General features: G+C 37.9%; 3 protein-coding genes across 7 annotated transcripts; 1 reads left to right on the top strand and 2 right to left on the bottom strand.

Annotated features, from left to right (window-relative positions):
• Positions 1 to 4,459: 4,459 nt before the first annotated feature.
• PIGP (phosphatidylinositol glycan anchor biosynthesis class P) lies at positions 4,460 to 11,066 on the bottom strand. 2 transcript variants are annotated; one of them, XM_063089128.1, is made up of 5 exons: positions 10,798 to 10,895; positions 10,403 to 10,506; positions 7,961 to 8,033; positions 5,864 to 5,982; positions 4,460 to 4,754 (listed from the first exon to the last, which is right to left on the bottom strand). In XM_063089128.1, exons 2-5 carry the CDS (start codon positions 10,482 to 10,484, stop codon positions 4,624 to 4,626), a joined length of 405 nt encoding a protein of 134 aa, XP_062945198.1. In that variant the 5' UTR covers positions 10,485 to 10,506; positions 10,798 to 10,895; the 3' UTR covers positions 4,460 to 4,623. The 2 variants fall into 2 exon arrangements, with proteins under 2 accessions (XP_062945198.1, XP_062945209.1); XM_063089139.1 differs by lacking the exon at positions 10,798 to 10,895 and adding an exon at positions 10,906 to 11,066 and having other exon boundaries at positions 4,462 to 4,754.
• A 77-nt stretch (positions 11,067 to 11,143) lies between these two features.
• Positions 11,144 to 127,103, top strand: TTC3 (tetratricopeptide repeat domain 3). 2 transcript variants are annotated; one of them, XM_063089077.1, is made up of 46 exons: positions 11,144 to 11,361; positions 23,715 to 23,869; positions 24,398 to 24,440; positions 29,987 to 30,137; positions 30,606 to 30,693; positions 31,711 to 31,764; positions 32,740 to 32,860; positions 34,607 to 34,692; positions 35,775 to 35,869; positions 37,038 to 37,100; positions 47,755 to 47,809; positions 54,045 to 54,207; positions 55,210 to 55,255; positions 55,972 to 56,095; positions 57,293 to 57,356; positions 60,194 to 60,254; positions 63,200 to 63,284; positions 65,306 to 65,440; positions 66,092 to 66,172; positions 68,229 to 68,341; positions 70,345 to 70,465; positions 72,626 to 72,748; positions 73,538 to 73,639; positions 74,998 to 75,090; positions 75,696 to 75,760; positions 76,759 to 76,895; positions 77,954 to 78,280; positions 80,809 to 81,060; positions 83,816 to 83,862; positions 84,899 to 84,955; positions 86,180 to 86,253; positions 88,043 to 88,207; positions 93,284 to 94,349; positions 95,315 to 95,380; positions 98,147 to 98,296; positions 106,941 to 107,080; positions 109,458 to 109,526; positions 110,663 to 110,759; positions 112,310 to 112,410; positions 114,764 to 114,854; positions 115,285 to 115,386; positions 118,619 to 118,962; positions 120,578 to 120,704; positions 120,897 to 121,031; positions 124,139 to 124,231; positions 125,424 to 127,103. In XM_063089077.1, exons 2-46 carry the CDS (start codon positions 23,726 to 23,728, stop codon positions 125,496 to 125,498), a joined length of 5,991 nt encoding a protein of 1,996 aa, XP_062945147.1. In that variant the 5' UTR covers positions 11,144 to 11,361; positions 23,715 to 23,725; the 3' UTR covers positions 125,499 to 127,103. The 2 variants fall into 2 exon arrangements, with proteins under 2 accessions (XP_062945147.1, XP_062945155.1); XM_063089085.1 differs by lacking the exons at positions 115,285 to 115,386; positions 118,619 to 118,962; positions 120,578 to 120,704; ... (1 more) ...; positions 124,139 to 124,231; positions 125,424 to 127,103 and having other exon boundaries at positions 114,724 to 114,804.
• Positions 127,104 to 133,764: 6,661 nt separating this feature from the next.
• On the bottom strand, positions 133,765 to 215,210 carry VPS26C (VPS26 endosomal protein sorting factor C). Of its 3 annotated transcripts, XM_063089097.1 has the most exons (9): positions 215,095 to 215,210; positions 194,511 to 194,654; positions 193,126 to 193,275; positions 187,352 to 187,432; positions 184,556 to 184,630; positions 181,128 to 181,259; positions 180,695 to 180,847; positions 135,161 to 135,244; positions 133,765 to 133,925 (listed from the first exon to the last, which is right to left on the bottom strand). In XM_063089097.1, the coding sequence occupies exons 1-9, from the start codon at positions 215,149 to 215,151 to the stop codon at positions 133,851 to 133,853; spliced, it is 951 nt and encodes a 316-aa protein (XP_062945167.1). In that variant the 5' UTR covers positions 215,152 to 215,210; the 3' UTR covers positions 133,765 to 133,850. The 3 variants fall into 3 exon arrangements, with proteins under 3 accessions (XP_062945167.1, XP_062945185.1, XP_062945177.1); XM_063089115.1 differs by lacking the exons at positions 133,765 to 133,925; positions 135,161 to 135,244 and adding an exon at positions 177,167 to 177,394; XM_063089107.1 differs by lacking the exons at positions 133,765 to 133,925; positions 135,161 to 135,244 and adding an exon at positions 177,167 to 177,394 and having other exon boundaries at positions 181,109 to 181,259.
• Positions 215,211 to 287,687: the final 72,477 nt, after the last annotated feature.

Consider the following 287,687-nt stretch of genomic DNA (forward strand, 5'->3'; position numbering starts at 1 on the left):
TTGCTTAAAGAATGATATCCATTCTAATGACAGCCTAGGCAGCACCTTCTTGAAAAAACCCAGGCTTCTGACTGAGATCCTTTTGACTAAAATAGGGCAGGTCAAGAAATTAGGGAGGGCAGAATTTTGGCTTTAAATTCTGTTGGCTTTTCATTTAGATGACTTCATATTTGGACTTTTAATTCTCCCTTGAAATTTAGTCATTGTAGGGTGTTTTATTAACACTTGGAACATTTTTGTATTGCTGATATTTTCTATTTGGAATATTCTATGCCATTATTTGGGCTCATTGCAAAATACAATGTCTTTCAAACTTTTATCTTAAATTATGACACAAAGCAGGGAAATCCATTATATATCATGGCCCTATAACTGAAGCACAATTTTTACAAGATGAACACGTCCCAGCTGCAATCCCCCAAAAGCAGAGCCTGTGACCAAGGCTTGTTGAGTAGGCAGTTTACTGGGAAAGTGACAGTAGGGAGCAGGAGTGAGTAGCAGAGGAAGCAAAACAGAGAAGACAGACAAGCCAACATAGGCATGTGTGACTGAGTTCACCACTGCCATGGCAACCGCAGCTCAATTCCACAGACCTTCTGAGAAGCTCATGGAATGGAGCTCAGAACTGTCTTTGGGGGATACAAGGGGGACGTGTTTATTCACTGACATCTGTCCCATGCTGGGCTCTGGGGTGGTTCTATGGGTGTTAACCCCCCTCCTTCCAGAGTGCACTACAAATGGCACCTGCATGAATCTGGTCAAAGCTTTCATGGAACTGTTCGGGGCATCAGTAGCTGGAGTAAGAGGTCAAACAGAAATGGTATAAAGTAGTCACAAGAGGAGTTCAATCAAAGTATTTACCCTTACCACATGCAATGCATTCTGATATATTCTATTCTACTCTAGTTCACCTCACACACACACATACAATAGCTAATTGACATCCACTAACTAGCGGTTCTCAAAGTCTGGGGTCCAGACACCCTATCTCAGGGGGTCTATGAAGTCAAAACAATTTTCATAATAATACTAAGATATTATTTGTCTTTTTCATTCTCATTCTCTCAGGAGTATGCAGTGGAGTTTTCCAGAGGCTTTGTGATGTGTGATAATATAACAGATTGAATGAAGAAGCAGATATGAAACTCAGCTGTCTTCCATTCAGCCAGACATTAAAGAGATTTGCAGAAATGTAAAACAATTCTAATAGTCTCACTAAATTTGTTTTGGAAAATATAGTTATTTTTCATAAAATATATATTTATGTTAAATTTCACTGTCTTTTTTGATTCAGCTAACTGTTACAGCAATGATTTGGGTTAAATGTTTATGTAACAAAATTTGTTTATTATTATGTGATAAGAATGTGATCAGTAAAATTAATTTAAAAAATGTAAAGCGTTTATTATTTATAAACAAATATTTAAAAATTTTCTATTTTAATTTCTAAATATAACCCACATACACAAAATTCTTTGGGGCTCTCATTCTTTATAAGTATAAACGGGTCCAGAGATTAAAAAAAAAATGTTGGAGAATCACTGCATAAAACTTATCATGGTTCACAAAAGAATTGCAGCCTATAGTTTGAAAAACACTGGCATAATCTTTTATGAGTCTTAAGGACAACGTGTCTGGAAAACAAAATGAAAAGTTAATTTGAGGTTTAAAGTGCAGGGCAGTACTACAGCTAATTAAGGTTCAATTCTGACCCATTTCAGAACCTTCTTAGGCCCATCACTGGTCCTAGGGGAAGACAAGAGAATATGCTGATATGAGTATGAGTCTCACAAAGGTGGAAAGAAGACTGCTCTGATAATTGCTGGCTTTCTCTTCCAAAGTGGACAGCCACTGCCCTGCCTGACCATATGCTCAGTGAAGTCCAACCAGGTAAGGTAGTCGTTCTCAACCCTTGCTGCATATTAGAAGTGTCTGGGAGACACTAAAAAATTACCTCTGCCTGAGCCCCACTCCAGACCAATGAATCAAAGTTCGGAGGGAGCCACCATTTTTTTTCCTTTTTATTCCTTTCCTTTTTTTCCTTTTATTTTTCGGAGGGAGCACAAATCTTAATGATATGTCTGTAATTTTTTTTAAAACATGTATTACACCCAAGTAATCACCACCCAGATCAAGATGTAGGGTACTTCCAACTCACCATCATGCTCCTTCATGCTTCCTCCTAGTTAATACCCTCCTCCAAAGGTAACCACTGTTCTAACATTTACTATCATGGATTGATTTTTCCTGGTTTTGACCTTCATATAAGTGGAATTATACATTATGTATTCTTTTATGTCTGTTTCTTTTTTGCCCAACATCATGTCTATGATATTCATTCCTGTTGTTAGGCATAGCAGTAATTCATTCTTGTTTGCATGGCTGTGTAGAATTTCATTGTATACACAGAGCACAATTTATTTACTTACCATTCTGTACTTGATGGAGTTGGCTTGTTCCCTTAAACTGCTCCTTAAGTGTGGTGACATGCTCTCACCATAAAATAATACAGGAACTGGGACAAACTAGGTAACAGGAACAGCAGATTCGTATCACCCATCTCATGCTTACTGGACAAGGACACGGTTAATGAAATGGAAATCCTAGTTTTCCCAACTATTTAAAATTATTAGTTTTCTTCTTTTTTCTTTTTTTGCAGAAGGTGTTTTAAATTTGCATAAAGCATGTGACTCTATTCCTGTGTGTAAATTATGCACATGTATGTACCCCAAAGTAAAAGACCAGCCAGACCAGATTTAGGGTATGAAAAGTTAGAGGGCCTTGAATACTAAATAAATTTAGATTTGGTTCCACTGGCTAACTGTGAGCATACTCTTGCTAAGTTATATATGGTTTAAAGAAAAATACACCTTATTTCTGTCTAAGCTGCTGCTGCTTTTTGTTTGTTTGTTTTGCAGCTGGCTGGTACAAGGATCAAACCCTGGACCTTGGTGTTATCAGCACCATGCTCTAACCAACTGAGTTAATGGGCCAGCCCCTATTCAAGCTTCTTAATCTTGCATGAGACCCATCCAGATATTAATACAGGAGTTGCATTCAAACTAATTCATATACCAAATCCTCTTACCCCCTCAACTACATTTCTCCAAATACTGTCCAATTCAATGAAAGGCATGACTATCTTCCCAGTTCCTTAATCCAAAAAAACCTAGGAATGGCCCTTGATCACAATTTGTCAGTCCTGAATATCCTGCACAATCAGATCCACATACCCAGCCACTTAGCTGTGTCTCCAACAAATGCTGCAAGATTATCCACTCCTCCCAGACTCCACTACCATTCTGGTCTAAGCAGCAATCATTTACTGCCTTCACTAATGTTCTCCTTTCTCCCGTACTCTTGCCCCATTCCCAACTCCCACTCCAAATCCATTCTCCATCCACCTGTTAGTGACTTTTTGAAAACATAAATCAGGCCATGTCACTCCTTTCTCTAAAGGATCCCAATAGCTTGGTACATAAAGTGCCTCCAAGTCATCACACTTACACTTAAATCCACACTTCCTACAGTGGCCTAGAAAGCCCTTCATTATTCAGGTTGGTCTATTCAGGCACGCCTCAGACCACACTCCCCATGCTCAGTACACTCGAGGCCCACAGCTGGTCTTCTCTCTGTTCTCAAAACACATCAAGCTCCTTCTGACCTTACAGTTTTTGCAATCCCTGATTCATACTCAGAAGTTCACCCTGCCCCACCAATCTTTATATAATTGGTTCCATTTCTTTTTCTTTTTTTTTTTTTTGTCCTTTTTGTGACTGGTAAGGGGATCGCAACCCTTGGTTTGGTGTCGTCCGCACCGCGCTCAGCCAGTGAGTGCCCCGGCCATCCCTATGTAGGATCCGAACCTGCGCGGCAGGAGCGCTGCTGCGCTCCCAGCGCTGCACTCTCCCGAGTGCGCCACGTGGTCAGCCCTAATTGGTTCCATTTCTGCTATTCAAATCTCAACTTCAACTGCCCCTTTCTGAGAGGCCATCCTTGACCAACCAATAAGTAGTCATCCCTTTACCTTCTAGAACATATACTATCTTAATTAATTATAATTCTCTGCATAATACTCATCATAAATAATATTTTATCTATTTGCTTTTCTCTCTCAACCTGCCTCTAAAACACAAGCTCCTTAAGGGAGAATCTTATCAACACTACTACACCCCCAGTGCCTAGAAAAACAGTAAGTACTCACTAAATCTTTGTGTCTTAGACTTGAATTTGATGGCACAAATTTTAAACGCACCCCTTCCCCAAATCTAAAAGTTTAAATTCTGGGCCCCTCAGGACAAACAAGAGGAAGGACACAATTGCCCTTTGCAAATTACAATATAAATGCCTCTCTGGAGGAACTTCTGGATTATACTGACACATGTTTTTTTTTTTTTTTTTTAAAAAGTCTATTATATGGTAATGCAATATTTTATTTATTCTGTCCATTAATAACTAATATTTGAAAACACTGACAATATTAATTGAACTTAATATAAGAGAAAATCTATTTACATATTTTTAATGTCTCAATAAGAGAGACAGTCAAAAATTATGGTCAGAATTATGATGTCAAAAACTTATAATAAATAAATGCTTAGTATTAATATGTCTACATGCAATTCAGTTATTGGTACAAAGTTCTTTGGTTGCAAGAAAGAACATTTGGTTTACTTCACTAATAGGAATATCTCTTAATGCTGGGATGGCCTCCTCTTGGCGTTTCTTTTGCTGTTGATTTTTAGCATAGTTATCTGTAAGAAAAGAACAAAAAGCTCTGTTTACCCAAGCAATTTTTCTACAGTTTCTGTGGCTGATGGAGACCCACCACATATTTTACTACTTATGTTTGGATAATCACAATTACCATGTGATTGAATGATTACTTAAATCCTTTCTATAGAAGAAATATCCTAATTAAAATAAAAATGTAAGCAGCAAAGTACTTTTCTCATCTCTAACTTGGAAAGAAATTAATATTTCACTCAACTGTACAATGATGATTAAAGTCCATTTGCACACTTCCCACAGGGAGAGAATTATATCCAGGCCCTGAAAATGTATTTAAATCAACACTGAAAAACTATTAAATCATTTAGTGCATATGTTCATACAAACTTAACAACTACCCCTCTTTGCTCAAATTGTCTATTTGCTATCATTCCAGTCAAGAATGCAGGGAATGCAGTAGGTTATCAGTAAGAAAATTTAAAAGTACTATAATTGATTTTCAAAATACATTGTATAGGCTCATGAACAAAGGTTTTGAAAAGCTGAAAAATCATACCAGAGAACTTATAAAATACTTCGCTTCCTAGAATCTAAGCAAACTTATGAATCTAATTTATTTTAATCTTTAGACTTGAAAGAAATTTAAAAAATAAAACCATAAAACCATAAAAACATGCTGTAGCCCTTCTATCCACTTAATTGGGATAAGGTATACACAGTGACTCTGAGGAGGATACACTCCCAAGTCCTTCCTCCTGAACAGGTCTGCATGGACCTATTTACCACCCCTTGATCAGCAGTGCCTGTTTCGGATAAAAGAAGTTTCTCTTAGTCAAAGCTGCTAAGGAACATATTATATATACTTGTGGTTTTTATGGGAAAATACACCTATTAACTAGTGCTGTAATTCATCAGAATTTATTTCCTCTGTGAATATAACTAGTGCATACTTACCAGAACTTATTTTCTTCATATAAAAATTTCCTTTTGTATAATTTTGTATTTATTTCTCCTAGGTTCTTTTTACTGTCCCAGTGTGTGTCCTCCAGCCTATTTTTGGTTGCTTTTCTAGACAAAAGTGCTAATACCCCACTCCTCATTCCCCCAGCACTTTCCTTTTATATAAATTTACCTGTGATTGTATGAATGGAGTTGAGTGGAGAGGTACTCATCATGTTAATTCCGAATAAGAGTACATAACCAATTACTATAGCAATAAGGAGATACACAGGTAATGCAACTGCCCAGTATCTGCAGAAAATAATATTAAAGTACATAATAGACACTTTAATAAGTTGAAATTCTCAAGAGTCAGTTACAAAACATACTTTTTAAATTTAATTTTTATTAAAGTAATATATGTACATAATAGACAGCCACATAATTCTACAAGTCTTATAATGAAAAGCCACAATCCTCCTCCCACCTGTCCCTACCCTGGAGTCTCACTCCCCAAAAAGGAACACGTTCAACACCTAAGCTGTTTCTTCTGGTACTTACCTTCTCATTTCTATATAACATGCTCATATTATTATTTCTTGATTTTTTTTCATTATCAGATATTTTCTCTAGACTTTCTAATATGGACATGTGGAATTTATCTCCTCCTATTCTCTTCTATTACCTTACATCACAATTTCTGGTTATATCAACATTTAAAAAAAATTATTGTGGCTATATAAACAATGTCTGCAACAGAGAACCTTAGCATATTATTATGATCTGTTTTCTTGTGCAACTTGTTTTTTTCTGGAATTATTACATCTTTTTGTCTATTTGCTTGGTTTCCCAAGTATCTGTCAATACTCGAGCCTCAAATTCTCTGATAGAACGCTAACATGCCTCTCAATACAGTTAAGCACATTGAGTGCTCTATCTTGCCATGTTTTATGGGTGCATTGTTTCTTTAATAATTTCTTCCCCATTATTTTCTCTTTCTGGGAAAATCTAATAGTTAGATTTTTGGCCCTGTTATACTTTCCTCTATTTTCTATTTCTCTGTCTTCTACTCTACTTTCTAGAGATTACCTTTGGTTTATCTTCTAACCTTTCCATTAAAATCCTAATTTTGCCTGTTTATAATTTCCAAATATGGTAATTCCCTGAATGTTCCCTTTGTATAGCATTTTGTTCTTGTTTCATGGTTATAATTTTTTCTCATCTCTTTGAGTATTTTATGTTATTTTAAAATTTTCTTATGTTCTCTGCATTATCTCCATTTTCTCCAAGTTCTCTTTTTTCTTTTGCTTTTGTATTTTATGTTAGAGGCTTTCTTTCAATGTCTGGTAGGTTATTGGTAGTCCATTCATATTTAAACAAAGTTCTAATAAGCTGATTGGAAGCACTGTGTGTATGTGGGCAGAAATGGTGAACTGGTGAAACTTACTATAACAGACCTGGCCACTTCACTGAGTCTTCCAAATGTCAAAATTATAATCCTTTCTCTTGGGCTGGTCAGCTTCCTCAGGAAGGAACCTCCTATCTTTTTCTGGAAGGAGTAGGGTGGTAAAAGCCTGGGAGCCTAGTGAGGGAATGTGGAGTGGAGGGGTTGGACTTTATCATTCAGCCATGTAGACTTTCACTTATTCCCGTTTTTAGTAAGCTGCCTCCTTTCCACTCAGTTAGTTAGACTTAGTAGCCCCTGGGCTCAAGACTCTCACTCAACCTTTGCAGAGGTTTCCTGTTTCCTGCAGGAGAGGGCAATGTTGGTCTCCCAAGAGGACTGAGGGAGGGAGATTTGAGGGTATAACACTCTTTAAACATGTTTTCAGTCCAACACAGAATTACCATGTTAAAGAGATACCTGGTGCCTCCGATGTCTGAGTCATTCTGGAATTCTAGGGCACTCCTCTACTTCAGCAATGTGGAAAAAGCAGAAACTAAGTCAGTTACCTCTCACCTATTTCAATCCATGCCCCCAAGTTTTATCGATACCTCTTATCTGCTATCCTATTCTTTGTTTTTGCGGGTTTATATCTTAAAGACTTTTTTGTTTCCTATGAGGTCATTTAGCAAGATTTTGGGAGGAAGTGGAGAGAAACGTGTTTAACAAACCACCTTTAATTAGAGGTATATCAGTAATGATCCTTAAAAGGCTTTGAATTTCTATGTGGCTATTCACAGATTTTAAAAGAATAAATATTTAGATTTTGGGTAATCTTGAGGAAGAATATGATCCTTCAAAACAGCATAAACTTATAATCTTATGTAAGAAATATACTAAACTTACTTTTGAGGCCAATAGGTTAAGCCTAAGGAGTTTAGCCAAGATTCAGGAACAAAAGCCCACACGAGATAAAGTACTATAGAAAAGGAAAAAAGGACAGAGAAAAGTCAGTAAGGCATGCATCCAACCTAATAAGGTTCATATAAGACAAAAAAGCTCCTCTGAAGCATACCTGATTCCCTCAGAAATGAGTTTTCCCTCCTTTCAGTTCTTCTAGCTCCTTATTAGTAGTATTTTTATAAAACTTACCACAATTAACTCATTTTTAGTAATTTTTTAAAGTCTTAACTCATACTATATTTTAAACAATTCAAGGGCACAAATCATGTCTTAGCAATTGTTGTAATCCTTACAGCATCTAGCAATCTGCTTTATGTATACTAGATGTTCAATACTTCATTATAGATACTTTATAATACTTTATTATAGTAGGTGTTCAATACTTCATTTAGTTGCCTAAGAGGGAATTTATCTACCCTAGTTCTGCTCCACTACAAGTTGAGCTTCTGCTTTATCTTCCAGAGTACAACTTATTTCTCAATCCCAAGTCTTTGTGGCACCTTTTACTGTTGTCCCTATGTAATAATAATTGCTAAATTCTGAGCACTCACTGTGGGTTAAGCATAGTTCTAAGCAATCTACATGCAATATTTCATTTAATCCTCAACACAATCCTTTGAGGTATGTATGAAATTTTTACCGGTGAGGAAACAGAATCTTAGAAAGGTTACATCATCTGCCCAAGGTAAGTGGAAGAGACAAATTTCAAACTACCTACATCGATGATGGATTAATTTTTTCTCGATAAATATGTACTACAGAATTCTGTTTGTTAGGAGGGTGAGATGCAATGGTGAACCTGAAAGAGACGGCTACTGCCCCCCAAGCTTAAAATCTAGTGGTAAACAGAGACATGAGTAAAGTGATATTTTCACTACACTATCATAAGTGCTAATGAATAAGTAATAAAAGATGACACAGGAGCACATTAGAAGGACCTCATTCCACTCCTTATCATCCTTTCCCTTGCTTAATTTCTCCCCATAGTACATGTTACCATCTGACACTGTATATGTTTTACTTATTTAATTTGTACATTGTCTATATCCCCCCTCTAGAATGAAAACTCTATGAAAGCAGGAGATTTTTGGCTATTTTGCTCCTGCCTGGCACATGGTAAGCAGTCAATAAATACTTGAATTAACTTTTGGTTGCGGATACGATGGGATTTAAGTCTTAAAGTCATTACTTTAATTTATTCATATAGTTTCTAATCCTTGAAATACTCTTTGAACAGCGATTTGCAAACATAATAACAGTAACAACAGCAGTTAACATTAAGTACTTATTGTTACTATGCATTGTTTTAAGTATGTTACAGAAATTACCCCAGTTAATCCTCACAACAGTCATAAGAGGCAGCAGAGTGAAGTCAGCCAGTGTGTCTGGGTTCAATTCTAGCTCTGTCATTTACTAGCGTTGTGACCTTGGACAAGTTACTTAAATTCCAGTATTCTCATCTTTAAAACGACAATAACAGTACCTACCTCATAGGATTGTTTTATGTATAACAAGCATTCAATAACCATCATTATCAGCACTCTTTTACAGATGAGGAACCTGAAAGCTTAAATAAATGGTCCCAGGTCACACAGGTAATCTGTGGATGAGTCAGAATTTGAACATAGTTTTACCTTCTTCACTCCACAGACTCTGCTAGGCACCAGCTTGGCTGTACATCTGCAAGCTGTACTAATGGCGGAAGTAGATATTTTGCAGTTAGGGTACAAAAATACTACCCCCTCACCCCCTATTCCTAGTTTCCACAAAGTTCCAGAAAGTAGGATTGGGGCACCCGACTTTCTCATGGGGATTAAATGAGATCCAAGATGCAAGGGCACATCTTCCAACCGGATTCTCTTTACCCCCCAGCTTATGCATGCCACTCCACTGGAGCCATAGCGAACTCCTCACTTCCAACCCCCCTCATGCCTTTATTCCAGGCCTATCCACTGCTTCCTTCCTCCTGCTTATTCTTCTCTAGTCAGTGTAAGTAACAGGAAGAAAGCACCCTGGAACAGCTAACTCTGACTTTCCAGTATGATTTCAATGTCTCTCCACTGCGTTCCCATGGCCCTCACCACACTGAGCGTTAATGGTAGATTTACAAGACAATGACCTCCTTAAGGGCAGAGACCAGGCTTTATTCACTTTGCCATTATGTCTGGTGCTGTGCAGATATTTGCTGAGATTAAATCTCTTATGCTAGTGCTGGCATACAGAACACCCTGAACAAACATGACTTCCCTTCAGGTTTTCTTAAAAAAAACACATACGTAGAAAGAATCAACAGCTCATGTGTGCATATTCTAGGAACAAATGTGTTATATCCTTGTCATTGAACACCAGAAAAAGGCCCTGGCCATCCATCAGGAAAGTACTTACTGAAGCCAAATTGAGAACTTAAGAAAAGAACAAAGCCATAAATCGCTCTTTCTGGCAATGGCGACGGTGAATTTTCCACCATTTTCCCTGCGGCTTTGGACAATCTGTGGAAAAGGAACACAATCATCCATCAATGATGTACTCCCCTTCACTATTGTCTGTCATAAACTCATCACTTCGCTATGGGAACGACCTCTGCAGAGCAGAACTGCCATCCTGCGCGCGCACCCCAAACACACGCGCGCTCACGGCGCACCCGCCTCGCGTGCACGCGCACGCCTTCGGCCCAGGGGCTGCGGGCGGCAGCACGGCGTGGGAAGGGGGTACAAAGCGAGTTCCTTCCTGCGGGAAAGGCAGGGGTGGGAGTGAGGTCCGCGCGGCACTTAAATCCGTACCCTGCTCTCCCGCGGGCACACTGTTTCTCCCTCGCGGCCGGGCAGGGGAGTGGGGCTCAACCCTGGCCTTCGTGCGCCCACCCAGGCCCCTCCCCGTAACTCAACCACCTCAGAGCTGAGTTCTCTGCGCAAGCGCCGACCAGGGAGCCGCAGCGGGAAAAAGGAGGAAAATTGAGGGAAAGGATAAGGAACGACGACAGCCGCCCGTCCGGGCGCAGGCGCACGACGACTCTCGCCGGGAGGGCGCACAAGAGCGCGGGGGCCGGTGGGATCGCTCGGCTCGCGGCCACGGAGGCGGAGGCAGCGTGGCGCGACTGCGCATGTGCTTTGCCTGCCCACGTGACGCGTCTGCCGCCTGCACCGCCGCCTGCTCCCTCCCGCCGTCTGGCTGACGTGGAGGGCCGGAGGCGGTGGCGGCGGTGGCCCGCGTCCGAGGCTCGCGGGCTGCGGGCCCCGGTGAGTGCACACCCGGCGCGCGGCAGGGCTCCCGATGTGTCACCTTGTCCCATTGCAGCCGAGATGCCCGGGGCGCGGGCCCCTCCACACCCCCTCCGTGGGTGTGTGGTGAGTGTGGATGTGTGCGCGTCGCCCCGCGTCCGTTGCTGTGGTGCCGCTGTGTGTCTGCGGTGGGTTGGGGTCCCCGCGCGCTGAGGGGGTGTGGCCGCCTTTGTCTGCCCCAGTGGGTGTGTCCCCTTTGTCTGTTGCCCCCTTCGCGAGTCTGGGCCCTGGGGTGCTTCTGTGAAGGTGGGAGTAGCTCTTTTGTGTGCTCGCTCCCCTTGCTGCCTGCGCACCTACGTCTCGGCCCGTGCGTGGGTGGTATCCCCACTAGGGGACAGCCCCCGCGGCCAGAGCGCGCGGGCACGCGCCCGTGTGTTCCCTCCTGCCCCTTTTTGTGTTGGCGCATGTTCTTCCCGGCGGCGGCGTGGGCGCACTCGGCCTCCGTGGGCAACCCCCCCTTTGTGTCACTGCCTTTCTCCGTGGGGTGCGCGTCCTCCAGCGCGCGTTGCCGCGCTTTCTGCTGTCGCGACTCCCACCTGGAGCATCGCCGCGCGAGGGTGCGTTCTCGTGAGTCGCCGAGTGTGCTGCGCATGAGTCCTGTCGAGTGCGTGATCTCATGTATACGAGTTTTCGTTCGCGAGTGTTCCCTGCATTGTCGCCGCCTGTTTTCGTGAGAACTGGCAGCCCAGTTCAGGTCCGCCCCGCCCACGCCCGTAATGCACCAGGGGAGGAGAAAATAATCCCAGCGCTCCTCTCCTCTGCTCCTCTTCTGAGCATCCTTGCTCCCCGAAACGCGGACGGGAAGGGGGAGAACAGCAGCTGGTTTGTCCAGGTGCTCCGCAGTGTTGACGATTCCACTGTGGCCTTTCGAGGTGGCCTGTTCTGGGGACAGTACAGAGGGCTCAAGGACCAAAAACGAGCCGAGGCGTAGGTGAATTTCGGCTGGTACCAGTGTGGCGTGCCTTTTCCAGAGGCGTCCGAGACGCCAAAAGCGCTTCAATTGCAAACACCTTCTAAAATACATATATGAGGCGGCTCCTTGACTTAATTGCTTAAAGCACCTGTGTGTATATGTATATGAACATGCTAAGTGGGCAAATACATTCTAGACGTCCCTGGGCGTTCTTGATAATACTTAATGGTTCAGAGAGAGTTTCGTGGCATTCACGTGAGTCTCTTGTTTCTGCCCAAAGTCTTGTCGAGGGAAACAAGGTAGAAATTTCCAGGTTTTACTCCTCTTTGTTGGGAGCAGTTTCTTTATAATTACAGATGTAGTTAGGACATTATTTTATTGCAGGAAATTTGCATTTTATCCTAAGGAAAATGGGATTTATTAGAAGGTTACATAGGGAGAGAAACTTAAAACCCATTAAGGACCCAACTATTACTCCCTTTGCTCAAGGGTTCGTGCTATGTTCTCAAGGACTGCGTTTTGGTGTCTATTTCTCTGTTCTGCTTAATTTTCTTACTCTTGCCTACTTTTCTTTTTCGTTTTTGGAATATTTCAAATATAAAATACAGGGGGGATCTAACCATTATTCAGATTTTACAGATGTAATTCTTTTGCCAAATTTACTTCAGATCCTTTTTTTTTTTAAAGAAATAAAATTGCAGATATTGAAGGTGCTTTGTTCCTTCCCCTCCTTTCCTAGAGATAGCCACTGTGTTCAGATTCGTGTATACCATTCCTTTGCGTGTTTTCTACTTTGATCCTGGTGAATCCGTAAACAATATATAGTACTGTTTTTAAACTTTAATGGTATTAAACTATTTGTGTCTTTTTGTAACTTGCTATTTTTGCTCAGCATCACATTTTAAAATTTATATATGAATAAGTTGAATAATTGTGTTATCTTTGGTTTATTCATTTTAATTGCTGGTATAGAATTGTATTGTACGAATATACATAATTTATTTATACATTTCCTTATTGATGGACTTTAAAGTTGTTTTCAGTTTTTGACTCTTAAAACAGTCCTGCAATAAATATCTTTGTCCCTGTCTGGTTGTGCATACATTTGGAAGTTTCTCTAGGAAATACACCTATTAGTAGATTTGCTGAATGGTAGGATATGTACATCTTCAATTTAACCAGATATCACAGAAGCTCTCTAAGTGGTTGTACCAATTTTCACTCTGGTATTGAGTGAGAACATCCGTTTTTCTCACATTCTTTCTTACACTTTATGTTGTCAGATTTTACATTTTGCCTTCTCTTTATTGACCAGCTTTCTTCTGACATTGGCTTGCTGCTAATATTGCTCGCACCAACCTTGGCCTCTGCCCTAGCCTTGTGTAAGTGTATGGGTTCATTTCTCACAGCTGATTGGCTCAGTCTTTATCTCATTTGGTCCTCATAAGATTAATTGCAATGAACATTTATTATGTACCTAATGTATGTCAGTTTCTATGGTTGATGTAAAGATAGAATTTCCATGATATGTTATATGTACTTCTCTAGTGCCAGGTGAGGTGGTAATTAAAGGTATGTATTTTATATGATAAATATTTCTTAAAAAAATCTTTTCCTCTTCATTTTAATGTAATATTTGCTACATTTGAAATATATGTAACACGTATGAAAGCTATGAAGCAAAACAATAAAATGAACACCGATGAATCCACTCAGTCCAAGAATCAAAATGACCAATATTGAATGTGCTCACTTCCAGAGGTGACTACTGTCCTGAATTGTATGTGTTATTCCTTGCTTTTTAAAAATATTTTTATCAGATATGTATATGTCCCACAACAGTGTATTGTATGGTTTCTGTTGTTTTTGAGATTCAAAAAAAATATATATATGTATATAAATATATATGTATATATATATACGTATATATATATATATATATAGGGTGTATAATCTTCTGGGACTTGCTTGTTTCACTCAGTGTTATGTTTCTAAGAGTCACTAGTATTGTGTGTAAGTCATTAATTTTCCCTGCTGTGTGATATTCCATGGGTGAATATAACACAGTGTATGCATTCTCCCATTGATGGACATTTTGGTTATTTCTAGGTTTTGCTATTATGAAGATTCTTGTACATATCTTTTGGTACACAGTTGCAAGAATTTCTCTAATTTTCGCACTGGGGCACATGACCCTCAGAGAAGTAATGAAGATTTTCTAAAGATGTGGGTACAAGTGATGTTAATCAGTTTGTAGATCATTAAATTCCATATGTACTCTTTCCTAAAATTGCTATGCCTGAGGCCTGTGATGGAGTCCTGCTAGTTCTACTTTTCCACAGTCCCTTTCACAATAGTCTTTTACATAAATAAGGCAACCCCCTATGCCCATGTGGAATCTTACTAGGACATTGCCCCAAGTAGAAAAACTCCCCATGGAAAACAAAGGGATAATTTAAAATACAGTGTATAGTGTTAGGAAAAGCCTCTATTAATCTAAGTACTTCCCCTATCCATTTCATCAAGAGATGCATTTCCGGTAAAAATTTCACTTTTAATGTTTAATTATCAGTGTATATAGTTATTTTTTGATCAACTGTATGCTAATAATAATCATACATTTCAAAGAATGATGTATCAGTTTTACTTTAAAATGTCAACATGATATTCTAGAAATTCATTCTTTACAATTATTTAGATTTATGCTGAAATTTTTTAGATGTCATCGTAATATGTGAAGGGTATGTAATTTTTAAAAACGTTTTCGGTGGTTTGTGAACAAAAACAGGTTGGAATGCTACTGTGGTAAACTATTCGCTACAAGTGGAATTGCTGGGTCAAGAGGTATGAATGTTCAGCTTTGCAAAATGATGCCAAATTGTTTTCTGAAGTAGTTTTACCAGCTAGTACTTTGACCAGCAGTGAGTAAGAGTTACAGTTGCTCTGCAGCTCTACAACCTTTCCAACACTTGTTTTTGTCAGACTTATTATTTGCCAATGGCATGGGTATGAAATGATGCGTCATTGTAGTTTTAATTTGTATTTTTTTGATTACTAATGAGATTGAGCATTTTTTCATATGTTTATGAACCATCTGTATTTTCCTTTTTTGAAATATCTGGTCATATACCCATTTTTCTGTTGGGTTGTATTTTAAAACTGATAAGCTGGTAACACTGATCGTTTATTGATTGTATGCATTGTAAATATCTTCTTCCACTTTGTGGCCTGTCCTTTTTAATCTTTATGGTGTATTTTGGTGAACGGAAGTTCTTAATTTTAATGTAATCTAATTGGAAACCTTTCTTGACCTGGGCTTATAAAGACATTCTCCTGTGTTTCTTCTTAGAAGTTTTTGAACGATGACTTTCACATTTATTTATTTTTATTTATATATTTTTTTCATCTTAGAATATTTATTTCTCCTTCCTTTTGTGCTGTTGTCCTATATTTCAAGTCTACATCTTTTTAATTTTATTTATTTATATTTTTTTAAAAATTCATAATCCATCTGGAATTGATTCTGTGTATGGGGTGAGGTAGTAATCCACATTCATTCTTTTCCCCTATGTGGCTTCAGTTATCTCTATACCATGTATTAACTTGGCTGTTTATTCACTCACTAGTGATCTGTACCATCTCTTTCACATGTCTGGTTTCTTTATGCGTGGGTCTGTTTCTGGATTGCCCCTCTGTACCATTTGTCTCCTTGTCTGTCTTTGTTGATACCACACTGTCTTAATGATCATTGCTGTGGTTTTACCAGAAGTCTTGGTATCTGGGGAAAACTCGAGTCTCAGCTGTTCTTAGACCTTTGTTCTTAGGAATCAGCTTGTTACCTGACATGAAAAACTCTTTGGAAATTAGTTGGAATTGATTGACTCCATTTTGGGGAGAGTTGAACCTTTTAAGTTTTTGAGCCTTCCTGACTGAGAATACGGTATGAATTTCCATTTATTTAAATTTTTAATGTCTTTTAATATAGTTTTATAATTTTCTCCATAGAGTTCTTCAACTTTTTAAATGTTGATTTTGATGTTTTTAATCATTTTTGTTCCTATTATAAATGGTGGTGTTTTTAAAGATTCTATTTTCTATTTATTGTTAGTAAATAGAAATTTAATGAATTTTTTTATATTGATCTTTAGTGATCCACTTAATAAACTCTTTTTTTGTTGTTGTTTTTTGGCGGCTGACTAGTATGGGGGTAATAAACTTATTATTTCTAATATATTTTCTGTAATTTCTTTGGATTTTTCTCTCTGGATAGTTGTGTTATTCGCAAATAGTGACAGTTTTGGTTCTTTCCAATTATTTTCCCTTTTATTTTTCTTGTCTTAATGTGCTGGCATACTTTTAGATCTATGTTCAATGGCAGTGATTATGGTTGTTCATTACAAGTGATCATAGTGGGCATACAGGTTTCATTTCTGATTTTAAAGAGAATGTTTCTCCATTAAGAACAATGTTTGCTATAAGTTTTTGTGGAAACCTTTGAATAAGGTAGGGAAATTTTTGTTTGCAATTTTGTCACATGCTTTTCAGTATCTGTTGAGACTATCTTGTGGTTTTTCTCCTTTAATCTGTTAAATGTAATGAATTCCAATTTTTAGATTTTAAATTTTTCGTTCTCTCATATTTCTTCCTGAGATAAACCCAAATTGGTTTTAATGGATTGTCTTCTTACGAACTACTGGGCTGAGTTTGTTAATCTGTTTTTCTTTGATGATTGTCTAATTTGATTTTGGTATTAAGGTTACACTGACCTCATACAATGAGTTAGAGAGTAGTTTCTCTTTTTCTGTTTCCTGGGAGTTTGGATTGGAGCGATTTGATTCTCAAAAGTTTGGAATTTATTTGTAAGATCATTTGGACCTAATGTTTTCTTTATGGAAGTTTAGTAATAATTAGCAGAATAGTAATAGGACTGTTCAGGTTTTCTGTTTCTTTTAGTCAGTTTTGGTAAGTTTTAGAAATTTGTCCTTTTATCAAACATTTTTAATTTTTTTGGCTTCAAGTTCATGGTATTTTAAGCCCCTCTTTAATTTCTGCTTTATATGTAGCTATCTCATTTTGAGTATTACTTATGCCTGACTTCTCTTTTTTCTTGATCAGTCTTGCCAGAAGTTTGTCTATTTTATTAATCTTGGCAAAGGCTTAACTTTTGGCTTAATTAGTCCCTCTATTATATCTTTGTTTTTTATTTCATTGATTTTTTTCCCTCTTTTATTTATTATTTATGTTCTTCTACTTTCTTTGAGTTTATTCTTTTATTTGTCTAACTTAAAATGTATGCTTAACATTAATTTTCAGCTATTCTTATTTTCTAGTTTAAGCCTGTAAGGCTATAAACTTCCTCAAAGTTCATTTTGTCTTTATCTAACAGTTTAATTTATTGTTTTTTCATTAACTTTCAAATCTAAGCATTAAAGTTTCCTTTTGTTTTCTTCTTTGACTTTTGAGTTATTTAGAAATATGTTTTTAAATTTTCAAATGTATCTACATTAATTTTTTTCTTTTTGTTATTGATTTCTTGTGTTGTCAGAGAATGTGGTCTGTATTTCATCTTTTTAAAAACATTTTTTTGCCCTTGCTATATGGCCTTATACATAGTGAATTATTATAACTGTTCATTATGTACTGGTGAAGATTATGTATTCTCTAATTGTTATTATCTGTTAGATAAAGCTTAATTGTGTTGTTCAGACAGTCTTTATCAATTTTTGTTTGTTTGGCCTGTCATTAATTGAGAGAGGTATATTGCAATCTTCTACTGTTATCTTCTAATAGACTTTGTGTAATTCTAACAATTTTTGGTTTTATGTATTTTGAGACTCTTTTGTTAGATTCATGCAAGCTTAACACTATCATCCTAGTAGAGTGAACTTTTACTATGTTATGACCCTCTCCAATCCTAATTTTCCTTTTTTGTCTTAGAGTCTGTTTTGTCTGATTCTGTCTTTCTTTTGGTGGTAACTTACCTGGAATATCCCTTTCCTTATTTTATTCACTTTTTTTTTTAATGTCCTTACATTTTGGCTGTCTCTTATAAAGGGCATGTTATTGGGTTTTTCTTTTAATCCCATCACATAATCGGTGTCTTTTAATTGGTGTATGTAGAAATTCTTTTAGTTTAGGTCTCTTGGTTGGTGGTCGGTTCAGTATTTTTCTGATACTATTTTTATTTTACCCTTCTTCTTGAGATATCATTTTGATAGTTGTACAGTTCTAGGTTGGTAGTCTCTTTTCTGTCAGTGTGGTGAAGATGTTTTTTTCTGCTCATGCAAAGTCTGTTGCTAGTTTTATTTATGCTTTTTGGAAGAAAATATTCTTTTTCCTTTAGCTGCATTGGATTTTTCTATCTTTGGTGTTATGTCATTTCACTTCTAAGTCTAGATGGATATTACTATTATTTATCCTATTTTGGATTTATGTGTTTCCTGATTCTGAATTTTGTCTTTCATGAGGTCTAGAACATTCTGAGTCCTGAATTCTTTAAATGTTATCTCTCTTTGACTTTCTCTATACTCTCCTTCTGGAACTTTAACTGGATATATTATTGTTTCCAGATCACTTACTCTTCATCTTTGATAGTTTTCATCTTTTTGTCTCTCTTTACCAGAATTTACAGTGCTGGGTAATTTCATTAGTTATATCTTCTAGTTTATCAGTTTTTTCTTCAGCTGTGCTTGATCTTCTTGTTATTCCATCCATTTTTTAAACGCTTTAACAATTTTACTTTTGATTTCTGAAAGTTTCACTTTGTTCTTTTTCAGATATATCCAGTCATTCATCATAGTCTTATGTTGCTTGCTCATCTTTTTGAATCTATAGCCGTTCTGTGGACTGTATCTGACAGTCCCAATGTCTGATATCCTTAGGGGGGTCTACGTTTATTGCTTGTTTTTTTCTGTTGTCTCTCATGTTGGCTTGTTACCTTCTGTGCTTAGTATCATTGACCGTGAACCCCTATTTGATTGATCTTTGTGGAAATCTTGAGAGTCTATTTCAGGGATGCTTTTCTTCTGAAAGCACTTGCATCAGTTTTTGCTGGGAGTCAGAGAGTTTAACTGGGGCTATGTTTTAGTTCCCACAGTTTGCTTCTGGCCCAGGGCTCAGTGCCCTGATCCTACTACTGCTCTTGGCACCACTACTTGAAATTCTTGACTGTGAGGTTTAGTTTCTAGCTCAAGGTTTGTTGCTTTTGGGGGGAGAGGGTAGCTTTAAATATTCCCCTATTTCTGTGAGCTCAGCAAAAGCATTAAAAAAGTTTTTTTCTAGAAATCTAGGATTTTTTTTTTTTTTACAGTAGTAGAGTCCACCACAGTATCTAGTTCACCATAAATGATGGGATTAGAAGTCCTTTAATATTTAATTTTAGTAGTTATATTTATTTTAGTGAATTAGGAAAAATTCTGCCATACCAAACATAGGATTTCTTGTTGATAAAAAATTTTCTATTAAAACAAGTTTATATATAAGTTAAAAGTTGAGTTGTTTTAAAGCGAAATATTAAGTAAATAATAGTACAGGTGACAAGTGGATTATACAGTGTGTCCTCTGGACCTATAGTGCCCCTACAGAGATAAACCTGTGATGATCAGTGTGAAAACTGCCGTCAGAGATATGGGTAGGGTGCTTTGGGCTTATAGAGAAAAGATGCAAGGGTAAACTTGGTGGTAGTGGGAAGATCAGGAAATGCTTCCTGGGATTGATTATTAAGGACTGGTAGGCATTAGATGGTTGCAGAATAAGGTTTGTTTAGAAATGACAAGCAGTTGGGTCTGACTGGCTTCTAGGTTGTGTGTCATGGGGTGACGGGAGTTAAAGGCAGCAATAGGATCACAAAAGGCCTTTTATGCCTACAGTGAGGAGGTAGGACTTTATTCTGAAAATGAAGTAAAGCTATTGAATGATTTTAAGCACTAAAATGATAAGATCAGAGTTTCAAGATGCCAGAATTGAAGGCAAGCCACCGGTTAGGAGACTGCTTGTTAAATTAGTTCAGAGGAGAAAAGATGATACAACTAAGGCAGTGGCACTGGGCATGAAGAGTTGTATGTGTGCTAATATTAGATTTCTTAGGGAAGCAGAAATGACAGGACTTAGTGGTCAATTGGATAGAAATGTTGAAGGAGACTGGACGGTCTAGATTGGCACCCCAGATTTTTGGTTTGGGTAATCATGTAGAGCAATTAACTGATAAACAGCATACAGAAAGAGGAAAGAACTTGGTTTCATTAGTTTGTTTTTGAGGAAAAAGATAAGTTTGTTTTTGAACTTACTGAACCTGAGGGGCTTGTGGGACATCTTGGTTAAGATCCAGTAGCAGTTGATAGGAAGGGTCTGGAAGTCAAGAGATACAGTCCAGCCTGGAAAGATTTGGGAGTCTTCAGCAATTGGAAGTTTGGAGGCTATTGTTCACTACAGTGTAATACAAGATATTTTAAAATGGTACATAGATAAACACAAATTTTTTAATAGTTAATGTGTATGAAAAACTTAACTTGCACATCAAATCTGTGATATCATGAACATTATCACTTAGGCCAAGTGAGCTCAATAAAAGGGGAATATTAAGTAAAAATATATATGATATGTGGAAATGCAAAAATCATGGTGAAGCTACCAAAATGATAAAAGTTCAGAAAGTGCTGTTTTAAGCCATGGGTGTGGTGGGTAAGGTCACCCAAGGAGGGAGTAAGAGTGAGAAGAAAAGAGAGTTGACGTTTGGGTGGCGGGGAATGGAGAAGAAGAGCCCATGAAGGAGACTGAGGAAGAGCAGCCAGACGAATAGGAGGAGAACCAGGAGAAGATGGTCTTTGGAATCCAAATGAAGAGTTCTGAGAAGGAGGAAGTGGTCCACAGTGTCAAGTAAGTTGTAAGCTGAAAAGTGCTCTTTGGATTTAGCAATTAAGGTAGACCATTTTAGCTGGAAACATCCAAACAGTGGATTTAAAAAATACTCATGTAATATTAATGTTAGTGATAGCTGGTATTTATAGTTATAGCATCTCTCATATGCCCAGTATTCTTCTAAGCATGTGTTAACTGATTGATCAGGTAGGTAGTATTGTTATCCCCATTTGATATGTGAAAACTGAAGCACAAGGAAGTTAAGTAACTTGGCCCAGATCACACACCCAGGAAATGGGAGAGCCAGGATTCAAGGCCAGGCAGTCTGGCTCCAGAGCCATGCTCTTAACCACTTTGCCACACTGCCTCTCTAGTTAAAACAAAATAGAAAATAAAAATTACACCAATGTCATAATTACAGTACCATTGGTGCCATGTGGGGTATCAGTGAGATCTGCCAGGTTTGAATGACCAGCATCATGCCACGATGGCTCAGTCTGCCGGATATGAGCACATTAATTGTATTGTAATCAATGCCACGATGGTGATGCGTGGGCTGTGACAGTTCTTGTCTCTTTCTGTATTTATATACAAAAATCCTTTGTAAGACAAATGAGTTTATAAGTGTATGTATGTCCCTGGATAGCATATATCCCATATTATGTGCCATATTTTGGATGCTGTGATGTCTTATTTTTTCTGGTCATTGTTCACTTTTGGAGTTAAATTCTTTAAACTCTGGAAATGCTGTTCATGCAGAATAGGTCAGATTCCAGACATCATAGATAACCAGAATGTTGTAAAAGGTAATTAATGACATTATTGAAAGCAGTTTCCCTCGAATGGTAGAAATGGAAACCAAATTACAGTGAATGAGAATGGAGGATTTGAATGGGAAAAAAGGAAGAAGAGTTCTTGATGAGGTTGAAGAATGGCTGTGATTCAGGGAAGACGTAAGCGTTAATGACTCTTGGCTGTGGCCATAGAGGAACTGATCAGAGTGAAAAATTTAAAGACTGGTTTAGACCTGGGCAGTGATGTGACAGGTGTGGCCCTCAGAAGGAAGACCATAGTCAGATGGACAGTGAAGTTCATGTTAGTTGAGGTAGTTAAATTGGGAGGCTAGGGTGTTGTCTGCATGGGCATTGATGTAGCCGGGATGATGAATTTGGAGGGGAGAGACTAACTGTGAACTCTAGTTGCCTGTGTTTTTGAAACATGACAATAATCAAGAGGTAAATAGGTGGCAAAAACAAAGTAAAGTAGATATAGTGAAATAGAATGTTTGAGAGAAGAGACTATGGAATGAGAGGACCGGGTTTGAATCCTTCCTTACTTGGTGACCTTGAACAAATTACTTAATTTTACTGGAACTGTTTTCCTATCTGTACAGTGGAGATGATGATAATTGAGCCTACCAACAAGAATTGCTGTGAGGATTAATGAGATGACGTATGTAAAACCTTTGGTACAATATGTGACACATAGTGCAAATAGTTTGCTAGGAAGATTGTTATTCTTTATTTCTGATACTATGAAGTTTTCATTCAGCAACTTGGACATAATAAGTATTGGTAAAAGATATAGATTTGTATTTCAAGGACTGATGGCAGTTTTGCTTAGGAAAAAAGAAACCTGGTTTGTCCTGACAGTAGTGGGATTTGATAATAGTGAAGTGAAATGGTATAAGAAATGGTGTTAATGATGGTAGCAAAAGAAAGTCATTACTTGGGCAAGAGCTAGGGGTAATGAAATGCTGCATTTTTCAGTGTAATTTAGGTTGTGTAGCTGTTCTCTGATAGCTATAAAAACTTTATTATTGAACTTTTTTCAGAAAAACAAAAAGCTTAGTCTGAAACTCTAGCCCTAACTTTCCTTTTTCCTCATTGAAATAAGTATTTTTAAAACAGGGCTTTTGATAATGTGAGGGTTTTTTCACCTTTGCAGTCTAGTAGTGCTGACTGTATATTGCAGTAGTTGTGAGAGCATTAGGAGCAGAGATTGTTAGGAGATGGAAGGTCTGGATGCCGCCATCGGGAGTTAGGAGTTTGACAGACTCACCCTGTACCACTCTAGCCCTGCCCCTTTGCCAAAGGAAACACACCGAGAGACAGATTGGAGAAAGTTAGCAGCTGATAGGAAATGATCTTCTCAGTGGAGTCAGGATATAGTTCAGGCCAGGAGATTGAGAATGTAGTAGAGTTTGTGTACGATGAAATGGCATATTTCAGAGAATGTGGTAAAAGCAGGTGGAGTAAAAGTACAGAAGTAGGGAGATGTCTTTTCTTCATTCAGCAAAAATTTATTTGAGGGTTTATGAAGTGCTAGGCACATACAAAGATAAGTAAGATGCTCTTAATTATCTCCCATCTAAAGGAGACATGTAAGCAGATAAATTCAGAGTAGAAATAGTGAATATGTGAACCTAAGGAAAGGAAGGCATAGATTAAACTATTTGGAGAGAGTCAGGGGAAAAAGAACCACAGAATGGGGATGAGAATCTTCCAGAGCTCAGTGTTCTGACTGGAGTTATTTCCTTGGGGCATAGATTCCAAGTATTTTTCTGATATACCATAGAAGCCAGGAAAACTGCTTCTCATATCCCCTCAAATGATTTAATTACTGATTTGAGTTTGTGTTGTTTCCTTAGGATTGTGCACCATGGATGATTTTGCCAAGGGAGAATTCACTGTAGGAGATTATGACTTGTTAGAAGATTGCCCTTATGAGGACTACTGTGTCTTTGCTCCTGAATTTATTACTGATGATTATGTTCGTGTGACTCAGCTTTACTGTGATGGGGTGGTAAGTAGGTTTGTTAATTTTTTTTGTTTTATTTTTAATATTGTGTCTTACAGGTTTCCTATTTTAGGGATGTATAAGTAAAGATTGTTTTTGTGGTACATGGGTTTTGACTGGGAGGTGCACATGCTTTTGAAGAGTTGATTTCAAAAGGGAAAGTACGCAGTGCTTCAACATTAGGAATGTGGAATGCCAGAGAACAAGTGATGGTAAAGGTGGTTTTCTGACTGGGTATCACATGACCTGTTGGGAGAGCTATAGAAACAAACTCAGAAGAAATGCTATGAAAAAGGCCTTAAATTAATACTCACAGGCTGAAATTGTGTTCAGAGTGCATGAGATTACATCAAAAAGTTCCTGGAAAAATTGAATTAAAAGTTCATATGAGTTCTTCCATGACTTTTTGAAGACCCCTCATATAAGTGAATGTGCACTGAAAATTTTTAGTTTCGATAATCCTTAGGTTAAAAGTCAAGAACTGTACTTTTGCATTTTACCAGATACGGATCAAAAATTTTGTCTTCTTTTTAGGGTAGGCAGTATAAAGATTATGCCCAAAGTGAGAGAAATTTAGGTGAGTATATGGGTATTTTATTGTTAATTTATTTAAAAGTTATAAAGGGAGGTCCTACTCAGTCATATCAACATAAAATATTTATATTTCTTTTACTTTTTTATCAAAGCATAGTCGATTGTACATATCTATGGGGTACAGAGTTGAATACCAATACCTGTGCAGAATATGTGATGCTCAAATCAGGATAATTAGTATATTCAGCATTACACAATGTAATCATTTTTTGCGGTCCTTTAGCAATTTTTTTTTCTTGTAAGTTAATTCTTTAAATTTAATCAGTCCTTTATAAAACTTCCCAATTAGTAAAAGTTGGCTTATTCGAAACCTCCCTCCCTCCCCCCTCTCCCCCCTCCCTCCCAACAGTGTCCTTTCTGAATGCTTGTCGAATCAATTTCAAGGAATTTTTGCGGCCCTTTAGCAATTGGTCCTATACCTCACCTTCCCCTCCCCTTTTCACAACTCCGGTAACCTCAGTTCTGTTCTTCTTCTGAAAGTCAACATATCATTGTGATTGTTGTATCTTCTTTCTTTCTTTTTTATTTATTTGGTTTTTTAGCTCCCACTTATGAGTGAGGGCATACAGTATTTCTCTTTCTGTGCCTGGCTTATTTCATTTAATGTAATTTTCTCTAAGTTCATTCATGTTGGTGCAAATGGCAGTATCTCATTCTTTTTTATGGCAGAGTAGTATTCCATTGTGTATATATACCACATTTTCTTTATCCAGTCATTCAAGATGGACATTTACATTGGTTCCAACTCTTGGCTATTGTAATTAGAGCTGTGATAAACATAGGAGTGCAGGTATCCCTTTCACATGGTGATTTCCATTCCTTTGGGTATATACCCAACAGTGGAACTGCTGGATCATATGGCAGTTCTATCTGTAGTTGTTTGAAGAACTGTTTTCCATAATGGCTGCACCAATTTACAGTCCCATCAACAGTGTAGGAGGGTTCATCTTTCTCTGCACCCTTTCTGGCATTTGTTATTCTCTTTTTGATAATAGCCAGTCTAACTGAGGTGAGATGACATCTCAGTGTGGTTTTAATTTGTATTTCCCTGATGCTAAATGATGTTGAGCATTTTTTCATGTGTCTGTTGACCATTTGTGTATCTTCCTTTGAGAAATGCCTATTCAGCGCCTTTGCCCATTTTTTAATCAGGTTATTTGTTTTTTACTGTTAAATTGTTTAAGTTCCTTGTATATTCTGGATATTAATCCTTTGTCAAAAGCATGATTTGTGAATATTTTCTCCCACTCTGTAGGTTGTCTTTTCACTTTGTTAATTGTTTCTTTTGCTGTGCAGAAGCTTTTTAGTTTGATGTAATCCCATGTGTTTATTTGTCCTTTTGTTGCCTGTGCTTTAGGGGTCATATTCATAATGTCTTTGCCTAGTCCTACTTCCTGAAGTGTTTCCCGTATGTTTTCTTTTAGGAGATTTGTAGTTTCTGGTACTATATTTAAGTCTTTAATCCATTTTGAGTTGATTTTGGTTTATGGGGAGAGGTGCAGGTCTAGTTTCATTCTTCTACACATGGATGTCCAGTTTCCCCAGCACCATTTATTGAAGAGGCAGTCTTTTCCCTAATGTATGTTCTTGTTGCCTTTGCTGAAGATCAGTTGGCTATAAGTATGTGGGTTGCTTTCTGGGTTCTCTATTCTTCCATTGGTCTGTGTGTCTCTTTTTATGCCAGTACCATGCTGTTTGGGTTACTATAGCTTTGCAGTATAATTTGAAGTTAGGTAGTGTTATGCTTACAGCTTTATTTATTTATTTATTTATTTTACTCAGGATTGCTTTGGCTATTCAGGGTCTTCTGTTGTTTCATATGATTAGGATTGTTTTTTCTATTTCTGTGAAGAATGTTATTGGTATTTTGGTAGGTATTGTGTTGAATCTGTAGATAGCCGTGGGTACTATGGATGTTTTAATAATGTTAATTCTTCCAATCCAAGAGCATGGAATGTCTTTCCATTTTTTTGTGTGTCCTATTTAATTTCTTTCAGCAGTTATTTGTAATTCTCATGGTAGAGGTCTTTCACCTCCTTGGTTAAATTGATTCCTAGGTATTTTATTTTTTTGGTGACTACTGTAAATGGGCTTGATTTCTTTTTCTGCTAGTTTGTTGTTGGAGTATAAAAATGCTACTGATTTTTGTGTGTTGATTTTGTATCCTACAACTTTACTGAAATCATTTATCAACTCCCGGAGTTTTTTTGTAGTGCTTAGATTTTTCTCTATTTAGGATCATGTCATCTGCAAACAGGGACAGTTTGACTTCATCTTTTCGAATCTGGATGCCTTTATTTCTTTCTGTTGCCTGATTCCTCTGGCTAGTACTTCCAATACTATTTTAAATAGGAGTGGTGAGAGTGGGCATCCTTGTCTTGTTTCCATTCTTAAGGGAAAAACTGAAGGGTTTCCCCATTCAGGATATTGGTAGTGGGTTTGTCATATATGGCTTTTACTGTGTTGAGCTACTTTCCTTCTATATCTGATTTGTTGAGTCTTTATCCTGAAGAGATGTTGAATTTTGTCAAATGCTTTTTCTGTGTCTGTTAAGATAATCATATGGTTTTTGTCCTTGATTTTGTTGATGTGGTCTATCACATTTATTGACTTGAGTATATTGAACCATCCTTGCTTCCTTGGAATGAATTCCACTTGATTGTGGTATATAATTTTTTTGATGTGTGGCTGTATTCTATTTGCTAATATTTTATTGAGGATTTTTGTGTCTGTGTTCATCAAGGATATTGGCCTTTTCTGTTGTTTTTTTGTCTGGTTTTGGTATCCGGGTGATGCTGGCCTCATAGACTGAGTATGGGGAGAATGGCCTCTGTTTCAGTTTTTTGGATAGTTTGAAGCGAATTGGTATTAATTCTTGTTTAAAGTTTGGTAGAATTCAGCATAAAGCCATCTGGTCTTGGGCTTTTCTTTGTTGGGAGACTGCTGATTACAGCTCCAATCTTGTTGCTTGTTATTGGTCTGTTCAGGTTTTTATTTCTTCTTGGTTCAGGGTTGGTAGTATGTATGTGTCTAGAAATGTATCCATTTCCTCCAGGTTTTCACATTTGCTGGTGTGTAGTTGTTTACAATAGTCTCTAATGACTCTTTGTATTCCTGTGCTATTGGTTGTAATGTCTCCTTTTTCATTTCTAATTTTTTTTGTTTTGGTCTTCTGTCTTCTTTTTTTAGTTAGCCTAGCTAATGGTTTGTCTATTTTGTTTATCTTCTTGAAAAAACAACTTTTTTGTTTTTGTTGATCTTTTGTATTTTTTGGGGGGTCTTTATTTCATTTAGTTCTGCTCTGATCTTAATTATTTTTTTTCATCTAATGTTGGGATTGGTTTTTTCTTCTGTTTTTAGTTCTTTGAGGTGTAGCATGAGGTTGTTTATTTGAAGTCTTTCTATTCTTTTGATGTAAGCATTTATTGCAATAAACTTCCCTCTTGTATCCCACAGGTTTTGGTATGGTGTGTCTTTATTTTAATTGGTTTTGAGAAATTTTTTAATTTCCTGTTTAATTTCTTCTTAGACCCATATGTTGTTAAGGAGCATATTGTTTAATTTCCATGTGTTTGTATAGTTTCCAGAGTTTCACTTGTTATTGATTTCTAATTTTAATCTGTTGTGGTCTGAAAAGATACTTGAAATGATTTCAATTTTTAAAAATTTGTTGAGACTTGATTTGTTACCTAATGTGGTGTACATCCTGGAGAATGTTCCATGTGCTGATGAGAAGAATATGTATTCTTTGTTTGTTGGATGGAATGTTCTGTAGATATCTGCCAAGTCCATTTGGTCTAAAGTGTGGTTTAAATCCTGAGTTTTTCTGTCAATTTGTTGCCTAGATAATCTGTCCAATGTTGAGAGACGGGGGGTCAGGTCCCCAATTATTATCATATTTGGGTCTATCTCTTTCCTTAGGTCTAATAGTATTTGCTTTATATATCTGGGTTCTCTGATGTTGGGTGCATATATATTTAGGATTGTTGTGTCTTCTTGCTGGAAAGATCCCTTTATCATTATACAGTGGCCTTTTTTGTCTCTTTTTATGGTTTTTTATTTAAAGTCAGTTTTATCTGATATAAGTATAGCTACTCCTGCTCATTTTTGGTTTCCATTTGTGTGGTGTATCTTTTTGCATCCCTTCATTCTTAGTTTGTGACTGTCTTCACAGGTAAGATGAGTCTCTTGTAGATAGTATATAGTTGGGTTTAGCTTTTTAATCTTATCAGTCAGTCTTTGTCTTTTGAGTGGGAAATTTAATCCATTTATATGTAGGGTTGTTACTGAAAGGTATTGTTTTAGTCCTGGCATTTTACTGATTTTCATTTGGATGTTTTATACATCTTTTGTTGCTTTTCCTTTTATTGTTTGCCTTTGATATTTGTTGGCTTTTGGAGGTGGTAAGATAACCATTTCTTTTTCTATCTTGTTTGCATTTTTGTTCTAGCAGTGGGTTTTGTTCTTTCTTGTGCATTCACTGTAGTGATTATCATTTTTTGGATTCCAGATGCAGGTCTCCCTTGGGGATTTCTTATAGGGCTGGTTGTTTGGTGGTGAACTCCTGTAGCTTTTGTTTTCTGGAAAATACACTATTCCTCCTTCATTTCTGAAAGATAGCCTTGCTGGGTATAGTATTCTTGGGTGGCAGTTTTGTAGTATTTTGAATATATCATCCCATTTTTTTCTGGCCTGTAGAGTTTCTGTTGAGAAGTCTGCTGTTAGTCTGATGGAGACTCCCTTATAAGTGACTTGACACTTTTCTCTTTGCTGTTTTTAGTACTCTCTCTTTGTCTTTTGCCAGTTTGACTGTAATGTGTTTCAGAGAGGATCTTTTTGGATTGAGTCAGTTTGGGGATCTTTGAGCCTCCTGATTCTGAAGGTCTGTGTCTCTCCCTATACCTGGGAAGTTTTCCACTGTTATTTTGTTGAATATATTCTTAGTGCCTTTTCCTTTCTCTTCCCCTTCAGGAACACCCATGATTCTGATGTTTGTGTGCTTAAGGTTGTCTGCTGTCTCTGTTAGATTTTCTTCATTTTTTTAAGCTCTTTTTTCTTTTGTCCATCTGAGTTATTTCAAAGAGATTGTCTTCAAGATCAGAAATTCTTTCTTCTGCTTGCTCTTGCCTGCTGCTTAAGGTCTTGGTTATATTTTTTATTTTGTTGAATGACTCCTTCAGTTCCATTAGTTCTGCTACATTCTTTTTTAAAGTTTAATCTCTTTGTAAATTTCCTCCTTCATATCCTGGATAGTTTTGTTCAGTTCATTGTGTCATTTAATTGCATGTTCTTTATGTTTCTTTAAAAAATGTATTCCTACTATTTTTTTTCACTAGAAACCAAAACTTTAGTTTGTTAAAATAGACTGTAAGCAAATACTTAAATATTCTTAACATCTAACAGGTTAAAATATTTCATCTGTTCGTTTCCTGTCTTTCTATATCCATTTTTATCTTTTCTCTATTAGCAATGTTGATTCATTCCAAAATGAGCTGCAAATTTTAATTTTAAATTTTTTTTTAAATTAAGAATTTGACATCTGTGATATATGGTGTAGTAAACCAATTTCTGTCCTGCAAGATTACTGTGATGCCATTAAAATAAGCATCTTCTGGCCACTTCTGTTTCAACATCAGAACAGTTCTGTAATATCAAGATTGCATCCCTGTGTGGAGGCCATGTAAGTTATTGTGTGTTATTCATTATGTATGAATAGTGATAAGCATGTAGCCCCATACTGAAGAATGCCAAGTACAGTGGAAGCCTTATGTCTCCTTCTGTATACTGTTCAACTTTATTTTTGTTTAATAGGGTGGAAAAAGTAAGTACTTGGGATTTGGATGTGAATGAATACTCGTAACATTATAATGAATTATATTCTGAGTAGTGTTAGATAGTAGACTTGAAGCTGAGTCAAGAAAAATTAATATACTTATTTATAAATATCAGTATTGTAGTACATAAGAGAGAAAAAGATATAGTATTTGTATTTTGTTCATTTAATAAACAGCTTACTTATTGTAACCTAGAGTGAAGAAAAAAAGAACTTAATTTTTTTCAATAGTTTGAGATATATAGTTAAGCAGTAAGTTCAATGAATTTGTATATATGAGAACCCAATATTAAAAAAAACAAATTTGTCTTTAAGCAATTCTCGTGCTTCTGAGATAAGTTTGAAGAAATTACAGTATCTAGAGTTGATGGAAGATATTGTGGATTTGGCAAAGAAAGTTGTGGTAAGTTGTAGAATGTAGGTTTCCACTTCTATTTAAAGAACATAAGTTTTTATATGGTATCAGGCCTATATTACTTATTTATAGCTGTTAACAGGTAATGGTTTTAGTTTTGATTACACTGAGAAGATTCTGCCCTTCATTACTGTGTACTCAGTAGGTGGGAGGTCAGGGAGATGGCTGCTATTGTGGTTCTGACCTGCCACGATGGGGAACCACAACTGCTTCTTGTCAATAAAGGATCAAAATTGGAGTTTGTCATAGATGAAAGTGGGCCTTGCTTCATAGAAACTTTTGTTACAGTATCTGAAAGTGATAGCCTCTATCTTTGTACATGAAAATACCATCAATAAATATTTTGTCTTTGGGGTAAACTTTATCAGGGCAGATTTGAGGAGGTGTCTTTGTACTATGTTAAGGGTTTTTTGTGGTTTTTTTTTGAAAGCTGTTTGATAATTTTTCTTACTTCAGTTGATTATGGGGCCAGTGTTGTTCTTGGTACTATTCTGATTGCAAATTCAAATTTATTTAATTGTTTAAAACACATTCAGAATTTATTTTCTAACTCAAATTCTTTACCTCCTCAATTTTTTTTTTTTTTTTTTTTCCCTGCTGGCTGTTATAGGGATTCAGACCCTTGACTTTGGTGTTATAACACCGTGCTTTAACCAACTGAGCTAACCAGCCAGCCCTCAAAGTCAAATTTAGTGAGGGTATTCTGGTATTTGTTTCCTGCTGATAATCCTTTGCAGTAATATACCAACCAATGTACCTTTATAAAAAAAAAATCTATAAATCTAATTACATTTAATCATTCTATCACTAGAACTCTGTGGAGGACAATTTCTGAATTCTTGTTTTAGGGTCCTTAAGAGGTAAATTGGTCATGTAAGTGCTTGTGGGAAGTGTACTACTATATACATATAGTAGCATTTCTAAAATGTAGGATTTTTTCCCGTTAGAAAATACAAATATAGTTGGCTGAATAAGGAACAAAAAAAAATTTTTTTTTTCTTCCAGAATGATTCATTCCTTATTGGAGGCTTATTGAGAATTGGTTATAAAATAGAAAATGTAAGTGTTAAACATGGGAACCCACCACATCCACTGTGAATAAATAGTAGTCATTTCACTGCTCATTTCCTCATTGAGTCCACATACTCAATGCTTTACATGTTTCTGTGTTTTTCTTAAGCTGTCTCCTCATTTTAGGGGTTTGTGTCAATTTCATTTTTTTACCCATATAATGGAGTGTAATTTTGAGTCTCTTTTACAAGTTGATTCTTTTTTCTCTTTTAGAGTGTTTACCTGGCATATGTTCCCTCAAATGAAATTATTAGGCCTCTGGTATGAATATTTTTTGATACACAATTACTAGGTAATCTCCAGATTCAATGATAAACCAATTTTTCATGTTACTGGTGACATAAACATGTACATGTTCTCCTTTAGCCTGATACCAACATTGATAACTATTTAATTTCTGAAGTTATTTCAGACACTAGAAGTTCAAGTAACATTTTTGTGAGCTCTTGATCCTTCATGAAGATCATTACACTAAGTGCCCATTCACTCAGCCACACCCACCTTTTGTTTATCTCTTTATAAATATGGTTGCTACAGACCATGTAAAATAATGTAGTCCCTTTGGTGAACCTTAATTTATACCTTTAATCTTGGAGTAAGGATGGAAGTCCTAGCTTAAATGAGATCTGAGGACACTTGTCCAACTTGTATTATTGCACTCTTTAGAGCAGCCTCTGGCCAGGTTGTAGACCTCAGCTTCCATGGCTATAAGTATTACAGAAGCACCCTGAGCGCTGAGGGTGTCCTGAGGTCACCTGAAGATGTAACATATGTGAGTCCACGGTATCTGTTAACTTGTATGTCAGAGTCCAGCTATTCTAGGTTGCATGCTGAAGTAATGAAAATGTAGGGTTGTACAAGTTTGTAGTAAGGATCTGAAATACTGTATAAGATCAATTTATAATGTCATATGCAAACTTAGAATTAGTACCCAAATCCCATTCTTTTCTCTTTTTTAAACAGAAAATCTTGGCAATGGAAGAAGCTTTAAATTGGGTAAAATACACAGGCGATGTAACGATTCTACCTAAATTAGGATCAGTTGACAATTGTTGGCCTATGTTAAGTATTTTCTTTACTGAATGTAAGTATAAGTGTTTTATATTGTTACTTGACTCAGTTTGTAAAGGTGTTATTTGGGAAAATGGAATGTATAGCTATGTGATTTGTGATTAATCTTAGGATTTTTAAAAAAATTTTTTCTTTTGTTATATACTCCCAAAATAAGAGAACTTTAACCTTGTAGTTAATTTTATTCTGTATTTCCTGTCATGATTTTTATAACATTATACTTTTTAAAATCCTACCTAACAGATGTCATGTTATTGTATGTAATACTCAAAGAAAGAGACTACAACTGGGACTCATGCATTTTCATTCATAATAGAAAGTAACAGAAGCTAAGATAATGATCTTCATTTTCCTGATGAATCTGCTATTCTTTTTTGTATGAGGAAACTGCCTTACATATTTCTTTTACTTTGCAAAATGTTTAAAGCATTTGAATGTTAGCAGTGTTTTTATAGTATAGTTATAGGAATCTTGAAACAGGAAATGTTTGGCTCTTTAGTAGATAATGACCAATAATTTGTCATCTCCACTGAGAAGAGGGCAGGCTTTTTTACTGTTCACTTAAATACTAGAGAGGAATTAAGCTTAAATGAAGACAAATCTTTCTGATAGGTTTATTAGACACTGGGATTTATTACACTGATAGAGGTTATTCTCTTCATTGTTTTGGAGGCCTTCAATTAGAGGCTAGATTCTGTGGTCGAAATAGAGAAGCAAGATCATATATTGGTCACCCATGTGGGCTCATTTCTGATTCTCTTTATATTCTTTCTTCTTTATAATAACCCTACAAGGTGTCTGTTATTATCTCTATTTTAGAAGTAAGCAGACTAAAACTGCAAATTTAAGTGATATTTCTGTAGTATAGTAAGTAGTAGAACCTAGATTAGAAATCAAGTCTCTGTGTTCTCAAAGCCCAGAGAACATTTTTCCCCTTACAATCTTCTCTGTCCCTTAGTAGATTACTTTATTTGGTGACATTCCCAGATTCTTTCTTGAATTTTAAATTTTAGGTGCTCCTTTCACCTTGGAAATAGATGTGTTTGGCTAGAGACGTAACTATAGTTTTGTTGCAATAATTTTTTTTTTTTAACCAGATTTTAAAAAATCCTTTTTATGTAACAGCTGAAAATGCAGAATAAGGCCTGAGAAACTTTTGACATAAAGTTTGATTGTCTACTGCATTTTAATTAGTTTGTTAAATTTTTATAAGAACAATTTTTGAAATAACTTCTCATTGTAACATTTCATTCATGAGAGTCAAAATATTAACTAGCAACCTTTTAAATTCTTATTTGTTATATTAGATACATTTTAGAAAGTAGTTTTGCAGGTTTTTGTTTTCATACATTTTTATTGAACATTGAGCCTGGTACACCACAGGTGCTTGATAATGTTTGTTGAATGAACTTGAGTAATTATGAGGCCTATTTGGAATATGTTATGCCAGAGCATTTGTAACTACAATTACAACTAATGTAATAAATAAACAAGTGTTTTTTATTTCTAGAAATAAAAACAGATTAGATTCACAGCAAGCTATAAATCTAATGTTTTCTGTAGCATTTTATCAGTTACTTTAAAAAATATATTACTTAATACACCTAACAGATGACAAGAAACATGCAATTTAGAAAGTAAAATAATATAATGAACTTTTTGGACTCATCTGCCTAACGTAAGAATTAGGACATTACCAAACCAATCTTTTTTTTTTTTAACAAATGTTCTCTCTCACTCTCTCCTAAAAAAAATTTAGACAAATATCACATAACTAAAGTTGTTACAGAAAACTGCAATTTGCTTGAAGAATTAAAAACCCCAAATTGTGCGGAGTGTGTAGAGGTGAGGATAAATATTTATTTCTAAATATGTTTTAAGATCTGCACGTTAGAATTTTTAACACTCAGACGAAATTAATAGAATTGCTGTCATACAACATATAACTATTATAAACTTGAAAACCGTGGTTGAAGGAAAATTTTAATCACTTTTGATTTTAATCTTTTTTGAAGAAGAAATAGTATTTTGATCAGAATTTTCTAATTATTTTAAAACAGCTAACTAAAAATTCTAATTTGATTTATTTTTTCAACTAAGGACTTTTAATTAGTTGAGGAAAAATGATTTTCTTTAGTTAACAGCTTTATTGAGTTGTAACACATGGCATACAGTTCACTCATAGAAAATATGATTTTAACTCAATTTTTAAAAAAGAATTTAGGAAAATATTTAATGTTCTATAAAATTCTCTAAAGCCATTGATATGATCCAGTTTATTTTAGTTAATTTGTTTATTGTAAAAAATTTGAATGAAGTGAAAAGTGTCAGTTATATCTGTAGCATCTTTCATATATATTCTTGCTAACCTGTTGCCTTACTTTTTTGCAATTAGTCTTATCAGTATTGCCTATCTGTTATTGACTTATATAGTGTTTAATTAAGCACTAAAGTTTATTGAATAATATTAAGTTTGCTAAACTAAAGTTAAAATTTTTCTTCGCATCTATTTTTAGCCTGTCATACTTTATTCATAAGGCATATTTAAAAGTGGGCCTGCCAAATACGAAGATACTTCGAAAACTTTGTGGAAAAATAGGATGGAAAGATAATATGAATCTTTCTGTGAACTTTTTGAAGTACCAGCATATTGCACAAAAGGGAAAAAATTTTTAGTAATTATTCATAATGGTGTTGTTTACTTTTTAATATTCCTTTAACAAAGTTAGTGTCGAGTCATTAGAGACAGATTTCTTTAAATACATACACCAAAATATCAGGTATTGCGTTCTCGTTTTCTATATAAATAATCCCCTAGGTTATTTCTGGTATCAAAAATAGAAATCTAGATTCCTTTTTCCTGAGTATTAGGTTACTGATTGTCTTTCGAGGTAATTGATGGGTCTTCTTTCACCTTGGTTTCTCAGCAAGGAGAACTAATGAAAATGAAAGGAAATGAAGAATTTTCCAAAGAAAGATTTGATATAGCTATTATCTATTACACCAGAGCCATTGAATATAGGTAAGAGCAAAATAGAACAATGAGATCCTTTTTATGTGGCAGATCAAGTTAGAATGCTAACTTGAGAAATAAAAAGAAATAATCGAAGAACATCTTCCAATTTTCTGTGCAGAATAGATTTTCTCATCTTTAAGCATTAGAAACATTAGAGGTGGCCACAGTATGTGAACCTAACTAATCAAGTAGTATAACTCAAGCAAGTCAGACAAGATTATGAATTTGGTTCTACACTGTTCCATTTTCTTTCAGGCTCTCTAGTACAGTCATATGTTCTGTCTTGTTCTCATTTTGCTGTCAACCAATTTCTTCTAAATTATTAACTGATCAAAAAGGGTCCGTTTTTAATTCTTAAGATGCCACCCATTCAGGGGTTTTTGCTTTCTAAGAGTAAAATTTTAAGGGATAATTGTTGGAATTGTTGAGAGAATGCATGTGTTCTCTCTGCCTTGTCTTCTGTTTGCTCATCTGCCAGATTTTTTGTAGCTTTCCTCCAAGTATGCTTCACACTCTGCTCCTACTCACAGTCTCAGCTGGGCCACCTAATATGGTAGTAGCTTTTGGAGGGTGTTCTGTAGACACTACTCTCCTTCCTACCATGCCTGTCTCCACAGGGAATGAGTGAATCCAGGTAGCATGCCACATCTAGAAGGCTGCTGCTCTATTCTTCTGAGGAAGAGATGGAGGGAAGGGAGAATAAGTTCCAACACATAGTCACATAAAGCTAAAAAGAACAAAATTTGAGGTGAAGCAATTTTAGTTACTGTTGTAATTTTCAGGCTTTCTTTGTCTGAGATCTTTGTCGAGGTGGCATCATCCTGACTTATATAAGTAATACTGTCCTGTACAGTTACAGCATACTTTGTAGTTTGCTTATTTTTTATTATGTCTCATTTGATCCTAACAACAGCCCTATGCGCTAGACAGAGCAAGTGTGATTATCTGCATTTTGAATACAGGAAAGTTTAGGTTGGTTTGAACAAAGTTACTTAGGAAGTGAAGGAACTGGGACTTAGCCAGTTAAGACTCCAAATCCTATATTCTTTCTGCTGTGCCACAGAGATGTAAAGTTTTTAAAATTTTTTTCATGCCTTATGGTTTTCTGCATGATTTTTCTGTATGATTTTGAAATGTAATGTGCTTTACTGACTAATCATTATTTCTTTTGAAGACCTGAAAACCACCTTCTTTATGGTAATCGAGCTCTTTGTTTTCTTCGTACTGGACAATTCAGGTAAGTTGGTTAAAGTACCCAAATCATTAAATTCCTAAGCTAAATACCCATTTTTGGGAAACATCTCTGTTTTGTAGGTATGCAAGAAAATCCTTGACTAACTCTTTGGTAGAAATACTTAAATGGTTAAAAGTCTTTATATATAATAACACTGTAGGCTTTATATATCTAGTAACAACAGTGACAGCAGCAACTATTCTGATTGAGTGCGAACATGCGTTATTTTAAGTGCTTTATATTTTTTATTAATTCTCACAGCATCCTTATTAGGTAGGTAATGTTATTCTCCACATTTTACAGTGGACCAACTCATACCACTAATTAGTAATGATGCCATAATTTGAACACAGATCTTATCTGATGATGTTAAAGTCTGTGTTTATAATACCTATAATATATTGTCTCCGTTTGCTCTATTAACTAATCTGTATTGTCTAACAGAAGCATATTTGGTGTATTTTTTCCTCTGTTTTCTTAATTCAAAAAAAATTAAGTAAATGTTCTTTATACGTGAAAGAAGCAAAGAAATTTAATGATATAACTATGAGTGGAATTATAATTAATTCTTAGTTCCTTATGTTGAATTTGAATTGATCTTTTAATTATTAGTTGAGAAAGATTGGGAAAGACACTGCAGCATGACTTCATTGTTTATCAGTTTTAAAAATTTAGGACAAATTGTCAGCATCAATACCAAGCAGTGTAGACTATTGTATCTAATTTTGTCCTGCCTTAATGTGAAAATGGTTTAGGCTGGATTCAGGAATAGATCCATATAGTAGAAGAAAATTCAAAACCAAACAAACTAGAACACCAAGTTAGAGCCTGGGATCTTCAGAACAAAGCTGTGTAGGTATAAGATCCTGTATAGGTATTAGTTATAATTTATATTTGCGTCTGACCTTCTGTGACCCAAAATGAAAAGGGAAAACTTGATAAGTTACATAATTCTCAATGTCCATAGAGAAATAGGACACTAATTGCTCGGGTGAAACTTTTTGTAGTGTTTAGTTCCAAAAGAAATTTCTTATATGGCTTACAAGTAATACTAGTTGAGTGATAGAGTAAAGAATAATCTCAGCAACATTGTTGATCATAGCAAAAAACTCCCAGAAAGTGCAGTTTTGGGTTTCACATACAAGTTTTTTTTTTATGAAGTTTTCTCACGAAAGCTGAGAATCTGGTATCAGTTGTTTTTCAAGGAAAGCACTCATGTTGGGATGTGGGAAGGCGGGAGTGGGGAAGGTAGTATATTCCGAGTATGTAGCTTTTAAAAATAACATTTATTGTGTTTTTCTTTTATTATAAACAGAACACATTCTCATGGTAGAAAATTTGGAAAATACAAGAGTTTAAAAAGAAGAAAATAAAAATCACCAGTAATCCAACCACCTTGGAGAATACCGCTGTATTAACGTTATGCAGCTTTTAGATGGCTTAAGCCGTGGATAAACCGAGGCTATCTAGACTAGAGGAATGGATGGGCTTGACACAGTCTTCCATCAATACCACTATCCTCAACTGGTTCTGACAAGAAATGAGCTGCAAATGTCTTTAGGTTATTGCCTCTGGCTAGTTCCAGAATTGCAGATATTCTATGCTGTTTGAAAGGTGAATTTGTATGCTTTCAAAATCAGATGAATAGATTGGCAGCTTGGCAAGCCTCTTGTGAAAATTGAGGCACCTATCTGAAACCTTGCCCAGCAAAAGGTCATCCACTCTCCAGCTCTGAGAGCTGAGAGGCAAATAGGGAGTTTCTCTTTTCTTTCATGAGTGTTGAATGCTAGGTACACAAGGAGGATTCTCCTAAAACCCTGCCGCAACAGGAAGTGAATCAAAGTAGAAATATAGAAGCCAGGTAGCTTGGTGAGTTAAAGGCCAAGAGCAGAGTGTAGATCCATCCTGCTACCTCTTTCCTGCCTGTCTAGCTCGTGGTTCAACACTGTCTGTGTTTTCACTATAGGCAGGTCAGCAGCATTGGGGGCTCTTTGTTCCTTATTAGGCAATCATCAATATGTATTGATGCCTATTTAATGTACAAAGCATTATGACACACTGGTTTTGCTGGTGTTTCCTACCTTCTCACACATTGTTTATATGATTTGCTCACTAATGTAGGGATAATGTTTTCAGATCCATAGTATATATAACTCCTGATCAAGTGACTAGATGATGTGATATAAGAAAAGAACATATTGCCAGTCATTCACATCAACCTTTGACACAGGAGGACCCATGTCCTGACGTGGGCTTTTAGCTGAGTTACCAAGGTTGAGATGTTTTGAAGCTCTCACATCAGAGTGATGCTACTAGATCTGCTATGGGAATCTGGGTGAGCAGCTGTGGGGACAGCTAGGGGTAAAGCATCCAACCGCCTCCATTTCGGGCAAGGATGTACTCCTCAGCTGTTACACAAGGCCAGGCTTCCTGTCTGCTGTTGTAAAAGCAAGGATTGAGATGTTTAAGAAGAACAGATTAATACTAGAAAAGACAAAGGAATGAAAGAATTAAAGTTATGAATGTTAAAAACATCTGAAATAATTTAATCCTAAAAGATTAGAAAATATAAATTGAAACATTAAAAGAAACAGATTGAATTAAAAAGCTAACCATGACAAGATTAATGCCTAAAAGGATAAAAATAATAATACTGCATCTTACAACATGGCTGGCACTGTTCTGAGCACTTCATGTGTATTAACTTGTAAAAACCCTCACAACTGTGTGAGGTAGGTGCTGCTGCCTCTTTACAGATGATTGAACTGAGGCAGAGGGAGGCCAAGGAAGGTGTCCAAGGACACTGTGTGTATATGATGGAGCCAGAATTTGAATCCAGGCAGCCTGAATTTAGAGTCTCTATTAATCACTATGGAAAGGTGATAGAATAAAAGGGAAATGTGAAAGTTGGAAGGAAAAAAAAAAGGTTCAAATAGTCAATAAACATTAATGAGGAAATGATTTTCCTTACAGGACATACAAATTAAAAACTACAAGGTGTCTCTTTCATACCCACCAGATTGGCAAAAATTTAAAAACCTTGTAAGGTATTTGAGAGGCTGTGAAACAAAGGAAACTTTCACACTTGGCTGGAGAAAGTGTAAACTGGTACAATCACTTTGGAAAGCAATTTGACAAGGTGAAGATGTTCATACTCTGCAGCCCACTTCTAGGCTCATCCCCTCCAAACTCTCAAATGTGTAGCCAAGAAGATATGTACAAGCCTTCATTATAGTATTGTTTGTAAGAGTAAAATGGAAACAACCTAAATGTCCATCAGTAGGGGAATGGATAAATAAATTGTGGTATATTCATACAATGGAATTCTCTATGGCAGTGAAAATGAATGCAATGTTGGTTAAAAAGCAAGTTGCAAAATGATTTGTACAATATGATGCTATTTATATAATGTTTAAAAACATGCAAAACAATATGCATATTCATATTTAATACAGAATATGTGTTTAAAATGTTTTTTAAATGCACGGGCATGTTAAAAACCAGGGGAGTGGATGTCTGTGGGGAGAGAAGGAGGGAAAAGAGATTGGAGGTGGGAGGGGTGGTACACAGTGGATGTGAACTGTAATAAACTTCTGCAAAAAGACTGAAGTAAATATGCCAAAATGTTAATTTCTTGCAAAGTTGGTATGTAGTTGGTACATCGGTGTTCATTTTGTTAATGCTGTTCTCTGTACTTTTATGTATACTTGAACTATTTGATAAAAAGTAAAACAAGGTGTAAATAAGTGAAAAATGATCTTGAAAGGAGAGAAATATAAATATTTTAAGGCCAGTGACAAAGGGGGGAATCTTGAGGAAAGGTATTTGTGGGGAAAGAAATTCTTCATTCAGAAATGTTCAAGGTGGTGGTGGTGATGATTTTAATGCCAAAATAATTGTACAGTTTGTAATCAGACCACCTTTTGTTGTATATAGATGAGTCCAAGAGCCGATCAAAACTCCTCCAAAGGTCTGCGGATGTTGTACTTGGGAAACATGGGAGATGGGGTTGGAGTGAGGGGAGAGATGGGGGTGGGGGACTACACTGCCTCCTGCCCTCTCAGGCCCACTTTTCTCTCCTTTGATTCCTTCAGACTGAGGAATGTGAGCAGTGTATCCCAAGGCACCTTGGATGAGATGTCCCTTTTATTCTGGTCTTCTAGAAGTGTATATTTCAAGTACAATTTGGTAACTATAGGGCATTTTAGAGTGATAGTTGAAGTAATCAGAAATTTTCAGTTTAGAAGAGAATTAGAAAAAGGAACAACAGCTTGTGCAATGTATGAGTATATGATTAGGCTTTACCCACTTACCGTTTAATTCATTCTTGTAAGACTCGTGGAAAATTCAGATTCCTTCGTGGGATATGATGAACTGTAAGTGGAAATTTAACTGGAAAAAGGGAAAGCTTATTTTTGAATATTTAAAAATTTATTTAGGAAAATCATTGAATTTTAAAACTTGGTGTAACTTGTCCTTTTGGTATTTATTTATCCCTCATGTGATATTCCCTTCCGTCAGGTCCCAGCTTAGTAGGAAACAGATAGACTTTAAATGACTCCTCTGTTTGTTTTTGTTTTTTTGTTTTTCTGAATTTCTCTGAGACCAGAGGTTGGTTTAAAGCAACTCAGCTGTGTTTCTGTGAGAATTTCAAAAACCCTTTGTGTGTTTGTATGTGTGTGGAGTTTTAGTGTGAATGTGTTGGTTTGATGAATTATTCTTTACCCTGCCCTCTTAGTTGTTTGTTCTCTTTATTTTTACTTAGAAGCCACTGAATTTGCTTTTCAAGAAAACAATTTTTTTCAGTCTTTTTGGGGCGCACCCCCTTTTTAAAAGAGTAACAAAGGGACATGATAAAATATTGAGTAGAAGAGGATCTACTGAAAACTCTTGCCTAGCTCACATCCATTCTCTAATCCCTTTCTTCAGATCCTTGTGTGTTTCCATAATATTTTATGCCTATATAAGCATTTATTATGTGGAGCTAAATAAAATTGCCATTTTAATAAGTCAGAATATAGGCATTTTCATTTGGTTCAATGTAATAAATGTCTTTTTAAAAAAAAAAAAACATGGGTAGGAACATACTACACACACTGTGTGCTTCTTGCTTTTTTTATATTTAAATCTTGGACCTTGTTGTGTACCATTATATATATTCATGGCCACATAGTATTTTACTGAGTGGATTATTCATGTAGTACATTAGTTTAGATTAATATATGGTTTCTATATATACCTAGTTTGTATTAGTATATAGATTATTTTATTTGTAATTATTATTATGGATTTATTTATTTTATTAGTATATAATTTCCAGTTTTAAGTAATCATATACATTTCTGTAATGATTATCCTTTTACTTACATTCTACACTCAGGTGCAGGTATATCTGTAGGATAAATCCCTCATAAATTTCTTTTACTCAGAAAAAAAAAATTTTCTTTTACTCAGTTGGATGAAAGAAAATATATTTTCATTCTAGACACTAACTTTTGATTAAAAATGTATATGTTTATTTAGCTGATGGTTATTAGTCACTGTGTATTTGACAGTGACTGGCCATTGCACCTGAATTCTGCTTTTGTTGCTTAGTTATAAGATATAGAAACTTGGGGAGTGTTGTTTCCCTGTAGATCTTGTCAGACCCTGAAATTAATCATTTAGAATAGGGGAAAAAAGCAATAACCCTTTTATGACTTCAAAAGCTCTTACACATGTTGTGGTTTAATGGAGTCAATAAATAATATCTCCTTCCCCTTCCAAGTCCAGAATCAGTTAAGAGATGGATATAGAAGATGGGAAAATGGTGATCAACTATCTACTTCATTACTGATAGTTTTTGAAGAACGGGGCCTTAAGTCTGATAACTAAGTGGCTCGTTACTAATTCACCTGCAGTTATAGAACTGGGAAACAGGGGTCCTGTGAACTTTAAGCCTGGAAGAAGAGGGAATCTGGTGTTCCATTGATGTCTAAGATCCCGAAGAGTGGAAAAAAGAAAAGGCTATGCCACATATGATTAGTGTCCTTCCCCCACCATTAAACTTGTTATTCATCCTCTGGGGCAAAGTTAGTGAGGGGAGGGGAAAGGAGGGAGTTCAAGAATAATTAATTAGTCTAGCAAATCCATATGGAAACTGGAGGTGGGGAGAATAAGTGTTCTTTCCTAACATCAGGTTTATGGCAAAGTGTTGCATACTGTATATGAGGTAAGAGGTGGGGTAGGAACCTGGAGAAATAAAAACACTTTCCCATGTAACAGTAATAAGTTGGAGCACCTGTGCTAGAACTCTGTATTTCTTACCCTCTGTTCAGTACTCTCACTGTGTCACATAGTTTTTAAGAGTAAGTACTGTTTGCATCTCGAGTCTTTTCCTGTTTTCATAGATCTGTTGTTTAGGATTTTGCTGCTGCCAAAAGTGAGACCCACTTACCACAGGATTTAGACCCTAGTCTGCAGTGGTTGGGATGAACAATACCACTATGCAATTTACTGTGTCCACTTGGCTTTTTATGAAAGTGCTACCGTAGGATGTAGTGAATGCTAGCAGATGTGAAAATGTGCTAGTATTAATATAGAATATTCATATATTAATAAGCATGATATTTATAATATATGCTCTTTATTATAATCGTAACACATTAATACTATTACAGTGTTATATGTTATAATAAATAACATTTAGCATTGATTCAACAAATATTATTGGGATTCTACTTATGAACGATGTCAGAAATTAGCAAAAACATAGTCCCTATGTTCTAGACAGTGGGCCAGCAGTGTCACTAGTTCCATAATGTGACACCATCCTTCCCACCACAGGCTGGGTGTGCCAGATGGCCTGAATACACAGGAGAGGGAGAGGTGGTCAGGGGCTAGATGAAGGCCCCATAGGCTGCATTGAGGCTGTTGGCCTTTAAGAACAGTGAGAAGATAGTAAAGGATTTTGAACTGAGGGGAGATAGCATGATTAGGTCTTCAAGAAGATCACTCTGGTTTCAGTGAGAATGGATTAGAAGGGGATGCAGCATGGATATGAGTTAGGAGGCTATTGCAGTACTCTAGGCCAGAGAAGATGATGGCTTGTAGTGGAGTAATTGCAGTGGAAATGGAAAAGTGGAAGGATTCAAAATATTTTAGAAGTTAGGTAGATAGAAGTTGCTTATGGTCTGGTGTTGGAATGTGAGGGAGAAGGTGGTAACTGGAATTGTTCTGAGGTTTCTGCCTTAAGCATCTTTTGTGGATTATGGGCCCACCTGCTGATACTGGGATCACTGGAAGAGGAATAAGTTTGTAGGAGGTAGGATTTGACATCACTTGTGGACATACTGAATTGAAGTGCCTTTGAAGCATCCAAGTTGGAATGTTGTGTAGGCAGTGAGTTTTGTGGGTCTGGAACTCAAAAGGAGAGGCTTGGCAAGAGACCCGTTCGGAATATTTAGCCTTGATGATTTGAAATTGAAGTTGTAGATGTTGCTTGAGATTGCTTAGGGAAGTGGTTTTCAACTTGGACTGCATGTTGGAATCATTTAAGCTTTGATGAAATATCACCCACCCAAGAGATTCTGATTTAATCTATCTAGGTTCAAGCTTGGGCATTGGGGTTTTAGAAGCTCCCCAGATCTACTGTTCAGTCAATATTGAGACCCACTGGCCTAGAGCAAGTATAGATAGACTAGAAGAGAAATCAGGATAGAGCCGTGAGGAACCAAAGAGTTTGTGGCCAATTAGAAAAGGAATGAACCTGCACAGGAGACTACATATGAAGAGATGGCCAGAGAGGTAGGAGGAAAGCTGTAAATGTGGAATCATGGAAGTAAAAGAGTGGCAGCAGTGTGTGCAGCTGCTGAGAAGTCAGTGATAATGGAATTTGGATTTAGCAATATGGACATTATTTAGTTACTAGCGGGAGAATTGTCAGTAGAAAGCTTGAGACAGAAACTGGTTGGAGTGGGTTGAGAAATTTGGGGACACAGAGACAGCCAGCATAGGCAACTTTTAAAGGTGTTTGGGGAGAGACAGCTTGGAGCCTAAGAGTTATGACATTGGATTAGGATGTTTTTGGCTGCAGGTAACAGAAACTGATTCAACTGGTTTAAATTATGAAGAAAACATGTCATTTAAGAGTTCCAGTAAAAGGTGACTCTAGGGTTGTGTATTCAGTGGCTCAAAATTGTCATCAGAGGCCTAGGTTTTTCCAGCCTCAGTGTTTGACTTGGTCCTCAGGATGGTGGGATGGCAACTATAATTCTGACATCAAACCTGATATTACAATCTCCAGCAGGAGGAGGACAACTTTTTCTTGTAATCTTAAAAAAAAAAATCTTAATATACAGACTGACAAGTATACAAACATAAGTATATAGGTTGAATTTTCAGAAATAAAACAACTATAACCAGCACCCAGATCACAAGCCCAGTACTCCAGAAGTCCCCTTTGTTCTTCCAGTCACGACCCACCTCCTCCCCCAGGATAAATACTATCTCTACTTCCATAGGTTGGTTTTGCCTATCTCCATGTGATACAAATGGAATCATATACTATGTGCTCTTTTATGTTTGGCTTTCAGCATTGTTTTTGAGATCCATATTGTTGCATGTAATTATAAAGTGCTCATCTATTGCATGAATATACCACATTTTATCCATTCTGTTGTTGATGGGCATTTGGTTAGTTTCTAGTATTTGGCTTTTATAGGTAGTGTTGTTGTGAATGTGTGTATTCATTATTATTAAGTGTATAATTTAAGGAGTGGAATTGTTGAGATAGAAGGTATGCTTATGTTCAGCTTAATGCATAGTTATGCTGTGTGGTTGTTATCATCTTGCGTTCTTACCACTAGTGTATGAGAATTTCAGTTCCCTGCCCTCACCAACACTTATTTAACATTTTTCATTCTAAACATTCTGGTGGGTGTGTAGAGGTATGGCACTGATTTTAATTTGCATTTCTGTAAGTTGGTTAAGGACATTTAAGTTGAGCATCTTTTCATATTCTTATTGACCATTTTGATGTCTTTTGCGAAGTGCCTGTTTAAGTTTCTTGCTGTTTTTTTTTCCTCTTGAGTTGAATGTCTTATTCATTTGTTGGAGTTTTTTTGTTTGTTTTGTATTGTGGACATGAGTCATTGGTCAGACATATATCTTCTCACACTCAGTGGCTTGCCTTTTCACTCTTGATGTTGCCTTTTTACTCTCGATGTTTTCTTTCCACAAAAAAGTTACTAATTTTAATGTTGTACAGTTTATCAATTTTTTACTGTATGGTGAGCACTTTTTGTGTTCTGTTCATAATCTTTGCCTACCTAAGGTCACCACGATGTTCTCTGTTTTTTCTAAAAGTTTGATTGTTTACTTTTAATATTTAGATCTGCAGTCCATCCAGAATTGTTTTTTGTTTTTTTTTTTATTTAGTATGTGGTAGGGTTCCAGATTTTCATGTGAATGTCCACTTGACCCAGCACCATTTATTAAAAGGGTATATTTTCTCCATGCACTGCAGGGTCACCTTCATTGTAAATCAGGTGATTATATGTAAGGCTCCAATTACGTGTAACAATCTGTTTCTGGTTTCTCTGTCCTCTTCTGTTGGTCAGATTGTCTATTCTTATATACCTTTTTTTTTTTTTTTTTACATAGCCTTTTGATGTAGGTATTGATACCTGGTACTATAACTTACCTAGTTTTGTTCTTCCTTGTAATCTTTTTAAATAATTAGTATGCATGTGGTTATGAAATTATGAACCAGTGAATCTTAAGCTAAATAAGTAGGGAAGTAACAAAAAGAGAAAGTGGGTAGATCAGTGAGTTGGGCACCAGAGGAGATAGGAATAGTCGAACAAGCAAGATGGAATAAGCGAGGTTATAGGGGAAGAGTTGGATGCTCTAGTTAGTGATTTTGGAGTTTGAACGTTTTGAGCGGTGCTAAGTTGCCCAGAGGTACAGTTGTGGGTGCCTAAGATGGGGCAGAGAAGGAGATCATTAGAGATAAGGAAGCTAGAAACCTAAGAGACTAGGGTATTGGATCTGTTAGTACTTGACAGTTTACAAAGTATGTTTTTTAACACAGTATCTAAGTTAGTACCTAAACAGGTACTAAACAAAACAGGTAGAACAGACTTATCGTCATTTTAGGTAGAAGGCAGGCCTGGAAAGGTTAATAACTTCCTAAAGGCCCCAAGAGAATTAGTGATTAAGTTGGAGTTAATCTAGGTCTTATGTCCTAGCTTCCATGCTCTGTTCAAAATAGCTTCACTGATGTGTTGTGTGAAAGACCTGGGAGTTATATTTTTGGTTAACAGAATTCTTGCTGATGTGCAAAAATAGTGCGGAAAAACATACAGATAATAAGTTATGCATAGATAAGATGTCAATAGATATGTGCAGGAAGTACTTAAATATTAAAAGTAGTTATTCCTGGGTAGTTGTGATTGTGACTATGGGTGACTTTTCCCCTTTGTTTTACTTTTCTGTATTTTCCAAATTTCCTATAATGGACGTACATTATATGGATTTTTAAAAATATTTTTTGACTAGATAATATACATGAAAAATTCAAAAAGTACAAATAGATATGCAGTATATAATACTTTCATGATAAAAAAATGAAAAGTTTAAATATTTTATTTTATTTTATTTTATTTTATTTTTTTAGAAATGCACTTGGTGATGGAAAGAGAGCCACTATTTTGAAGAACACTTGGCCAAAGGTAGGTTTCTTCTATATTTTATATTGAGCAAATAATGCCATACAACTTTGAGAAAAATCTATTTAGGGTGTGTATTTGTATGTGAAAATGTTGGATGAAATTATTCAGAGCTCAAGAATATGAAAGGGTAATTTTCAGTTCTGTAATTGTAATGGGGACTCAGCTGCAGCAATGAGAGGGTGTTTGTGTGTGTGTGTGTGTGTGTAATTGTAATGGGGACTCAGCTGCAGCAATGAGAGTTTGTGTGTGTGTGTGTGTGTGTGTGTGTGTGTGTGTGTGTGTGTGTGTGTGTGTGTGTGTGTGTGTGTGTGTGTGTGTGTAATGAGAGGGAGGGTGTGTGTGTGTGTGTGTCCCATAGGGGACATTGATCTGTCTGATCTGTTCCCCATCCTAAACATCCATTATTCCTCCAATTTCACTCCTGCTATTCTCTCCCTGGTTCACTTTGTGTTGGCCTCTTGGCCTCCTCACTGTTTCTCAAACATGCCAGGCCCATTTCTGCTTTGCACTTGCTCTCTCTCCCCTCTGCCTAGAATGTTTTTCCCCAGAGTATTAGGCAGCTTCCTTATTTTCTTTTATTCTTTACTGAAAGTCCCCTTCTCAGTGAAACTTTCTCTGGCCACATTCCTAAAATGCCAAACCTGCCCCTTCCTAGACATTTCCTATTCTCTTTACCTACTTTCCTTTTTTTTCCTTTTAGCACTTATTATTGAACATACTATATATACTTTTAAGTTATGTTGTTTATTGTGTGTCTTCAGTACAATGTGAGCTCCATGAGGGAAGGTTTTTTGGTTTGTTTAGTTTACCCTTGAATCTGGACTGACAAATTGCCTGGCACATAGCAAGTACTCTTTAGTAGATATTTGTTGACTTAGTGAATGACTGAATTAAATATTACATTGCAGTTGAAATGAGTTAACTGGCTTATCAACATTTATAGATTTTAAAAAGTGTTAAGTGAGGGCTGGCTGTTTAGCTCAGTTGGTTAGAGTGCAGTGTTATTACACCAAGGTCACATGGGTTTGGATCCTGCACTGGCCAGCGGCCAAAAAAAATTTAAAAAGTGTTAAATGAAAAAATCAGTTAAAAGCATAATATGAGCTGGAAGGATAACTATTAAACTCATGAGAGTGTTTGCTTCTGGACAGTGAGAAAGAAAGGGTGCAAAGATTTCAACCATATCCATATCGTTTTATTTTTTTCATTAAAAAAGAGTCTGAAGCAAATATAACCAAATGTTAACAGTTAATTTTGGGTATTTGTTACACTAGTCTCTGTATTTTCCTAAATCATGAAAATATCCAAAATTTTTTAAAAAGTGAGGCTTTAAAAAAGACACAGACGTGTGTTTTAGTTTATTCCTGATTTTACATAATTTGTAAAACCAGAGTGAGTAGAGTCATAGAATTTTAGGGCCGTAGTGAATTTAATCTCATTCACTACTTCTGTTATTGCTCTGTAGATAGGCTTCATTAGATTAATTGGAGGAGTTAATTCTATTATTTATTCTTTTTTTTTTTTTGTCTTTTTTTTGTGTGTGTGAATGGTAAGGGGATCGCAACCCTTGGCTTGGTGTTGCCCGCACCGCGCTCAGCTAGTGAGCGCACCGGCCATCCCTATATAGGATCCGAACCCGCAGCTGGAGCGCCGCTGCACTCCCAGCATTGCACTCTCCTGAGTGTGCCACGGGGCCGGCCCTGTTTGTTCTTTTTAAATGAACTTTTCCTTTATGTTATAAGTAACACATGATAAAAAAGAAAACAATACAGAAAGGTAAAAAGTAAAAGGAAAATGTCAGCCTGGGGACCTTTTTAAATAGACAGGTTTCTTTGTCTTTTCCCCAAAAATTGTGACTCAGGTGGTCTAAGAGTGTATCGAAGAGTCTAGAGATCATAAAATTCCCCAGGTGAACTTCTACATCTAAATTTTGGAATCATTTTTTAAATGTCTTATTTTACACATGAAGAAATTATGTCCCATAGAGGTAAAGTGACTTCTGCAAGGTGTCATTACAAGTAAAAGACAAAACTGGACTGAGAATTCAGCACTGGATGGTGCTTTTACTATTTTTTTTTATGAGTCATTCTTTTGCTTGAAACAGAATCTTTGCTCATCACTGATACTGGTATTTGGTAGGTATCTATAAATATTTGTACAGTGAATGAATGATAGAATTTTGAATACTGAAACCCAGACTGTGATACTGGTTTTCCGGAGACATCTCTTGCTATTTTAATGTGTTATCAATTTAGAAAAAGAGTACTAAAACTTCCTGAATTATTTTGAGGACTTTATGGAGAATGTGTGTCCCTGGCTTAGTTTCTCAAACAAAATATTCACTCACTTTTTAATTAGGATGTTTTGTGATGTGTTTATATGATTGCAAAAATATTTGTGTAAATAAGAAAGCACTCGAAAAGTTTGGTGCCTACATAACTAGGTTATTTTTCCTTTTATTTTACCAGAAAGGAATGCTCGTTGAAGGATAGTTTAAATTTCAGAAGCTAAAGTAGACCGTGCAAGGTGCATTCTTTACTTTTATAAGAATTGTTTTATTTTAGAATTAACTATGAGCATGAGTCTGTAGAATCGTGTCTTTAAGATATAAGCCTCTATAGGAACGTACTCTGTAGATTGCTGTGTGAGGGTGGACCATTTTTCTTTATGTCTTCCCAGACAGAGAAGATTGGTACAACATTACTTGTCTCTAGACTTACTTTCAGGCTTTAGAGAGGGTGAGTCATTGTGTCCTAAAGAGTGAGAGTTTTTGTGGTATAGTCAGCAGATATTTGTTGACATTTCTGTGTGCATTGCCTTTTGATGTATGTTAAACAGGATACAAATTAATAGCCTTACTGATGTCCTCAAGAACCTTTTAATTTTGGAGGGTATATTAGGACTCTTGTTTGCAAATGACTGAAGCCTAACTCAAATTTGGCTTAACTAAAAAAGGGAATTTAACACCTCTTTTAACTAAAAAGTCTGGGGGTTTGCTTTGAGATCTGAAACATTTTTCTGTTTCTCAGCTTTGCTTCCCTGTTTGTCAGCGTGTTTAGTCTTTTTTCTTACTTTTTCCTCTGTGTTTCATTTTACATAGGTTCTTTTGCTATGTCAAGTTCACTGATCTTTTCTTCTGCAGTGTCTAATCTGCTTTTATTTCCATCCAATGTATTTTTCATCTTATATCCTATAGTTTTCATCTCTAGAAGTTAAATTGGGTCATTCTTACATATTTTATGTCTCAATATTTTTAATCTTTTCTTTAGTTTCTTGAACATACGGAATATAGTTATTGTAACTTTTAATGTCCTTGTTTACTAATTCTGTCATCTGTGTCATTTGTGGGTTGTTTTCTATTGTTTGATTTTTCTCTTCATTATAGGTTGTATTTTTCTTCTTTGCATACCTCGGGTTTTTTTGTTTTGTTTTGTTTTTCTCTTTGTTTTGAGAGAGGAGATCCAAACCTGTGACCTTGGTGTCATAAGGCTGCATAGCTGGTAATTTGGGGTCAGATGCCAAACATTGTAAATTTTACCTTGTTTGGTGCTGGATATTTTTGTTTTTATGTAAATATTCTTGAGCTTTGTTTTGGGATGCGGTAAAGTTACTTGGAAACAGTTTACTTCTTTAGGGTCTTGATTTACGCTTTGTTAGATGGTACCATACATCATTTAGTCTAGTGCTAATTTTTTCCTCATTACTGAGCCGAAACTTTTCTGAGTACTCTACTTGATACCCTATGAATTATGACGTTTTAATTCTGGTTGGTGGGAACAGGATTACTCCTGGTGCTGTGTGAATTCCAGCTTTTGTTCCCTGTTAGTCTTTCAAGGGGTTCTTTCCCTGGCCTTGGGTAGTTACCCCACATGCATGTACTGATCAGTATCAGCTGAAGACTTAAGGGGGACCTTCTGCAGTTCTCTGGAGTTCTTTTTCTGTGTACCTCTTTCCTCACTGGTCCTCTGCCCTGTAAACTCAAGTTGCTTTGGTCCCCTGGCTCCCAGCTTTATCTCCTTAGCTGAGAGAGACTGCCAGTCTTTGCCTGAGTTTCTTCCTGTCTGGCTTAGAAACTCTCTCCTCAGTGAGCGGGAGCAATATGGCTTACTTTGCTTTCCATCTCAGGGATCACTCTCTTTTATTGCCTAATATGAGTGTCTTGCAAGCCATGGTTTCATATTTCTTGTCTTTTTTTGTTTGTTTGCTTGTTTTAGGTAGGAGGGTAAATCCAGTCCCTATTACTCCATCTTCACCAGAAGTGGAAGTTAGAATATAGGCTATCTTTGCTTCATTTTTAAAAAGACATGTAGTAGGAGCCCCAAACCGATATCCTTAATAGCTGTTAATCCCGGTGAAAAGAGCACCTCTTTTAGTGTCCATATAGTAAACCTGAGGGATGTCTCATACTTGATTCTGATTGAGTCACATGTAAACCTGTAGATGGATTGCTGTGACCTGGGACATGGTGCATTTCAATTGGCCAGTCTCCTGGGTCACAACCACGCTTCTGCCCTACCCTTCATTGTTGGGGTGGCCCACTATAATTGGCAGTCCTGCCATTACTGTGAGAAGTAGGGAAATGGTTATTCCCCAAATAATGGGATGGGAGGCAGAGGAATAATAGGGAATTTCCACATATGTGATAGAGAAAGATAATGTCAAAGATGAGGAGAACTTTCTATTGTAATTGGGTTCAAGAAACTCTCTTAGATATCTTTAATTTAAGCTCCATACAAACAACTTCAGCAAAGAGGTCTGAATAAGCTTGTTTCTCAACCAACAGAAGTTATACTGGGTTTTACAGATTTAGAGAAAAAGGATCCAGAAAAGGTGAGAACAGTGGGAGGGAAAAGAAAGAAATAAAGGGTTCTCTACAAATTTAGCAGGTGTGGTTTATGATCTATCATTATTTCCTATGCCAGCAGTGTTTATTTTTTTATGCAGTTGACAAATGCCCAGTGGATAGGATTTTGGCCTTGAAGCATATCTGAGAGATCTCTTTATCTTCTTATACCTCAGTTGTCAGGAAACAGGGCCTCTACCCTTTAAGGAAAAGCAGAGTTTAATGAAATGCAGTCTGAATTGGGATCTTTGATCTATGCCTACGTAGTCTGGATCAAAAGGCTCTAGGACTCACAGTTTAACATAGCGTACCAGAGAGTATTATTTGTGTACCGACCCTGTATAAAACATAAGCGCGCGTGATTTAGTGAAAAGCTGATCTTTCCTAAAAAGGGTCATTTGTTTTTGATTTTATATATTCTCTTAGATTCTCATTGAATCAGAATGTTATTTTTAAAACATAAAGAGGAAAGAGCTCTAAACCAGTTTCATAAGATCAGGGTTCTTTGGTTTGCCTCTAAGTTAGTGTGACATCAGGTCAGTTTCTGGCCTCTTTCACTTGTAAAGCATCCCCACTGGAGATACTGTGCCTAAAACTGGAGTTCTGTTTGTGAGTAGCTAGATAGGGGTTGGTTAAGTTAGCCCTAAGTTTGGTACTGTTAGCTTTCCAGATTAAAAAGTTAATGCTTGATATAGAAGATTTCCCAAATGTAGAAGTGTAGCCAGCAAGAATTTGATTCTGTGGCAAAACCAAACCAAACCAAAAACCCTTATCATGAGAATTAAGAATAAATCAGTGGTTTTCTGACCACTTAGAAAATAATTAAAAGTTGATTGAAGGAGAGAGAGATGGATGGACAATCTAGCTGAATGCACCCCTTATCTCTGCCCGTGCTCTTTGGAGGTGTTTGGAAACCCCTGCACAAGGTGATTTCCTTCCAACTCTAAAAACCTTTTGATTTCTGAAGTGTAGGGAATGTCGTGACTTAGAGACTATTATTGCCTTAAAGTATTTTGAAAAAACTAAATTATTTACTTATAATGAATGACTTTTATATTTTATTTGGCACAATATTTATTTTATTTTATATTAGCAAGATATAATGAAGGATGAATTCTTTGCTAGGGGTTCAGAAATCTTTTAAGCAAAAATTGATCTGTAGTTGTTAAACATTATTTACTTGTTTATAACTTTTCACTTAGCTCATTAGGTAGTTTTATTTCCTGAGGTATTAACATTTTTATTTATTTTATTAACATGTTTATTTCATGGATTAGGGGCCTAATCTAACATTTTAACAAATTAGTTTTCAAGCAAAATATTTTTGCTTATCTATTTTCTTTAACTTAAGCATATTTTTGAGAAAAAATTAAATTTATCTTTTTGGAACAGGGTCATTATCGTTATTGTGATGCTCTTTCTATGCTGGGGGAATATGACTGGGCCCTGCAAGCAAACATAAAAGCTCAAAAACTCTGTAAAAATGACCCTGAGGGAATCAAGGATCTAATTCAGCAGCATGTAAAGTTACAAAAACAAATAGAAGACCTACAAGGTATTTCACCTAAGATTCTTTTGGTTACAGTTGAATTCCCTTTAAAACTTTTGAAGGTGAGTTTCTTGGATTATTGGAGGACCATAAATCAATTCTCAGATGATTTGTAGTTATTTTGTTACATAATCTTGGTCATTCTCTTAAGTTTTCCATTTCTATTTGTGTAGAATTATATTAGTGTTATATTCCATGAGGTAATTATAAAAGACTTGTATTTTTTTATTTGAAACTGAGAGCAACCAAATCGTTATTATTCATTCTACAGAAAATACCCCTTCTAGAAATATTAAATAAAAGCTTTTGAAACAAAATGGTTTTAAAATTCTTTTTAAAATTTCTCCATTGTTAGAGTTATTTTCTAAAATAAAAGGCCCTTCAGTAGAGTTGCTTGATGTTCTTCCACCAAGTTTGTGGCTAATTCTATAGCGGGCTGAATGTATGTATGTATTTTATATATTTATATGCATGTGTACACACGTGTGTGTATATATACACACACACATCAGAAATTGGCTGTGCAGGCTAGGAGTTGTGTGGATTTTCATTCTGCCCTTGTTTTCTCCCCTAAGTAATTTTGCTTTCTCCAGTACCTGAAATTTCCTTACTCTACACTTTGAGCATATGGGTCTTTACTTTTTTTAATTCTTTGGGTATTTAGCGTCTTATGGAGCTGAGCTGAGGAGTTCTGTTTCACTAGCAGATGTTGTCATCCAACATAACTTAAGATTGTGAGCTCCTTGAAGACAGGTACCACCTCTGATTCAAATTTATACATTGCTGTCATCTTGTTAATAATCACGTGTAATGGAATGTCAGACAAAGTTTGTGTAACATTTTATTGACACCATCCTAAAACTATAAAGATGTAGAAATGTAAAATTGCTTAGGCTTATTTTTCAGTTTTCTAAATTTTATGTTCGTACTATCAGCTTAAAAGAAATATGAAAATATTTGAAGTCTATGTTGCCAATCCATTGATTACTGTGTGATTAACTTTTAAAGGGCGAACACCAAATAAGAATCCAATTAAAGCCTTTTACGAAAGCAGGTGAGTTAATAGCAGGTCAGTAGCTGCTACTTGGAATGGCTTTGTCCCATGAATTTAAGAATCACTTGTGTTTGATGCTTTAGGAGCTAACAGCAACCACAGTAAAGTTTGGGATGGAAGGAAGATAGGTGTTTTTTTTTTAAGTGTTCGTGTTCAAGATTAGGTGATCTGTTAGTTGTCAGATTTATTTTGCTGACTGTGTCACTGAACCATTTGGATATGTATATATTGGAGATCAATAGCCTAAGTCTGTGGGAAAAGAGGAGTAAAATGTTAATTGAACATTTTTGTGTTTGAATGGGACCAGTTTGGCCATGAGGGTTCTGGCAGCAGAGAGCCAGCCTGTGCCTGTGTCCTTCACCTCTGTCCTGGAAATATCTGCCTCCATCCTTCCAATCCTTAAAGCATCCTTAAAGGCTAAGACATTTCCTGTCAGAAATAGGCAACAGACAGACTTGAGTATGCCTGCAAGAAAACAAATAGCAGCCAGGTTCTAAGAACCTTTGCTTATTCGGCAAATAAAATAGATTAAATATTTTTCCACATTCTCGTTTAGATGCTTAGGATATCGAAGCTGTTAAATTTAGAACAGGGAGACTTATTTATTTTAATATTAGAATCCAGAATACTTTTCTTGATCTGTTTGTTTGAAGGATAACTTTTTAAAAATGTGTATTTATAGGAATAAAATGATCATTCTTTTTATCCCCTCTCAGGGCCTACATACCTAGGAGTTTATCAGCACCTACGTTTAGCACTTCACTTAACTTTGTGGAGACAGAAAGAGATTTTAGAAAAACTAACCACGAAATGGCAAACGGTGGTAATCAGAATATAAAGGTAAGCTCAGTTAATAACTAAAATTAATTCAACTATATGAGGTCTCATTTTTACAGGAATATTTTGGTGACAATGGAAACCAAAGACTTTAGCAATTATGAACACCTTTTTTGCCTATTGATATCAAGAGAATGATTCTCTTTTTAATAAATAACCTGGCTACGTCATACAACTACATAAAAATAACATTTCAAAGTCACAGAATTTCTTTTGAAATCATACTTATGTGTTTTCAAAATATTTTTTCTAAAAACTCTGTCACCACTTAGCCCTCTTTGTATGCCATTCCTTATATGTCTCCCAACCAAACAGTTGCTTGGGAATGAGTGACAGTGGGGTCTGGTGGCGAAGTCACTTCCACCCCTCACACGTTTTGGATTTTTCTTTTCCTCCCTTTTCTCTTTTGCAATCTACTTAGCTTCCTGGCCCTGCATCGGCCTACCCACCCAGCTTGTGCTGTGTCAAGCCTGGGAGGCCCTCCTTCCCCATCTTCTGCAGCCTCTCTTGCCCGTAACAGCAGTGGTCCGAGCTCTTGATTCATTTCTGTGCTCAGCAGAAGTATTGGTCTGATGTTTTCTTCAGAGCACCAGTAGGCCTCTAGCCTGGCTCTGTGATCAGGTATCCCAGATGGCCTGTATCTGAGTTTTTCTCTGAACTGTAGTATATGCAAAGCTCAGCAGCTGTCATCCAATCCACACTTATATTTCTCTTCAGTGTTTGAGTAGAGAAAAAAAAAACAGTGTTTTGGCACTGGGTGGGTGATGGGCATTGAAAGGAACTTTTCCAACCTACTGTATCGTCCTTTCGATAATATTGAAAATCTCCAAGAGGCTTCATTCAGTTAGGGAGAGGAGCATAGGGAAAGATGTGATCGTATTAATTCAGTACAGATGTTATTGAACAACTGCTATGTCAGGCATCAGAAATAGAATTGTTGTTCAAGAATTTACCATATCATATCATGATCTCTTATCGTTAGTTATAATTTTTTTGCTTATATATTTATTATAGTATATACAAATATATTATAATAAATATATATTTTTTGTTTATATATTTAGATTTAATAACCAGCTGTGTATTTTAGGCACTTAGGTGAATTCTATCCTGTTATAAATTCTATTTTATTATAGAACTATTGAATTTTCATGGCTGTATTTTTTTTTAAAGTCTCACTGATTTTATTTTCATGGGCAGGTGGTAGATGAGGCTTTGAAGGTAGATGATTGTGACTGTCATCCTGAATTTGTACCACCATCAAGTGAGTATTTTTTTCCTTATATAAATTGTTGCCAAGTTAATCTAGGCAACAATTAATCTTGCCTAAACTTTTATGCCCTAAACAAGTTAATCTTGCCTAAACTTTTATGCCCTAAAATTTGCACAAGCCTCTATATTTGCTTTTGTTATTTTACTTTATAATGCTTTTATGTTAAGAAAACATTAAATATTTATTTGAAATCAGTGATCAGTCTTTTTATATTATTTAATAAATTTAATTTTGGAAATCCAAATAAAAGGAGTGGTGGAAAGGAAAGATGAAGTACATAGCTCTTCTTGGTCTGCTCCTTAATTTCCTTTAGACCATTATTTCTCATTATTGAAAGTTTTCACTATTGCCTCTCCTTCCCAGACCTCCAAAGGAGCCTTTATAGACTTTTTTTCTCCTAATTGGCCTCCCCCATGGAATTTTAATACCACAGGTACTGTTTATCTTTTTATGTACTGAATGTGCATCTGTGCCTTGTATACAGGTTGAGCATCCCTTATCTGAGATGCTTGGGACCAGAAGTGTTTCAGATTTCTGAGTTTTTCAGATTTTGGAATATTTGCATTATATACTTACTGGTTGAGGATTCCAAATCTGAAATCCAGCATTTTCTTTGAGATTCATGTTGGTGCTCAGAAAGTTTCAGATTTGGAGTATGTTGGATTTTGGATTTTTGGATTTAGGATACTCAACCTATATGAAAAGAGTTAGTTTCTTTCATCTCCCAATAACAAATTTTTACCATATTTGGGGTGACATCTACCCCTTTCTCCCCCCTGCCTCATTGAGAATGGATGCTTGTCTTAGTCCATTTGGGCTGCTATAACAAAAATAAAACTGGGTAACTTATAAACAGCAAACATTTATTTCTCACATTTCTGGAGGCTGGGAAATCCAACATCATGCTGCCAGCAGATTTGGTGTCTGGTGAGGGCCCTCTTCCTTGGTTCATAGAAGTCTGTCTTTTTGCTGTGTCCTCACAAGCAAAAAGAACAGGTGAGAACACTCTCTGAATCTTTTCTTATAAGGCCATTAATCCCATTTATGAGGGCTCTGCCTCAAGACCTCCCAAAGGTCCCACCGCTAATACCATCTCCTTGGGGATTAGATTTTGAACATATGAATCTTGGGGGGACACAGACATTCAGACCATAACAGTGCTTTAGGCTAATTCTTGTTTATTTTAAGTTGTGTGTGCTCAGTGCATATGTTGTTTAAACATGCAGACACATGGCAGGACCTCATTACTTGTCATCACTGGGAGATGAAGGGTTCTGGAGAAGTGAATATTCATGCTTCATTTATTTCTGAATCTCTTTTTATACTACCAGAATTTGATGAAAATTTTTCTAAAGTGGATTACATGCTGCCTTTTAAAAGAGAATCTAAGGAAATACAGATTTTCTTGATAGCTCAAGGTGGTTGTTATATACAACAGTTATTTATCTGAAGCTTTCATATAACGTTCCTTCTGGGGTTATTGAGGTGAGGTCGTTGACCTAGCTAGTAATCAATTGCTCTATTCCTTTCTCTTGTTTCTTGGTTTGTTTTCTTTTCAGTGGTTTTGCTTCTAGCAGCCATTTTTGTCTATTGCTCCCTGTAGTTGCATCTTCTCTCAGGCTTCAATTCTTCATATTCAACTACTTAATACTAGGCATTTCCATTTGATTAGCTTATTATAATTATAGAGAGGAGGAAAGTCAGGCAAATGTCTAATGTAATTCTACCAGCATGTGAAACATCTATGAGGATGAAACTTTTTTTGGAAGACAGCTTTTTATTTATCAATATTTCATTTGCCATTATTATTAGACATCACTTTCAAATAAATAAATACTGTCCACCTTTCAGCATCAACATTTAGATGAAGAAATTGAGGTCCCAGGGTTATAATTAAATAGTTTGCCCAAGGTCACACAGCAGAAACCAAAGTAGAACTTTTCTACCTTTCCAGAAACCTTTTTTATTTTCTGAGGCCACCAAAACCGCCTCTCTGCTTCCTTATTAGAGGCTCTGACTTGTCTCTGTGCTCTCCCCCAAGATCTTTCATCAGATACACACAGGAGGTCCCTATTGCCATCTACACAGTTTTGAAAATGTCATTGCCCTGCCCAAAAGTATGCAGTGGCTTCCTACTCCTGCCAGTGAATAAAGGTTGAGCTTACAGAGCTGGAGGATCTAAAGCAAAGGGTTTGTAAACACTCGCCCCATCCTGTCTTTGCAGTCCTTTTCCAGCCTTCTACCTTTGTTGAGTTCTTCACATCACACAAATTTGCTGAGTGTTTCTAAAATGAACTCCACTCTTTGGTTCTGGCCATTCTATCCAAATCCTACTTGCTCCTCAATACCAAACACAAATGCTTCCCTTCATCCTCACTGTTTTCCCAACCACTCCAGCTTAAGTGGTTTCTCCCTTCTGTGATTTATGAGAGAAATCATTAACTATGGAATTAATATGTCAATAATGACATAGTATCTTTTCTTCATAATGGTGATTGTTGTTTAATTACTGAAGTGATGTGTTTTTTCTTCGCATTTGATTGTAAACTACCTAAGAACAGAAGGTACCACCTGTATCTCTCCGTATCTACTGTAGACCTAAAAAATAGTAATTATCATTATTATCATTTATCTTTATAATAATTTTATGCCATACATAGAAAACCATCATCAGTAGCTTTTTTGGCTTACCTAATTTGTAGTTATACTCACACACAGCATTTCTTTTTTTCCTTCCTTATTCCAATTTGCATTTTTAAATTGTTTTTCTCTCAAGTGTGTAGATTTTTATGTACAGATTTCAGGAACAAATACTTTTGTATTCACAGGTCAGCCTCCAAAACATAAAGGAAAACAAAAATCTCGAAACAATGAATCAGAGAAGTTCAGGTATGTTTTTTTCCTAAGATACATATTTTTTCTCCTAATGTACTCTTCCCCCCAAAAAGGAAAAAAAAAATCTCTTTTTCAAGTATTAGCTGCTTTTATGCATATGTTTTATAATGAGTACTAAATCACTTTCAAATATCAAAGGACAGGATTGTTTTTGGCTAAAGAATTATTAATCCTGGATATTAACACTGATTTCTGACAGTCATATAACATGAAATATATCAGTGTTAATTTTTTTCAATTCCAAAATATGTGCTCCTAAGGAAGAAATATTCAGAGACCTATAAGGTGAAAATTAAGTCTACTTCCATGCTTACCTCATTTTACCTCTCCTGCAGTCCCTTCTCTAGAGCTTCTTCTAGGGATACACTCTTAAGTTTCTTGGATATTGGGAAAATTACTCTGCATACACAGCCATGGGTATTTGTATATTCAGATGCTCTTTTGAGTAATTATCATTAAAGGAAAATATTTACTAATGAACTCTAACTGCTTATAAAATTAGTTCTACCAAACATCCCTGCCAAAATTAACAGTAGGAACTCTTGCCACCTATCTTTATACTTAATCCCCCATTGCCTACAAAGATATGTTGATTGCAAAGTGAAGTTGTAAATTTTTTCAAAAAATGACTGTATTTTTGATGCTGTTACAAAAATTAAATACAGAGCAAGGACATAGTATATTATGTTATTCTATTATTTGGAGGAAAAATCCTGAATCTTCCTTCCTGCCCCTTCCACGCTTCAAAAGAAACCAAAACCTAATACATGATCTCTCTCTTTTTTTTTTTTCTTAATGCAAAGTGGCAATTTTTTTGTTTGTTTTTATCTTGTTTTTTGGGGGGCAGCTGGCTGGTAAGGGGAAGCAAACCCTTGACCTTGGTGTTACAAGGCTGTGCTCTAACCAGTTGAGCTAATGGACAGCCTACATAGTTGTCATTTTAACCTGTTTTATTAAAGATAAATTTATTTTCCTGATATTTCGTTTTTGTTTTTTTTTTTCAAACTGAATTCTCTTCATTTGATAATATCTACCTCATGGGGTTATTTCATGATTAAATGGGATGTCCACATAAAACACTTTGAGTCCTGGAACATAGTAAATGCTCAGTATATTACAACTAGTATTATTATTATTATCACCAACATCATTTTCATTTTATTAGAACCATTCTGGCTTACAGCTTGCTTTTCTGTTACAAAATATCTTTTATATCATCCCATATCAGACCATAAAGATCCACTTTTTTCATTTTCATAGCTGTAGAATTTTTCACAGTATGGATGTATCCCCCATTGTTGTATATTTAGACTCTTTATTTCTCTTTTCCTTCTTCCTGTTTTTCCCTTCTCTCCATCCCTCTTGTTCTTTCTTCTTTCTTTCCTTTGAAGGGGACAAGTAAGACAATACTTTAGTAAACGTCCTTGCATGTGCACCTTTGTGCACTTGTTAATGTGTATTTGAAGAAGAAGTTTCTAGGGTGGAATTAGTGTGTCAAAGGGGATTGTGTAATTTTAACTTTCATAGATATTGCCAAGTTATCCTCCCAGAATATGGGCACTATTCACACTCCTGCTACATTATGAGAGGGTGTGGTATAGTAAAAATATGTATATTTGGTCTTTGTGCCAGTTTCTGGCACAGAGTTCCTAAAACCCTTGGAATTTCCTGAATGATAAGAGTGTCTTTCATTGTTCATAATGAACCACTTTCCACCACACCTGAGTTTATAATAATGAGGTGACTGAAGGCAGTGCTCCTAGATAGCTTCACGATGGGGTTTGGTCACCAGAAAGACCAGACACCTGATTAAAGGGTTGGGACTTTCAGCCCTACACCTGACCTCCAACGGGAGCGCGGGTGGTAAAAATTGAGTTTAATCACCAATGGCCAGTGATTTCATCAATCACACCTACATGTCTACGTAATGAAACCTCGATAAACCCCTGAAAAGGGGGACTCGGGGAGCTTCTGGGTTGGTGAACACATGGATGTGCTGGGAGGGTGGCATGCCTGAAGAGAGCGGGAATGCTCCTTGTGCCCCCCAACCATCCTGTGCATCTCATACATTTGACTGTTCCTGAGTTGTATCCTTTATAATAAACTGATAATAAGTAAAGTGCTTTCCTGAGCTCTGTGTGTTGTTCTAGTGAATTATTGAACCTAAAGAGAGGATCATAGGAACCCCCTTCGAGTTTGTAGTTGGTGGGGCAGAAGTGTGGGTAACTTGGGCACCCCACTTGTGGCTGGCAGTCTTATTGGACCAATCCTTTAAACTGTGGGGTCTGCGCTAACTCTGGGAGTTAGTGTTAAAACTGAGTTGAAGTGTTGGTTACTCAGTTGATGTTGGAGAGTTGAATTGTTGTGAGAAAATGACAAGAATTTGATGTCGGAAAAAACCCATACATTTGATGTCAGAAGTGCTGTCAGAAAACACCAAATAGAGTGCCTTAATCTTCCTTTCCCTCACTGGCATTGGGAGTTAGGCTTTCTGAAATTATTATATCTTATTAGATTTTCCCATGAGATTGAGCATCTTTGCAGTGTTTATCAGGAACATTTTTTGTTTTGGGACCATGTTGTTACTAATGACTGCAAATTTGTAATAACTTTTGATGACCAGTACAAATCCCCCCTAATATTTCTTTCTTTTCTTTTCTTCTTTTTTTTTTTTTTTTCAAAAACCGTTCTTTCATTGTTATAATCAACTTATCTGGTCCCCGTCTACCTCTAATTTTACAGGGACTTTTATTGAGATTGCGTTTGGATTTAGAGATTAATTTGGGGGGAATCAGCATCTTGATAATATCTCTGTTCAGGAATTCGTATGGCTCCATTTATTTAGTGTTTTAAATGACCATCAGAAATATATTTTTTCTTTATATAAGTAGGACTGATATATTTTTAAATGATTCAAAACAAGTGTTTTTCTCTTTTAGTTCTAGTTCTCAATTGACTTTACCAGTAGATTTGAAAAACATCTTGGAGAAACAGTTTTCTAAATCTTCCAGAGCTGCACACCAGGTAATGGAGAAGACCTTTCCAATGGAAAACACACTCTTTGAACAAAATATTTTTCACATGAACAAAGTTCTAGTCATGAATGCCCCTAAGATTTGTTTTTTTATAATTTTAGTTGTAGGTATATAATTTAACATATGATTGCTAACAAACCAAATTATCAGTGATTTAAATGTTAACTTGATAATTATGTTAGCAAGAGGTTTAACTAATGGTTAACACTACAGAATTGTTTGCTTCCCAAAGATATAACAGTAATATTAACTTTAAATATTTTGAAAAGATTTAAATAACTTAAAGATTTAAATACTTGCAGTTTTATACCTACTCAAAAATCATTAAAGAGCAAACTTTTTTATTCTTTGAGTGATGTAACATTAATCAGATAACTTTGTATATGAAGTTCTTATGTTATTTAGTGGTGAAAAATGTATATTACATGGAACAAGAAGAATACTTGTTTCACAATATGTGGGTCATTTTAAAATTCAGTTAATTATTTTAGGTATACATAATAGATACCTTACAAAGGACTGAAATACATTTTTAATCATTTGCCTAAAAGCATTTTTAGAATTTCTGACAGTTAGGGATTTTTAAATTGTCTTCCTACACTGATTTTACTTAATGTAAAAATCGTGAGGGACCTAAATAAAAAAGACAGCCTACGGAGATAAAAAGATTATTTAAATAAATATGATAGTTATTTTTGAGCCTTCATTTGTTCATTCAGTACTTTTTTATTGAAACCTTTACATATGCTGAAGACAGACTGAGTATACAGTGATGTGGTTCAGCCTGCTCTGGTGGAGCTTTCACTACAAATCATTAATATACTATATTGAGGGAAATAATTTCCGATGAAAACCTGAGGCTGTACAGACCTGTGTTCTAGAATGAGAAAGAGATTAAATTCTAATTAGTTCATGCAAGGCTAATAACTAGTATTTGTGGAGATAGCACATCATCTTCTCTAACTTCAAATTCACATCTTAAAATAAACATGGCTGTCATTGAGTTTTTTAAGTACCATAACAAATGCCAAGTTTATGTGAGAGCTGTGTTTTTCCCTGTGTAATCTGGGGAAAAGTTCTCTTAAACTTTGATTCATTGGATGGAAACCAGCTTGAAGCTTTTGCTAATGTGTGAGCAAAGTGCTTATCCCTTTGTGCTTTATACAGTGGGATCTCCTTTTGGATTTTTATTGTTAAGAACAGTGAGGAATATAACACATATCTGCATTTTCTGCTCCATTGAATGGTGTGCATATGTGTGGCAAGGAGTGAGAAGATTTTAGGCTTAACATCTAGTCTTGCCTCTCCAGTTATTATGGAACTTTTGTGACTTATACCTTTTACCATGTAACTAAAATCTGAATTCAAATTATAATGTATGTGCACAATTTATTCAAATTACAAAGTTTTTCTCTATTTAAGGGTACATTACAGCAATTTTGTTTTTTATTTTCTTCCTTTAACCTATTTATATCTCTCCTAGTAATTTTATCTAGTTATGTTTAAGTACATGTTAGGCAGGAGTAGAATTAAAGATTGAAATATTCATTTCTTGCATAGAATTAAAGTTTGTTTCAGGGAAGGATGACAGTTGTCAAAATCTGGTAGTGATCAGTACATTGATTGCATATTCTTATGGGTCTAATTGTTCTAGTCCCAGCCAAACTATTTAAATAATGGCTGGTGTCCTCCATATATGTTGTTAAAATTTCAAAATACTGTCTGTTTAGTCTGGAAAAGTAAGCAAGGCTTACCACCATGTAACGTAAAATGAACCACTCTTGTCATGGGCAGTGGCATGGGTGTTAGAATTAAGATGGTGAAGCATTACCTTTTAATTTTCACTTTAAAGGTACAGTTCTGGGAAAGGAATATAATAATGGGTAGTTTGGGCATTATTTTAAATATTTTATTATTAGTTATAAAATATTACTGATGAACTTGCCATCTTAAGTTTTAAACTAAAAATGTTTAGATTTGGATTACCAAAGTAGAAATTCTTTTTCATAGGATTTTGCTAATATAATGAAAATGCTGAGAAGCTTAATTCAAGATGGTTACACAGCCTTGTTGGAGCAGCGTTGCCGCAGTGCAGCACAGGCCTTTACAGAGTTGCTGAATGGTTTAGATCCTCAAAAAATAAAGGTAAAATTGCTGTATTATAATGTGCTTATCAGTGCTAATGTACCTCAGATATATGTAGAAGAGAATCAAGGCTTTAACTCATATTCATATACTTTGCTCCTTGCTGAGATTGGCTGAAGCTACTCTAGGTTGTGGGACGCAGGTGATGCTCCAGTTCAGACTTCATGGTTACACTTGTATGTGATCTATGTTTATACCATCCTTGACTGTAGTTAGGGTCCATTAGAACTCCTGGCCTTTTCTCTTATTAAAGTACTAAATCAAGGATTTGGATTAACTGTCATCCAGAATGAAAGTATTAGCTAGGTAAATAAATAGGCAAGGTTATGAGAGAGCAGATGTCTTACTCTGTCACTAGTACTCACTTATATGCCAAAGAAATGACTTGAGTTAAAAATTAATCTATTATGAACCATGCCTCAAGGAATTCTGAGACAATAATTCTGTATTTTAAATACTTGATAGCAGTATAATTGCCTATGTTTGCAACATGTATTTTCTAATTCTGTCTGACCTTTAACCCAATCGTATTTATTAGTGAGATTTTATTACTCTTTTTCTGTTATGGCTAGAAGTATGGCTTTTCTGTTGTATAATGCAAATTGGGCAGAATTATGTTCAGATTTTTAACTAAAACATTTTTATTGACAGCAATTGAACTTGGCCATGATTAACTATGTCTTAGTAGTCTACGGACTTGCCATTTCTCTTCTTGGAATAGGACAGCCTGAGGTAAGACTTATAACAGAGGTAATAATTAAAATATGACATACATATATCTTATTTTCCCATTTTGGCTCATTTCCTTCTGTGTACTCTGTTGATAATTTTGTCTGAAATGTCTCAGTTTAATTTAGCTTGTGTTTTTTTTAAAGAAATTTTTAGTTTGTGTTCCTGTTAGACAAAGGCTATGCCAGGCAACCAGTGGGAATCTAACTTTTATTTATATAAAAAGTAAAGAATCTAATATATCGTGATAGATTTCAGAAACATAATGTTGAGGAAAAAAGACAAGTTAGAGAGCAAACGTGTTCCCACTTACGTACAATTTGGAAAATATACAGAGCAATACTTTTTATTGTTTATGAATATCTATGCATCTTGCAAAAGTGAAAAAAAAACTATGGATTAATCCTATGTCAAATTTAAGATAATGGTTGCGTTTAGTAAGACGGAAGGAGGGAATGGGCCAGGGGAGGTTAAGAAAAAAGACTTCAACTTTGTGTTACTCTGTTTTATTAGAAAAATTGCAAGTAACAATGATAATGTTAATATCTCTTAGTTCTGGGCGGTGAGTACTTGGGTATTTATTATTTCTAGAGCATAGACATCCCATAACTGCATATGATCAATGTATAATTGTGAGCTCCTATGATTTCCATTTTCATACTCCTTCCTTGCTCTCCTGGAATGCTTACATATCTGTGCTGCTTAGCATTATAACTTTGCTTTCTGTGGTTTTGGGTTTTCTATAAATGTTAAAATGTTCTATGAAGACTTCAAGTATATACTTTCTACCAATGTGGACTCTAAGCTTCCCTGGCTAAATAAAGACTTAACCCTAAATTGCTGCTTAATTAGGATCTAAGTAGTTTTTTATGTTCCATTCCCTACTGGTAGTCCACAGTGCCTGAGGCTTATATTCCTTGTTCTTGATGTGACAGATGAACGTCTTTTATTAACTCCTGTCTGATTGTATTTTCCAATAGATTGTTGGAGACAAGACTTCATGTTTTAATTCTATTCTTGACAAAATAATAATAAATATGTTTTGCCTTATTGGTATTGAAGAAATGTTTTATTGCATTTGTGCTTTACTGTAAAATAGTGAAACTGATTTAAAAAAAAAAAAAAAAACAGGCACGGTAGAAATTACACATTTAAAAGAATTTTGTCAGAGTAGCCCCTTAAGGAAGCCATGTGTTTACCCCAGTACAGCCTTTGCCTCAAACATTTTTGGAATGCCTCCTTTGGAACTGGTCTCAGAGCTACTTAAAGTTCCATTTTGTAGTAACATTTCCTTTTTCACCCACAATGGGGTTACCAGTTTTCTTAGAACTAAGTATCCTTTGGATTTTTTCAAAAAACAAAATTTATTCATAGCACAGAGGTTTCCCGCTGTTGAGAATACTCAAAAGAATGTACTCGAAGCTCTGTTAAAATTTTTTTTTTTGTGACTGGTAAGGGGATCGCAACCCTTGGCGCGGTGTCTCCCGCACCGCGCTCAGCCAGTGAGTGCACCGGCCATCCCTATGTAGGATCTGAACCTGCGCTACGGGAGTGCCACTGCGTTCCCAGCGCCGCACTCTCCTGGGTGCGCCATGCAGTCGGCCCGCTCTGTTAAATTTTTACTAAAGGTCTGTTTTTAAGACAGAGATTTTGTCTGCCTTATGCCACAGAACGTGGCAACATCATTGGAATGACAATCCTTTCAAGCAGCACATACTAGGATACATATTATGGTATGTTTGCACCAAAATCAGTCTTTTGTACCATGAATTTACACCTTTTAGCATTAGCCAGCACATGCCAGCCCCTTTGTGTGTGCTAGTAAATGCTTCTGTGGTTGGTTGTCTGATGTGTTCAGCAGAATTATTTTGGTTGTGTGTCTGAATATCCATATGATCATTTAAGTATCTGCATGATCAGAAACATATAATTTCTAAGAAAATGAAATGCAGAGGTGTACTTTTGCCATGGGAACTTTTTGATGTAAAGTTGTTTTTAATATTATACAAAAAGCGTTCTCTTTCTGTGTAAGTGATCATTGTTTTCACTGCTGTTGAAGGAATTATCTGAAGCTGAAAACCAGTTTAAGAGGATTATTGAACACTACCCCAATGAGGGACTTGATTGCTTGGCCTACTGTGGAATTGGAAAAGTATATTTGAAAAAAAACAGGTTAGTAGAAACAACACTACTTTAAGCTCCAGGCTGGTGACTCATTCGAAGTCTAATGTGTTGATGATCCATTTTCTGAAATTATTTTGATATCTTCTCTGTGGCACAGTATTATAATTACAATTTACTTTGAGGACCTGATATTTCAGTATCAATACTAATTATTAAAAGCCAATCAGGTAGTTCCTGGTGCTTTCTAATTTTGAATCTAATAAGAAAGTCAATGATAGAGTTAATTTGACATGAAGAATTTAATATCCTTTTAGTATGTGTCATCTCAAAATGGTGACTGAATTGATAAAAATTATTACTTTAAAAATCTGATTGTATAATTTTTTAGTTAAATATTTATTTTCCCACAAAAAAATCTGAATAAAGATGGTTTTAATAGGCAATATATGTTCAAAGACATCGTGAATTAGGAATAAAAATCTCTTCTCTGAACTTCTGTTATAGTTGGAATCCTTATCCAAATTTTAATATGTAGCTGTTCTCTTAAGTATTTCATGTCTCTTAGTCTTGTCTCCCCAAATTGGCTGTATGACCCTTAGGGGACAGTATTATGTCTTGAGCTGTAAAAAAAAATCTTTGTTCCTGCTGCTTGCACCCAGTATAATGGTAGTTATGTTAGGGTACTTTATAAAGAAATAATTGTTGGCTGATTGAATATCATTTATAGCCTTTAATTATCCTTATATTTTCATCTAAATTTTTAGGGGAAATTTTATGAAACTCTTTGGAATCCAATCTTAGTATTCCTGGAATTTCTTTTATAAATTTTTAAAGATTAAAGAAAATTTTTGTACTTCATGAAGTTACTGGCTGGCTAGGCTGGACCGTATTAAGGATCAGGTAGATGTAGGGGAAGTAAGGATTTAGCAATCACCTTTACAATAATAGCAGATGAAATTAATTTCAGAGTTTAGTGTAAATTGTTAAGGGCATACCTATTTAATGCGGTGGTCACATGCAGATATTCACAAGGCCTAGGAAGATAACATAAATGTGTAAAATTATGAGGACTATGGTAAACTGAAGAATCTTTGCTATATTGAAAAGTGTTTACATTTTAATTTCTAAATAATATGGTGTGATATTAAATGTCTAATGTACTGTTGTTTGGCATTGTAATGTGCAGCTTCTGGTTTAAAGTCCTGATATTAATAACTGTTTTATGGTGGAGATGGTCTAGCTTTTCTGCAGATGAATCTTTCAATACCTATAGGCAAAAATAAGTTTTTAAAATGAGAAGTCATTTTAAGATTGGAGAAAGCAGCAAACCCTCTTTCTTCAGTAGCCTGAAGAGAATAAAGATTTGGTTAACTTTGTAATCCAGTACTTTAGTATTCTTTTGTTGACTAGGCTATGGGAATCTGTTGACATTTTTTCAAACCATAAACCAAATTAGAACGAAAACATTTCATATTTATAGTTAAAGCAACTTAAATACACATTTGTTCTCTCTTAAAATAATTTACTGTTTTATGGTTGAAGAAATATATACAGAATACATGATTCTTTAAAATTTTTTTCAGCAGAGAGATTTTTGCTGTAGATGTCCTAATAGAGTCAAAATTTTTAAAAAATTCATCAATTTATGATTGATTAGTTGAAGTGGAGGGTTGCTGTTTCTCTACAAGAATTTACTTTTATTAGCTTAGTTAATAAAAACAAAAATGTAACAACCAAATCATTGCTCAGATTTCTGTTTTAATTGTTGGAAACTTTAAAACTTAAGTTGCAACTTTAGAAGGACTAGTGTGTACCTACCATAATAAAGCCATTGTCTAGGATAGAGTTATGTTTACTTTATATTACCTTTATAGCAAACGAAAATAATGCCTTAGTTTTTTAAAAGAAAATTTAGGTTGCACTGAATATTTCTGTCTGGTGATTTATCAAATGTACTCTTCCCAATAAGTTTGAGATCTTGGTGACTTATAGTGAGCGAAAATATCATGTCACAACTTTAATACCTTCTTTCCTCACAATTTTGACTTCAGATTCCTAGAAGCTCTCAATCACTTTGAGAAAGCAAAAACCTTGATTTATCGTCTTCCTGGAGTGTTAACTTGGCCCACAAGTAATGTGATTATTGAAGAGTCTCAGCCAGAGAAAATAAAGGTAATAGGTTATTTCTGCGGAGTGTTTGCGATTAACTATAAAAGCCCATCTGCACTGACTGAAGTAAAACAAGACAAAGAGGTAGGAGTACTATATCCCCACCTTTCCCACAGCGTTCCTCCTTTAAAGTCTATTGAGAATCACTGACATTTATTGAATGTTTCCTACGTGCCAGTCACACACCTTCCGTTTATCATTACATTTAATCCTTTCAGCAGCCCAATGAGATGGATACTATGAGCATTTCCATTTTACAGCTGAGGAAGATTAGGTTTACAGAGGTTAAGAGATGAGCTCAAGGTTAAGCATCAAGAAATGGTGGAGCCAGTACTTGAGTCTAGGCATTCTGACTTCATTGCACGTGTTATTAAGCAGTGTGCTATGCTGGTTGTACTTAGAGGAAGGTATAGCATCGTTGTTTCGTCATAGTTACTGTAGTTACTGAGATAATACCTGAAAATTCAGAAGATATAAATTTAGTTTCATAGCCAGAAGCATAAGGATGCTTTGCTAGTTCTGGAAAGACTAAATTATATGTGAATTGACTGAGATAGGCCTTTACTTGTGGTGAACCCTTGTGCATACTCAGAACTTACTTTTGGCTCAAGCTTTGGGGAGGAGAAGTGGTGGAATAATGGGTACAAAACTATGCCATCCACCCTAAGTTAATCATTGTGCAGTATATGCATGTATTGAAACAACACACTGTACCCCACAAAGATAAATGTAAATAAAAATAAATATATAAAACCACAGGGTTCAACTTTTACAACTCAATAATAAAATGACAAATAATCTAATTAAAAACTAGGCAGAGAATCTGAATAGACATTTCTGCAAATAAGATATACAGATAGCCATTTAGCACATGAAAAGATGTTCAGCATCTTTAACCATCAGAGAAATGCAAATCAGAATCACAGTGAGGTATCACTTCACACCCACTTGGATGTGGATAGACTATAAGTATTAGCAAGGATGTGGGAAAATTGGAACATTCGTAGATTGCTGGTAGTAATGTAAAATGGTGCAGCTGTTTTGGAAAACAGCCTGGCAGTTCCCCCCTGAAGTTAAATATAGAGTTACCATATGACCCAGTAATTCCACTCCTAAGTATGTAGAGAAAAAGGAAAACACGTTCTCACAAAAACTTGTACATGAATGTTTATAGCAGCATTATTCATAATAGCTGAAAATGGGAAAGAGCCCAAGTATCCATCAAATGATGGATAAATAAATTAACAAAAAGTACTGGTGCATTCTACAACCTGGATAAACCTTGAAAAACATTATGATTCCATTTATATGAAATCTCCAGGCAAGTCTATATAGGGAGACAAAGTAGATTAGTGATAATCTGGGGCTGGGAGGTTGGAGGAAAATAGGGAGAGACTGCTAATGGGTATAGCGTTTCTTGTTTGGTGATGAAAATGTTCTAAAATTAGATTGTGGTGACAGTTATACAATCCTTTGAATATATTAAAAACCACTGATCTGTATGCTTTGTGTGAATTGTATGATATGTCAATTATACCTCAACAAAGCTGTTACAAAAAAATAAAACACAAAACACAGGAATTGTTGGATTTTCCTTTCTTCATACAAGATTGGGATGGAGACATAGGAGCTATTGATAGCAAAAAGCCAGCAATGGAAGCATGGCATGAGTCTCTTGAGAGCTTCGGTAGCAATGGAATAACTCCCTGGGGAATTGACACACACCAGTGGCAGAGATGCAAGAGATAGATGAATGGGATCCTAGGTGAAGTTTTGTTGGGAAAGAGGAGAGAAAAGTCCTCAGGGTTATCCTAAGGGTTATTCTATCTTATTTGACTCTTTCTTAGTGCTTAAAAGAGATTTGTAAGAGCTGTAAATTATAAAATGAAGTTTGATGATTATAACAGAGGACAAGATTTTGATTCCGACTCTGAAATTCTGATAAAAATTTTTTGTTCATTCCTCTTTTTTGCATCTCTATGTGCCTCTGTATCAACTTCCTTTTAAAAGTAAAAACTAAAAGGTGTGTGCAGTTCTTGGCTAAAAAAATTCAGTCATTCCTATGCTGAAAATATTTTGATGGCAAGAAGTTATTGAAATCACAAACATTTTTATTGACAAATTAGTGTTGTAATGATATTGTTTTTGTTTATTTTGTTTTAGATGCTATTAGAGAAATTTGTTGAAGAATGCAGGTTCCCTCCAGTGCCAGATGCCATTTGTTGCTATCAGAAGTGCCGTGGATATTCCAAAATCCAGATATATATAACCGATCCAGACTTCAAGGTAAACAGTGAATGTACAGTAGGACATTAACTTACAAAACCGTGCCTTAATGTGGATTCATAACAAATTCTGTAATTGGAGGCAGTCAAATTCTCTGGCTTTCTAGCAGTTTTACGTTCTCTTGTCCTCCCCTTCCCCTTGACTTCTATAGGTCTACATCATCTCCCATAGGAACCCAAGGCCACTGAAATAAATACTGTGGGCTGGGGTGGTGACTGAGAAGGCAGGCTAGCTAATTCCATTTCCTCCTCCTAGCCACTGTTTCATGTAACTGCCTAGTCTTTAGGAGCATAGGAAACAAAATAAGATTGCTGCCTCTAATTTATTGCAATTCTAATCTCTTGCAAAATTTGAGTCCAAGAATCTCAAGTCTATTGTGATCACTGAATTAGCCTTTAGAGACCTAAATTTTAAACTAAGTCTGTCATTTAATTGAGTGAATAAGTTACTGGTATATTCAAGAAGATAATAGCTACCCACTATTCCACTATCCCTGGTTAGTAGATCAGATGAACTAATGTTTATAAGATATTTGATACATTATAAAGGATATTACAGTTGTATGCTGTGAAAATGAATATGTCAGTCAAGTTCTGTATCTCCTATCTGCCTATCTGCACTAGGCATTTGGGGGTACATAAGTATTGTACTTCCCAACAAGGAGATAGAATGTTTGGTTATGTCTGCCAGGTGAACGCAACAACTGTCTATCTTAATATGTGTGTTATGGGTATGTGTGTGTGCATAAACACTTTAAAATATCAATTAAAATTTTTTTTGAAATCCCAGGGTTTTATACGAATCAGCTGTTGCCAATACTGTAAAGTAGAATTTCACATGAACTGCTGGAAGAAGTTAAAAACAACAACCTTTAATGATAAAATTGACAAGGTAAGGCATAATATGATTGTTTGGGTTTTTTTAGTATGCTTATTGTACATTGATTTTTCCCCCCACAAATATTCAGAAGAAGTCTTAAGTGAATATAAATTCCTTCTTGAGCATTCTAAAGTAGAAAATCAGTTTTTGTTTATAGTTTATACAACTATAAAGGTAGTAAGCATAGAGGCCTTAACCAACTTTTGTATTGGGAATGCTATGAACAAAAATAAAAATTTAAATGTCTGATTTAAAAATACAGTTCTTAAATTATGCACTGATAATAATTTTAGTCCTTCAGGGATCTTTCATTTAATCACTTGAAAGTTTTGATACAGAATTGAGGTCTCAAAATTTTTGTTTTCTGCCAAAATTTGGTAGGTAATTTGTACTAAGAAACCAACTTAAATTTTATACTGTCATTTCTCACTAGGGTTTTTTTTATTATCAAGATAATGATGTAATTACCATTAGCTAGGTAAGCTTTGAGAGAAGGCACAATTTTGCAATCTTATTTGCATTCGTAGAATTTGTTTCTGATCTTTTTAAACTACATACTTCAAAAAGAAAACCTTTTTCTACATGCAGGGCTCATGCAGACAACCATTCTTATTGGGGGAAAAAAATAAGGTGTTTGGGCTAGGTGTCATTAGAAGTAGGAATTATTCAAATTTTGTAGAAATAAATTCTCACACTTTGTACATTTTCATAGTTAACTAAAGATATAATGACATGACCAAATAACTGTTGGAATTGAGTCACTTCTACTATGTCTTTGTCCTACCTAAACTGAGTTTCTCTAGCAATACACTCACCCTTAATGGTCTTAACCATTCCCATGGTTTTAAATACCCTCTCTAAATTAGTCAGCTTTCATTGGAATATGCTGCAGTAATATACAACCCAAATATCTTGTGGCTTACAATAAGAAGGTTCATTTCTTGCTTTCATTAATTGTGCTACAGTTCTATATTTGTTGGCCAGGGTTGGGCTGTAGCAGCTCTCGTCTATGTGGCTGTGTTCTTTGTTTCTGAATCCAAGATGAAGAGTGGCCCTTTTCTAGAACAAGTTCCTGTGTCAGAGGGAAAAGAGTAGTGCAGTGTTCCTAAACCTTTATTTTAGATGTGGTGTACGTCATGTCAGCTCACCTTGCATTGACCAAAGGAAGTCACATGGTCAACCCGACGCCTGGAAATATATTCTTCCTACAGGGATGCTCTGAAAATCACATGGCAATGAGCAGGGACTTTCAGTGTTTCCCCAAAAAAGGTTTTAGACCATATTTTGACTCTTCCTGATGGTAAAATGGTATACATATATAGGTTTGCCACTCTCCCCCCAGACATAACCTTCTTTTTTTACTTAAATAGGATTTTCTACAAGGAATTTGTCTAACCCCTGATTGTGAAGGTATCATTTCTAAGATTATCATCTTTAGCAGTGGTGGTCAAGTAAAATGTGAAGTAAGTATCTAATAAAGGGGAAACTATTAAATTGATAACCAAAATGCTTACACCTTTCACAACATGTTTACCTTTGTGGAACTTGTATGATTTGGGTCTTGTCTTTTCCAGTTACTTCATTTAAGAAAATATGGGAAATATTCATTAAAATGAAGATTCTCTTATTCTCTTGTTTCCTAATAGGAAAAGGAAGCCTTTTACATTTTAGTTTTACTGTTTTTACTTTTTGATAACTTTGTTTTCTTAATCCCCAGTAAACTTTGGGCATTAGACGGGGAGGAGTGCCTTAAGGGATTACCTTTAACTTTACTGCATGGGAGTAGCAGGTTGGGTAGTTCTAATAATATTTGTAGCTTATTGGGTCTTCTGCTTACTCTTAATTTTTTTAGCTTCTTCCTAAAGTATGTCTACTCTTTTATTCCACTTTTCTGTAAATTATTTTGCTAAAGCTTTCTGGGCTTTTGTCTGGGTCAGAACATCATCACTGTTCTCTATCAAATTGAACATTGATTCTGTGTGCTTCTGAAATACTTGTTACTTACGGTTTTGTGCTTTTTTTCATGGGAATATGAGACAAATTTTGGATGTCTTTGTTTGATTTAAAGTTTGAACACAAGGTTATAAAAGAAAAGGCTCCTCCAAGACCTATTCTGAAACAGAAGTGTTCTAGGTAAGATTTTTAACAGTCAATAAGTACTTTAATGATGTCTCTTAGAATATAATTCTGTTAAAGACAGATTTCTAAATTATGCTTTTTTAAATTGCCTGTGCACACATATATCCAAATGAGTGTTTTTAAAATGATTTTTATGGATATTTAAAACTTAAAGAGAATTAGCTTAGAATGGTATTTAAGAACTTGAATCAGAATCCTTATTTAGTGGTTTAATTTATAAGTAAAATTATGACATTTGATGCTGTGAAATTATGTGTTTCATCAACATTTGGCATTTAAATAAAAATTATATATTTTGCTCTTAGTTGTTTAAACTTTAATTCCAAAAGCATTTTTTTAAATCTCTCTTCAATAGACGTTTTGAACCATTGACTATTTCTTATCCTGAAATCCTCAATGTACTGTCTCAATTATTTACTTCTCTGTATTTTTTTGTTCAGAGCAAATTTCAATTCTTTTTTCTTTTCTTTTTGGTTCTGCTTCTTGCTTTTCATTCTAAGGAAGGATTCTTATTATTTGTAACCAAGAAAAGGCAAAAGAAAAGATAAACTGAATTATTTGTTGGAGAGAATTCATTTTAAACAGATTAACCACATTCCTGTGTTGAAAATATTTTACCATGGGCTCTCTCTTTGAAATGAGAGGTTACATGTATTATCTTGGCAGAGTAATTTGTACTATTCCTGTTTACCGTATGCAGTAGTCTACAAGGAAACAACATCTATACAAGCTTTACATTGCATCCTTAATTAGAAATTACTTAATCATTGAGGTTCTTGTTTTCATGAAGCAAAAAAAAACCTTATTTTGGCTGAATTGACCATATATCTCGACAATTTTTTATATTGAACAGAAAATGTAGGCCAGATTCTAACTAAAAAGGAAAACTTCTAACCTGTATCTTGGAAAATGGTTTTTACAATAAGCAAAGGAAAATAGTTCATTGAGCTTATAAAAAAGGTGAATTATCATTAATCGTAAATATTTATCAGCCTAGAGAAGCTAAGACTAAAAGAAGACAAAAAATTGAAGAGAAAGATCCAAAAAAAAGAAGCAAAAAAATTAGCACAAGAAAGAATGGAAGAAGACTTAAGAGAAAATAATCCACCCAAAAATGAAGAGCAGAAAGGTAGGCAGAAGTCCTAGGCATAATAATAATATACTCTTGCTTCAAAGCATAAATTATAAGTATTCATATCATTGGGCCTATTTTAATCATTACTGAATTGAAATATAGATTTCAGTTAATTTTTTAATACTATCACTGTCTTCTATTACTCCAAGATGGGGAGTGGGCACTGATTTTAGAAGCAGTGCATGGGGATTCCAATGCTGGCCTGCCACCAACTGGGCAAACTCCGTGTCAGTTTCCTCATCTCTGAAGGGGAGGTGGACATATTATCTGATCTGTGTGTTGTATGTTTCACAGTGCACTGTAGATTCTTCTGTGTGGACTTAAGTTCTAAAATGTTGAACTGTAAATTGGGTACTAAATACCTGAAATAATGCTGAGTTCAAATGGAGACAGTTTATAAAAAGTGCCATAGAGATTACCTTCTATTTTGCACCCATTTTGTCTTCATTCCCTAACTAAATGGGAATGTCTCATTGGTAATTCTACTGCTCCTGTGTCATATTGGCCAGTATGTTTATTTTTAGTTTGAGTTGAAGTACGTTTTCCTGATTTTCTACTATTATGGATGGCTGTGTTTCCAAAATGAAATATTTTCTACCTGCTCTCTTTATTTTTCATCTAGTATATTTCATCAGTGTTTCACAAATCATTCAAAATTGTCTTTCCCACTGAAAAATTTTCAGTGAATGTATTAACTTTGCATGCTTAAGGTCTACACATATATATTGAACATAAAATTAAGGTAGTTTATGAGGCTGGGTTAGGATTGTTAAGAGAAGTTACCTTATTTCAGAAGGACTAAGTTTTTAGATGTTGTAATACTAATAATGCAGAATGAATGTTTGGTTTAATGTGAACTTTCATATCTTTTCAAAGATATTGTTAAATATTTATATTTCTCATATAAGTTTTCTTGAGTTGTTTATGTAAAATGCCATATAAAATCAGAGTTATATTTTATATTATCATTAATATTACATTATTTCTTTCTAAGTTTATATCATTGGAAATTATTCCTATGTATCACTTTTACCATTGCTATTTATCCTTAGAAACTGTAGACAATGTTCAGAGTTGCCAGTTCCTTGATGACAGAATTCTACAGTGCATAAAGCAGTATGCTGACAAGATTAAATCTGGTATACTGAATACTTCCAAGCTTCTCAAAGAATTGCTTTCTTGGAAAGTTTTGAGCACAGAAGACTATACAACCTGTTTTTCTAGCAGAAATTTTCTAAATGAAGCAGTGGACTATGTCATTCGTCACTTGATTCAAGAAAAAAGTAGAGTAAAGACAAGGATATTTCTGCATGTTTTGAGTGAGCTTAAAGAAGTGGAGCCCAAATTAGCCACCTGGATCCAGAAACTTAACAGCTTTGGTATGTCCTTTTATACTCTAAAGTGATGTAGTTCAGTAGGGAGGGTAAATGTAGGCCCCTGAATTCTTTTTTTTTTTTTTTTCCCTGTCATATCATTATGACTTTTTAAAGGCAGGACTATGGATTTATATGGTTTAAAATACTGTCCTCCCCCCTGCCCCGCTTCAGTTTTAGGTTATTTTATAGTTTTATAGATAGGTTATAATATACTTTTTCAAAAGGTGTAGATAAAAGAAAGGTCAGTTAGTAAGGAAATCCAGACCTATGTTATGCTAAACTATTTGTAAATGTGTAAAGTATGTGAATACTAGGTACAACCATGTGTAAATAGCACATGGAGTTGGCTGTGTGTGGAGTGCCCTCTGGGATTGTGCAGCTCAATAGCTGTGTGGAGAAAGAAAAAGGATCTAAAATTCAGATTCTTTGAAGAAAAATTTAGAAGGAAGAGTAGATGAGACTAATTGCTTAGGGTCACCTAAAGCAAACCTAAATCTAAGGATTAAGAGAAATGTATCCTGGATTTGAACTAGGCTGATTGTGAATCTCAGGATTATACAACTCTGTTACTCTGTTGTGACTTGCCTAAATTGGCTGGGAGAAGGGAAGGTTGAAGAAGACTCCACAAGCAGGCTCTTTGCCCAAGGCCATGGAGTGACTGCAGACGGCAGCCGCAGATACAGTTGTTGTCTAACACTAGGTAGGGATGCACTGGGCACTTACCAGAGCACTGTTTATCTTGGTGACCAGGATAGCAACTGACCTAGCACAACAGTTGATTCCATTGGCAGCTGTTAGTTAAAAGGCTAAAGGGAGCTGCAGAAAAGAGAGCAGGGCCTTCCAGGAGCAGTTCAGAGTCTGCCAGCTACCCCCACCTGCCCAAGTTTTTAGAGACATGGGGTTATTATAATTCTAGGGTTTCAGACAAGATAGTCATCAGTTTCTGTCAGTAGAAACAAAGTAAGATGGCAGCAAGCTTGGCATAGTTAGCTGAATGCTGCTGCTTTGAGCATAGGTCTCTGTGGGTTTCTGTTCCCAGAAAATCACTCTTAAGTGATAACATTGTCACTAGTGTCTGTCAGATAAATATAAAGTCATTGCCTACTCTGCTTTAGAAGATAGACTCAAAACTGGAGAAGTAGGCTTGTCTGGGTTATGCTGCATGTGCAGGAGTGCCAGCTACTGTTCATTCAGGTGAGCGCAGCTGTTGAGCCTTTTGGCTCACGCCAGGAAAATGTGAATATGTCTTTTGATGTACTCCATGTTTATTCGGAAGATTAAATTTATCATTTTAAGAAGTATGTATGCATACTACTTAGAGTTGCTATTTCTATTTAAAGTTGTAAAATGAGTTCAAGCATGCTCATTAATAAGGCTGTTTCTATAGCCCTGATGTAAAACTCACATTTATTTATTAAAAGCAAGGAATTTCCAATTCCTGGAATTTTACTTCCTTCTCACAGAAGTCTATATAGTGGAGTCACATTATGTGCATTTTTTAACATGAGAGGCCAACTTACATGTTTAGCAAAAGATGGAGGGGAAGAGAGAGAAATAATAGAGCACAAGTGAGAGAAAATTAACATTTCAATAGTTAATATGATCTGCCTGCATTCCCCTCACTGAACACATGCACACCGTGATGTGAGCCTTGGATGGGGAATGTGAATGTGGTATTGGGATTCTCTTCAACCTTTTATTGTATGAGTATTTTATGTGGTGGCTGATTCTGGTGTTTAAAGATGCTAATTTCTCACGCAACATGATCTCTGCAAACTATTTTATTTGGAGTAAATAAACAGCCCAGAGTAATTTTCACTCTGAGCAATCTTTGCTTCATTTGCTGACTTGGGAACCTAAGGCCCATGCATGGGGACTGTGCTGTACTAGAGGCATGATGGGGAAATGGAGGAGGGCTCTGTTTTGCTTTTTGGTGACTGTGTTAGTAAGGAGTGGGACTTCAGCATTCTTTCAGTAGGAACATATGAAATTGCAGCTACCCTGTTTTCTGGTTTGGAAAATGGAGAATAAAAGTGAGACTAGTTACCACCTTGATTTTTGTAGAGGGGGCTAAGGATGCTAACTGCTATTTTGGGGGGTAAGGAACATTTCTTAGAGGTGTTGGGGGAGGAATTTACCCATTTCCTTTTTTAAAGGCACTTGGGAAGATTTTGCGTGTTATTGATGTTTTGTTACTGTGGAATACATGTAGAAAACATTGTAAAATCTCACTAGTTTGTACTAATTATAATGAGCGTCATTATGAATTAGTGAAAAAATTATTGTTATATTTTTAAAGGAAGCCTTTGGCCACTTTACTCAACTAATAGATAAGAATTATTATGATTAGCACATTGGTGTTAAATGTTGTTTCTAAAATGCATAGTAGCTTTGTTCTCCAGTATTTAAATAGTCTCACTGAAAATATAAGCAAACTATAATGGAACCACTTTCAAAGATGTGAAACTGAATGTGATTTTACAATAAATAATTTTTCCCCTCTTCTGATTTGTGTTTTGTTGTTATTATAGGCTTAGATGCCACAGGATCTTTTCTTTCTCGTTATGGAGCATCTCTTAAGGAACTTGATTTCAGCATCATGACTTTTCTTTGGAATGAGAAATATGGTCATAAACTAGAGTCTATAGAAGGAAAGCCACTTGATTATTTCTATGAACCAACATCCTTGAAGGAAGCACGTTGTTTAATATGGCTGCTAGAAGAACACAGAGACAAGTTCCCAGCATTGCATAATGCTTTAGATGAATTCTTTGATATAATGGGTATGTGGACTAAGTTTAGATTTATATTATACCTTAGGAAAATGTAATAAAATAAAATCTTAGGAAAAAATCTGTGAAGGATCTAATTTATTTAAATTCTTAAGAAAATAGTGAAAATTATTATAGTACAACTGGTTTATTTGGGGAAATTAGTGATTAACAGTAATGGTTTTTTGATGTTGTGAAACTTTTTTACTTTATCAAGCTAAGTATTATTCAGGTGGGTATGTTCTGCTAACTACACGCCATGTAATTTCCATCTTAGATATATTGTATATTAAATGGAAGGAATTTATTAGCAAGTGGTTTGATTTGTAGCATTAAAGAAATCATCAGCCTGCAGAAGTAGGTGATGTTTGCAGAGTCTAGAACAGATACCACATTTGTTTTAATGGTAAGAGCCTAAAATGGAGTCAGGAAAAGTAGGCTCAGCTTCTTCCCTAATTCAGTTCATTAAAAACTTTGTGTGTTGTCCTATTGTTTCAAGGGCTTAGTGCTGAGGTGTTAAAAAGGAATTGAGAAATGTTTACATTAGTCCCTGCCCACAAGGACCTTATGATCTAGAAAAGGGAATAAGAAGAATGCACTAATAACTGTAATATGATAGTAACCTCAGTAAGGGAAGACCAAAGAAAGTGCCAGGGGCTTCAGAGGAAAGACTCACACTTTTCCCTGTGAGAGAGGAAAGCTGAGGTGCGGAGGCAGAGTTCCAGATGGGCTGTGAACATGGAGGTGGAATTGGACAGGTGGGTGTTGGGGCTTAGAGACATAGGATGGAGGGGAACTAGAGGACCTGTTTGGGTAATGGCATGGAGTCCAGTTTGGCACAGTCAGCTAACTAGAAGTTCCTTAGTTTCCCTTGGATCTTGGTTTCCTTATCTTTAAAATGAGAGGAATTGCAGCCAGTGATTTGTGTGGTCCTATTTTGCTTCAAAATTCTAATATTCTTAGATTCTAAATCAATTTTGGATTTTTACATTTTGTGGTACACATACATCTTATGATAATCCACTCTCCCTATTTTCCTCAGCATCAGATGTCTATATATTGTCAGGAGTTAGACTTTTAAATTTCATGCTGGCTGTTTTAAAGGGTACATTAAAGGATCTGGCCTTGTATAACAGTGTCACACATTATAAAGTTCAAATGCAGCACAAGAAACTGAAAAACTTAATTTTGTTGTGGCTCAAATATCTATAGATGGCTTTATCTTTCTAGGATATCACTTCCTGACATGCTACTTGATAGACTGAATTTATTGCCATCAGTTCGCTGCTGCTGGTGATAAAATGCTATCCTGGTACTGAGCTTAGAAAACCCAATACATGCTGGGATCACACAACAAGACAACTAAAAAGGGCACACAGTTCCCTCTTAGTGTGCACTCTTCCTGATTCCTGTGTCCTATTCCTGAAACACACAATGTATGCACTGTGACTCTTCCTCTGCTTTCTATCTTGGAATCAGAAGCCATCAACCCAATTACTGGCCATCCCACCTATTTTCAAGTCCAGTAGCTCTGCCTCTCAACCTCACCCCAGACATTTTCAGTTTTATCTCTTTTCATTTAAAGAAAGGATTATACTTCTTAAAACTTTTGAAGCCCACTGATCTTGTAAATCAGAGTATTCAATAACATCACCAATGCTATTGATGGGAGTCCCAGCCTCTCTCCTGTACTTTGGAGACATATTTCCCTAGGGAATTTCTGTGTAGACAGCCATGGGGTCCCTTAAAAGCAGAATGAGTGAACTCACTTACCGCATTCCCAGAGACCTGTTTTTCCTAAATTTATCTCCGTTAATAACGTTGTTTGTCTAGTTTTTAAGCAGGAAACCCAGGAATTAGTCTTGACTTTTTCTTTTCCCTATTACTGTTTTAACTAGTTTGTCATCAGTTCAAATAAACTTTATCTTTTATCTGTCCTTTCCTGTCTATCCTACTTCTCTAGGCCAGGACCTTAGTTATCTTTCCATGATTAGACTATTATAGTAGCCTCCAAACTGGTCTCCATGCCTCTAGACCTTCCCTGCTAATCTTCCTTTCATATTGCCACTAGAGACTTTTCTAGAATATCTGTCTGATTCTGTAACTATTCTGTTTGGGAAACATTTGTTTTGCCTCCATATTACATTCACATCATCTGTTTGGATTTGTCATCACTCTTCCTGTGTCCCTCTCTGCACCCACCCCTCTTCTTACTGTGCCCAAACTTGCCTTGTACTTTCCTGCCTCCTACCTTTGCTCATGCAGTTCCTCCAGCCATGTTCCTTTGCTTATTTTATTTCAAGTCTAACTTAAATGTCCCTTACTCCCCAGAGCTCTTCCTGACCCCTCCTTAGGCCTCTCAAAGAATTTATTGCTCCATCAGCTTTGTTACCATTGTATTTCATTGTGGCACTTAGCACACTGGGTTACAGGTGTTTGCCTGTTTGTCTTCTTGGCAGTAGAACATGAGCTCATTGATGGCACGCACTGTCTTATGCATCTCTGTTCCTCAGCGCCTAGCATAGATGGCACCTAGAAGGCATTCACGTTATACTGAATTGGATTGAAATTTTGTGGTTCCTTGTAGTTGGTTTCCCGTTTAGTCAGTCACTTTGCTCTTGGTTTTTAAACTAAACTTGTGTCAAAGCCGAATAAAGAATAGAATGTAGTTTTTGCTAGTAGTATAGGGGGTAATTTTAAGGCTTTAGTGTATTGTATGGAAATGTGAATGTTTAGTTTTCTAGAACCATCTCTTATCTTCCTACAGACAGCCGCTGTACTGTATTAAGGAAACAAGACAGTGGTGAAGCACCGGTAAGTTACCTGATGACTTTAAATCTTATGTTCTAATTCATGTTAGCCAAAGGTCAAGAGGAGGACCCAGGCCAGTGTCTATTTACATCACGGGTGGCATTCCAGAACCAAATTGGGAGGACTTCTGGGTAATGCTAATATTCCTCTTGGAATTGGAGCAATAATCAGCAAACTCTGAGGCTTAAATTAGATAATTCTTATAAAGTTTGATAGCTAATAAATGTTAATATTAGAAATAGGAAAGGAAGAGTTCTTGAGCCATCTCCTGACATAAAGATGAAAAGTTATCTTTAGTGATTAAAATTTTAATGTTTTGCTTTTCTGGAAGGAAAACAAAGGGACTTTGTTTTGAGTGGCTGTAAATTGATTTTAAGTTAAAACAGTTCCAGAGTTGTCTTCCTTAGTAGGTTGTAGTTGCCTTGTATTCTTTCTGGCAGTTCAGAAATTCTTCAGTTTAGGAAGGTGATTAAATAGAAGAACAGCATTATGGCAGTTTTTAAAGAGAAAGGTGTTTGTTTAATGATTTTCAGGATCAGATCATCTATCTATACATGAAATTTTATCTTAATCTGCTCTATCAAATATTGCCCAGCATAGTATGGAAACACAGCTAACATACCCCATAGGGAGTTGAATGCTTCTTCATTTAGTGTTTGTGCCCCAGCATGTGGTCAGATGCAAAATGTCTAGTTCAGCTTAGTAAAAGGAGTGTAATAAAATTGCTATTATAGCATATAACCAGAATTACTTGAAAGTATGATTAATTAATTGAAATAATATAAATCCTGTTGAAAATGATTTTAAAATGTTGGAACAACTTAATTTTAGTTATAACATCAGGCATTATTAAACTTTTTCTTATTTTCTATCATAAATCATAGCACTTGGGCTGATAAACTGTAGTGTTAATTTTGTTAAACATTTTATATATATTTAACTTATGACTAGTCTATGAAATTAGTATGGTTTCTTTATGCTGAGCTTCATAGTGCTGCTATTTGAGTGTTCATTGACTTTTCTTTCTTCCATTTTTTAGTTTAGTTCTACCAAGGTGAAAAACAAAGGCAAGAAAAAGAAGCCAAAAGATTCAAAAGTATGGAGTATTTTCTATATTAATTCTTGTCTAAGTTCTCTAATATAATAATTGGATATGCAAATTAGAATTTAAGCAGTTTTGGGGATATTTTGAAACATGTTGTAGAGAAAGACTTTCTCGGCTTTAAAGATATTTTGGCAGTCTTCTACATTTTGAGGAAATTCAATATTCACATTATATGAAGGTACTTCAAAAAGTTCATGAAAAAGTAGAATTGTAAGATGATAAGAATATTTCCATGAACTTTTTGAAGTACACTGGTATATGAGTAACTCTTGAAAGAGACTATCGTCCTTTTTATTTTCTAGATATTTCCAAGTGAAATCATTGTTATGATGTAGGACTCTGTATGGGTGATTATAACGCAGAGTGGCCAAGAATGCTTTGGGATCAGTCAGGCCTGGGTTCCTATCTTTATTCTACCTGTTATTATCTGGGTGACCGTAAGCAAGTTATTTGACTTCCCTGTACCCTAGTGTCATCATCTATATAACAAAAATAATAATGATACCTATTATTAATAGTTAATGGAGTTCTTGTGCTTATTAGATAGAATATCATCTGCTATTATTGCTACTAAACTGAATTTTATGAGGAGATGAGCAGAATAGTAGTTTCTAGTATTTAAAAACTTTTGTTGGAATTATTTCTGTTGTTTAAGTATTTATTATATAAAATACTCAAAATAAAAATGATGAATACTAATAACACTCTCAGCATTGATAGGATCCTTTCCTTTTTCTCACCTAAGGCTCTCCTCGAGGCCTATGAAATAAGTAGGGTATTATTTTTAAGTCTCATGGTGGGTTCTTCATGGCTGTCGTGTACGTGGGGGGCATAAGGGGATGCAGAGGTGCGAGAAAATGAGCAAGTATTAGTAGAGGATGAGAGCAGCTTCAAAGCTCCAAGAAAACTTTTCTTTTTATCTTTTGACTATATGTCTTTAATTTAGCTAAACTGGGAGTTTAAACTGAGTGAAATTTGCATTTCTTTTTTTTTGAGTATTGGAAACTATCCTAAATGTAAATTTAAGCTTATTTATGGCTGTTGAAACTTAATGACTATGTGTTCTTGTTCACAAGAATATTTGGGTAGGTCTTTTATATTGGCAATTAGCATGCATGTTTATGTAAGCGTTCCTCAATTTTAATGGTAAATTTTTTTCTTTCATGAAATTTCAAGGTAGAAAAATGATTGTCATTTTTCTGTCTTTTAAACCAGCCTATGTTAGTTGGGTCTGGAACAACCTCAGTAACACCAAATAATGAGACTATTACTTCAGGTGAAGACCATAAGTAAGTGTAATTTTACAAATTTTGCTTTATTTTAACTCAAACGTATTCCCTTAAGTGGTGTTAATTTAATGTAGTATAAATTGTGTTTTATTTCCATAACTTCCTTTTCTAAAGATGTGTATCTGTTATAAAAACCCGACGTAATCCATCTTGATTGAATTTATAGCATGTTTCGTATACTCTGAGAATTCATTCAAACTGTGTCAAAGTTGCAGCACTGATGACATTCATTTAATAAGTATATATTGAGAACCTACCATCTGCAAAGTACTGTGGGAAAATTCTAGGAAAATATCTAGAAAATATTCAATGAAGAGAATATCCTATTGATAATTATTAGCATTTTTGCTGTAATAGGAAGAGGAAGTTGTCTTGAAAGCTGTATATGGTGTTTTGTTTTAACTTTATATGTTAACTGATTTTCAATGCCATCTGGTTGTTGAAACTGAGTTTTCAAGAAACAAATGGACATAAGAAATTAGTGAGTAGCAGTTACCTTTTTATATTATATTTGATCTTTTATGGATCAAAATTCACACAGTTTTTTCCCCACATTTCTTAAAGGACTTAAGAACAGTTAAATTTTGCACAGTCGTTTTTATGGAAGAATTGTTATAAGTTAAAATAATCTGGCTTAATCCACTTGGGCTGCTATAACAATATGCCATAAACTGGGTAGCTTACAAACAATGGAAATTTATTACTCACAGTTCTCGAGGCTGGGAAGTCCAAGAGCAAGGCACCAGAAGATTTGGTGTCTGGTGAGGGCCCACTTTCTGGTTCATAAATGGCATCTTCTCTCTGTATCTTCACATGGTGGAAGAAGTGAGGCCACTCTTTGGGGCCTCTTTTTTTTTTTTTTTTTTTTTGTGACCGGTAAGGGGATCACAACCCTTGGCTTGGTGTCGCCCGCACTGCACTCAGCCAGGGAGCACATCGGCCATCCCTATATGGGATCCAAACCGGTGGTAGCGCCGATGCACTCCCAGCGCCGCACTCTCCTGAGTGAGCCACGGGGTCGGCCCTGGGGCCTCTTTTATAAGGGCACTAAATCCCATTCATGAGGGCTCCTCATGACCTAATCACCTCCCAAAGGCCCCACATCCTAACATCATTGCATTGATGATTAGGTCTCAACGTAAGAATTTTGGGGGACACAAACGTTCAGACCATAACATAGCTTTTACTGAGATTAACACTTATGTATCAGGTGCTATTCTAAGGGCTTTACATATATATAAACTCATTTAATCCACTCATCTACGCTAGGAGATAAGTGCTGTATGTCCATTGTACAGATAAGGAAACTGAGGCACAGTGTAATTGAGTTACTTGCCCGAGAACACCACACTCAAACCACAACATCTTTTTGGAATGCTAACATCTTATACTTGTCTTTAAAAAATCTTCTTATTAGTACTTTTACCAGTCTCAACCTCACTTTAACTTAATAATAATTATAATAAAATCTTCATTTGTCTCTTAACTCTTTAACAGTTTATAACTAATGCAAATTGATTTTTTTTAAAAACCCAGAGTTTTAAAAAATTTGCTCTTGGTAGCAAGACTAAATGGTTAATTAGAAGTGCTTACTCAGAATGTCAAATAGAATATTTCTTGAATATAATTGTAGAAGGGTAACTTTTGTGCATTAAGTTCTCTGGTAGTACTGTTTTTGCAACATAAAGCTGAGTTATATTGTTACCATTATTATGTTTATTTTGGTTTAATATTCTTCTGGTTCACCTAAAAGTTTATTGTTCACAAAACTTTTTTTTTTTTTAACCAGCCGACGCAATTCAGATTCTGCAGGCCCGTTTGCAGTGCCTGATCATCTTCGTCAAGATGTAGAAGAATTTGAAGCTCTCTATGACCAACACAGTAATGAATATGTTGTCCGCAATAAGAAACTGTGGGACATTAACCCAAAACAAAAATGTTCAACTTTATATGAGTAAGTAGGTTAACATTCCTACAACTAATATTTTATACTGAGGTTGCCACTTAAAGATCAGAAGTTATTTAATTTGTGTCTCATATGAGTAAGTAGGTTAACATTCCTACAACTACTATTTTATAATGAGGCTGCCAGTTAAAGATCAGAAGTTATTTAATTTGTGTCTCATATTTATTAAAGGATTCATTTATTGGTTCACAATAAATTCCTCCCAGAGGGGAGGAATATTTTGGGGGGGTGGGGTGGAGCGGGGATATTGTTAGAGCTTTTGCCATGTATTGCACAAAGTTAATTAAGGATTTTTAATTATTAAATTTAGAGTCCTAGTGATTATTGGTTTTGTCAGTTTGACCTGCTAATAGAGATACTTTCTACCTCTAAAACTGTCCTAGTATGTCCTAATAGGACTGATAAAGTTTCCAGCCATACTCTTTTTATCATGAATTCCAAGGTATTCACTTGGCAAAGAATAATAAGATTATTTGATCTTGTTGTCCTTATGTTAATGGATGCAGTTGTTTGGCATATCATAATTCCAATGATAAATTATGTAGCTTGGTGAAGTATTACCCTTTTATTAGAGAAAGGATACCAGGATGCTGTTATTACTTCAGCTTGGATGGTAATTGTTCAACTGGAGTAATAGTACAGGTATAGAACCTTGTACCCCTGTGTTGTGTTAGAGTCTTGACTTCCTGACATTGATCTAATGAAACAGAAACATACTTTCCTTTTTTGGTAACTTTGGGTAGAAGTTACTTTTGGATTGAAAATGTGAATGTGAAATTTAACAATTAAGTCAAATTTGAGTAGGGTGAATAAAACAATTGACTAAAGAGTTTAGGAAACTTAAAGAAACACCTTACCATTTTGGCCTTGGTATTAATAATAGAGCATGAGGCCTTCCTTAAGAAAAGAAATTGAGGGCTAAGACCTGTAAAAGAAAATTAATTTAAAAGCTAACTATTCTCCTGAAAATCCTGTCACTCATCAGCAATATGGTCATTCCATTTTCTTCACTTGCATCTAGTTATATGTTCTTAGGTTCCCTGTTTATGGTTTTTCTTTAGAGTGTAAATGCTGAGCAAATCATATTTCCAGAGAACTCCTGGATGACAGTGTAGAAACAGCTATAAAATTACACTAATATCTTAAAATAGGCTAGAATTTGCTTCTAGCATCCAAAACTGAAGCTAAAGTGTGTAGTGTGTAGTTTTCAGTAGCTTGTCCCTTAAAGAATTTATTGCCATTGTGAGAAAAATTAAACCACTTAGTGAGAAAAAAATAGATTGATTTCTTTCTATTCTGAGGTAGAATTTGTATCTTATGATAATAGAAAACCAAGAAGGTACATCTCAAAACACAATTCTTTGAATTTTTAAAAGTAAACAGATGATAGCTTAAGAATGATGGTAGTTTAATGAAAGAAAGAAAAATAAAACTAAACTTTTATATATAAAAAGAGCAAAGTAAAAACATTTTGGACAAGGAGTCAAGAGCACTGGGATAATTGCTACGAATTAACCTTTTCTTGGCTTTAGTATTTCAACTTAAAATAGAGAATTGGACCAATTTGTTCTTAACGGCCCTTTCTAGTTCTAACAGTATTTAGATAGTTAAAGCAAATTATTCCACGTTTAGTTTTTCCTAACACCACTTTAGTGCTGTTAATTAGGTAGCCAATATTTATTAACTACATAAGGTTAGGCACTATTGCAGATTCTAGAGAAAGTAGAAGGTATAGTCCTATCATGCAGCCTGCAGCATAGCAGGAGAGTTAAGATGATCATTGATAGGATTACAGTGTATTGCAAATAAAAATGACATTCTGAAATAAGAATCATTAGCAGGTGCAAAACAGTGATTTTTTTTTTTTAAGAGAGATTTTTTTAAAGGTGATGCATAAATCCAAAGTTTCATTTCTTTTTTTATTATTTTTATTAGTATATTTGTTATTACAAATCAGACTTATTCTTTATGCCCTTTATCCAATCTCTCTTCCTGCCTCTCCCCTCTCTAACAACCATAGATTTGTTCTGTCCTTCTGATAGATTAACTATTTCTCTGTTGATTTGTTGCCTAGATGATCTGTCCAGTACTTAGAGATGTGTGTTCAGGTCCCCCACTATTATCATATAGCAGATGTTTCTTCAGTTACTCTGGAGTGTGTTTTGTGGAGAGAGAAGCCCTGTTTTTTTTCCTTTTTTGGTCTCCGCTGGTGACTCTCCTTGTGTCAGTGCAGTGGGGTGTCTGGCATGCCATTTGCACAGTGGCTGTGACTACTGCTATAGTGACTAGCCATTTTTATGGCAGCCGTGGCAATTGCCGTGGCTATGGTGGTCTACCCACGTGGAAATGGTGTTTTTGGCGTGCTCTTAACCTGGTTGCAGCTGGGTTTGGCTTCCCCTGTCTCCATCAAAAACAGTGATTTTCAAAGGAGCACTCCCAGAATAATAGGACGGGAATGCTTTTTGAAATATATTTCCCATTTCTCTCCTTTCCCAGGTGCTGACAGTGACATTCAAGGGCATTTCAAAATCCATTTATGACCATTTAAGACACTATTGGTCATCATCAAATTACTAAAATGTTATATATATAGAAACATGTATATATGCACACACATAACAGCTATTAATATCTCTGGTGCACTTAGCTTTATTTACTTTTTACTCCTGTCATGTACAGTGTGCCAGTTCTTTGCATCTGGTTCTTGCATACAGAAAATACTAGCCGTATTAGAGTCTGAGACTTTAATGGGGACCAGATAGTGAGGGAGAAGATCAATTTCATAACTTGGCAGGAAGAGAAATGGTTGTGTAAGCCTCATCATCTTAGTTGTATCTAGTATCTTTTGTTACAGCTTTTGCTTCCTTTCATATCCACTAAACATCCACACCAGCAGCAGTGTTCAGTGTGCTGATGGACTTGTTCTAACCCTTGTAAGACACTAGATTATGAATAAATCATATTTATGCAATTTTGAATCCAATGTTTATCTTACTGAAACTGCTTTTCAAGGCCTAGAAAAGTCCAAGTATAAAGTTCATTTTGTATTGCATTTCAAATAACAGTAACTATAAAAATTTTATTCACAATGTGGTTATAGCACCATTTCTCTTTGGGCTAGGGGCCCTCGTTGGGTTAAGTTTTGTTTTGCTTGAATGTATGAAAAATTCATTGCTACTTAGTAGAAAAAATGTGGAGGCTCTGTTTCTTTGAAAAAGAATTTTTCTGATTACAAAAGTAATAATACAAATTATTATGAAAATTTAAAAAAATAAAAATTTTAAAGGAAAAATTAAAAACTACGAATAATTCTACCACCCAGATTAATCACAGTTAAGTTTTGGTGTGTATTCTTTCAGACTTAAAACGTATATATGTAAAACATATTTTCAAAAATTTATAAACTATGATTTTACTACACACTTGATTTTGTCATTTTCACCTAAAAATGTATGATGAGTATTATTTTATATCCTTAAAATATTCTTCAGGAACATGACTTCTATTCATACTTGGCAGTCATCACCTGGATCTGCATCATCATCTATGTTGCTAATCCCCTTCTGTGATTGACATCTCGTTGCTGAATTACTGAAAGTAGTTTTCTTTCATGTGGTTTCTGTTCTTTAATTATCACAGTTCAGATTTATGTATTTTAATCTAGGTAGAAAAGATTTAGTTTTCAATGATACTCTTTAGTATTCATTGTAGCGAGCAAAACTATACAGTCCAACGAATGCTTTAATTTTTTAAAAAAAGTAAATACACATACACCATTCATTGGTTATTCTGCTGTTGCTTGATGGCAGCTTGACAATGACTGGAAAGGCCTCTCTTAGGACAGATGGTGGGGGCTGATGTTATTTATACCAATCAACCAAAATCCTCAACAAAGATTATTGTTCCTGAGACTACAATGATTTATTTCTTTTCACCTTACCCTCACTCAGCCCCTTCTGCTTTTAGAAATTTCTCTATAAAAAATGAAGTTTGATGGGATCTTAAAGCAAAGCCATGTTTAAGCTTACTTTGTAAAACAACATGTTTGTGGGGGAGTTTCAATAGTAGAGATTATTCTAAAACAAAAATATTCATTATAAAACACATTAAAAGAGATTCTTGGATGACTTTTAAGTATTTAGAGCAGTAGTGCTGACAAGAAGTGGCATTTGGTTTTTATCAGAGTTATCAGTTGCTTTGAATAGAGGTTAATCATTTTTAGTTGTCCTATGCATTTAATCCACAGCAGCATGTACACAAAAAGTGATTTTCTTTTGTTTAAAGAAGTGTTGTTTTTACCTTCCTTCTAAAAAGTTGTCCTCGTTAGCATTAATTTACTAAGAAAGCCCCTCTGGAGATTTTTGTTCTTTAAAAAGCCATCGTAGTGGTGCCCGGTGTGACTTTCATGCTAGTGATGTCACTGTTACAGAGTGAATACAAAATTCAGTTGGTAGAAGCAGCCTCTTTGAGCCTGATGCAAGAATGGGAAAAGAAAATAGACCCAGAACTGGAGTGAACAAACTCAGTTTGTAACTGAAGTCAGACTAAGGGATTGGGTTTATTACTGTGGATCTGGATCTTGAACTATATTGGTTTATTGATTAGACATGATTAATTCAGTCCCTCTGAATCATTGCACCATTCCTAAACAGAAAAACTTTAATAGATTTACTCTACGCAGATTCAAATTGGATTTTTTTGAGATTTGATTTCCTCTTCTCATTTAACATTGTTATTGGCATTCTTGTTATTTTTCCAGAATATATTTTCTTGCTTATTCATTGCTTTTTAAATAGGTTATCTGATTATATAATTGAAATTTATACAATAACTTTTTTATCTTTTTGCTTTTTTCCAAAAAAAAAGCTTTTTAAAGGCTTATTTTCTAAGGGGTAGACAAAATTTTGTTTATAGTATCATTGATTGCAGTAAACCTTATGTTTGTTGGGGAGGTATTGAGATCAGTGAGAAGTGAAATTGGCAGAATAAACATTTTTTTCAAATAAACATGTTTTTTCAAATACTTCCTTATAGTAACTCATATAAATGTAAATTTTTTCCAAGTTATTTTTCTCAGTTGTTGGAGGAACATGGTCCCTTGGACATGAGTAACAAGATGTTCTCTGAAGAATATGAGTTTTTTCCTGAAGAAACTCGACAGATACTAGAAAAAGCAGGAGGTCTAAAATCTTTTCTCCTGGGATGTCCTCGTTTTGTTGTGATTGACAACTGTATTGCATTGAAGAAAGTTGCATTACGGCTCAAAAAAAAGAGAAAGAAGAAAAACATTAAAACAAAAGTAGAAGAAGTTTCAAAAACGGGAGAGTATTTACGAGTTAAACTACCACTGAATCCAGCTGCTAGGGAATTTAAACCAGATGGAAAGTCCAAACGAGTTTCTGATTTGTCTTCAGCACCAGCTTCTGAGGATGTGAAGCCCAAACCTGTGCCTGCTAATTCTCCCAAACCAGCTTGTGAAGATGTGAAGCCCAAACCGGTATCTGATAATTCTTTAAGACCAGTTTCTGAGGATGGAAAACCCAAAGGAGTCTCTTCTAATTCTTCCAAACCAGTCTCTGAGGATGCAAATAAAAAGCGAGTCTCCTCTAATTCTCCCAAACCAGTTCTTGAAGATGTGAAACCAACCTATTGGACTCAATCCCACTTGGTCACAGGATATTGTACATATCTTCCTTTTCAAGGATTTGACATCAACCAGACGCCGCCAGCATATATAAATGTGTTACCAAGTTTGCCCCAGTACACCAGCATATACACATCTTTGACCAGCATTTCTTCCGAGTATCAGTTGCAAAGATCAATACCAGTGGTGCCATCTTTTGTAGCCAATGACAGAGCAGATAAAAATGCCACTGCTTATTTTGAGGGTCATCATTTGAATGCTGAGAATGCTGCTGATAACCAGATTGTCTCTGAAACACAGATCCTTGAGGACTCTTTGGGAGTATCTGTAAAGTCACAGTGTAGCACAGGTGATGCTAATACACCCCCAAGTGAGTCTAACAGAAATGATGGACACTGTGGGAATTCTAACAATAAATGTGAAGTAAATCCTGAAAGTACCAATGCAATAACAAATATTCCACATACACAGATGGTTGCTGCACAGGTAAGACTTAAATAGAAAAAAATCTTACTGAATACTGAAGTTAAATTTTCCTTTTCATTTTTCATTGCCATTATATGTACTGAAATTCTTAAAAATTATTGGCTTTATAATGGTTAATAAAGCTTTTGCCTGAAAATATTTTACAAACATGAACCCCTTTGTGGGGCACGGCAGATAATCTTGTGAGAAAGAAGTTTGGTTCCAGTAAATAATACTCTTCTTCCTTACCCAAATTTTATAGCAATTGAGAAACAAGATAAAGGAGTCAGCAGGTGGAGCCAAAGCATCTCCTTAATAATAATAATAAAGGCACAGTAAGAGGGTGTGGCTGTTTCTGTAGAAAAGTGCATGTGCTAACAGTGAATCCCCCAGCATACTAGCTTACCTACCACCTATAGCAAGGCTGGGCCAGGAGGCCTCTTGCTTGGGTGCCTGCCCCCTAGGACTTAGCAAGAGGAAGAAGGGGAAATGTTTTGGCGCTCCCCAGAGAAAAAAGGAAGAGTATGGGCTACACATGCCCAGCTTTTTCTGCCAAACCAAGGGGAATGAGGGTGTTAAAAAGAGACAGCCAGAGGAGGAGAAACAGGAGGGATGCATATGAGTTTCTTCCTACCAAGTATGAGAATAAATTGAGGTTTCTCTGTGGCTACCTTTATAGGGTGTGAATTCATTAAATCCTTATTGAATTTCCCCACTCCTCATTAAGTTTTCTGTTTTCTAGGAAGCTTTGAAAAAAATATATTAAGAGTAATGAACCAAAATTATTTTCAGTTACATTAATTCTGAATAATAACACTTTCCTAATATAAATATTCTTGGAAAGCATGGAACATAATCTAAATTGGGGCGGGGGTGGGAACCCTTGAAAAAATTGTGGGCATGTTTTAAAATGTTATTACATGACAGATTTATTTTACTGGAGCATTTGAGATAGATTGAATTTAAATGTTTGTTTTGCCCTGTAGGTATCTTGGAATATAATACACCAAGAAGTCAATACTGAACCTTATGATCCTTTTGAGGTAGAACAAGTGAGTCAAAATTGTATTCAACTATTGAAAGGTTTAATTTTCATCAGTTTATCTTGATGGGAATGATGAACTAGAACTATTTGGTAGCAAGCTAATTCCATACCAATTTATCATGGAATAAGCTTTGGAACATAACAAAAAAATTATTTTGTTTTTATTGTTGAAACTTGAGAAACAGAGGCATATGAAAAAGTAAGTTTTTTCCTATCATATTTTTATTTCTAAGTATAGTGGCTTCATTGTTTTAATTGGTATAATGAGCATCTATTAATTTATAAGTAAGCTTATTCACATGAATAGTACAGAAAGGAATTATATAAAGACATTCACTACTTTAAGAATAATTCAATTAGAAAATCTATTAGTATAATTTAACATATTACAAGAGAAAAGTTATTTGACCAACTCTGTAGTTGCAGAAAAGGTATTGGATAAAATTCAGATCCCTTTCTTGACCAAAGCTGATAATAAAGTGGGAATTGATGAATACTTCTCAACATGCTAGTATCTTTCTCTCTTAAGCCAAAAGCCATCTTGCTTAAATGTGAAATGTCACCATTAATATTTGTTATTAGGAGTTATTAACTCACAAAATTAGATATGAGAAAGAAAGATGGAAAAGGGGAAGTAAAAATATCATTTTTTACAGAGGCTGAGATTATGTACCTGTAAAATCCACAATAGTCAACTGAAAATCTATTTCAAAATGTAAGAGAATTCAGAAAGGTGATTGGATACAAAATAAATAATTTTCTGTATGCAAATAACAGCCTGTTGGAGTATTTTCTTCTAATATACCTTCTATTTTCAATATCAACAAAAAGATAAAATACTTAAATCAATGTAAAGAGAACTTTTAAAATGCTACTGAGAGACACACTAAAAAAAGACTTAAATGAAAAGGTGTTCTGTGTACTTGGATGGGAAGACCTGTTGTAATAGAATGTTGGTTCTTCCTAAAGCTTTTAAAAATGTAATCACAGTACACACATGAACAGAGTGTATATCTATTGCTGTATAACAAATTACTTCAAAACCTAGTGCCTTAAAACAACAGTAAACATTTATCATCTCACAGTTTCTCTAGGTCAGGAATTCAGGAGCAGATTAACTGGATGGTACTGGAGATCCTCATGAGGTTACTGTCAAGATGTTGACTAGGGTTCAGTCATCTGCAGGAGTAACTGGGGCTGTTGGTTCTACTTCCAAGACAGCTAACTTACATGGCTTGCAAGTTCTTTGCTGGCAGTTCAGTTCCTTGCCTTGCAGACCTCTACGTAGTACTGCTTGAGTGTTTGTGTAGGGCCTGGCATTCCCCAGCATGAGTGATCCAAGGCAGAAGTAGCAATGGCTTTTATGACTTATTTCAAGAAGTCATACTTCATCACTTCTGCTGTATTCCCTTAGACACGTAGACCAACCCACCAATGTGGCTACATGGTAGGAGAGTTCTGTACAAGGACATGAATGCCATGAGTCTAGGATCTTGGGGGCTACCTTGGAGACTGGCTATTGTACATGATTTAATTGAGACTAGACAAAGGCTGCTGCTTTCTTCTGGGACTTTGAGAAGTTGCTTCACAGACCTAAAGCTTGGTTTTATGGCCTATTGAAGGCAAAAAAATAGAAACAAAATAAAAACAGAAGTGTAGTGAAGTTTAAATGTAATAATGTAGAAATGGCATTTAACTTCCTGCCTGTCTCTGTTGGTGATTTGGGGCATATAAATTAATTCATAATACCGAGTTGCTGATCCTTTTGCTGAATTGAGAATGAAAATAGAGGTAACTAGGATCTTAAACCAGAGTTTTGCTAATGGTTTATAGTAAGGTTGACCATTTAATTTTTATTTAAACATGGGCTGTATTCATGGCGTGAAACTTTCAATCTGGACAGACATATACTGGGACTTTCCGAGGCAAACTGGTCCCCTGGCCATAGTTCACAGTTCTCTAACTGATAATTTAACAGAATTTCAAATGCTCGATTCCCTGCCTTTTTACACTTGCAAGATGCTAAGGTGTTGCAGAGGTCCAGGAGATGTCAAAGATGGACAGGTTTATGCCACTGGGATATATTTCCAAAGCCTGGCTGCTGCAGGAGTCACCTTAAGCTGGGAGAAGTTCATGGCATCAAACAGATACTCTTTTCCAACATAAGTGTGAGATTGCTGACAGTCTCAGCAGTGTCATAAGTGATGTTTGTTGTTTACCAACATTTCATATTATAGTATGGTTTCTGTTTTTGTTTTGTTTAGTTTTTTAAAGCTGGTCTAAGGGACAGATAACTGAAAACATTCATTGATAATATTTTAACTTATCTTTGAAATAACCAGGAGCTATCCATTTGAAATACTTAAAAGTAGGGCCAAAGTTAATATGTTCTGTTCATATCTAAAATATGAATAATATATGCAGTTTTTAAAACCTAATAAGTAGTTCTTGATGTTAATTTTGGAGAGTTACATATCAATCTACTGGTCTAATATTGAACCCCTCTAAAATAAATAAATATTCAGAACTAATTATAATACAGAGTGAAAAGTTTCATTATGAATTCCAATAATATGAATAATTGTATTTAAGAAATAGCTGGCTTTACTAAACAGTGTTCAGGGTTTTTTTAATTCCTGAGGTATTGTGACATTTCCTTTGTAAATTTTCATCTTCCTTTTACTCTCCTTTGTTTATTTTAAGAGACAGTTCAGAACAAGATCATAAATAGGCATATTAAGCTATTTTTAATAGATTTGTAATTTACTTTTAGGGGGATATTTCACAGATTGAAAAAGAGTACCAGGAATTACAAGAGCAGCTCAAGAAAGCACGTGAAAATTATGAGCAGATAAAACTCAAGGGCTCAGAAGAGACCAGGGACCTGGAAGAAAAATTAAAAAGGAACTTAGAAGAAAACAAGGTAATCCTATCTGAAACCTCTGTTTAATTGCATGTATAATTAGGAGAATATAACTGTGCTTTTGCAGCCTCAATTAGCTGAACTTCCTTCTGCATTTTTGGCTAAACATAGGATTCTTTCTCAAAATTGCCTGTTTCAGATTTCTCTATGACATGATAAAGTAAGTGTTTCTTGCAGTGTTTTAGAACCTCCACAAATTGCCTTATGAGAAAAGGGCTATAAATCTGGATTTTCGTTTCTCTATAATTCAGTTCACTTGGCTAACTAAAACTATTTTATGGTGGCAAGGTTCCGAGTTAAATTCTTGTTTATATTGAGAGGCAGTATAGCATTAGTGGTTCAGATTGGGAGCCCTGGAGTCAGACTGGCTGGGTTCAGATCCAGGCTTGGTTCTATACTAGTTCTGATCTTGGGCAAGTTACTTAACTTCTCTGTGCTTTAGTTCTTTACCTGGAAAATTTGGGTAATAATAGCTCCCATTTCATGGGGTTAGATTAATACTTGTAAACTACTTAAAACTGACAGGTACACTGTAAGGACTCAAGTATTGGCTGCCACTGTTATTACTACTACAGTTACCATCATCTTCATCTTAACACATGGGGCCTCAGGAATATTGGACTGGAGAGTCACCCAGAGTATCTTGTTTGAATCTACTGATGTTGAATTCTGATCATCAGTTACATGTAGTTGGCTACATGTCATACTAATTAGTGGCAAGTCCAGATTGAATTCATGAGAATGTGGAATTATAGATATGAAGAAGTCATGGTGTGTTTCTTTTTAAAAACTACTGTCTTCTGTTTAGAAAGGTAGCAAAGGGTTATCAATCCATTTAAGAAAGGAAGAATTTGTTTCAAAAGTATGGATTGGTAGCTGGGGTAACATATTAAATAGAAGAAAAATGATTTACTGGGACCTAAATCAAGGAACTCATTTACTGAGTTGTAAGTATACACAGAAGAAAAGGGTCAATTTCTAAAGGTAAGTGTTGTGACATTCTGCAGGACCTGTTTATACTCAGGATTGGGATGGAGAGAGTCAAAGGATAAGAAGAATGGAACCAGAGACTTTCTTCTCAGTTGCCTGGTTGGGAGAGGAGAAAAAGGAACAAAAATAAAATCTGCCTAGCACAGTGATACATGGAACACAAACTTGAATAAGCTACTTGGGAGGTTTAACAAAATAAAACACTTTTATAAACTTTGCATTGCCTCAGGAAAATTCATTTTTAATAAATCCACATGGGAATGCCTGTGGCCGCCTGTTTGAATGACAAGGGTAGGTTTGGGGACATAGTTGCTTAGGGTGGGCATTCGGTGAGTGAAGTTATTTCTTTCTGCAGAAGTTTTTCCAGCTTTATAAATTGCTGGTCTCAATGGGTGCTTTATTTGTACAGGTTATTAAGCCTCCTTTGTTTGTACAATTGATCAAGAAGCTTGTAGGAAATGAAGTACCCAGGGAGGAGGCTGTGAGAGGGCAGCGGCTCTGGCTGGGGGCTCTGGCTTGTGTGCTCTTGGATTTGTGAGGGCTTTGGGTCTGCTGTCCTGTGGCTGCACTCCCGAGTACTACTCAGTCTGGTTTTTAAAAGGCCAGTTATTTAGTCCCCCACATTACCAGCCTTTTAGGTTATTAATCTTCCCTTGTAAAATGTGTACCTGTTTCCTATTAGGATAAATGGCTAATCTGAGTTCCTTAGGCTGGTGTCTACACAAGAGCAGGTGAGATTTAGCCGTGGTCATTTCTTTATTAATCATGATTATGTTCATAGCTGTGGAGAAGTCTTTTATAAACGTAAAAAGAAATATGTGGCTTTTATTGATCTTTCTGTTGGCCTTTGACTTTGTAGATCACTGAGGTTATAAGCTAACCCATGTTTACCTTAAAGTTACTTGATACCACATTTGGATGTGTTAGATACACATTCCCATCCCCTTACAGAGAATAGAAAAATAGGCAAACGATAGAAATCATGTTTCAGAAATCAGACATTAGAATCGGACTACTCTGATTAGCTCACTTCGGAGAGCATAGTGCTAGTAACACCAAGGTCGTGGATTCTGATTGCCATACTGACAAGCTGCCAAAAACAAGACCTTAGGCAATTTGTTCAACCTCTTTGATCCCCAGTTTCCTCATTAATAATGTAATCTCAACTTCATAGATTTGGGAGGGCTCAACAGGGGTGGTTGAAAAAGGGCAGGGAGGCTGGGGGGATGGTCAGAGACAGTAAGTATAGCACTCAAGGCAGCACTGTCCCCCCAAAATACCACTCATGCCCCTGCTGAGGAAATTGATTTTTTACAAAGTACCTTAAGAGTGGTTACCATATATTAAGCATCACTAAAAATCTGAGCTAGCTATTGTATATAGCTGATGGGGTTTTGTTATCGTGAGCTGGGAGTGGCCTCAAATAGATAATTAGGCCAGTTATCTATTCTCTGCCAAAGAAAAATAGCTATCCCAAAGCCAGAGTCTCCTGTTGTTTTTAATGTACCCCTAACCTGTGACTGGTGGGTTATAACTGGTTTGCAAGATTGCTCGAGGACATATGTTCTTTTTTGTTTTATTGAGATAAAATTCATTTAACATAAAATTCACCAGATTAACCATTATAAAGTATACATTTCAGTGGTTTTTCATGTATTCGCATTATTGTGTAACCATTACCACTAATTCAAGAACACTTTCATCATCCCAAAAAGAAACCTGGTACCTATTAATCGGTCATTCCGCATCTACCTAGGACATATGTTCCTAAAGTGCTTTAATGACGTTTTCTAATAGCTGAGGCAGGCATTTAGTTGATGCTGGCTCTTAAAACAGTCAAAATTATTTTGGCCCTAGAATAATTTACAGTGTAGAATTTTAGAACTTCTATTCTGTTTCTATATTAGAGCAGAATCTTGGCCCCTGCCTGCCAAAACTTCCTCAGCCCACGTCTGTGCAGAGATGGGGATTCTCCTATTCAGTCATGGGTCCTTGCCAAGTTCAGACATTCTTTAATCTAACATTTATGAAGCTCATATTATGTGCCATACTTGTTAATTTTTATATTAATTTAATATATTAATTTAATCTCAAAATAATCCTAGTATACTACAATTATAGCATGGTATACTAGTATTATCTCCATTTTACTGGTGAGGAAATGGAGGTAGAAGTAGTTAATGCAACTTGCTCAAAGTCACACCTGTTCTGTGTGGCAGAACATGTAGTGAGTTTCAGGCTCCAGATCTCTTGAGTTTGTTCTCTCTTGAGAAAATGTCAGTTCCACAACCAGTTCAGTTACCTGTTAAAGACATTTCTCAGCACTTTACTAGCAGTGTGAGTGTATCAGTTAACTACCGTCAAATAATGCTGAGACGTAAACAACCACAGCACCTCAGCAACATGAAACAATAAACATTAAGCTGATGAATCTGAGTTAGCTGATCCTGCTTGGGCTTGGCTGGGTCATTTCACCTTGGGGTCAGTGAGGGCTCTGCTGTTCTTTGCTGTGCTTGCTCACACATCTGGGGTCAGCTGGCTGTGTATTGTTCTAGAATGGCCTCAGCTGGGATGTCTGGGGCAACTGGCACTGTCTCACGTGTGTTTTATCTTCCACCCTGAAAATCATACTCTCAAGCAGTAGGAAGGTGCAAGGGCAATCATGGACAGTCACACAAGCACTTTTCAAGCCTCTGCCGGCATCAGGTCTGCTCATATCCCAGTAGGCAAAGCAGTCACATAGCCAGATAATGTTCATCATGTGATTCCTCACTCCTGAACCTTTTCCCAGTACTGTCCCTTCTATCTGGAGTGGCCTGATTCCTCAAGCCTGGCTCCCTCCTACTCTTCTTTTGGGCCCAGCTCAGGCATCTCTTTCTTGGGGAAGCAGTTCTTGACATCAACCTCAGGCTTGATTAAAGGCCCTTGTTAATGCAGTGGTGGGAGTAAGCACCTCACTGTATTATATAGTAGTTATCATTTTGTAACATCTTTATTGAGATATAACTCACCATAAAATTCATCCATTTAAAGTATACAGTTCAGTGGCTTTAGTGTATATACATGGCTGTGCAGCCATCACCACAATCTAAGGTAGAGCATTTTCATCATGTGAAGATGATGAAAATACCCTCTACCAGTCACACTCTATTCTCCCTCTCTCAGCTCTAGGCAACCACTAATTTACTCTATAGATTTGCCTGTCTGAGCATTTTATATATGTGGAATCATTATATGTGATCTTTGTGTCTTCTTTCACTTAGCATAATGTCTTCAAGGTTTATCCATGTACATCCAACCGTGTTAATATATGTCAACACTTTGTTCCTTTTTACTGCTGAATAATGTTCCATTATATGACTGTATGACATTTTATTCATTCATCAGTTAATTGACATTTGGGTTCTTTCTACTTTTTGACTATTTTGAAGATGCTGCTATGAACTTTCATGTACAAGTTTATCTGTGGACATAGGTTTTCATTTCTTTTGGATCTATACCTAGGAATTGCTGATCATATGGTAATTCCATAACTAACTATTCAAGGATCTGCCAGACAGTTCCAAAACCATCTTTTTTTCCTAAAATTTATTTATTTTAATTGACACATTGTAATTGTACATATTTATGGGGTACAATCTGATGTTTTGATACATATGTATGTTGTATAATGATCAGGTCAGGGTAGTTAATGTTTCCATCACCTCATGCATTTACCATTTCTTTGTGGCAAAAACATTAAAAAGCCTCTCCTCTAGCTATTATGTAATATACAAAACTTAACTGTTAACCATAGTCACACTACTGTGCAATAGAACACAGAACTTATTCCTCCTATCTAATTGTAATTTTGTACTTGTTGGCCCCCTCTCCATGGTTTCCCTTCCTACCTCCCCTCCCAGTCTCTGGTAACCTACTCTCTGTCTCTGTAATATCAACGTTTCCCCCCCTACAAAAAACCATCTTATATTCCCACCAGCAGTGTAAGAGGATTTTAATTTCAGTACATTCTCACTAATACTTCTCTGTCTTTTTGATTATAGCCATCCTAATTGGTGTGAAATGGTATCTCATTTCAATTTTGATTTTCATTTCGCTAAAAGCTAATGATATTGGGCATCTTTTCATGTGCTTTTTGGCCATTTGTTATCTTCTTTGGAGAAATGTCTATTCAGGTACTATTCATTTATTAATTGAGTTTATCTTTCTGTTATTGAATTATAAGAGATTTTTAAATATATTCTGGATTCAAGTCACTTATCAAATATGTGATTTGCAAATATTTTCTCCCATCTCCATTTTGTGGGTTGTCTTTTCACTTTCTTAATGGTATCATTTGGAGCACAAAAGTTTTTAATTTTGATGTAGTCCAGTTTCTGTTCTTTTCTTTCATTACTTGTGCTTTTGGTGTCATATTTAAAAGACGACTGTCTAATCCATGGGCACTGAAATTTACTGCTATATTTTAAGCGTTTTATAGTTTTAGCTTCTCCAATTAGGTCTCTGATTCATTTTGAATTAATTTTTGTATATTGCGTAGTAATTATCTTTTATGCATATTTTCCTCACCAAACTGGTCTTCCTGAGAGTAAAGACTGTTTTCTTAGTCATCTTGGATCTCTGCATCTAGCCCAGTGTACAGACTAGGAGTTCTACAAATGTTTATCGAACGATACTTCCTTGGCCCCCTGAAGAACTGCGTTTAGTGAATTGTATTTTCATATTTTGTATCAGCCTACATAAGAGGATATCAGGCTTACACATTGAAGGTTGTAGCTTTGATTACTGCTAGTTTGTAGTTAAGAATATTACCCACTCTTTCATTAGATTCATTTAAAAAATATTTATTGAATGTTCTCTTAAATGCCAGGCTCAGTGCTGGTCTTCTGGGACTTTGCTGCAGCATCCTCTTTATGAGGCCCTGAGAAGTTGCTTCTCTCTGCTTTTACTACCTGGGCTTCTCTTGTGTAGCTTGTTTGTTTTTATTTTGTGAATACTGAATTATATAGCTCATTGTATTTCCTCTTTGACCTTTTCTTCCAGGAAGTTTTAATGCTATTTCTAAAGAATGATTAGGATCTCATGCCATTCATTGTTATATTACTCTCACTTGTGGTTTTATATTGTTGTTTCTATCTTTTTATTCTATTTTCTTTACCTAATATTCTTTTTATTTTTTCTTTTTAAATTATATGTATTGTTGAAGGCACCTCAAATATTTATTTTAGAACAAAGTTGAGGTTTAAAAAAGGTATGAAAATATATTTTTTTGTAATTGAGAAAAAGAACATCAGAAAGTGTTTATAGTTATGTCAGTAAACTGTGCATATAAAGGCTGAAGTTGTGTATATAGCCTGTTCTTTCTTTTATCCTAATGTTTGAAAGAAAAGCATTCAGGAGATTATTCTCTTTCATGCAATCAGAGACAGCTCATGATAGCTGACCTGGTTAGCATGTGAAGCAGCTATGTCATTAAAGGGTGGTTAGTACAAACAGCAGATAAACTCATGTAGTATTTTCACTGATGGCGCTGTATGTGTGTGTTTGTAATACTTTGTGCCTTTGATACCTGAACTCCCTTAGGTACTTCTTGCCAAATAGGTTCTGATGCCCCAGCATAACCTTGTGGTTGCACATAATCTCCCAGCCGAAGGGCTGGATCCAAGGTGAGATCCTTGGCTTAGAATAGAAGCACAGGATAGGCAAGAAACAGAGTTGGCTTGGCTGCCAGTAGCAGAGCATGCAAATCGACATTGGTCATGGTGGTAGAACTGAGCAAGGTGGAATACAGGATTTTCTAAGTAGAGTAGGCTCGGTGATCACCTCAGTCACAATAATGACTCAACAAATTCAGGATCAGCAAAGTTCCAACACGGAAAATGTGAACAGAAGTGGTCCCCATGCTAAAGAGAATGTCACTGAACTGTTGTTGAACCTCTGCCACCTGAAAACAATTAGCCCGCACATTTCATGGCCACCAAAATCAACCCTATCCATGCAGTAGGACTTGGAAGTCTTAAAGGACCTGACTGGTTAGTGAATCTGCTTCCCAGGAAAATTGAAAACCTTGGTATCTAAGGCTGGAGAGATAGAAATGTCTTCCAAGTTGATACAGCTTCTGACTCAAGAGTCATTATTTCCCATGGAGTCTGTGTGGGTTGACTTTAGAGCACACCTTCCTTTCTGAGGGAGAAGGCCCTGCATTTCCATAGCTGAACCCTTGTCCTCAGTGACCTAGGTACGTTGTAAGTGTAAGTAGGAAGTTCAGGCTACAGGGAACCTGATAGGAAGTGAAAACTTAAAGGTTCCCCTGAAGCAAATATGGGGTCAGAACTTCATTGATAATAGTCATTGATAATAGTGGAATTTCAAATGAAAATATTTAACATGTTTCTTTTAGTTTCTTTTTTTTTCCCATTTTTTTTTTATCTTGGTAAAACATATAATATAAGTATTGCCATTTTAAGCATTTTTAAACATACAACTGTGTGGAATTAATTACATTCATAATAGTGTGTGACTACTAACCTCTACCTGTTTCCAAAACTTTTTTGTCATGCTAACCATAAACTCTGTACCCAGAAAAGCAGTAAATTCTCATTTCCACTCCTCCTTCCCCTTCGTTTCTGGTAACCTCTGATCTACTTCTGCCTCTGAAATTGATTTTTCCTTTTTAATTTATTTTTTCTTAATTGACCCACAACAGTTATATATATTTATTATATATATTTATGGAGTAAAATATGATATTTGGGTTTGCTGTTTCTTTTAAATATTGCTATGATTCACATTTAAATTAATTATTAGAAATGTTAACATAGAGAATGTTTACTTGTAAATAATTGGTATTTACAAGCATGTGCCCTACCCAGATCTTTTGCTACTATTGAATGGATGATACTTTAAAAGGACACAAAATTTTTAGAGAATTTGTAGGTTTAAAAGGGACCCAAAAATCAACTACAGTGTATATTGAGAAGCTACATTTTTTTAAAAAGTTTAAAAAAATGAAAAAAAGAAGGAATGAATAAGAAGGAATAATAAATAATTCTTGAATAGCTTTCCCTTTAAAAAAAATTCAAAAAGCAGCATCTGCATAAGGAAGCTGACAAAGTCTGGGTATCAAGTGGTGTTGTACCTAACTCTCCAGGGGACAGGTAACTAGTATTGCTTAAAAGAGTTTTTCATTTCTCTTTGTCACTGCCTGAAATTCTGGCAGGTATCTCAACCCAAATACCTTTGATGACCAGCCAGAGGGATCACATTTATATTTTTAAAAGCAAACAAAAGCTATTGGACTTGCCAAATAAAACATGTATGTAGACTACCTCCAGGTTAGAGAATCATTTAGGCTGAAGAGTGAAGTGTGAAGAGTGAAGTAATTCTGGGCACATCCAAGTGGTTCTTCAGAGGACCTTACTGCAGTCAGGTGCACTCAGTGGCTAGGCTGTGGCTGTGTTGTATAACTTTGTGCCCTAAGTTGGCTGTGATGGCATAACCTGCCACAGAGTGCCAGCTTGTGAGTGTTTGTTCCAGTTAATTCGAGTCATTGTGTTTAAGCTCTGACACTGTCACAATTTATAATCTTTCAGCCTCTTTTTTTAAAAAAAGTAAACCATGCCATTTCTTTAAGTACTTTCTAAAATGTTTTTAGATCTCAAAGACGGAATTAGATTGGTTCCTCCAAGATTTGGAAAAAGAAATTAAAAAATGGCAACAAGAGAAAAAAGAAATCCAAGAAAGACTAAAAGCACTGAAGAAGAAAATTAAAAAGGTTTTAAGTGCCAGTGAAATGTAAGTAACAATTGAAAGGCAATAATTTTTATTGATTTTTTTTAATGGTTTTTTTTTGTTATTTTCACATTTTCAATATTTAATTTCAAACTATGTCAAGTAAAAATTTATAGATACAGTGTCACAGTGTTTTAATCTTATTTTAAAAAGCATCCATTGAGTAATTTTTCTAAACCTAGCATGTTTTCAGATAAATTATATAAAGGTGGGGGTAGCATGGGACTGAGAATCAAGAAAAAACTGATTTCCTTCTAGTATGAACACCACGCCTTACTGTAAACATTACCTTAGACCCTCTTTTTCCTTACTGGTAAAATGAGAGAGTGTAATCTAAGGTTCTGTCCAGCACTAAGATTCTGTGGCGATTATTTTACTTATTATTACTCCATACTTTAAATTATTAAAATTTGATATTATAGTGTGAAAGATTTCGTAGTACACTCAGATCCTGGGCATAGTTGTCAGGTGGACCAAGTGTGTGTTAAAACCTTGTATGATCCATTCCTAACCTCCCTTTGTTCCAAATAGTGATATGTTGTGTGATTCCTCAGCTTGTTATCTACTACTGTGTAACAAAACACCCAAAACTCAGTAACTTAATAGCCATTTTATTTACTCATGATTTTGCAGTCAGGGCTGAGTTCAGCTGGACTGCTCTTCTGCAGGTCTTGCCAGTAGCCCCTCGTGTGGCTGCGTTTAGCTGGGACTGGGCTCAGGCGGGATGCTGGGATGGCTCTGCCTCTCTCTTCATGTAGTTTCAGAGTTTCTCCTTTGCCATGTAGCCTCTCTGTGTCACTTTTATCTTCATTGTCTTTCCATGTGATCTCTAGCATGGCTGCCATACCCAAAGGCACCAAAGTGGAAGCTGCCAGGCCTTCTGAAGGTTCAGGCCCAAAACTGTCACAGCATCACTTCTGCTACATTCTCTTGCTTAAAGCGAGTCATAGGCCTAGCCCAGATTTTCAAGGGCATGAATAAGGGGAGGGATGTTCATTGCGGGCCATGCTACAAGCTCACCTTTCAAGGGTGTTTATGTTTTTTCCATGTTCCATGCCATATGATCAGATGACTTTCATTACAAGTCTTGCTGGCATCACATTTAAGCAGTCCTCAGAAGAAGGAAATAGACCACACTGCCTTAGTATTTTCACTCCCTGTGTCATGTCATTTTGATTATGTTCAAGGTAGTTTCATTGGTAGAGCACATTTAAGAAAATGATAATGTCTGTAAAGCTCTTTGCCACATAATGATGTGAGCATGTCCGTTTTTAATCATTAGTTATTTAAAATGTTGAAATATTTATATTTGATATATATTTTTTATATATTCAGTTTAGACATACTATCAAACTAGACAAGATAAATGAGGCTGTTAATGATAAGAAAAACTTTTTTCTGTGCTAGCATTTCTGCTGAGAAATAAAGTTTTTTAATTATTTTTTTACCCTATTAAATATATTTCTTTGCCTTTTCTGTCACGATTTAAAGATAAACCATAGGCTTCTATAGGCTTTTTGCACTTTCCAAATAAATGCTTTAAAGCTAAATTTTTATATTTAGATTTTTAAGTAAAATCTTAAAACTTTTGAATGTCTTTCTTGGAGAAGCACAGACGACATGAGGAATGATTTCTTGGATATTTCTGTGCTTTAGATCACACTTAGTATTCATTAAGAACTGAGTAGGACGTAAAGGGTTCATGATTGGTGCAGTGATACAAACCACAGATTATTATGAAAGAAGGCAGGAATTCCAAGGAGAGCCACCCAGCACTGAGAATTTAGAGGAAGGAGGAAACGTTTTACTAGAAGTGAAATGGCATTTCAACTGGCTGTTATTGAAAACTTGGGGGTTTTAACAAGAGGCATCTTTGGCTAGCATGAAAGAAGAGGCAGAACCCTATTTGTGCAGGGCATTGCTTAACAATCAAAGGTGCACATGCTTTGCTTTGAAGGACTATTTGAGTGTGCGTGTGCTTTAATTTGACTTTAGATTCTATTTTAAAGAGTAGAAAGCTATTTTCATTTTGACTGAGAATCCATGTATTCTCATTTTAAATGAAAACCACTGGTTATACTGATGACAGTGCCACAATACCTGTGCTCTCTGTCTCATGTTGAAACCATGGATAGGTGATTTACCTGTGAGCATATGACTTAGGATGAAGAAAAAAGTGATCCAAGTATAAAAGGAAAATCTCCCAAAAGGAAAATGATCCCTGATTCTTTGCCTATTTAGAAGATACTAGAAATGAAACAAAATGTAGAAACATAAATTCAAGAAATGTTTGTATGGATATGGGTGGAATTCGTGAGGTCATCTTTAGAAAAAATAATCTTTGAAATTTAATTAAAATTTGGTGATTATGCTTTTATAGGTACACCCAGAAAAATGACGGAAAGGATAAAGAACACGAATTACATCTGGATCAGTCCCTTGAAATCAGGCAAATTAAGCTGAAATTTATTTTTAATATTTTCTTATACTTTTAATACCAGAGGAAAAAAACACTAGACTTCTAAATATATTGTTGCTTATCTGTTTCTTTTAAATACTTGTTTCTATTTTCTTTAATTCTATTGTTTCTATTTCATTTTTGAATTAATATTTAAATAAATTCTTTAAACATTTTTAAGTATTTTTATTTTAAAAGGTTTCTGCTTTTATTTTCCATTGTCAATATAAAAAATCCTGAGTTTATTGTTGTGAATTACTTTTTTTTTTCTTTCTTGAATTAACTTGGAACTAAAAATATATATTAAAAACCTTTCTTCTCTGTTACCTGAAATATTAGTCTCAGCTATGGAATGGCAGTTTGTTGCTCTTGTTGATCTATAACTATAGGTTCGTTAAAGGATTTTTATTGTGAGCCTATGAAAAGTTTCCTTTTAATCTTTATTAATGGAAGTAATATGTTTTCATATATTGGTAACCAGTACATACAACCAGTAAAGCAGTTGGATTCTGCCTTTCTCCTTTCATATTACTTCATCTGCACATTCCTATCGTGGCCCATGGTCTTCTTTTTCAGCCACCCCTGTATTAAACATTTAGTTTTGTTTCTACTTTCTACTTGTTATAAAAGTATTACTATGAACAATTTTGTACAGGTCACTTTTTCCCTTTGATTTATTTCCTTGTAAAATGTGTCCAAATAGAATTTCTGACTCAAAGGATGAGCGATGTTTTATAAAGTTTATTAATACAAGGAGTCTTCAAAAAATTCACAGAAAGATTCATATTATCTTTTCATTTCATTTTTCCATACTTTTTGAAGTACCCTATATAACCAAATTTTACTCTACCCTTATAAAAATGGTGAACTGGTGTAGTGCCCTCACCTGTTTCTCAGCATTCCCACCAAATACTTTTTAATTTCATATCTTCCTTTGATGATTTGTAAAGCACAAAGAGCACATGTGAATCTGTGTATCGTATAGTAAAATTCAAGGCAAGAAGCTACTCTAGAAGATGCTGTGTAAGTCTTTTTGTGGCATGATTTCAAAGCTAACCTGGCCTGAAGTCTTTGTAATCTCACTGGTTAAATTTTTTTTCAAGTTTTTTTTTCTTTAATATTCGCAGTGATACATTCACAAATGAGAAAATGAAAATAGAAGAGTGTATAAAGAAAGGGAAAGAACATTATGAAGAGAATCATCAAAGAGCTGTGGCTGCAGAGGTGAGTTCATGACACTTGGTGACTGACAGATATGGCAGGGTGTCATTTGCTTGCTTTTATGTTTCTTTAGTACATATGTGGCATAACAACATTAATGAAAAGTGTGGAGGGTAAGGGATATCTTATCACCCACCATCCTACCTCCCTAAAACAACTACTCATTTTCCTTGCCTATAGCTTTTTAATTTTTTTTATCCTTATGCTTGGGTTGTTACGTAGATGTACTCATAGTGTACAACAAATTCTGTAACCTCCTTTCCTTGTTTAGCAAAATTCAGTCATTTCCCATGCTGTATACTTTGAATAGCTTTATCATATTTAAACATCTTTTGTACCATGAAGTAGCCAATCATAAAACAAATTTGCCAATACTTTAAAAGGAACTTGAAAATAATAAGCTTACTAAGAATATACTCTTCCTTCCTCCTAGAAGAATATAAACCAATGTCAGTGTACTATTTGAGAAACTGCTGAGACAAAAATCAAAATAATGATGTCTGGATATTTTTTATTTTGTTCCTAAAATGTGGTTGTTTGTGTTTTTCTAGCTGAGAAACAAATGATAGTTATTAGTAAGTGTCCGTGATTATTCTTGGAAAATAAGGAAAACTTAGTTTATGTAGTCTGAACACATTAGGCTTTTGAATTAAATATCAACTATGCAGCTGCTTCTAAGGATAGGAAGGAAAAAAGAGTCAAAGTATGAATATTTTGTGGTCCTACACCCACGTCTGTATTCCTGAGTTTGTTTAGTCCATGTTTACCACCATTTGGCAAGCAGGTTTGCCTGGTTGACCTCGTGAAGGTTACTGACATCTGGATTAAAACAAGGCTATTCTACATTTTCTGCAGTGATTCTCAGAAAAATGGTCAGTTGGGGCTGGCCCTGTGGCTCACTCGGGAGAGTGCGGCACTGGGAGTGCCAAGGCTGTGGGTTCGGATCCTATATGGGGATGGCCAGTGTGCTCACTGGCTGAGTGTGGTGCGGACCACACCATGCCTAGGGTTGCGATCCCCTTACCGGTCAAAAAGAAAAAAAAAAAAAAAAAATAGCCAGTTGGCTTGTGTGGAAGCCAGTCGAAAGTTTTGAAAACATGCCCCAGAGGCTTCTGATGCCTGAGCTGAGAACTTCTCTGAGACTTTTTGACTGGGGAGGGTGCAGCCTCAGGACTATTCTGCAACCCTTGGACCCCCTGTTCATGCAGACAGGGCTGAAGATAATGCATACTGGGTCTATCCATGCAGCTAATCTGGCTCTGTGTTTGTATGTGGCTTAAGCAGAAAGCCATGTGCACAGTTTCATATCTGCGAAAAGGATCACATAAGGAACATAATTTTAGTGTCATTTTGTTATTCTGTTTTCAAATTCCAAAATTTTAATTTATGTTCATCTGGATGAACTTACAGCATAATCAAGTTCTGGTGAATTCTGTCATTCTACTTCATTTAAGGGGAAACTGGAAAGTGGTTTAGAATATTTAAGTTTTAACCTTTCAAATAGTTGCAGGTTTTCATTTGTGAAATAATTGAACATCTTTAATATACTGCAGGTATCAGTTCTTGAAAACTGGAAGGAGATTGAAATACGTAAGTTACAGATCATTGAATCACAAGCAGAAGACTATCTTAAGAACCTTAAGCTAATGAGCAGGTAATGTGGTCTCACTGGTGTCCTTCCCAGCATGTCATTTAGGAAATAAGGTTAGAACCATCGAGAAAACTTTGTTTTATATTAGGACCATTTTATTTTTAATAGTTACACATTTGATACATGTTCAATTGTAGAAAAATCAAAACATAAAAAATGATAAAAATCATCTGTAATTCTAAATGGAGATATAAGTAGTTAATTTGGGGGAATAAATGTATTAAGTATTTGAAAAGATGAAAATCTACATATATATTTTTTTAACTAAATAGTATATAGGAAATGTCTTTTCATATTGATGATCACAGTTCTCCAGCCTAATTTTGAAAGGCTGAATAGTACTCCAGCATAGAGACATGTCATGATCTATCAAACCCCACTGTGGTGGGATAGTTGAGTTGTTTGTGAATTCTTGTTAATATAAAGTGCACTGCAGGGCCGAGCCCGTGGCGCACTTGGGAGAATGCGGTGCTGGGAGCGCGGCGACGCTCCTGCCGCGGGTTCGGATCCTGTATAGGAATGGCCAGTGCACTCACTGGCTGAGTGCTGGTCACGAAAAAGACAAAAAAAAAAAAAAAAGTGCACTGCAGTGAGCATTCTTACAGTTAAATCTTTATGCACATTATTAGTTATTTCCATACAATATACTTCTGGAATGAAGGTAATATTTTGAAGTTTAAAACTCTTTGCCAAGTTGCTTTCCATAACTGTTATTTAACAGTCTTCATAGAAGAGTGTGGAATGTCACTACAAAGAATATTTACGTATATTAATTTTTTTCACCTCTCCATAATCTTTACCTGTTTTTGTTTGTGATGCTTTGTTTCTAGAATAAGTCTTATCTGGGAATTTTAGAGGGTCTTCTTTAGCCTAGCATTTAGCATTTCTCCGTATGGATATTTACATTGTTACGGTGTGGTACAGCCATGTTACAGCAAACTCTCAGGGAGAGGCAGGACACCAGGGCTTGAAGCAGGAAGCAGAGCTTACTGATGCCAGTACCAGCTCAGCAGACTCATGTCACAAAGGCTGAGCCCCGAACGTAGCAGGGCTGTCTCTTTTATATTGTTACACTTCTGGTTTTTTACCTTGAGGTAAAGGGGTGACCTTATATGCTTATAACTTCCGTTTATGCAGGAAAAGTTCTGGGCCCGATTAGCCGCTACAGCAGGGCAAGACACAACTGGGCATATATGATAACAGGGTGGGGCACAGTCAAGTGAGCACTCAGGAGAACACAGATGCCTCAACATGAGATTGCTTTTCATCTGGTTCTTTTATCATGTTCCACACACAGGCTTTGCATTTTTAACCCCTAATTTTTTAATCTTTCCTGGTGCTTGCTTTTTGATTCAGATTTTAAACCCTCAGAGTGAACTAGAGATTGTGTGGGTCGTGAAAAACCCACAGAGTTTTAGTGTATAGTTCTTTATTTTTTCATTTTCAAGATTTAATTTTTTTCACAAGAAAACTTTTCTGATTAAAGGTAGACTAATATGCAGAGTCAGATTTCAGGACTAATACAGCTGAGGTTGAGATCAAGTGGTGTTCAGACTTGTGTGAAGCACTCACAGTAGACGGTGTATCCTGGCTTATGTGGGAAACAAAGATATCTCAGGCCTCATTTTTTCTAATAATATCAACTTCCTTCTAGTAAGCCTTATAATATATGTAGATTCTTTCCTGGTGATGCTATGCTAACCCTGCCCCTTCCTCCAAAGAATATTAAAAGAGAAAAGGTAAAAAAGGAATATTCTGGTTTTAGTTCAGGATGTATAATGAGAACTGACACAGTCACAGATTGATAGTGTTATTGATCGTCTCAATTAGGAGTAGTAAATATATTACTTTCAATAGACGAGATTCATGAGGTGCTGAGATCGTAACTTTATTTTAGTCTGTTAGGCCCCATCCTTTATTCTCATAATATGGTAGGGATTAGGGTTTTATTGGAATGTTTTGAATGTTCCAGTCTTCCTTTTTTTTTTTTTTTTTTTAGTTATTTTTTAAATGCAAAGGCAGCCTTTAATTTTAAATATGAAGGTGTCAAATGAAGATTGGTCAAATTTTCAAATTTGAGTAAAGAAATTAAAATTCGGGAGAATATTTGTTCTCTGCCCACTAGTTTTGGGGTTTTTTGTTATATTGGTAATTAAAATTTCCTAAAGTGTCTCTAGTAACAAGTTTGCAAGATACATAATTCTTTAAAAATAGTTGGTTTTTCTTGGTGTGTGATCATGTTATATGTATCTTTCTCTCTGTTTAAATGTTTCTTTTCGTTTGTACTTAAGTGCTTTTAATTTTTTTAATTTCCAGAGTGGATATTAGGCAGTTTCACATTTTTATACTTTTTCAGTGATTCTGCAGCATATCCCGACATGGAGTCTGATATTTGTTCATGGGAGTCCTTCCTTTCTAATGTTGTGAAAGAAATTGAGAAAGTAAAGGTAAGTTATAAAACATTTTATAATTCTGTCGAAATCTTTATGATGGTTAAAATTCTCAGGAGGCTGATGTCATATTGAAACCATTTATTTTTTGTGCTGTTAATGGAAAAATATATTTTTTGTTGAAATTATTATGAATTTTTCATGAAAGTAATGATATTTTCTTAACTAACTATCTTAAACTCTGGCCTTGATTGATTAGATGAGAGTTGTGTTTGATAAGGCTGTATAGCATTCTGATTAATGAGGTCTTATTTTGAACTTTTTTCCTTATAAGAAATAATTGTTTTAATACCTTGTGTCTCAGTTATGTTTCTTGGAAAATTGTTGATCATTTGTAATGTATAATCAGAAAAATGTATTAATTGACTATTATGGTTTTCCTTTGAACTTTGTTAGAAAAACTTAACACTTTCCCTTCTACCCACAGTCTCAGTTTGAGGAACAGATTAAGGCAATAAAAAATGGTTCTCAGCTCAGTGAACTTCCTAAAGTACAGATTTCTGAACTTTCATTTCCTGCCTGTAGCACAGTAAGTCTATCACTTTTTTTTTTTTTTTTTTGTGGAAAGAAAAAAAAACATAATGCACCACATTTTTTTTCTTAACTGACCAAAGTAGTTGTTTATTTTTCTGGGAGTGGGGATGGGATGGATTAGTAATTGCCTTAATGTTTTCATTATTGGTGCTACTGATAAACCTTTATAACATTCCTATGTAAATACAAGGGTACTTCAAAAAGTTTGTGGAAAAATAGAATTAAAACATGATACGAATCTTTCCATGAACTTTCTTAAGTACCTTGTAGAAGACCAGTCTTTCTACATACATGTATGAGGACAGGACTGAAGTACATGTTTCTGTCACTTTCGTGTACCTTAGGCTATCTCCTTCCTTTCCTGGATGGTGCGGGGAGGGGGTGTGGACTTCTATGAATAGTTCAGAAGTATCAGGTGCCTGTGATTCAAGTAGGCCCTCTCTACTCTTTACCACCTCCATTATACTCTTATTCCTAGATATTTGGGGACATTAAGACCAAAATCAAAAAATTGAGATCTGTTTCTTCATCAAATACAAAATACAAACTGCTGTACCTGAGACATACAGGGCTTTGTTGGTCTGGCATATTTTACTGCTAGTTTGAGGTACTTGCTCAATCTTTTGAATAATAGTAATTGCCAGGCCTTGCCTTTTTATTTTAAAATACACAGCACAGTAAAGAAAAATATTAATTGTATTTTATGGACTTTACATTATGGTTAAACCTAGTGTCACTTTATTGTATTCTAGAATACATATTTCTTAGATTTGGACACAGAGCAGATGCTCAGTAAATACTATATTGAATTAGGCCCAAAGGAGATTAGACTATAAGAATTCAAAGAAGGACTCTGTTCAAGATTGAGTAGGGATATGTTTCAGAATGTTTGGGCACAACATTGAAATTTTCTGGTTCCTAAAGACTGAGGAAATCTTTCCCCAGCCCTTGATTTGTACTTTCCTGTTATTGCCAGACCTTTGCCTGGGCTGTTCCCCAGCCTGGAACACCATCCTCGTTCTCTGCATCTGGCCTTCCCTTGAAAGCCCAGTCTGGGGCTGCCTGTCTTGGCCTTCCCCTTGTGACCCTTCTATCAGGTGCATTAGATCTCCTCAACTTAAATGGCAGGCTCCTTCAGTCAGCCTGGGGTCTTGAACATCTCTTTCTCACCAGTGCCTTGCACACCAAGCATTCAAAATTTTTGTGAATTCATCTGCAAAAGAAAAATTAAGTGTGAAAAGTACTACCACCTTGAACTGAATAAAATATTCATTTGAGATCCAAAGTTTTTTCTCTCCATTGAACTAAGAAATAGAATTTTATTTAGAGTCCAGTTAAAGATCATTTCTCATTTATAGTTTTTTCAAGTTCTTACAGCAGATATGGAGAGAAAAAGCTTTGGATCTCAATATAATATTTTACTATTTATTTTTAATTCTAGCTTATGCAATTTTATAAATACCCAAAAGAATTTTCATATGCAAAATCCTGGGAACGCTCAGTGTGTCAGGAGCTTAAGTAATAAATGTCCCTTAGGGTTAGAGATACGGTATGGGTTAGGTTAGGTTAGTAAAAATAATTTACTTTGTGTCTGATTTCTTCCTCATTCATTCATTGGGTAATTTAGTGGGGATCAAGATTAGATATAGGCTGTGCCCTCAAGGTACATATGGGCTTGGGAAAAGACAGACTTTAAACCCATAATTACAAGTAGAGTGCACTGAGGTTTCTCATAGTGGAATGCTATAGCTGCATAAATCAGAGGTCACTAACCTAATTTAGAGGTGTGGGCCTCAGCAGAAGATTTCCAGCTGGAAGGCTTATTGAGTCAGAGATCTGGAATAGGAATTTGCCAGGTGAAGGAGAGGGTGTGTGTATGAAGAGGGAAGATGTGGTGATGCTTGGAGGGTCAGGGTTCCAGGTGGAGGAAACAGCATATTTGGAAGCTAGGGAAAAAAGAGAACATATTTCTTTCATGGTCATAAAAGTATGACGAGAAGGCCTATAGAAGGACCCAGGGAATTATAGAAGACCCAGGGCCAGACCCAGTGGAGCGTTATTCTGTAAGCCGAGTTAAGCAGTCTGGACTTTTCCTTAGGTCACAGGTTTCAAGGTACAGGTCTCAAGTAAGGTAATGACATCAGATTTGTACTTTATGAAGACAAATTCGACAGCAGTATGGAGAAGTAGCAGGAGATGGACTTGAGTGGCTTCCAGTTGACCAATTATTAGCTTCCTGCCATCAGCCTAGTCCTGGATGAGCGTGTGGCAGTGGGAGTGGAGCAAAGAGAACTGATGTGAGAGGTGTTCAGTACGTAGAGTTGGAAGAACTGTGCTGCTCCGGAGACGGGAGCGCAGCATGCGTGTGTGTTAGGAGTCGAGGGGGAGTCCCAGGCCTCTGTCGGTGAGGTGGGTACTGGGGGAAGAGCTGGCTTGTGGAGGCTGTGCTCAGGCAGGTTTTGAACACACTGAATTTGCGTTACCTTAGATCACCCAGGTGGACTTGCAGATTTAGATCTCAAGAAAATATTCTACACTGGAAACTTTTAAAAAGTGGTTGTTAATCAGCAGTGAACACATAGTCACTAGTCATGAGAGAATGTGAAATAGCCCTGGGAATGTGTGGCATGTGAAGAAGATTTGGGCCTCAGGCAACTTCAGAAGGAGCATCAGCACATAGGACCTGGACAGAGGCAAAAGAACTGCAAGGGGGAGCAGAGAAGAGGCCCGAGAGGTGGGGAGCTGCAGTGTGGAACTGGAGGGGCCTGGTCTGGGAAAGAGGAGGTGACCAGCAACGCGAGGTGTCCCTGTGGCTTAGCAGGATAGAGATAGCTTCGGGGAGTGTTGGGACAACTATTTTTAATGTCAGCCACAAAGTTTAGCTGAGAAGGGGAGAAGTATGATTAGGTGGAGGCTGAAGGATGGCTGGTAGGCAGACGAAATGGTCTCATTTAGACAGTTCTTCAAATTTTACAGAGAAAATGATGAATTACAGAGAGGTTATTTAGAAATCAGAATGCTACCCTTGTTCTAACTACTAACAAGTTATGGTTAGTAATTATTTTAAAACAAAAACATTTAATTTGTTATATTCAAGTTTCTTGTGCACTGAGCATTCAGGCTTCATTATAGTCGTGCTTAATCATCAGTCTTTGTCCTTTGGTGTTTCTCCTCTTAATTCAAGGCAATCCCTGAGTGATCCAGCTACTGTGGTGTGTTTCTCACAGGTTCATCCTCAGTTACTTCCTGAGTCTTCAGGCCATGATGATCAGGGGCCTGTGACTTCTGCAAGTGATGTGACTAGAAACCAAACAACCGTTCACGAGGATTCAGGTCTCTTTTCTGCCAGAGATTTCCCAGTGGAGGCTCCTTCTGTGCTGTTGCCAGAATCACCCTCTGGTGAGCCTGAAGTTGCTGGGCTGCCAGCGCCTGGGAGGGCTGGCCAGGCAGCTCCTTCAAATCAAAGCCTCGTGGCTGACCAGAAACTACCTACTCGTTCGAACCAGTCTCCAAAAAAGCCTTTCAATAGTATTATCGAGCACCTGTCAGTGGTGTTCCCGTGTTATAGCAGGTATGAAATATGAAATGTCTGTAACTCTGTTAAATACTATATTGAACTAAGTTTTTCTGATCAGATAAAATCATGGCCAGTTAGGAGTTGATTTGGAAAGGACTGCATAATTGTTTTGCTCAGAAAGACAGGTGCTATATTTCTTTATTTTGTAAACAGAGAGGTGATCATTTTCAAGGAAATTTTTTAATGTGCATATCTAGATTGAAAACTTTAATCAGAACGCATGGCAGTTTGCTAAGACTTTGAGGAGATCAGAAATACTCTCCAACACAAGTTGTTATGGAATCAGTAAATGAACTGTAAAACAATAGTTTCATATCATTTAGGGGAAAAAAAAATCACATACAGCAAAGAAGGCAGCAGCCTTGTTAGACAGGACCTGCGATTCCTTAGAGGTGTGGGGCTGAAAAGACTAGATCAAATTCAGTAGTGAATAAGGCATGTGAACATACAGAAGCGATCCCGTGAGCATGGGGAAGGCTTTTCTTACTTGGGTCAGCAAGAGCTGTAAGTAGGGCGCACAAGCACTTCAGTAATGTTTCTGCCTTCACATCTGCCTCTGCTCTATAGGTTGGTGTGAGGGCAGCAGAGGTGCCCCTTGTCTCAAGAGAAGGTGAGTTAGAGGCAGTGTCCCTCAGGTGCAGCTCAGAAGCAAGGACGCCAAACAGAGGCAATGACCCTCTGCGCCTATTTTGTTATTTCTGTCTCTGAGACATTGTTAATTACAGGCTTTGAAATTGAAATTTGGAAACAAAGTAGTCATTAACGTATGATTGAATTAATGTTTTACACCTATTGTGGAGCCCTACTCATTTGAAAATACATTTTCTCTGCATGTGGGCATATTTTGCCCTGCTTAAGTTTGAGAAATGTAAGTTTTGTCAATAGCAATTGCCATGCCATTTGTAAAAATATTTAGTTTTGTCAATAGCAATTGCCATGCCATTTGTAAAAATATTCAAGTTGTATTACCAGAAGCACCCTACAAATAAAATTGTTTGCAATCCTGATTTAACAGTCACATAGAAATGTATCTTGATTTTCTGAAAGTTAAGATAGTTGGGATATTAATAGTACAGATATCAAGTTCCTGTTTACTAACGGCATAACTCCCATCCAGTGGTGCTTGTGAAACATTCAGGCTTTGAACCTTGTTGGTTAGACTTTTCAAGGGAGGAAGTCCTCAAACTAGTTTCCTTTCAGATAGAAAGAGATTTTATTGATTTCAGGTTGGAAACAATGGTGTCTGATCATTCAGTGATTTTGCATGAAGCTATCATGTATCTAGGCTGTATGAACTCAGTTTTCTATATAGGGATGGATATCCCAAATGGATCTAGCAGATATACTCGTGCTTTTACTTTGAAATTCTTTTGAAACTGATACTTAGAAGTAATATTGAAATTTTCATAACTCCTTGGAAAGAGGGATTCTGCCTTAATATCGTTCTGCTTTTTATATATCGTTGCTAGTGTCACGTGGTCTACAAATTAATTTTGTTTGTGTGTTTATTTTGGGTGTTGGGCTATTGGGTTAATATTGGCACATACTAGTTCTTAGCAGTAGAAAACTTGACTTTCTATTGTCATTTATCACTCACTTTCCCTTTCAGCACTGAGCTTGCTGGTTTTATTAAAAAAGTACGGAACAAAAATAAGAACTCACTGTCAGGATTGAGTATTGATGAAATTGTCCAAAGAGTGACAGAACACATTCTAGATGAACACAAAAAGAAAAAGGTATTTAATCCAGATAAAATAAAATATTCTACTTCATCCTTATTTATTTATAAAATATGAGAATTTTTAAAAAATGCTTCAAACCAAAATACAGACAGCAATTAACTAAAGACAGAAGATGGTCAAGCTTTTAGGTAACTGAATTTTGCTTCTTTCTCATTTCCCAACGCCTCACCTCCATTATCTCTGTAGCCACATCCAGGAAAGGACAAGAGAACCTCTGAGCCCAGCTCTGCCACTTCTGTGACCAGGGTCTCCCAGGGTCCACCCTCGGTGATTGTTGGACCATCATCCAAAACCAAGGGGCAGAAAACAGAAGATGTTCCTGTGAGTGTTTAATATATAACTGTACAGTTTTGGTTTTTAATGAAGAACAAGAAGGAAATAACACTTTAAATTCATGATTTAGCACCGTTTTTTTTATATCTAAACCTCATTTAATTGATCTTGAAATTAGAAACCAAATTTCTATGTATCTGAATGTGTCCAGTTAGAACAGTCAGTGAGTGGTCAATTCCCCATCTCTGCTCTAATGGATGCCAGGGGCCCAGCATGGAGAGAAGCCCCTGCCCATGAGTGACAAGAGCTCTGACCATGCTAGGGGAACTGGGCCTTCTCCTTCCTGCCCTTGTTTTGCTGCAGATGGTCAAATATGTTAACTTTTTGTATTAAGTATGATATTTTGAGTAGTTGGGAAAAATAGTTCCTGAATAGTTTCCTTCTGTGTAACCATGGGCTTTGGAATCACACAGACTTGGTTCCATCACTGAACACTGTGAGCCCGGGTTAGTATCTCACCCAGGCAACAGTCTGGGTTAAATGCTGCAGTGGGAATGACTAGGGTCAGCACTGTAATCAAGAAAGGCTGGTTGCTGCCTTTGCCTCTCTCTCAAGTGCCTGAGAGGGCACACTGGTATAGGCTAAACTTGCCTGTAATTTGATATGCTGATTTATTTTCCTTTTAGACAATAAGGATGTTTACATTTGCATGGAAATTTTTATAAAATACTATATTATCTATGATCTGAATTGATAAGGCATTGTAATTGGCTCATGCAGCTTGCCAGCATTTGCTTGGCCATTTGAAGGCACGGATATAGCTCAGAGTGGGTCTTTTGACTTGTGTGTGCAGCATGTCTTTCCCCAGCCTTTACCACACTGGCTGAGGGTGGAGAGTATGTAGTTGAAAGAAAGCCTGCCACCTGTGTGGCTCATGGGAGAGGGCTCCAGATGGAATTGTGCTGTAGAGCACTTGTCCAATTATGGTGTCAAAATGTAGATGACGCTGACATTAAGAGAGTTGTAGACCATGTAACTTTCTCAGCAGAGAATCAGCAATACAGAATTGCACAGAGTATTAGTTTAACTTGAGCTAGCATTGAGTCTTCTTGTGAACTTAGGTTTTTATTCCTCTTGTACATTTTCACTTTCCACTACCCTTTGGAGATTTTACACACCACATATGCTCAGCACCCAGAGCATCTCATCCCCACCCTCACTCCAGTGAGAGAGCTTATAAGCATTCAGGGCATTTCTGCAAGACTGGCTAGAGTCCCCCGCAGGGGGTTCCCTAAGGGGTTACATGCTCTGTGATTCTCCAACCAGGCACAATTCTCAGGGCATTCTCATTCTCGTGCGTGCATGCCTGCGTGCGTGCGTGCGTGTGTGTGTGTGTTACTGACCACCTAATCACCTGGAGAAAAGAGATCTTATTCTGTTTCACTGTTGATGCTGATGATACTTAAGATGTAAAAGCTGACTTATTTAAACTTTACCAATTATATGAGAAAGAAAAATAGGTATTCAAACTGGGACTTAATTTGGTAATCATGGGTGGTTTTTAAAAAATTAAGAGTAATTTGTTTTATATTTTTAAATTACAAAAGTAATACATGCTCACAATAGAAAATACAAATAAAAAGGGCACTTAAAAGACCCCAGAACTCACCCCGTCACCAGTATTATCACATTGGTATGTATTTTTCTAAACTCATTTGTATACATATATGTGTGAATTTAGTCAAAACTGAATACTTTATTTATACTTTTCGTATCCATTTTTGGTGGGGGGTGGATTTTGTTTTGTTTTCTCTTGCATATTTTTTTAAATTGTGGTTGTCATTTTTTTTTTTTTTTAACTTAGAAATATACTGTGCTCATCTTTCCAAGCTAGGCAACAGTCAAGTTAAAGTCAAGTTAACTGTACATTTTTCAAGCTGAACCTACCTGCGAGCTTTGTAGAGAGTGTTGGAGAGGCCTTAACCTGCCCTTCCCCAGGGCCGGTGCCTCCTTTCTTAGATGACCCTTGAGTCAGAGCAGCAGGCGAGGAATATAAACCACTCTTCTACTGCATCTGCCCCATCTCCTCTGCCTAGGCCACATCATGCCTTGGGAAAGAAAGCGAAACCTCATACAGCAGCAGCTGAACTTCATCCCACAGCCAGGACTATCTGGAGCGTGGGTTTGGGGCAGGGACACAGATAAACAGGACTCATTTCCTGCCTTCAAGGTGCTCAGCATTAAGAGGAGAGTTAGAGTAGAAATTAATGGTGCAATGTGGGGTGCACTCTGCGAGCTGCAGGGAGAGCTCTGTGCCTGGCATCCTCGATGGCACTCAGATCTGCCCTCACATAGAAAATACTGTCTGTGCTCACCAGACTGTGAGCTGCTGCAGGCTGAAAACCTTCCATTCATCTCTGTATCCAGTGCCTCATACAATCCCTGACCATGGACGTTTGCTGGACGAGCCATCAGTTTGTTTTGTTTTGATTTGCACAACTAATCCATGTTCATAGAAACTTTAGAAATTGTAAAGAAAAAAATTAGATCTCCCTTAACCAAGGGCAACCACTTTTAACATTTTATGTGTCTTCCCAGACTCTTTCCTAGACATCTCTGTATACAGACATTCTCTTTATTTAAAAAAAAAATTAATTTTGTACTGTTTTATAACCTGCTTTTATTCAGTGGTCTGTCATGACCATCTTTTTGTGTCAGGGATTATGAACTCCCATCAGGATTTTAATTGACCACACAGTAGTCCATTGTGTGGATGTGTCATAATTTACTATGTCCAACTGTGAGATAATTAGATGAATGATTAAGTTGTAATATTAAGCCAGTACCATACTTTAGATATAGTATGGGATAAATAAGCATTTGTGGTATTTCACTTGGGAATCTGTTAGCCATATAAAAGATTTTTCTCTGAGAAAATTAAAACTTCAAAACTATACTTTTCTTTTTGCATTTTTATATTTTTCTTAAGAAATGCTGTTAAAAAATAACTTGTTTCCTTAGTTTGCTTAGCTATAACTGGGAATAGTTTTCCAGCCTTTGTGGCAAAAATATTTGAAGGCCACTTGTAGGAAGAGATCATGTTGTAAAAAGAAATTTAGTTGTTCTTTATTACTCAGATACATTTGTTTCCACAGGCATCAGGTGCAAATTCTTGTGAAATATGTCATGAGGTATTCAAATCAAAAAATGTGCGAGTGCTGAACTGTGGGCACAAGTTTCACAAAGGGGTAAGGATTATTTGGCCACCTTTATATCATGTGCTGTGACTATCAAGTATTTTGAAAATAAAAAAGGAATTTCTTTTTTTCTAGGCATTGGTACTTCCTGTGTTTTCAAGTCATTTTCTTTGTAAACCTTCCTATGTCAATATTCATTGTCTTTCTTTCCAAAGACTGGGGCTGTGAGAAGGGGAATGTGGTTCCTGGGCCCTGGTTTGTGTGTAGCTCTGCAGACTGTTCTTTGTTTTTATCATATCATGGGCAGAGAACAGTCAACTCCATCAGCTGTAATGATGCTGAGATTCAAAGCAATATTACTTCCTTGAAAGGTGGTTTCTCACACACATGACTAAATGGATAAACAGTGCAACAGTTTGTCAGTTTAGTGTAGTATATGAAGTTGTTTTAACATTTTAAAGGAGAAAACGTAAACCTAGCTGGGTCCCTTGTGCCTAATGCTGGGAGATTCTGGCTTGTAACCTTCCAAGATTCATGTGTTAACTATCTTGGTGTTCTGGGCACTGTCAGCATTTGTCCTGTACCCCTGCTGCTGGGTTAGAACAACAGGTCTCTGTCATTGTTGACTTATTCCTGGGAAAGGGATAAATACAGCATACCCACTAGAAAGACTCAAGACAGCTTGCAGAGTCTCTTTTGTATGGTTTGCCTCCTTTGGGTATGGGGTCTTGTGCCTGGGCTCTCCAGCTTTCCACGTACACCTGCCATGAGGGCAGTGGCACACAAGCCAGGAGCAACTGAGAACACAGCGGGCAGAGCGGCTCTGTTCAAGGCTGTGGTGTGCAGCCTCGTGGGATGTGTGAGGACCAAGAGCTAAGTCCTAGAAGAAGGATGAGTTAAGAATCAGGTGATTGGGTCTGAGGGCCAAGAAAATGACAGCCTCTAAACGTCAGGGCAGCTGCAGCTGAAGAGCTGAGACTGGAGCCAAGGTATGGGGGCAGGGTAAGGCCAGGTAAGAGGCTTAGAGTATTCACAAATCTCATTCTGAAGCAGCTTTATTTGCTCTGGGGGTTTGCCCACGCTTCTGTCCTGACCAGGTATCAGTGTCCCCAAGTATGGTGCAGCTTCAGGCCCCACCAGACTTTGAGATGAAGTTAGCCAGGCCTGCCAAGAGTCCAGTGGTGGAGAGCAAAGGTCCCATGTGCTCCTGAGTCACTGACTTATTCTATTCCCTCCTTTTCAGTGCTTTAAGCAATGGCTTAAAGGGCAGAGCACCTGCCCAGCTTGCCGTGACCGTGATCTCCTGTCAGAAGAGTAGTCTGCACCTTCTGGAAGAAGCCAGCCTAGTGAAAATTGGGAACCACCTTTCTGCCACTCTAGGTAGTCACACTTCACCAAAACAAAATTTACCAGCGTGTTGAATTGGAAGAACAACAATATACTACCTTTGGTATAAAAAGCAAACATTTGAAGACTCTCTTGCATTGTTTGTTATAAAGTTAATAAATGGAAATCTTTAATACAGTTGATAAAAAGTAATTTCCCCTCTCTGATTAAATACTATGATGATAGCCAAGTAGTGGCTAATAAAATGATGTGTAACTACATTCTTACATTGCTGGGGCTGCTGCAGAGGGACTCTCTGATATGGGTGGCATCTTTTGGGGAATATTGTGAGCGCCTCAAAGCAGCACTTGAATTATAAGAATTTTTAATCTGTTCACGTGCCCCAGTTTCCCCTTTTGGGTTGGTTAGAAAAATCTGTTCTAAAAGCTCCACAAGAGAGATACTGACCTTTTAAAATTTTTCTGAAATTCAGCATTTCTGAAAATATGCCTACATTTTCCTCAAAGATTCTGCATTTTTAAAAAAATGGACTTAAAGGAAACCACATTTTAACAATTTGTAGGTAATATTAAATATTGGCTGATTTAGACCAAAAGATTAAAATCTCCTCTTCCTGAAACACCATGTGCTTTTAATTTTTCATTTCATTGTTTTATTTTCCCCCATAGATTTTTTAAGTGCTTATTACTTCTTATCTTTTAAAGATGTGATCAGATTTTTGAAAATCACTTACAAAATCGCTTTTTATTAGGATCAGCCAAAACTTTTTTACCCCCTAGAATTGAGGCTATGCGTTCATCATACCAGCCCCACATTTGGAACTTACTCTTTGAATAGTCTCTTCTTCTCACTAGTAGCATTTGTCCTCTTTATGAGTCAGTCCACAAGTGCTTTGAGATCCACATCTAGCAAAGTGCTGAGCACAGGACAAGCACTGTGTGGAAACAGTCACCATCATTCGCCTTCCTCATCCCACCACCAAAAAGAGAAGCCTGTGTAATTAGACAATCCTGAGATGTCCGTGGTACAGTTGTTCTGTGTTTGACATTTGTGTAAAGTAGTGCATGCAACCTTGTACTGTGGCCTAAGAACAAAACCATAACTGCATTAGAAACTTTAAAAACTAGGTATCTTTCAGTGACTTATAGACAGTTGTCAATATAGAAACATGAATTCTAGACACATTCCATTTCTGCCAAACAGGAAGGATCAAAAAATGTTTTTCAATGTGTTCTTTGTTCTACTGCAAACTTGGAGTCATGAGTGTAATGAGCTGATTTGGTCACCTTCCTGCCTCTGTTCAGTGTGAGTTTTGATGTCTTATGACTTAGTCCCTAAACGCTCACTCCTTATTTTGAAACATTCTCTGTAGTGGTCTTTAAAACATTGTCTGCATATTCATACTGATTGAGAGCTGTAGGTATGAAAATACACAGAGACCAGTTTGTAGCAACAGGTACAAAGGAGAAGAGCAGCTGTAAAGTGAGGAGACGTTATTTTGTACATAACTTCACATTCTTGTGAACAAGCCTTATATTTGTCCACTAACTGTCAGAATAAAGAGCATTCTAAAATAGTAGCAGTTGACTGTCATTCTTGCTCATTCTTTCTCAGATAATTTAAAAAATGCATCCTACTTGAAAACTCAGGACACGTATATTATGCTAACATTTAAAAGGTGACTTCATTTGGAAAGAACAGCTGTGCTGTGTCTGAGAAGTCTCACAAAAGTATCTTAGGGCACTTGAGAGCCTGGATCAAAACATTCCTTCGTGCCAGAACAAAGATTACCAAACTCAGTTTCACAAGATTGACTATTTAAATTTGTGAATGGACAGTTTATACAGAGATGATAGAGAGTTTACTGTTTTAGGCTAAATTAAGAGATTTTTCAGGTGACTACATTTAAAGATGTTGAAAATAAATTACATTCCTCAGTATCTTTTTTTTTTTCTTGAGGTATTTGTAGATTCACAGACAATTAAGGTTGATTGGTAGGGTTTCCTTTTTAGTGGAACTTCTGGGTACACTGAGCACTAAAAGATTATTGAAGAAAGCAAATTTTAAAAATCTGTCTTCTGATTATTTAAGTCTATTTAAAATATCAGTACATTTTTAATCTGATAGCATTTAATTCAAAATAACGTATAACTTAAAGCAAAGACTTAAGAATTTAGATTATTTTTTTCCTGCTGAACTGCTTAATCTATGTTAATGGATAATTGTTACATATAATCCAATACAAAATTGAATCGTGCCCCAGCAATGCAAAATTTTACTACATTTTAAAGTTAATTTCAAAGAGTACTTCAAAAAGTTTGTGGAAAAACTGAATTAAAAGATCTTTCCATGACCTTCTTTTTTTTTTTTTCTTTTCAAAGATATTCTCCTTTACTTAAAGACAGTAGTAAATAGTCATCATATGTATAAGATACCCTGACAGCAACTTGCAGACTAGAGTTTGACCAGACAACTGGGCATCATAGCCCAACCAAGTTGACACATACAATTTACCCTTCTACAACTCAATAACAAAAGACAATTCCATTTAAAAATGGGCAAATGACTTGAATAGACATTTCTCCAAAGAATATCACCTGTAGGTGGCCAACAAACACATGAAAACATAACAATATTGTTAGTCATTAGGGAAATGCAAATCAAAACCACAATGATGTACCACTTCATACCCATGAGGATGGCTCTAATAATAGTATTTTTTTTTTAATGTAAAAATCAGAGAGGATGCAGAGAAATTGGAGTCCTCATTAGTCAGCTTGGGCTGCCATAACAGAATACCTGGACTAGGTGGCTTAAACAACAGAAATTTATTTCTCACAGTTCTGGAGACTGAAAGTCCAAGATCAGGGTGCACCATGGTCAGATTCTGGTGAGGACTCTCTTCCAGGCATGTCAATGGCCCTCTTCTCACTGTATCCACACATGGTGGAGAGAGGAAGCTCTAATGACCCTTCCTCTTTTGATGAGGGCACTAATCCCATCATGTGGGCTCCATTTCATGACCTCATCTAAACCTAATTAACCCCCAAAGGCTCCACCTCCTAATATCATCTAAGGGGTTAGGGCTTCAACATATGAATTTTAGGGGGACACAAGGATTCAGTCCATAATACTCATACAATGTTGGTAGGAATGTAAAATGATATAGCCATTGTGAAAAACAGTTTAGCAATTTCTCAATAAATTATACATAGAATTCCCCTTTGACCAAGCAATTCCATTTCTAGGTATGTACCTAAAACAAGTGGAAACAGATGTTCAAATAGAACCTTGTATACAAATGTTCATAGCAGCTCTGTTCACAGTAGTTCACAGTAGCTAAAAGGTGAAAGCTACCCAAATGTTGATCAACAGCTGAATGAATAAACAAAATGCGATACATCCACACAATGGAATATTAATCAGTTATAAAAAGGAATGGTGCATTGATACATGCTACAACATGGGCAAAACCTAGAAAACATGCTAAGTGAAACAAATCAGAAACAAAAGCCACATATTGTATGATTCCATTTATATGAAATGTCCAGAAAAGGCAAATCCATAGAGACAGAAAGTAGACTAGTGGTTGCCTAGGGCAGGGGAAAGAGGAGTATGAGGACTGACTGCTAATAAATTTGGAGTTTTCTTGGGGGGGTGATAAAATGTTCTGATTACATAGTGGTGATGGTTCCACAACAATGTATACATGCTAAAAACCACTGACTTGTACACTTTAAGATTGAATTTTATGATGTGTGAATTATATTTTAGTGAAGCTGTTATACAAAAGAGTAAGGGTCCAAACATCATGCATGAAATTTTGAAAAGTTTGGGAGTTTAGGGACCTTTTTTGCTCAACTTCCTGGTACTACAAATATGCCAGTTGATTGATATAACTGCATAGGGGCCTCCACATAAATGAGCTATTTCTGAATAAAAGCAGGAAATTCAGACAGAAGGGGCAACGGAAGAGGAGAACAGTTCCTTTTGTTGGAGTCCTTGTCTCTGCTTCTCTGATTTCTACAATGTCCTCAGAATCTTGTTGACCTTTCTAAGTCCTAGAATTCGATCTGAGAAACACTGGCCAAAGACATTTGGTAGAGCCAAGATAATGTGTACCACTGCCTCATATTTAATCCAACGGACTATAACAGGTCATCTGAAAGTACTGGAAAGGGTCTAGAGTTGCTTGACACTCTTGTCAGAGACCTAGTGACGGAGAGAGATATGTTGAAGAAATCTAATTGCCTAGAAGTGTTAAATGCTTTTGTAGATAAATGTAAAGCAACCTGCAAAGTCATTCACAAGATTCATACTGAAGAACTCGAACGAGCTGAAGCCAGGTGATATTGCTAAAGACCTATAGCATATTAGGAACAAGAAAAGTTCAAAGAAGTAACACATTCCAGGAAAAAGCTCAGAAAGATCACTGTTTATAACAAGCATGAGCTTCTATGCCAAAACCAAGCTCAGGAGTGAGGCCTGTGTTATCAAGAAGAGAGATGTTGCCTGGAACAGTTTTCTTCGGGAGGCTTACTTCTACCGCCCCAGGAGGAGAGGGTTGCTTCTGATACAGGGCAATCCTCAGTTTTGCAAATTAGAACTAAAGCAATTTCAAATTATGTCATATAAAATAATTAATAAAGCCTTCATGCACAGAATGGAAAGAATGCAAATTCTGAAACTTCTAAATTTATCAAGAATCTCAATTTCAAAGCTAGTACACAAGGGATGCATAAACTGGGTTTATGCTGTTGCTGTAGTGGTGCTACTTTCAGCTGATAAGTAGAAATACCTGTCTTTTTTTCTTTTGGTCATGATTAGGCTGGTATTAAAGGAGATTTGAATTACATCTCTTTTGAAGTTCCTCTTTCATGAAATGCTACTGCTCTGTACCTCCAAGAAGAGACTGAGCATGGGAATTCCTAATTCCATGGATTTCAACAGAATAATGATGAGAGAAGAAGTTCCGCAGAGGCCCTCTCATCCAGTGCAGTCAGGACTGGGAGTTGGTTAGTTAATGGAAGGCGTTGGTTAAAGGGGTGAATCATGAAAAAATTATAGGCACATCAAATTTTTATTTTAAATTAAAGTAACTATGCATTCTTTTGCCAAGCTTTTGATGTAAAGTACAGGCTTTTTATTTGAATATTGGTGAGTTGATTGGAGTTCTGCCTCATCTTTCTTGCATAAACCACACCCGTTATATATTCTGTACTATTTCCAATTACCATTTCATTAAAGGGAAGCAAAAACTTAAAGACACTTGTAGGGCAAATCAAGTGCAGAATCCTTACAGATTTTTACAATTGCCTTTCTATGACCATTGCTCAGGAACTTACTCTACTGAATCTTCAAAATATTCAACAAGTTTTTATAGAAACAACTCTTGCTTTTTGCATTCATATTTCAGGTTTGTATATATTTAACTTAATTTATGAATAATAATGACAAGTTTAACTGGCATGGAACAGGCTGGGGAATAAACCTGAGTCTGGGCAAGTGTAGAACTCAGCTGGTGGTAGCAGAAGAGCACGGGGGTTCTAGAGAGTGGCCTTCTGGCTGGGAGTGCTCACTGTGTGGTGGGTATCAGTCAGTACATTTCCCTGCAAGATGAGGCACACTCTCCGCGATGTGTCTCAGGGCCAACTGGAGCTGCTCTACATCGCCAGTGCTGCCCAGTCTCTCCCACTCCCTCTCTCTCACTGCTGTGCCTTCACCTGCAAGCCTTTCTTCCTCAAACAGCTCAGCTACTGGTGGTGGCTGGGCCAGACCCACTGTGCTCTGGGTTTCCTAGGCCTCATGGCCCACTGGACACATGACAGCATGTGCCCATAGGCTGGTCTTCATCACAATGTTGTGGTATGACTGTTCACTTTACGATGCCCAAGTTTTATTCTATAATCTAGAGCTGCTTTGGTAATGTATAAGAAACTGTTCCTGAAACCTGAATGCTAGATCCTGATGATGCTGCTAGCCCAGAGCAGGTCTTGCCACCATAAAAAGTAATTTTGTTGGAGTCTCAGGATAACATAGTAGGGGGCATAAAATGCAGCAAAAGTCCCCTTTTGGTGCTCCCTCAGCCTGGCAGATTTCACATCCTGGACAGCCAACCTCCATCACCACCTTAATGCATTTCCCTTGGGGGCTCCAGAGAAGACCTTAGATACACACTCACTGAATCATGAACCTGATATCATCTCCCATCTTTGCTGACACCTGTATCATTTACACCGGAGAGGGTAAAGTCAATTTGCATGGTGTTGTCTGCCAGAGGGCATGGCCTCCGCCATCCTGAAACACAGTGCTCAGAATAACCAGCCCCACAGAACACTATCCTTCCTGCTCTTCCTTTTCAAATCGCCTTGCTGGTCAGCTACCCTGGATTTTGGGGGGGAGTGAGGGGTTGTGCAGTTTTTGAAATGTTCAGTGTGAAAACTAAGAGAAATGGGGATCCAAAGGACATGTTGGGCTGGAAAATTCTTGAGAACCTCCAATATTAAGAATGGAATCAAAATTCAAAATGATGTGTGCATAGCAGAAAAGAACTTAGAAATAAATAGAACTTACACATTTCAGAATTTCAGAGGAGGAATAACAGATATTGAGAAATCCATGACCTTCTTGAAGTACCCTCATACATAGTGGAGGCAGTGGCCAAAGTGATTAACACACCGCAAACTGAAGCAGTAAAACCAGTTTAGAGTAGTCTTCAGTCAGATGACCTTCTCTGGAGAAAAGGATTAAAGGCAACAAAAGGGACAGTAGCAAAGGTGGACGTTGTTTTCATCAGCACAAGGTACTTACTGCTGAGGCTGACAAAGCAAAGGCAGTGAAGTGGTAGGATGGTGTCAGAGTGAGGACCAAAGACATCACCAACATGAACCCTCGTGAAAGAACGAGAAGGGTATTTAGGTGTTTTAAACACTGTGCAACAAACTTGATTAAAGAATCATTGTAAAAAGAATTGGTCATCGGTCGTGTCTAGCTCCTTTGTATTTTCTCCTCTTCATTCTGACATGATCGACTCATTTAGCCATATCCAGAAGGATGGGCAAAGTCTGCTGTGGAAACCAGTGAAAACTGGAAACTATTCATGTAACAAAAGTTTGAGTACCTACTACATGCTAGCCACCAGGCTAGACATTTTGATACAGCAGTAAGCAAGAGACAAGGACCCCATGAAATTTCTTTCAGTTAAGTGGACAAATATATGAGTAGTTGAGTAGTTTCAGGTGGTGAGAAGGGCTTTGAAGCAGAAGCAAGGAAGGTATGTAGATTAATAAAATTCTTGTAAAGTGCATAGCTAACCCTTTGTTATTAAAATGAAGGGCCTGGGAGAGAATTCGAAGGTACTGTAAGAAAGGCTTTGTTAGATTAAAAAGTAGCATTTTCTAAGTATAACCTAGACTGTGGATCGCAATCAAATGGTGAAAAGAGCAGAAGGAAATCACATCACCTCAAAGTCATTTTGAAATACAACAGCTTTCTTCTTGAAATCTCCCTGAATTAACTTTGGGGATACTGTGATTCTACAGTAAAAGGATAATTTCACCTGTAGTTTTCCCAAATTACCTGAATGAGCAGTTTTGAGTCAGCCTTTCCTGTCCAGTTTGGGTTTAGAATCAGAGCCCTGTGGCTCACTTGGAAGATTTGCACTGGAGCCTTGGAGGGGCCTGGACTGAGCTAACCCTAGTGGAAAATTATGGTGTGTAGTCCAGACTTCCCGGTTTAGGGTGAGAGCTGTTCTCACACATTCCCCTATCACTTCCACTGTGCAGAAATTCAACACTAGCAAACTACAGAATCCTAATGAGTCAACCAACCATCAATCAAGTCTGATTGAGTGGCCAAGTCAGAAAAAGACTTTTAGCTACATTAAGGAGAATAATTTTGGATGTTTATTGTGCAGTATATACATGTATTGAAACATCACACTGTACCCCACGAAAGTAAAATTGAAAAAAAATTTTGGATATCCATATGGGAAAAAAAGGAACCTGTCTCACAACATTCACAAGCATCAATTCCAAATGGGTCATAGTCCTAAATATGAAAAATGAAATAATGCAGCCTCTACAAGAAAACAGTCTTCCTGCCATTGGCATAGGCAAAGATTTATTAGGAAACAAATAGCCCAAATCATAAGAATAAAAAACTTTTGACAGTCAAATTTGCTCAATATCCATCATCAAGGAAATGTAAATTAAAACCTTATTAGAGAGGTGGTGTAAGTTGTCTTGAAGTTGCCTGGTACTGGCAAGTAGACCATCTACTCTGCAAGGACCTAGTTTACCACTTTCCACGGCACAGATGAGTGTCAGCTGCTGGAGTCCACTCCAGCTGGCCTCAGTAATGAGCCAGTTGTTAGATGTCCAGGAATTTTGTGAGCCAACTGTCAAACACAACTGCTATTAGAATTATGTACACATATATATATATTTTTCATATTATCTTTTAACTTTATTTTTCCGTGAACTTTTTCTTTTTTTTTTTGTCTTTTTCGTGACCGGCACTCAGCCAGTGAGTGCACCGGCCATTCCTATATAGGATCCGAACCCGCGGCGGGAGCATCGCTGCGCTCCCAGTGCCGCACTCTCCCTAGTGCGCCACGGGCTCGGCCCATGTACACATATTTTTAAAAACTAATTACTTCCTGATTACTATGCCTTTATTATCTGTGCTCTTGGGGCTGTTGATGTATATAGTATCTTTATGGCGGGTCAAACTACCAGTGTGACAACACCAAAAACAGTGGAAATCAGCTATGATGGGAGAATTTACACCATGGAAATGGGCAGATGCTACATAACAGGGCTTTTGCCCCCCTGTAGAATATGGTGAAGCCTGAAGTTTTGTCTGTAGGAGAAACAGCTGGTTTGGTGCTAAAGGGGCTCTTTATGACTTTCTTGTTTCACATTGGAAGTGGTGACTGGGGGACTTTAACAGACCCTCCTCAGGTGATTTCTGCTGAATGAGCTCCTTCCCACTGCTCTTGGTGGCGAGGGTCCGAACCCCCCAGCCCCTCCTGGCCTTGGCCCTTTGCACCCTCCTGGAATGAGGACACCGCTCACCACAGTGGGGTCCAAAGTCTGTCACTGAGACAGCCTCTTCATTCTTTGGGAGCCACTCCCAGTAGCAACTGTGATCCCCCTATACTGGGCCCTGCCACAGGTTGTCCTCTGCTGAAAACCAAGGCAGTCACCTTTCCTGCGCAGGTGTGCCACAGGAGTGCCAAACAAAGAACCAACCTGCAGACAGCACCAAGCCAGAGGCGACTCCTCTTACCTCCGTGGAGGGAGGACAGAGTTCGAGTCTGGGCCGGTTCCAACCTTGCCAAGAGAGCCTTCAAAATGCAGCACTTGTGAATCACTGGGTTTCTGTGGCAGGGCACTTCAAAGAGAAGATCTTGCTCTTTCTAAAATGTGTTTTTGTGTCAAACAGAGGTGTCATTGTTTTCAGCAATACCTTGGGACTCAAGTGAATAAATTCCATTCTGTTTTCTAACTTTTTTCTCCCCTCCATTTTTCAAAAGTTATGTATAAAGGCATTTTGCCTAATTCCTTCAGTCCTCTATTTCAGCTTCTATTTATTTGGTGTGATTAAAAGGTCTTAATATAGATCTCTTACCACAAGTTCCAAGAAATCTGCCACCAGTTCCGAGCTTCGTGTCCTGAAGTGCCACCCCATTCCAGGGTGGTGAGCCAACAGCTTCTGAAAGAAAACAGCAAGTGAACAGATCTACATTGTTGTCCAGACACTGGCCGCAGCCCCGCCGCCCACGGGGCTCCAGCTTTCACTGGAGCCTTGTTGCAGGCCACACTGCTTTTGCTTCAGTTTTAAAATGACCACAACTTCTAAACTGCCAGACCTTTGAAAGCTGAGGCACAGCACTAGCTACACCCCTTCCTTGTATCAAATCAAACCCTGTCACCTGGGCCTTCGTGAAACTGCTAGGCCACGGTCTCCTCTCCCCGCTCCTCTCCTGGGGAAGGGGGCCTGGGGCCCTCAACCTCATCCCCACCCCTTCTCGCCTTCACTCCTTCCAGGGCCCCAGTGCCTCCAGCCGTTCTCTCTGGGAGTGAGCCGTGTGGCCCTGGTCACCTTGACAGGCTGCTGAGCACCAATACATCCACTGTTCACCTGCTCATTCATTCATCCATTCCTCGAATCTGCCATGGGCAGGCACTGTTGCGGGTGCTGGGAGTTCAACAGGGAATGAAGGAGATGAACAGCCGCAACGTTCCGCCAGGGAAGACTGGTGTCAACTATGACAGTAAAATACAGGGTATGTCACTGGTAAGCCTGAGAAGTAAGCCGGGAAGAGGATGAGGGTGTGCTTATGGGGGTGGGGGTGGGCACAATTTTAGACAGAGGCCAGGAAAGGGAGCGTTTCAGTGCAGCAGGAAGGAGGAGAGGGAGATGTGGAGAAGGGTGGGCAGTCGGGCAGAGGGGAGCAGGAGCAGAGCCTGCCCGCAGCGGGCTGGCTGGGGGGACCTCTGAGGCCAGCCCTACCCTTTGGGCTGGTGCACTGTGCAGAGGTGAGGGCTCTAGGGGAGGGTTAAGGGTGCGCAGGGTGAGAGGTGGGGGGCAATGGGCTGAAACCAGCCATGTGGAGGCATTTCAACATCTGGCAGACAGTAGAGCTTTCTGGTGAGCCTCATTAAATGTTAGTTCCGCTTGTGGCTTAGACTCAAGGGACTTGGTCCTGGGGCCAGGCAGGAGCATTTCTAAAGCAGTTTCACCTGTGTTAGTCTGTCAACACCCCCCCGCCCCCAACTGAGCTCCTGCTGCCTCCCCACACCTCTGCCTTCTTTCTCCTTCAGTGGCTTGAAATTCTGGACCTGGAGAGGCTCCCCAGTGGGTCCGCCCTGCAGGGCTGTGGGGACATCGGCCCCCACATGCACAGCCTCCAACCTAGAATTACCTTTATTGCTATTCCAGATCAGACCCATGCCTTCCTCAAATTCATGCTTTTCTCCTTCCTGGTTTACACTGTATATTGCTGGAGTGCTTGCTCTGGAGGTTCCAGGAAATACTGACACTGTCTCTAAGACAGCTGAGGTCCAGACAAGCAGCCCACTGAAACGTGGTGAATGGCACTAAACAATGAGAGCAGACTGTGTGGTCAACCTTATTTTTTATTTTTTTGTGAGGTAAGCATTATTCATTTATTCTTACGCATATTTACTAGTAATTCTGCTTTGCTCCCTTCAGAGCTTTTCTTATTTATTTATTGAATCATAACTGATGATAGATATTTTTGGGATTCAACATTGATGTATGTTGGTCAAATCAATATTATTAGTATATATATATTTACAAATCATATTTATTCTTTATGCCCCTTATCCAATCTCTCTCTATCCCCCTCTCCCTCCCACTCACCCCTCTGATAACCCCAGATTTCTTCTCTCCCTCTGAAAGAATAATAGTTATTCTGTTGACTTGTTGCCTAGATGATCTGTTCAGTGCTGAGAGAGGTGTGTTCAGGTCCCCCAGTATTATCATAGAGCAGATGCTTCTTCTATCTCCCTGGAATGGGCTTTGTGGAGAGAGACATCCTCTTCTTTTCTTTGGTCTCTCCTGGTGACTTTCCTTGCGTCAATGTACTCAAGTGGCTGGCGGAGCATCTGTATGGTGATTGTGGCATCTAGCCACTTTTGTGGCAGCCGTAGCTATTGTAGTGGCTGTGGTGGGCCACCCACAGAAGTGATGTTTTTGATGTGCTCCTTGCCTGGTTGAGGGAGGAGGGGTCAGTCTCCAGCTCCATCTGTTTTTATATTATAAGATGTTGCGGAGCAGTTGGATGGGAGAAGAGGGGAAGGGAGAAAGAAATAGGGTGGGAGAAGGAGGAAGGGGGGACATGAGTGAGACCTGTGGCACCCCCCTCATTCCTGCAGGGGAGACCAGTGGGCTTCCAGCGGTGGTTCAGTGGTCATCGCTGGGTTGGCTGAAGATGTTGGTAGTATGTGGCTGAAGCCCTCGGCTCCCCACTGCCCTGGCTCAGGAGCCCGGGGTGTTTCCTGTGGCAGCTCAGTGGTTGTTGCTGGGCTGGTTGCGGGTGTCAGGGGTGCATGGCTGAGGCCTTTGGCCCCCCACTGCCCTGCTCATGAGCCCGGGGCACTTCCTGCAGCAGCTCAGTGGTCATCACTGGGCTGGTTATGGGTGTCAGGGAGCATGGCTGAGGCCCCCAGCCCTCATCCATCCCTGATTTGGGAGCCCAGGGAGCTTCTGGTCTTTCTAGGTTTTACAGGTGTTCTTTGGTGAAGTGAGACCTTTACTAGTTAACATCAAACTTTGTCTCTGGTCTGTGGGTATTTTGTTTTTTCTTTCAGTTCTGTGTTGGATTATTCACTGTTCCCACCTCTTAAACTCTGCAGTGGAACTAATTTGTTGTCCTTCACTTACTTCTAAAACGGGGGAACTTCCTGTGGGGACCAGCACTTGAGCCATGTGGCTGAGCTAAATCACTGCTTTGCTGCTGATTCCTGGGGAAGATTTTTGTGCAGCTCAGGTTTTAATGGTTGACTTTGTAGGTACTTCTGGGTCTTGTGAGATCCACTACACATGGGTTGTGTAGAAACTCTGGACTGGGCCTCAGTCTTTTCAGCAAATTGCTCCCCCTGCAGTTCTATATTCCTGACCAGTCTACACAGAGTGGGCCTGTGCTGATTGGAGGGCAGATCAGCTGTCCTTGCTGTGCCCCTATGTTTCCCCAGTGGCCCATTTCCCCCACTGCCCAAACTCCAAACACTTCCCATGGGACAAGCCATGCACTGGTCCCTTGCGATGACTCACTGCCTCTGAGTGTCTCCTTTTCTCTGTTGTTGTGGCCCCTCGCGCCTGTGTGGGTCCACAGGAACACTGTTGGTGGTCTTGCTGGCCTGAGGGCCACCAAGGCCCTCTTCTCCCCTGCTGCCTCCAGGCAACTTCATAAGAAGGGCACAGCAGCAGCTTTTGACCACTCTTGTTCTGTACGCTCAGAAGCTCCAGGCTTGAATCGGCTGGGATTTGAAATGGTACGAGTGATTCTTTTTCTCTCATCATGGCTTCTCCCGCCTTCATGCACTCTGAAGGTCTCTCCTCCTCTTCTGTTGAGCTCTAGCAGCCCCAGCTTGGCTGTCGTTGCTTTTTCGTATCTTTAAATTGGTTGATCTGTAGGAGAGAGTGACAGTGGGGACTGTCTATTCCACCATCTTGACCAGAAGCCGTGGTCAATCTTTTAAAATTGTAGCCATTCTAGTGGGTGTACAGTGATATGTCACTGGGGATTTAGTCTGCATTTCTTTAAGAACTAATGATACTGAGCATCTTCTCTTGTGCTTATTTGCAATCTATATATCCTTTTTGTTGAAAGGTCTTTAAATCTTTGACTCATTTAAAACTTTGGGTTATTTCTTTGATTGAGTTGTAATAGGACTTTATATATTCTAGATGCAAGTCATTTGTTGCATACATGTTTTGCAATTTTTTTTCAAGTCTGTGGCTTGCTTTTTCACTTTCTTAACAGTATTTTAACAGTCTTTTGAAGTTTTGAGGAAAAGTTTTCAATTTTGATGAAGTTTGATTTATTAATTTTTTTCATTTATACTTTGTGCTTTTTTTCTTTATAGAAATCTGCCAAACCACCCAAGGTAAATAGATTATCTCCTAGAAATTTTCTAGTTTTATGTCCTACATTTAGGTGTATGATCATTTTCTAGTTGATTTTTGTATGTGGTAGATCATGAGAGTTGAGGTTCATTTTCCTTTTGCATACAGTTAACTGATTATTTCAACATGATTTTTTGAAAATGTTATCCTTTCTCCATTGAATTGCCTGGGTAGAAAGCAATTGACCATATAAGTGTGGATCTATTTATAGAATCTCTATTCTGTTCTATTGACTATTTGTCTGTCTATATGCCAATATAACATTGTCTCTGTTACTGTTTCTTTATAAGTCTTGGTATCATGTAAAGTCCTCTAACTTTGTTCTTTTCCAAATTTGTTTTTGACATTGTATTCTGTTTATTTTCATATGAATTTTAGGATCAACTTGTCAATTTTTACCAAAAAAGCCTGCTTGGATTTTAATAAGAATTGCATTAAATCTGTGTATTAATATGGGGAGACTTGACTTATTAACATTATTGAATCTCCTACTCCATGAATATGGTATATCTTTTCATTTATTCAGGTCTACTTTAATTTCTCTCAGGAGTGTTTTGTACTTTTCAGTGTACAGATATTCCACATCTTTAAGATTGTTGAATTTACCCCTAAATATTTCCTATTTTTGATGCTGTTGATATTTATTTTAATTTACATTTCTAGTATATAGTAATACAATTGGTTTTGTATATTTATTTTATATCCTGCAAACTTGCTAAATGCACTTATTAGTCTTAGTAGCTTTTTTTTATAGATTGTGTAGAATTTTCTACATAGATGATCATGTCATCTGAGAATAAAAACAGTTTTACTTCTTTCTTTCCAATCTGGATGCCTTTTATTTCTTATCTTATTGAACTGCATACAATGCAGTAAAGTACAGTGTTGAACTGGTGAGAACAGGTAATCCTACCTATTCTTAATCTTAGACCTGAAAGCATTTAGAATTTTACCAGTAAGTATAATGTCAGCTGTAGATTTTTTTGTAGATGGCCTTTATCAGGTTGAGGAAGTTCTTGTATAGGCCTAATCTGCTTTAAGTTTTTTTTAATCAGAAACCAGTATTGGATTTGTCAAATGCGTTTTCTGCATCAACTTGGATGATCATATAGTTTTCTGTTTTTAATCTGTTAATTTGGTAAATTACATTAAATGATTTTTAAATGTTAAGCCAACCTTACTTTCCTGGGATAAACCCCATTTGGCCATCTTCTTTTTACTATTGTTGAATCCAATTTTCTAATTTTTAAAATTAATATTATTTTAAATTGACAAATCATAATTATATACATTTATGGGGTACAATGTGATGTTTTAATATATGTATATGATGTGGAATGATGAAATCAAGCTAATTAACATATCTATTACCTCACTTATTTTTTATTTTTGTGGTGAGATATTTGAAATTTACTCTGTTAGCTATCTGCAGTCACCCTGCTGTGCAATAGATTTCAAGTAATTTTTCCTCCTGCTTAACTGAAACTTTGTACCTTTTGACCAACATATCACCATTCTCTCTCCCTTCCTCTCACCCCATCCTCTGGTAACCACCATTCTATTCCCTACTTTTCTATTCCTACTTAAAATGTTGAACTTTTTAAGATTCCATATTTAAGTGAGATCCTGTGGTATTTTTCTTTCTGTGCCTGGCTTAATTTACTTAGCATAATGTCCTCTAGATACATCCATATTGTCACAAATGACAGAATTTCCTTCTTTTTTTAAGGCTGAATAGTATTCCATTGTGTATATATACCACATTTTAAAAATCCATTCTCTGTTGATGGACGCAGATTGATTCTATATCTTGGCTATTGTTAAAAATGCTGCAATGAACATGGGAGTGGAGATATCTCTTTGTCATATTAATTTCAATTCCTTTGGATATATACACAGAAGTGGGATTGTTGGATCATATGGTAGTTACATTTTTTTTTAAAGGAAACTCCATACTATTTTTTATAGTGACTGTATTAATTTATATTCCTACAAACAGTATACATGGGTTCCCTTTTTCAACATCCTTGTCAACACTTATCTTTCATCTTTTTGATAATAGCCATTCTAAAAGGTGTAAAGTGATATCTTACTGTGGTTTTAATTTGCATTTCCCTAAAGATTAGTGATTAGCGATGTTGAACATTTTTTCATGAACCTGTTGGCTATTTGTATGTCTTCTTTTGAGAAATGTCTGTTCAGGTCCTTTGCCCATTTTTAAATCTAGTTATTAGGGGTTTTTTTGCTATTGAATTGAGTTCCTTATATATTTTGGATATTAACCCCTTATCAGATTATGGTTTGCAAATATTTTTTTGCCACTCTATGGGTTGTCTCTTCACTCTGTTGTTTCCAATTTTCTCATTAAAAAAAATTTTTTTTGCATCTATGTCCATGAGGTCTATATTGTCTTTTCTTTTAATGTCTTTCTTAGGTTTTGATAACAGAGTTTGGCCTCATGTAATAATCCAGAGGTATTCCTTTTTCTTTAATTTTCTGAAAAAGTTTATATGGAATTGGTATTATGTCTTCTACAAATGTTTGGTAGAATTTATTAAACCTATGTGGGCCTAAAATGTTGTGTTTTCATTTTGATTCAATTCAAAATATTTTCTAATTTTGATTTTGATTTTCTCTTTGATGCATGAGTTATTTAAAAGTATGGTATTTAGTTTCAAATATTTGAAGGGTTTTCAGATATCTTTCTGTTAGTAATTTATAATTTAATTTCAGGAGTCAGGGAACATACTTTGTATGATTAAAACCTTTTTAGAGTTATTAAGACTTAGAGTTGTTTTATGGCTCACAATATTATCTATCTTGGCAAATATTTCTTGTGCACTTAAGAAGAACATGTATTCTGGCCTTGATGGGTGGTGTGTTCTATAAATGTCAGTCAACCAGTGAAATTGATTGGTAGTGTTGTTCAAGTCTTCAGTATACTTTCTGATTTTCTGTCAACTCATTCTCTCAATTAGGGTATGAAATCTCTGAATATCATTGTGGATTTGTCTTGGAGTTATAACTGATTTTACTTTATGTTTTTTGAAGCATTGTTATTAGGTACCTAAATATTTAGATTTATGTCCTCATGATGAATTGACTCCTTATAATTATGAAATGATTTTTATCTCTAGGATTTTTTTTTTTGCTTTGAAATCTACTTTGTGTAATATTAATATAGCTACTCCAGCTTTCTTTTGATTTCTATTAGAACAGTATATTTTTCTCCATGCCATTACTTTTAACCTATTTGTGTCTTCATATTTAAACTAGGTTTCTTATAAGCAGCATATAGTTGAATATTACATTTTTAGCCAACTTGACAATTTATGCCTTTTAATTGGGGTGTTTAAACATTTGCAATTAATGTAATTGTTGGTATGGTTGCGTTTAAATCTACCATCTTGCTGTTTATTTTCTATTTGCGGTACCTGTTCATTCCCATTTCCTTTTTTTGCCATCTTTTAAAAATTAATTGTGTATTTTTTCTAATTCTACATTATACCTTTTTTATTTGTTTATTAGTTATCTCTTTGGGTTTTTTTATTTTAGTGATTGATTTATGATTTATAATATACACCTTTAACTATCTTCAAGTAACACTATACTAATTTACTTATAGTGTAAGAAGCTTACAACAGTATACTTCCATATCCCTCCTGACCTTTGTGTTATTATTGCCATACATTTTACTTCTACAGATATTATAAACCCTATAATACATCGCAATTATTTTTGCTTTAAACAGTCAATTATCATATATACTTAATATACTATATTATTTATCCATTTAAAGTGTATAATTTGATGGGTTTTAGTATGTTCACAGAGTTGTGCAGCAATCACCACAATCAATTTTAGAATATTTTCATCACCCCAAAAAGAAACCTTAAATCCTTTAACAGTCACCCTCATTCTCCCATCCTCATAGGTCCTTGATGACCACTAATCTAATTTCCGTTTCTATAGATTTACCTATTCTGGACATTTGATATACAGTCATGTGTCACTTAATGATGGGGATATACTCTGAGAAATGCATTTTAGGTGATTTCATCATTGTGCAAAGTGTATTATGAAAGGGAACAGTAATGAATTTTCCTGTCATCTACACTGGCCATTAGTTGCATGAGCAAGGGCCCTCTAATTATGTTACTAAGTCTCTTTTTCATCTATTAAATGAAGATTAGAATAATACCATTCCTGCAAAGTTATGAAAATTAAATTACAGGTAGGGATTGCACCTGGCACTCAACAAGCACTCAGTGATTGTTAGCTGTTATTAACTATTGTTTTCCTATGGAAATACGTAGAAATAATTTTAAAATGCAAGAATTCTAAACTAGACAACAGCCCTTTCACTTGGAGTCAGACCTTATTTGTTAAATGCTTGACTTTCTATCTTAAAGGTCTGAGTTACCTTTGGGAGGGTCACTCCATGGGTAAGGTAGGCACTCCTCATCATATTTTGCAGTTGGTTTGTTCATACCAGCATCACCCCAAACACATGAGTAATGTGTTGTGCTAGGATGTTATGAAGGCTACCACATCACTAAGCAAAAGGAAATTTTCAGCTCCATTATAATTTTATGGGAATACAATCATATATATGGTCTGTCATTGACCAAAACATTGTTATATGGTACATGACGGTAAATGGAATCATACAATATGTGGTCTTTTGTGACTGCCTTCTTTCACTTAGCATAATGTTTTCAAGATTCATCCATTTTGCAACATGGATTAGTACATCATTTCTTTTTTATTACCGAATAGTACTCCATTGTATGGATAGAACACATTTTATTTATCCATTCTTCAATTGATGGACATTTTGTCTGTTTACATTTTTTTTAACTTTTAAGAACAATTCTTCTATGATCATCCATGTTCAAGTTTTTGTGTGAACATGTTTTCATTTCTCTTGGGTATATACCTACCAGTGGAATTGCTGGGTCATATGACAACTCTGTTTAACGTTTTGAGAAACTGTTGGACTGTTTTCCAAAGCAGCTTCACTATTTAACATTCCCACCAGTAGTGTATGAGGCTTCCAAGTTCTCCACAGCCTCATCAGCACTTGCTACTGTCCATTTTTTAAATTTTAGCCATCCTAATGGATGTGAAGTGGTCTCATGGTTTTGATTTGCATTTCCCTATAGCTAATGATATCATGAGTGATCTCTTAAAGAGATTTTTTAAATAGGGGAAAATATTTTATATTTCTCAATATATATAACATTTCCAGTACTCTTTTTCCTTTGTGTAGATACAGATTTCCTTCTAGTATTACTTTTCTTCTGCCTGTAGGATCTCCTTTAACATTTCTTGTGACTCAGGTCTGCTAATAATGTATACTTTCAGCTTTTGAATGTCTGAAAAACTCTTTATTTCACCTTTTTGTGAAAGATATTTCTGGTGAGTATAGAAGTCCAAGTTGACAGCTTTTTACTTTCAGTACTCTAAATATGTTTCCTCCACTGTCTTTAGGCTCACATTTTTTTCCAATATAAGTCTCATTTCATTTTTATCCTTCTTTCTTTGTATGTAATGTACACTTTTCCTCTGACTGCTTTTTAAGATTCTCTTATTATCAATGGTTTTGAGCAATTTGATTATGATGTGCATTGGTGGTATTTTCTAGTGCTTATAGTTCATTTAGTTTCTTGGATTTGTGGTTTTATGACTTTCATCAAAATTCTCAGCCATTGTTTATTTAAATCTTTTCTTGTCCTTCTCCCTCCTTTCCTACAGTCCAGTTACAAGTATGTTAGGCTTCACAAAGTTATCTTACTGCTTGATATTCTGTTCACTTTTTTCAGTTATTTTTCTCTTTTTGTTTCATTTTGGATAGTTTTTATTGCTATGTTTTTACATTCACTAATTTTTCCTCCTATAGTATCTGATCTGTTGTTAATCCCACCAAGTGCATTTTTCATCTCAGGCATTGTAATTTTCGACTATAGAAGTTCATTTTAGATCTTTTCAATATTCTGTGTCTCTAACATGCTTAACATTTTCTCTACCTTTGTGAACATATAGAATATGGTTACAACTGTTTTAATGTCTTGTCTATTAATTCTATGTCCTTTTTGGTCTGTTTCTATTGATGGTTTTCTCATAATATGGGTCATATGTCCCTGCTTCTTTGCATGCCTGGCAATTTTTTGTTGAATGTCAGTATTAGTTTTATTTTGTTGTCTGCTAAATATTTTTCTACACCTATAAATATTCTTGAGTTTTATTCTGCAATGCAGTTAAGTTACTTGGAAACAGTTTGGTACTTTTATCATTTGCCTTACATTTTGTTAGTTAATACTAGAGTAGATTTTGGTCTGGAGCTAAGTTTTTCTCCACTACTGAGGTAATACTTTCTGAGTATTCTACCTGACACCTTGTAAATTACAAACCTTGTATTGTAGCTAGTTGGAACTACTCCTGGTCATGGACGAGGCCTAGGGATTATTCTCTCTGCTCTTTTTGAGTGATGCTTTCCAGCTTGTTAGTTTCTTCATACACGTTTTGATCAGTACTTGGCTGAAGACTCACAGGTCCCTCTGCAAATCTCCAGGACTCTCTGTTTAGTTCCCTCCTTTCAGATATTCTGCCTTCTGAACTCTAGCTGCACTGGCTCCTGTGACTCCCAGCTCCATTTCCTCAATTCAGTGAGATCACTGGCCTCCATCGGAGTTTGCCCTCCCTGTGTTGTGGTCTGGAAACTGTCCAGGCAGTAAGTTGTAAAATTGCAGGCCCCCCCTATTTGTTTCCCATCTCAAAAGGATCACTGTCCTGTGTCACCTGATGCTCACTGTTTGCATATCATTTTTATACACATTTTTTCTGGTGTTTAGTGTTTCAGGTAGGAGGATACTCTTTGTCCCTGTTCTCCTGGAACAGTAGTTTATAGGACATGTTTTTTTATTGATGTAAAATATAAATAACATAAAATTTACCATTTCAACCATTTTTAAGTACATAGTTCAGTGGCATTAAGTGTATTCGTATTGTTTTGCCACCATCACAAGCCCATCTGCAGAACTTTCTCATCTTCCCACACTGGAACTCTGCACCTATTACACACTGACTCTTCTGGATTGTATGCTGGGATGTGGATGTTTCACTGTTGAGAGCCTGTATTTTGTTGTCTTCCCTTAAAGAATATGTATTTTTATTCTGAAAGCAGTAAATATGCTGATAGATTTTAAGCTTCCAACTCTTATTAACCGTCAGGGAAGGGTTAGAGTAGCTCTTACTGTAGGGCTATAGTAGTCCTTAGAAAGGTATATCCTTTCTAAGGTATCAACTAAATGACCAGTGTGGTAAACAGGATCTCGCCACTCTTGCTGGTCACCACTCTAGTGTTTTCCAGCAGTATGTGATGTCCAAAAGCTCCATTCATCTCACTGCCTCTCAGTAGCTGTTCTCACCAGGTCTTGTGGAGTCTTATCCTACATTTGCACAGCTAGAATTTGGCTACAGCTCAAGAGCATTTCTGGAACTCCTCTGTGCAGACTTCTTCTCTCTTGCACTCTGCCCTTCAGCAGCCCTGAATTCCAATCTGTTTTTCTCCCCAGTGAGAGCCAAACTGCTTTGTTTGGGCTCTACTTCCCTATGCCATGTTATGGAGAGTGTTCCCAGGCAGAAAGCCGTGGCGGATGTGGACCCACCCCACGTTTCACTTTCCTCAGGGATCGTAGCCCTATGCAATTTTTCTTATCCAATGTCTGAAAGCAGTTGCTTCATATATTTTGTCATTGTATATTATTTTATTGTGGGAATAAGTCCAATAACTGTTCTTCAGTTCTGACCAGACCTGAAAGTCCTAGAGAACATTTTAAAAATAGGACATCTAACAGACAAGTTGAAGTTGTTTGCATTTCTTTAATATAAATTCCCCCTTCTCAACCCTCCTGCTTCTTCATGAAATCTATTGCAGTTACAAATTCTCTGTGTTAGTCGAGGTTTTGTGGAAATTACAGACTGAGCAAGAGTTTCATGGCCCAATGACATATGGATCAGAGCAGCAGAAACCTGGAGAAAGAGCTATGCTAAGAGCTGGTTAATATAATTAGGGGGAGTTTGGACTTTCACATGGCAGAGAAGAGGTGGATTCAGTTTAACCTTGCCTGATGCTTAGAGATCAAAGAAACCCTGCTGACACCTGCATCACATTTATATTCCCCATAGCACCTAACAGGACTTTCCACTTAGAAAATAAGTTATCACAGAAACATAATGAATGAAATATGTTTATGTTCTCACTTCAAAGGCAAAGGAGAATAATTTCCTATGTGTTTTGCAATTTTTGTCTCAAGTAGTCAATGCGTTTTAGATTTAAGCTCTGATATCAAAGTATCTTTAGCCTAACACTTTTTTTCCCCCATGCCATGCTTGGAAAGAGGTAAGCTTTTTCTGTCTCAAGAAGCTTCTGTGTGTCAGGTCGGCCTGACCGCCCAGATGTAGATCATTCATTAAGCAGTCTAGCTCTGCTGCCCCTGACAGGGCCAGAGATATCGGAGCCTGCTCTGTCTTGACGGGGCGGCTGGTGTGAGTGTCATTTGCAGAAAAGGGCCCCAGGAGGCAGGGAGAGGAGGACATGACTGCACAGAATGTAATCTGCAACTCGTCTCCAAGTTTCTGCTGAGTGGAACCAAAGCCTTTTAGTCTCTGCCAGCCTGGGGACCAAACCCTGTAAACATGGAGCCCAAAGAGTGCTTCCCATGGCATTTCCATCTCTGGAGTGAGCAGCCACAGAGACCAGCGCTGGGGACAGAAAAGGAAGCAGAAAGGCTGGGGGAGTCGTACACAAGGAGCAGGCCCTGGTGTTTCTTGGCCTCCCAGTGTCCTTTCTTCTCGCTTGACATTCTAATGGCTTTCTCTCAGCTCCTTCCTCTCTAGGTTGTCAAAAGGGGAGCTGCACTGTGGCCATGGCCAGTGGTGGGACCTGTGGGGAAGCCCCCAAGTTGTTAATTTGAGGAGGTAGAGCCAGGCTCTTGTGCCACATCCTTCAGGGACAAGTTTGGGGGGAGCGGGCAGGAGGGAAGAGCCTGAGAAGCACTGCCTGACTGATAGAATGAAGTGAGCCTGGAACCCAAAGAAAGTTGATACAATGCTGGAAACTCCCTGTGTGCATGCCTCCTGCCAGTTGTCACCACACTGATCCTAAAAATAGTCTCTTTATTCCTGAGGAAGCAGTTGGAGGAGAAACTAGTGGCATCTGTTTTTTCAAGTCTTCCACATATGCTAGATGGGCCGCAGGACACTCGCAGCCTCACTGGCAGATCTTACTAAGGTGGTGCTGAGTTAGTGGGTGAGGTGGTGGAGCATGAGGCAGATAGATTGTCACAAATGGCTCTGGGCCTGATACACTCCAAGAGCTGACAGCATACAAACAAGGACTTGAAAATGAATAAAACCCACTCACATCCAAATGTTGGGAATCCTGGCTAAATACTACTGCACTTCCTGGGTTTTTTTTTTTTTTTTTTTACTGTGGTGCTTCCTCACAGCCTGATCAATGTGGTTTAGTGAAGAGTCTGAATCCTGGAGTGAAGCAGATGTGTGTATAATATCTGGCTTCCGGCTGCTATTTAATGAGCACCACTTTGGGCCTGACCTTGGGCCGAGTACTTTATAAGCACCATGCTCTACCCAACTGAGCTAACCAGCCAGCCTTGGGCTGACTACTTTACATGTGTGATCGCAGACCCACACGGGTGTAGGGCATGCATCCAAAATAGAACTATCAGGCAGTAATTTGACAGAGGAGCCCTCAGGGTGTCCAGCTGACATCATTAGTCAGTCCAAGTTTGCAGGGCCCTGGAGAACCTGAGTGACTTAATCTCATCTGCAGGTGTGAGACCTCAGCCCTAGCTCGGTGCTTCTCACCTGTGGCTACTCATTAGAATCCCTGGAAGCACTTAAGCATTCTACAACCAGGTCACACCCACCCTGACTAAATCAGACTCCTTGAGGGTGAGAACCATCTTATGGACTGAATTGTGTCCCCCCCACCCCAGCCTCCACACCTGTCCCCCAACTCATATGTTAAGGCCTTACCACCAATGTGCCTGGATTTAGAGACAGAGACTTTAAGGAGGTAATTAAATGAGAAAATGAGGGTGGGCCATGATCCAATATGAAGTGTGTCCTTATGAGAAGAGGAGGAGGCAGCAGGGATATATGAGCACAGAAGAAAAGGCCATGTGAGGACACAGCAAGAAGGCAGCTGTCTACAAGCCAAGGAGAGAGCCCTCAGAAGAAACCAACCCTGCTGACAGTTTGATCTGATTTCCAGCCTCCACGACTATGAGACAATACATTCTCTGTTTAAGCCACCCAGTCTGTGGTATTTTGTTATAGCAGAGGTAACAGACTAATACAATCCAGCATTAGCATTTTTTCTTTTTCAAAATTATTTGGCTATTCTAGGTCTTTTGTATTTCCAAATATAAATTTAGAAGCAGATTGTCATTTTCTACATAAAGCCTACTGGGGATTATGGGATTGCTTGAATCTCTATATCAATTTTTAAAGAATAAACATATTAACAATGTTGATTCTTCCAATTCCTAAACATATCTTTTCATATATTTAGGTCATTTTTAATTTTGCTCATCAGTATTTTATGGTTTTCTGTCTGGTCTTTCATGTCTTTCATTAAATGTATTCCTAAGTATTCTATGTATTTTGATACTACTGGAAATGCCGTTTGCTGTTTTTAAGCTTCATTGTCCAAGCTAGCACACAGAAATACAATTTTGGTGACTTTGTATCCTGAAATCTTGATTAATGTTCTTACTAATTCTAATTTTTTTATTCCTTAGAATCTTTTCTTCTAAGTGGTCAAATTATATTTACTTCTTTCTTAAATTATATTTACTTCTTTTTTATGTAAGCATATTGATTGCATATATTTATGGGGTACACAGTTATATCTCAATGCATGTATACAGTATGTGATGATCCATTCAGGGCAATCAGCATATTCATCCATGCAAAGCCCAATCATTTCTTTGTGATGTGCACATTTGATCTCCTGTCTTCTAGCCATTTAGTAACATACAGTAAATCATTGTTAATTACAGATTCCTGAGTGGAACTGTACACCAATAGGGCTTATTTTTCTTATCTAGCTGTAATTTTGTGTCCACTGACCAGCCTCTCACCATCTCCACCTCGCCCCTCCCCTCTCCTGCCTCTAACCACAGTTCTTCTCTCTCCATTTAACAGTTTAACTTACTATTATTATTATTTATTTGGGTTTTTGTTTTGTTTTGTTCTCCTTTGTAGATCCTACATATGAATGGGAACATGCAGTATTTCTCTTTTTATGCCTGGCTTATTTCACTTAACATAATTTTATCCAAGTTCATCCATGTTGCCAAGAATGGCAGAATTTCATTCTTTTTTACAGGTGAGTAGTATTCCACTGTGTATATATGTACCACATTTTCCTTATCCAGTTGTCTGTCAATGGATCTTTAGGTTGATTCCAACTCTTGGATACTGTAAATAGATCTGCAATAAACATGGGAGTGCAGGTATCTCTTCAACATGATGTTTTCCATTCCTTTGGGTATATACCAGCAGTGGAATTGCTGGATCATATAGTAGTTCTATCTGTGGTTGTTTGAGAAACCTCCATATTGTTTTCCAGAATGGCTGTACTCATTTACAATCCCACCAACAATGGTATAAGGATTCTCCTTTCTCCACATACTGGCCAGAATGTTATTTTCTTTCTTTTAGATAATAGCCAGTCCAACTGGGGTGAGATGATATTTCAGTGTGGTTTGCATTTGCCTGATGATTAGTGATGTTGAACATTTTTTCATATACCTGTTGGCCATTTGTATGTCTTCTTTTGAGAAATGTCTATTCAGCTCCTTGCCCATATTTTGATTAGGTTGTTTTTTTACTATTGAGTTGTTTGAGTTCCTTATATATTCTGGATATTAGCCCCTTGTCAGATGTGTAGTTTGCAAATTTTTCTCCCATTCTGTAGGTTGTCTTTTACCATGTTGATTATTTCCTTTGCTGTGCAGAAGCTTTGTAGTTTGAGAAAATCCAATTTTTAAATTTTTGCTTTTGTTGCCTGTGCTTCTGAGGTCTTATTCATAAAATCTTTGCCTACTCCTGTGTCCTGAACCATGTCCCCTGTGTTTTCTTCCAGAAGTTTTACAGTTGTAGTTCTTAGATTTAAGTCTTTAATCCATTTTGAGTTGATTTTTGTATATGGAGAGAGATGGGGGTCTAGTATCATTCTTTTACACATGGATATTCAGTATTCCCAGCACCAATTATTGAAGAGGCTGTCCTTTCCCCAATGTATGTTTTTAGCACCTTTGTCAAAGATCATTTGGTTGCAAGTACATGGGTTGAATTCTATGTTCTCTATTCTGTTCCACTGGACCAAATATCTGTTTTTATGCCATACTATGCTGTTTTGGTTATGATAGCTTTGTAGTATATTTTGTTCTGTTTTTTGGTGGCTGGCTCGTATGGGGATCCAAACCCGTGACCTTGGTGTTACCAGCACCATGCTCTCCCAAGTGAGATAACCAGCCAGCTGAGCTTTGTAGTATATTTTGAAGTCAGGTTGTGTAATGCCTCTGGCTTTACTCTTTTTGCTCAGGATTGCATTGGCTATTCAGAGTTTTTTGTTGTTTCATATGAATGGTAAGATTGCTTTTTCTATTTCTGTGAAGAATGTCATTGGTATTTTGATAGGGATTGTGTTGAACCTGTAGATCGTTTTGGGTAGTACGGACATTTTCATAACATTAATTCTATCAGTCCATGAGCATGGAATATCTTTCCATTTTTTGTGTCTTCTTTAATTTCTTTCAGCAGTGTTTCATAGTTTTCATTGTAGAGCTCTTTCATGTCCTTGGTTAGATTTATTCCTATATGTTGTTTGTTTGTTTGTTTAGCTATTGTGAATGAGATTGCCTTCTTGATTTCTTTTTCTGCTAATTCATTCTTGGTTTATAAAAATGCTACTGACTTTTGTATATTGATTTTATATCCTGCAAATTTACTGAATTTGTTTATCAGCTCTAAGAGTTTTTTGGTGGAGTCTTTAGGTTTCTCTCTATATAAGACCATGTCATCTGCAAACAGGGAAAATTTGACTTCCTTATTTCCAATTTCAATGCCCTTTATTCCTTTCTCTTGCCTGATTGCTCTGGCTAGAATTTCTAGTACTGTGTTACATAGAAGTAGTGAGAGTAGGCATTCATGTCTTGTTCTGGTTCTTAGAGGAAAAGCTTTCAACTTTTCCCTGCTCAGGATGATGTTAGCTGTGGGTTTGTCAAATATAGCTTTTATTATGTTGAGATTCTTTTCTTCTACCCCTAATTTGTTAAGAGTTTTTATCATGAAGTGATGTTGAATTTTATCAAATGCTTTTTCTGCATCTTTTAAGATGATCATATGGTTTTTGTGTTTCATTTTGTTGATGTGATTTATCACATTTATTGATTTGCATATGTTGAACTATCCTTGCATCCCTGGGATGAATCCCACTTGGTCATGGTGTATAATCTTTTTGATGGGCTATTGGATTCTGTTTCCTAGTACATTGTTGAGAATTTTTGCACCTAAATTAATTAAGGATATTGGCCTGTAGTTTTCTTTTGTTGTTGTATTTTGTCTGGTTTTGGTATCAGAGTGATGCTGGCCTCATAGAATGAGTTTGGGAGAATACCCTCTGCTTTGATTTTTTGGAATGGTTTGAGAAGAGTCAGTATTAAATCTTCTTTAAAAGTTTGGTAGAATTCAGCAGTGAAGCCATCTGGTCCTGGGATTTCTTTATTGGGAGACTGTTGATTACTGATTCAATCTCGTTGCTCTTTATTGTCTGTTCAGGTTTTCTATTTCTTCTTGGTTCCATCTTGGTAGGTTATATTGTCCATAAGTTTACCCATTTCCTCTAGATTTTCAAATCTGTTGGTGTACAGTTATTCATAATAGTCTCTAATGAAGTTTCATATTTCTGTGGAATCCGTTGTAATGTCTTCTTTTTCATTTCTGAATTTTGATATTTGGGTCTTCCCTCTTCTTTTCTTGGTTAATCAAGCTAACAGATTGTCAATTTTGTTTATCTTTGCAAAAACCCAGCTTTTTATTTCATTGATCTTTTGTATTTTTTTAAATCTCTAATTTAGTTCTGCTCTGATCTTAATTATTTTTTTCCATCTACTAATTTTGGAACTGGATTGTTCTTGCTTTTCTAGTTCCTTGAAGTGTAAGTTAGGTTGTTTATTTGGGATCTTTTAACTTTTTTTTTTTTTTTTTTTGACTGGTAAGGGGATCACAACCCTTGGCACGGTGTGGTCCGCACCACGCTCAGCCAGTGAGCGCACCGGCCATCCCTATGTAGGATCCGAACCTGCGGCCTCGGCGCTCCCAGCACCGCATTCTCCCGAGTGAGCCATGGGGCCGGTCCTCAACTTTTTTAATGTAAGCACTTATTGAAATAATCTTCCCTCGTAGTACTGCTTTTGCAGTATCCCATAGGTTTTGGTATGTTGTGCTTTAATTTTCATTTGTTTCAAGAAGTTTTTTTGATTTCCTGCTTTATTTCTTCTTTAACCCATTGGTCATTCAGTAGTATGTTGCTTAGTTTCCATGTATTTGTATAGTTTTGCTTGTTATTGATTTCTAGTTTTATTCCATTGTGGTCTGAAAAAATACTTGATATGATTTCTGTCTTTTTAAATTTGTTGAGACTTGATTTGTGGCATAACATATGGTCTATCCTGGAGAATGATCTGTTTGATAATGAGAAGAATATATATTCAGTTATTGAATGAAATGTTCTGTAAATGTCTGTGAAGTCCATTTGGTCTAAAGTGCAGTTTAAATCCAATATTTATCTCCTAACTTTTTGTCTTGATGATCTGTCCAATACTGAGAGAGGTGTATTGAAGTCCCCAACTATTACTATATTGGAGTCTATGTCTCCTTTCAGATCCAATAAGATATGCTTTATATATCTGGGTGCTCCAATGTTGCGTGCATATATGTTTAGAATTGTTATATCTTCTTGCTGCATTGATCCCTTTATCATTACATAATGTCCCTCTTTGTTTCTTTTCATAGTTTTTGGTTTAAAATCAATTTTATCTAATATAAGTATAGCAACTCCTGCTCATTTTTGGTTTCCATTTGCATGGAATATCTTTTGCCATCCCTTTTCTATTAGTCTAAGTGTGTTCACTGGTGAAGTGAGTCCCCTGCAGGCAGCATACAGTTGGGTCTAATTTTTTAATCCATTCAGCCAGTCTATATCTTTTAAGTGGAGAATTTAATTCATTTATAATCAGGGTTGTTATTGAAAGGCATTACCTTACTCCTGCCATTTTATTAATTTTTTAGGGTTGTTTTATATTTCTTTTGTTCATTTCTTCTCCTTTTATTGTTTGTCTTTGCTGTTTGGTGTTTTTTGGCAGTTTCTAACATACAGCTTCTTTTTCTCTCTCATTTGGATATCTGCTCTACTAGTGGGTTTTATTTTTGCTCATGTATTCATGATGGTAGTTATTTTGATTCCAGATGTAGGACTCCCTTGAGGATTTCTTGTAGGGCTGGTTTTTTGGGGGTGAATTCCTAGTTTTTGTTTTTCTAGGAAATACACAATTTCTCCTTCATTTCTGAATGATAGCTTCATTGGGTATAGTATTTAGCACTTTGAATAAATCATCCCACTGTCTCCTAGCCTGTAAGATTTCTGTTGAGAAGTCTGCTGTTAGTCTGATGGAGATTCCCTTATAGGTGACTTGATGCTTTTCTCTTGCTGTTTTTAGCATTCTTTCTTTGTCTTTGACTTTAGACAATTTGACTATAATGTGTCTCAGGAGGACCTTTTGGGGTTGAATCTGTTTGGGGATCTTTGAGTGCTTTAATCTGGGAGACTTTGTCTCTCCCAATACTTGGGAGGTTTTCAACTATTTTTTCATTAAATAGGCTTTCAATACCTTTTCCTTTCTCTTCTCCTTCTGGTACACCCATAATATGGATGTTTGTACAATAAAGGTTGTCCAATCGCACAGGCTTCCTTCATTTTTTAAAAATATTATTTTTTGGTCCAACTGGGTCAATTAAAAAGCTGTCTTCAAATTCAGAAAGTCTTTCTTCTGCTTGTTCTAGCCTGTTTCTTAAGTTCTCGGGGTGTTTTTGTGTTTTTGTTTTTCATGGAATGAATTCTTCAGTTCCAGGATTTCTGATTGGTTCTTTTTTATGTTATCTGTTTGTTGAATTTCTCATTTAGGTCCTGGATTATTTTCCTGACTTAATTGTGATTTTTATCTTTTTTTTTTTTTTTTTTTTGCATCATGTTTAGTTTCCCTAAAATTAATGCTTGGAATTCCTTTCTGGCATTTCACAGGTTTCCTGTTGTCTGGGGTCTGGTACTAGAGAATTATTGTCTTCTTTGGGGGTGTCATGTTTCCCTGTTTTTTCATGGTTCTCATCCCTGCACTTATGTCTGAGTGTCTGGTGGTACAGTTGCTTCTTTTCATTTTTGGAGTAGTTTTTGAAAGGAAAAATGCTTACCTGTAAAAGTGTTCTATATTGACAGATGGGTTGGGCATTTTAGGTTTGGTACTGAGTGAATGCAGTAGTGTAGTCTTTGTGTGACTTCTTCGACTGTGTTCAATCTTGGAATTGTCTGTGGGTGCCTTCATGGCCTAGGAAGTGGGGCCCTTGGCAGTTTCTTGTTGGGGTGGTTGATACTGGGCAGGATTGTGGCTGTGAGCAGGGTCTCAAGTACCTTGGCAGTGTGCTGGTGCACACAATGTTTCCTAAGCTGAGGTGAGTGACACCATATGGGGTTGGTGGTGTCACCATTGGGGCTTCAATTTCTTGGGCAGGTGTTGTGTCAATGAGCTGTTCCTTTGCTAATATGAGTGGAGTTGCTGGGGTATTGAGTGGGTTGCACATTGCTGAGAGAAGTGCTGGGGCAATTCTCTGAGTCCCTGGGAGAAGTGGACAGGTTCTCTGAGCTTCCCTACTGGAGTACATGGATCTAGGCAAGTTTACCAGAGATGTAAGACTGCATGTACCCAAGAGTTGCCAGCTTACTCCCTGCACCCTCTCTGCTGGGTGGGCTCGCTGAGTTGGGTGTGTCTCTGAGCATCTAGGGGAAGGCAGGTATGGATCAGAGATGTGCAGAGTTGTGTGCACTTGGGAGTGGCCAGTGTATTCCCTGAACTCTCTCTGCTGGAGTGCGTGGGCTTGCTGTTGGGTGGGTCTCTAAGTTCTGAAGTTCCAGGGGTAGGTGGGTGTGTGTATCTAGGCAAGATCACCAGAGACATGTAGAGCTGTGTGAACTGGAAGTGGCCAGTGCACTCCCTGAACCCTCTCTGCTGGGGCAGGATGCTTCAGTGGGCTTGCTGGTGGGGGGGTTGCCTCTGAGTTCCTGGGGGGAAATGGGGATGGTTCTAGGCAAGTTCACCAGAGACGTAAGGGACCCAGCTTACTCCCCACACCCTCTCTGCCAATGTGGGAGGCTCTGACAGGCTCAGGAGACCTCAGCAGGTCTGTGTCCTGGCTTCTATCCCAAAACAGCAACATCCAACAGCACCCTGGGACTGAGAGGGGTGGGGAGATTCAGCATGCACTTCCCCTCTGGAAAAATGCAGTTGTGTGGGCACCCAGCATTTCCCCACATTGGGCTCACTGCCCATGGGGGCTGCATTGTTACCTTGAAGCTTGAATTGCAGGCATCTGCAGTGGGAGTGCCAACCAAAGACACCCCTGCCTACCTTGTTCCAGCAGTGCTGGGTCTCTTCAGTCTCTGCACCAGTCTTGGTAGGGTGTTTGCCTTGTCTTTCTATGTTGCTGTCTCAAGTCTCCAGACCTTAGAGGGCTGGCGGGGGTGGGTGGGAGGAGAATGTCTTCCTCACTATTTTTCTGGATTCTGTTGTTTTCTCCTAGACACTCTATTCTACAGGTGGCTATCTACTTGTTGCTTTGGACTCTGCATTAAAGGCGAGGGCTGGCTGCTTCTAGTCAGCCATTATGAGCAGGCCACTGTGCTAGGCTCTAGGCTCTTATTTCACTTCTCACAATCTATTTACAGAGGCCTGTCAACAACATATATTAAACATGAACATAGCATGGACTGCCCGACAGCCTGTGTGCCTATGAGTACCCAAATATCCTTAGAATCTTCTATGTAGACAATCATGTCTGCAAATAGAAACAATTTTACTTTTTCCCTTCTCATCTTTATGACTTTTGTTTTATTTTGACTTAATGCATTGACTAGGATATCCAGTATAAGACCTTCTTGCCTGGTTCCCAATTTTAGCATTTAGTTTTTCATCATTAAATATGATGTTAGCTGTAGGTTTTCTGTATATGCCCTTTGTCCAATTAAGAAAGTTTCTTTCGTATTTCTAAGTCTGTGGAGAGTTTTTGGGTTTTTTTTTTGTTTTTTGTTTTGATCATTAATAGATGATGAATTGTCAAATTTTTTAGTGAGCGTGATTTTTCTCTTCTATTCTGTTAATATGGTAAATCACAATGATTAACTTTCAAAATGTTGAACCTCTGATTAAACCCTATTTGTTCATGATTTATATATTGCTGCATTAAACTTGATAATATTCATAGATTTTCATATCTACATTCATAAGGGATATAGTCTGTAATTTTCTTTGTTGAGTTGTTTGTGTCAGGATGTCATATTTTGGTTTTGTTGGCCATGTAAAATAAGTTGTGAAGTTTTTCCTTCATCTCTATTTTCTGAAAGTTTTTACAATATTGAATATTATTTCTTCATTAAATGTTTGATAGTTTTGATTTTTGTCTGTGGGAAAGGTTAAGAAAAAATTGTTAAAGCGTATCTATTTTATTATTTATTTTAAATTGACAAGCATTGTACATATTTATAGGATACAGCTACATTTCAATTCATGTATACAATGTGTGAAGATCAAATCAGGGTAATTAGCATATTCATCATCAGAACAATTTATCATTTCTCTGTGATGAAAACATCTGAGTGCCTCTCTTGTATCCATTAGAGAGCATACAATAAATTCTTGTTAATTGTAGATAACTAGCACTAATGTACACCACTAGGACTTATTTTCCCATCTGGCTGTAATTTTGTGTTCATTAACCAACCTTTCCTTATCCCCTCCTTCCCATCCTCTAATAACCACAATTCTGCTCTCTGCTTCTAAAAACACAACTTTTTTTTAGCTCCCACATGTGAGAACATGCAGTATTTATCTTTTCATGCCTGACTTATTTAACTTAACATAATGTCTTCAAGGCTCATTCATGTTGCTTCAAATGACCGGATTTCATTCTTTTTCATGGCTGAGTAGTATTGTGAATATGTATCACATTTTCTTTATCCACTCATCTATCAATGGACACCTAGGTTGATTTCACATATTGGCTAGTGTGAATAGTGCTGCAATAAACAAGGGGGTGCAGGTATCTCTTTGGTATGCTGATTTCTGGAAAGTTTTTTTAAATAATAAATTCATCTAATAGATATGACTATTCCAATTGTCCATTTCTTTTTGAATCAGATACGGTAATCAGTGTCTCTCAAGGAATGTTTTCAGTTCATCTAAATTGTTGAATTTATTGAAGTAAAATTGTTTAACTATTTTCTTAGTATCCTTTTAATGTCTATAGGACCTGTTGATATTTCTTCATTCCTACTATTTGTTATTTGTATTCTCTCAGTTTTCTCTTCATTGGCATTGCCAGTTTATCTATTTTGCAAATCTTTTCAAGGAACAAATTTTTGACTTTAACTTTTTCTATTATTTATTGATTTTCTTCTTCTAGCTTCTTAGATCATTGGTTTTAAACTTATTATCTTTTCTGGTATATGCATATAAAATTATAAACTTTCCCTTAAAGAGTGCTTTAGCTGCATCTTACACATTTTGATGTTTTATGTTTTCATTTAGTTCAAAATGTTTTCTAAATTCTATCTTCTTTGACCCACAGATTATTTAGAAGTGTGCTTAATTTCCAATATTTGGAGTTTTTCTAAATATCTTATTGTTATTGATTCCTACTATAATTCAATTATGATGTGAGAACATACTTTGTATGACTTGAACCCTTTTAAATTTATTGAGATGTTTTATGGCCTAGCAAACAAATGAAGATGTTCAGAAGTGGTTTCCAAGTTTTCAATATTTATATTGTCTTGTTTTTATGTGTTTTTTTTCGGTTTCTTTCTTTCTTTCTTTCTTTTTTTTTTTTTGGTGTATTTTTAAAATCTAATTATTCTATCAATTACCAAGTGTTAAAATTTTTGATTATATTGTGGATTTGTCTATTTCTCCCTTTGGTTGTTACTGCTTTTTTCATCTTCAATCTACTGTTAATTTCTTTCAGTGAATTTTTACTTTCAGTTATTACATTGTTCAGTTCTAGCATTTCTATTTTTTGTAGTTTTCATCTCTATGCTAAAATTTCCCATCTGTTCATTCAATAAGACAATATTTTCCTTTAATTCTTTGAACATCAATTTTCATTCTTTGAACATATTTATAATAGCTTCTTTAACCTGGGCAGGGAAAACCCATACAATATCCCCCAGTGACATGGCTCAGTGACATGGGAGAGGTGGGGGCCTGTATTCATTTCCTAGAGTAGCTGTAACAAATTACCACATTTAGTGTCTTAAAACAACAGTTTATTTTCTCACAGCTCTGGAGACCTGAAGTCTGAAATCAGTATCACTGCATCAAAATCAAGGTGTCAGCTTCCCTTGGGAAGCTCTAGGAGAGAATCTGTTCCCTGCCTCTTACATTTTCTGGTGGGCTGCCTCCAATCCTTGATTTGTATTGTGACCATACTATTCCAGTCTTCAAGGTCAGCCCTCTCAAATCTTTCTCTGCTCTATCTGCACACTGTCTTCTCCCCTGTGTGTTACTTCTCTCTTTGACTCCCTCTTATAAGGGTACATATGATTGTATTTTAGGGCCTGTCCTGATAAAAAAAAAAAATCTCCTCACCTAAATTTCCTGAATTTAATCACATCTCCAAAGATTCTTATACTTGAACACAGTATGTATTTACAGGTTCCAGAGATTAGGACCTGATATCTACTCCAGGGGCTAGAGAGAGGAGGCAAAATGAGAAAGCATGTTCAACAGGACAAAAGTGGGCTGAGACCTAGGCATCCCAACCCCAGCTTGGGGCCTGGGAGAGCTCACCTGAGCAGGTGAGTCCACAGGGGCCTGCCAAATAGTAGAGGGTCCTGGGAAAGGGCCTAGGAGGTTTCCCCAGGGTGTCTGAGTCTGTGTAACCAGTGTAGGGATTTGAAACACTGTCAAAGAGAGAAGCAATCTAGGGGCAAACTCGGGGTGTGAGGGTACAACAGGAATTCAAGGCTGCAGAAGTATGAGTGTGAAGCTGAGAGCTGTGAGAAGAAGCTGAGAGCTGGGCGGTGGGTGGCCTCGAGGAAAGGAGCTGGAATTCAACCTGTAGGGCAGTGTTTCTCAGCATGGGTTGTTGAGAAACAACACCCCTGGGGTGGTGGCATTTTAGATATATGTGGGGATGTTTTGGGTGGTCACTCTGACCAGGTCAGGTGGAGAGGGCTGGGTATCTGGGGCACTATACAATGAGCCAGACCATCCCATAGAATGAAGACTAGTTCTTTGCCCAGGAAGACTTTCCCAAGTCCCACCAAGCTCAGCCTATATCAGTGCTGCTGTCCAGTGATGTCAGCCACCTATATAATTTTGAGATTTCTAGTAACTAAATTTAAAACGTAAAAATAAGCAAGTAAAATTAATTTTAGCAATATATTTTATGTAACCTGGTATTTAAAATATTATTTGAACATAAAACAATATAAAAATTATTGAGGTATTTTAATTTTTTTTAACTCCAGGTCTATAACATCAAGAGTAGCCATATTTCAAGTGCTCAGTGGCCATGTGTGACTAATGACTCATGGCTACTGTACTGGAAAGTACAGGTTGAGACCCTCACTTCATTTTATATATAAACACTATCTTTTAAGTTCTAATGTACTTGAAGTTTCCAGGAATGCTGTTACTGTGCAAATAGAGGCTTAAAGTTTGATTGTACTTTTCCCCCTGAACTTTACCAAGACTTGTTCACTGTTTTGCAAAGTAGTATCGTCCAACAGCCCCCACTCCTCCCTGGTCATGGTATTTGAGTCTCCAACACACATCTGAATCAGCTACATTTGCAGCTGTCACATTCATGGTGATTCTACCTGTGGGTCCAAGCACTGAGTACTTCAATATTGTCTTGACAACTTTCAGTTTATCTGTGCCTGAGCATCTACATATTTAAATACATATTCATTATTATTTTAAAATACATTTTAAAATTTTTTTTATCACAGTTGAGCATTATGTTGATTTTTAAAAAATTATGTTTGAAGGTAGCTTATTCTATGTATAAATTTCATATCAGGTTACTGTAAGAGATATTTAAACATAAATTAATATTGACCTGTTGTTAGTCATGAAAATATTAGTTATAAATAAAAGTATAAGTACTAGTTATAACAAGTAATATTGGGTGTCAGTGCTGGCAGCAGGGGAAAGCCACTGGAGGGCATTTAGCAGAGGAAGGAGGTCCTGGGTTTAGGTTTCAAGTCTGTCTCTCTCTGGAAGCAGAGTAGAAACCACAACTGGTCTCTCTTGTAGGGGTGGAGAAAAAGGGACAGATTTGCTTTATTTGCTTTATGAAAGACACACCAGAGTTCTCTGCATGTAGAAAACTTGATAGTATCTTCAGATTATTTCATAAGGTAAAGACTTTCCTAGAAAATATTTCCTACCACTTAAGGTGACTTCTTAAATGCCATTTTTTTTCTTACTAAACCCCTACTTTATATAGTAGGATCTCCTTTCATCCTGCCGTCTTGGAATGCAATTCTTGGTTTAATCTAATAACACCTACTGCATCTTCTGAGCTTCCTCTGTTGAGAATTTTTCTCTAGATCCCTTAAAGCTGGGTGGAAGCATAAATGAATTACCTGAAGATCCAAAGAGCATCATACAATGAAATCCCTTAGTTTCCAGTTACACAACAACGTGCTTCATAGAAAAATATATTTTATACTTTTATCTAATGGCAGTAAAAATAAAACAACACTTGTTAGTATGGATGTAGTAACTAGTAGAAAATGAAAATTTATTTCCAGGATATTACAAACATTAATGCAGAAACCCACAGACCCTTTACGTCTCTTTTCTCCTGGCTCCTGTCAGTTTCTGTTTTATGGTCTGATTTACCCTAAAGTGAGAGGCCCATGAAAACAGGGGCCCCTAATTTTTAGCACAATGCCTACCCCATGGCAAGTGAGCAATAAATAGTTAAATTGCTCTATGTACATCTGCCTCTTAATTTCCCATTGTGAGGGAATAATAATGACCACCATTTACTCAGCGTTTTTTATGGGCCAGCCTCTGTCCAGGTGTTTGAGTCCTTACAGCAACCCTTCACAGTGACAGTTATGGTCCATATTTTACAGATGAGGAAAGAGTTCTCTTTCCATTTGCCACAGAGGCAAGCCTAGTGATTTATATGCAATCACTAACTAAATATAGGTTGAGCTAACTTAGGTTTTAACTTCATCTGTTTTTCAAAACAATGGCCAATTCAACTGTACTAAGCACAGGTTGGTGATCTCATTAGGTCCTCTCTAGGTGCTGCTTCTTGTTCTTACTTAGCAAACGTTTGTTGAGTATCTGCTCCGTGCAAGTACTGGAAGAGGGAAACGTGGAGAAGCCATTCATGCTCTGCAATGTGAGGTGGGCCTGGGGGGAAGGGTAGGGAAACCTTGTTCTCCCCATATTACTGTTGCATATCTGAGAGCAAAGTTATCAAGCTGGTCAGAAAGCACCATCCTCGATGCCTGAAGCACCAACGCAGGCCGAGACCCTCCAACTGGCTGCACATTGGAATCACCTGGGAAGCATTAACAGGTGCAACTTCTGGTTCTAGCCTTGATGACACGCATAATTGGACATATTGTGGCCCTTTGGGCTTTTAGAAGCCCCACCCCAGGAACTTCGAACATGCTGCCAAGGTTGAGAACTAGAGTACTTGGGGGTAAGATGTTGCATGGTTGCCACTTGGACAACTGATGAATTGCATGCACACCAGGCTTGGAAGGATCTTGCTTGAGAAGTGTCCCAATTACCTCCCTCCCTGTAGTCAGGGACCTATTTGGGGAGTAGCAGTGGCTGACAGTATGAGCTTCAACACTCACCACTAGGTAATCTTAGACAAGTTATGCTGACCCCTTCATGCTTCAGTATTACAGTCTGTAAGACGGGGACACGGCTGTTGTGTGATTTAGGTGAGTTAATGCACATAACGCTAGAAAATTTCCTGGCACATGGCAAGCTCTAGGTAAGTGTTAGCTGTTGTTACAAACAACATGTCAGATGAGAGACTCTAACTTTCCTACCGTGAGAGAATTTCAAGCAGAACAAAAAGTGACAGCTGCTAGAATTTGAATGCAGCCCCTCCAAAATTCAGGTGTTGAAATTTAATGGCCAACAGGATGGTTTTAAGAGGGGGGGCCTTTAAGAGGTGATTAGGTATGGAGGGCTCCTCCCTCATGAATGGGGTCAAGGCCTTTATTAAAGAGGCTTCATGTAGCAGTGTTTGTTGCTTGGTCTTCTGCACTGTGCTATGTGAGGACACAGTGTTTCTCCCCTGTGGGGGATGCAGCAATGAGGCCATCTTGGAAGCAGATAGCAGCCTTCACAAGACATCCGAACCTGCCAGTGCCTTCACCTTGCACTTCCCAGCCTCCAGAACTGTGAGGAAATAAATTTCTGTTCTTCATAAATTACCTGGTCTCAGGTGTTTTGTTATGGCAACACAAATGGTCTAAGACAACAGCCTTCCTTACTCATCCTCTCTGCTAGCCTGAGCAGCTTCATGCGGACACAGATTTTCCTACCAGTGTGGACAGGGACCAGTGGTCACGGACTCAGCTATGCGGGGGAGGCCTCAGCACCTGAGGGCCATCCTCCCATGGACTCTGAGTTGAATCATTTCTTCCTAGGTCTCACCCATTTTTCTAGTGCTTGGTTTCTGAGTACTCTGAATCCTAGTTGTTTTCTTCTGTTTCAAACAGGTTTATGTAAATCCCAGGATGAACTGTGTATCTTGGTAAAGCTTTAATGTCATAAGTAACGTGAAAATTATAGTATACTTTGCTATAAAAATTTTTTTTGTCGATTCCAGTTTCAATTTTTCCTTAATCTATACAGTATATGTGTCTGAATATGTATATGTGTGTGTATATATCCACATATATGCAAATTTAAAGTTCCGTCAACAATACTTGAGAACACCCTTTTTAAAATTTAAAATTGTGTTTGTTTTAAAAACTTTATGGATAAGGTAAAAATTCAAATACTACAGAAAGTAAAAAAAAAATAAAAACCTAAAAATAAAGAAATAAAAATCTGTTTCTCTGGATCTCTCCACCTTGGTCCCTTGCTGCAAAGGAAACCACTTCTGAAAGTTCACTGTGGATATTTCCATATCCCTGTTTGATGTGTGTCTATTTCATATATGACAATATGCAACTTTTCAAAAATTACACAAATGGTACCGTTCTACATTATTTCTGTACTTTGCTTTTCTCACTTTAAAATATATCTGATCTTTCCATATTAACACATACAAATCTATTTATCAACTATCTAGCATAACATATTGATATTGATGTAACAATCTTTTAGTTTCCATCAAATTTCAGAAAAATTCAGTCACTAATCCCACAAATATTTTTCTGTCCCCACCCAACACTGTTTTCTAGGACTTCTGTGATATGTATGTTGGACCACCTGCCATCCTGCCACAGCTCAGAGGATTGCTTTCCTTATCTGTTCAGTCCTGTCTTCCCCCTCTGTGCTTCAGGTTGTATTATTTCAGTTGCTCTTTCCCAGTTCACTGACGTTTTATTCTGTAGAGCCCATTTGTTACTAAGCCAATCCAGTGAATTTTTCATTTTAGAATTTTCATCTCTAGAAATCCATTTTATATATATACAATTATACATAATATATATTATAATAAACATATATATGTATAATTTCTTTTCTCATCATGTTCATGTTTTGCCATAACTACTTGTGCATTTTTGTAATACCTGTCTTAAATTCCTTGTCTGCTAATTGTACCATCTCTGCCATTTCTGTATGTTTCTTTTGACTGATTTTTCCTTCTATTTATGAATCACATTCTCCTGCTCTTTGGAGTGTCTAGTAATTTTGATTGCATGCTAGATATTATATATTATGATGTTGAGTGTCTGGATTTTGTGGTTTCACTTAAGAGTGTTGAGTTTGTTTTGGCTGGCAGTTAACTGCTTACAGATCAGCTTGATCCTTTCAAGGCTTCTTTTTAAGGGTTTAAAACAAATCATGGCAGGTTGGAAAGGGTTTAGAGTAACCCTTATTTTGGGGGTACTTTAGCCATAGGTGTGTTGGGATGGGCTTAGAGTAGCCTTTATTCTGTGGGTACTTTTGCCCAAGGTATGACCCTTCTAGAATCTTTACTGAATACCTCAGGTGTTCAGTGAAGTCTCTTCCCTCTGGCTGGTTGGAATTCAGATATCTCCCACCACTGTGTTAGCTCTGGGAATTATTCAGCTTAAAGATACCTAGTATTTCCTTCCTTTTTTGGAGTTTTGCTCTATGCCTATACAATTAAGTTTTTAACAACATATTATAGGGGACCCCATTCAGACTTCTGGAGCTCTTTCTCTATGTAGATTTTTCCTCTCTAGTGTTCTTACTTATAAATTTCCAGCCACCTCAGTCTACCCAAACTCCAATCTCTGACTCCTCAACTCAGTAAACTGATGAGCTCTGCTTGGTTCCCCCTCTACCTGCTATGGCCCAGAATGTGCATCCAGTCACAAAGCCTGGGTACTCAAAGGGCTCACCTTCTTTATTTTCCCTGTTCTCAGAGATGTCAGTCCTGCACGAATTGTTTCAATGTCTAAACACAGGCGTTTTAGATTTTTGTCTAGTTTTCTAATTGTTTATGATAAAAACAAGTCTGGTACCAGTTATTCGTTCATGAGTTGAAACAGAAGTTCCTAAACATTATTTTTTAAATTTGTACCTTTCATTATCTGTAATTATAATCTCCATAAAGACATCAATGTTGATCTGTAAACAAAGATCTGGGTTGTGTTTAGGCATATAAGTTATGAATACATCTTATTTAAATTTTTAAAATTAAAAATATTGTAAAAGCATGTATCATTATATCACACAATTCATTCAAACTAAGAGGCTGAAGGATATATTGCAGGTGTTTAAAGATTGCCTAGATTAAAACATTTGACAAGATGAGAATACTTATCTTTCTCTTTCATCTAATTAGTTAATTAATTTATCTATTTATTATTTTGTGACAGTGATGTAAAGCTACTCGACTATGCCAGTTGTAGGGTTAGGCAATTCATAACTAAAACCAAAACGTTTCACTATTTTAGTTATATTTAGTTATTTTAGTTATACTAAGTTTCCATTTGTATTGTCAGGGTGAAGGCTCAGACCCTTCAAACCCCTTGTACAGACTGAGTCACCAGACCCCTCACATGCAGGTCCACACTAGGTAATTGGGAAAGATCCTGGCAGCCATTGGCAGATGACACAAGATCAGTCCTTAGAAGTAGCAGCAGCAGCAGCAGCAGCAGCAGTGGCCTCTTGGGGCATCCTAGGGGAACTGGCAGCAACAGCCTTCAGCAGCAGTAGCAGCCTCCCTGTGCCCCCCACCCCGAGGCATCCCGGGGGCGGGGGACACCATAGATCAGAGCCACTCATCCTTTATACTTAAGTTGTAACCCAGGACACCTGGGCACACATGTGCAATTACATTAGGCAATAACCAAGGAACACCTGGGCACATGTGCATATTTACATCAAATGCTTGGCAAGACTGTGAACATCTGAGGGGCCCTGACCATTTTCCTATATTTTCCCTAAAAGTGATTAGTAAAAAGACACACCACATATAATTTGATACTTATGATGGAGCAGAACCAAGTTTGAGACTTACTTAATGTTGTTTGCTTGTCTCAATAGGATTCATTGGCAACAGATTCTTTATCTCCCTGAGTCATAAATATTTTGTACCCTTTTGTTTCTATTGTGAGCAGAGAACAGAAATTTGTTACATACAGCCTGAATAAGCAAAGGATTATTCTTAGGCCATGTGATTTGCATTATCATTTTTCTGATTTCATAGATTTCTGAATCAAAGAAAAGGTTTATATAATTTTGTTCCCACATTTCCCTTAAAGAGAACTTATACCTTTTAATTTAATAGAAACCATGGTTTCTCCCCCTATTACTAGGTATCCAAGGCTACAGCAGTGGCAGATAAATAGTATTGCCGAATAAGCATGTTTGTATATATGAAGAAATTAATAAGGACATTTTTTTTCATGTTTATTGACCCCATGCTATTTTTTTCTTTTGTGAATTGCTATTTTCTTTCTTTTGTGAAGTACATGTTAACCTACTTTTCTTCTGGGGTGTTCATATTTTTCCTAATGATTTGTAAAAGTACTCATGTTAATGATATTATTTGCATGTCATTATGTGATAAATATTTTTCCAGCTTTGTCTTTTCACTTTTAACTTATAGAAAATTAAATATTAAAGTTTTTTACTTTTCCCATCAATATTTTCTTCATGATTTTTGCCCTAGGTGTCATGCTCTAAAATTTTCACCATCTAACAGTTATATATTATCTGTGTCTTCTTTTGGTATTATTACAATGTGACTATTTACTTTTACATCTTTACACCTTTGGAATTTACTTTCTTTTAAGGTGAACATTGGCAGTATTTTAAACATGATTTATAATATTACCAATTCTGCAACTGACTTGAAATGCCATTTTACAATAAACTAAATTCTTATATATAAACCTGGGTCTAATTATGGATTTTATATTTGTTTAATTGTCTCTTCTGGCACCACTACCACTGTTTTAATTCTTTGTCTCTTTTTTAATACTAATATCTGGCTTGGTGCATTACCTTTTAATATTTTTTCATTTTCAAACTTTAATGAAGTTTGGACATATTTATTCTTTCACATAAACTTTAGATGCGAGAAAATATTACATTAGGATTTTGTATAGAATAAAGATAAATGTTAAAATTTTCAAATTATTTGGGAACCGATATCTTTATAATTGAGTCTTTTTGACAAATGGTATTGAAACAACTGGATACGCACATGAATAGGACGAAGTAGATCCCTACTTCATACCATACAAAAAAATTATCTCAAAGTTGATCACAGACATAAATCTAATAGCTAAAACTATAAAACTCTTAAATGTAAGTTTTTATGATCCTTGCATTAAGCAGTGGTTTAGATATGACACCAAATCACAGTGACAGAGGAATAGATAACTGGACTACCTAAAAGTGTAAACTTTTATGCTGAAAACTGTACCACCAAGAAGGTGAAAAGACAAATCACATAATAGAATGTACTTGTAAATCATGTATCTCAGAGGGACTTGTATCCAGAATATATAAAAAAGTCTTACAACTTAATACAAAAAAGACAATCCTATTGAATAATGGGAAAAGGATCTGACAGAGTTTGGATGTGTCATCCCCCCAAACTCATGTGGAAATCTGATCCCCAATGTGGCAGTGTTAGGAGCTGTTTGGGTCATAGGGGTAGATCCTTCATGAATGGATTAATGCTCTCCCTGGGGGGTGGGGGTAGTGAGTGAATTCTTGCTCTATTAGTTCCTGCAAGAGCTGGCTGTTTAACACTCTGGCACCTCCCCTCTCTCTCATGCTTCCTCTTGCCACGTGATCTGCTTATACCTGCTGGCTTCCCGCCATTTTCTGCCATGAATAGAAGCAGCCTGAGGCCCATGTCAAATGCAGCTGTCCCAGAATCGTAAGCCAAATAAACCTCTGTTCTTTAAAAATTACCCAGTTTCAGGTATTCTGTTATAGCAACACAAAAATGGACTAATACATAAAATTGGTACCAAGGGGTGAGGTGTTGCTATACAGATACCTGAAAATGTGAAAGTGGCTTTGGAACTGGGTAATGAGCAAAGATTGGAGGAGTTTAGAGGACTCAGAAGAAGACAAAAAGATGAGGAAAAGTTTGGAACATTTTAAAGATTTGTTAAATGGTTGTGACCAGAATGATGATAGAAATGTGGACAGTAAAGGCCATGCTGCTGCTGATGTCTCAGATAGAAATGAGGAACTTTGCTGCACTGTGTCCATGCCCCAGGACTTTGTGGAAGGTGGAAGTTAAGAGTTGTGAACCAGAATGTTTGGCAGAAGAAATTTCCAAGCAGCAAAGCATTAAGGAAGCTGCATGGCTACTTGCAACAGTCTATGCTGAGTTATGGCAGAAAAAGCATGATGTAAAGCCAGAATTTAAAAGGGAAGCAGAGCGTAAATATTTGGAAAACTTGCAGCCTGGCCATGTGGTAGAGAAGCAGAGAGCAGGAGAAAAATGCCAGGGGTGAAGGAGATAGACTGATTGCTAGACATTAGCATGGCAGTGAGGCAGCCAGGTGCTAACAACCAAGACAATGCAAGAAGGCCCTGAGGGCATTTCAGAAATCTGGAAGGGTGCCCCTCCCATCACAGACCCAGAGGACTAGAAGGACCGAGTTGTTCTGGAGGACAGACCTGTGTTCTGGAGGACAGACCTGGGGTGAACTGCCGTTGAGAACCTGCTCCCTGCATCCCCCAGCTGCTCTGGCTGGAGCAGCCTTGCCTCAAGCAGCCCCAAGTGGGGTTCATGCAGCAGCTCTGGCTAACACAAGCCGGAAACCTTGGTGGTGTCTATGTGATGTTAAATCTGCAGAACATGAGAGCAGTGGAGGCAAGGCAGCCTCCACCCAGATTTCAGAGGACATATGGAAAAGTGTGGGGGCCCAGGCAGAGAGCTGCTGCAGGGGAGGAACTGCTGCGGAGGCCATCTACTAGAGCAATGCGAAGCAGAAATGTGGGGTCAGAGCCCCCACATAGAACCCCCACCAGGGAAACATCTAGTAGATCCAAGACAGCAGGGCTGCGACCAGGGTCCCAGAACTGTAGGGCCACTGGCAATGTGCATTTCTCCTTTCTTCTGGCCTATTCCTCCATTTTAGAATGCGAGTGTGTACCCAATGTCTGTTCTACCCTTGTATCTTGGAAGTAGACAAATTTGTTTTTGATTTTACAAGTTCACAGCTGGAAGGAGTTTTGCCTTTGGTCTCAGATGAGACTTTGGACTCAAGTTGATGCTGGAACAAGCTAAGATTTTTGGGACTGTTGGGATGGAATGACTGTATTTTGTGAGTGAGACTGACATGAGTTTTGGTGGGCTAGGGGCGAAATGACAGTTTGGATGTGTTGTTCCCTGCAAACTCATGTGGAAATCTGATCCCCAATGTGGCAGTGTTGGGAGCTGTTTGAGTCATGGGGGCAGATCCCTCATGAATGGATTAATGCTCTCCCTGACAGTTGGGGGTTGTGAGTTCTCGCTCTACCAGTTCCTGTGAGAGCTGGTTAGTTAAAGCACCCTGGCACTTCCCCTCTCTCTTGCTTCTTCTCGCTGTGATCTGCTTGTACCTGCCTGCTGCCCGTGGTTTTCTGCCATGAGTAGAAGCAGCCTCAGGCCCATGCCAGATGCAGCTGTCCCAGAATTGTAAGCTGTTTTAGTCTGTTTTGTGTTAGAATACCTGCAACTGGGTAATTTATAAAGAACAGAGGTTTATTTGGCTTATGATTCTGGGACAGCTGCATCTGGCATGGGCCTGAGGCTGCTTCTACTCATGGCAGAAAACCACAGGCAGCTGGCAGGTACAAGCAGATCACAGTGAGAAGAAGCAAGAGAGAGAGAGAGGGGAGGTGCCAGGGTGCTTTAACCAACCAGCTCTCACAGGAGCTGGTAGAGCGAGAACTCACTCACCACCCCTCCTCCCTCAGCGAAATTTTCTGTATTAAGTCCATTTTTGTTACTTATAACAAAATACCCGGAACTGAGTGATTTATAAAGAAAAATGATATTTATTCCTTAAACTTTCTGAGGCTGGGAAGTCCAAAGTCCATCTGGTGGTGGTGACAGTGACCCAGGGGCCTCACATTGAAAGATGGTGGAAGCAGAGAGGGAGAGCGAGACTGTCCTCTTCTTTTAATGACCTCAGAACCACGATCCTGACCACCATTTTTAATCCATTCACTATATCACGGCCCTACAATCTAATCACCTCTTCAAGGCCCCACCTTTCAATTACTGTAATAGGATCTCTCACCCCCTTAAGAGTCACAGTGGGGGCTAAGTTTCTAATACATAAAACTTGGGGAACACAATTCAAGCTTCAATGAGTTTGGGGGGTACATAATTCAATCCACTACACTGGGTAATTTATAAAAAACAAGAGATTTATTTCTTATAGTTCTGGAGGCTGGGCAGTCCAAGGTCAAGGGGCCCACATCTGGTGAGAGCTTTCTTGCTACATCATCCCTTGGTGGAAGGCAGAGAGCAAGAGATCCAACTAACAGCCCAAGCACTTTTATAAATGGCTTTAAGCCGTTCATGAGAGTGGAACCCTCAAGACATAAACACTTCCCATTAAGCCCCACCTCCCAACACTGCTGCGCTGGGGATTAGGTTTCCAACACATGCTTTTGGGGGGACATTTTCAAACCACAGCAGAGACAGAAAGTAAATTAGTGGTTGCTGAAGTGAGGAGGAGAATTAGGACTGACTGCTAATGGGTTGTGTTTCTTTTTGGGGTGAAAAAATGTTTTAAACTTAGACTGTAGTGATGCTTACACAACTCTGTGAAATACTAAAAAACACTGAATTGTATACTTTAAATGGATGAATTTTATGGCCCATAAATTTCAATAAAGATGTTAACAAAAAAGAATAGATCCCTTTTGGGTATGATACCCTCTATAAGATTCTCTCCTTTCGTATGTTTGAGATTTCCAAAATAAAAGAATATACACTTTATGGCATCCATCAAGATGATCATATATCTTTTCTCCTCTCACTGATTAATGTGCTAAGTTACATTAATAGATTGCCTAGTATTGAAGTGCACTTGCATACCTGAAATAGACCTCCCTTTTTGGTCATAATATATTGGCCTTTTAATGCACTGAAAAATCAACTTGCTAATATATTATTTAGGATTTCTGCATTCATATTGGTAAGAGATATAGGTTTGTTGTTTTTCATGCTTTGTCAATGTGGCACTGCTGCTGGTTTTCAGTTTTCCCTTCTAAAACCTTTTAAGTTAGGCAATGACTACACAGAACAAATACTATTTATGTTTCTTTGCAGCTATGTGTGGCCATGTAAATTCTTGATATGGGCAGAAGTGTCACAGGGCAGCTTCTGGGAACTTTCTTTAGTAGAGAGCTGGCACTTGGCCTTTGCCCCCTTTTTTGCCTTCATCCCATCTCCCATCCTGCTGCCCGATGCAGATGTGATGGCTGAAACTAGCTGCTACTATCCTAGTCCATGAAGACAAGGGCCATACCCTAAAAAGGTGGCACAGTGAGCTGGAAGTAGCCTGGGTGGCTAAGGAATTCATGGCTGTAAGCTGCCATCCCAACTCTGTACTGCTTACCTGTGGGCTTTTATGTTAGTCTTGTTTAAGCCACTCTTACTTTGGGTCACCCTTATTCACAGATAAACCTAATCCCAAAGGATAGGTCAAGTTTGGTATTAGGACTATGCCAGCTTCATAAAATAAATAGGGAGGCTTTTCATCTTTATACGAATTTTCCAGTTTTTGCTTTTATATCAGTTAATTCTTGTTTTTCTCATTACTCTTTCCTCTTTATTTTCTTGTTTTTCTAGACTCTGGTGCAATAACAAACACTTTCAAGGACAAAGTTTTGGTTTCCTCTTTGAAGAATGTTATAAAATTTGCAAGTGGTTGCATTAAATTTGATTTCCCTTTTGGTATTAATATATATTTTATTGCACTATAATAGAGTATGTGGCTTGGGCAATTTCTACTTACTAAAATTTGAGGATTTTTTTTTTGTGGCAAGAATATATAATGGATTTTTGCAACATTTCCATGGATTAAAAAAGATATGTATTTGCTATAAGATGTAAAGGGACATGGTGGTGAAAATATATTCATTTCTTAAACTTATCTCATGGTTTTTATGTATCGAATTTTGAATTTGACTTTTGACTTTGGGTTTTCTAAATACATGCTGATGTTGAAAATGGTTTTAAAAGAAAAATGAATATTTAAGATTTTAGTTTTTTGCTCTTTCCTACCCCTTGCCACAGCTATGCTTGAAAGCATCCTTTTCTTTGTGTATATGCTGCAGTGTGTCTGGGCTGCTGTCCCAGCCTCCCCAGGCCGTCCCATTCCTTTCACTTAAGACCCAGAGGTTGTGGACAAGAGCCTGGCAAATGGATTCCCTTTCCTTGACTACAATTCCCTCATCTGGAAAATGGGGATAATAGTTCCTTCCTCATAGCATTGCTACAACAATGAAATAACACAGGAACAGCACTTATTACAGGGCCTACTCCAGAATAATAACTAATGTTCACAGAGCTATTACCCTCACTAGACCAAAATCCATAGCTGGTATCTATTAACACATCAGCAATTTAAATAAAAAACCACAGTTGAGCTCCCTTGAGCAGAAGCCATGTGGACTACTTCCCTGTGGGAGGGAGGTGTTAGCCTCACTGGAAGTGGTACTTCCTGCAAGTTTTGAGGCTATCAGGGGACTGGCACTAGACAGCTGCACAGTCCCATTAGCACACACCCTGCCCTCCTGCTGTGACTCTCCTCTCAAAACACAGGACGAAAGGGTAGATCTCTGTTGTCATAACAATTTGCTCTTGGTACTAAGTTGCCATTTCTCTCTGGGAAAGCCATGACTTACCCTTTTCAATCGCTGGGACAGTGAAAGCCGCCCAGTGTCCTTCTGCCCTTAGTCAGAGAAGTTTAGTCAGGCAGGGCGGGGCTAAATGAGTGTGGGGTCACACCCTAGCCTGGAGCTTGACCTCAGGCTGAGTCTCTTGAAGCCACGTCTTGGCTCAGAGGATGGTCAGGAAGATTAAATGAGCCAGTTATCTGTCCAACTCAGAGCACCTCAGGCTCCACGTGAGGCCGAGTGACAACAGTGAGGCCCGGGGATTCCTTCCATAACCAGCTCCCGGGCCAGGTGGGCTGTCTAACCTAGACTCCAACCACGCTCTGCTGCAACGAACCCGCCACAGGACTGGCCTTCTCCTGCCAGCCCCCAGGGACTGACTTCCCACACATGCTCCACTGGGACACAGGTGCCGCCAGCCCTCCCAGTCGCGGGCTACCGGGCTTAGCCATGTGACCAGGCCTAGCTGCATAAGAGCCTTGGAAATTAGTGCTGAGGCAGGGACCACAGTACAGAAAAATATTTCTGAAAAGAAAGGGGGAATCAGAAAGAGACTGGCAGACCACTGGCAATCTGCTACAGCTGTCCAGTCAGTTAGCATATGGACAGTTTTTGGGTTTTTTTCCCCCCTTCCTTTCTTTCCATCTCCTGACTTTCTTATCTTGCTTGCTGAGTGGAAAACAAGACTGTTAAAGGCTAATCAGTACCTTGCAAGACTAACAGTTCTTCTTTGAGTCTTGCAGAATTCCAAGAAGTGACCAAGGCCAGCCAGAGCCCTGAAGAGCTATACAGACTTTGCAAAGCTGATGCCACCCTGAAGCAAATCAAAATCTGGCAGGACCCTAAGACAGAAACCAGACAGAGCCTTGGCAAGACTTTTTACCTAGCTCCTTGCAAGAAGCCCCCACAGCTCACCGCCCCCTCCCTCCTGCTTTTCACTTCCAGCTTCTTACCCCATAAAACCCCTTGGTAAAACTGAGCCTGGGAGCCAATTTTAGCCTGGCTGTCTCCTCAGGCCTGAATGAAGCTTCCTATCTTGCACCAACATTTGGGGACTTATGAGTCAACTGCTTCTGAGCACAGAGCAGCCAAACTTGGGGGCCAGTAACAATCTCAGCCCCCCAGTTTTATAAAGGGTAATTCAGACTCAGATGCAAGAATTATGACAAGGACAGAAATTGACTGGAAGTTTCCCCTTGCCCAACAAGCTGCCTGAGCAGGTGGGTTTGTGACCGACACCAATGTGGCTGAGATTAGAGCCAGGCCCCATTTCTGCTGGGGTAATCCCAGAGCTAAGAATCAAAATGTGTTCTTGCAAAACAAGCATTTCCAAAATAACTTATTGTTTTAGATTCACCATTCACAGCCTCTTTCCTTCATTTCTCCTTCCTTTCCTCACCTCTTGCTCTAATTGGAGAACTTGACAACTATGAGCCTCCAACAATGGACACCCCCAAAGCCAGCCAGCACAATATCAGCAGAGTTGCTGTCCAAGACAGCCAAACATTTAAGTTTTGTTTAATAACCAATTATGAAGATGTCAGACCAAGAAGTGGAAGGAAATGGCCAGCTTGAGTCTCTTATCTGGGCCGCTCAGGGTTGAAAGAAATGTTAAAAGTGGCAGGGGCTGGCTGGCAGCTCTTCAGGTAGTAATTATCCTCTAAGGAGAACACTCATCATATTTATATCCATAAAGTCAGTTTACTAAAGAAATTATACAGAAATATATGTCCCAAACCTTTTCTCAAAATTGTCATCTACCTTTTTTTAATTCATTAAACATTTTTATTTCATTAAAAATTACTTCTTCCTTAAAAATTGCCCAGGAAGTATGGCCTCTTTATTTTCTGCTACTTGTTTTAAACACATCATCAAGGACAGGTAATTATTAATGTCATGTGAACATAAAAGAACACTTATATACCAGAAATGTATTCTCTGAGAACCAACTTTCAAGTGACTCAGATAATAAGCTTTATCAGTTTCACTGGTGAAGCCCTAGGATAAAACAGTGCCTAAATCAGGTTTGTTCACCCTCAGCATCACATGTCACCAAACATCATGATGGGACAATGTACGTAGAGCCTGCCTTGCCCAGGCCTAGCCAGAAGGAGCAACTATGAAGAAGGCCAGTTAGTGTGCACAGCAGCATGGCTTATTTTTGAGGTCTCATTAATTGTGGGCCAACAAAACAATGGTAGGATTTGAAGGAGGAATGTATCACCACAGACTTGACATACGCTGTGAGCCATGATGGGAGGTGGAGGAAAGACCCTGGCTCAAAACCAGGTCCCACGGGTAGATTAGAGACAGGCAAACTCATCAAGTCAGGGCCATTTTCCTGGGACCACCCCGTGGGGAGGGGCCTTCATCCACGCACCCTGGGCACTGATCTGGCATTCAGAATCCATCCATTAACAACAGGAGCAAACATACATTTTTTCCCCCTGACATAAGTTTGCATTTAAATATATTCTGGGAATCTGGAAGCATGAGATTTTATGCCAGTTTTTCAGGCTTCAGAAACACTCTAGCACCAGCCATCAATACCAAATCCCCTCACTCCTTTGAGAGCAAGGAACACTTTTTCCCAGTTCTCTAAAAATGTGAAGTTATAGTAAAAAAATGTTATAAAAAGAACTAGAGAATAGAGTAGGAGAAAAAAGCTCCACATTTCCTGCAGATGCCACTTGCACTCCTCTGTGGTGGGTATCTACAACAAACTTCATAAGCAATGAGTACACCTGCAGCCGTACTGGATGTCCCCTGGCCACAGACCCTCTGCTGTCGGGAGTCTCGGCCACATCCATTAGCAAGCTGGAGAGAGGTTCCTATTGTCCCTATGATCTCACTTTCCAGCAAAGCTCAAACTGCTGTTACAACTGCTTTACTGAATCTAGAAAGGAATAGGTGAGTCAGGGGCCATAGGAAGTGTTTCCAGTGAAATGATCTTGCAAACAGCAGTAAGCAATCCTGTTGAATTTCAAATAAAAGGTCTGATTAGAATACCTGTTGGAGGTAGGAGCCTTGAGGAAATGAGGAAGAGTAACTATAATTTGAAGAGTCAGATTCATTTCTGATACAGAATAATCACAAAAACAAGTATGTGCTGCCGGCTTTGGCTCCCTGTAAACGTCAGAGAACCAGCTGGATTTCCACATGGCCACTCCCATGCTCTGCACTTCTCTCCTCGTGGCCTATGTCCTGCAAAGCTTCAGTGGGAAGTTCTCCGTGATGAGGTGATCAGCATGAAAAAGCACAACGATGTTTACCTCGAATTCTAAGGAGAGGAGAGAGAGGGTTTATACCCATGCACCAAGCAGCGGAAACCAACGCCAACCCCACTAAGGCGCAGCGAGCTCTGGGAGTGAGGGAGCACCCAGGCGCTATTTGGGTTTCTGCATTTATGTTCCATGCAATGACACCCTGAGCTTTCAGCAAAACCTGTGATGATAACTATACCAATGTCTGACTACCTTTGCAAATTTTCTCTAAGTAAATGTCTTCTCACCTTGTGAAAGTAAGTCATCGGGGTACCCCAACCACACTTTCCTTATCTTTTTTCTTTACTAAAGAGGATATTCTAGAATCCTTTCAATTTGTTTGTATTCTTTTATTTTATTTTTACAATTTCTACAGTTCTTAATGGAACATCAGACTCCCAACTGGCCTGCAGCTGTCTGGGTACATCTCCTATCCCCAAGTGAGAAATAGTCTTCAGAAATGGCATAGTTTAATTGTTGTTCCTTTGGGTGCCACTTGATTTATCTGAAACACCTGTTTCCACATTCATCTCTCCCTTTCGGTATACAAGATTCTTCCCACCAGCACTTTAGCTGCTATGGGTAAGCCTTGCTGATTGCAATGAAAGGAGCGTGTGTGAAGAGACAGCTCCCTGAAGAAACATATGCCCCGTGTCCTTCCCCAGTGTCACATGGAGGTAGGAAGGGAGTGCCGTGTGGGCAGAGAAGCAGGCAGTGACAGATGAGAGCACTGAGCATCACCGCAACAAGCTCAGCTTTTGGAGGGGCTTCGACTGGGATGATAGCAACATTCTCATGTGGGGTTGTCTGCTTCTGACTGCACATCAGCCATGACAGAGTCCTGCACCAGCAGTGCCTGACCTCTTTCTTTCCTGGCCCTGAGAATCATGACTACCCTAAAACTGCCCTTGGGGCCCTCCTGCCACCATTCTCTTCAACCGTTCCTCCACCCACATGCCCCATGGAAGTGAGGACGCCTAGCATGGAAGCCCACCTTAGGCACAGGCTTTCCTTTACAGCAGAACAGCTGCATCACGGCAGCCATTCTACCTGGGTGCTCCCTATATTCCAAGTGACTTTCACAGTCTCAGGCCTGACCGTGCATTTGAAGTCACTTGTGGTCAGCACCAACAAAGCTGAAGGGGAACATGCAGAGATGCTGCTCTTCACGCAGGATGCAGGAGTCACTCCCGAACTGGAGGTACCCAAGTCTTTTCCTTCCTGACTTGGAGCCCAGCCTCCAGGTAGGGGTGAGAAGGCAGTACAGTGCTGGGCTGGGCACAGCTGACCTCTCTCCAGACCTCTCCACAGCCAGTGGAATAGCGACCTCAGGGCCTAAGAGAGGCTGTGGCCCCTCAATGACTGACCTGGACGTCTTCCGTACAGACCTCCTAAACTAACAGCATCTGTCATTTATCAAGTCCTACACCAAACTAAACTCAACTCAGGCATGAGGCCAAGAGTATTGTTGACATCTTGGAGGGTGGACTGGGGGCACTAATTCTACGGAAGACTCATAGGCACTGCATTAAATGTTATATGGATGCTTCATTAGATTTGCTTCCTCTGCAAAATTCTGATGACTTTAATAAAAATAACATACAAAAAAATTAGGTGCTTAATGGATAGCATAGCAAGAAAAATTAAATTTTGTGCCTTCCTGAAATTTATGTAGGAAAACCAAGCTGAGAAATCAATAGCCAAGATCCTCCTCCCCAACTTAAAATTCAGGTATTCCAAACTAAAACCTGTAAGCTTCCGAATTATGTGCACAGTGAGGTGCAGAGTTGAAAAAGAAAGCCTGTGTGCTGCTTGTCCTGGAGCAGCTCCAGGCGACACATTGCCTGTGCTGAGGAGGCCAGTGTGTGGGTATGGAAATGGAGAGGGATAGCACTCTGCCCTCCGGGTCCCTGGCACCTTTGGATTTTATACCATGGGCATATACTACCTGTTCAATCACAATCATAAACTCATTTTTCGAGAAAACTTGTGGTACCTTAGCTTGGGTCAAGTTCAACCCTCCCAGGTGTCTTTCTGTAGACCTTGCTGTCCTTTCATGTCTCGTAGACAGCTGGGTGTGCTGCCTTCTTTGCTACTGACACAGGTGTCTTTACCCCATTATGATCTTGCTACAATGTTACGTTTCATAAAAAGGACCCAAATAAGTCCACTAATATTAAATTGTGCTTCTCACCCAGCAAGCTAGTTGTGCCCAAGGACGCATGGTCCACAGCAGAGGCACAGGAGAGACAAAGAAGCTTGTGGTGATTTAGTGGCAGAAGCGACGAACCTTCCCTCTCCTAAAACAAACTGGGGTGACGAAACTGCACTTATATTTTGAATTACATTAACTGGAATTATTTAAAGAAAAATCAGAGTGTAATTAAAAAGAGATTCTCATGGACTGATAATGATTAACGCACACTCTAAGATTCAGGGGGAAGATGAGGCTAATGAAAACGTACAGCCTTAGGGATAAGTCCTCATTTTGCAGTGAAGCTGTGTGAGAGCAGAAGTAGTTACCAACCCCCCTTATCACACACGTGCATTTCCCAGTGAGCCTCAGGCCTGCCTCAGAAGGATGTCACAAAAAAGCCCGGGGAACCCTTTCTGTGGTCTTTCCCATCAGTCTGCAGAAAATCGCATCAGTTAGGACTGGAGTCATGCATTGTCCCTTCCTACCAGGTCTTTGTTCCACTTGTTTGTAAGGTGGGGTGATCTCTCAAGTAAACTTCATGAACATGATGATTTTTATTAGAATGGATATACCATTAAAATATTTTGCAACAATATTTAAAACCACAGAAGTGTTCATGATATAATGTTAAGGTAAAAAAGCAGGATATAAAACTGTGTCTGTGACATGATTCAGATCTGTGGTCAAAACATTTATAGACAAATTCATGAAAAATGAGCAGAGATACCCTAAGCTGGTGGAGCTCAAAGCTTTCATGATGATTAACGTTGGCTCTGGGACTCTCACATGTTCAGGGTCTCCACTCAAGTGCCACCCTATCAGAGAAGGCAACCTGACCTCTCCATCTACACCCCTCTGCTTGCTTATTCCTTACTCCTCACAACTTAGCATCACCTCCCCCAGTCTACACTGGCATGGTGACTGTCTGTGTCCCTATGTGACAAAGTAAGCTCCACAAGAGCCAGGTCTGCTCGCTGCTGTTCCCCAGTGCAGGAAGAGCAGCTTCTTAGGCGGCTGAATGCTCTGAGCTCTGTGGCCCACAGCAGACCAGGCGCTGAGGGTCCTTGCAGGGGCCTTACCCTTCATAGGATCCCAGCAGAGCAGAGAGTGAGCAGCTTACCCACTTTGAAGTTGGTAGTTTCCAGCGTAGGGCAGGTGAACAGCCTGGGGAAGACCATGTGTATGGGGACAGAGAGGCTCCGACAGACATCCCCATCGGCGATCTGAATATTCTGAATCTCTGTGGCGTCACGGGCATAGCCTTCTGCACATCCTGGAGGAAGGAGGAAACGTCACATGTCACACGGTTGGGAAACTGCACATATGAGAATGAGCTGAGCAACACTTTGGCCCTGTGAGATGCTACATCAACACCCTCACCTATTTCTCCAGACTGCTCTGAAGGACTCTCGAGAGTTCCCTTCCCTTCCTCATCCCACTTTGCTCAGACAGACATTTACTGCCATGGAGAGACATGCTCTCTTGCCCCCACCCGCATCATCTGATGCAGCCTGCAGCCATGAGAGGCCCTTACCGCAGGTCTCCACACGCACCAGCTGCAGCTCGATGCTGCGGACCGCGGCCTCCGAGGTCTCCACCACCAGCTCTCCTGTTAGTGGCTGCGTGATGACACAGTTAGTGGAGTCAAGATGTCCTCTGATGAGAAATTTGGGGAGCAAGGCTCTCTAAAACAAAACAAAAACAAACACAGCAGAAACAGAGGGAAAAAGGGGAGTTTACTTGATTGTTACTTCAGTACAAGAACCGAAAACACAGTGAGGTCATTATTACACAATCCATGGGGACCCTGTTTTACAAAATGGGGAAAGAGGGACAACGTGCTTATATCTTCTTTCAGGGTGGACATTAACAGACTAAACTATTTAACAACTCTATACATACACAGGGCACCTGACACCACCTGACATACCAGAATGACCAGGTATCTCAGAGAATCATCCTAATTGCCTAGACTCAGATCTGGGAAGTTCTTTCTTACCGTGAAATAAGATAGAAAAACATCTGCGGAAGTTGCCAGTGTTTAAGGATAACCACTTAAAAATATAAAGAGGTTTTAAACAGATAATCTATTTAAAAATGTTCCCAATTATGCAATTTCAGAAAGCCAAGACACTTATTTTATTTCAAGGAAATTTAAAGAGGTTAATGCTTGATGTTAATGCTTAATGAGAAGCTTATGGAGCTTTACTCTGTAGACACAAGAAACTGACCAAGGGAACAGACAATGATCTTGTGGGAAACACAAACCTAGAGTTAGACAACTGTCTCAGCCACCTTGACCTCTGGCTGTGTCCCAATTACTGAAGGTATCAGAGTTTAGTACCCCACTGTCCAACAGAAATATAATGCAAGCCACAAATCTGAGCCACATATGCAATTTAAACTTTTCTAGTAGCCACATTTTTTTAAAAAGGTAAAATTAACTAATATATCCAGAACATTATCACTTCTACATCCCATATAATCAATATAAAAAATTATGAGTAATGTTTTACATTCTCTTTTTCATACTGAGTCTTTGAAATCTGATCAGTATTTTACACTTGCGGCTCATCTCAACTCAGACCAGGTACATCTCCAGCATCAATGGCCACGTGTGGCTGGTGGCCACTGGATTGGATGGCCCAGCTCTAGAAATGAAGAGCAAGACAGCTCTGGACCTGGGGGCCCCCAAAGGCACTGACCTCTAAAGAAATCTGGGTTCAAGATAGAGTTTTAGAAATAATTAAAAGCTATTTGTTCAGAAAAATAAAAAGCAGTAGCAATTCATATGAGAATTCTTTTAGGTAACTGATGAAAAAAGAAAAAATTTCAAGGTCCAGCTCAAGATACTGACTAAATGCTCATTTTTCTTCTCCTCCCACTGACATGATATTAACATACACAAGTATAAACAAACCTACACTGTTTTCTGAGTCTGCTCTCCAGCCCTCCTGTGGTTTCTGTAAGCTATCTCATACCCTTCTAATAAATCCCTTTCCTACTTAAAAAACAAAACAAAATAAAAACCACCAGTGGTATTTTGTGAGTAAGCAATTTTATTGTATTTGCTTTACGAGTTATTTTTTCATTTTCCAACAATCAACGCGAGTGGTTCTATCATATTAAAAGTCCTTTCCATTTATAAATAAATAAGCACACAAACTCACATCTAGGAAAGCCATAAGCTGTAAGGGATGCCCCCTGGGGACTATCCCAGTGAAGCACTTCTGTCAGATGAAAAGGGGATTGATAGTGAAGCTCCAGAGTTCAGGGAAAACACCCCCCCCAGCTAGCAGAGAGAACCATGAGGGAGTGTGCCCAGTGTGGCTGTGTCCTCTACCCATGATCAGAGGCAGGGGGCCTAGGGAAGGGGCAGTGGGGGTACCACTGGGTAACTCATCAGGAGGTAGTGAAACTGCAAAAGGCTAGTGCCACAGTCTCCCTCAAAGGGCACTTCCCACCCTGAAGACTGAAAGCAGCCTTGGGCCAAGGCAGGGTAGATGTCCTGAGTCATTTATGGCCACAGTGCAGGACAGTGAGCCCCTGGACCCAGAAGACAAGCCAACTGCACACACCTCCCTCCCCTGTGCAACACTCAGGGACTCCTCTGTGCTCCTTTGGTTATATGTGTCATAATCAGGAGACAGACTCTCACCTGGGCTAAGGATAGTCTTATTAACAATACCAGGCACACTAGATCCTCATCTGTAAATATAAACTGACAACCAAGAATCAATAAACATTTGAGGAAATAAAAGCGAGAAAAAGAGGCACACACTCAAAAAACAGAAGAACCAGCCCCCAAGAAACACAGTTGATACAGGAAACAGATGAAAGGACACTGTACCTGCAATGAAGGAAGAGGCTATCTTGAAGAAGAAATAGTGCTTAGGAGTGAATTACATGATTGTTGAAGTAAATACTTAAAAACAGATGGCTAAATAGATGGGGGAGAGAAATTGGAATGGCCGCTGGGGTCACATGCTCTCAGAGACTGGGGAAGGGAGAGAAGAGGAATAGATGGGAGTGGCTGTTTCCTTCCTAAACCTTCTGAAAGGCTCCCTACGATACACCCCTGCCTCAGCTGTACCTCCTGAGGGACGAAGCCAATCATCACCCCTGTACCCCAATCCTCCCAAACTTGCCCTTAACCTGCTTCTAATCAGTATGTTCTAGTGGGCAAAATGCAGAAATAGAGAAAGGAAGAAAAGTTATGTCCAGAAAGAACTGCAGAGTTTCACTGCTTTCTTTGAGACAGATATCATTCAAAAACATCTGGAGAAAATTTATGGCAACAGATGAGAGAGAGTACCAGTTCAAGAGAGTACCACACACAGTTTTGGCCTGGGCCAAATTAACAGCTCAGTCCACACAGCTTGGTCAGCTAGGCTTGACCAGGGGCTGCCATCAAGAGCCAGACTGCCCTGGTCCCGATGCAGGAGGTGGGGAAGGCCAGTGCCGAGGGCTTCTGGGTCCTTGCCACCTCTGCCCCTGCCACACGGAATCCACTGCTGAAGGAAACCACCAGAACCTTCAAAAAGCACTTTGCTGACCGTCCTCTGTCAGACAGGAATGCTGGTGAGAGAAACTGCAAACTAACTTCAGCAGAGGATGACAAGAGGCCTGGAGGCCGGGCACAGGCCTTGGCGGACTACAAGAAATAAAGGGCACAGCTACTGTGACAGGCAGCAGTGGCCTTGGCCCTCGGTGCAGTAAAACTGAGAGAAGACAATAAAAATTAATACATGCACACCTCCCTGAGGAACTTTAAAAAAGAATTCTTCTCCTAAGTAATTAATTACTGAGTGCAAAGAGAAATCAAATCAAAAAAATACACTAATTTGGGTACAGACAATAATCAGGAATTTCTTCTCACTGATGACTGGACACCCACATGTGAACACCTAGGCAATGGCTGCTTGGGGGTTCTGGCTACTAGGAAAATACTCGTGGCATTTTAGAGTGAGGGACGTGTTACCTCTTTGACATTCTGTAAGGTTTCAGGTGTGATGGTGAAGTCCACAGGACTTGGAGTCCACTTCCCCTTCTGAGGCTAAAACAGGAGGTAAAACCATAATCAGTAGGGTGAAGGCCAAGAACTATGCAGGTCAACAGGCTGTCCCGTTTTAAAAAACAAATAGCGGCATAACCAACCAGGGGACTTGGTGCTAAGAGGAGGACACCCAGATTCCAAACACAGTTCTGCCAAAAAACAATGTTGTGCTCTTTGTCAAATCTCTCTATCCCCTTGGGACTCAGCTTCCTTATCTGTAAAATGAGGGCACAGACATCTCAATCTCTAAGGTCTCTAACAGGCTCCGAAATTTAAAATTAGATCTAAGAAACATAGTGGTAGTATTGGGAGGAATTTACTTTAAACCTTTCAGAACAAGAGCTAACCCTGGAGTTGGCACAATGACCCCATGAAGTACTATTCACACCCACAGCTGGTCCCCATGTCACAGATGAGGAAACATGAGGCAGAGCTAAAGTGCAGAGATAAGAATCAAAGCCAGGTAGTGTGGCCAGTGCCATTAGCCATTGAGCTTTACAGCTGTGTCTCTGGAAGAATCACACCTATAAAATAATGAATTACAACTGTTACCATAATTAATTAGCAATGAGCATCTCTGTATGACATAATTCAAAAACCCATCAACACAGCCAAGCTTCATTACCACCTGTCTGGCATTTTTTACCCAGGCGCCAGGATCCAAAAGGCCACTGACGTCCAGCGAGCCAGGTTGAGGAAGGGCACGAACTCATGTGCCACATTCACTTATTTACCAGAAGCTTATTTCAAGGAATATTCTTCCTGAATATATTGTTTTAATTAATAGATTCATGAACATACTCTTTAAGTGAATATATTCTTCCTTGCAGAGTTTAAAGGCACATTTAACATGTAAACTACAGGCCACGACGTACTTTAGCCTTGCTGTGAAACCATTCACCATGAACATAATTCTTGAAGGCCACATGTTGATTACAGGCCCAGGAGCAGGGAAGGGAGTGCCAAGGAAGGCCCTACCATTGCTGCCACCCTGAAGCAGCTCTTGTGGTCATGAGTGGGCCATGGGGGGCAGCACTGGGCAAGGTGCTGAGTTTGGGTTCATTCTTCTCTACAAAATTTAAGGCTCTCTTCTGTCATTAAGACAAAAAGATATGTGTCTTTCTTAGGAAATAATCTACATTAAAACATTTTTTTTGCTTCAATTTGAAGATCCTTGTTGGAGAAAAGGAAAATACCCAACTAAACCACATAACTTCCAAAAATACTCTGATCATATTTTATATACATTTACACATTTTATCACTAAAAGAGACTGGAGCACTATAATTATGAAAAATTTAATGAGAGGAACTACAAATGTTGGATGCCCTAAAAAGTTACAAAATTAAAAGTTATACAACTGAAGGACATCAGTGATTTTGCCAAATCTTATGCACAGATTTGTTTTACATTTCTACTACTTAAAGGTACCCACGGACAGTTTGCAATAGTGGAAAAGAACTCCACGTGCAAAGTTTCTACAAAAGATAAACAGTCTCACAATACACTGCTGTGAAGTGCCTGTTTATTAAGGCACGTGGCGAAAACTGTGGAACACAGAGGGGTCCCAGATGTGGAGAAGCTGCAGGCTACACTGGGAAACCAGTCAAGCGAAGCGCTGCTTGTGCGGTCCTGGGTGGCATCTGCACACTCATGGAGCAGGGAGCTCTTCTTGCTCTGGTAGGTCCTCAGGGGTGTGTTCCCACGTCCACCCACCTGCATGCTCTGACGCTGCTCATAGGCACCACATCAACACTCCACGGGCACCCGGGCTCCTTCAGGAACCTAGCGATTTGCTAACTCTGTCCCTGAAGTGCTCAGAATCAAACCAAAGCCAGGTGTACTAATCTGCTGAGTCCAGGTAGCTGTTCAAGGGAGGGAACTAGGCCACAGTTGGCCCTAGGAAAGAGAGGGGAGAACAGGCCCTTAACCTGCAGCATGAGCACTGCAGCACAGGGAATGAAGGACCAAGGCATGGCAACTTCCATGTGAAGGACTAGAGAGGCCCTCGAGACAACCAAGAGAGTCCAGTGCTGTGGGCATAAGGACCCATCACCATGTGTCACACCTAAGGCAGGTGCTGACAGTCACTTCTAGATTCTAGTGACCAAGGAATAGCAGTACCATATAAACTGTGGAAGACCTGCCATGAATTCACCCAGAGTCAACTGTCACAGTGGTGGAGGGGGATCCAATTCCCTAAGTTAGCATGTGAAAGGAATTTTTAAAGAACATTTTTTATTGCAAAATATTAGCAGGTGTTAGGAGAAGCAACCCACCATTGCCCTGGCCATCCCTGTATGTTCTTACTGGGTATGCAAAGAGGCAAGGCCTTGGCCATTTTCTACCAGGGCCATTTCTCCAAGCTATGTTTGCCATAGCAACCTTGAAGGATGAGGTGATGTCTCCCTCTGGGACAAAGAGCAGGCTTGCTTACTGCTTGCTCTAAAAGTGGTGGGTTCCCAGGCTTGGTGTTCCTCAGCAGAGGCAGGTGAGTGTCTATCTGGACCCATAGCATCACCTGTGAGACTCAGGGCTGACAGGAACAAGGCACATGCTCATCCTCAGGCAGCAGGCTGTCTCTGACCCAGTGGTCTTGTGTCTTTTGCCAATATCCGTGATATGGTAAGAGGCTAACTTATTAGCCTGTAAACAGGGTAAAACCCCAGATCCCACAGGAGATTCCTATCATTAAGCACCAGAGCCCCAAGTAAAGCTTACAGTTGAGTGAACGATGAATTCACAGGTCTTTGTCAAGTCCTTGGCCAACAGAGACCGCCTCATATCACAGCGCAGTGTATACTACAGGGAAAAGTTGGAGAAGAAAATGTCATTTTAGTGGCATTTGTTTTCATCTTGGAATTATACTCAAAGAGACAAGTAAGTCAATGTATTTTTGGGAAACTCTGTCAATTAATGTATCAAATGAAATTAATATACATAATAGGAGGAGTCAGCATTCAAAACAAAGACACTTCTATAAAAAAGCAAAAATCAAAAAGCACTTTAAGGTTATTTTTCAACCTATTCCCACAGCCATCCCGCAGTTGGACCCACTGGAAAACAGGTGCATAGTCCCACCTATAACACAGGGAAAAACCAGAGTGGGACCAGAAAGAGCAATGCACTTAAGAGCAGAAGCTGGTGCAAATCCAGTCATGTCTTACTGGGTGAGCCCAGACAGTAATACAAATCCTCTGAGCCATGGCTTCCACCTCTGCAAAAAGGGGATATTAATACCTACCTACAGTGAGAATCAAATGACATCATGTGTGATAAGCTTAGTGTAGGGCCTGGCGCATCACAGTGCTTAGATGAACGGCAGCATCTTAGATGAAGCTTTTGTAGTAAGGTTAGAAAACCTGTTTAGTAAGGATTAGAAACCCCTGGAACAGCATCTAGCACTTCACAGACCCTCGCTCTTCACTCATTCGCTTGCTGGGCACCGCTCTATGTATAGAGCGCTGAGCTAGGAACCAGATTCCATCCTCAGGGAGCTTCTTCTTTACTGAAGGGAAGCAATATGTAGTAACAGTGTTAAAAGACCCAGGACTCCAGGGGATCTTAAAAAACCTAGCTCTTCATATTTTAACCTTAAGGAGGAATAAAGAAGAGAAAGCATTTTTAAAAAATTTTTATTTTGGAAAATTTCAAATACACACAAAAGTAAAGAGAATAATGAAGTCCCATGTTTCCATCAACCAACTTCCACAATGGTCAACTCATGGCTAATCTTATTTATCTGTATGTCCTCTGAGTCCTCCCTGTGTTTAACACAAGACGTATCCTGCATGTAAAATAAAAAGTGGATGGGAAACAATGTAGCATCACACTTGCTTTTAACTTAGCCATATTCAGTTTCTCAGCAGTCCCTAGGTTATTTCCCTGAGCTGGCCACTGCTGGTGTGCCTGCTGCAAGGCGGGCCCTATTCTTCTGAAGGAGGCTTCCACTGCAGGGCTGGTCACTGAGCTTGGAGCAGGCTTTGAACTGGGACTGTTGTAGATGAGAGATTGTTTGGAAACAAAATTCTATAGCATGATCACTGTCTTAATGCCAATCTTTAAAAAAAAAAAAAATCATATAACCTATGTTTAATAAAGTTATCTGTTGTTTTAATCATTCAGGAAAAACTTCAGAATTATGTAAAAGCTGGTAGTATATGCATAGTTGAATCTTGCAAGAAGCCACATTCTTACGAAAACCCCACCCACATGATATGAAGTTACTATATATTTAAGGTACTAATGGGAGATTAAAACATTTTTTAAAAGAATCATCTGTCTGAAAGAATATATATATATATATACTGTTGAGATTTCAGTCTGGTCTCCCCAACCAGACAAACTCAGTGAGGCCTGGTACTATATATATGTGTGTGCATGCACACATGCACGTATATGCATGTATACATTTATGTAAATTGTCTTTCTCCTGTATATCCCAGTATGCTGTCTAGCATGGGCAGTATTTTATTCTGGCTTGCCTAGTCTCTCTGATTTTTTTCCCAATGGGAACTTCTCCTTCCTCATTTTCAGTCTTGGCTTGGGCAGGCTGATCTCTGCCCCATCTCCCACCTGCCTATAGAACTGAGCAATGAGCCAGAATTGCTTCAGGGATTATGGGGAGGAATTCTCTTTCTGTTGGGCTTACCAATCCAGTAGATTGTTAGCCTGCAGGTGCTTGCTGGCATCCCATCAGTCTTGCCACGGCAAGGGAAGAGCCTGCCTGAGAGCGAAGGCTGTGCAGAAGCAAGCCGAGCTGAGACCCGACTGGAGCCCTGGTATCCAACCTGGCCTCGCTGTTCTTGAATTGCTAGGTGAATGATCCAGTATCCTTTTTTTTGGCTAAGTCAATTTGAATTAGATTCCTGTAACTTGTGAATGAAAGGGTGTGAATTACAGGCATCAGCTTCTGGCCATTAACTATTTGTTAAGTGTGACAGCAATAATTAGTAATATAAGGCAGCCTGTGACAAGTGCGGGAGGGGAGAAAAGTAGAGAAAGGAAAACACTGATGCTATGTTAGGAATGGTGTTAAATTCTTTTGCAGCACTATCTCAGTTAATTCTAACAAAACTAATACAAGAATTGTTAGGCTAACATAAGAATAGTCACCATTAACTCATGTATTTAGTTATTCAGCAAATATTCACTTAGCACACTGTGTGTGCCACACATTGTGCCCACTACTTCATGAAATTTCCCTCATTAATCCCCTAGGAAATAAGTCAGGGAGGCTGCCCCAGGTCACAGAAGTGAGATGTGAATTTATACCAGCCTGTTGCCAAAACCCATGCTCTGGATCCTCATGTAACACTGTGGCAGAGCTGTAATTTAAGCCCAGCTCTCTCTGCTGCAAAGCCCTGAATCTTTTCCTCCCTGAGGTACTCAGGAGTGATCCAGGTGGCATGAGCTACAGGAGGTCAGAGGGGTCAGGCTGTCAAGACTTGAGCAGGGCACAGAAAGGAGGTGCAAGATTCGGTCTTTTTCGACTGTCAATAAACAGGGTATCAACAGGAATACAGACAGATGCCTGTCAATAGATTTAAAGCAAACTCTTATAAAAGGCATTTTTAACTATGAAAAAGGATGACTAGGATCTCTATAAATCAATTCTCAATATGTAATTTCAGCAGACATGTTGGTTCTGCTATATTTTGTGCTACAATATAAAATCTTGCTAGCACGACCACAAGAGTAAAGCAATAATAATAAAACTTGCCTGTGATTTAAATAATTTTTTAAAAAAGTTATTGCACAAAAGACAACTAGGAAAGACTGACACATTCTCGATTCATTTCAAATGAATTCAAATGACTGAGAAAAATAAGAGCAAAAACCACCAGGCCCTCTGTCTATGAAATAACAAGCAAATCGAGGACCTGCAAGTTAGAATGTTAATACTGACTACATTTTAAATCCTTTATTTTGTCTTATGATTTTTACCATTTTTACATTATATGACTACAACATAAGTCAAATTACCTGTATAAATTAGAATTTTCTTTACATCTACATAATTTGAGAAAGATGACTTCAGGGCTCAACAACAACACTTTCTATCCAAAGTAATGGACCTACATTAACCTTCAGGGTAAGTGTACCAAGCAATAATGGGTCCCAAGAAGAGCTGACAGCCTGGGCCCCCTATGCTGAGGTTGGCCTCTGTGACCACAGGAAGTCGTATCTTCTCTGGAAGGTCACTGTCCTCTCTGGGTGGCACTTGCTCTACTGTAAAAAGAGGAGGCTAGAAAAAGACCTGTCAAGTAATTGTATAAATGAATGAATGAGTGAAAACAGATCAAAAAACCATAATCCTAGTTTCTTTTAAGAATGGCTTCTCAAAAGAAGCAAAACAAATTTGAATAAGAATTGGGAATTAGATGATATTTGAGAATTTCTGGTTAATGTTGACAGGTGTGAAAATGTTAACTGTGATTATATAGTAGAATGTTTCTATACTTTTTTTTAATTAAAAAAGTTTTTTTTATTGAATCATAATTATACATTTTGAGGGGTTCAACACTGACATATGTTGACAAAATCAATATTATTAGCATATATCTTATCACAAATCATACTTCTTCCTTAAGTCCCTTATCCAATCTCTCCCCATCCCACTATTCTTTTGGAGATGGACAACTGAAGTATTTTGAGATGAAGAAGAAGATTCTGTAACTAATTTTGAAACGATTCAGAAAAAATGAATACAGATGAACAAAGATGGCAAAATACTAATAAATGTTGACTGACAATAAGTATAAGGGTGACAAGTTCATATAAATCAGAAGTTAAGCTAAAAAGAAATCTCTTCATTTTTAGAAATTTGTGAGGTATTTGGGGAGGTACAGAATTCTAAGTTGCAGCATTCTGAGCTTAAACCTCAAGTGGTAAAATCTGATGATCAAAACAAAGAGGTGGGGAGGGACAATTATTCACTCAACTGAAGAATTTACCACGTTAATTCTCCTACTGCATTTTCAGTAGCATCCAGTTCACACACCAGCTATGCGGGGACACGCGCACAAGTTTTGTATGCATATCCATACGTCTCTCCTGCAACATTTGGAAAAGACTGAGATTTCCACTTTGATTTTAAACAAATTACTTTACTTTCATTAAGCGATGACAAACACAGGAGAAAGTAGCTAGCATGATCAGTGAAAACTTGATCTTATTCCATTCAGTTTCTAATGAACACATCCTTACATTATTACATAAATATTATTAAAGTACTACTGTGTGAGTAAAGCAAGTCGGTGCTGATTCTGGATAGACAATATAAACACACTTTTCAAAATGAAGTTCAGAATATTTTCAATCTTGCTAAAAAGGCATTTTTCATTCACTTTCTTTCATGTAAATATTTGCCCCCTAGAAAGCTGGTCAGAAGACTCACATCCATGCACCAGCAACTGGTAATTGTATGGCTATGTGAGCAGTGTGTGTTATGTGTGTGTATTATGTGTGTGTGGGGTGTGTGTGTGTGTGTGTATAAAAAATGCCTGAAGCAGGTGAGCTCATATTAAAGGATTAGAAAGATGTTTGTCTTTACAGAAAGATAATTATTGCAATAGAGTATATCATACTATGTGCAGTTCTTTTTGACAGATCTCTTAGGCAAGTCATAAAACTCACATACAGACAAACCTTTGGTTGAAACTTCACAGGTATTTTGAGAATTTTTATTTTAAAGGTGTTATTATTTTAAGCAAGGGAATGGTATCTACCAAGACCAAATTATCGGTTAAAACTTAATTAAAGAATCAAAAATATTCCAAACTTTCAGCCCTCTTGCACATATGTAGGACTGAATAGTTAAGACTCATCCAGCAAGGGAACTGCTTTAAGGCCGATATCACAAAAGTATCTTTCTTTCCGCTCAATAAAGGAAAGACTCTTCCTCTTGCTCTGAGTCATGACTCCACACTGCTCCTGAGACAACAATAGCAACTGTGAAAGACATCCGTAGCTCGCAGAGGTAGACAGGAAGTCATAAATCCACTTCCCCTCATTTACAAGGTTTGTTCAATAAAGAATACAAGCCTATGTTAAAGTAGTAGCCTTTGGGTATTAAACAAAGAGATATTTATAAAGTATAAAATAGAGAAGTTAGAGCTGGTGCCAGAAAGAGATTAGGGCATATCTATTACCAAACAAGTAAAGCACCCCTTACAATGTCAAAGTGGCCTGAAAAGATCCCAAAAGAAACAAAGGTTTTTTTTTGTTTTCCGTGAAGCTGAGCTGTTTCAAAGGAATTTTTCAGAAGTTACAGCATGGGTCCTTAAGAGTTCCTATCAAAAATAATGGTCATATATAAAATGTACTTAGCAGGACAAAATAGGAAATCAACATAGAATATACATGAGAGGTCTCAGCAATAAATACAGTAATAATTCTTTGGTGCATCTATTAACTTTCAGTGAAAGAAAGACCAAGCTGTTTCTCAAAAGAAAAATCACAAAGTCAACTGCACAGGAGTAGGAAACTCTCACCTGAATGTTGACAAACACGCCATGATAAGTCTCATACAGAACCTTGTTGCCTTTCACATGCAGAGGAAATTCAAAAGGAATTTCTGTTTTCCCACTGGGAAATTTCCCCGGCTTCACCATTTCTATGGTGGTGTTGATAATCTGGATAGGCTGTAACAAAAATCACCTCAGTCCATCAGCATGCATTTGTAGGTGTCTTTTCAAATTACAGTGTCTATTAACAACCTCCTTAAAAACACAACACGTGGAGCCCTTGGATGCTACCATCCTGGTGTCTGGGGCAGCACAGGGCTGGGTCCATAGAAGAAGAGTGAGTCAGTTCCATTTTTTAAATCTCTGGCATGATAATGGTTTGTTTACAACATTAGACAGTTGGGTGCTTGATACACAGGAGGAACTGAACCAATACATCCCTCTCCTCCCCAAACATCTCATTTCGTGGTCCTAACCACTCCGTCTTTGGAATGGAGAAGCACACACAGTACAGTGAAGCTGCCGGGCTAGGAGGCTGGCGTGGGGACCCAGGCTCCTGCCTACCCAGCCCCTGCTCCCGGCACTCCTCCAGCTGCCTCAAAGCCCCACCGCTGTAGCAGCGGGGGAAGCAGTCCTCTTCTCCAGCCCTGTCCGCAGCCGGACCTCAGCAGCTGGGCCCCCAGGAGGAAGGCAGAACTAACACGTGGAACCTGCCTAAATGGAAGATATCAATGCTTTCAAAGCTTTGGTTTGGCATCACTCTTAGAAACTCCATGACTTACAAAGTGAATCTCTAAGTACTAATGGATTAAAATAAAATAAACTGTAGAAAAACATGAGAAGCCACTAAATCTGAACACTGTTAATGCACGCTTTTTCCCTTTTAATTCATTCTCCCTCAGTTAAAGAGTTAATATGTCCTTCACGAAAAGGAAACTATACGTATAGGAAAAGGGTTTACATTCTGGAACACAGAACTCTACCCCAAATCACAAATAGAAAACAAGGGCTACTTGCTCTGTCTGCATCTTACCTTAATATCAAATCCAACAGCATCAACACACACAGCTAATAAAATAACAGTTTTGATTTAGGAAGGCAAGTGCCATAAGCCACAGGTACAACTTCTCAGAAGAGCTTTGATCTTTTTAATGGCTGAAATCATTCTATTTATGTTCTCCTAGTCCTACTAATCAAATAAATACAAGCAGACTCTCAATAACAGACTCTCAATAATACAGTAAGAAACAAAATATCTGCATTTTTTCCAGGTTGATTATTAAGTATTGAAAGTATGACTATCACCATCCCTTGCAAGATAACAACAGATAACAATGCGGACAGACAGCAGGTAACGGTGACCATAAATATCTGAACACTGAACTAAAAATGTGCGATCTATGCTTTCTTACCTTAACAGAATTATAGAAAGCTTCAAACACACCCACACTTTTGGTACTGAGCTGGAGGTTTACAGTGCCTTCCATTGTCAAAGATACTCCCTGGTGCTGGACTGAGTCCTTACTAGATATGACCACCACACCGGAGAGCATTTCCTGGGAGAGAAAAGACAGCCACAGTCAAATTAGCACATCTCTTTCATTCACCCTGTTTATTAACAAAAGTAAGTCTCCTTCACAATCAATTTGTGCAGAGATTCAGACATTCATTGAGACACCTGGATGCCAGGATGGAGAGGGCCCAGCCCCTGGTAATGACACAGCAGGCTGGACACACACTGATGGGGACATTCCTCGCCCCATCGCTGTCATTCCAGGCTGGAAGAATCCCTACTAATGTCTGCTTTCAAAGGGCAAAGAGATGGGCCTGGGGCAAATGGCAGTTTCACAGAGATAGGACACATGGGCATGTGTAGTGACCTCTTCAGAAAGAATACCAGAAAATAAAACCTTTTTCTTTAGGTTCTTTCTCAACTGGGCTGACTAAAATGACTACACATCTACAAATGCATGAGTAATTTAACACAGCTAACTGTTAGTCTGGTGTCCTTTCTGCCTAGAAATCCTTGCTGAGGGAGAGACTGCGGGCTATCCGTCCCAGGCGCGAGGGCGGCACACAACTTTCACTGAAGACTGTCCTCTGTCCCCCAGTGGTTGGCTCACTCTGGCAGATATTTGAACCTTGATGCCCCTGGGTTCATAAATCATTTGAGGAAGACTTCACAACTGATCATCTATTCATTTATCTGAAGATAATTACTGACTAATAGAATATGGACATTAACTACATTCTTTATCTGATAGCAGTTTCTTCCTGTTGCCATAGAACTCGATAGTCTCCATTTCTCATAGGGTTTGAGTGAAAGAGGAAATTGAGGAGATTAAATAGCATCAACCAGAGCAAAAGGAGAATCCACACTACACACAAAACATGTTTCTGAAACAACCTTCAGAACCTGGCCTGACTGATGGGAGAGAATTGTTGACAACAAAATAAAATCAAAAAAGAAAAACAGCACTGAGAAAACAAAACAGCCAATTCTTGATTAATCCTGGCAAAGGAGAACAGAAAGAACTCGAACAACTGAAATAAGGAAAACCCCAGACTTCCTCAAGAACATCCCCCTCAGACTTTTGTGCAGACTCTCAACGAGAAGAACATGAGATTTTCGGCTCTGGACAGGACCAACAGGTCACCCAACGTAAGCAGGGGCCTTCATCAAAGGCATGGCTCCAAAGAGGGGCCCCTCAGGGACTTCAGGATGGCTACGAACATGGAAACGAGATACAGGAATCATGTGTACGCATGCTACTGTTTAGGGAGAAGAGCCATGGCTCTGTTGCATTATGAGGCCCTTGACCTGAGAAAGGTCATATCATCGGAAACACGGATGCGGGAGCGATGCAGGCCCCACATTGTACGTGTGTGGATGACACACAGGTGACAGGGTCTGGATCTCGCCCCCTTGCAGGGACTTGTACTCTTTGCCAAAGCAGCAGCACAGACGCCCCCGATCCACCAGCATCAGGAAGAACCAGACTCTCTTGGAGGTGATGCGTCCAGGGGAACCGCATTCCCACAGAGCCTGCTGCCAGGAAGCTCATGCCTCCAACTGGGGGGAGCTAACCTAGGGAAGGCCTGAAACAGCCCATCTTCAACCCACACGGACAGATCAGCCTGGGAACCACACATGACAAAGGCTGCTGGTTGCCCTTGATCTCTCTGCTGCCTTTCTCAGTACAAACCACTACCAAGTTCCTCCAAAGGGTGCTGAAAGAGACCATACCTTCTGTCTTCTCTAAATGTAAAAAGCCACTACCCAACTATACAACTTTTTTCTTTTTTGACTGGTAAGGGGATTGTAACCCCTGGCTCGGTGTTGTCTGCACCACGCTCAGCCAGTGAGCGCACCAGCCATCCCTATATAGGATCCGAACCCACAGCCTCGGCGCTACCAGCACCAGACTCTCCCAAGTGAGCCACAGGGCCGGCCCTATCTTTATTGTTCTCTGAAATAAAATACCAAAACCATAATTGGGGCTCTGGGTTTGAGGATGGTGGTGTCAAGTCAGCATTGCCCTTTTAGCTTCCTGGAAATCACCCAAACGAACAAGAAACAAAACCACGAACTCCATTTTCAGCGAAGCCTGGAGGCAGTTAATACCATGAAATAGGTGGAAGGGCTGCTAGAAGTGAAGATGAAGCAGGGGGACTGTAAAAAGCCAACACACGACCCCAAGGCTGTGCAGCTCAGGAAGAGCTAGCAAATATGCTTCTGGAAAGTGCGGGCACACCTGGGAGCAGCTAAGGCAGCTCCCGACGAGGACCCCTAGGATATGCCCATGCTGGGAGCGGTGGGTCTCGGTGGTAGAGGAGGCAGCGAGCCCCTCTGCACTGTGATGGGTCAAAAGGAAGTAAAGGTTAAAGGATCACATACGCAAAACCTCAGGCTGTTAGGAAACTCCCAGCCAGCTTGGTCTAGGAATAAGTTCATCTCCTGCAAGGAGACCAGCAGAGGAGCATTTGACATATAACCGGTTAAAAAATAAGGCAGGGAGAGAGGGGAGAGGAGAGAAATCCAAGAGTAAGATGATGAATACAGAAAAGAAAGATCCTGTCACTCCTCTACTCACCAGAACTCTAGCAGCTCCACACCTTACTCAGTCCTTCCCCCTTACATGTCTGACCTCGTGTCAGTCACTCTGCTCCCCACAGCCATTCCTCTAAGGCACTTGCATGCTCCAGCCCCAGGCATGTGCACGCGCTCTCCCTGCCACCTGGAGGCCCTTCCTCACATACCTATGTGGCTCACTCCAGAGCCTCCATCGAGTCACTGGCTCAGAGGACAACATTTTAGTGAGACCTGCCCTGATAGAAATATATCATCAAAACCATACTTTTTCAATACGGTAGCCATGAGCCACATGTGGCTATTTAAACTGAAATTTATATTAATTAATATTTAAAAGTCAGGTCCTCCTATTTCTGGTACTTAATAGCCACAGCATGGCTAGTGGCTATCATAGTGGACACTGCGGATAAATAGTACCATTCAAATCAGCACAGAAAGTTCTATTGGACAATGCTAATTTACAGTTAATAAGTCAAATAATAAAGTACAAATAAACTTAACAGAAGTAAACATCAATAAAGATAATATTTGTAAATACGATTAAGTGGTAGAAGAGAATAAAGAAGGAAAGAAGAAGAAACATACAAATTTATCATTGTTCATAGTAGGAAATTAGTAAATAATGTCTAAAACATAGAAGATTTAGGGTGAAATAGAAAGTTGTAAGGGTAACAATTAGAAAAAAAAAGTCCAAATCACTAGAAAATCATACAAACAATCTAAAGCAAAGAAAACAGAGTATAGAAAGATGTCTTACAGGCTACTTAAAAAAATACTCCACCAACAAAGCAGCAATGACAGAATTAATGCCAAACATATGTCAAATTAATTAACGGCTAAATTAATGTCTACTTAAAAACAGACATTCATATTATATTACAAAGCAAACCCAATTTTATGTTGAATGACAGACAGACACCTACGATGGCAGGGGTGAAGAGTGAATTTGGGAGGATGAAGAAGAAAAGATAAGCAGAGGTATAGAAAACAAACACAAATAAATAAATCATGGGCTATGATCTTAATATCAGACAAAGCTGAGTTCAGAGAATGAAGTATTAAATAAGAAGGGGTACTGTACAAGTCTAAAGGGTGCAACTCACAGTAAAGACATGAGGTGTTGTTACCTGTGGATCAAGTAACATAGCATCAACACGCAGAAAACAAAAACTACAGGGATACAAGGAGAAATTGAGTAAAACACATCAGTTATAAGAGACACTAATTCACTCTTCTCAGATCATGACCAATAAAGTAGACAAAAAGAAGCAAGGATATAGAAGACCTAAGTTACATATCAGTAAAGAATAACTAATTGGCATATGTAGAACTCTATGTCCTGAAAACACAAAACATACTCTTCAATGTCCATGGTATATTCACAAAAATTAGCCAAACTGGCCCCTAAATAAGTCCAACAGATTTTTCTTTTGGGGAGGGTGGGGGAAGCAAAGCAAATCATTAACTAACTAATCTAATAAAGAAAAAAGAGAAAAGCCAACAAAGTATCCAAAATAAGAAATGAGGGAAATACCAGAGACATACAAGTAGAGGTAATGAAAAGCATAGTAAGAGAACACATTGTTCAATAGTACGTAGGCAAATTTTAAAAGCTGACAAGGTGAGTTATTTTTCTAGGAAAATATAATTTATCCAAAATAACTCCAAAGGAGACATGAAATCTAAGCAAATCAATCACCATAGAAAAACAGACTAAGTTACAAATAAGCTCCCCCAAAACACCAGGCCCAGATAGTTTCATAAGAGATCATGCCCAAATGTGTAAAGAACAGAAATTTCCAATATAAAACTATTTCAAAGCAAAGAACTTCAATCAATCAATCAATCAATCAATAAAGCAAACATAACAAAGACAGCAAAGCAAGAAAAATCTATATACACATATACAGAGAGAGAGAGAGATAACTAGACTATTCTCACTTACAAATACCAATGTAAAGTTCTAAATAAAATATTAGCAAATACCATCCAGTAGCAACTTAAAGGAATATTACACCAAAACCAAGTGGGATTTAGTCTAGGAATGTTAAGTAGAGTTCAGTGTTGAAGAAAACTGTCAATACAATTCACTACATTAATAGTTCTCAAGAGAAAAATCATATAGTCATATCCATAGATGCAAAAAAGGCACTTGATAAAATTTAATATTCATTCTTGATACAATTCTTAGTAAAATGAGAATAGAAAGACACTTCCTTAAAATGACAAAATGTATCTACCTTACCCAAAAGCCAGCATCAAACTTAAGGGGAAAACAAGATACAATCCATTTAAGTCAGGGATAAAACAGTGATGCCCACTATCACCACTATTAATGTACTGCACGTACTAGTTAATGCAACAAAACTAAAAAAAAACATAAATATGAAATACAAAAGGAGGAGGTAAAATGATCATTATTTGCAGATGATATAAACGTATACCTGAAAGAACCCTAGAGAATCCACTGAAAAACTACTATCAACATGAAGAGAACTTCAGGAAAGAAGATAGCTGGGTAACAAAATTAAAATAACAGAAACCTACAGGCATCATATACAACCCAACAATCAGTGAGAAGATACAGTGCAAGAAAAGACCTATTTTCAAAAGCAACAAAAAAGTTAAAATATTATAAATCAATTTGACAGGAAATATTTAAAACTTAAAACATGTGACAAAAACTTAAAACATGCCTGAAGGTCACAAAAGGAAACCTGAACAATTGGAAAACCATACCATGTTTCCGAATAGGAAAGATTTAATATCCTTAACATGTCTACTTTCCCAGAAGTAAGTCTATAAAGGCAACCTAATCCTAAAGAAAACAGCATCAGAATTGTTTTTTCTTTTTGGGGGGGAGGTGTTGGTTGGAGGAAAGATTAGACAAGCTGATTCTAAAGTTCATGTGCAATAATACATAAATTCTGAAAAACAGAGAAATGAAGAATACTAGCCCTTGATATATTTTAATGTTACAATAATTTACAAAGTGTGGCACAGGGCACATAATGGAACAGAATGGAAAGTCGTGAAATAGACTCAGATACTGTGGGAATTTTATATGTAATAGTAAAGACAGCTGTGGGGAAAATAGAATAGTTTAGTCAGGACCCCCTGGCCCACCCCTCCTCAGGTCCAATTGGGGGTCGTCCAGCACATTTCTTGTAAACAAGTTGTGTATGGGTGGAGTTAGTGCGCATGTGCACCCATGTATCTTTTTAGTTTGTTGCTATTTGGTGTTCCTCAGTTTGTGAAGCAGTGATGGCCAGTAGAGCTCACGTCTAAAAATAGAACACGTTTACTCTGCTAGCAGCTGCTCGTTTTTCTTTGGACTTTGCCGGTAGCAGTTGAGTTTCTGAGTCTCTCTGTACTGCCTAGCTCTTAGATACGTGTGTATGAATAAAGACTATTCCTACTTCAACCAAGGCTCCAAGGGCCTTTTTGCCAGTTACCTAGCTCGTAGACCTGCGTGTGAAGGGTTTGTGAATGGGCTCGAGGGGTCTGTGAGCTCCAGACCCAACCCTAGCTCTACAACAGCATTTTAAATTCACAGAGAAAAGATGGAATATTCAATAAATGATATTGGAAAACTGGAAAAAAATTAAGATAGATCCATACTTCAAACCTTTATACACAAAAAGTTTTAAATGCATCGAATACTTCAATGTAAAACTGAAATAATAAAAGTTTCAGATGAAACCATGGAGAATGATTTTTATCATATCAAAGTAGGGAAGGGCTTTCTAAGAATGACTCAGAACTCTGAATAAATATGACTACATATATGGCTAAAGAGTTTGACAACAACAATTACAAGCAATATCACCATAAAAATGATAAACTAGGGGAATTATGTATAACAATATAATAGGCATAGGGCTAATTTCCCTAATATTTTAAGAACTCTTAAAAAAAAATCAATAAAAATATAACCCAGTAGACAAATGAAAAAATGGGCAAGTGTATTTACAAAGAGTATGCAGAAAAGGAAATGCAAATTGCTCTTAAACCCATGAAAATGTGCTCAACCTCAACAAAAATATGAGAAATATTAATTAAAACAAAGATCCAAAAATGTGACCACACTATGTTGCTGGGAGGGCACAGGCACTTTCATACATTGCTGCCGAGAGACTAAAACGTTACAACCTCATCAGGCCCATTTGCAATATCCAAAACACTTTAAAACACATGGGCCCAGCAGATACATCTGCAGATGTGAAATGACTTATTAACATAGTTATTCACTGCAACATTGTTTGTAATAACAAAAGATTATAAACAGCCTAAACTCCAACAACAACAAAATGGTGGATTTTCTTTAGCAATATCTTAGAGATCACTCATGTTGGTACATAAGTGGGGAAGGGCTAGTTTCCCTCATTTCTCTTCTTTTCAGAATTTATGTATTATTGCATATGAATCAGCTTGTCTAGTTTATCCCCTTGCACTCCCATATGTTCTTTTTTTTAAGACTGTATATTGCACCATTTGTGAAAAAGGGGGAGAAAAAGAATATCTGTAAATATTTACTTGTCTATGTATAAAACATCCTGGGAAGGAATCACAAGAAATTGAGAGCTTTGGTTGCCCCAGAGGAGAGGACTTGATGGATGGGGGTGGGAGGGAGATAGGTGGTATCTATCCTGAAACGCACGAATGTTGAACCATGTGAACTGATTATCTATTAAGATAATAAATCCATTTTTAAATAAAATAAAATCCCAGAATGGGTGGTCTCTAGACCTAAATGTACAAAGTTCTAAGCCCCTAAATTTTGATTTTTCCTCAGGAAAAGATCTGAAGATTGCTAAAAAGTCACATTTCTGTAGATTATTTCTTATTTTAGACTTGAACACACTGCTAGAGAAGTAAAAGCCTCTTAGTTAAATGCCCCAGCCATTCTCTCTCCACTATCTTTCCTTGCTGATGGTCCCAGCAGCACGACGAACCATGACAGCTCATAGTGTTCCCCAGTGTCCTCTGTGGACACTGGTCCTTACCTCCTAACGTTTCAGTAATACTCTTAGAATCACCTAGGGTTCTCGTACCACATTTGGTCTGGAGATTTTATGCACCAAGAGTGAGCCTGCCCTTTTATTTATCAATGGGAAATCAAATGCAGTAAGTACTAACTAACATGAAAACAAACCACAAGGTTAAGTTATTGGGCTGGGTGGGAAAACATGAGTTAGACAATTAATTGCTTGCTGAAACTCTACTCTTTCTTAGTAGCACTTAGAGACTCATTTTGTTTGGAAAACAAAGATCAGAAGCATTAAAGAGATTTCCATTTGTTAGGTATCCCCATCTCCACTATTCTGTGTAACAACTGTTTTCCATCTTGTTTGAAAAACAGAATAAACCACCACCAGGTATTTCCTCATATAGTGAGTAATGGCCAATATTATGTGTTATTTAGTGAAGCTCCAGCCAGGAGAATATTGAAGAGAATGTGTCATCTCCAATCTATCATTAAAACTGTGATCATGCTACCCAGCAATCTCATTCCTAAATTTTACCCAAGGAAAACAAAAGCTTATGTTCATACAAAAAACCTGTACACAAGTGTTTCTAGCAGCTTTACTGAAAATCACCCCCACATCCCTCTACAGTAAATGGATGTACAAACTGTGGTCCATCCATACAAGGGCAGAATAAGCATAAAAAGGAAGGAACTACTGACACATGCAATTTGGTGAACCTCAAGTGCATCACGTCAATGATGAAGCTACACTCAGAGGGCTCCACAGTGTACAATCGTATTTATGCCATTAACATGACTTTTTGGAAAAAGAGACTGAAAACAGGGCTGACAGTGAGGGAGAAGCTGACTGCAAAGAAGCACAAGGGAATTTGGGGAGTGACTGAACTGCTCCATATCTTGATTGTGATGGCGGTTACTGTCTCAAAGAACTCTACACTGAAAAGGGTGATCTGTTGTATGCAATTATACCTCAGTTTTTAAAAAAACATGGAAATTATCAAGTATAGAAGAAAATACAGTTATACTACTTTCTGAAAAACCAGGTCATATTCTAAATAGCGTCATATTTAAGTAAAAATCTATAAAAATCAGTCAGTTCACTAGCAATGGAACTGTAACAAAATATTGAGGTATCAATTTACATGGCTTATGTACACTTACTGCTAATATAGTAGAAATAATACCATTATTCATTCAACAAACCTTTTGGGCATGCCTACCATGTATCAGACATGGTTCTAGGCAATCGGGCACAGCAGCGAACAAAAGAGACACAGCCCACACTCTCGGAGGGCTCACATTCTAGTAACGCATTCTGATGCAGTACACTAATATGGTAAAACATAGCCAGTTTCTCCTAAGTATGGTGTAGTAGGAATATAGCTGTAAATACTAAGTAAAATGGGCTGACAAAAAGCAAGGCTATTCTCTGACGGTGAAATCTGAAATTTCTAGTTCTGAAACTTTCTTGAAAGCCTGGAAAAGAAACTTGAGCTACTGAGTAAAAGTTTAGAAGAAAAGGGGAGAATAAGATTGCTAATACTAACCACAAAAAGTAAAAATAAAAGCAAGTAAATATGGGGTCTTTAGCAGAAGAGTATTAAATTCTAATCCAGGTGTGCTATGCAGTTTCAGGGGTTCTAACTACCTATTAGCAAAAAAATTATGTATTCATAGAGATGTATTGATTTCAGATTTCAATAACATTAAAACTTGTAGAAAGTTTAGAAGTTGACAGTGGTTTGGAACTTTTGGCATGGTGCACGTAAAGACTCCAGACTATAAACCAAATGTTTAGGAGGGCTCCAATTACAAAGGAATCTGGGAGTTGGCATAATTATATGCCAAAGTAATGACTGAGGAACATAGGGAGTTGGCCAAAGAAAATGCTTTGCATAGCCAGCCCACACTTACATAATCAACGACCCAAACAGCCATCAAATTAAAATCCCAGTCAGTAAAATTGTGTACGAATGATAAATAATACCATCCAAATCCAAGCAGGATGCAGGCAAACTTCAGGAACAGAGGACGAGAGATGAGTCCAGCAGCAAATGAGGCCAATGCTAAAGGGCTTTGTCACAAAGCCGGAGCTCGGCAAGAGCACTGCAGGGCAGAGTGTGTGTTAAGTAGGCAGCACAGGAGTGGGCTCTCTGCTTCAGGTTAATCCAGAGTGGGCGCCCCGGGTCAAGTCGCCAAGGCCACTGTAAGCACCTACCCCAAGAGGTGAGGAATGTACTGTGGTTAACTCTGGGGAGTGTTTATGAGAGAGGAGAAGGGAGAGAAGACTGTTACTTTTCATTGACACTCTTTTGTATCAGCTGAATTTTCTCAGCAAGTGAAAATATATTTTTTAATTTACAAAACTAGATTAAGACTTTTTTGCAAGATCTAAAACATATGGCCAAACACAACTGTATCTCTTTTTTTTAATTAAAAAATGTTTATTTTTTTCTTGATTATAATGCCCATCTACCACTTACTTTGCATTGACAGGACTTCTGTTCCTTTCCCAAAGATGATGATTTGGGTTTCAGAGTAATTGTCGTAAATAATCCTTTCTGATAAAACAAAGGAAGGACCAATTTTTGGCTGACATCATGCCTAGTATGTAACAGTAAAACCATAAGCTTAAAGAGAATATGATCATGAGGGGAAGGGCGGTGAGGACTAATGGAACCATCACTAGAAAGCATATGAGCCAGCACTGTAAGTTGCCAGATACTTGCCCAATACATCAAAGGACAGCAGATGTAACCCTCACAGAGTGACTCAGAGGCAAGTTCTCACTGACATGAGTATCCAGGGTCAGGACAGCTTGATCAAGCTCAGGTTTTTGTCAAGAGTCAGAAGGCTGTAATCTCATATTGCCCTTTCCAGGGCAAGTTTAAACTCAAGTAAGGACGACAGTGAAGGCTGCCAGAGCCCACCAGCTTCTGCTGAGCCTGCTGGAACAAGAACCCCAGGTGAACAGTTTATTAAGGAGGAAACTGACAGAAGGACCAGCCACGGACAGCAAGTAAACTGGTAGGTCTACACGTTTTTTGGTTTAGATCCTCCAGTAAATAAAAGCAAAAAGTTTTAAACTTCATTCCATGTACTGCATTTTATCTGAAAGTTAATAACCTATAAATTTTGGCATAAGATCAATAAAATGGGTTGGTTTGAAAAAACTTCAACTTTGTTGGCTCTGGCTGGTCATCAGATCCTATAACCAGTACTTTTCAAACTGAACCACTGGTTCACCCTAGGCCTGTACAGACACTTCAGCAGCCACTTTGGAATTTGAGGAAGAGTCAGGAAGGGCAGGAGCAAATGTACGTTTTCATGTCAAATAGAACAACTCTGCTTTTATGTTTATAAAACCAACTATTTTAATACACATTGTATTTATAAAAATTGACATATTAGAATTCTACAGAATTCTTCATTTAATAAAACATTTTCCATTGCTTCGATTTTTTTAAAAAAATCTTTATCCTAAACAAACATAATGCATGTTTTGAGCTATTTAAAAGAAAACACTCATTTGTAATTTACAAGACGAAAGGTAAAAATACATTTTCTATCACATTGAGAAAGGCACCATTTCTTTTGAGCTTGAATTTTTTTCTGCCTACAAGTGAAAGAGTAAACTGTCTCTTCAGTACAGACAATAAAAGACAAAGGCAGTGTTTTTAAGAGTTGCTCACCATATAAACGTGTCCAGAAAATCTTGTGAGCTGGTAAACTAGATGACGATAATTGAAACGAAAAAGAATTCTTCATTTCATAAAAGTATTTACAAGAATTACATCTTTACACGTTTGTGTTTGTATGGAAATGTCTGAAAGGAAATACTCTGTGAAGTGGGATGTGCTAAGGAAAAAGCTTTAACTTTTTTCTTTTATTCGTGGTAATGCTTAAGTTTTACCATTTTTATAATTTAAAAAATGCAAATATGAAAAGAGAGGAAGTACAGTTCCCCAAAACATGGTCTGGAAATAGGTGATCTAGAAAATGCTCCGGAAAAAAGAAAAAATGATCTGAAGTCAACTAGGTCTAGCAAGCACTGCACACTTGCCCGTGAGAGGTTACAGCATCCTTCAGCACCATGAAGGCTCCGCAAAGTCCTGCCATGACCAACAAATGAACCCTGGACCCCATGGCTGGGAGCAATGGTGCCCAGCACACTGGGTCTGCTCCACACACAGGAATTGAGAGCCGGGCCTGGAGCAAGTCAATGCGCTAAATGACCTCTCCCTAAACTCTAGACATCCAAATAGAGCAAAGCTTACTTCTGAGTTTTGGGAGCTGCATTTTTCTTGTTGGCATTACTACTGTCAGTTGTCGATTGTTAAGAAGGCTCTTCTGAAACAGTTTGGCCCTCTGTGCTCACTTGGGAGGGGAAACAGGATGGTTAACAAGTCAGTCTGTTCTCTGAACAGAAGCTGAAGGCTTGAAAAGCAACTGGGGGTGTGGCTGGGAGGTGCAGATATGTCTAGTAAAAGAACTGCATTTATGTATAACTACAGATAAAAAATGTAATGTGTTGAAGAGATACTCAGAGCTAGGGAGTTATAGACTCCTCAAGTATAGCTGAAATGAAAATGGAAAGCAAATGCAAAAATGGCTTTGCCTTCCAACTTTTCAGGAACTTGCCTTGCTAAGAGGTTAGCTGCCGAGTAAATGCAGAAGAGAGGACTGGAGCAAAGGGGGCAGGTGTGCCACACCGAGCGAGCGACAGCCCAGCAGAAGGAACACACAGAGGGGAGCAAGAGGGCATGTGCTTCAAAGGGCAGGAGGACAAGGGAGTAAATGCAACAGCACCGAGGAGCTTCCTGGGGCAGGCTGAGAGCTGGGACCTTCTGTAAGCAAAGTCAGCGGTAGCTGGATTGGAAGCCGAGGACAGACAGACCAGCTGGCTCCGCTGACTCAGGTGGGGCATGAAGTGGGGAAGAGGCCAACGAGGGGGAGAACAGGAGGAAAAGAGAGGTGCCATCTCCCCCAAGCCTGCCTGTGAGCAGCAAAGCTGGGCATTCAGCACTGGGGGACAACTGCAGCAGGAATTGGGGGAAGGTGCAGACTGCAGTTTTTGCACCACAGAGAGGGCATGGCTGGAGACACATGGCAGAATCCAGGATGATGCAATGGCAGCAGATCTGGACTGATAATTTGGCATTAGGAGAAGGCAGAGGAAAAACCAACCACCCTGGCTGAATGAGGTCTCAGCCTGAGCGCAGATCAGAGCAGCCTGCGGGAGTCAGGGGTGTGCGTGACATGCTGAGGCTTGTCCGGTTGCTGCACAGTCTTAGAAACTGACATGACCACAGTGGTCCAGCAGGCCTTACGAATACTCAGGCCAGTGCAAGATCTACTGCAACAAACACCCAACGGAGAACCACAAGGACGATCTAACTGCATCCCAATCTTCAAACAGGCTCACGTAATTCTAAAAATACCTCTCATGCATTATGTAAGGTTTAGGTTAAGGTTTAGAAGACAAGCTTTTGCAGGCGTATTAGGTTATTAGCAAGAAAAGAGACCCAATTAAAGTTTAGATGACTGTGTTTCCTAAAAGGTTCCTACCTTCCCAAATTACCTTGAGATCCTTCCTAGCTCAAAGATCCCCTAGGTCCTTGCAACAGCAGTCACAATAATTGGTCATTCCTTTACTAAGAATTCAGTAGGATAAAGTAGAATAGTTAGGATTTTTTTTAATTAACCTTTTAGCTTTGTAATTTTTCTCCATAATAATGAGCTGCTATGGTATAGGGTTTCTCCTCCTCTCATTATTATTTTTTTAAACAAGAAATTACATGCAAGCCAAATAAGACAAAACACAAATACAGAGGTTCTTGTGGTAACAGAATCAGCCTGGGGTGCATAAATCCCTTGTCAGTATAATCTGGCTACACTGGGGGGTAAATCTCTCTTTTTTTTTTTCACAACCATAATTTCTAACAGTGTCATTTTCATGAGTACATACGCAAGGATTTAAGAATGCAAAATATTCTGTATTTATAAAAACAAATGAATTATATTTACATTACAGAAAGATTTACCACTGGGTTCTTCCAACCAATAAGCTCCCAGGGTGCACTGAAGTCAAAAAGTAATTTATAAGGCATTTGAATCAAACTCTTTGATCAAGAACAAATTCACTGCACCAAGCAAAGAAGTATACAGCAATACCAAAACACACTCAACTTTCAGGCTACCAAATGCCATAATCTCTGTCTTTTCTCTTTGGTCGCTGACCCTCCTTCCTCCACGTTGACAGTGGGCAGGTATCTGGCAATCTGTCAAGCGTCTGACAGGCACTTATTAGGCAGTCTGTGGGGTGCACTAACAATGTGATCAACACCGTTGCACACAAAGAGCAGTTGTGAGGGTGAAGAGACTTTGTGGAGCACGGGGAGAGCACAGCATACCACCACCCATCATTTGAGCCTCTACTATGGGCCAGAATCTGATAAGTGTCTTAAAACATCTCATTTAATCCTCAAAACACAACCTTTGCATAGGTACCATCTCCATCCTACAGGTGAGAATTAGGCCCCAGAGAAGGCACAGAGTCCTTCCTGAACATGGGAATGAAGAAGCGAGGTCAGACATTTGCTCTCATCAGTGCCCTCAGCATGTCGCTGAATTCTCTCAGCCTCATTCTTCTCAACCAGAAAATGGGGGAATGCCACCTCCACGCAGTACTTGTGAGGGTCGAAGTGCTCTGTGAGCCAGGAAGGGCCACAGCAGTACACACTATTATAAAATGATGTTAGGTAAGTGTTCCCAAGGGAAATTTAAACTTTTGCCAGATAGATGGAACTAGGGAATTTTTATCACATTCCTGATTGTCATTCTGCAGATGGGGCCTGGGAAACAGAAGTTTTTTGACTCAATGTGAAGGACTCTCAGGAGATGGTGGCATGACACCAAAGCTTCAAGCTCTGAGGAAGGGCCTGTGCTCATGCTGAGCCACGCCAACTGAGATGAAGACCCTAGGAACCAACTTTGGGGCAATTTTCTATTATTTTCTATTCCTGAATGAGAGAGAAAACCACATTTATAGGAATCCTGAAATCTCTACTTGCATATTTATTTAAATCATTCTCTTAGGAATGGCTATGCTAAAGCAAACAAGTAATTGGGGAGTTCAATGTATAGCTCTGAGGCTATGTCAAAATAAGAATAAATCTTACCAACATCTGTATAGAACTGACATCTGGAACACTATTTATTATTACAAAACAAAACCCATAATATTGCCAACGAGACCATTGTTTACCCTGTCTGATTAATGCATCAATAACACTGTTAGTCTCATGAATTTTGTTTAAATGTTTTAAGGCTTCAACTCATTTAATAAACAATTTTTGAGCACCTACCAAGTGGCAAGTACTGCCAAGCCTAGAAATACAAGTATAAATAAAATAAAAAATTTTAATTGGGTGGACTTACAGAATAAAGTCATTACAACAGAAGATAATCACTGCAATGACAGAGGTACATACCATATGAGTTTATTTTATAAACTCAATATTTTTATTGCTGGTTACTGCTGAATTACAGAAAACATTCCCATATTACTCTGTCTTTTTCTGACCAGTAGACCTAACATTCCTTTACTCCATCATAATCTCACTTTACTGTTAAAGTTACTCTTTTCGTAATTCTGCTAGGAAGGAATTTCCTAAAATTTAAATATTAAAATTAGAAATTATTGTAAGCCTATGAGTGAAAGAATTGTTGCTATAACAGAAACTAAAGCACACAGTTTTAAATAACTCATATAAAAAATGGAAATTATAAGATATTTAAACTGTATAATAATAAAAATACTACAAATCAAATCTCGGGAAACACAATTATGGGACATGACAATGGAGCTGGTGTCTTCCCACACTGCCACAGAGCATGAAGTTACTAACCATGACGCCTCATCAGGATCTTTTGGAGCAATATCTTCTGCCAGGATCTAGGCAGGGTGATATTTCCTCCTAACTCACTCCATCTCTCTCTCCTGGTTCCCTGCCCATTTCCAGCAGGACCTGGGTGGGGTCACAAGGCTGATTGCTTTGTGTAATAATTCACTGGCCTATTAAAAACCAAAAACTTGTGGGATGCAATTAAAGTAGTACTTAGTGTGAAATATCTCTATTTTTAAAAAGGATACTACAATTTAGTAAGCTATACAGCCAAATTATAAAATAAATTTTAAAAAAAGAACAGAATAAACCCAAAGAAAATAGAAATATTTTGGAAGATGATAATGCCAAGTCAAATTTTAAAAATGCTATTGCTGCCTAATTAGATGAGGGTGAGTGATTGTAAAAGCATGGGGAACAGAGTAAGAGAAACCTTCCACTGGATTCAGACTGTTTCCCAAATGTCTGTAAGTCCCTGCTCACTTTGCTCACATTGTCTGTTCCTCCCGACTGAAACAACAGCACGTGGCGGGTGGGGAGGACCCTGGTCTAATGCTTAGCTTGCAAAACTAGATTCAAGCATTGCCACCTCAGTGAAACCCTCAAAGGGCCCCTGGCTTCCCCCCCCCATGAAATGACTATATCCTACTTTGTGCTCTATGCCATAGATGCTCCTAGTCAAGCACTTTATCATCTCTAGTTTTACATACTTACCTATCTCTACTGACCTGTAACCCTCATGAGATCAATAGACACTGGTTGAATGAATTTGACTGATTAAATGACAATCTAAAAAAAAATTGGATAGATGGAAAAGTGGTGATACGGACAGGTATCCAAGACAGAGACACTCTATCAAGCAAAACGAATAAGCTGCACGTGTGTGTGCAACGTGTGTCTGGAATAGTATACAAACCATCAGTGGATACCTCCAGGGACAGGAAAAGGGGTCAGAAAGAGGAAGGAGGACTTGACTTTCCCTTTACCTCCACCAGTAGGCTTTTACATTTTTAACACAGCTTGCGTAATGTTTATATGTTTAAATGCTTCAACTAGGTTTTTTTTAAAAAAAGAATCAGTCTGTCAATGAGCATTTCTTTCTTGGAAAAAACCCTAAATGTTAATCTTAAAACCAAGTGTAACTTAGGTTCTCTAGTATACACAGACTTAAAGCCATTTTCAAATGCTTCTACAACAACTAAGTACTGAGAAGCACAGTAACAGAATCAGCATACATTCAGACTAGAAGTTCTACCAGTCTTTTTACTGACATATCATGATATCATTTATAGCACTCCCAGGAAATGAATAACAACCATTTCTATGTTACAAATTCCTCCATTCTGCATAAAATGGCCATTCTTAGGGAGGCATTTCAATAGACTATTCATTGGCTTTAAAATCTGGCCGATCTTACATGGAATCCAGGCTTTCGCACTACTTGGGTGATCAAATTCTTCAACCTGTCTAGGCCTCAGTTTCCTCTTTAGAAAAATGAGAGTGATGCTGCCTTGCTGTCAAAACCACGCATCAGTATTTCCCAAGTACCTCTGCTGGAATACAACACTGCTTTATGTGGCTACATGGACAAACATGTTTCACTTGAATGACAATCATTTATGACCTCAGGCCTGAGATGTTATTGCTTAGGATCAGGCAAAAGTAGGTGGCAGCCACCTTAGGCAAACCATGACAATTACTAGCACTGTGCTCTGGCAGGACCATGGATAAGTCAAATCTTTTTACCAAGCTCCTGAGATATACAGAGAAAATGAAAAAATCTGTAAGCCATTAGCTCCACCTGCAGCCAGCTGAGAGTGGGGAAGGTGAGAGAGGCCACCCCCACCCCCCGACCATAGGGCAAACTACACTTGAAATATGTACTATCCTCAGACACTGAGACCTCATCAGGCAACCAGCCAGCAAGGGTCCTGCCACCTGGAGCTCAGGAAGCAGTCATGACAGTGCTGGCCACCTCCTCCACCTATCCTGAATCACAGATCATGGAGTCTAGCACATGAGTCAAGGGCACACACGTCCAGGTACAGATTTTTGTCAGTTGATTAGATTTACTGGTTTATTATCTTTTCTTTGCTTCGCTTTTTTGCCTTTTAAAATAATATAGCAACCATCTATTTAGTAAAAGTTATACTGGTTTTTCTTTTATAATCATCTTATAAAGTCTCCTTTTAAAATGCATTTAAGCATAAAAAATGACTGAAGATTGAGCAACAATGCCTTGAGCAAACCACTGCAGATTCTTTCCCATTACGAGCACCAAGAGATGTGCTCTAGATAGGCAGAGCAGACACCGCCTTCAACTCTGCCACTCATGGGGAGTGGGCCTGGCTGTGCAAGGCTTCAGCTGGGTGGACTTTACAATTCCATTTCTTGCATCTCTCCTAAATGTACTTCTCATTACTTGTGTCATATTTAAAACCTCAGAAAACATCTTGGCTGGAGTATTATCGCTGAATAGAACGTGCTAATTTTTAAATGAAATAATAAGTACTAAAACTAAATGTATATAGTTATTGTCACTGCCCCCGCTTCTTACTCTGAAAAATTTCCAAGATCCAGAAAAGTTTTGAGAATATGAAGTAGTGGAGAAGCTGGAACCCACATACACTGCTGGTGGATTGTGAAGTGGTATAGATACTTTGAAAAACAGTTTGACAGTTGTTCAAAAAGTTAAACATAAAATTATCCAGCAAAATCCACTCCTATGTATATACTCAAGAGAAACAAAAACATATGTTCACATAAAAACTTGTACTAGATGTTCATAATAGCATTATTCATAATAGCCAAAAGGTGGAAATAACCCAAATGTTCATTAACAGATGAACAGATAAACAAAATGTGGTCTATCCATACAATGGAAAATTATTCAGCCATAAAAAGGAATGAGGAACTGACACATGCTGCAACATACATGAACACTGAAAGCATTATGCTAGGTGAAAGAAGTCAGTCACAAAAGACCACATATCGTATGATTCCATTTATATGAAATGTCCAGAACAGGCAAATCCAGAATAGATTTGTGATTGCCAGGGGTTAGGAGGGAGGCAGAATGAGGAGTGACTGCTAATGTGTACAGTTTCTTTTTGGATGATGAAAATGTTCTAAAATTACATAGTAGTGATAGATGCACAGCTCTGTAAATAAACAACCACTGAATTGTACAGTTTAAAAGGGTAAATTTTATGCTATTTACATATATCTCTATAAAGCTGTTATTTAAGTAAAAGAATACAAATAGACCCATATAGTTTTCAACTAGATTCAGCAATTGTTCATATTTTGCCACATTCTTTCTCCTATACACACCAGTACGAACATAAACATAAGTACAATTTTAGTACAGTTTATGGCTGGACCATCTGAGATTTAGTTACTGTGACACTTTGTTCCTAAGCACTTCAGCATATGGAATATTCTCCCACATAAACAAAATACAAATATCACACTTGGGAAATTCAACACCAATACAAAACTATTATTTCATGTACAGTCCAAAGTCAAATCTTTTTTATCAAAAATTATGCATTGTATTTGGTTCTCATGTCCATTTAGTCTCTTTTAATCTAGAAAATTTCTCCTGCCTCTTTTTATGACATTGACATTTTTGAAGAATCCAGGCCAACTGTTTCACAGAATGTCCTTCAATTTGGATATGCCTGATTGCTTCCGCATGAATCAATTTATTTTTTATTTATTTATTTTGTTTGTTTGTTTGGTCTTTTTTGCGACTGGCACTCAGCCAGTGAGTGCACTGGCCATTCCCATACAGGATCCGAACCCTCGGCAGGAGCGTCGCCGCGCTCCCAGCGCCACACTCTCCCGAGTGCGCCACGGGCTCGGCCCTTGGCATGAATCAATTTAGATTAAACATTTTTGGCACGAGTACTACCTATGTGAGTTGTGTCCTCAGTGCGACATGCCAGGTGGTACACAACGACATCACTCTCATTAGTGGTGATATAAGGTGCTGTTCATTGTTGGTCTTGTTAGGGTGGCGACTACCAGATTCCTCCATTATAATGGTAGCTTTTTCCCTCTGTAATTAATAATCTGGGGGTGGGGGTGGGTGGGACCTGACCATTTGAGCATGTGTCAATATCAGGTTTCCCAATTGTCTTTTACCCAAAAGTTTTGCCTTCATTCAGGATCTTGCCTGGTATTCCATCCCTTTTGAGATCGCTTTGCTCATGTAACCAACCACAGCTATCAGTTTTATTCCAGCGAGTGTTTGAGAAAGCTGTGATTTCAACCCTAGCTGCACATTAGAATCACCAGTATCTCTGGAGGTGAGATCTGGACAATCATATTTTTTAATTCTCCGGAGTGATTGATTCTGATGCAGAATAAGGGTTAAGATTCCCCGAGTTACAGAAACTTACAACACCCTCATTCTGCAAATAAGAAAATTGAGGCCCGAGGAAATTAAATGACTGGCCAATGGCATAAAGTTTAGTGGCACAGTTAAGATTTTACTTTAGACCTGCATTTTAATATGCCATTCCTTCTGTATTGTCATTCAGAAAAATGAGTAACTTCTGTATGTTGTTAGAAGTGAAAACCGCCTAAAGTATGTGGCTACCAGATGTGCATATTTCTGCTTTCAAGGTCAATTTTGCCCTTCGTTCATTAGACCTTTGTGGTCACTTTAGGAGAGAAGGAAAGGGGCGTTTGGTCATCAGCTCCTCCGCCCTCAGTGCTCACTGTCACAGTTCAAGCTTTGGGGCCCAACGCCGAGCCGGACCGTGCAGCCCCGGCGCCGGGGCGTCACACAGCCCGCAGACACGGCGGCTGCCTCCTCCGGGAGCCGCTCGTAGGGCAGCCGGCCGCGCGCGGGACGCACCTGGCGGGGATGCAGTTGGCGGGGACGCACTTGGCAAGGACGCACCTAGCGGCGCGCCCCTACCCCGCCCGGGGACAACAGACGTGCGCGGCGGGCTGAAGAGAACTGAACCTGCGGGTCCGCCCACCTCCCCACTTACCCCGGCATGATAAACTTTATTCGCTCTTTTAATCTTGATGTCCAGGGAGGTCCCCATCCCGAATTCTCCACAGCGACCACCACTTCCGGCCGCGCGTGGCCCGAAAGGAAAACGAGTCGCCCCGCCCCTCCGTCCCGAGCCCGCCCCCTCCCCTCTCCGCCGGCAGTGTCGTCACGTGACCCTAGCACCTCTTGTCGGATCAACTCCCAGCCCAGAGAGGGCGTACACCCCATGCCTTCCTCCTTCCGGCGCAGGGGCGGGCCTTAACGCGGGCAAAGGGCCGTCACGCTTGGCCCCGCCCCGCCGGGCGTGAAAGGCGGAACCATACTAGCCCCACCCCTTCCGTAAAGACAGTCTTACAACGGGAATACTCCCTTCTCTCGCGTTTAGCGTAGGAAGGAGCTCGGCCCTCCCGGCGTGCCCCGCGGCGGGGCGCGAGGCCGTGGTCGTCTCGCGGGCGCAGCCTGCGCAAGAGGGCTGGGGCTCCCGTCAGGCTGTGCGGTGCCGAAAGAGGGTCTGCACTCTGGAGCTGGCTTTCAGAGGGTTCTAAGTGGGGAATGCGTTCCCTCCCCAAATTTTCCTCGCTGCATCTCTAGCCCTCCCCCACTTCCTCCGTGCGGTCCGGAGGAGCCGGCGCCCCCTTTGTGCACCCCCGGCTCGGCGCCGCTCCTTGCCCTTCCTGCGGGAACGGCTCCGGTCTCTCGCAGGGCCGCGGGCGCCGAGCTCCCGGCCTGCAAAGCGCTGATTGGCGGGCGATTCGACTGGCCCGCCCCCCACCTGGGCCCTGGGCCAAGGTTTCGGGGAGCGCCGGGTGATCCCGCTCCGCTCCTACCGGCCGGCTGGGTCACCGCCAGCCGGGCTCCGCGGGGCAGCGAGGGCTTGTGGGTATTCCCCGGGCGCGCGTTCTGGAGCTGACCGTTGAATACTCGGAGCCGCGCCCCCCATCTCCCGCCGCGCGGTCGGCTGCGCCAGAGCTGGAGAAGCACGGCTCGCGGGCCCTGGGTCGCGGAGGTTGGCTGGAAATGCAAGCCTCAGAGCTGGGGTGGACCTGCAGCACCTGAATGAAGTAGACACAGGATATATATGGGGGTATTGGGGGAGGTGGCAAGCAATACAATGTTCGGCAAAATACTACGTTTGTCGAAATAAAATCTCCTGTAAATCTTTTAAATAAGGACTTTTCCAATAAGGTCAAATTTTGTTACTTTGGTAACATTTAAATAAATAATGCGGTGCAGAAGTGCTTTTTTTCTTTAAATTCCTCGATTCTGATATTTGTTTCTAAAAGTGTATTACTTTTAGGATGACATCAGAAATTTTCTGTGAAACGATTTCATGAATTAGGATCACGAATGCTTCCCTCGAGAATTTAAAGTGTTTTATAAGACAACAGTGATGGTAATATATCCACAATTGCTTTTGAAGATTGATAAATGTGGTATTTCCCAATATTTGGTCTCAGTTTTCAGCTCCTCTGTGCCTTCGGGGCTCTGTCTCTGGAATATTTTCCTGGTAACTCAAACTCAGCAATTCTAAAACAATTCATTAGGGACTTAATCACAGTCTAGTCTGTTTGCAATTCAAGAGGTGGGTCCCTTCCACCAGACTCACCCACATTTTCAACTGGTAAAAAAATCAATCTAAATAAACAATGCAGGGAAATAGGAAGAGAGACACCTTACACGTATCCACATTCTAGACTTGTTTGCTCTAGCAAACCTCCTTTATACTTATTTACAATAGAACATTTCTTGTTCCTCATGGACAGGTGTCCCAGATTTTACTCATCTTTGTAGGTTGTACACAATCTTTATGGAACGCTGGAAAGTGCAAGGAGCTTTGGTTCCAGCAATTACCAGTGGGATCAGTTTGTTGAGCCCTCTCTGTGATGGCTTTCAAAAACAGTCCATTTTTCTTCTGTCACTGCTCTTTTGAATCTTGTCCATCCCTTAACTGCACCTTCGGTGATAGCCTAACTTTCTGGTCAATTTCAGTTACTAAAAAAATCGCACCATGTCAAAGTGCCAATCGCATGGTTTGAGTAGGACTGTAACTCCTTGGGGTGAAAAGGTGCAAGTTGTGGTTTTGGCTCTCAGATACCTCCTCACTGTCCCTCTTCAAGTGGCTTCTGTGTTGAACCAAGGAAGAAGAAAGGAAATGAGACAAGTGTCTCTTAACTGGCCACTGTTGGATTTTCTCTTACTTGATTCTTGCTTCTCTGGATAACTGGCCTTTGTTTGAAACTCCTTCGATGGGGTACATATGGGGTACTCCTTCATACAGTTCCATGGGAGATCTACCTCCACCTTGATATTCTCCATCACCCCATTGCCAGCACCCAGCAGTACACCTAGTCTTTTAGGTGAGGTCCCAGCAAGACAGCTAAGGGTCGTTTATCTTCCACAGGGTCCACTTTACCCACAAGTAATACACATCCTTGCCATACAAAAGGGCTGGACTGGAGGCTACCCCATGGCCACACCAACCTACCCTGCCACCCCTCTTCAATCTTTTTGTTCCCTCTTGAAATAGGGATAAATCAGCAAGAATGCTGATGGAACAGATTTGCAAGCAATGAATGGAATACCAGCCTCCCTTTCCAGTAGGACCCACTGATGCAATTACCTTACAGCCTCCCCACTACATCACTTCCCACCAGAAACACTATAATCTCAACAAGACCGACTGCCTCCTTTCATTCCTTCCCCTGCCTTCCTGTATAGACTGGAAAGGAGAGAATTGGAGAAGTATTTGGTGGAAGCAGGGCTAGATTTGTAGTGTTCTATTAAGTCCTGGGGAAAGTGTCTGACCCCAGTTGCAGGCATCTTTCATTAGAAGATGGGATACTAAGCCTGTTGTTTTCAGTTGTGAGCCTAGTGCCAATTTTGTAACAGGAGAGATCCCATTACACGTCCTTAAGTGGGTACTGTAGCTTTCTGCCTAGACCCATCCTTCAGGGCTGAAGGACATATTACCTGAGCTGCTAGGAGTATTGGTCTCAACAGCCCTCAGCCAAGTCACTTCAAAATTTGCCCTTAGCTAAAGAAAATTGCCTTGGACAAGTTCATGCTCCCTTCTCAGGGGCAGCCCACATCTAATAACTAATCAATTTAGGATATAAAGGCCTCTCTCCCTTGCCCCAGTTTAGAACAACTCTAGAGGACCATTCTAGCTCCAAAGTTCCTTGTATTAGTTATCTATTGCTGTGTAACAAACTTCCCCAACATTTAGTAGAATAAAACAACAAACATTTTCTCATGGTGTCTATGGGTTAAGAACCCAGGTGCAACTTAACTAGGTGGTTCTGGCTTAAGGTCTCAGGCAGTTGTAGTGAAGATGTTGGATAGGGCCACAGTCATCTGAAGGCTTCACTGGGGCTGGAAGCCACTGCCAAGATGGCTCCCTCACCTGGCTGATGTCAGGAGCCCTCACTTCCTCTTCACAGGCTGCTTGAGAGTCCTCACAGTATGGCAGCTAATTTTTCCAAGACCAGGCAATCCGAGAAAGGGAGACAAGCAGGGAGCTGCACATCCACTTTTCTTTTATTCATTAAGAGATAGTCACTAAATCTAGCCCACACTCAAGGGAATGGGAATTTGGCTCTACCTTTGGAAGGGAACACCAAAAAATTTGTGGATATAGTTTAAGCCACTATGCTCCCCACACTGTTCAACTTTTTCCTCTGCCTAATCCTGCTTCCCACACCCCACCCCTACACACCTGTTGATCTGGAGAGCACCCCCAATAAACTTCCTGCAGATAAATCTCCATCTCAGAGTCTGCTTCCTGGCAACTCAATTTGCAAAAATCTTGTTACACTAGCTTCCAGACTTAACCTCTGGTAATAATCCTCAAAACAGTCATGATAAAAGAACAATGATTATTTCCTTGCTTCAGAAAAAGGAAAAACTGAGACAGAGAAAGATTAATGTACGTGTCCAATGTCATGTAGCAATGCAATGGCAGCCAGAGCTCACGTAAGCACTTGCTGTTCTTCTTGCTACATATGTAGCAATAAATGCCTGGGTGCATTACAGGGGCAGTAGGGAGAAGGAAAGGAGGGAAGCGTGATCTTAATTAAAGACTGAACAAAAGGCTGCCAATGTTATAGCAAAAGGTAATTCTAAAGAAAGGAATAGGGGTGTTTTATCAATTGATAGTGAAGATGCAATATTAAAAACCTTGTATAGTATATTAGTTTTCCAGGACATCCATAACAAAGTACCACAAACTAGGTGGCTTAAAAACAACAGAAATGTATTCTTTCACATTTCTGGAGGCTACAAGTTCAAAATCAATATGTCAGTAGGGTTGATTCCTTCTGAGAACTGTGAAAGAAACATCTGTTCCAGATTTCTCTCCTTAGCTTGTAGATGGTTGTCATCTCCCTGTGTCTCTTCACACGGTCTTTTTTACATCTTCATGTTCACATGGCATTCTCCCTGTATATGTCTGTTTTAGTCCGTTTTGTGTTGCTGTAACAGAATTGCCTGAGACTGGGTAATTTATAAAGAAGAGAGGTTTATTTGGCTTGTGATTCTGGGACAGCTGCATCTGGCACGGGCCTCAGGCTGCTTCTACTCATGGTGGAAAGTGACAGGCAGCTGGCGGGTACAAGCAGATCACATGGCGAGAGGAAGCAAAAGAGAGAGAGAGAGAAGGTGCCAGGGTCTTTTTTTTTTGCAACGAGCTCTGGCGGGAACTAATAGAGCCAGAACTCACTCATTAATCCCCCCTCCCCCAGGGAGGGCATTAATACATTCATGAGGGATCCGCCCCCACGACTCAATCAGTTTCCAACACTGCCACAATGGAGATCAAATTTCCACATGAGTTTTGGAGGGGACAACACATCCAAAATCCATCAGTTTCTTTCTTCAAACTTTCCCTTTTTGTAAATACACTAGTTGTATGACATTAGGGCCCACACTAATGACCTCTTTTTAACCTGATTACCTCTGTAAAGACCCTGTTTCCAAATACAGTCACATTCTGAAGTACTGGAAGTTAGGACTTGAATTTGGCAGGAACACAATTCAACCAGAACATATAGCAACAAAATATATATAACAAAAATATTAGTCATATACATATAAATGGACAGACAGAGACAGTAGATTTTTTTATTTTTATTTATTTATTTATTTATTTTTGTGCGTGACCGGTAAGGGGATCACAACCTTTGGCTTGGTGTCGTCCGCACCGTGCTCAGCCAGTGAGTGCACCAGCCATCCCTATATAGGACCCGAACCCGCAGCGAGAGCGCCGCTGTGCTCCCAGCACCACGCTCTCCCGAGTGAGCCACTGGGTCGGCCCCAGAGACAGTAGATTTTAACACAACACAGTCTATCAGAGACTGAGTGGATAAAAAATAAAGACATAGAGAATTTTAACAAAATAAGAGGTTCAATTAACAAATAAGATGGAATCATAGAGAAATCACACTTTTTCAAGTGTCTGTGGTGCATTTATAAACAATTGCTTATAAATCATGTTCTGCCCTCATGAATGGGACTAGTGCCTTACAAAAGTGATTGAAAGGAGATAGCCTTTTTGCCCATCTGTCCATTCTGCCAAGTGAGGACACAGCATTCATTTCCTCTGGAGGACACAGGGAACAAAGTGCCATCCTGAAAGCAGAGACCAGGCCCTCACTAGACACTGAACCTGCCAGCACTTTGATCTTGGACTTTCCAGCATCCACAACTGTGAGAAATAAATTTCTGTTGTTTATAAATTACTCAGTCTCTGGTATTTTGTTATACCAGCCCAAACAGACCAAAACAATTGCATACTAGGCCACAAAGAAAAACTCACGTCCAATTAACTGAGTATGTTCCAGGTAATTTACCGAAACTTTAACCACTTGGAATTAAGACATACTTTCCTAAATATATTAGGTCAAAGAACAAATAAACATACAATAACCAACTAAAAATAATTAAGTGTGAATGCTTCATACCAAGACCCATGGGATACAGCCAAGGAATCCTCTGAAAAATTATTAGAAAAAGAATTTGGAAATTTGGCCATGGTAAAATAATACAATATCTGGGATTTGCTCCAAAGTAACTCCAGGAGGAAGAGGAGGAAGAAGAGGAATAGAAAGGGAGGGGGGAAAGAAGGAGTTTTGGTTGGGACAAGGTAATACTCAGAATGGATGTTGATCATTGTTGAAGCTGAGTGATGGGGACGTGGGCATTATTATACTATTTGCTCTGCTTTTGTGTATGCTTGAATTCCACAATAGAAGAAGACAAGATAAATATACACAGTAGGATAATATTTATGAAATATTAAACTGAAGTATTTATTAAAGTTGGGGGGCACAATTCCTAGTACGTGTCCCCTCCCCAATTTTCCCTCTATCAAGTTTATACCCTGAATCACAAAATGTGTGATAAAGACACGAAACATGTCTGGTCTAGAGGAAAGGGTATGGATAGAGAAGAGAGCAAGAATAAATCCTGAGGTGGGGTCTGGCTGCCTATCCCCCATGGAGTCAATGTCCCAGTTCAGGATCGAGATGGGCAGGGCTATCAGAAACATGGCAGAAAACTCAAAGAGCCTGGGGGAGAGAAGGACTAGAGAATAGGAAGAACCTACAAGAGTGAGTTGTGGGCTGAGTTGGCCAGGGGGGCCGAAGCTCGCTCTAGGAATCCCTCTAACATGTTGTTGCCTGTGCAGAGAGATTTGCCTGTGCAAATTACTCCAGCTGGGACACTGGCAGACACTCAAGGTATGGGCATTTTTGAACCATATGTCTCTCTCTCCATCCCAGGTGGAATACTTCAGGGAGAAGGTGAGAAAGAATGGGGATGTGAAAAAAGAATTGAAACACTATCTGAAACACTATCAACTGAGTTCCAACTGCATAGTAAGACTGATTGTCTCCCCCCACCCTCAGCAGAAATGGTAGTTGGAGAGCTAAACTAGGTTAATTTACAGAGAAATGAAGATTGCTACTTTTTTGACCATTTATGTGTTGTGCCTATAAATTTTAAAACAGCTACATATACAAAAACCAAGAGGCATTTCTATTTAACAGCAATAACTAGTTAGAAAATAGAATGAAGATAAGGAGTGCATTCTCAACAGCAATAAAAATATAAAATATTTGGAGTAATTTCAGTGTGATATATGTTTGAGTTACATGAATAAAACTATAAGGCTGAATTAAGAAATATAAAATGCTAAATATTTTTAAATGTCCACTCTTATAAAATTAATTTTTAGGTCTAATTATTTCCTTTCAATATCTCAACACAAATTTTAATGAGGAAATTATGAAATTATGTTAAAATTCTTCTGAAAAAATAAAGGAATGTTTAAAAATTGTCTATCTTTTGAAAAAGTTAATTACAGGGAAAAAAGCACCACTAGGCATAAAATATAGTAAAGCTGCAAGAATTAAAACAAGATCATCCTGACATATGATCAATTGAACAGAATAGATAGCTGAGAACAGATCCCAACATACTAGTATATAAGATTTAATTGTATATATTTTTATTGTATACATTTAAGTTGTATATCTGATTTCAATATATGATAAAAGAGGCATCACAAATCTATAGAAAACGGAGGATTACTCAGTAAATATTACCCTAAGAGACCTAGTTGGATTAAAGAGCTCAGGAAATAATAAAACAAGTTAAGGCATAGACTTAAAGGGACATGTGGAAAACCTTTATGAGAAAAACTATTAAATTCTTGCAAAAGATGTAACAGTATATTTGAACAGAAGGAAAAACATGCTCTTGGATCGGAAGGTGTACCATCATAAAAATGTTAATTCTCCCCTACTTAATTTATAAATGTAAAGCAATACTAGTAAAAATAGCATCTTCTCTTTATTTCTAGAGCCAAGCAGTTTGATTAGAAAATTTATTTGAGATCATGAACAAGCAGGAATAGCCAGAATGAGTCTCAAAGAGAGATGAGCAAGTGGGGAAGGGAGGGGCCTGGCCATGTCGTGCAGAGTGTAACACATGGGACTCGCTTTAACCAGTAGAGCATGTGAGAGTTCTGGGCCTAAGCCTTAGAAACACCTGGCAACTTCTGCTTTTGCACTTTGGGGGCTCTGAGCACCATGTAAGGAGCCCAGAGGCCCTGATAGACAGATTATGTTAAGGGACCATGAGGAGAGGGCCAATGTGGAGAGAGAGAGGAAGACAAAGAGAAAGGCCCAGTTCTCCCCATGTACTAAGAACAGCCTTCCTACCATCTCCACCATGACTCAGTGTGTGAATGAAGCCATCTTGGGATTTCCTCCCTCACTGCCATATGACTGCAGTCACATGAATGACATAAAGAGACCAGCAAAAGAAGGACTCAGCTGAGCATCCATCAACTGATGGAATTGTGAAAAATAATAAAATGGCTATTGTTTTAAGCCACTAAGTTTTGAGGTGGTTCATGGTGCAGCAATAGACGACCAGATCAAATGACCACCTACGGAGAAGAGACGGAATAGGTGGAGAAGAGACGGCAGGCATGGAAAGAGACTTCTCTGAGTGTACTATGTCATAACATTTTGACTTTGAAACCATGTAAATGTTCTAAATTCTAAAAAATAATTTTAATTTAAAAAATCAAACCACACAACAAAGATAGATCATGTAATTGGATTGTTAAAAACTTCGATGGGGTTGGAGTAGAGATAGAAAGACTTTCTAACTGGAAACTGATAAAATATTATAAAGGGAAAAAACAGTCAATTTAATATACACAAAATTTTTCTATACATAATAACAAGGAAATAATACAATGGAAGAGATAGGACAAGGGAAGATCATATCTTGACCATAGAGGATGTGTTAGTTTTCTATAGCCATGCAACAAATGACCACAAACTTACAGACATGAAACAACACCCACTGATTAGCTCAGTTCTGTCAGTCATAAATCTGTATGAGCTCAACAGGGTTCTCTGCTTAGGACTGAAAAAGGTTGAAATCCACGCTGGGCTATTATCTGGAGGCTTTGAGGAAGGATCCACTCCCAAGCTCATTCCAGTTATTGGCAGAATTTAGTTCCTTGTGGTTGTAGGACTCAGGTCATGCTCACTTGCTGGCTATCAGCAGGGAGCATTCTCGCTTTTAAAGACCTCTCTCTGGTCTTTCATCAGGGCCCCTCCATCTTCAAAGCCTGCAACGAAGCATCAGATCCTTCTCATGCTTTGAATCTCTTTGACATCCCTTTCTGCCTTCCTTTCTGCTGCCAGACAGAGAAAACCTTCTGCTTTTAAAGAGCTTATGATATTCCATTAGGCCCACCTAGAAATTTTCCCTATTTTAAGGTCAACCATGCTGTATAACATAACATGATCCTGGGAGTGATAGTTCACCATATTCACAGCTTCTACCCTCACACAAAGGGGAAGAGATATATAAGGGTGAAGGTCATTGGGGGTCATTTTCAGAATTGTGATAAACAGAGAGATAACATTCAAATCCATAAAAAGAACTCTAAGATACAGAACATGAATAACAGTTTGTAAAAGAGGAAATCAAGTAGTAAGCAGACATATGGAAAAATGTTTAACTTCAATTAAAAACAAAGAAATGCCAATGTGAACAAAGAAATGATAAATGCATGAGGTGATTGATACATTACTACCCTGACCTGATTATTATACAACATATTATCTCAAAATATCAGATTCTACCCCATAAGTATTTACAATTACAATGTGTACGTAAAAATAAAATTAAAAAAAGAAAGAAAAAGAAATGCCAAAAGAATCTTCCATTTTACATATTAAATTAGCAAAAAATACCCAATATTGGCAGGTTTATGGCGAAACAGGCATTTTCATTCATTGATGACAGCAATGTGAACTGTACAATGCAGGTTAGAAAAAAATTGGCAATCTATGCCAAAGCCTTTAAAATGTTTACATTCTGGCCCAGTAATCTGACTGCTATGAATCTACGTAAAGAAAATAATCCTAAATTTGAAAAAAAAAACAAAAAAACAACTCTCTAAACATCACGGTATTCATAGCAAATTGTTAATAATGGAAAGAGTAGAAACAACCTAATTGACAAAATGGAAATGATTTGATAAATCACACCTTCAAATCCATGAGATATTATGCAGTCACAAAAAATATGATTATGCTGAAAGAAAATAAAAGAAAATCGAATAAATAGAGCAACATTGAGTACAAGACTCAAATGCCCGTTTTTCCACTCAGTGCAGTTCTGTTCAATAATGCCAGCAGTCTGAGTAAGTAAAAATAAAAAAATAAAAAATTGGCAAACTAATTAAAAAATTATATGATAATGCAAAACAACCTGGAATAGCCAACATAATTTTGAAAAAGAAGAACAAATTTGGAGAATTTATACAGTCTTATTTGAAGACCTAATATAAAGAACAATGCTAGAGGCTTAAAGATAGACAAATAGATCAGTGAAACAGATTAGAGAGTCAAGAACTAAAACCATATGTATATGGTCAACAAAAATCATATATGATTTACAGCAAAGGTGCCAAGGCAATTTAATGGGAGCAGGGAAGGTTTTTCAACTAGTGGTGCCGGAAGAACTAGACATCCGTATGCAAAAAAATGAACCTTGCCCTTTACTTCATACCATATACAAAAATTAACTTGAAACAGATCATACACCTAAAAGCTAATACTATAAAATTTCTAGATGAATACATAGGAGACAATCTTCCTGACATTGAGGTAAACAAAAAAATCTTAAACAAGACATAAAAATCATGAATTATGAAAGAAATAAAAAGGTAAATTATATTTCTGCTGTTCAAAATATACCACTAAACAATGAAAAGGCAAGCCACAAAGAGGAAGGAAATATTAGCAGTACACATATCTGACTAAGGAACTAGGACTGTCATGTATTGGTGATAGGAATGCAAAATGAAAACGCCATTTTGGAAAACAGTTTGGCAGTTTTTTGTAAAATTAAACATTCACTTACCATATGGCTCTGCATGTTCACTCCTAGGTATTTACCCAAGAAAATGAAAACATATGTCCAAACAAAAACTTGTACTTGGATGTCTATAGTAGCACTAGTCATGATACACAAAAACTGGAAAAACCCAAGCATTCATCAAAGTGGTGAATGGACAACCAAATTGTAGTATGTAGATTCAAACAATGCAACATGACTTAACAACACCAAGGAACAAAGCTACCAATGTAACAACCGTAGATGAATCTCAAAAACATGCTGAGCAAAAGAAACCAGCCAGAAAAGACTACATACTTTATATTCCATGTATATTAAGTTTCAAGCAGGCAAAACTAATCAGAAGTGACATAAAACAATCAATGGATGCCTGCGAGGTGATTGGGGGACTGACTGCAAGGGGTCATGGTGGAAATCATCTGTGTCTCGATCAGAGGAGGTAGTTATACAGTACTGTATCCATTTGTTAAGACTCATCAAACTGTACATATAAAGTGGTATGTCTTATTTTATTTAAATTATACCTCCATAAATTAACATCAAAAGCTAAATAATATAGTTATGAGGACCACATTCTAACATAGAAAATGGTTGTGTTAAAAAATAAATTAAAAAAGGAATACAGAATTGTAACTATAATGTGATTACAGATGTGGAAAACAGGCAACAAACAAAACACATGCAACATAAGTCTCTAAGTACATGTATACACATGTCTGTATCTATCTCACAAGAGGCTGAGTAAAAAAAGAAACATCCTGTACAAGAAGATGGAAAGATATCCCATGCTCTTGGATTGGAAGAATCAACATAGTGAAAATGTCCATACTACCCAAAGTGATATACAAATTCAATGCAATCCCCATCAAAATTCCAATGACATTTTTCTCAGAAATGGAAAGAACTATCCAGACATTTATATGGAATAACAAAAGACCACGCATAACCAAAGCAACGCTGAGCGAAAAAAATAAAGCTGGAGGCATAACACTGCCTGACCTTAAACTATACTACCACAAAGCTATAATAACCAAAACAATATGGTACTGGCATAAAAACAGACACACTGATCAATGGAATAGAATAGAGAATCCAGAAATCAACCCACACACCTACAGCCATCTGCTCTTTGACAAAGGCACCAAGCCAATACACTGGGGAAGAGACTGCCTCTTTAGCAAATGGTGCTGGGAGAACTGGATATCAATATGCAAGAGAATGAAACTAGACCCTTACCTTTCACCATACACTAAAGTCAACTCAAAATGGATTAAAGAATTAAATATAAACCCTGAAACAATAAAACTTCTTAAAGAAAACATAGGAGAGACACTTCAGGAAATAGGTCTGGACACAGACTTCATGAATATGACCCCAAAAGCATGGACAACCAAAGGAAAAATAAACAAATGGGATTATATCAAACTAAAGAGCTTCTGCACAGCAAAAGAAACAATTAACAGAGTTAAAAGACAACCAACAGAGTGGGAGAAAATATTTGCAAAATATACATCTGACAAAGGATTAATATCCAGAATATATAAGGAACTCAAACAACTTTACAAGAAGAAAACAAGCAACCCAAATAAAAAATGGGCAAAAGAGCTAAGTAGGCATTTCTCTAAGAAAGATATACAAATGGCCAACAGACATATGAAAAATGCTCAACATCACTCAGCATCCGGGAAATGCAAATCAAAACCACAATGAGATACCATCTCACCCCAGTTAGGATGGCTAAAATCCAAAAGACTCTGAACGATAAATGCTGGGGAGGTTGCGGAGAAAAAGGAACTCTCATACATTGTTGGTGGGACTGCAAAATGATGCAGCCTCTATGGAAAATGGTATGGAGGTTCCTCAAACAATTGCAGATAGATCTGCCATATGACCCAGCTATCCCACTGCTGGGAATATACCCAGAGCAATGGAAATCATCAAGTCGAAGGTATACCTATTCCCCAATGTTCATCGCAGCACTCTTTACAATAGCCAAGAGTTGGAACCAGCCCAAATGTCCATCATTGGATGAGTGGATACGGAAAATGTGGTATATCTACACAATGGAATACTACTCAGCTATAAAAATGAATGAAATACTGCCATTTGCAACAACATGGATGGACCTTGAGAGAATTATATTAAGTGAAACAAGTCAGGCACAGAAAGAGAAATACCACATGTTCTCACTTATTGGTGGGAGCTAAAAATAGATAAATAATTTCACACACACAGACAAAAAAAACCCCGGGGGGTGGGGGGGAAGAAGACATAACAACTACAATTCCTTGAAGTTGATACAACAAGCAAACAGAAAGGACATTGTTGGGTAGGAGGGGGGAGCGGGAGGAGGGAGGGGGTTTCGGTAATGGGCCACAGTAATCAACCACATTGTATATCGACAAAATAAAATTAAGAAAAAAAATAATAGGGCTGAGCCCGTGGCGCACTCGGGAGAGTGCGGCGCTGGGAGCGCGGCGACGCTCCCGCCGCGGGTTCGGATCCTATATAGGACTAGCTGGTGCACTCACTGGCTGAGTGCCGGTCACAAAAAAGACACAAAAAAAAAAAGAAAAGAAAAAAATAATAAAATAATAAAAAATAAAATAAAAATAAAATAAAATAAAATAAAATAAATCAGTTGGGTCAAGGTCAAGGTTGTTGATAGTGTTCTTCAAATAATCTATGTATTTACTGATTTTTCTAGTTTTTCTATCAATTGCCTAGAGAAGGATATTAAAATCTCCAATTACAATAGTGAAAAAAAAAAAAAAAAAAGAAACATCCTGGAAGTACTCACAGCACCTGTACTGAAGTGGTTAGGACCACAGGTACCTTTTGTTCTTCTTTGCTCTTCCCACAAATATGCATCATTTCAAAAATATTTATCATTAAATTTAAAATATTTACTATTAAAGTTGAAAAATATTTACCATTAAATTTAAAAATAGTGAAAAGGAATTGACAAGGGCACGGTTAGAATTGTTTCAACTGCAAGAGCCAGAAACCAGTTTAAATGAACTTAAGCAAAACACGGATGCATTGGTTTTCCTAACTGAAGTCTGGCATGAGTTGTTTTCAGTTGTTATATACAAGACAAATTTACTAATTTCTAGATACTCTTCCTTACAGAGATCATTGCCATTTATAGGGGAGACATTTAAAATATCTCTCAAACTGCAAATCAATGAATATTCCATCACAAACAGCTTCAGTGTTAAAGAGGCAATAAGGAAAGGAATCTTATTAAAACCATATGCTTTATCTACTACATTAATTTCATTCTCACAGCTGTCCAATAATTCAACTTGCGTAAAGTTAACATTTGGCGCCCGGGTCCACTTTCCTAGTTAGCATTGTTTGTGTTCTACTTACCTGCCATGATGTGGTATATGTGATGTGGAGGGACTGCTGTGCACTGACTGTGAGCTTCCTGCAGCATCTTGACGATGGGCCATCATGCCCTGAACATTGGTGTCCTGGACTTACTCCAAGTTCTAAAATATAAATCCACTAAAAAAAAGTCTTTAAAATAAATGTAGTCCGAACCTACCAAAAACGAGCACCCAAAATGTGTACCGTGAAGTAAAGCTAATGACTCTGAAAAGAGCAGGACAAGCCTTTATAAAGACATCACCATGGGGAAAACTGCCAGAATTCACTTGATTTCCTGCCATTGCTCATGAATGCCTAAGAATGGTTTAGATGTGACAGTGGCTAGGTCCCTGCACTCATTCCTTATCAGCTGCAGGAGCCGGGTGTAGCCAGTGTGCCATGGCCCTGCAGGGCAGCAGAAGACACTGTGCAGAAAGCAGCGACCCTCCTTATCACCAGTTCTTGGCGGGCTACCTGACCTGCGTCTGTTTTTCTTCCATTGCTCTCCACTGCTCATTAGCCTGAGCTTCTGTTTTCCTTAACAGCCTATTGTGTTTTCCTGGTATTCTAGAAGGCCCGGGTGGCAGGCCATTAAGGAAAATCCACATTCAGCCCCAGATCCACCCAGGCTCACTCTCTGACCCTGACTGTGTGGGCTATGGTGCTGACCGCAAGATTGTGTCCTCCAGATGAGGTGTCCTTGTTTCATTTCAGTTATGGTCCCACTGATTTATTTTCTACATTATCATGGAGCTCTTCTTGGTTTACCTGAGTAGTTTCTATATTAATCCTAAACCGAGGGCAAAATGTTTATTAGATAGTCTGCTAAATACATACAAGTATCTAAACTGAAAATAGGCAGGGATCTGGAAAAAAGGAAATGCTAGATCACTCCATAAAGCTCCACTTCTAAAATTCCAATCAGATGGCAGGGACTCATAGATTACAGGTAAGAAAAATGATGGCCATTAGTGCACGGCAATGAGACATTTGGTGGCACATTTCCAGGGTTACTTTAGAAGGCATACTACATGTGACCAAGGCTGAGTGTTAGGAAAAACTGGTGGGAAATTTTCAGAATTTTGGGCACATTCATCTGCTTCCTGTCACTTCCTGCAAAGTCCAAGAGAGAGGAGAATGTGCGGAAAGCCAGCCAGTCTGGAAATAAAACAGGGAACATTGTTCTGCCAAGGGAGCCCCCTCTGCCTGCCTTCTACAGCCTAATTTGATTGATGAACTGGTAATTTGGGATCTTGCTTCCATACCCCAAGAAAAGGCAACTTGGGCAGACAGTTTTACTGAGGTAACAATATTATGAAGTTCTGTATATTTCAAATTCTCTGTCAGACATTGAGAGCCAGTCTACAGGCAAACATCATCTTAAGGGTGTTATCTTCCAAACCAGGCCCGTCATTTCATATGGCCTCAAGGAATGACCATTAAATTGAAGAGCGGGAGGATGGGCAGAACATAGCGACCAGGAGCAAGAGACCGAAACCTTCAGGCAAGAACACTACATCCGGCAAGATTTTGGTTCTGGCTGTTTGAAAATGGAATGGGGTTACCAAATAAAACACAAGATACCCAATCAAATTTGGAATTAAGGTATATAATGAATAATTTTTTAGTTTAAGTGTGCCCCAAATCTTTTTATATTGAAGTATTATTTATTGTTTATCTGAAATTCAGGTATAACTGGGCATTGTATGTTTTCTGGCTTTTAATTTGCTAAATCTGGCAACCCTAAAGTGAACAGACCAAAAACTAACATAACAGAAGCCTACTAAGTTTGTAAGGGTATTAATTTTATTGTTAGGGAAGTCACAAACTGGCCTGCAAATGCAGGTGATTTGACTGAACAACTTCTAAAGCAACTCCCAGGCCCCCAGATCTGTTCAGCCTCCGAGAAAACTGTACCCTCTAGTGCTCACTTCTGACGTGGCTTTGGAAGATGAAGGACAGGGAAGAGACTCCGACAGGGCACAGCCAGCAGGATGATAGGCAAGTGACTTTGTCCCAGAGCCATATTCGGATGGGCTAACCAGGGAATTTACTCTAGTGCCAGGGAAGAGCATCCTCACCATTCCTGTTCCCATTGGAACTGATCGCTGCTGTGCTCAAGGACTGCTGGATATTTCTTTCACCTCATGGGTTTCCAGACCACACGGAGCCCCTCCAGACCGATGGAGAGCTCTGAAAACCCCCTCTCCCAAAATGTAGGAATTTAAGCCGGAGGAAGTTCCTGATGGGACCTTTAATAAGGATACAATGTATGCTATGTGTGGGAAGAAAGAGGTGTATAGATATTTTGGTGGCTGAAAGGGTAAGCTGTGACAGTTTGCTTTTCTCTTCCAACATTCTCCCCTCTTCTGTACCAGAATATCTTTTGTAGCAGCATATTGATTTGTCAAGAGTGAATTACAAGTGTATTCAGACCTCATTTTCAGGGCAGACAGGTATGTCCCAGAGCAGCATAGAGCCTCTGGCCACAATCAGCCTTGTCCTTTTGCTCCAGCATGCTATATATAATAAGGAAGTGCTTGGGGTGCTGTGAAGTCACAGTGAACATGGTCCACACAAGATCACTCTCACTTCTGAGACCAATGAAAAGTTTGAGGGATTCTCCAATCCACTCTCAATTTCAATAATTCACTGAAAAGACTCACAGAACTCGATGAAATTGGTTGTACTCATGATTACAGTGTATTACAGCAAAAGGTTACAGATTAAGATAAGCCAAGGGACAAAGCACATAAGGCAGAGTCCAGGAAAGCACCCAATGCAGAGCTTCCATTGTCCCTTCCCTGTGAAGTCATGGATGGTGGTACTTTCCTGGCATAGACATGTGACAACCAACATGGAATACTGCCAACCACGGAAGCTCACTGAAGCTTTGAGTCTAGAGTCTTCATTAGGGCTCCATCATGTAGTAATGATTGATTTCCCACAGTGTTGATCTCAATCTCTGGCCCTTCTGGAGGTTGAGCTAATACCACATGACTCCAAGCCCCTCCCTAAACCACGTTATTAGACTTCCTCGTGTAGCCAGTGCTCGAGATAAACAAAGACACTCCTAACAAGCATGGCTTTCCAAGGGCTTAGAAATTACCTACCAGAATTTGAGGGCAAAGGCCAGACCTCTCTTTGGGCATGGCTAAATTCTTTACTACACAGATGCACTATTTTACAACAATGGAACCCCAATTTTTAACTTAGCCCAAAGTATCCAGAATCAAGAATCCCACCCTCTGCCAGAATCCCAATATCTCCTGAACCTAGTTGTGACCATATGACTACATTCTAGTCAATAGCATGTAAGCGGAGGTGGCATTTGCTTACCTAAACGGAGGGAGCTTGTTCTCCTCTGCCCTCTTTCTTCTCACTGCCTAGATGAGGCTTGAGAATCTGTCTTGGTCCATAAGGTGATGAGCAATGAGATGAAAGAGGCCCGGGTTCCTGTTGATTGAGGCACCCTTTGTGCTGGCACCAGGCTGTTTAGAGAAGCTGCTTCTATGATGTTTAATCCACTATTACTTTAGGTTCTCTGTCATTTGCAGCCAGATATAATTTCAACTCTTGCTTGAAACTTACATTTATATTGCTTAATCAAGATTTGCAAAACTCTTTGCTCATTGTTCACTAGATTCCATCTTTAATACAACTCACACTCACGCTATCAAATTGTGCCTGGTCTCTGCTCCTCTGTGGTAACTGTTGCTTCTCTAGAACACTGGCCTTTATTCCTAAGCCTTTATTACATCCAGGCATTTTATTTTCCATTTATAGCTGAGGCATGAGGACAGGCAGAGATGTTTTCTAATTAAATAATCATCACACTTTCCATGGGTAACTGATTGGAGATTTGAATGAACTTTATCCCTAAACTTTTCAATGTTGTATCCAAACTTTCACATCAATTTTCTTGCTACGCCTTTTCAAATTGAATAACAAATATATTTTAAAATCAATACAAAGATTTATAGAGACTTCTAAGACCTGATATTTGAATTTGTCCACGTTTTATCAAAATGTGCTGAGGTTACCTGTGTCTAGTTGCTCGGCCTCATGTAAACAGAATGCAGGAGAAACACTGAATCTTTGCCTTTTATTTTTTGTTTCTGATGTTCTGTCATCCTTTGTTCCTCATGAAGACTTTATTGCAGCTTTTGCAAATATCTCTAAGAAATCATTAAGCTGTAAAAGTTGAACAAGTACTCATTTGTACATGATAAAGACAAGGATTTTATCCTTCCTTCATTTAAGAACAGCAGGACATTGAGACACAGACATTGTATGAATTCTGTCACCACCTTCACTGTTTATAGTTTTGGAATTGGAGGTTGGAAGAGGATGGAAGACATGGCACTAGAACCCAAAAATCCCACTTCTAATTTGCCTAACTTAATGATTTGATTTTCTTATCTTCATGGTAAAGAGGTGTGTGTGTGTATGTATGTGTGTGTGTGTGTTGAAGAGATATGAAAGTTCATTTTGTCATTACTGCACAGTCAAACCCAATATTTAAAACTTCAGCATATATCAGTGACTTGTTTCTTACTTTGCTCTATTACAAACACAAGGAAAGAAAATATGTATGACACCCGAAGAATAGAAAAGTCATCAAGCCTTAGCAGGGATACCTAACAGTAATTATTAAGCAAGGGACTCTTGCCAGGGATTTGTGTCCTCAGTGAAAAAGGCCTCGTGGAATTTTCTCACTGAAAGGAACCAAAGAACTTATTGGCATGTATGTCCTCCTTTTCCAGATGAAACAACTGAGGGTCAGGGATGTCCAAGTAGTAGAAAAAGGTCACCCTGCTAATTAGCAGCCAAGCCAGATTCAGCACCCAGGTGGTTCTGGTTCCTGGATCAAGGTTCTTTTTGAACATCCCATGTCCTCTTCATGATGGTTCCAGCAGTTTCATATCATCAAGTTTTGGATGAAAGATCTCATAAGCTGCAGAAGTGCTTAGATGCACCCTTGGAAAACAATTGGATCCAGCTAACTCACTCTCTTCTGTTTGGAAAGAAACATATTCTGGTAAAGCAAAAGATTTCTACCTTCAGAATAAAGCAGAAAGCATTTTTCTACCTACCCAAATCAAACCAAACCAACAAATGAAACTTCAAGTTTCCAAAGTTCATCAGCAATGCATAAATCACCTGAACAATAATGCCAAATTCATATCCTGTTTGTATGTTGTAAATTCCTCAAAGATGAGTATTACTCAACCTTGTCTGTCCCATGGCACCCAGCACAGTTGGAGCTGAAATTTTTTTGATAAATGAAACATATAAATCATTGCTTTATACCTGGCGTTGTGCCCTTTTCAAAAGAAGCACTTAATAGACATGTTTCTAATTTCCTGTGCTGTCAGAAATATTATTTAATCATACTGTTAAAAATAAACAACTCCAGGGCCCACTGAACTGAATTCTCCAAACCACTAGATGCTTCTTCCTCTTTGGGCCACTCAGCTGTGCAGCCGGAGATGGATCACGGGGAGAGGAGCTGCCGCTCTTCTGCAAATATCCTGGAATGTTGCCTATGTCAGGAAGTGTTTGGAGAATGCCTCGGAAGCTGAGAAAGTATTTCCAAAGCAACATACATACAAAGATATTTGAACCAGAGAACATGTATTCTGAAATAGACGCACGGAGCACATTCACAGAATATCACATTTTCACCAGCTTTAGGAGCTGCAGCCCAGTACTCTTGAACCAAGAATTAGGATAACTGTAAATGTGAGTGCCACAGACAGTTAATATTTACAATAGGTCACTTAGTTTCACATCAATCTTCTTATGGTAAAATACATATAAAACTGTGTTTAAGCTCATAGGCATATTGTTATTGTTACCTGACACATGATACTAGCATGTTTCAGAAGCTGCATAAACAATTATATCTTTTAAAAAAGATATTGATAACACCAAGATACAGGGTTTGATCCCTGTACTGGCCAGCTACCCCTAAAAAGCCAAAACAGGGCTGGCCAGTTAGTTCGGTTGGTTAGAATTGTGGTGTTGAAAGCACCAAGATCAAGGGTTCAGATCCCTGTACCAGCCAGCCACCCCCCCCCCAAAAAAAAAGAAAAGAAAAGAAAAGAAAAGAAAAACAAAATATGCCATGATTTTTCACTGAAAAACAGGTATCATTAATTTAAATCTAAGTGCACAGGCTGAATGTTGAACCAAATGGTCTCACTAAAAAAAGACTATCCTCTTCTCTTCTCCACTAGCTAGACATTCCAGTGCTGTGCAGGTTTCCTCTCAACACACAACATCGAACAGCACGGAATTGCCTAGGTTTGGAGTTTCTAATCATAGGAAACTACTAACATGCCAATGTGAAAACATTTTGTCCCATCTTAGAGAGTTAAGAGAGCAAATCAAGATGTTAAAAGGGTCCACCCAATGGAATACTCCCCTGCTATAAAAAGGAACCAACTACTGATCTATGCAACGGCTTGGGTGGACCTCGGAGACATTTTGCTAAGTGAGAGAAGCCAGACACAGGAGACTCCAGATTGGATGATTCCATTTCTATGAAATCTCCAGAAAAGGCAAAACTGTAGAGATGTAGAGTAGATCAGTGGTTGTCTGGAGCGGCAGGTGGGAGCATAGAGTGACTGCAAGTGCGCAAGGGAAATTTTGGGGTGGGTGCAAGTGTTGGAAAACTGAACGGTGGAGATGTCTTAAGTCTATCAGTTCACTAGAACTCATCAAACTGTACCCTTACAATGGGTGATGTTTATGGTATGTAATTACACCTCAATAAAGCTTTTCTTAAAAAAAGAAATTAAAGAAAGTATTCTTTAAGGGCAAGCCCGAGACTGCTTTGCATGAACGGTGGCCTCCCCTGTAATATTCGTAGTAGCTGTCTTATTTTCCAAGTGTGGGAGACTCTTTTCTGAGCAGGGGCACACTGAGGTGTGTTATATCAAACCAGGCTTGGCAAAGTTTCAAAACTAAGAATTTACGATTTCTAAGCCTAATTATTATTGTATAAATCAGCCCACAGTACCAGTACTGGGTCCAAAAATATTAGTTCATTAAACTGAGGAAAACAAACAAAGCCCTTCCCTAATTTGGGGAGATGGTGGTATGATTGGGAGCTACAGAGAGATTTGTGAGCTTTTCTTGAACTAGGCAGCTGTCTAGGACAGCTCCTGGGCACAAGGAAAGGTATTTAGGGTGTAGACTTAAATGCTTTCCCTGACAACTGTGGTATGCTGGCTAGACACATCACCATCACCACAGAAATGTGGGGATATTATATTAAGAAAATTCATCTTGTTCAGAGGCAAAAGAATGAATGGAACATTCTGGGGTCAGCCTGACTAGTGCTTCTGTCCACAGCAAGTGGTTCTCAAACTTGGATGTGCATCAACATCTCCTGACGTATTAAAAAGGCAGATTCCCAGGCCGGGCCCCAAGGCTGCAGAATTAAATGTCTGTGAACAAGAGCTGGAGTCTGAGTCTTTAAGGAGTCCTCCAGGTGATTCTTTTGCTTATGGTCCTCAAGACACAGTTTAAGGAACACTGGCCTCCAGAGATAAAGAAGATACCCAGGCAGGCTCTGCTGTTGAGGCAACTCAGCTGAATATCATTTTACTTCTTTCTGAATTTCTAACTTTGTCTCATATCCACCCCTCATGCTGTGCCTCCGTATATACCTGCCTCAGGGCCTCACTTTCAGGTAGAGGGGTCCCACCTTGGTGGACTAGAGACAAATAACTTTCAAAGGGTCTTCTCTTGGCTGTCCCCCATGAGACAAGACTGTAGCAGAGGCAGATTAAGCCTTTGCACGTTGGCCTGCAGGGTGGTTCTCACTGTGAGATCACTGGACAGAAAGCTGCAGGTGATTCTTGGTTCTAAAACTGTGCTCAGGGGGAGGGAAGCACAGACTTGGTTGAATTTGACAACCCAGCTCCAGAACAGAACCCTAGTGAGGCCATTGGCTCTGTCATCACATGGGGAGAGAGGAATGCCGTCCTGCCTGTGAGCCCCTGTACACAGTATCCCATTCCACTTTGGATTCTTTAGTGCCAGGGATGCTTCTGCTTTCAATCTGCCTGGGCAGCATTCCGGCCCATGAGTTGTGGCCTTTGGCTTTCTCTGGGAGATTCTACCCACCCACCCAGACCCCATGGGGAAGACTTCCGCAGCCGTATTTACAGCAGGTGACTCCTACCCTCTCAGTCACTGTGTTTTTTGCTGGGGAGTGGGGACGGCTGGCCCATACAGGGATCCAAATCGGTTGACCGTGGTGTTGTAACACTGAGCTCTAACAGACTGAGCAACCAGCCAGCCCGACCCTCAGTCACTGTTGATTGGACTAGGAGTGGATACAACCCAAACTAACCCAATCAGAGCCCCTTTTCCTGGAAACTTGCAGTAATAAATAAGATATTCCCATCTCGGTGTCTGCTGGTTTCTTACACAGAGAAGTAGAAAACGATTACGGGCTTTAGCATTGCTTTTCTGTACTCACAAGGAATGAGTAGCAAGAAATCCAGACGAGAGGGAGAAGCAGAGTCTCACAGTGGAGAGGGTGCCCCTGGCGTGACTGCAGTCCATTTCCTATTTCAGTCCCCTCCCGAGGCCCGGCTGAGTTCCATGAGACAGTCCAGTATTAGGGAATAAAGAGCCTTTCATTACTGTTGCATGCAGCACTGACCTGCAGTCACAGAGTCCTCACTATGACAGGAACGATCACGTTTCCTTTTGCTGTCTCTGTCCTTGGTTTAACTCATGCCCTCCTTCTGTGGATGGGATAGTGAACCACGCTGTCTTCCTAATGGTGCAAAATGAAAAATTTCCTCAAAAACTGATTTGGCTTGACAGTGTGAAGTTATTATTAATGTTTAGATGCAAAAAATGGAACTATGAATATGTTTTATTTTCAGAAGAGTTCTTGTCTTTTAGAGTTGCATATTAAAATATTTACCCCTCAAATGAGATGTCAGGATTTGCTTCAAACTAATACTGGAGGGCAGGAAGTGGGTGAGGGTTTAAAGAAACAAGGTTGACCTTGAGCTGGTAATTGTTGAATCTGGATGATGTGTTCTTTGCGCTAGTCTATCTACTTTTGTGTTTAAAATTGTCCATAATAATTGGTTTTTAAAATACGGGTTTGGGGGCCGACCCCGTGGCTCACTCGGGAGAGTGCGGCGCCGGGAGCGCAGCGGCGCTCCCGCCGCGGGTTCGGATCCTGTATGGGGATGGCCGGTGTGCTCAATGGCTGAGCGCGGTGCGGGTGACTCCCAAGCCAAGGGTTGCGATCCCCTTACCGGTCACAAAAAAGGACGAAAAAAAATATGGATTTGGGAGTATACCTATGAAATATCATGAAACTGCCATTATTCAAAAGTGAGAAGAAGCTTCTTCAATTAGAGGTCTAAAGTGTGGCTCCAAAGGTAGTTACCCCTAAAGAGATTGGGTCTTGCGCTGTGTGTGGCTATTGTGTGAATAAAACCATGCAGGAGAGTCCCCCCTCCCTTGGATGAAAATAGCAGCTTCGGCTTTGTGTTCAATTCATCTCTAATGATGCAATCCAAAGTAAAATATTCTAAGATCCATATAGCTTTCATTTAAATTTTAAAAAACCCCACACACTTAACTATATACTTTGTAGTTTTTATTTTTATTAAAAATATGTGGTAGATTCAAGAGTAAGAAACATTGCCTCAAAGTAGAATGTTGTCCTAATAGGTCGAAGGCATATGTGTCAGAAAATAAAGCATCTTGGGAGTCCTCCAGCTGTTATAAAAAGACCAGTGTATCTATGCGTACCTTCACATCAAGAGGAGTGAGTAGGAGGTAGAAGGTGGTGGATGCCTGTTGAATATTCAAGAGCATCTGAATTCATTTTTTTACATATTCATTATGATGAAGAGTGGTCTTTTCTGCGGGTACAGATATGAAGAGAAATATTAAAAGTTTTCTTTTTAAGCAGTGATTCATTTCACCCCACGCCTACCCATTTTCAAGGTGGCCAAGATCTGTTCTCCTTATGGGGACCCATGGGGGCCATCTGCTCCTTGTGTGACCCATTGCCGTCCTGATTCTATGGTTACTCTCACACTGTGGACACATTTTGGGTTCCACCTCTGGGACAGGAGTCCCTGCCTTCCCCCTGCTGTCCGAATGGTCATACCTTTTCATCTGTGGTGTGTACTTGCTCTGTCATCCCCATCGGCCCTTCTTTCCACTTACACCACCAGGCTGCCCAGGCTGAGGCTCCTGTACATTTTATGGGACTTTGCAATGCTCCTTGCATTAGTCCATTTCTGTTGCTTATAACACAACACCTGAAACTGAGTAATGTATAAAGAAATAGAATATTTATTGCTTACAATTTTGGAGGCTGGAAAGTCTCCAGTCCAGGGGGCACATAAGGTGAGAGTCTTGTTCTTGGTGATCTCTCTCTACAGCAACGCAGGGTGTCAAATGGCAAGAATGGCCTGAGTAAGAGTGAGTTAACCTTCTCACTCATTGTCCTTATAAGCCATCAGAACCACAGTTATTACTCCATAAATGGATCAGTCTATTCACGAGGGTACAGTCCTCGCAATCTAATCACCTCTTAAAGGCCCCACCTTTCAATTACCATAATAGGATTTTCCACCCTCTTAACGCTGTTACGGTGGAGATGAAGTTTCAAAATCATGTACTTTTACTGGACACATTTAACCCATTGCACTCCTCTTCCAATTGATCTTTCTACTGTAGCCTTTTGCTCTTATAGTACATGTGTAATTGAAACGATGTATCCTACTCTCTAAGTTATGCCTCCCTTGTTTCCAAGAACTAGGGACTCACCCTCTACCTCATGGAAACAGGAGTTTGTAGGGACACTTTTAATGAAAATGTATTGGATTAGAAAAACAAAAAGACATTTCTCCACTCAGGCACCCAGTGACCTTCCTCATCCCCATGTGTTCATGAATTGAATGAGACTAAAGGTTTAGAACGACAAGGGGGGCATTTAAAAATGGTTTTCTTAAAATGAAGTATTTACACCACACACGAAAAAGCAAATAGTATTAGCTGAGTCATGGACCAATAGTTGGCATCATTTTTCCTTTTACAGAGAAGGTAATATTAATAAGAAGTAAACCTAGGTCAGGCCTCTCATCACTGCATCCCCAACCCAAGCTACATTCTAGATAAGTTGCAAATTTCAGACCTTAAAATAATGCTTCATTTAAAATATTTTAATGAAAAATGCAAAATCTTTTCAAACTATTTTTTCTGTGGATTGTATGTCTATAGCTGTGTCTGAACATGAAACAAAGTATCATTGTTGAAGACTCCTGTGTGTTCCTTCCAGATCCAATATCTCTTCCTACCTCCTGGAAGCAAGAACTATTCTGTTTGTTGATTATTGTCCCCTTGTCTGTTTTTATATAATTATTATACACGTATGGATTCCTCATATTTAAAACAAAAGTTATATTGTTCTGCAACATTTTTTTTCTGTATGTTGTGTTTTTTAGACTTATCCATATTGATATATTGTTCTGGTTCATTCATTTAAACTGCTTTATGGTATTCCACTATATGAATATTTCATGCTTTATTATCCATTCTCCTGTTAATGGGTCTGTAAGATGTTTACCACATTCTATTATTACAAACAATGTCACAAAAACATTCTTGTGCATGTCTCATTATGTTCCCAAGCTAAAATTTTTCTAGGATAGATACACAGAAGTGAAATGGCTGGGTGATAAGCTTTACCACACATGAGTATTACCACAAATTGCTCAGCAAAGTGCCTCACACCCCTACGAGCTGTGAATGAGTTTCCACCTCTCTGCATCTTCAACAGTCTTGCAGAGGGCTGCCTCTGAGCCATTGTGTCAGCTGTGCCTTTAATAGGCCATTCCAATATTCTGCTCCTGGATGGTGTGGTATATGCTTCTATCACTAGACCCCAGGGTCACGGATCCACTCTGGACCTTTGCTGTGAAGAGAGTACCTGGTCACGTCTATGTTTGTATGGATGCCTTGTCTGTGGATTAGGCATTCTGTAATCCCCCAGATAGTGGTGTGGGCTGGGACCCTGTGGGCAGGAAAGAATGCATATCCAGAAGAGAATCCATGCCTGTGAGGACGAATCACTCAGCATGGAAGGGGCCCCTCGTAGACAACTTGCCACCAAGAGATTTGTTGGTCTCCTTGAGGAATGGTGCCTTATCAGGAACTCATTGTTGGTCTCTGTTGCTGGCAGTTGGATATTTAGAAGTAGCAGTAGCTAGGTTGGCCTTGGGAAGTGGGAGTCCATGCTGTTGGGCCCTCATGTAGCCTCCATCTATGTCAGAGGGCACTCTTATTCAGGTCTCATTGCTATGGATTAAATGATTGTGTTGCCCCCACAAATTCATATGTTGAAGCCTAACCCCCCCCAAAGTGATGGCATTAAGAGGTGGGACCTTTGGGGGTGGTAATCAGGAAATGAGTGGAGCCCTCATGAATGGGGTTAGTGCTCTTATAATAAGATACAGAAGAGAGCCCCACCATCCCTCTCAAGTCTCCACCATGTGAGGATAGGAGATGACAGCCATCTGCAAAGCAGGAGGAGAAATGAATCTGCGGGCACCTTGATGTTGGACTTTCCAGCTTCCATAACTGTGAGAAGTACATTTCTGATGTTTAAGCCACCCAGTCTAAGGTAGTTTGTTACAGACACCTGAACTGCCTAAGACACCCATCATGCCAGTCCTGGAGTGGCAGTGATGAAGGCTGGCTAATGCTGACAGGCTGAGTAATTTTGTCAACTTGGTTGTTCAATGTCTCTTCTGTGGTGCATGCTTTCCTATTCTTTTTCCTTCCACAGCCTTATTGAGGTATAACTGATATACAATAAACTGCAAATATTTAAAGTTTAAAAAAGGATGAATTTTAACAAAGGTATATATCAGTGAAACCATCACCATAATCAAGATAATGAACATATCCATCACTTGTAAAATTTCCCTTTGCCCTTTTGTAATTCCTCCCTCCCCCAAAACGTTTTAAGAGATATTTGTTGGAATGTGCTCGTCTCAGTAGAAACTGACTTATATAAGTAGTCCAGAGAAACTACCTGCTTTTTCCATTCCCCTGACTTATGTATAGGTAAGGATCACCATAGGGCACGCAGAATTACCAAAGATGCGTATTTTTCTTTTTAAAAAATTTTATTGTTATAACTCATACACCATAAAATTCACCCCTTTAAACATAAAATGTAGTATATATTCATAAAATTATGCAACTATTGCCACTGTCTAATTCCAGAACACATTTATCATCCCCCAAAAGAAACTCTGTACCCATTAATAGTCAGTCCCCAATCCCTTGTTTCTCCAGCCCTGCCGAACACAAATCAGCTTTCTGTGTCCACGGATTTGCTTGTTTCGAACACTTAGTATAAATGGAATCGTATCAATATGTGGCCTTTTTGAAAGACTGGCTTCTTTCATGTAGCATACTGTTTTCAAGGTTCATCCATGTTGCAGCATGTATCTGTACATCATTCCTTTTTACGGTTGAACAATATTCCCTTGTATAGATATACCATATTTTTTTATTCATTCATCAGTTAATAGACATTTGGGTTGTTTCCATCTTTCAGCTATTATGAATAATGCTGCTATGAACACTTGTATACAAGCTTTTGTATGGATATATGCTTTCAATTCTCTTGGGGATAGACCTAGGAGTGGAATTGCTAGGTCACACCATAACTATAAGTTTAACTTTTTGAAATGTCAGACTGTTTTCCAAAGCAGCTGCACTGTTTTATATTCCCATGAACTGAATACAAGGTTTCCAATTTCTCCATAGCCTTGCCAACATTTGTTACTCTCTCACTTTTTTATAATAATGATCCTAATAGTGTGAAGTAGTATCTCATTGTGTTTTTGATTTGCAGTTCCCTAATGACTGATAATGTGCATCTTTTCATATGCTTCCTGATGGCCTTTGATGTATTTTCTTTGGAGAAATGTCTATTCAAGTCCTTTGCCCACTTAAAAAATTGGATTATTTGTCTTTTCATTACTGAGTTGTAAGAATCATTTAAGTATTCCGTAAACAAGCCCCTTATCAGATATATAATTTGCATGTTTTCTTTTTTTCCTTCCCATTCTGCAGGTTGTCTTGACTTTCTTGATAATGTGGTTGGTAGAACAAAATATTTCGATTTTGATGAAGTTCAATGTATTTTTTTTTTCTTTTTCACTTATGCTTTTGATATCATGTCTAAGAATTTTTTACTAAATCCAAGGTCATAAAGATTTACTCCTATATTTTCTTGTAAATTTTTATAATTTCACTTCTACCTTTAGGTCTTTAATCCATTTTCAGTTAATTTTTGTGCATAGTATGAGATAGGGCTATAACTTCATTCTTCTGCATGTGGCTCTCCAGACTCTCAACACCATTTGCTGAAAAGACTATTCTTTTCCCATCAAAGTGTCTTGGCACCCTTGCTGAAAATCAATTGACCATAGATGCATCAGTTTATTTCTTGACTCTCGGTTATATTCAATTTATCTATAAGTATATTCTTATGCCAATACCACACTCTCTTGATTCTGTAACATTATAGTAAGTCTTGAATTGGCAAGTGGGAGTCCTCCACTTTGTTCTTTCGCAAGATTATTTTAGTTATTCTGGGTCCCTTACCTTTCATATAAATTTTAAGATCAGCTCACCAGTTTCTGCCCAAAAAAGGGGCGGGGGAGTCAGCTAGCATTTTGATAGGGATTATGTTCAATCTGGAGATCAATTTGGGGAGTACTGCCATTTTAACAATATTAAATCTTTCAATCAATGAAAATTGGAAGTATTTCCATTTATATAGATTTCCTTTAATTTCTTTTAATTATGTTTTCTAGTTTTTACTGTACAGGTCTTACCTTTGGTTAATTTTTTGCCTAGTATTTTATTCTTTTTGATGCTATTGTAAATAAAAAAGTTTTCTTAGTTTTATTTCAGATTGTTCTTTACTAGTGTATAGAAATAGAATTGATTTTTGTATATTGATCTCGTATCCTGCAACTTTGCTGAACTCATTTATTAGTATTGATGGATTTCTTAGAATTTTCTATTTAAAAGATCATGTTGTCTACAAATAATGATACTTGTACTTCTTCCTTTACCATCTAGATGCCTTTTTAAAAATATTTCTTGCCTAATTGTTCTGGCTAAAATCTCAAACACAATGTTGAATAGAAGTGGCAAGAGTAGCTGCCATGGTTTGAATATGTCCCCCAAATTTCATGTGTTAGGAATTTAATCCCCAAATTCATATATTGATGGCATTTGGAGGTACGACCTTTGAGAGGTAATTAGGATTAGATAAGGTCATTAGACTGAGATTGGGTGTACATTAGATAAATAATAAAACTATATTTTGCAACTCTAAGTCCAATGAATTTTTAAAATTAGACAAAATGAGAACAAATTTGAAAAAAATGTATAAAACTAACTTAAGTAGAAATAGAAAAACTGAACAATCCTATAACTTTAAAGAAATTAAATCAATAGTTAAAAATATTCTCACAAAAAAGCCCGTTGGCCAATATGGATTCATTTGTGAGTTCTGTCAAACATTTAAGAAAACAATGATTTTTATCTTGTATAAAACCATCCATGTAATAGAAAAGGACTCCCTAACCCATTTTAGAAGGCTTTAATAATCATGATATGATTACATAAGAAATAAAAAACTTCTAAACAAAATATTGGCCAACCAAAACCATAAATAAAGTATAGTACATAATAAACAAGTTAGGTTTCCCCCAACAATTGATTTATGAAAATCAATTAGTGTAATTTCTTAAATGAACTTTTTAAAGAAGAAATAACAAAATATTAGATGAATAGAAATCATTTGACAAAATTGAACATTGGTAAAGGCTTTTAAACATTAAGAAAATACCTAATTCCTTTGTTGAAAAAATAGAGAGCAAGTACAATGAAAACAAAAAAGTTACAAACTGGTATACACTAATCCAACTATAACAATAATCACTTTAAAAGGGAATGGTCTAGGTTAATTTCCCAAGGAAGGGATCCCTCCCGCTTGAGGGTTCCGGGGGGAGATTAACCACTTTGGGGCCTCTCACTGATCAGAAGAGATGGGCTTTGAGTAATCCTTTGCATCTCTGTCACCCAGGGCGAGCGGGCTGACAAATCCGTGGGGGGCAAAGCAACACAAGGCAACACATTTCCATTCTAGTATGAGGATCTGAACGTTTGACCTTGATGTTATCAACACTGTGCTCTCACCAGGTGAGCTAACCAACCAGCCCCTCTGAAGTTTTTTCAATGCCTAAAACAAAGGGAGGTCAAGATGGTGGAAGAGGAGAGCTTCCTGCCGCTTTTCTGCCACGAGTAGAAGCAGCCTGAGGCCCACGCCAGATGCAGCGGTAGCAGAATCAGCGCAAAGGAACGGCTTCGAAAGGGTGTCTTTACCCTGCCGAGAACCGGAAATCTTCCCCCAACCCGTGTGCGCGATCTGCCGGTGCACCGCAGCCGCAGACGTGGAAACATGGAGGCCTGAGCCGGCGTGTGTCACCCCGGGCTGCAGCGGTGACCACGGCTTCTGACCCTCCACCCCCACCAGTCCGTCCCTGGAGCTGGAAGCGAATCAACCTGCTGCCAAGACAGGGAGACGTCCAGCAGGAGAGGCAGAAGCTCCACGGAGACCACACGCCCTGCGGGGCGCCACTGTATGATCCAACAGGTAGGCTTCACTGCCGCCACCCAGCTTCATTCCCAGCCCAGCCCAGTGCACACAGAGCAGGGAGACGTCTGGCAGGGGAGATGGGAACTCCACAGGGTCCACGCTGCTGCCACGCAATCCAGCACCAGGTAGGCTTCACCACCGCCAATCGGCTCCATCCCAAGCCCGGCCTAGTGCGCACACAGCAGGGAGACATCCTGCAGGGGAAGGGGAAGCTCTGTAGAGACCACACGCTCTGCGGTGCCTCGGGGCATCCCAGCAGCCCGGGCCAGAGTGCACGGAACAGGGAGTCACTGAGGTAGCGATACCAAATTGGCAACCACAGCAACATCTTAGTCAGTCAATAGTGTCAAACCTGTGGACTGTGAAACCCCCTGCCACAATGAATAAACATCAAAGAAAAGATACCAGAAATACAAAAAATCAAGAAAGTACACCACCAAAAGATAATAAATCTCAAGTTCTAGATCCTATAGAACAAGAAGCCCTTGAAATGACTGACAGGGAATTTCGAGTGATAATTCTAAGGAAACTGAATGAGATACAAGAAAACGCAGCTAGACATCATGATGAAATAAGGAAAAGTATATAGGATCTGAAAGAGGAAATGTACAAGGAAATCAATGCCCTGAAAAAAAATGCAGCAGAACTTGCCGAACTGAAGAAGTTATTCAGCGAAATAAAAAACACAACGGAGAGTTTAACCAGCAGGCTTGTCGAAGTTGAAGAGAGAATCTCTGAACTTGAAGATGGGCTGTTTGAAATAACACAAGCAGACAAAAAAAAAGAAAAAAGAATCAAAGACATTGAAGAAAATCTGAGAGAGATATCAGAAACCTTAAGCGTTCAAATATCCGAGTCATGGGTATTCCAGAAGGGGAGGAAAATGGAGATTGCATTGAAAACATATTCAACAAAATAGTGGCAGAAAACTTCCCAGGTATAGGAAAAATCACAGATCTTCAGATCCAGGAAGCTCAACGATCTCCAAATGTACTCAACCCAAAAAGGTCTTCTCCAAGACATGTTATAGTCAAATTGGTAAAACCCAAATACAAAGAGAGAATCTTAAAAGCTGCAAGAGAGAAGCATCAAATCACCTATAAGGGAGCCCCAATCAGGCTAACATCAGACTTTTCATCACAAACCCTAAAAGCCAGAAAGGAATGGGATGATATATTCAAAATACTAAAAGACAGAGATTGTCAGCCAAGAATACTCTACCCTGCAAGGCTATCCTTCTGAAATGAAGGGCAATAGTATATTTCTCAGACAAACAAAAACTGCGGGAGTTCACCACCACACGACCACCCTTACAACAAATTCTCAAGGGAGTACTGGGTTTGGTTCCTGAAAAATAACTACCACTGCCATAAAAACTGAAGAAAAATCTAAACCCACTAGTATAATAAAAATGGCATTCATGAAGAGAAAACAAACAAACAAAAAGGCTATCTACAACCTAAGGAACCAACAAACACAGAAACCAAACAGTAAATCAGAAAGCAAGGAACAAAAGACACCTAAGACAACCAAACAACCAATAAAATGCTAGGAATAAATCAACACCATTCAATAACAACTCTTAATGTAAAAGGCTTAAATTCCCCAATCAAAAGACACAGACTGGCTGACTGGATTAAAAAGGAGGACCCAACTATATGCTGCCTTCAAGAGACCCACCTCACCCATAAAAACTCACATAGACTAAGAGTGAATGGATGGAAAAAGATTTACCATGCAAACAGAAAAGAAAAACGAGCTGGAGTAGCTATTCTTATATCTGACAAAGTAGACTTTAAACTAAAAACCATAAAAAGAGACAACAAGGGACACTACATAATGATAAAGCGACTGATCAAGAAGACATAACAATCATAAATATTTACGCACCCAATGTTGGAGCAGCCAGATTTATAAAACAAACTCTATTAGACCTAAAGAAGGAAATAGACACTAATACCATAATAGCAGGGGACCTGAACACCCCACTGTCAATATTAGACAGATCATCTAGGCAAAGAATCAGCAGAGAAACACAAGATCTAAACAATACTCTAGACCAATTAGACTTGGCAGATATCTACAGAACACTCCACCCAACAACCTCAGAATATTCATTCTTCTCATCAGCACATGGATCATTCGCCAGGATAGATCACATATTAGGTCATAAATCAAGTCTCAACAAATTCAAAAGAATTGGAATTATCTCATGTATTTTCTCAGACCATAATGGATTAAAACTAGAAATCAATAACAAATGAAATTCTAGAAACTATACAAACACATGGAAATTAAACAGCATTCTACTTAATGACATATGGGTCCAAGAAGAAATCAAGCAGGAAATCAAAAAATTTATTGAAAATAATGAAAATAATGATACATCATACCCAAACCTGTGGGATACTGCAAAAGCAGTATTAAGGGGGAAATTTATTGCATTAAATGCTCACCTAAGAAAAATGGAAAGATGGCAAGTGAACAACCTAACACTTCACCTTAAAGATCTAGAAAAACAAGAACAATCCAAACCTAAAGTTAGCAGACGGAAAGAAATCATTAAGATCAGAGAAGAACTTAATGAAATTGAAACCCAAAAAACAATACAAAAGATCAATGAATCAAAAAGTTGGTTTTTTGAAAAGATAAATAAATTTGACAAACCTTTAGCATGTCTAACAAAAAAACAGAAGAGAGAAGATTCAAATAACAGAAATTAGAAATGAAAAAGGTGATATTACAACTGATTCATCTGAAATACAAGGAATCATTCAAGACTACTATAAACAACTATACGCCAACAAGTTTGAAAATCTGGAAGAAATGGATAAATTTCTGGACACTCACAAGCTCCCAAAACTGAGCCATGAAGATGTAGAAAATCTGAACAGATCAATAACAATAAAGGAGATTGAAGCTGTTATCAGAAAGCTCCCAACAAAGAAAAGCCCAGGACCAGATGGATTCACAGCAGAATTTTACCAAACATTCAAAGAGGAATTGACACCGATTCTTTACAAACTATTCCAAAAGATTGAAACAGACGCAAGTCTCCCGAACTTTTCTATGAAGCAAACATCATCCTGATACCAAAACCAGGTAAAGATATAACCAAAAAAGAAAACTACAGGCCGATATCCTTGATGAATATAGATGCAAAAATCCTCACTAAAATACTAGCAAACAGAATACAGCAACACATACGTAAAATTATTCACCACGATCAAGTGGGATTCATCCCAGGGATGCAAGGTTGGTTCAACATAGGCAAATCAATAAATGTGATACACCATATTAATAAAATCAAACACAAGGACCATATGATCATCTCTATAGATGCTGAAAAAGCATTTGATAAAATTCAACACTCATTCATGACAAAATCCCTCTATAAGTTAGGTATAGACGGAAAGTATCTCAACATAATTAAAGCCATATATGATAAACCCACTGCAAATATCATCCTGAACGGGGAAACGCTGAAAGCTTTTCTTTTAAGAACAGGAACTAGACAAGGATGCCCACTCTCACCACTCCTATTCAACATAGTGTTGGAAGTACTAGCCAGAGCAATCAGAGAAGAGAAGGAAATAAAGGGCATCCAGATTGGAAAAGATGAAGTCAAACTGTCCCTGTTTGCAGATGACATGATCCTATATATCGAACAGCCTAAAGCCTCTACAAAAAAACTGTTGGAATTGATAAATGATTTCAGCACAGTAGCAGGATACAAAATCAACACACAAAAATCAGTAGCATTTCTATTCTCCAATAGTTAACATGCAGAAAGAGAAATCAAGAAAGCCTACCCATTTACAATAACCACCAAATAATAAAATACTTAGGAATTGAGTTAACCAAGGATGTGAAAAATCTCTATAATGAGAACTGCAAACCACTGCTGAGAGAAATTAGAGAGGATACAAGATGGAAAGATATCCCATGCTCTCGGATTGGAAGAATCAACATGGTGAAAATGTCCATACTACCCAAAGTGGTATACAAATTCAATGCAATCCCCATCAAAATTCCAAAGACATTTTTCTCAGAAATGGAAAGAACTATCCAGACATTTATATGGAATAACAAAAGACCACACATAGCCAAAGCAACACTGAGCAAAGAAAATAAAGCTGGAGGCATAACACTACCTGACTTTAAACTATACTACAAAGCTATAATAACCAAAACAGTATGGTACTGGCAGAAAAACAGACACACTGATCAATGGAATAGAATAGAGAATCCAGAAATCAACCCACACACCTACAGCTATCTGATCTTTGACAAAGGCACCAAGCCAATACACTGGGGAAGAGACTACCTCTTTAGCAAATGGTGCTGGGAGAACTGGATATCAATATGCAGGAGAATGAAACTAGACCCTTACCTTTCACCATACACTAAAGTCAACTCAAAATGGATTAAAGAATTAAATATAAACCCTGAAACAATAAAACTTCTTAAAGAAAACATAGGAGAGACACTTCAGGAAATAGGACTGGACACAGACTTCATGAATACGACCCCAAAAGCATGGGCAACCAAAGGAAAAATAAACAAATGGGATTATATCAAACTAAAAAGCTTCTGCCCCGCAAAGGAAACAATTAACAGTTAAAAGACAACCAACAGAGTGGGAGAAAATATTTGCAAAATATACATCTGACAAAGGATTAATATCCAGAATATACAAGGAACTCAAACAACTTTACAAGAAAAAAACAAACAACCCAATTAAAAAATGGGCAAAAGAGCTAAGTAGGCATTTCTCTAAGGAAGATATACAAATGGCCAACAGACATATGAAAAAATGCTCTACATCACTCAGCATCTGGGAAATGCAAATCAAAACTACACTGAGATACCATCTCACCCCAGTTAGGATGGCTAAAATCCAAGACTCTGAATGATAAATGCTGGTGAGGTTGCGGAGAAAAAGGAACTCTCACACATTGTTGGTGGGACTGCAAAATGATGCAGCCTCTATGGAAAATGGTATGGAGGTTCCTCAAACAATTGCAGATAGATCTGCCATATGACTCAGCTATCCCACTGCTGGGAATATACCCAGAGCAATGGAAATCATCAAGTCGAAGGTATACCTGTTCCCCAATGTTCATCGCAGCACTCTTTACAATAGCCAAGAGTTGGAACCAGCCCAAATGTCCATCATAGGATGAGTGGATACGGAAAATGTGGTACATCTACACAATGGAATACTACTCAGCTATAAAAACGAATGAAATACTGCCATTTGCAACAACATGGATGGACCTTGAGAGAATTATATTAAGTGAAACAAGTCAGGCACAGAAAGAGAAATACCACATGTTCTCACTTATTGGTGGGAGCTAAAAATAAATAAATAAATTCACACACACACACACACACACACACACACACAAAAACCGGGGGGTGGGGGGAGACATAACAACTATAATTCCTTGAAGTTGATACGAGAAGCAAACAGAAAGGGCATTGTTGGGAGGAAGGGGGGAGAGGGAGGAGGGAGGGAGGTTTCGGTGATGGGCCACAATAATCAACCACATTGTATATCGACAAAATAAAATTAAGAAAAAAATAAATAAATAAAATCTTCTAAAAAAAAAAAAGGGAATGGTCTAAATACAGCAATTAAAAGACAGAGATCATCAGAGTGGATAAAAAAACAAGACCCACACTTCCCACCAATTAGGATGGCTACTGTAAAAACAAAACAAAGCAAAATAGAAAACGACAAGTGTTGGTAAGGATGTGGAGAAATTGAAATCCTTGTGCACTGTTTGTGGGAATGTAAAATATTGCAGCCACTATGGAAAACAGTATGGCAGTCCCTTAAAAAAGTTAAAAATAGAATTACCATATGATCCAGTAAATTCACCTCTGAATTGAAATTGAAAGCAGAATCTTGAAGAGGTATTTTTACATCTATGTTCATAGCAGCATTATTTGCTACAGCTAAAGATCAAAGCAACCCAAATGTCCATGAGTGGATGAATAGATAAACAAAATGTGATATATTTGTTTATATATATGCATGTATATTTATGTGTGTATACACGTATATACACACATACGTGCCAGCAATAGAATATTATCCAACCTTAAAAAGGAAGAAAATTCTGACACATGCTACAACATGGATGAACACTGAGGACATTATGTTAAGAGAAATAAGACAGTCACTAAAAGACAAATATTATATGATTCCACTTACATGAGGTATCTAGAGTAGTCAAACTCAGAAACAGAAAGTAAAATGGTGATCACTGGGGCTGAGGGGAGAGGGAAATGTGGAGTTATTTAATGGATACATAGTTTCAGTTTTGCAAAACAAAAAAGTTCTGGAGGTTGGTTGCACAACAATGTGTATATACTTAACACTCCTGAACTGTACACTTATGCTATGTGTATTTAACCACAGTTAAAAACAACAACAATAACAAAAATAAAAAACATGACCTAACTACACGTTGTCAAGAAGCCCACTTTAACTATAAAGACACAGATTGGTTAAAAGTAAATTCGGTTTAGAGAAAAATATACCATGTTAAACTAGTCAAAAGAAACCTAAGGTAAGCTATATTAGTTTCAGTGAAAGGAAACTTCAGAACGAGGAAAATTACCAAGGATAAATAGGGCTTTATGTAATTTTCCAAGAAGACAGAACAATTCTTAAAATGTTTGCAACTAACAACAGAACATCATAATACATAAGGTAAAAATGGATAGAACTGCAAGGAGAAATAGACAAATTCATTAATGTAGTTCAACATCCCTCTTTCAGTAATTAATAGATATAGCAGGTGGATAATTGGTAAGGATATAACTATCGATCAACCATCAACTGCACCATTAATCAACTGGATCTAATTGACTGTGCCCTTGTGAATGGATTGATCCATTCATGGAGAAAGGGGTTGATGGTTTAATGGGTGTCATGGGCCTGGTTCCTTTTTTTGTGTGTGTGGGCATGGTTCTGATGGTTTAATAAGTAGAGTAAGTGAGAATGTTGGCCTTCTTGCTCATGCTGTTCTCACCATGTGATACCCTGCAGTGCCATGGGACTCTGTAACACAGAGTCAACACCAAGAAGAAGGCCAGATGTGCCCCCTGGACTGTAGACTTCTCAGCCTCCAAAACTGTAAGAAATAAATTTCATTTCTTTATACATTGGCTAGTTTCAGGTATTCTGTTATAAGCAACAGAAATGGATTAATGCAATTATGTATGTGTTTTCATTTACATTTCTAAACATAGTTATATTGCTTGTTTTAATGTCCTCGTCTACTAGTTCCCCCATATCTGTCATTTCTGAACCTTTTTCCATTGACTGATTTTCTACTGATTATACGTCACATCTTCCTTCTTCTTTGCACATCCCGCATTTCTTAATTAAATGGTGGACATTGTGTGCATTACAATGCAGAGTGTCTGGATTGAGTTATCATCTTTTAAAGACTTTGTTTTGGTGAGCAATTAGTTTACTCCAAGTCATCAGTTAAACACCTTCAATATCTAGGAAATGGGATGGAGAACAAAGGAAGGGAAAATTTTTCTTTGTGTTTTTCTATAGTTAATTTTTTTTTCAATGAGTATGCATTAATTTTTATAAAAATTAATTTAAAATCTTTAATGAATATACTAACTTAGAGTTATACATTCTTGCTTTAGTTGAATTTGCCAAGTATAATTTAATCTTCATTTTATGAATCATCATCATATGCTCTTCATGGTTTGATTGTTTGCTCAATAAATATATAAATATTTGACTAGACTGAATCTATTCTGATGTGGAACATAACTTCAGAGGTTTTTAAGCCAAACCCTTTAAAATGTTTATTGACTTCCCATTTGCTTCTTTTTAAAATATAGAATATGTTGTTTTTTAAAGTTAATGTAAAAATTTCCCAAAAAAAGTCATAAGAAGTAAAAGATATCCTCTTTCACTAACATTTGAATTTATTTGGAGGTTCCAATCAACACAAAAAAGGAACCATAAAATGGAGAAACAAATTATTTCTGTATGACAGTATTGTCTACTCAGAAAACCTGAAAGAATAAACTGAAACCCTGTTGGAATTGGCAGTAGAGGTCATTACAATAATTACTACTAGATCAATACATCCCCATACCAAGTAAGAGGGAAAAAAGTTCCTACTTCACTAAAAATAATATTTCTATATACTAACAGCAACCAATTAGAAAATATTCTTAAAGGAAAAAAAATCCATTCTCATTAGCAACAAAAAGCTAAAAAATAGTAAAAGTACAACAACAAATGTTTGAGACCTATATGAAGAAAACTGTTAACATTGCTGAAAGACAATGTACATGTAACCAAGGTATATATGTTCTTGGACAGGAGGATCACATTTTTTGAGTACTTATTACGTGGAAGACCCTGTGCTACTCATTTTATATGCATTCATATATTTAGTTCTTATAATAACCGTATAACATGGACACTATTATTACTTCTGCTTTAAAGATAAAGTAATTGAAGATTCTCAAGATTAACTAACTTGCTAAAGCAGAAAAGTTGAGTTTCTAGTGCCTGTCTTTTTAATCATCACTGCATCATACTTCCTTGCTATTTCTCCCCAAATCATAGATTCAATGCGATGTCTATCAAAACCTTAATAGAAAGGTGTTTTTTTTTTTTTTTTTTTAATAACTTAAAAGTTCGTTTGGAAGAATAAATGCCAAATATTGCCAGGATGTTTTTGGAAAAACTAACAAGGTGGAAATTGCCTAGGAGGTATCAAAATGGACTATTAAAGTAATATAAATAAAAGAGTGTGGTCATGGTACAGAAACAAACTCATGTATCAACTTGATAATGTCAATATTTCAACTTTGGGGTAAAGTAAATTCAATAAGTGGTTTGAAGACAATTGTCTATCCAGTTGGGAACCATGTAGAATATAGATAGCCACTTTACACTAAAGAAAAAAATAAAATAAAAATGAGTCAAAAATTCTAAACAAAATAGTAAGAATACCAAGAGAAACTATAAGGAAATATGCATAAGGACAGTATTTCTACGTCAGACATTAAGCCCGGAAATAATAAAGAAAATAATGCAACTGATTGGACTACATAAAATATTAACTTTTCTGGCTAATGTGATTAGGGAAAAAAGCTCAACTTCACTGTCAAACAGGAAAATGCAAACAAAACAAGATACCACCTTCCTCCTATCAGATTAACATTTTTTAAGAATGATGCTATCTGGTGTTAGTGAAGATATGTTTTTTTAAAAAAAGCCTTATTGTTGGTGGAAATGTTAATTGATACAGCAGTTTTGGAGGAAAAATGCACATATCTATCAAAATGTTAATACTCATTCCCTTTCACCAAACGAGCACACATTTAGAATGGTAGACTGACCATAAAAGATGAATCCAATAATAATGCAGAAGTAAAAAGAGAAAGCTCTCTCTCTTTCTTTACCCCAGAAGAGCATTTTAATATACATATTTTGATAACATATTGTTTTATATAAAGATAATAGCTATCATATCTTTTTGGTAGATTGAATCTTTTATCAATGTACAGTATTTTCTTTATTCCTGTCTCTTAATGTGATTTATCATTAAATTATATTTTGTCTGATATTGATATTGCCACCTATATTTCTTTTGGTTCACATTTGCCTTTGTTCATACTTTATTTTCAAAAAAGTTTTAGTTATTATGTGTCTTATGAACATTATATTGCTGGATTTTACAAAGTTGTTTAAAATCTATTGAAAGACCTATTAAAGGACATCTTGGTTGTTTTCAAGTTTTGGCAACTATGAATAAAGCTGCTATAGACATCCATGCACAGGTTTTTGTGTAGACATAAGTTTTCAGCTCATGTGAAGAAACATCAAGGAGGGGGATTACTCGATTGTATGGTGAGTGGATGCTTAGTTTTGCAAGAAATTGGCAAAGTGTCTTCCAAAGGGGCCGTATCATTCTGTATTCTCACCATCAGTAACGGAGAGTTCCTCTTGCTTCACATCCTTGTCGGCATTTGCAGTTGTCAGTGTTTTGAGTTTTCGACATTCTAATAGGTGTGTAGTGAAATCTCATTGTTGTTTTAATTTGCATTTCCCTAATGACATATGAGGCAATTGCTGAATTTTTATATTTTCACACAGTCTGAGAGTCTTTCTCTTTAAAAAAATTTTTGATTGTGGTAAAACACATAAAATTTACCATCTTAACCATTTTTGAGTGTACAGTTCAGTAGTGTTGACTCCAATCACCAACATTCGCCTCTGGCAGCTTTTCATCTTGCAAAATTGAAACTCTGTACCCATTAAACAACAACTCCCCACTTTCCCCTCCCCAGCTTTTGGTAACCACCATTCTACTTTGTTTCTATAAATTTGACTATTCTAAATACTCTGTATCATTGGAATCATACAATATTTGTCTTTTTTTGACTGATTCATTTCACTTAGCATAATGTCGTCAATGTCCATCCATGTCGAAGCATGTGTCAGAATTTCTTTTCTTTTTAAGGCTGAATAGTATTCCATTGTATGTATACACCACATTTTGTTTATCCATTATCTATTGATGAACACTCGGGTTGCTTCCACATTTTGGCTGTTGTGAATAATGCTGCAATGAACACGTGTGGAAATATCCCTTCAATATCCTGCTTTCGATTCTTTTTTTTTTTTTTTTTTTTTTATTGACTAGGAAAAAAACCCCTACTTTTAATTCTTTGGTGTATATACCCAGAGATTAAATTGCTGGATCATGTAGTAATTCTATTATTATTATTTTTGCACTAACTGCCATACTGTTGTCCATAGTTTACATAGTTTACTGTTGTCCACCATTTACATTCCCAGAAAACTGCACAAGCATTCTAATTTCTCCACATCTTTGCCAACACTTGTTATTTTGTGTGGTTTTTAAAATAGTAGCCATCCTAATGGTGTGATTTTTTTCCCCTCTAATAGTGAGCTGGACCTATTCACATCTAATGTAGTTACTAATTCCTGATATCTTATTTTATGTTTTTTATTTACATTGCTCTCTTTGTTATTTCTTTTACTTTTCTATTTTTTGTTTCCTATCTTTTATTGGATAGATTAAATTTTATTTTTTTAAATTCCCCTCTGGGTATTTAAAGTTATACATACTACCCCTATTCTTCTATTGTAAGATTTTAATTTCTTTATCATTATGAAAAACTCATATTTATTGAATATTTCAATCTTTATGCAGATCTTTTTTATATTGATTATCTTATTTAATACAACAACTGTGAAGTTGGTTACATTTTTTAAAATAAACTTTAAATTTTAGAATAATTTATTTTAGAATACATAATTAAAATTAATTTAGAATTATTTAGAGTAAATAATTTTATTTTAGAACAATATTTTTAGAATTTGGATTCTAAAAAGAAAAAAAATGGCAAAAACAGTGCAGAGAGTTCCTGTATAATATACACCCAGTTTCTCTTATTATTAATCTCGTACATTAATATGGTACATTTGTCAAAATTAATGAACCGATATTGATTCATTTTATTAACTAAAGGCTATGATACTTTATTCACATTTTCCTAGTTTTTGTCAAATGTCTTTCATCTGTTTTAGGACACCATGATACATTTTGTCATCATGTCTCCTTAGGCTTCTGTTGGCTATGACAGTTTCTCAGTCTCATTGTTTTTACCAACCTTGACAGTTTTGAGAAGATAGTTCTTAAATTTAACAGAACTTTTCAAACATATTTTTATAAGCATTTAAAATGAATCAGTATCTATGGCTTTTCCCTCTGCAACAAGATAAGATCTTAAGCATCTCATGTTTTGTAGGAATAATCTGAAATTTTAGTCTGTTTATCAATAAACTTCTTTCTACGTTTCTCTCTTTTTACAAATTTCTTTCTTAAATGTCTTAAGCTTAAGAATTCAGTATATATTTTACTCATTCATTTTTCTCACCGTTTTTCATGTTTTGAATTTCCTTGTCTTTCTTGGATTCCTTGTTTTTTCCTAAGAGAAATTTTTTTTTGGAAAGGGTGGATGGGTGATACACTCTCTGAGTCCTTCATGGCCATATTTTCTTATCTGCAAAATAGCGATAATAATACCTATCCCACAGAGTTGTTGAAGATGAAATGAGATCATATTCTTAAGCTTTCAGCAGAGTGCTTGGTACTTTATAACCAATCAATAAATCTCAGCTCTTGTTACTATTATGAGCACAGATTATTTTGTAATTATAAAGAAAAATGCACACAAACATACACAAGGAAGAATGGTGGCAAAGGAGATTATAATAAGGAAAGGGATTTGATAGGACAGTAGGACAGGTGACGTAACCACTATTTTCAACTTGGTAGATGTGGAAAAGGCTTGAGCATTTTTGCCAACCACTTTAACCTGGGTTATGCTGTCATCCATACTCCAGAAAGCCACATGGGTGTTCCAAAGCCACATAGCCCATCTGTCTCCTCAGAGGTCACTGGAGTTTATCAGCTGTTGTGTACCCTTAGCATGAGTCAGGAGAGTTCTGGGGAAATGTCTTTCTAGTTACAAGGACTGACAATTTAGTTCAAAGATTAATAAACACTAAATAACACTTGAGAACCACATGTCCTGTCAAATGCAGAATGTATCTTCCAGAGCGAGGCAAAAACCATCAGAGTATTCTTCATACAGACCAAAATTTCTTCAATTGATTCTTTGTTATTCATGAGCAAGGGAGAGAGAACAAATTGTTATGCCCGACACCAGATTTCAGGACTGGAATTTTGTAGTGTGATTCATGTAGCTATATTTAATATTTGCAGAGTCATACAGTAACCCCTGTCAGAGCCTAGGGAAGCCTTCACCCAGGGGTGACTCCTTTCTGTACCATCCCTTCTCTGCTTAGAGACCCTTACAGAATGGGCTTGGTATGACATATCATTCACTGCACCTTGAGTGGTGATCCTTAAAGATCATTGCTGGCAAACCACCTCCAGATCTTTTACATCAATCTAAGAATGTGCTGCACTTATAAAGATAAGATGTTTACTGCTCTTGACCTTGTCAAGGGTCTGTGACTAACTTGGAATTTTTAATACCAGGGCCGCTAGTAGTTTCCTGAGCTCAGAGGGTAGAATCCTGGAACCTGAGGTACAAAAAAAAAAAAGGAGAAAAGTAAAATCAGATTTTTAAAAATTTGAGAATTTGTGATCACCAAGGTAGAATTTTGTGTTTAAATCTTCTTATAAATACATGTCAATTAAAAAAATAAGTAAATTTTAAAAAAAGAATGCATGTACTAATTAATCAAAAAACTTATTTGCTATTAACCTTTATGTTTTGTATGACCAATACATTTCATAATAATTAATAAATAAATATATAAATAAATCTTCTTATAATGTACTTGTAAATATTGATGGCATAATATTTAAATAACAAAAGACATGGCTTCATCAATTTGTACTTTAAAAGCTTTCACAGGAAAGAGATAAAGGATAATGTGGCTAATAAAGGAAATGCTGATAAAGTACTAAAAAGAACAGAATACTTCTGATGGCTCCACACACTGACTGGAAGCATGGGAAATAAGCAAACACAAAATAAAACAGCTGGGTAGACTCAAAGGAAATTTTTTTAAAAAGGGAGGTTTTTTTCCCCCTGTACATTCCCCTAAATATAAACTAAAAGGGAAAATAAAATTGCTCCAGATCATGATGTGGAATATTTAAGAATTCTGATATTGTAAATAGACATTCAGGCTGAGTTTTTCATGCAAAGCTGGGACAAGAAGTAAATCCTTAAGCATAATCTAAGAGACTAATAAAGAAATAATATTTTTAGAAGTTTAAATTAAATAGTTTTTAAAAATGCAAAAACAACATAATCAAAACATTTTATCAGATGTCGTATATGGTAACAAATCTACATACCAGGAGTTTTCCAAGAGCAAATGAGATATAAAGTACTTTGAAAGTGTAAAACATTATTCAATTGGGTTGCGATTTTGGTGTGATTTGGGAAAATAAACTCATTAGGCTTCTTCTCCCTTGTTTCTACTCAATGTACCTGAGGTGTTGCCTAATTTAAAATTGACCACACACAAAATCCGGCTGCTTCTTTCCTCATTTATTGTTCAGCTGTGACAAGATTTGTTTTTCCTTGTTGTCATTTTAAAATTGTTACGTAAGTTGAACTGTTAAAAGGAGAGAGAACTGTGGTTACTAGAGGTAGGAAATGGGAGTCGGGGTGAGAGGCTGGTTAATGGACACAAAATTACAGCTAGATAGAGAAAAATAAGTTCCGTTGGTGTACAGTCAACCCAGGAATCTATAATTAACAACGATTTTCTGCGTGTTACCAAACAACTAGAAGAGAGGAGATCAAATGTTCACATCCCAAAGAAATGATTACATTTTCCAATGATAAATATGCTAATGACCCTGATTAGATCACTACACATTGTATACATGTATTGAAATAGAACTCTATACCCCATACATATGTACAATCAATATGTTCCAATTAAACATTAATTAAAAATAATAAAACAAAATAAAAATAAAAATTATTATGGAAAATTCCAAACAGATAAAGTTAGAGACTTCTATCATGAACTCCATGTACTTATCCCTTGGCTTCAACACTTATTAGCTTTTGGCCCATCTTATTGTCTATTCCAGCCTTGCAAGGGAAAGTACAGGCAAAACTGAATCATGAGCAATTTATGTTACTCACCTTCAGGGTGACCATAAATTAAGCCAGATAATTGTTCATAGGCCGTGAAACTCTGGGACAAGAAGCCATGGCTGTAAGTTAAGAAAGAAAAAATCGGATGTTTTCTTAATATCCACTTAAAAGAGGAAAAGCAATTACGGAGTAGACCCTGCAAGTAAAGGAAGATGGAGAAAAACCATTAAATAAATATCTGATAAATTATTTGATATAACAGTAGTACAAATGATGCAAAAAATATTGTTTCTTGCTTCTCCCAAAGTTCCAGGAACTGGCTCCTTGAGATCTTTGAGCAGTAAAAAATTTTAGAGATAACCCAATCTATTGCCCCCATCCCCATCCTTTTTGTAGATGAGAAAATGGAGGCTTAGAGGTGCCTGACGTTGAAGAGCCATTCAACTGCATCGTGGGTGGGGAGACATAGGCCACCTGTCACCTAAGCCAGGGCTTTTTCCGCCTCTTCTCCTTTCTTTCTATCAGGGTTTGAAAGAGGATTTATAAAATGTTTGGTGTAACTTTAAAGAAATAACACCAGCAATTACCACCAGTAGTCTTGAAACTGGAGTTTCAGTGAAATTTATGAAGCCTTTGTTGAGCACTACCGTGTTATAGGAATGCTTTGAAGTTTCTTTTGCTTTTATATTAGCACTGTTCCGCAGGTAATTTTCATGCTGCATAGCTTACTGCTGCCATGTGTTGCCATGGAAGGAAGAACTTTCTGTCGTCAATCTCACCACCGGTGTTGGCCCCACTGTCCCTTATTTGTTCTTCTTCTCAGCATCCCCCATCCCACCTCTTCGTCTCCCTGTCACAGCCAAGGATTGACTTGTTTTGTACAGAGGGCGACCTTGTCTCACTGGTAGGAAGGTAAAGGACATCCATTCAGCATGCATGTGACCATCTGCCCTTGAACTCAAACTTTCCATTCTCCTCTCTTCAGAATCATGGTCTGAGAGTTTCCCTTCCTTATCAACTTGTTCTAGCCCCTTCTTTCTATAGATAAGAACATTGGAGCCTGGAGAGGTCGAAAGCATGCTCAAGGTCATCCGAAGTATCAATAGCGATCCACACACAAAACTCAGGTGTCCGCGGTTCTCTCTCGCTGGAGCTTGCTTATCACGCAGGAGAATCAAATCTAATTCCGCTACCAAGAGATTTATGCAGGAACAACTTCCTTTTGTGGTTGGGATAAGTGGCACAAAAATTTTCAATAACAGGATTTCTTGGGTGGATGCGGGAAAAAAATCCCCACTGAGAACAAATTTAAAATGAAAAGCTGTGAAAATGTATGACTGTCTGAGAAAAGGTGTTTAACTTGCTTCCTGGACTGATTTGTGTCAGGGAGGAAGTTAGTAAGCCACATGCCAACCCAATTAACACAGGAAGGCGTCACACTCCAGCCCAAGACGACCTGAGAGAGAAGTCTTCTCTTTAGTAAATGTAAACAAATACCATGTTCATTTTTTCCATTTAATTTTGTTTATTAAAATTATATATCCACATAGGAACAGTTGCAATAGGAGCCTGAATCTAATCATGAGGATGCATCTAGCATGTGAGCCATTCTGTAAGACAACTAGACTCCTGTCTTCAAAAAAGTCTAAGTTTTGAGTAGAGAAGGCCTTTCTAAATATGCCACAAAACCCCAAAACCACAAAAGAAAAGATAGACTCAATGTACTATATAAGATTTGAAAATGTCAAAACATCATAAATAGAGTCACATGTGTGTAAAGTTTCATGAACAACTATATCCATTGCAATACCATTTATAGCAGCAGCAGATTGGAAACTCTCTAAATTAGGTCCTGATTATATATACAATGCCACACATTTAACTACAATTTAAGGTAAGCTCACGTATACCTATCAACCAATACGTGAAGATTTCCAAGCTATATTAAATGAAAAGCAAGTGAAGAAAAAATCTGTAGAACATGCTACATTTGTATGAAAAAAAAATAGAAGAAAAAACGTATATGCAATTACTTTCATTTCCATAAACTACATCTTGAAGGTGTCATAAGAAACCAGTAAGAGTGGCTGCCTCTGGGGAGGGGATCTGGGTAGATAAGGTACAGGGGTGAGAGGAAGATTTCACTCATTATTCATCTGTGGACCATCTCAAATTTTGTTTAATGTATCTGCATTGCCGGTATGCTCCTTGTCTTAGTCCATTTGGGCAGCTGTAACAAAATACCATAGACTAGGTGGCTTATAAACAGCAGAGATTTATTTCTCACAGTTTGGAGACTGGGAAGTCCATGATCAGGGTGTTGGTAGATTCGGTGTCTGGTGAGGCCACTTTCTGGTTTGCAAATGGCACCTCTTGCTGCATCCTCACATGGTGGCAGAGCAAGGCAGCTCCCTTCAGCCTATATCTTCATGTGGCAGAGGACAGAGAGGAAGCAAGCTCTCTCATGACTTATCATGAGGACACTAATCCCACTCAAGAGAGCTCCACTTTCCTGACCCAATTAACTCCAAAAGGCCCCATCATATTGGTGATTAGGTTTTCACATATGAATTTTGGGGGTATACAAACATTCAGACCACAGCATTCCCCCAAAAGTATTTTAAAAAGGAAAAGGGTGGAGATAACTGATACTAGTAATTGAAGTGAAAATGAAAAACATGGCAACTTGAATTGGAGTGTTGGCAGTAGAAGGAGAATTGGATGGATTTGAGAAACAATATTATAATATAATGAGAGATACTGTATTTTCACAAGACATCATTTTGAGTTCAGTCTTGGATCTTCTGAGTTTGATCCAAATGGAGATGTTGAATAGACAGTTGTGTGTTCCAGAAGTAAATTTCTGAATTTCTGTGTGTTAAGATGACTTTTGAAGCCATGGAGGTCGGTGGGAGAGGTGTGAAGAGAGACAGCCCAGGAGAGTCATGAGGATCCCAACATCTGAAGGTCCCAGGAGCATGGGGATGGCATTGGCCAAGGATACTGAGAAGTGGCCCTAGACAGCGGAGAAGGACCAAAAGCAAGTGGTAACGTGCAAGCCCCAAAACAGTTATTTTCTAAAAATCAACTTTCACAAATTTCAGATGTGATACTTGTATTGAACTGAGTTGCTGGATTCACTGGAGAAGATGAGTCTGAGGCGAGGTGGTGTGGGAAAGCACGCTGCTGGGGAGCAGGGCTGCATCTCCTTACACTCATCACCTGTGCCCAAGGTGGACAGCACAACTGATTGTCCATTATGGTCTTTCCTGGAGAGCTTGGAGGTCACTTCCCAGGTCTGCTCCACCCTTCTCCAAGAAGCCACCATCAGGTGACTACACCAAGCCCTCTCTCTCACTTTCTGCTCCATTTTCCTCATTACCATATTCCTGCCATTTATTCCCATAGGGTGTGGTGTGGCCCTGACTCATCCCTGTCTCTCCAGTTCTACCATCATCATGACCACCTCATGCTTCCTACTTGGGCTCTCCATATTTCCAAGGTCTTCTCTGTCCAGTTAAGCTGACAAACAGCCTTCCAGTAATCTTCTGAAATATAATTTTTATCATATTAAGCCCCAATTCATAAATCTTCAGTGGCTCCACACTGCAAACACAAGAGTCCAGAACTTTTAGCCTGACATTCATAGTCTGCACCCACATTTTTAGCCATGACACTTATTTTGCTTTGTACAACCTGGTTGAACCACTGACTATGACTATTGCCAAGATCCATCTAGTAATTTCTCACTTCTGTTTCCTGCTCACATTGCTCTTTTTTGCCTGGAAAAATCCCTGTCTGTTTGATATTCCACCTATTTTTCAAAGTCAAGTTCAAATCCTAAATCTTCTGTAAAAACTTTCCCAGTCGCCTCTGGTCTGGTATGTATTTCTGTGATATGTACTAAGATTAATATTCATTTGGCTTACAGTCTATATCATTTATCATCGTACTTTAAGCACAGTATTTTGGTAAATCCTAATTATACTGTAAATTCATTCAGGACAGGGCCCCTGTCACATATTCTTTTTTAGCCTTTGCTCAAGGTAGTACCACACCTTATTCATTATAAGACTTCAAACAGACTTCATTAAGTATCTAAACATTTTTCTCATGCACATGACTTAAACATATAAATAGAATTTTCTGATACTTCTTAATCTCAATGAATCACTCTGTATTCTAATTGTGGTTCCTAATATGAAGGAATCAAATACAGTCTTTGATCAAAGAATCTGAATTTTACCATTTCTACCACGACATCCCTTTGGGGAGAAGAAAAAAGCATACAGATTTTAAAATGTATGAAGGTTACTTCTTATTTGTCAGTTTGAGCTTTCCCATGCCCTACCAAGTTAGTGCCATTGACTGTTTGGCTTTGCTATTGAGTGTCAATTTGTTGCAGAGCCCATTGAGCTTAAATACTTATTTTAAATGGTTTAGAAATGGGCAATAAATTTTTCAGTTAACATTTACAAAATACCCTGTACTTATACTGGCAAATTTTAATTAATAAATTAGAAAGCAGGATGTTTTAGCCAGTTCTGGCTGCTATAACAAAAATACCATAGACTGAAGTGGCATAAACAACAGAAATTTATTTTGTACAGTTCTGAAGGCTAGGGAGTCCACAATCAAGGTTCCAGCAGATCCAGTGTCTGGTAATGGCTCTCTTCCTGGTGTGTGGATGGCTGTCTTCTAGTTGTATCCTCACATGGCAGAGAGCAGAGAGAGAGGAGGAAGTAAGCTCTCTCTTGTCTTTTTATAATGGCACTAATCCTTTTTCAGAGGGCTCCACCCTCCTGGTCTAATCACTTCCCAAAGGCTCTATCTCCTAATACCATCACATTGGAGGTTAGGATTTCAACAAATGAATTTTGGGGGGACACAAACATTCAGTCCATAGTACAGTTTACCTTAATTTTCTTTTATTAAATCGAGAAGTAACTTACATAGTCAATGCTTACAAATCTCAAGTGACTATCTTGGTGAATTTTCTCATCTGTACAGACCTGTTTTACCACCACTCAGATCTGCACACGGAGTATTTTCAGCACTCAGGAAGGCTCCCTTCTGGCCTCTCCCAACCAGTTCCACCCCACGAGTAACCACACTGTTCCACTTTCTATCATGGTAGATTTTTGCTGTTTTTGAGCTTCACATGAATGGAATTATATCTTCTGTACTCTTTTACTCTTTTGTGTTGGACTTTTTTCACACTATGTCTACATCGTGGATTTCAGTAGTTTGTTGTTTTATCATTGCTGCAAGTCACATTACTTTGGTGCTGTGCACTTTTTGCTGTATAAATTGTGTATATATTTATTTAATAAATATGTTGGTATTTCCTTTGCATTTGCAACATTTATCTAAATTTTATACATTTATTTTATACATTTAGATGTATTATACCTGGGAGTTTAAAATTTTCATTCCACCTCCCAGTAATAGCAACTGGTAATATCTATTGTTATATCACCAATATCAATTGTGAAAAGCAAAATTTGGGAATATTTTGGAACTATATTATCATAGGTTTTATCTTAATGACCTCAGGAGAGAGTTAAGAATATTATTAATATGGTCTTTAATGTTTATTATAGAAAATATTGATGAGTTTTGAGGATAGATTTGTCTATAGATCTCATCCTAACTGTTGATTGATTAGATAACACTAGGTAAGTTAAAATATATAACTTACCTTCTCCCTTACATTGCTTATTTTTGCTTATTTTATTGCATTACTTTTGGCTGGAGGAAAATAATATTATGCTCCAGTACTCTGAGTACCACAGACAAATCACCAAAAATTCAAGTTATCATCATATTAGTTGACTTTTACTGAGTTACGCTGTAGTAACAGACCACCCCCAAATCTCAGCAATTTTAAACCACACTAAGTGTTCTTTCTCCTTCATAATACAGGTCTCTCACAAGCCAGCTAAGGCTCTATGCCACATGCTTTTTTATTCCATGACCTTGCCAGAAAGGGAAGCCTCTATTTGAGACATGCCAGTCTCTAGATTTAGGGAAGAGAGCATGTGATGGTTCTTAAAACTTCTGCTTGTATGTGACACACATTCCTTTGGCTGAAGCAAGTCTGATGTTAATGGGGAAAGAAAATCCTCCAATAGGGAGTGTCCGCATAGGGATGAACCCCACAAGAGAAGCAATGAATATATTGAATGATAATTCAGTCTGCCTCTGGCAACGTCATCATTATCACCACTTCCATGAGTCCAAAAGTCCCATGAGACTGTGCCTCTACTCACCCAAGGTTTGTGGGATTGCTTCATACATGCTGACATTTTCTATATTCACAACAATGGAAAATTTAAAAATAAAATGTGGGTACTCCAACATATAAAAGCATTAACTCATTTTCTTAGCATTCTCATGTTCAATCTGGTGTACATATGTTGGGTAAGCAGACATTTGAGGAGGCCAATCCATTTCCAAATCCACAACAAACAACAGCAGCTGGTATTTACCGAAGGGGAAATAGCACATTTGAACTAACATAGCAGTTGCTGCTTAAGTGTTACCTGGCAATGGGTTCAAGAATAAGTGAGCTGAATGAGTCAAAGTGATTGCCAAATAGTCTAGAAGTTGTCACAGCCAAATTGGAAAGACATCCTTAAGGTGTTTATAAACACCTATCCCAACTGCCCAAAGTGAAACTGCCAAGCATTAGAAACAAGGAACTCAAGGTCATCTTGTTGCTTGAGGTCAGTCAGCTGCTAGCTGCTATGGAGAACTGATGTTAACCTTGCTTGACTTTGTGCTTACAGGAAACCGAGGCCGATACTGACCTTGGAAATCTGTTTCCTTCTAACTTCCAGGTCCACACTACGCCTTGGATTTTCTGATTGGGGCTTATATTGTTTAAAAGGCAGAAAGAAACAACCTTAATAAACATTCAAAAAAAATTAAAATTAAAAATAAAAAAATATTCAGAGATTCTCAGGTGTTGGCATTTGTTATAGATAGAGCAGAATGTAGCTGGTCTTTTATACAGTTATACCTTCTTTCTTTAAATAAACCTCAGAAAGAAAGAAAAAAGGTTGGTACAGAACCAACTGTTGTTTAATATAGGGGTTGACAAACTATATCTGTGAAGGACCAGGTAGTAATTATTTTAAGCTTTGAGGGCCTTACATTCTCTGTCCCAAATATTCAGCTCTGCTATTGGGGTGTGAAAATGGTCATAAGCAATATGTAAACAAGTGGATGTGGCTGTGTTCCAAAAAAACTTTCTTTGCAAAAAGAGGGGGTCAGTCAGATTTACCTCATAGATCATAGTTACTCCAACCCTTGAAGTAAGAACGTATGAAGAATTGGCAATAAGATAACTTCTAGATGACAAATTCTCAAGCATTCTATAACCCTTGCATAGGGAATGAATGCATAAAAGGGACAATTACTCAAGTGAGGATGGTGATTCTGCCTTAGTGTTTTGGCATCACCAAGAACACAGTGATATGGGTTGAATGTTTGTCTTCTCCAAAATTCATGTGGAAGCTTGATTGCCCAAGCAAGTAAGCAAGTGGCAGTGTTGAAACATAGGGCCTTTAAGAGGTGATTGGATCATGAGGACTATGCTTTTATGAATGGATTAATTCATTCATGGAGTAATGGATTAATGGTTTAATGGGTTACAATGGGTGTGAGCTGGTGGCTTTGTAAGGAGAGCAAGTGAGCACATTAACAATCACTCTCATCTAGCCCTCCTTACGTTATACCCTGCATCACCACAGGACTGTGTAAAGAGTTTCCACCCAGAAGAAGGCCCTCACCATGATGTGCTCCGTGGATCTTGGACTTCCCAGTCTCCCAAACTGTAAGAAATAAATTTTGTTTCTGAATAAATCACCTGATTTCAGCTGTTCTGTTATAAGGAACAGAAAATGGACTAATATGCAGTCCAGTGCATGTTGTTAGAGAGGGAATACCTTTTCCCTCCTCCTATTTTTCACAATAAGAGATTTTTTCCTCTAACATTAGGGAGGCAAAGCCATTAATTTGATTGATAAATTTAAGAAGGTAACTGAGCATGCTCAGTTCAGCTCTTCCCTACTTCTTCTTGGGAGGAAGTTGCTTGCAAGAACCATACATTCTCTGTTGTGCCCTATGTTTAGACAGTACTCCCATCTAGGAAGATTTGATACCATCCAGGATAACCTGGTACTAGCTAAGAAAGTCTGCCTAATCTAAGATTTAATACTGACAAGCTAACCTGTTAAGCCAAAATCCTTGTTCTCTAGCAGGGCCTCTATCACTAATGAAGATAATATTTTGGCCTCCATCATTTCTCTTCAAACTCTTCACAACCTGGATAGGGAGGAAGGGGCATTCATTGAGTGCCAACTTGGAGTCTGCAACACATAAAACAATTTTAATTTAATGCTCTCATTTGAGAGAGAGCAATGAAATACTATAAATCAGGTTGGGAACTACCCAAGATATAGGGATTAACCAGAAGTGAATTGATACTTTTTAATACTGCAACCCAACCCTGATTTTCCTAACTGGATTAAAGTGATTAACTCCTCACTCTGTATACTTCACATAGGAAAACAAGCCCTCTCTGGTGGGAAATAATATCATCTAGGGATTCTACAGTTATTTTAGATACAATGCCTGGAATTTAATAAAAAGTAAATAAATTTTCAAAGAGACAAGACCAATAATAAACAAAAATATAAATAGACAATAGAAGCAGACCAACAGATAATCCAGATATTCAAATTAACAGACATAGAATTTAAAATAACTATAATACTATGCAAAAGTAAATGGAGAAAAAGATGGACAAAGTGAGTGAAAAAAATGAAGAATTTCAAAATAGAATTGAATTTATAGATTACAGTTTATAAAAAGAAACATGCATATTCTTGGACCGAAAAATACAATGACTAAAATTAAGAATTTGTGGAAGGAATTTAGCAAAAGACTGAGCATAGCAAAAGATAGAAATAATAAATGTGAGAAAAGGTCAGTAGAAAAATATTTAAATTGAAGCTCAGTGATAAAAAAAAAAAAAGGGAGAGAAAGAAAAGTACCAGAACTTGCCATAAGAGACTTGTGGGACACAGCAAAGGGTCTCACCAGTGTAAAATTGGAGTCCCAAATTGAAAAGATATAGAGAATAGGGCAGAAGGTATATTTGAAGAGACGTCTGAGAATGAAATACGTTAAACCACAGATTCAAGAAGTATGGCAAACCCCAGTCAGAATAAATTTAAAGAAATTTACATTTACTAACATTATATCCAGACTACTGAAAACCAAATTCAAAGAGAAAATCTTAAAAGCAGTTAAAGTAAAAAACACATCTTTATGAAGCTACAATTAGACTGACAGCTGATTTTTCAACAAAACTATGGAAGCTATGAAATAATGGAAGAGCATCTTTAGAATGCTAAACAAAAACAAAAACAAAAACCTGACAACATAGAATTTTATACCCAGTGAAAATATCCTTTAGAAATGAAGGCAAAATCAAATCATTTTCAGACAAACAAAAATCAGGAGAATTCATTGCCATCAAACATGTACTAAATGAAATACCATAGGAATTTCTTGAAATTGAAGTAAAATGATGTAGAACTGCCAGAAGCACCAAGGAGCACCAAAAAGGGTAAATATGGGAAAATATAAAGGACTATTGACTCCATAAATAGTAATATTAATATGTCTTATGTGTTCTGTAACATATATAACTCCTATATGATAACAGTAGCAAAAAACAAAGAAAAGGCTAAAAGAGAAACTGTTGTTAGATTCCTGTATTGTTTATAACTGGTAAAAGTACTAATTCAAGGTATACCATAATAAGTCAAGGATATATACTGTGATCTCTTTCACAATGAATATATAAGAATATCTAACTTAAAAGTTAATAGGGGAGAAAAATGGAATATGGTAGAGGTAACAATAGTGGCTATTTCAAAGGGAGAATTGACTGGGAAGGGGAAACATGGCAGCCTGATGGTATGCTGGAATGTTTTATATTTTGATCTGGCTGGTGGTTATTTAAATTATATATGTATGTACATATGTTATACATGGTTAACATAATTTATTTTATTGTAATATATAATTTATTACATATAATAAAACTATATTATATAGTGATATAAAGTTTAAAATTCATTATAAATAATTATAAAATACATATTAACATATAATAATATATAATAATATTTTACATATAAATATAACAGTATTATATATGAGGGCACTTCAAAAAGTTTATGGAAAAATGGAATTAAAAGATAATATGAATCTTTCTGTGAACTTTTTGAACTACCCTCATATAAATATAATAATATAATGTATATCATATACATATTTACATATACATTTATTAAGTTGTATTCTTAAAGTCTGTGTACTTTGTTATGTATAAATTGAACCTCAATAAAACACACACAAAAAATCATGAAAAAAATAAGAGAAATATTGTATCCATGGAACAAGAATAGGGTGCTTAAAATAGAACAGATTAGAGAAAAAGAACTTTTGAAGGCTAAAAATATGATAAATATAAATATAAATAAAACACACAACAGCAGAAATGAAAAAAATAGTAAAAGCGATGACAGATTACATTTAAGCCAGCTTTCTGAACTTAGAACAAAAAGAAAATGATCCTCTGGAGAAAGTAACAAAATTAGAAACTCGATGTGGAAGCTCAATATCTGGCTGACAAGAGTCCCAGAAAGATAGGCCAAAGAAAATGGACAGGAGGAAACTCCTGAATAAATAATTCAACAAGTTTTCCCAGAATTGAAAAGCATGCGCCTCCAAGTGAAAAATTCTATTGAGTGTCCAGCACATTGAATGAAAAAGACCAATGTCAAAGAACATCATGGTGTAATTACAGGACATCATATGGAAGAAAACATACCAAGAATTTTCAGAGAGAAAAAGTAAGTCACATACAAAGCGTCAGGAATTGAAATGGAATTCAAGTTCTCAACAAAACACTGACAGTTGTAAGATAAGGAAGCAGAGAAAACATGAGATCCGGGAGCCAGGAGATCCACTACAGGAGACCTGGGAATTCCCGGGTTATGGTGAAGGAAAGCCCTGGTTAACAATTGTGCAGCACACCTGGTGAGCATGCAGTCCAGACCAAAAGAGGTGGTCAGAGAGCTCCGCATGAGGAAAAAAAAAAAAAAAAAAGCCAGACCCCTTCCCACAAACAGGCACACCACCATCGCCACCACCAGCTAGGTAAGGAGCATGACAAAAACATCACCTCCATGTGAGTGGCCCACCACAGCCACCACGGCTGCCGCGAAAGTGGCTAGACACAACAACTACCGTGGAGATGGTCTGCCAGCCACTCGAGTGCATTGACTCAAGGAGAGTCACCAGCAGAGACCAAAGGAAAGAAGAGAATGTCTCTCTCCACATAGCTCATTCCAGAGTGACAGAAGAAGCATCTGCTCTATGATGATATTGGGGGACCTGAACACACATCTCTCAGCATTGGACAGATCATCTAGGCAACAAATCAACAGAATAACCATCACTCTTTCAGAAGGAGAGAAGAAATATAGGGTAATTAGAGGGGGGAGGTGCGAGTGAGAGGAATGGGGAGAGATTGGACAAGGGACATAACGAATAAGTACGATTTGTAACAATATATATGCTAGTAATATTGATTTGATCAACATATCTCAATGTTGAACCCCAAAATATGTATAATCAATTATGATTCAATAAAAAAAATTCTTGCATATTTTCTTTTTTTTTTTTGTCTTTTTCGTGACCGGCACTCAGCCAGTGAGCGCACTGGCCATTCCTATATGGGATCTGAACCCGCGGCAGGAGCGTTGCGGCGCTCCCAGTGCCGCACTCTCCCGAGTGCGCCACGGGCTCGGCCCTTTCTTTTTTTTTTTTAAAGATGACCAGTAAGGGGATCTTAACCCTCGACTTGGTGTTGTCAGCACCACGCTTAGCCAGTGAGCTAACCAGCCATCCCTAGATGGGATCCAAACCCGGGGCCTTGGTGTTAACAGCACCGCACTCTCCCGAGTGAGCCACGGGCCAGCCCAGCATATTTTCTTCTAATACTTATATGGATTAATTTTTTACTTTAAATTTTATTTGTCAGCAATTAAATTTGGTGTAAAACCTAACTATATTTTTATTCTGTTTTACCAATGTCATTATTGAATAAACCACTTTCTTCTTCTCACCAATTTAAAATGCTCTCTTATTAAATATAAGATAATTCCTATATATAAATAGTTCTGGATTCAGTCTATTCCATTATGTTGGTCTTTTCATGCACTAATATCAATCACACTCTTTTAATTACTGTAGCTTTCTAATACGTTTTAATATGTGGTACACTAGCAAAAAAATTTCTCTGTTTCAGGATTTTCATCTCATCTATTTCAGGATTTTCTTGGTTTTGGTAATGATAAATTATTCCATCTAAACTTTAGAATTAATTTATCAAGTCAAAAAAATAGTTTTTGAATATTTTATCACTTTAAATTTATATATATAACTTGGGGGAGGATTATATTTTTGTTATTAAACCTACCTATCCCTGAACAAATGATAAACTTTCTAATAGCATTTAAACATTTTATTTATATAGATCTTGCACATTTTGTGGTGAGTTAAATTTTATCATTATTTGGTGCACTTGAAAGAGGGATGTTTTCTTCTAACAAATCATCATTTTGCATACACGAAGACTACTAATTCCTTTGTATCAATTTTTACACAGCCACCTCACAAAATTCTCTTATTCTTTGGAATATTTTTTCATTTGATTCTCTTGGGCTTTCTGTATAAACAATCATATCATCTGCATTAAAAAACTGCATAAACCAATGTCTTCAGAAAACTCTCAAATAATAGTTATGTTACGGGACATCTTTATCTTGCTCCTGACTTAGATGACAATGCTTCAAGCATTCCCCATCAAGCGTGATGCTGCATTTAGGTTGAGATTTTATCTTATCATGTTGTGAAGTGCCCATCTATTACTTTTATTGAGTATTTTTTAGAAATCAAAAATGATTGGTATTGAGTGCTTTTTCAGAATCTGTAGAAATAATCATATTAGTTTTTCTCTTTTAGTATTTTAATATTATTAATTGTTTTTAACAGATATTCTAATATTGACACACCCTTTAATTTTTTGACTATATCCCACTTGTTTATGTTATAATAGTCATGTAATGTTTGCCTAATATTTTATTTAGAATTCTTGCTTCATTGGTCTTAAATGATATTACTCTGTAGTGTGTGTGTGTGTGTGTGTGTGTGTGTGTGTGTGGTATCACAGTTGGTTTTCTGTTTTAATATTAAGCTAACTTCACAGAAAAGACTTGGGGAGATTCCTTCATTTTATAATTTAGAACAATTGAAATAGCATTGGAGTTATCTGTCCCTTAACGGTTTCGTAGAATTCCATTGTTAAGCTATCTGGTCACAGACTTTTTTTATGAGGGAATTTGTTTTGCTTTCCAGCATTGTCGGGTCAATTTTGATAATTTATATTTTCCATGAAAATTATCCATTTCATTCTGGTTTTCTGTGTATCTGCATAGAGTTGAGCAAAGTACTTAGAGTTATGTCTTTCCTCTGATTAGTACTTTAGCCGCAGCTCAGAATTTCTGATAGTTTTTCTAATGTGATCATTTTTCTGCATATACAATTTAGATTTTTATATATTCTGTAACCCACTGTTGTTTAAGAAAGAATTTGTCAACTTCTGGGAGGTTGAAGTTTTTTGTTGTACTGAATTATGACCAGGAACTATTTTTGTACCATTGATATTTTTGGGAATTATTGGTAATTTAGTGGAAGAATTGAGATTATATATGTGGCTATCGGTTTTTGCGAGTGTTCTATAGGCATTTAAAAAGAAGCTTATTTATAGTAGAACACATATTTCATTTTCATCTACCTCAATAATTACGTTATTTAGCTCTTCTATCTCCTTATTTATTTTTGTGAATTTGAGCTGCCATGGACTGAGAGAATCTTGTTTCAGTCCTTCTGGTCCTAGTAATTTTTGGTTTTGGATTGAATTATGTCCCCCCAAAACTCACCGAATCTTGAATTGTGTCCCCAAGTTTTATGTATTAGAAACTTGGCCCCCACTGTGACTGTTAAGAGGGTGGGAAATCCTATTATGGTAATTGAAAGGTGGGGCCTTGACGAAGTGATTGGATTGTAGGACCGTGCAGTAGTGAACAGTGGTCAGGAGAGTGGTTCCAAGGGCTTTAAAAGAAGAAGAGAGGAGAGTCCTTCTCTCTCTCTCTCTGCTCTCTCAGTTCCTTCATTTTCATAATGTGATACCCTGCCATCACTGTCACCACCACCAAGACATTCACCAACTATGTTTCCCTGGATTTTGGACTTCCTAGCCTCTGAAACTGTAAGCAATAAATTATATTGTCTTTCTAAATTACCCAGTTCCAGTTATTTTGTTATAAGCAGCAGAAAAGGACTAATACACCAATGTTGATAATTTACAAAAAAAAAAAATTTTTTTTTTGGCTCTTTCCACCCTCTGTGACGTTAGGATCATGACACCTGCCGTCTTTTTTTTTTTTTTTTTTGCGTTTACCTATATCCCTCTGCTGATTCCTTTATCTGCAATCTGTGCGTAAAACCTTCTAACATTTGTTTTGCGGCTCATCCAGAGAGAAAGCAAAGTATTTACAGTGGCCTACAAAGTCCTGTGTAGCCTGGCTTTCCTTGACCACCCTCTATGTAATAGTGACTTTCCCCATTACCCACCCACCAACTGGCACTCTTTTATCCGCTTTATTTTTCCCCATTAATGATGATTTCCTCCTCATCATCTGACACACTGTACATTTACTTGTTTCTTTGGTTACTATGTGTCTCCCTCTTCCAAACTTAAGCTTCCTTAGGGTAGGGACTTCCTCTCCTTGGTTCATGGGTGTATCTCCAGCACCTACTATATGCCTGGCATCATAGCAGAACAATAAATAGTTATTAATGAGCTAATAAATCTTTGCGAGTCACCGTATTTTAAGTCTATCTCTCGTAGACAGTGTTGCTTAGTGATTCACACTGGGGTTATTTTTTTTTCTTTAGATACCATGTTTTGACTCCCTACCATGGGCAATGATGGAATTAGTGTACTTACTCTTCAATCTTCTTCTCTTTCCCTTCCACCATGTAATTCTACTTGGTTATGACTTTTTGAAGTCCCTTTTATATCTTTAAATATTCTTATACCTCATTCATCAGCTTTAAATGATATCTTTTTATCTCTGGTTATATAAAAATAAATGTATTTCCCACTGTCTCTCCATATTGCCCACAGTTTTTCCAAGTTATTTCATTTCTACATCTTTAGTATTTTTAGTGTTATTATTCCGTTTGGTAAACATAATCTCTCTATATTCACTTACCATATGAATGAATTTAATGCTCATTAGTGCTTTATATGTAGTTCTGCTGTCTTTTAGTTGTCTAACATTCGTTCAGTAGTAATTTCTTTTAAAAGTACTCATAGGAACTATAGTCCCAGGTGTAAAATTCTTAGGTTACAGATATTTTTCTTGAAAACCCTAGGAATGCTCATCGAATAGTGTTGTGGAGAAGTCTGAGGTTAGCCTGACATTTTTCTTGTGATAGGAAGAATGACCATATATCCAGTTTGCTAAGGACAACCCCAGTTTATGCTATTGTATCAGTATAATGATTAATAACACCCACTTTCGCTCTCACAATTGTTGCAGTTTGGACAACAAATTATGTGGTCACCCTACTCATATATAACTTGATATTTTTACGGGATGTCTAAAGGATTCTTTATCTTTAAAGACCAAAAAGTGTAGAGATTATGTCTTAATGTTTACCGTTTTTTTTGGTGAGTTTTTTTTCTAGAACAAGATATTTCCTTATAATCTGTTGATTGAAGTCCCCTTTTACTGCTGGGCAGTTTTCTGGAGTTATATCTCCAAATTACTTTTTCTAAATCCCTCACCCCCCTTGTTTTTTGTTTTCTTCTGATGGGATAAATGTTATACATGCTGGATTTTCAGGCCGGCCCCGTGGCTCACTCAGGAGAGTGCAAAGCAGGGAGCATCGAGGTCGCGGGTTCGGATCCTATATAGGGATAGCCGGTGTGCTCACTGGCTGAGTGCTGCACCGTGCCGAGGGTTGTGTTCCCCTTGATGGTCTAAAAAAAAAAAAAAATACATGCTGGATTTTCTTTGTTTCTTATATATAACACATAGTATCTCTAATCTTTTAAAGTAGCTATTCATTTTTATTTCATTTTTCTTGCTCTTCTCTTTCTTATCTTTCCTTTACTTTATTGTGTTTTTCACAGTGTTTGTTCTCCTTTGTGTCATTTTCAGTTTGACCTTCATTTCTAGAATTATTTTTTCAGTTTCTTTCCTAAGCTTTTATTTCTTTGGGTTGTCTGGCATCTTTACTGAGTTCTTGATCACTATTTGTGCTTTGGTATTATATAGGGAATAGTCTCATTAGGCTTTTGTAATTTGGTATTATCTATTCAGAACAAATTTTCATCTACTCTGTTGCAATTTCTGACTGCTCCATGGCAATATTTTTCTATTTAGTGCTTATCATTTGTTATTTTTAAATTTTTATCATTTATTTCTGGTAATATAATTATATAGATCACATTTTGATTAATTTTTAAAAACTTTTTTATTTTAAAATTTATTTATACATTTTTGTGGGGTACAGTGTGTTGTTTCAATTAATGCATATACTGCACAATGATGCACTTAGGGTCAATAGCATAATTTTTTACCCATTAGTCCACCACTTCTCCTCTCCTCAAATCCCCTTAATTCATTTTCTAAATTATGAATTTTGCCTAACTGAACTAAGTGTTTTATGGACAAGCAAATTTTAGAAGGTTGAGATAGGGGAGGGGCCAGGGTTATGTTCCTGGGTTATTAGACAGAGTTTTACATGCATGACAGCTCTTTTAGCCTTTTATATCCCAGTCATCAAAGATCAGCTCTGAGTTGCTGTTCATAACGCAGTGTCTCTCTGTCCTGCCATTCCTCACCTACATGATGCTTCCTACAAATATGGCTCCTCTGTGTGATTCTGTATTCAGTACCATACTACTTGCTTATCAAGAATCTGTGTTCATTTAAACTACTAAATCACACACACACAAAAATACTGAAAAGATAATAGAAAAAAGACAATAGAATTATAAATTTGCTTGATTTATTCAAAAGAAAGCATTAAAGACATAAAATACATGAATAGAAAAGAAATAGCAAAATGGAGGTGTATAACTCAATTATATCAACATTAAATTAAATGGAAATGGACCAAATACTACAATTTAAAAGGCAAAGATTTTGAGGCTCAATAAGAAAAGATCCAACTATATTCTGTCTCACAGAGTCATATTTTAAAGCAGTGGTATGTTGAAAGTATATAGATGAAAAATGAGGTATCATGTAGACATTCACTAAGTAAGGTTGCTCTGGCAAATTAATCTCAAAAAATAGAAAGGCAAGAAGAACTACTACTGATAAAGAGATGGCATTTTATAATACTAAAGGGTGAATATAACAGGAAGACATAAGAATCATAAATGTATGTGCATCTAATAACATATCTTCAAAATATGCACAATTATCTGTTTAATTCTGTCTCCCAGCTAGACTACTGGCTCCATGAGGGCAAATATGACTCTTGTTTATCACCATAGTCAAAGCACTGAGCCTTGTGCCTGACACATATTAAGGGCTCAAAACTGTCTGTTCATAGATGAGTGAATGAGTGGTTTGGATTATTAAGGCCTGATTCAAACCTCTGACTTTGCCACGTATTAGCTCTGTAGCCTTGAACAAATCACCCTTGTCTGGATAGGCTTCAGATTCATCACCTTCAGAATGGGTTGTTGTGAGGAACAATCTTTATACGAACTATTTCCTTCTCCTCAAATTCCCATCCTCACTCTCTACCAGGCATTCCAGATCCATCAGACATTTAAAGGGATGCTGGATGAGCTAAAAAGAGTATAAGAAAGGAAAACTTCAGGCTACTGATCTGGGATTCCCCTAGACAGGGTTCAGCTGCTCCTCCCTTCCTACCCAGAATTTATCATGTTATATTTATTTGTTTTCATGTAGTCTTCCTCACTGGTCTTAGACTCCTTTAGGATTGAGGTCCAATCCAAATCATCTTCACATCCCCAGCGCTGATTGGAGTATCTGAACAGAGCAGACACTCCACAAATGCATGTGGAGTAAATTAATAGTTCTACACTACACTGTGGGTAACCTGTAACTCAGTTTGTAAAAAGGCTTCACAGGTTCTGGGGCTTGAGAGAATGATGGCTGCTACCGTGAAAGCATCATCTGAGGCAGCCAGTTCAGAGAAGAGATTGAGTTCCGGTTTGACAATTTGAGACCCCTGGTTTTTTGTTCCATTAGTTTGGCCAATCACTGTCTAAATATCCTTCTTGAAAAAAACATTTAATCTACAGAATTGTGAATGGTGCATGAAACTTTACTTTTCTCTCTTCAGGGCAAACAATGCCAGTCCCTTCAGCAACCCGGTGATCAGAAAATGGGCTATACTGTGATAATGATACCATGGATATGATGAAAGGCTTAATTCCTGGCCATTCCATTTTAATATATCCTGGGATTTTACTGGCTTAATAATACAAAATGATGAAGCTGGTGCTCCTTCTGTGGTTGTCTTCCTTTAGGAGAGATATGTCTGCTTCTTGTTATTGGACCTAGTGACTAATAGGGACCTCTGATCAATATCCCAGACAAAGGTGGAGGTCAGCAAATGTCCTTTGGAAATCAAGCCATAGGAAGTAGTTGAGAGAAGGTTCAGTGAGAAGGAAGGACATGAGAGTGGTGTTCAAGAACTTAAGGAGGTAAAGACAGAAACAAATATTTGCTGAGCGCCTGATAGGCTCCTGCTACTCTGGGCTTGCTGCTACATATAATTATCTCTGAAATGAGAAGTGGGAAGAAGCCAATTTTATAAATATTCTAAACATTAAGATCTTGGGCTATTAGGTAAAAACTATGGGGGCATAGGATCTATTTTCTTCATCCTGATTACCAATAGTTGATGGTGAAAATTAAAAAAAAAAAAAGCACAAAGAAAATAAATATCACCTGTAATTTCACCACCCAGAAATAATTTTACAATGATTTATTTATATATATATATATATAAACTTTTGTTATAAAATTGAAGTCATAATTGAAAATATACTACTTTATAAATTTCTTTTATCATCTAACAGACTGTGATCATCTTTTTCATGTTGTGAAATAGTCTTTATCATGTATTCTATTTCCACAAGTTGATATGCTACATTTTTAAAATTGAGCCTCCAACCACTAGACATTTAGGTTGTTTCCAAGGTTTCACTTAAAGATGTCTTTGACAGGAGTCACATAGAAGGTGGAGGGTTGGCCTGGGGAACCATGTTGGATGAGCAGATGTTAAAAGAAAAGATATTTAGCTTGGGAAAGACAAGACTCAGGTGGGAAAATCACAGCTCTCTTCAATTATTTGAAGGCTGTCATTTGGAACAGGTGTAAGACTTGGTCTGTGTGGTCTCAAATGGGAAGATTTAGAAAGCATAGGTGGAAAGCGTGGGGGAGGGATTTATTCACAGCATGTAAAGATGAATTTTCTATAGTTGAGGGCAATCAAAGAATGTTTGGGCCTTGAGGAGGTAGTGCGTTTTCAGTTAGTGAAGACACTCAAACATATGCAAAAAAAGTCACTTCAGTGAATGTAATGTGTTAAACACATTCGCAGCAGAAAGACCCCCATGTTTTGAGAACATGGAGGAAGTTATTTATCTATTTATTGAAAGAGAAGGGGTCTTGGGAAAGGCTTCAAGAAATAAAATTTGAATTCAATCCTCTTTTTATATCAGGATCCAATATTTACACAATGATTTAGAGTTCACAAAGTATTATAAAGAATCTAAAACAGATTTGGGGAGGTTAAGGAGACCATTTAAGTTCCTACATTTAGGGGGTAGTCTAAACTAGACCAGATCTCCACATTTTCTGTCCTGACGATCACTCTTTTTTCCAGTTATTATTATTATTATGAAGGCCACCAATGTCTTCTACAAAATCCAGACTCACAGGACATTGCCCATGCCCTGCTTCATTGCAAGAAAATAAAAATGTCTCCAATGACTAACATGAACAAAATGCTGTCATGGACAGTTCACAAGTAAGATTTCTTGTGTGGAGATTCCATATCCTTTCCACCCCACAGCAATGACTTGATGATAAGGGTTTTTGACAGGTAAGGGTGAAGCTCCTTCCGACTTCAGCATCTACCTGTGATTCTATGATTTCTCAGGTGCCTTCTGCTTGGGGCAAACCCCTTCCTTTGTTGTCTGCAAACCTTGAATGAATACATTTCCCAAGTTAGCCTGTATCTCACAAATACCTTCCACTCTGTCAACTCAGAATCCTGCAGCACTTGGCTTTGACCCTCCACTCTACTTGTCCAGCTGCAAAGTGCAGAGCCCGGGAATTTATTCTTGTTTCCATTGTCCACCCTGAATCCTTGCCTCCACCCTAGTTCTTTTGGGCTAGACAAGCTAGAAGGAAATGTCAAGGTCTCTTTTTGGCTACAGGAGGGGCTTAGCACCATCCTCAGGCAACCAGTTCCTGTCCTGGGGTGTCCTTTCCCACCTGGCCTTTGTAGCAAAAGCAGACAAGAGGGTCCCTGTGACAATGACCCACCCCACCTGAAAGGCACCCTCATCTAAGGCCCCACTAATGCCACTGCAGCTCCCTCTGGGTTTATATTATAACCCTTCTCCAGTGAACATCCCTCCCTATCTTCAGGAAGCCTGCATCCACACCAGGAGAGGAAGGCCGGAAGCAGATGGCCACCCCCTTTTAACCCCAGAGTGAAGTGTATTCCTCTTGCTTTTAACCATTTCCTGGTTTTAGCTGATTGCCTATTCCATCCAACTCCTGCTGTTTTGCAATTCTGTGATGACTCAGAAACATTTATTTGGTGTCCAGTATATACTAGGTACGGGGCTAAGAACTGAGGGTAAAAAAGACAAGCAATCTAGGTTTGTGCCCTTGAAGGGCTTCCTTTTCTCCTGGCAGATGGAAAAGGAAAGCTACAATGAAGATATAAGGGGATAAGTGCTCTGACAAGGAAATGAGGCCTTCCAGGGGATAGAACAACAGCTAGGAAAGAATCAGTTGAGTTCTGGGAGTGTGGCCTGAAGAAGCCTCACTGGAGAAGACCTGAGAGATCAGATCATGAAGATATTGGGGTGCCAAACTAACAAGTACAAATGTTATCCCCAAAGCAATGAGCTGTCCTTTCAGGATTTGAATGGATAATGATATGATACTGAATTGTAGAAAGAGTCCCCTGTAGCCTTAAAGAACAGGGTGAAGGATAAAGGGGTCAGAGAGGCTGGGAGCAGGCTTGTACTCTTTATTTTATTCTTTTTGTTCTGTTTGGATTTTTAAACCATGTACTTTAATTTTTTTATCTTGAAAATAAATAGTCATTATCTGGGAAATGGGATTATTGGCTCCTTTTGTCTTATTCTTTATATTCTTTATGTTATATATTAAAAAAGGAAATACAATAAATTACTTTCTGCTTTTAAAAGTCTGGAAGTAAACCCAGACATGAAAATGGACAGATGTGTTTGCTGTCCTTCATAAATGGAGTTTTTGCTATTTGACCCCGCCGTTAAGCTGCTAACAGACCATGTGGGTGGAAGGCTTTTATCTTTGCATTTGGGATATAGAAGTTAATAGATTCAGCCACACAGAGGCCCTGCATAGATCTCTGTCCACTGAGAATGCCCAAAACTATAGTTTCTCAAACTAGATGTTACCCAGGGTGAGGTGCCAAGTGTGCAAGGATACCTTGGTTTGCGAAACCCTGTTGTAATAGAACTAACTAGCTACATGGTAATCACTAACGTTACTGTATCTCTTCAGTGGAATTTTCTTCTTCCAGCTTTGCTGACTACAACGATCTTTCCTCTGGCACTAGAGAAATTTCATTTATCTTAAGATTGGAAAAAAAAAGTCCTGCTTCTATGGAAATCACTGGACAGTTCCCCTGAAGTTTTATAATTGTGAAAAAACTCGTATAAGATGAAGGGAAAAAGGAAAAAAAATAGCAGGAGCTCATCATTCACTTAAAAATACAAAACGGTATTTACAATATGCCAGATATGGTGCTTATGATACAAAGATGAAAATATAGGGTTCTTGCCCTAAAAGCACATACAATTAGAAACAGACATGCAAATACAAAATAATGAGATTTTTTGACTTTAGGATGGTGCAAAAGCAATATACATTCAGTAGAAACTACTTTAAGTACTCGTACAACAATTTTGTTTTTCACTTTCAGTACAGTATTCAATAGATTACATGAGATATTCAACACTTTGTTATGGAATAGGCTTTGTGTTAGATGATTTTGCCCAACTATAGGCTAATGTAAGTGTTCTGAGCATGTTTAAGGTAGGCTAGGCTAAGCTGTGATGTTTGGTAGGTTAGGTGTATTAAATACATTTTCTACTTAATATTTTTCGCTTATGATGGATTTATTGGGAAGTAAACCCATTGGAAGTCGAGGAGCATCTGTATATTTTGAATTGAATTGAAGCAAAAATAGTAAAAATGTTGAAGACAGCTACAGTAAATGTGCATATTAATAAACACTGTAGGAATGTTAAATGATGTCCACTATATACTTAGATTCAAAAGCCAAGAAAATAAACCAAAACTCTCAAGAACTATTGACCTAATGAATCATTGAAGGAAGTGATCTTTGTAGAGGTCTGTGCCTCCTACCTAATTTTTAATTCCATGTACTTAATTGTTTTTCACAGTTTCATTAGGGCATTTTACCTCAACCTGTTAATTTTGAGGAAGTTATTATATATGTATGAATCAATGTATAAAAGTGGATTTCTTTTCAAGTCTTGCCAAAATGTTGCAACATACTATTTCAGGATATTCTGAAACAGTGTGAAATACACAGTTTAACAATTTCATGTTTTCCATTTAACCTTTCTCTTACTGTCGTAGGAAAAGAAAATGTTAATGATATAGTCATGAAATAATACTGGTAAGCATACTTACATGATAGGAAGGTAATGAATATTGCCCTCTTTTTTTTTTTTTTTTAAATGGTACCATTTGAACCACATCTTGGCATAAAACAACTTTGTAAGCAACCTTAAGATGCTGGGAGAATGGTGGCAGACACCTTGTTCAGGTGTGTGGCTAAGAGGAGGTGGGGAGGCTGCGAGCAGGGAGGGAGTCTGGGTCAGCTCCACTTGTGAGAGGGTTATGAATGGAAATAGCTACAGATAAATTGACTGTGGGGATGGGTGTATGGTATTGATATCTGTACACTAACCTAACAGCGTACGGCCTTTCACTTTTTTTTAATTCTTCCTTTTTTTGGGGAAGTGAAATTTCAAAAAAAGAAATCAATAAAAAGATGACACCTCCCACCACCTCCCCAAAAGGACATCAAATATACAAAGACAGCACAAATATCCAATAAACATATTTTTTAAAAGACACGAAATGGTCCCAAAAATGCAAATTGAAACAAGAGAGTGTGGTAGGGTGTGGTAGAAAGCCATTCTCACATATTACTTTCAAAGGGGTGGAATCATTTCTGAGAGATATTTTGGCAACATGAATGAAAAGCTTTTTTTTTTTCTTTTTCTTTTTGTGACCGGTAAGGGGATCACAACCCTCCCACGCTCAGCCAGTGAGCGCACCGGCCATCCCTACATAGGATCCGAACCCGGGGCGGGAGCGCTGCTGCGCTCCCAGCGCCGCACTCTCCCGAGTGAGCCATGGGGTTGGCCCGAATCAAAAGCTTTTTAAAGATGCATACCATTATCTGAAAGAAATAATTAGACAGGTGTGTAAAATATATATACGTGATGTTTATGCAACTTTATTTGTAATACCAACAAAAAAAGGAAACTTCCTTAGAAGTAGAGGAGTGGTTAAATGAATTATGGCCCATTCGACTGATGAAATACTAGTAGCTGTCAAAATAATTATCTAATTTTAATTAGTTAACACAAAAATGTGTTCATAGCATAATTGTAAGTAAAAAAGGCATAAAGTGTACCTGTATGTGTTGTATATGTGTGAGTGTGCTCATGTCTCCCTAAGACGGTCTGGAAGGACATATGCTAATATGAAGAAACTAGTAAGGTTCTTTCTGGGTGATATCTATGAGTAATCTTTACCTCTTTATTGTCTTCTATATTGTAAAATTGTCTTTTGTTTTTGGACTCCAGGTATAGAGAATCTTGGTTCATAGCATACTACCATCGTCAGTTTACATAAGGCCTCTCTCTTGTTTTAATTCACTGTTTCTTTTCAATCTCTTTAATATACACTAATTACTTTTGAAATCAGAACAAACAAGAAGGCTCGTACAAGGGGAGCAATCAAGGACCTTCACCCAAAATTCTGTAAGAACAGCAGGACCTTTAGATTCCAGGCCATGCCACTATCCAGGGATAAACTGTAAACTGATCACCTTCTTACCAAGTGTGAGGGGTGGAGATAGGATTATTAGTTTGTTTGCCCTTGGAATATTCAGTTATAACTCCCAGTGGGGTCCCAACCACTGAGCTGTTGGGCTTAAAATAGTACATCACCAGGTGGTCACTAATGGATGTAGAGCCAACCAAAAGAAACCATGATCTTGGCTTGGATCTGTGTGTGGGTTTCTTTTAACATCATAACAACGTACCACAAACTAGGTAGGGGGCTTCAACAACAGAAATTTATGTCTCACAGTTCTGGAGCTTAGTAGTCCAAAATCAAGCTGTTGGCAGGGTTGGTGCCCTTTGACGGCTGTGAGGCAGAATCTGGTCCAGGCCTTGCTGCTAGTTTCTGGTAGTCTCAGTTGTTCCTCGGTTTGTAAGATGGTGGTCTTCTCCCTGTGTCTTCACATCATCTTCCCTGTGTACATGTCTGTCTCGGTATCCAAATTTCCCATTTTTCTGTCTCTGTGTCCAAATTTCCCCGTTTTAAAGGGACACCAGTCATTTTGGATTAGGGCTCATCCTATAAATCTCATTTTAACTGGACTACCTCTATAAAGACTCTATCTTGGATCTTCTTGGTGTGGTGGAAAGAACATAGCCTTTGCAGTTTTACTTAGGTCTAAATCCTGGTTTCACCACTTTCTGGTGATGTGATCTTGGGAAAGTCATTTAATTACTCAGGACTTGTTTTCTCATCCATATAATAGGGATGCAATGTTGCTGTGAGGATTAGAGATCCTCTAGAATGTGCTGGGTAAGTGAAGGCTATTATCATCTTTGAGTTGGGGGTCTTTGCTTTTCAAGGTTGATTTCTATGAATAGATACATTTGTAAATTTATCTGATGCGGAAATTCTCAGATGACAGCAAGAATTTAATCTCTGAACCTAGTCAACCTGGCATCTGTACCAGTCATTCCTGCTTTCATGTGTTCACTTGTTTAGAGCCAGCCATAATTTACAGATTACTTTTTAGGTGAAGCCTACATAAAACCATTTGACAGCATTCCAACCTGGACCTGACAGTTCGTTGATCAATGTGCATAAGGCTGTCACACTTAGGTAAAAAAAAAAAAGGGTGCAGCCTTCTAGATATGAAGACCAGTAATGCCTTCTACTTATGCATGTCTGTAACCTGAAGATTCTGCCTCATCCTGATAGTCTTCTAGATTGACTTGACTGAAGACAAGGACACATTTCTTGAGACATTGTCATATTCTGTCCAGGTTACCTAGAGGATTAATTATGCAAGATTCCTTCATTACCAGCAATAAAAATTTGACTGAAATTTAATTTAGTTTTAAAGATTGCAAATGCTTAAATGTTCTGATAGAAGAGAAGCCCTGGTGAATAGGGTAGGGTAGGGAACAGGAAGGAGAGAAGCAGGAGGGAGGAAGGAGTCGGTTGTATAAGTGGAAGTTTGAGCTTGGGAAGAACCAGGTAGCGACCTCTCCTCTAAATAGGGACACTGTCAGCCATTTCCTCTTCCTTAAAAACAATTAAGTTTAATGTGGGCTTTAATTACATTAGCAGTGCAATTTTGGAAAAGTCAGCAATCCGAAAGAACTTTTGCCAGTATTGGCAACTTTTTTGATATCATGGAGAATCAACCTGAAGCAAGCTTTTCACTTACTTTTTTTTTGCCTAATTTACAAGTATTTTAGGTTCTTTCAGGGCCTGTGCTAATATGAATGGTTGCCTTGGTATATCAACGTTCTAATAACCGTAGGAGGGGAACTTTTGTTGAAAATCACTTAAAGCAAGAGTCTTTCCTTGAGTCACATAGGATAGAGACCATTCTTTATTACAAGATTTTTTACACCTATATTGTTTATAAGATTGTATGCATAGCTACTGTATTTGTGAAGTTTAAGATCAAGAAAAAATTTGTATGAACACTATCATAAAATGGAAAAAGAAAGCTTACAAATCAACAGATTAGTGACTTTTGGTGTAAAAATTCATGCACGTACATACGAAATATACCTATTTTAGTTAAACAGTTATTAAATGCCATTATATTAGAGTTGGTACAAAATACAATTTTTAGCTGGTGGCTCTCTACTAACTACAAAGTAGCTAGCACAGCATACTTCGGTTTTGATGCCTAGGAGAACACCCAGCAATATTTAGCCACGCAGAACGGGTAGACAGAATAAAAATAAACCACCGCCGTAATATTAATAAAGAGTTTTGATTGTTAGGACCAAGTGCTCAAATTAAGAATCTGGAAAC

Source organism: Cynocephalus volans, chromosome 1 (genome assembly GCF_027409185.1).
Source record: "Cynocephalus volans isolate mCynVol1 chromosome 1, mCynVol1.pri, whole genome shotgun sequence".
In the NCBI taxonomy this organism is placed as follows: Eukaryota; Metazoa; Chordata; class Mammalia; order Dermoptera; family Cynocephalidae; genus Cynocephalus; species Cynocephalus volans.

Excerpts from the sequence above, each read along its gene's own strand:
- TTC3 (XM_063089077.1), top strand. The coding sequence starts at position 23,726 with ATGGATGATTTTGCCAAGGGAGAATTCACTGTAGGAGATTATGACTTG. Across the intron at positions 68,342-70,344 it reads GTATATTTGAAAAAAAACAG|ATTCCTAGAAGCTCTCAATC; the intron begins GTTAGTAGAAAC and ends TTTTGACTTCAG. Across the intron at positions 72,749-73,537 it reads TAACCGATCCAGACTTCAAG|GGTTTTATACGAATCAGCTG; the intron begins GTAAACAGTGAA and ends TTGAAATCCCAG.
- PIGP (XM_063089128.1), bottom strand. The coding sequence starts at position 10,484 with ATGGTGGAAAATTCACCGTCGCCATTGCCAGAAAGAGCGATTTATGGC. Across the intron at positions 8,034-10,402 it reads AAGTTCTCAATTTGGCTTCA|TACTTTATCTCGTGTGGGCT; the intron begins GTAAGTACTTTC and ends CCTTTTCTATAG. Across the intron at positions 5,983-7,960 it reads TTAACCTATTGGCCTCAAAA|ATACTGGGCAGTTGCATTAC; the intron begins GTAAGTTTAGTA and ends TATTTTCTGCAG.
- VPS26C (XM_063089097.1), bottom strand. The coding sequence starts at position 215,151 with ATGGGGACCTCCCTGGACATCAAGATTAAAAGAGCGAATAAAGTTTAT. Across the intron at positions 181,260-184,555 it reads CCTTACAGAATGTCAAAGAG|AGAGCCTTGCTCCCCAAATT; the intron begins GTAACACGTCCC and ends GTTTTGTTTTAG. Across the intron at positions 133,926-135,160 it reads CAGATTTCTTGGAACTTGTG|TTGGCTCACAAAATTCCTGG; the intron begins GTAAGAGATCTA and ends TGTGTTTGACAG.